This window comes from Nelumbo lutea, chromosome 2, assembly GCF_056320005.1.
Source record: "Nelumbo lutea isolate HS-2025 chromosome 2, American lotus-T2T, whole genome shotgun sequence".
NCBI lineage: Eukaryota > Viridiplantae > Streptophyta > Magnoliopsida > Proteales > Nelumbonaceae > Nelumbo > Nelumbo lutea.
This window is the reverse complement of record NC_142685.1, coordinates 7,174,888-7,463,245: the sequence shown is the minus strand read 5'-3', so window position 1 is coordinate 7,463,245 and position 288,358 is coordinate 7,174,888. Positions and strand designations below refer to the sequence as shown.

At 38.2% G+C, this 288,358-nt stretch overlaps 12 protein-coding genes, 5 long non-coding RNA genes and 3 pseudogenes across 41 annotated transcripts in view; 6 read left to right on the top strand and 14 right to left on the bottom strand.

Annotated features, from left to right (window-relative positions):
- Positions 1–12,468, bottom strand: part of LOC148868352 (Pseudouridine synthase family protein) — a 17,487-nt gene extending 5,019 nt beyond the window's left edge. The window contains exons 1-10 of one of the 8 annotated variants that reach the window (XM_088971676.1): positions 12,414–12,468; positions 12,160–12,312; positions 11,987–12,044; positions 11,887–11,914; positions 11,745–11,791; positions 11,548–11,638; positions 11,233–11,419; positions 10,747–10,834; positions 8,904–8,988; positions 333–408 (exon numbers count right to left, since the gene is read on the bottom strand). In XM_088971676.1, coding sequence (XP_088827802.1) covers positions 333–408; positions 8,904–8,988; positions 10,747–10,834; positions 11,233–11,419; positions 11,548–11,638; positions 11,745–11,791; positions 11,887–11,914; positions 11,987–12,044; positions 12,160–12,283 — 784 coding nt within the window. In that variant the 5' untranslated portion in view covers positions 12,284–12,312; positions 12,414–12,468. Of the gene's footprint in view, positions 1–332; positions 409–8,903; positions 8,989–10,746; positions 10,835–11,232; positions 11,420–11,547; positions 11,639–11,744; positions 11,792–11,866; positions 11,915–11,986; positions 12,045–12,159; positions 12,313–12,409 lie in introns of those variants that run through there. The other 7 variants (XM_088971680.1, XM_088971681.1, XM_088971675.1 and 4 more) reach the window with 7 other exon arrangements.
- Positions 12,469–16,940: 4,472 nt separating this feature from the next.
- On the bottom strand, positions 16,941–20,229 carry LOC148868351 (uncharacterized). 4 transcript variants are annotated; one of them, XM_088967448.1, is made up of 4 exons: positions 19,773–20,229; positions 18,441–18,609; positions 17,863–18,156; positions 16,941–17,748 (listed from the first exon to the last, which is right to left on the bottom strand). In XM_088967448.1, exons 2-4 carry the CDS (start codon positions 18,588–18,590, stop codon positions 17,125–17,127), a joined length of 1,068 nt encoding a protein of 355 aa, XP_088823574.1. In that variant the 5' UTR covers positions 18,591–18,609; positions 19,773–20,229; the 3' UTR covers positions 16,941–17,124. The 4 variants fall into 4 exon arrangements, with proteins under 4 accessions (XP_088823574.1, XP_088823573.1, XP_088823572.1 ...); XM_088967447.1 differs by having other exon boundaries at positions 17,848–18,156; positions 19,773–19,938; XM_088967446.1 differs by lacking the exon at positions 18,441–18,609 and having other exon boundaries at positions 19,773–20,223.
- A 7,699-nt stretch (positions 20,230–27,928) lies between these two features.
- Positions 27,929–33,147, top strand: LOC148868350 (DNA-binding protein S1FA-like). Of its 3 annotated transcripts, XM_088968979.1 has the most exons (3): positions 27,933–28,166; positions 28,362–28,443; positions 32,703–33,147. In XM_088968979.1, exons 2-3 carry the CDS (start codon positions 28,390–28,392, stop codon positions 32,916–32,918), a joined length of 270 nt encoding a protein of 89 aa, XP_088825105.1. In that variant the 5' UTR covers positions 27,933–28,166; positions 28,362–28,389; the 3' UTR covers positions 32,919–33,147. The 3 variants fall into 3 exon arrangements, with proteins under 3 accessions (XP_088825106.1, XP_088825105.1, XP_088825104.1); XM_088968980.1 differs by lacking the exon at positions 28,362–28,443 and having other exon boundaries at positions 27,929–28,166; XM_088968978.1 differs by having other exon boundaries at positions 27,938–28,443.
- A 2,568-nt stretch (positions 33,148–35,715) lies between these two features.
- Positions 35,716–36,470, bottom strand: LOC148868349 (putative E3 ubiquitin-protein ligase XERICO pseudogene; annotated as a pseudogene).
- A 605-nt stretch (positions 36,471–37,075) lies between these two features.
- On the bottom strand, positions 37,076–54,533 carry LOC148868348 (uncharacterized). The gene is made up of 6 exons (XM_088968977.1): positions 54,010–54,533; positions 42,808–42,916; positions 41,309–41,439; positions 41,131–41,205; positions 40,808–40,957; positions 37,076–37,496 (listed from the first exon to the last, which is right to left on the bottom strand). Exons 1-6 carry the CDS (start codon positions 54,199–54,201, stop codon positions 37,377–37,379), a joined length of 777 nt encoding a protein of 258 aa, XP_088825103.1. The 5' UTR covers positions 54,202–54,533; the 3' UTR covers positions 37,076–37,376.
- An 11,436-nt stretch (positions 54,534–65,969) lies between these two features.
- On the bottom strand, positions 65,970–76,687 carry LOC148868347 (cell number regulator 8-like). Its single transcript, XM_088969155.1, has 3 exons — positions 74,411–76,687; positions 70,608–70,810; positions 65,970–66,504 (listed from the first exon to the last, which is right to left on the bottom strand). Exons 1-3 carry the CDS (start codon positions 74,664–74,666, stop codon positions 66,271–66,273), a joined length of 693 nt encoding a protein of 230 aa, XP_088825281.1. The 5' UTR covers positions 74,667–76,687; the 3' UTR covers positions 65,970–66,270.
- A 16,226-nt stretch (positions 76,688–92,913) lies between these two features.
- On the top strand, positions 92,914–94,460 carry LOC148868346 (uncharacterized). Its single transcript, XR_016107159.1, has 2 exons — positions 92,914–93,777; positions 94,011–94,460. It is a non-coding gene; the product is annotated as an uncharacterized LOC148868346 (long non-coding RNA).
- Positions 94,461–96,261: 1,801 nt separating this feature from the next.
- Positions 96,262–134,228, bottom strand: LOC148868344 (alpha-taxilin-like protein). 5 transcript variants are annotated; one of them, XM_088969421.1, is made up of 12 exons: positions 133,877–134,228; positions 133,038–133,514; positions 127,388–127,467; positions 124,887–124,995; positions 124,099–124,166; positions 120,484–120,561; positions 117,950–118,014; positions 115,174–115,240; positions 114,866–115,048; positions 113,898–113,954; positions 113,660–113,755; positions 96,262–96,650 (listed from the first exon to the last, which is right to left on the bottom strand). In XM_088969421.1, exons 2-12 carry the CDS (start codon positions 133,507–133,509, stop codon positions 96,519–96,521), a joined length of 1,407 nt encoding a protein of 468 aa, XP_088825547.1. In that variant the 5' UTR covers positions 133,510–133,514; positions 133,877–134,228; the 3' UTR covers positions 96,262–96,518. The 5 variants fall into 5 exon arrangements, with proteins under 5 accessions (XP_088825547.1, XP_088825549.1, XP_088825550.1 ...); XM_088969423.1 differs by having other exon boundaries at positions 124,887–124,991; positions 127,384–127,467; positions 133,877–134,141; XM_088969424.1 differs by having other exon boundaries at positions 124,887–124,991; positions 127,384–127,467; positions 133,038–133,544; positions 133,877–134,040.
- LOC148868345 (small ribosomal subunit protein eS27y pseudogene) lies at positions 110,891–111,545 on the bottom strand (annotated as a pseudogene).
- Positions 134,229–146,657: 12,429 nt separating the features above from the next.
- Positions 146,658–152,704, top strand: LOC148868343 (uncharacterized). 5 transcript variants are annotated; one of them, XM_088968442.1, is made up of 8 exons: positions 146,659–146,911; positions 146,994–147,115; positions 147,207–147,312; positions 147,414–147,769; positions 147,874–148,014; positions 148,178–148,450; positions 150,064–150,170; positions 150,659–152,704. In XM_088968442.1, exons 1-5 carry the CDS (start codon positions 146,893–146,895, stop codon positions 147,907–147,909), a joined length of 639 nt encoding a protein of 212 aa, XP_088824568.1. In that variant the 5' UTR covers positions 146,659–146,892; the 3' UTR covers positions 147,910–148,014; positions 148,178–148,450; positions 150,064–150,170; positions 150,659–152,704. The 5 variants fall into 5 exon arrangements, with proteins under 5 accessions (XP_088824569.1, XP_088824568.1, XP_088824565.1 ...); XM_088968439.1 differs by having other exon boundaries at positions 147,874–148,082; XM_088968441.1 differs by lacking the exon at positions 150,064–150,170 and having other exon boundaries at positions 147,874–148,082.
- On the bottom strand, positions 151,279–152,950 carry LOC148868342 (uncharacterized). The gene has a single exon (XM_088968437.1). The coding sequence runs from the start codon at positions 152,423–152,425 to the stop codon at positions 151,466–151,468; it is 960 nt and encodes a 319-aa protein (XP_088824563.1). The 5' UTR covers positions 152,426–152,950; the 3' UTR covers positions 151,279–151,465.
- Positions 152,951–156,562: 3,612 nt separating this feature from the next.
- Positions 156,563–194,132, bottom strand: LOC148868340 (E3 SUMO-protein ligase SIZ1-like). 2 transcript variants are annotated; one of them, XM_088968435.1, is made up of 18 exons: positions 193,852–194,132; positions 193,436–193,538; positions 191,222–191,302; positions 186,119–186,161; positions 183,258–183,336; positions 182,794–182,956; positions 180,326–180,456; positions 179,585–179,653; positions 179,217–179,304; positions 179,026–179,101; positions 166,872–166,945; positions 166,664–166,771; positions 163,836–163,997; positions 160,659–160,763; positions 160,501–160,581; positions 159,209–160,406; positions 156,922–157,351; positions 156,563–156,837 (listed from the first exon to the last, which is right to left on the bottom strand). In XM_088968435.1, the coding sequence occupies exons 2-17, from the start codon at positions 193,463–193,465 to the stop codon at positions 157,206–157,208; spliced, it is 2,634 nt and encodes an 877-aa protein (XP_088824561.1). In that variant the 5' UTR covers positions 193,466–193,538; positions 193,852–194,132; the 3' UTR covers positions 156,563–156,837; positions 156,922–157,205. The 2 variants fall into 2 exon arrangements, with proteins under 2 accessions (XP_088824561.1, XP_088824562.1); XM_088968436.1 differs by lacking the exon at positions 191,222–191,302 and having other exon boundaries at positions 193,852–193,998.
- LOC148868341 (17.8 kDa class I heat shock protein pseudogene) lies at positions 161,139–162,986 on the top strand (annotated as a pseudogene).
- Positions 194,133–203,551: 9,419 nt separating the features above from the next.
- On the bottom strand, positions 203,552–237,288 carry LOC148868339 (transcription factor GTE6-like). Of its 2 annotated transcripts, XM_088968433.1 has the most exons (10): positions 236,920–237,179; positions 225,514–225,875; positions 221,306–221,461; positions 213,754–213,969; positions 212,590–212,667; positions 211,996–212,220; positions 211,691–211,789; positions 211,459–211,517; positions 203,943–204,093; positions 203,552–203,849 (listed from the first exon to the last, which is right to left on the bottom strand). In XM_088968433.1, exons 2-10 carry the CDS (start codon positions 225,661–225,663, stop codon positions 203,676–203,678), a joined length of 1,308 nt encoding a protein of 435 aa, XP_088824559.1. In that variant the 5' UTR covers positions 225,664–225,875; positions 236,920–237,179; the 3' UTR covers positions 203,552–203,675. The 2 variants fall into 2 exon arrangements, with proteins under 2 accessions (XP_088824559.1, XP_088824560.1); XM_088968434.1 differs by lacking the exon at positions 225,514–225,875 and having other exon boundaries at positions 236,920–237,288.
- Positions 237,289–240,672: 3,384 nt separating this feature from the next.
- On the bottom strand, positions 240,673–252,486 carry LPPGAMMA (Phosphatidic acid phosphatase (PAP2) family protein). 2 transcript variants are annotated; one of them, XM_088968432.1, is made up of 2 exons: positions 251,627–252,486; positions 240,673–241,037 (listed from the first exon to the last, which is right to left on the bottom strand). In XM_088968432.1, exon 1 carries the CDS (start codon positions 252,317–252,319, stop codon positions 251,645–251,647), a length of 675 nt encoding a protein of 224 aa, XP_088824558.1. In that variant the 5' UTR covers positions 252,320–252,486; the 3' UTR covers positions 240,673–241,037; positions 251,627–251,644. The 2 variants fall into 2 exon arrangements, with proteins under 2 accessions (XP_088824558.1, XP_088824557.1); XM_088968431.1 differs by having other exon boundaries at positions 240,811–240,929.
- On the bottom strand, positions 250,757–251,164 carry LOC148868338 (uncharacterized). The gene has a single exon (XM_088968600.1). The coding sequence runs from the start codon at positions 251,162–251,164 to the stop codon at positions 250,757–250,759; it is 408 nt and encodes a 135-aa protein (XP_088824726.1).
- Positions 252,487–254,860: 2,374 nt separating the features above from the next.
- Positions 254,861–256,323, bottom strand: LOC148868336 (uncharacterized). Its single transcript, XR_016106916.1, has 2 exons — positions 255,251–256,323; positions 254,861–255,114 (listed from the first exon to the last, which is right to left on the bottom strand). It is a non-coding gene; the product is annotated as an uncharacterized LOC148868336 (long non-coding RNA).
- Positions 256,324–257,092: 769 nt separating this feature from the next.
- Positions 257,093–266,539, top strand: LOC148868334 (uncharacterized). Of its 2 annotated transcripts, XR_016106915.1 has the most exons (4): positions 257,093–257,179; positions 257,695–257,907; positions 258,615–258,768; positions 266,070–266,539. It is a non-coding gene; the product is annotated as an uncharacterized LOC148868334 (long non-coding RNA). The 2 variants fall into 2 exon arrangements; XR_016106914.1 differs by lacking the exon at positions 266,070–266,539 and having other exon boundaries at positions 258,615–259,115.
- Positions 265,017–265,901, bottom strand: LOC148868335 (uncharacterized). The gene is made up of 3 exons (XR_016106913.1): positions 265,729–265,901; positions 265,568–265,658; positions 265,017–265,369 (listed from the first exon to the last, which is right to left on the bottom strand). It is a non-coding gene; the product is annotated as an uncharacterized LOC148868335 (long non-coding RNA).
- Positions 266,540–274,762: 8,223 nt separating the features above from the next.
- LOC148868333 (uncharacterized) lies at positions 274,763–275,558 on the top strand. The gene is made up of 2 exons (XR_016106912.1): positions 274,763–275,113; positions 275,211–275,558. It is a non-coding gene; the product is annotated as an uncharacterized LOC148868333 (long non-coding RNA).
- The last annotated feature ends 12,800 nt before the right edge of the window (positions 275,559–288,358 follow it).

Below are 288,358 nucleotides of genomic sequence, written 5' to 3'. Positions count from 1 at the left end.
TATCAATTTGAGGCATAGTATGACAATCTTTTTCTTTGATAAATGTGGTATAGAACCTTAACAGACACATACAACAATATGAACTAATTAGGTGGCAACAGTGAAGGTAGTCTCTTGGGTCTGGGCCTACATAACCCATGGATGCAATCTGAGGCCACTATATCTTGCCACTTGTTGCATATTTAGACGGATAAGGACCCTCCATTGAATGAATCCCACTAATTTTTGGAGATTTCTATCAGATGTAATATGACCTTTTTTCCACCATCCACCTTTGTTTCAGTTAAAATATAGACTTGCAATCAAGCTTTTGTTGTATATGAAGTGAAAACCTGATGAAGAAGACACATAAAGCCCATTTGCTACCCCTGGATATTGCATGATTCCAATTGGCTGCTTGATTATAACCTGTGATACATGGATAGTTTTCAATTTCCAATTACATAAAACTAAGCTATTATATTAAGAATGGGAGAACAGGATAAAATATTCTTTTAACAGAAGATATAAACTTTCATAGAGTGGAATAGAGGAAAAGAATCATGGCACAAAACCCACTTAAGGCAGATGATAAAAGATTAAGAAGTAAAATCATAAAAGGGTATGACCATCATACCACCACCAGGTGAAACTGAAATTGATCAAATTCACATCAAAGAAAAAAAATAAAGAAATACACAAATATCAGATTGGTCTAAAACAAACATGAAAAATATACCTAAGAACTGTCTCTTCCAATGATGGATAATGGATATTACAGATTACATGAAATTTACACCAGATTTTTCTTGCATAGAGTGATCTGTTTAGTGTACAGCCATAGGGCATGGTTTCCCAAAGACTGTCTTACAATGTAGTTTTGTATATGGGCTTTGCCCCTTTTTCTACCATTTTAGTACAAGTTTATCATAAAAAAATATAAAAAGTATGCTGAAAACCAGTGGCTAAGAGTTACAATGCTTGGTTGCTTGCTAGTGTTTCCTCCATGCAAACTATGTAAAAGGACTAAGTTGACGTATTGGAAGATCCCAAAATAGCCATATCCATTTGTGGCAGCTCAAAGTAAGGATCTATGACTTCCTTTAGGGTGTGAAGGCGTAGATCCTTTTCTAGACAAGAGAACGTAAAAGAAATCTTATCAACAAGGGTGAAAAAGGAAAAGAGAAAGAGAAGTCACCTAGGTATGAAGGTAAAAGACATGGAAAAAGAAGAGAGGAAACATAGATTCCCTAGTATCTATCCCCTAATAATCAAAGCCCATCATGCCCCTTACAAGTATAAACCTATTTCCAACAATCAAGAAAGGAAACATCTCCACCACCCCAACAACCAACCAAGATTCAATGGTAAGAACAAGGTTCAGATCTCACTTAAGCATCTTTTCAACCTTCACCATGGAGACTGACCTTTTCCTTACTGAGCTAAGTGGAATTTTGAAAGTAAGATGGTTATTTGTTGTATTTTCCACCCTGTTGGTGGATTTTAGAACCCTTGGGAAGCTATGCATTCTGGAATCCACTTTTGTCCCCTAAGATACAATTAGACTCCTCCCTAGCATCTATTACCACAAGCCTGAATGCTTTTTTCGTTCTTGCTCCCCTCATCCCATCGACCTCCTTCATCATGTTAATTTTAGTTATACTAATAGCATAAACTCCATTAAAAACCAAAAGAACATGTTTCGTGTACTCCAAAGCCCTCATCATGTACTGCTCGGCTAATTCACGAAAGAAGCTTGAGAATGGTCATCACCCCTGAGGAACACAAGCCCCAATGCATTGTTCACTTGGGCAGATATAACTACCTTCTCCATATGCTCCTTATCTACTTTTCAAGACTCTTATGCTTGCTCCAACAGTGCAATCACTGTCAAACCTCAATAGCTTCGTTAAACATCATATGGTCTCAATCATGGTAGTAACGGCACGATGCAACCCAGACAACCCCAGATTTAGGGTTGGGAGACTTAGTTCTCATGTCCATCTCCAGGGGTGGTCAAAGCTGGGACAGGATAGGTGTGTCAAGGCCCAGTTATAGCTGTCAAGTCATATATGTTGAATGAGTATAAGGCCATGTTTGGAAGTGCTTAAAAATAAGTGCTTATTTGGGCCATTAAGCACTTATTGGTATTTGGGAAATAAGTACTTATTTTAAAAATAAGGGCTGGAACAGGATAGGTGTGTCAAGGCCCAGTTATACCTGTCAAGTCATATATGTTGAATGAGAGTATAAGGCCATGTTTGGGAGTGCTTAAAAATAAGTGCTTATTTGGGCCATTAAGCACTTGTTGGCATTTGGGAAATAAGCCCGAAATAAGTACTTATTTCAAAAATAAGGGCTTATTTTTTAAGCCCAAATTTTCATCTTTTTTTAAGTGCTTATACAATAAGCACTTATTCAAAATTTTCTTCCAAAATTATCCCTAGTTGATTTTTAAAATACCACTTATAAAACTACCCCTAGTTGAATTTTATAAAAGTACTTTCGTAAAAGTGATTTTATAAAAACTTTTAAAAAGTGCTTTCATCTTTCATAAAAGTACTTCTATAAAAGTGCTTTTATAAAAGTGCTTTTATAAAAGTGCTTTCATAAAAGTGCTTTCATAAAAGTGTTTTTATGAAAGTAATTTAATAAAAGTACTTTCATAAGGGTACCTTGAAAATTTGAAAGAAAATGAAGGACAAAATAGTCACAAATGCTTATTTGAGAAAAAGACTACCAAAGCGCTTTCATAAATAAGCACTTGGAAAGTTGGGTGCCAAATGCAAACAAGTGCTTATTCGAATAAGCATTTGTTTTTAAGCACTTATTTTTAACTTAAGCACTCCCAAACATGGCCTAAAATCTAATTTGGGATTTCACATCTAAAATTGTATGATAAACGGTTTAAAAGGAATAAAGCCAAGTATAGTAGGAGGGAAGATTTGTAGTTTATACCACCCTATTGACCTGAGCTCAACTCAGCATCTCCTGATCTAGTGCACATTCACCTGTTCAATTTCGCATCATATGCTTAAGCTGTTCAGTGTCCAGTGGGTGGAACCTCCTAGTGTCAGTTGTTTAGTCTCACCTTGGAGAATAGATGCTTTTAGCACGCGGGGAAAATCTTTGGAGGATGGTTCCTCTGGCACTGTGCTGGTGTGTAGGTGTCTGTGGAGGGAAAAGAAAGGTGGAACCTTTGAAGACAAGTCCTCATCCATGGAGAAGCTGTGTGGGAAGGTTGAAAGGTTGATGGTCAGATGGGTCTCTGTTTGTAGTCCTTTTCTAGGTTTAAACATCATTGGGAAAAAATGTACAAGATGATAGTTTTACTTTGTATGTGAGATTTACAGTGTCATTGTGCTTATGTTGCATCCCATTAGGGCAGTTTACATATATTGCTTGAATAAAAATCTCAAAATGTGTAAATAACTAAATATAAAGTACATACAGAGACAAAAGTGCAATGCCCGATACATCCCAACAGCAACACAATACAAGATGTCTGCGGCCAGGCTAGCTCAGTACCCATTATACCCAACTAGTGTAAGGACACATGCCATGCATGTGCAACTAAAGATAAAAGGATAAAGAGATAAGTATTAATCTTATATGATATGATGTTCTGATCTAATTTTTATGACATGCACCAAAACCAAGGCAAGTATTACCTATAAAAGGAGAAACCATGGCAAGTATCAATATTATATTAGATAGATAGATTTAAATTATTGGCCCAGGCCTAAGCACGGGCCAAATTAATTGCCATCCCTAGTAAGAATTGTGTTGATAATTAGGCAATACTCTATATTTCTCCTCACTTTATCTTCTAACAGAGTTTACTATCTTCTCTTAGCAACAGAACCAAAATTTTGTCAGTGACACAATAAATGTTAAAGTTGAAAGGGGAGATGAAAACTTATGACTACTTTGGACGGTCTACTTCTGATAGGACCCAGCCTGTTGGATGTACTCCAAACCAGAACCCAAACAAACCTGGACACACCCCAGGGACCACACTACCCCACTCGACCTCACCAACTAAACCTACCATCCAGTATGTCTACCTGAGAAGGTCACATCAGGCCTGAGAATGACTAACTGCACATGGTTTCACATGTTAAACCTATAAGTATCAGTTGAGAAATGGAATGCAGTAACTCAACAATTGGTATTAGAGTCCTGATTCATGCCCAACACCAAATCAGTCTCGATGGAAGACAAAGTAGACAGGATTGAGGTTAGCTTACACAAGTTTGAAGGAGACCTGATAGACATCAAGGAAGCTCTGTCAGTGATAATGTCTCAGCATGACAAGGCAGGCACCAATGGGGGAAAGGAACCAGAAGGTGAAAGGTCCAATGGCAGAAGCAGTTGTCGGAGTGGGGGGTGTTCGGAGAGGGCAATGGGGCTACACTTCCCAACCTTTTTCGGTGAGGATCCGGTGGCTTGGATCTTCAGGGCTGAGAGATATTTTGAGTTCCACAAGACATCGGCATACCAGAGGGTCACCATCGCCTCCATCTACCTGGAAGGTGAGGCCATGTCATGGTTCCAATGGTACAAGAACTCCCATCCCCACATTACCTGGGCTGCCTTTACAGGGGAGTTGTGCATGAGGTTTGGATCGTCTGCCTATGTTGATTTTGATGAGGCTCTGTCCAAGCTGAAGCAAACCACCACCGTTTGGGAATATTTGGTGGAGTTTGAGAAGTTGTTGACCCGCATCACCGGTTGGACTAAGAAGGCCCTGATTGGAAGCTTCGTGGGAGGCCTTCGGGAAGACAGTCTAGAGATCAAAGCGTGGTGACCCTCAACGTTGTTTGTGGTAGTCGCTCTCGCCCATATTTAGGAAGAGAAGCTCGACCAGCTTAAGAGAGTGAACCAAGGTCTTGGTCCTCACTTAAAAACTTCGTCAATTCGAGTGAAAGCTCCAATGAAGAATAGTGAGCTAGTGGGCCCAAGCAGCATGCCCTTCAGACAATTGACCTAGGCCGAGATGCAGGCCCGGCGCGAGAAGGGATTGTGCTACAACTATGAGGAGAAGTTCGCACTGGGTCACCACTGTAAGGTCCAGCAAGTCTACTTTCTGCAAACAGACGACCCCCCCAAAGAGATGGACCACGTGGAAGAAGGTATGTCCGCTGAACATGATGAGATGGGCCTTAATGGGCCAGAGACCTCAGAAATTTCTCTTCAGGCCCTCATGGGCCAAAATTCAACCCAGACCATTAAGGTAGAGGGGCTCTTGATGGGTTGGGATGTTATATTAATTTATAGTAGGTTCACTTTAAACTTTATTAATATTGGGCTAGCAAAACAAATGGACCTGGTGGAGAACTCCGCTGAACAGTTTTCAATCCAGTTGGCTAATGGCCACAAGCTGACTTGCAATGGTCTATGTAAGGGGGTGAAGTTGAAGATACAAGGTAAATGGGTGACAATTGATCTATACACCATGGAGTTCAGTGGGGCAGACAGTCTTAGGGGGGCAATGGTTGCGACAATTGGGTCGCGACTCGCGTGGTGTGTGACTAGAGCAACCTCACCGTGGAGTTCTAGTTGAATGGAGTGGACCATATGTTACAAGGGATTAAGCCAAGGGTGGTGCCGATAGGGACCCAAGAATCTGACCTGAAATACTGTCAATTGGCTCAACAGCAAGTCCTTATACAACTAGGTCTCATCATGACAGACCCAATCATGCCGGTGACGGACTTAAACCAAAAACCAGAAATGGACCAACTATTACGGCAGTTTCAGGATGTGTTTAAGAAGTCCAAGGGGCTTCCCCCAATCCGGGCCCAAGACCATTGCATTCCTATACAATCTGGGGCCCCACCAGCTAATGTGAGGCCCTACTGGTACCCCCACTTCCAGAAGACTGAACTGGAGAAGATTGTCCAGGAGATGCTAAACCACAAATTGATTCAACCTAGCACCAATCCATATTCATCACCATCCCTACTAGTCAAAAGAAGGGTGGAACTTGGCGGTTCTGTGTAGATTACTGGACCCTCAACCAAATAACCATCAAGGACCGATTTCCTATTCCCTTTATAGATGAACTTCTAGATGAGTTGAGGGCTGCCACAGTGTTTTCTTAGCTAGATTTACTCTCGGGTTATCACCAAATCCGAGTGCATCCTAATGATGTTCACAAGATGGCCTTCAGAACACATGATGGCCATTATGAGTTCTTGGTAATGCCTTTTGGCCTCTCTAATGTGCCATCTACATTTCAATCCCTGATGAATGACAATTTCAGGCCTTTTCTGAGACAATTTATACTTGTTTTCTTTGATGACATACTCATCTATAGTGTTGATTGGACCACTCAACTAGAACACTTAAGGATCACCTTGGGAATTCTTCAAGCCCATAAACTATACGCCAAGCCCAGCAAGTGTGCCTTCAGCCAGAATCAGGTCCACTACTTAGGCCACATGTGAAGGTGGGAAAAGTGATGGCTGACATGGACAAAATCAGTTGCATGATATCTTGGCCTAGACCCACCACAATGAAGGGGCTGAGAGGGTTTTGGAGTCTCACAAGCTACTACAGAAGGTTTATTAAGGGGTATGGCTCCCTAGCTAGCCCACTAACCTAGCTGCTCAAAAAGATGGTTTATTTGGACAGAAGAAGCTCAACAGGCCTTTGAGAACCTTAAGAAGGTTGTCACTTCACCTCCAACACTTGCGCTGCCAAACTTCACTCTTCCCTTTGAAATTGAATGTGACACATCTGGAGCAGGGTTAGGAGCAGTCTTGATGCAACAGGGGCACCCCCTAGCTTACTTCAGCAAGCATTTGTCCCCTCAAGCTCAGTCAAAGTTAGTTTATGAGAAGGAACTTACGGCACTTGTCATGGCAGTCCACAAGTGAAGACCCTATTTACTGGGCCGGCAAGTCATCATTAGAACAGATCAAAGAAGCCTGAAACATTTATTAGACCAACAGGTGTTGGACCCAACACAACAGAAGTGGGTCTATAAAATCTTGGTTTTCAATTACCGAATAGAGTACAAACTGGGTTCCTCAAATACAATTGCAGATGCCTTGTCTCGCACCCACAAATTGAAGACAGTTACAAACTGGGTTCCTCAAAGCACAGTTACAACAGGACCCTTCTACAGTACCTGGGTACAAATTACAAGGCTCTAACTTATATTACAAGGGACGGATAGCCATGGCCCCAAACTGGGTGCATTAAACAACCCTCATTCAACTCTTTCATGAATCAGCTACAGGAGGACACTCCAGTATACTTCAAACTTACAAACGGTTAGCTACTCATTTTCATTTGCTAGGCCTCAAACAAAAAATTACAAACTATTTGAGAGCTTGCCCCACTTGCTAGCAACATAAATATGACATTCATGCACCGGCTGGGTTGCTTCAACCTATTCCTGTACCAGAACAGGTATGGGATGAAATCACCATGGACTTTATCACAGGGTTGCCTATATCTTCCGGAATGTCTATTATTCCAGTTGTAGTTGATAGATTGTCGAAGTACGCCCACGTTGTGGCCTTATCACACCCCTACACTGCATCTTCAGTAGCCCGGGCCTTCACCAGTGAGGTAGCCAAACTCCATGGCACACCTCAAATCATCATTACAGATTGGGATCCAACCTTCATGAGCAGATTTTGGAAGGAGTTCTTCAAGTTGTAAGGCACGACCCTGCATTACACCACTAGCTATCATCCTCAGCCAGATGGGCAATCAGATGTGGTCAATAGATGTCTGGAGACTTATCTCAGGTGTTTCACTAGTGAAAAACCTTGACAGTGCCTAAGGTGGCTTCCATGGGCAGAATTCTGGTACAATACTACCTTTCACAACTCCATTAGCATCACTCCCTTTAAGGTCTTATATGAGAGGGACCCTCCATCAGTCCTGCCTTATGAAAAGGGATCAGCTACTATGGCTGAAGTTGATACCCAACTCACTAAATGGGATGAAGTCTTGAGATCTCTGAAAGCTCGCCTGCTCAAGTTGCAACAACAAATGAAGCATTACTACGATAAACACCATAGGCAAGTTGAATTTCAGGTGGAAGACATGGTGTACTTGAAATTGCAGCCTTATAGACAAATGACAATAGCAAGGAGGGTATGGAAAAAATTGGCTTCTCGCTTCTTCGGGCCATTTCGTATCATTTCTAGGGGCAGTCACATACAAATTGGAACTACCAACATCTTCTTAACCTCACCCAGTGTTTCATGTCTCGCTACTGAAGAAGTATGTGGGTCCTGAAACTAGGATCAGTCCCACTTCACCTGACTTTGCAGAGGATGAAGAACTTATTACTCAGCCCGCCAGGATCCTAGATCAGTGATGGGTAAAGCAGGGACAAAAGTAAGTCCAAGAAGTTCTAGTGGAATGGACTAACTTACCAAAGGAAGATTCCATATGGGAATCCTACTCTCACCTACAGAAGTTGTACACCCACATCAACTTTGAGGACAAGGTGGCTTCCAAGGGAGGGCGAATTGATAGAACCCAACCTACTCCACCCACTGTGTGTACTCCAAAACCAGAACCCAAACAAACCTGAACACATCCCGGGGACCACACTACCCCACTCGAACTCACCAACTAAACCTACCATCTGGTATGTCTACCTGAGAAGGCCACGTCAGGCCTGAGAATAACTAACCGCACATGGCTTCACATGTTAAGCCTATAAGTATCAGTTGAGAAATGGAATGCATCATGAGAATTTTCCCCTGCTAATTCCTCATCTTCTTCTTCTCTAATGAGGTTGAGTCGCCCTCGAAGCCGACTCCTGAATTTGATCAGTAACTTAACAACTTCATACTTGCAGAATCTATTCATATCAACATATGTGGCAGTACAAGCAACTAGCATACAAACAATCAGATAGGAAAAGAGGTACATTTATAATAGGATTCTACCTCATCCTTGTCAATTATTCCTGAGGCCAATGCTCGATACACCTTAGAAATTCTTCTCACTCCACCAAGATCCATATTGGATTTTCTGCACAACTGTAGAGTGTAAATCATAATATTCAGCATGAAAATAACCACTCCATGAAGAAATTTCATACAGTGTTAGCATAACAATCAACTGCATGATCCAAAATTCTTGGTGCAATACAAGTCAAAGAAATTAAATTTTGTTATATATGAATAAAGAAAAAATAACAGATTCTCTTATTCTCTAAATGAAACTTCCCAAGTACCATGTGACGATCCAAAGGAAGGAATATACAAGACACTCTTCTGTTCAGGACACCTCAACTACAACTTATTGTTATACAAAAACCAGGTTGAGATCAAAACCATTCCTGTTAAAACTTAAAGTTTAGGAAATCTTTTGTTTTAGATACATCTACAAGGCATTATATAAGTGGGATTATGCTATTTGATAAGCATTTAATTGAAACTTCTATGAAGCAATCTTAAAAAGCAAAAATAGAAGCTTTGAGCAAGTTCTCCATGCAAAAAGATTCCAAATAGTTGCACAGCATGTTTGATTGTCGAAGTAGTAGATAATATAAAATAAACTATGGATCTATATCATAATAAATTTACAACTAATAAGAAACCCTCAAGAACCAGAATCAACTTTCATCAAATATCCACCCATCTCTGAAGTCTGAACAATTAAAGGATCAATTAAACTTTAAAGCGCAAACCAAAAAAAAGATGGAATTTGAGCATAGTACAGGATAGTTTGCCTCTCAAGGATTTGACAATGGAAGGTTATCATTACCTTCATGTCTTCATGCAAAACTCAAACAGAATCCACAAAAAATCAGGGTTTTAAGTCAATAAATCCTATCCATCAAAATAAACCAAGATTTATTTCAAGTCTTGAATTTTAAGTAAATTAAGATTTACTTCAAATCTCAGTTTCATGCAACATATGAATTCTTCCAAGCAACCAAAAGTTCCTGGAGTCTAAAAACTATAAGGATGAGAGAATGTGAACTATGCAATTTGTAGTTTCCAGCTTCCACCAGCAATTCTAGCCCATCCTGAAGCTGGGACATTGTGACTAATGCTGCTCATGGCTATTCTCCATCCCAATTGTAACAAAAGACCCCAATTATGTAGGCATAAATGCCTTCCTTCAAATCCAAGAAATCTACCAGTCATGCTTCATTAAGTCCTAAAAGTGGATTTTTATTCAAGAAGACCATCACTTGGACATTAAGTTTATGAAATCTTGGATGGTACATGGTGCCTTACATTTTCTTGGATAATTGAGAGTGTTGTGTGGATATTAATACACTGTAGACTCAATAGATGTCAATGCAAAATTGCTGGTTTATTGACCAAAGAAGGTATCTAGGCATTTAGGAAGTGATTCATAGCTTCTTTCACTTTATTTTAATATTTTCCTCATTAGTTACCAAATAGAAAACAGTAAAGGTTTCTATAAAAAAAAAAGAAAAAAAAAGAAAGAAAGCAGTAAAGATATAGCCTATCAGATGTATACTATCTAAATATTCTAAGTACCCGAGGTGCCATTGATACTTCTACAGTTCTACCTACATTTAGTCACAGAAGAGACAATTTATAGCTTGCCCATCAAATTATATTTGTTCAGCAATAGAAACCACTACAGTATGAGTCATCAAGGGTCCTCATTTCAAGATAAAACTCTAAGTAAAAACAAAATTAAATAGTTTAAAATTCAAAGTCATTCAAATAAACCTTAATGATTATTTATATGAGAAAATTACTAAAAGCACAGTGGGTTTTTCAAAGGAAGGGATGAAGCAAACACCTGTTGTCTCCAACAACTGATGTGCCTTCTGCAAAATATGCAGCAAGGCGACTTTTGGCAAGCTTTGACTTAGCACAAAGTAATATTCCTGCAAGACAATCAGAAACAAGCGGGAAATGTAACCAGAGGTGGAATCAGGGAAGAGCCAGAATATCAAATCACAAATTTGAATCTTCAAAAAAAAATTATACAAAAATATATGGCAATTGTTTTATGACTATAACAACAGACAACTTATCAATGTAAGAATAATGGAAGTGGGAGAATGTTCAGAATGGAGATGATAAGTAGCAAAAAAACATAGGAAAGAATGGAGTCAGAGATATTATAGAATGAAGCACCAATATAACTAGTATTGTTGACTCCATGTCCAAATTTGAGATTCTCAAAATTAATCTCTACAATTCCAATATATATACCACTAATTGATCAGTAGTTAATAGAAAGATCAAAGAAGTGCTCTCCAATGCACAAAAGAAAGCACACCTGACGTTCCCCTTCCCAGGCGATGAACAGGAACTGGATGTTGTTGTTGAGCACCAGGGTTTGTAGAAAGCCCCAACGAAGTAGAAATTCCCTGGCATTCTCTCCATTGAAGTTGGGTTAAAACAGTCCGCTGCTGGAAAAGACCACCAGGTAGAACTTGGAGACCGGAAGGCTTATTGAAAGCAACCTAAATGTACATGTATAATTCCATTTCCAACCTCAACTTACATTTGGCAGTAGTAAATTCAAAGAGAAGACATGATTGCAAACGTTCTACCCCAGGAACAAATATTTATCAAGTTAAACGACAATTACCAGATCATCATCTTCGTATAGAATTTCGAGTAGGTACGGTGCATCAGGCTCTTTCCAAGGAAGGCGGTGATACATTAATTCGGAACCCGCTCTACACAACCAAAAATCGTAAATTAGTCAACCAGAAACATTCGAGGGAAAAAAACAGTCGAATAAGACTTGATATTGAATCAAGAAAAAAGGCTACGATTAAAAACCTGAGAATTGTGTGAGGATCTTTAACAACTTCACCATCAACAGTTATCTACGGAGAAACCAAGCTAACCGTGACTTTCCAGATGAAACAGTACACAAGTTATTTGCAAAAATCTATTCCTACCATATGACCAAATGACGAACCTGACCATTCCGGATCCTCTGCAACCAACTGTTACAGAATCAGTGCAAGAACAGCTGGGAACATGAGAAGATGGAAAAGTGGATGGATATATATACTCACCCTTGAAGGGGGGCTGAGTTCTTGTACTTAGTGGAGTAAAATTCTATCAGAGTGAAAGCTATCAAGTGTTTGCTTTTGGTTAGTAAGATAAAACAAGGAAACAAAATTGAAGAGACGGGTAAGCCAGAATAGAACAGGATAGAGAGAAATTAAAAAAAAAAAAATCGAAGCACCAGCATTGGAGGGTCGGACTGTATCGGTGTAGGTTAAGCCGTCGTTGAGATCGGGCCACGGCACTCCAAACGTCTCCCCCGTCTGCGCCCTTTCTTCTCCTACTTCTGTGGTTGGCTTTGACATCGTGGGCGAGCCGTGAAGCGCGAATAAGGCTGGGCGCGATACTTCAAATCAAAAAGAAAAACAAAAACAAAAAAAAAAAAAAAAAAACAGGTGAATGAAGGAGGATTTCGTTGCACACGACACGACTGACCTGACCGACCGTCTTCATTAGTCTTCTACGAGGAAAGCAATGAAGATGAAAGTATGAAACCATTGGCTTACGTGTTCATTAAGACCCACTCGAGAAAGCTAGGTCCGGCTAGAATGATTCCAATCTAATGGTTTCTTTTTCCTGGATCAATTTGCTGATTTTTGATTCTTAACTTCTTGGCCACCCTACTGTCACGGGTGACTCCTTTGCCGAGTCAGCATGTGTGTCATGGATGGGTTAGGCATGTATTTTGTAAGGGGGGACCGCTAATGGCGTTATTGTAAATACATAGTACAAATTTTTATTCTTTTGATGTTTCTGTCACTCCCCCAAAAGCTTAACATACTCTTTGAGGGGAGGTAGGTAGTCGAGTGAGTTCATGAGCGTGTAAAGGTTAAGCACGAGATCCCCTCAACATTGTACTGTGTGCTTGTGCTTACCATTGATTAATGCAATACAATTTACCTTTTGTCTAATCTGTGTGCATTTTTATTGCCTGGTGTGTGTTATTGTTTGCTTTTGTAGGCTTTCTCGACCCCATCGAGGGCTGCACGGGGCCTCGGCGATTAACCCCGTGATAGTTGGTATCAGAGCAAGTTGCTCCTCAACGCTCGTGACCCTTGCATAGCAATGCTGGTGGTGGCGCAATGAAGCACAACAAGGAACTCACCGACGAGATTAGGCATGGCCTTGCCCATGCAAGGGAGACTGATGAGTCTCTAGGCAATGAAGCCGCTGCAGAGAAGGCCCCAAAGGGTCGCACATCCAAGACAAGCAAGCCTGACAAGTCAGATGATACGCTTGCTGCCTTCGACACATGCATCCTTCGCTGTGAAGTGACTGTTGGGGAGATGCGTGACCGTGTAGAAGAAATCCATTTGAATGTGGAAACAATTGAGAGCTCCATGGTGGAGCTAGAAGCCCGTTTAAATGGCATTATGAATGAGGTCCAAGACGTCCTGAATAGAACCCTCAAGGAAGTCCTTGGAACAAAATCTCGACAAGAAGGGAGCTCATCTCGATCTGACATCCAAGACCAGGTGGATGAGATGAAAGCTGAACGAATGGCCATGAAAGTAGCCATGGCCTCTCCTTCTGACATCCAGACTCAAGTTGATGAACTAAGAGAAGACATGTCGCTCCTCAAGAGACTGGTGGCCAGCACTCCAAGCCCCTCCACAACGCTGGCCCCTGCTCGTGTGAAGATTCGGGAGCCCACACCTTATGCCGGCTCCCGAGATGCTAGGGAACTTGACAACTTCTTGTGGCAGATGGAACAATATTTCCATGCCACTGGCATTGATGATGACCTAACGCAAATTCGTACAGTGATCATGTATTTGACTGACATTGCTATGCTATGGTGGCGTAGGCGATGCCAAGACATTGAATGGGGTACGTGCACCATTGAGACATGGGTTGATTTCAAACGAGAACTAAAGCGGCAATTCTACCCAGAGAACGTGGAGTACTTGGCGTGGAAGAAGTTGAAAGCACTCCAACATGGGGACTCACTCCACGATTACGTTAAAGAGTTTTCAGCCCTTACCTTGGAGATCACGGACATGTCCGACATGTTCAACTTCATGGACGGACTGAAGCCATGGGCTGAGTTAGAACTCCAACGCCGCAACGTACAGGACCTCGCCACTGCAATGGCAGTGGCGGAGCAACTCAATGAGACCAGCTTGTCAGATGAAGAAGCTCCTAAGCCAGAAAGCCCGCGTTCCCCTAATTTGAGTGGGGGAGCAAGTCGCTCACGCCCTCCATACGACAACTCCAGCTTCAACAAGCCAGCAAGACAAGACTACGGGAAGAAGCCACAAGGAGAGCAAGGCCCTCAGCACCATTACAAGCCCATAACCGCTGGGTCCCCAATTTCTTGCTTCCTTTGTGGGGGAAATCACTTGGTTCGCAACTGCCCAACCAAGAAGAAGATCAATGCCCTTGTTGCCAAGCTCAGTGATGACGAGCAAAGTGATGAGGAAAAGTCTGTGCAGGCGCCAAGAGTGGGCGCCCTTCAACTCTTCAACGCCATGGTGAAGAAATAGGCCAATCATGGAAGGCCAAAGAGAGCCCAAAGGGGGCTGAAGTATGTAGACATCCTCCTCGGCGGGAAGCCGACTCAAGCCCTTGTTGATACAAGGGCCTCCCACAACTTCATTTTAGTTGCCGAGGCCAAGCAATTCAAGCTGAACACCGTGAAAGAGACAAGGTGGATCAAGGCCGTGAACTCCGGGGCAAAGGCGATTGAAGGCACGGCTCGTGGGGTTGACCTCCAAGTTGGGCCATGGACAAACAAGATTAATCTTTCAGTTGTACCCCTGGATGACTTCCGAGTTGTCTTGGGAATGGACTTCATGAGACAAGCAGAAGCCGCGTTCCTGCCTCACATAAACTCTCTGTGCATCTTGGACGAGCACTCCCCTTGCATGGTACCAGTTGTGACTTCTACCCGAGTTCATGGGAAGCAAGTTTCTGCACTACAACTTTTTCATGGAGAAGTCTTGTTCAACGCCAACATGAAGGAAGCAGAGAAGTTCCCCACTCTACAAGCTGAAGAAGCCACACCTTGAGCCAACAACTACAGCAGCAGTAGGAAACAGCAGGCCATCCAGCCGTCTACACCTCTCCAGCAACAGAGTTCGTGCGCGTCGACAACCATCAAACAAAGTAGAAGACCCAAGGCCGTGTCCAAGTTCAACATCGCCTATCACCACAACCATAGGGAAAAGCGAGTGCCACCCAAGCTGCCTAGGGACCACTTTCGCACCATCCCTCAGATTGAATCATGTAGTAGCCTTGTGAGTCACCCTTGGGGAAATATTCATGGGAACCAACACCCCAACAATCCAAACCATCATTTTGACCCTTACCTGGCCCAAACCTACCCAATAACCAAGTCGAATCAGCCATTAACAAACCTTGAGGCCGCTAGGAAAGGACTTAGCCCTAGGAAACCCCAACAAAGTAGGCCAACCCAACCATGCTACAAGACTATACACCTCGGCCTTGGACGACAGCAGGTTCGGGAGCAGCAGAAGAACCTTCCTTCCGCAGTAGTGACTCTAAGGGACCAGCCGAAGTCGATCTCCGAGGACGTAGATTGAATTGAGTGGGGGAGAATGTCACGAGCGACTCCTTTGCCGTGCCATCAAGCACCTACCATGAGCCATCAGAAGTGCCAACCGCGTGCCTTCAAGGTGTCAGCATGTGTGTCATAGGTGGGCTATGCATGTATTTTGTAAGGGGGGACCGCCAATGGTGTTATTGTAAATACATAGTATGAATTTTCATTCTTTTCATGTTTCTTACTGTCACTCCCCCAAAAGCTTAACGTACTCTTTGAGGGGAGGTAGGTAGTCGAGTGAGTTCATGAGCGTGTAAAGGTTAAGCACGAGATCCCCTCGACATTATACTATGTGCTTGTGCTTACCATTGATTAATGCAATACAAGTTACCTTTTGTCTAATCTGTGTGCATTTTTGTTGCCTGGTGTGTGTTGTTGCTTGCTTTCGTAGGCTTTCTCGACCCCATCGAGCGCCGCACGGGACCTCACCGATTAACCCCGTGATACTACGGCAGCTCTGGCAGAGCTCTCCAAGCTTTACCTCGTGAACAATTGGTTGGTTTCTTTTTCTTATTCTTTTCTTTTATTAACTACTCATTTACAAGCAATGACATAGGGAATGGTTCCATGAACAATGAAGACGACTTTCTCAAACATCTCTAAAACTTACCCTACTTGTTGCCAACTAGTCCTTGATCCCCAACTCCTCGTACCACTCACTATATAAGTGCCTCCTTTGCCCTTGCCCCCAAATTGTTTCACAACTTTATTTTATACTTCACCTGTGACATATATACATTTCCCTTTTCTTACCTAGCTGACTAGTTCGATGCATAATATTCCCCTATCGAGCTCAGATGACTTACGTTCCTACCCACAAATTCTTCCCACATCTCTATCCATAGGGCACTATAGGCACACATTGGGAATATCTGCTTTGTCATTCATGGGAGATGTTCCCAATTGACGTTGGTAGTGCTAGTGTTATGTGGGTAGGCCAGTCGAGGGGCCATCGCTAATCTCAGGATCTGAAAAGTGATCGTTTTATGCAAAAAATTGCCTAAGGTCTATATCCATTTCACCCCTCCCAAGTCCGAAGACAATATAGTCAGAACCAACATTTGGTAATAGCCCTAAAATACTGGGCCAATTGCAATACATCATATGGACCTTGAAGAATGGAATGGTGAAATGGGATTAAACCCCATGAAGTTGGTAGAAGATTTTGTTCAGTTGACTAGCATCATCAAATTTAAATTAATACACTGTTTTAACTATCACATAAGATAAAAAGAATGTAAGTGCATATAGAAAAAGAGGAGAGAAATTTTAAATATATCATCATCAGGTAGACAACTACATAATTTATTATTTTCCGAAGGTTTCCATGGTTTCAAGTCTTTCAATAGTAAGAAGAACTAGAAATCTCAAAGACAACTGAAGAATGAAAATACATGTCACAGAAAAGGCAAAATAAATTTATTGTGTAAATATATCAGCAACAAATGTATACAATTCCAACATATCTTATTCTTCCTCCCCATCATAATCTTCCCAAGAGGTTTCTCAATCCCTGATTCAAGCATTACAAAACAAAGACTTCTTATAAATCATCAAGAGTGTTGGCTAATATCCTCAAAATCAAATACACACATTGCCCGACGAAGTCCTAGTTGCCTTGAGTGGAAGAAGGTTCCATTCCATATCTTCACTGCAACACCTGCTTTTAAGGCCAACAACTTGTAGTTGAATAGGCTCACCAGCAGGTGCTGCCATCACTTCTTGTGTTCCAGCAGCTACAAATTTTAGCCGGATTCGCTCAGCCCTGGAACCTATGACCTGTCCCAAGATGGATGCAGCAACAGTGAGGGCCATTGCAGTCTTAGGCATCAAGACCGACTTTCTGAGCACAGCAATGAAGGGCACAGCTGCATGAACAGCTACAAACCAGGAGGGTGAAAATTTCACTGTATGCTCCCTCCATACTCCTAGAGGGATGTTGGCTGCCATTCCCATGACACCAATTACCAACATCTTTGCAGGCAGGGGCTGTGGGCGGAGATTCTTTGCAAAGGCCGTCTGGGCAAGAGCTGCACGTGCTGCAACCACTGCTGGTGGGCACCTCAATTTCATACCTGGAGCGGGCTGAAGAGCCTTTGCAACCAGCGGGAGGACATGGCTCACTGCCCTGTATGACTTAGCAATTGGACAATTTCCTGATTCCAGCCACTCATTGCCTAGCGCCTCATGCTTTGAGTCACCTCCCTGAAAATATGCAAACAAGCAATTATGTTAAATGAAGAACAGAGTAGAACATAGAATCTCTTTTGCAGGGTAAATTGGTAATGTAAACTTTGCAATTACAAGACTGTGGCCTGCCTCTGAAGATGGCTCTTTATGTGATGGTTTGCTTTTCTTTTTCTGCTTCTTCCACTTCTCAGAAAAGTAATCAAAACTAAAGGGCCCTCCTGGTCCAAAGGCTGAGAGACTGATAGTGGCTGTCCTTGCTGCTAAAGGATTAAACTGGGGTGCTGCAGGCTTGGTCTTTAAATTGTCAGAGTGCAAAAACGATCTTCCAGAGAGTGGGACAACACCATCATGTCCATGGAAAAGCCTAAATGCCATTTCAAAATTGGGACCATCTTCGAAAATTGGACCCTTAGCACCTTGTGCCTGAAGAAGGAACAAAATGAAAACTAAGAAAAAGTTCATGACTTGATGTCCAGGGACTTCGTCTGGCAGATAATATAAAAAGAAAGAAAGAAAGAAAGAACCCAGAAACTGGAGATAATGACCAAGATCAAGATGCATAACAACATGATAAGAAGTGCATAAACATCATCATCATCATCTAAGCCTTGTCCCAACTATATGGGGTCGGCTAAAGTGCACAAACATATAAAGAACAAGTTTTCTTAGAATATTAGAAAGAAGCAGTCAGGGACTAATTAACGTACAGGCATTGAGAAATTGACAGGCGTGAATAAAGAGAAGTTAGTGGGTTCATTAAAATTCCTCAAAAATGGGCATCGAAGGATATCCTGATGGGTGAAGAGACAATCAGATGATGGTGGAACTTCATTTTTGCCCCTAAAAAAAATATCCATCTCCAAGGATTGGCTCAAACTGCACAAAAATGGAAGAGGGTTAGTTAGAGATTGGAGCATATTGAGCTGCAAAAATCATCCAGAAACTTGAAAGGGTCATGGCATTTTTGGCAAATAAAGGATGAATTTTAGCACAATGCATAAGAACAGGTAAACCAATGCATCATGCAACAGATTAGATTCACAGGACACAACGACTGGCTTGTCAACTGAATCAGGATGGAGGAGTTCAGGAAGACCACCTTATTTGGATAGTTACATTCTGGACCATTTGGTTGGACAGCCATTTACTAAGATATTCTGTTGTCAAATCCAGCTCTTGCAGTAGGCTCTATTTGCATAATCATGGATTACCAGGTTAGTGTAATAAGGTTCATTAGCATGAAATCATGCATCCCATGGGATCATAAAGCATGTCTCGGGAAATTAAAGTCATTTCTGCAAATTTTAGGTCCATAAAACTAATGGCTGCCATGTTAAAAACAACTAGGAACCACCGCTAATTAAGCCTCTGAAGGACTTAAAACTGGAGAGTTTAAACAATTAGGAACCGTCACAAATTTATTTAGAATAACAATGAGATCACATAGCCAAAAGCCTAGAAACTTTAAGAGAACACATCCACCAAAACAATGAGTAGATATGGGACTCCGAAGTGAAAAATGGAGAGTTTAAATTACGAACCAATAGATCACTAAAAGAACTTCAAATCCAAGCTTCCCAGAGAGATATTTACTTAAAGAAGATTGAACTGAACTCAAAGAAAACCCCTAATACCGAAGACAGAGCGGCTAATAGCATTTTCATCCCAAATGCACCATCCATCATAACAAAACTATAAATATGGCAACCAATTTCAGGATAGACAGTAGGCGGGGTGAAGGCCAAACCCCGTTATCATACCTTCCGACCTTTTAATGCTAGTACACCTTTGAACTAATAATCCCCATACACTAACCGTATACAAATGAATCGAACAGAAACCATATAAATGAAACTAGAAAACTCAATCTAGGACCAATTTTCCAAAAAAAAAAACAATCGTAAAGAGAGAAAGAAAGAATAAAATATCTTAATCTCAATAAAGTAAGCTATGATCCAACAGAACATATCAATCGTCAATCACCTCATTCGTACCTAAAGAAAAAATATAAATGAATAGATAAGCAAACACATAAATACCTTCAGAAACGCAGACGAGCAAAAACCGAATCCAGAACTCTCCAAAGCGATGCAGATGATGTAGTAAAGAAAATGATAAAAAGAACTAAACGAAAGAAAGCACGTTGATACAATGATGCTGAATAAAAAGAATGGTGAAATAAGGGAAGAATTGCAGACAAAATCCACCGTGCAAATCCTTTCTTGATAAAGTAAAAGCGAGGGAAGAAGGAAATTGCCATGTTCCAAACACGCGCCTATTTTGACAAGTTTCATTGTTCTTTGTTTCGGTACAGCTCCGCTGAAAGAGAGATGGTCAACGGCCGCGGTGTCCGTCGTCCTATTCCCACTACACAATTCAAATTCAATATTTGTTCATATTGGCCTGTGTAATTAAAGAATGGATTTGGTCCAGCCGCCACCGTGGATTTGGTCTTTGGTGCCTTGGTGCGGCTAATTCATTGCCAATTGACGATTCAACTCCTCGGTTGGTTGTTCCTCTTCTTTTTCCTTCGAAAAATTTCAGATTAGTATCATCCACTTTAGGTTTAGTAACATTTTTGTCCCCAAATTTTAAAATGCAACAATTTAGTATTTGAAGTTTTAAAATGTATCAATTTAATACATGCCATTAACTAATTCATTAATCAGTAATTAAGTGTTATTTGAAAAAATACAAATATTCTTTAAGTGTCACCTAATTATCTTTATAAATCATCCAAATATTAATAAAAAATAACAGTCCCAAATCCTTTTTTCTTCTCTTCAAAAAAGTTGGGATACCAGAAGGCCCATTAAAATATAACCCCAACTTTCTTGAATAAAATAGGCACTATTCGTTTTTATCAACATGGTGATGATTGATAAAGAAAATTAGATGACATCAAAAGGCATTTATATCTTTTCAAATATCACTTAATGACCGGTTAAGTGAATTGACCAATAAAAGGCATTTGAAAAAATACTAAATTGACATATTTTAAAAATTGAGACCCTGAATCATCGCATTTTAAAGCTGGGAAATCAAAATAGCACTAATACAGGATACCAATCAAGAATTTTCCCTTTTCTTTTTCTATAGAAACCAATAAAATAAATTTCATTCCCAATAAAAAGATTACAAAAAAATTCAAGCAAGATATGCGAGAAATGACGGTATTTTGACATTTTCCATAGATTCCCATGACAAACTGCTCTTCTAAATAGTCCGTCCTTTGACCCAGAGTTGGGTGTTCTCATCTCCCAAACAACTATGCCTGTTGAATAAAATAATCAAATAAATAAAGAACTTTGTATTGACAAGGAATCAGCGTTGAGATAAAATTACGTGTACTCAATATTCACACACTCACCCTTTAACCGGTATACGCACATTGTTACTCAAGCTCAATTTGGAATGAATAATTTTTATATTGAACCTTAGGCATAGATGCATAATTTGGGTAGAGCGTAAATACAAATATGCTCATTGCAAAAGCTTATATACAGTATTTCTACACCTTGTATTTGTATTTTTCCCAAACTGACCATGGGTGTCGGATAAAAGAGTAATTGACTTCAATATCATTTTGATGAAAAATAGAAGCAAGGGACTGAAGTTGTGTAGAAGAAGCTCCCGAATGGCCAATGCCAAAGTTTTTGTTGGGTTCTTCCATCCTAAATTTCCAATAACAGATCTTTTTAGGAAGTTTATAAACAAGTGCTTATTCTAATGAGTGCTCGTGAATGTTTGGTGAAATGGCACTTATTCCAAATATGAGTAGCATAGTTATTATAAAAATGATAGTCAAATAGGTGAAAAAGGAAATAAGCAATTATTGAATAAGCATTTAAAAATATGCTTAAAAAATTGGGTTTCTTGAATAAGCGCTTATTATCGGGAATAATGACTTTTTCGGGCTTATTTCTTAAACCCAAATAAGCACTTAATAATGTGGGCCAAATCAAAAAAATAAGTACTTATTTTTAACCACTACCAAAGTTGTATTATATTTAATTTGATAGAAGTTAAGAGAGAAATATACAGTTGAAGGAAAGTTATTGAGTTTTGCGAGGCATCAGTAATAACCTTAGGTCTCAAAATGGGTCAAAACATTCAAAAGAAAACCCCAAGTATATATAATTGGTTAAAAGCCTATATTTCAATTGGAACTTAAAGCTATGAATAGGAATCAACCCTATTAATTAGAAGGACTAGTGCAGGATATACATCTTGCATGTATGCAAGTAAAGAAGGGTAAAGATGAATGCATGTGTATTGAGATTTTGAAAAACCATTTTTTTCTTCTTACTAGCATCCCTATTATAATTTACTAGTGTAAACGTACATATCATGTACATGTAATTAACCATGACATGAGATATAGAATTTGGATTTAACTTTTACTATGGCGCTTTTTATAGTATAGATAATTAGGATACAAAATGCAAATCTAAATCGAATTATGCAAGGGCCAATTTAGTTTATTTGGTCGACTTGGGGTAGTTAGGTTTTCCTTGATATCAAAATAAATTAAAAAAAAAAAAACTATATGATAGGGTATAGCCCAACCCCAAATCTAGACCCTCAGTCATAGGTCTGTTCAGAAGAAGGCCCAATCCGACCAAATCGACTCAACCTGAGTTGGTCGGGTTTTCATCAGCATCGGTTGGTTTCAGGTTGGGCAAAATCATAAACCGATATATCGGATCGGTTTCGGTTTTCAACCCACCCAAACCAAACTGAACCAATTAGTTTTCTAGTTCGGTAGTTCCTAGTTTTCTATTTAACTAGTCTTCTACTAGAACTAGAACAACCCTATTTTCTAGTTCCTACTTAACTAAATTGTATCTATCCTAATTTCTCTAGTCTTTTACACCAAATAGGCAACCCATTATGCAATTACAATTAGAATTAGGTGTCCTTCTAGTTCTAGGTTTCTCTTTCATTTTTGTATAGGAGCAAAACCGAAACCGACCCAACCCGACTCAAACCGACCAGGTCGGTTTTGCCTATCAGTGGATCGATTTCAGTTTCCACCTCATGTAACCCGACCTAGTCAGGTCGGTTGGGAAAACCCCTATAAACTGATCCAACCCGATCCGTGAACAGCCCTACTCAGTCATAACCCAGGTGAAGTTGTGATCTCTATAAATTGGATATTTTCCTTGGTTTCAAGTCATAAAAACTAATTTTGATTATACAACGAGATTAACGGGTCTTACAATCCTTGTTCTATTCGAAAAAGGCAATTTTGTCTTTATATTAAAAAAAATGCTATTTTAGACCTTAGATTTCAAGAAAATGGCCAATTATAAGCAGATAATGTCGTGTTAATAATATCGTTAACAATCCGTTAAATAATGAATAAAATAATAAAAAATGTTGATGTGACATTATTAAATTCAAAAAAATGAAAATTTGCAAATGGGTCAATGTATAATCATAGATGTTAAAAATAATGTATAAGTGGGCGCTAGTTGCAATTTCCTTTATGAGAGAAAAATAACAAGTAGAATCTATGGTTTTTAAAAACGAACTGGTGACCGAATAGTTCAGGGGTCCGGTTATCGGTTCGAATGGTTCGACTGTTCTATCCAAACAGTTGGCTCGTTCTGACAAAAAATTTAAAAAATTGGAAAATGGTCAAAATAGTTTGAACGGTTCGAACGATTAATTGGCTGTTTCAACGGTTTGTTTATTAAAATCAACAGTTTTGGGAGAAAAAGCGGTTTTAAAGAAAAACAAAACCGATCAAATAATTGATTCCCGGTTTTTCTGGTCCAACCATCCGGTCCAGTCCAATTTTGAAAACAGTGGTAGAATCCACTTGAAATGGGAAATGTGCTCTCTCATTCTCTCCCCTTCCCCTTCTTCTTCTTCTTCTTTTTTATGATTTCCTCTGTCTTCGTCTGCCGCAGCAATCCAAACCAATCCTACTACCATAGGATATAAGCCTCTCGCCCATCGCTCGACCGATGACTTCTCGAATTTTCTCATAGGATCCAACCTTCACGTCTTTACTCTCGCAGAGCTGAAGGTGATAATGGAGAGTTTCTCAACAAGTAATTTGCTCGGTCAAGGGGGATTTGGGCCGGTTCAGAAAGTGTTCATTGATGGCAAGCTCAAACCTGGATTAAAGGCTCAGCCTGTGGCTGTAAAGCTGATGAACTTGGAAGGCACGCTAGGTCACAGGGAATGGCTAGTAAGAATCCATTTTATATCACTCCCTTGAATGGATAAGCTCGAATAAGATTGATTCAGCTGAACATTAAATAGTTTTATAAAGTAATTCGCTGATCATTAAATGATTATTTGCCTTTTCTTTAAATCTTAATCTTAATATTACATGTCTGATATGGTCTGCTTCATCTCATTTGAATGTTGTTATAGACGGAAGTGATCTTTCTTGGGCAATTGAAGCATCCACATCTAGTGAAGCTGATGGGATACTGTTGCGAGGACGAGCACCGGCTTATTGTGTATAAAATACATGGTGCGAGGAAGCTTGGAGAATCAATTCTTTAGAAGTAAGTATGCTCTTCCGACAACTTCATTAATTATGGTTCCCTAATATTTTGATACTATGTCTAGTTAGCTATTCAAACTTCTGATGTTTGTGTGTATGTTGAATTTTTACATTGTATTTTAGGTTGAGTGCTAATTTAGTACTTGAATTTTAAAATACGATGATTTAATATTTAAATTACATTTTATGATAATCTTAATGGACCGTTAATTATGTATATCACGTAACCTCAGGTGTTATTTAAGAATTTTAAAAAATACATTGTTAATCATCTTCTTTCTCTCTATATGTTGAATTCATCAGTTGCAACGAAACTCCACTGCTCCATCTCCTCTCTCACATATTCTTGCAAAGCAGTTTCCTTGAGGTACAGTGTAAGCCACCTGCTGTAGACCAACCCAACCCACGTCCGCCTTTCACTTCATCACGTGTTAGCTGCCCTCGGTTCATCTGATCCACATGCGACAAGCCCTCCAGAGCTACCATCGAGGCCAACTTCGAAGCCATCCTCTTTTCTACTAGAGGTGCCTGCAACTCTTACAGCTCTGAATATCGAAACCGCGCTGCCGCCTGAAGTGAAGTAGGGATCCCCAATCCTCCTCCTGCTCCTCCATCTTAGATACCGCCGTCCGTCGAGGCCTAATCCTGGGCCGGAATTTCCAGGACCCCAATTTCGTCTCTAAGCATTCCCGACATTCCGATGCCAAAGCCGCCGGATGTAGTGCCACCTCAACCGCCGGATCAAATACCACCTAGGCCTCCGAGTATCGACCCACCATTGTTGATGCCTCCCGATATCATATCACCCATGGGCCGTTTGTAGATTTTTTGCAACTAGTTGGTGAATCGTGAGGATTTTTCTTTAATTAAGTTTGATATATATATAACGTGCTTATTTACAGTGTACATAAAAGGGTTATATTTCTCATTGGTGAGGATTATGTTCGCTTTTATTTACTTATAGTTTTCCAAAGAAAAAAGTTTCCATCGGAAGAATCGCATAACAAAGATCAAATCATAAGTAGGAGGTCAAAACAGTGACGATGAATGCGGAAACCATGGTTCGGACCGGAACAGTGGTGGTGAACAGTGTTTATACACTGGAACAGTGGCGGTGAATAGTGCGGGAACAGCGGTGGTGAACTTTTGTTTAGTTTGGACTCTATGAACACTGGTTTTCTTTCTTTCATTTTCTATTTGGTGGTGGGGAACAGTGGGGTGTTGAACAAAGGAGACGATGAACGGTGTCAGTGAACAGTAAAAGATTAGATGAATCTTAAAGAACATTTACGTCTTTTCCCGTGACACTTAAATTGTCACAAAATGAAAATTCATTTTAAAATTCGGGTATTAAATTGGCACTTGACATAAAGTGCAAGGTAACCATAGGGAATTTTCCCTTAAATTTTGAATTTATATGGGCTGAATGGGATGTTTGGTGAGAGGCCAAACCACCGCGACTGATTTGGGTTGTAGCGGCAATCGAAGACAAGGGAAAGCATGAAGAAAAAAAAAAGAAAGAGAGAGAGAGAGAAATTTACATCTTCAAGTGGGCCCATTTATTTTATTTTATTTTTCATAAAGGAAATTTCAAGTGGGGTCTATCCATTACTTTTCTTTTAAAAGAAAAATTTTCAAACTTATATATTATTTTCAACATTTATGATTATACGTTAAACAATTTTTTATTTTATTTAACATTTATAATTATATGTTATATCAACATTTCTTATTATTTTATTCATTATTTAACAAATTATAAACTACATCACTAATACCAAGCATTATATATTGGCCTTTTTCTTGAAGTCTATGATCTAAATTGGCCTTTTTCTTGAAGTCTATGATCTAAATTGGCCTTCTTTTCAATTTGAGGGCAAAATTGCCTTCTTCGAATACAAATTATACAATGCCATTATGCCAATTTATACGTTTACCCTTAACTTATATTAGTCTTTTTTTTAGAAGGGAATGAGCTAGAATGCACAAGAACCGGGGTTACCTCTTCCCCAACCGTCACTAAAAGTGAAAACACAATAATTGTAAATGAACGTACCAAATTAGACACCGTTAAAACGCAGATACCTCCCTCAAATCAATACAAGTAATTTAAATAAAACGCAAGCAATAAAGTTAAATTGAAGTACCAGATCAGACACTGTTAGTTAAAAAATAAAGAAAAGTGAATAATGGCCCTTATGAAAAATGAATTTTGCACAAACTGCTGTCCAGAGTTAAATGAAAACCCTTTTGTTCTTTATTTTTTTGGCTTAATGATACCACGGAATTAGCTCACCTACCAAATGAGACCAGGTTCAATCCTCGCAAGTCTCATCCTCACATCGTCTTCACGACACTTACAACTGTGCATTTAACTTAATATATTTTTCATCCGTGGGAAAATGTTTCCAATCTACGGCTACAATTATTGTGATGATGGTGTGAGGACTAAGGGTGTCAATGGACTGGTTTTAGATTGGACCTCATCCGGTTCAAAATCAATTTAGACGAATAGGATGGACCAATAAGACATATTATATTGGATTGGGTTGGATTAAGCCAATATCTAGCCCATTGATATAAGATAAGAATATATGTGTCAATGGACCAGGTTTGGATTGAAACCAATTTAAATCAAAATGAATTTAAACAGATTTGATGGTCCACACATTGAATTGGAACAGTCCAAATTGGTCAAAAAATTCACTAGATTGGATTGAACCTAATCCATTTATAATGAATTCACATTGGACTGGATCGGATTGGACCAAATCCAATCCAATTGACACCCCTAATGAGGACCTCAAGGAGTGAATCCCATGACCCCTAACTCTAGTGAAGGTTGGAGTCAGTGAATTCACATTAATACCCCACAGAGTGAATCCCACAACACATCCCAGCCATGTAATGGGAACATCTCCCCATGATAAATAGGGGAGGTGCTTCCAATGCATGCTGAGATGTGCATATAGGACACTAATCTAAACTTACAATCAGTCAAATACCTGAGTTGAGATGAGATCTTCAGACAATAAAACATGTTCCAACCCTCTACCAACTTAATCTAACATCGCACATGTTGGTAGACCTACCATGTATAAGATGTGCGATGTGAGATTATGTTGGTAGAGTGTTGGAATGTATTTGAATGGCAAATGATCCGGACTCCAAATACCTTACCAATCGAGCTAAATGGGGTGCGCTCTTAGTCTCTTACCTTTCAAAGCTAGATAAAGAGTAAATAGCAAGTACTTGATCTTCATCCTTCTAAAAGAGGGAACATTCTAGAAATAATCTAGGTTGTTTAAATAATTCCATCCCTAGACACAGGGAGAATTCCAGATTTCATACTTACACTATCCTCACAAAACTTGCAGCCGTGAATTACAAATATGTTTATATGGACGAAATCGGAGGTTTAGCAAGCAACCAGATTTCGCCATTTCGGTTCCTGACCACTACGATCAATAAGTGCGGGGGGTCGAAAAAATCCACAACTACCCAAGTGATGAATCATCACATACACTGGGCTGTGGGTGGCCTCCTTCAGTAAAAAAAGAAAAAAAAAACAGAATAAATAAGTAATGAGCAGGGAAATGTGAACATCCATTTTGGCAGTTGTTTTCTACTTAAAAAATAAATAAATAAATAAATAAAACGGTAGTTGTTGATAATCGATCACCACACTAAGGAAAGAGGAAGATCAGGGACGCACGGTCGACCCTCGATCGTGTAGCACTAGCACCTGTTTATTTGATTTGCTGACTCAGTGTGTCGGATACTACGAGCCGCGTACCATACAAAAGCATTGCCCGATTGCCATCTACCGCATTACCCCTGCCGCGGGCAATAAAAACAATAGAAAAAAAAAACCTTGTTTTCCTACAATTTCATCCCCTTCTCTCAGGTATTCTCTCCATCAGATCTGGTTCTTTTCCCGTTTCACCCATGCATTTTGCTTGAGATTTTTCATAGAGAAGAGCGGAGGTCGATCTGTCTTTCATCGACCTCTCCCATCTCAGCTACCTGCAATTTAACCCGTTTTGAATCTCTCAATTCCTGATTTTCGTTGACTTCCGTAGTTGAATTTACACTACTTTAGGTCGGCCTGGTTTCTCTGTTTCTTACCAATGGCTGAGGATTTCGAGTTCTCTGATAAGGTTCCCCCGTCTTTTGAGCACGGGGTACGTTTCTAAATTCGAATCATATTCATTCTTTTTTCTTGATCGAATATATATATTTTTTTCTTGCGGGATTCTGGTGCAAAACTCTAGGAATTACATAGTCTTCAGATCCGCTCTCATAATGAGCTTGTGTTTTTTGTTTCTCTCTCTCTCTCTCTCTCTCTTTTCTTCTGTTCATCAATATTTGCTTTATCTGAATCTGTTATTTTTTTTTCTCCGATTACGTTTAAGCTTGAATGATCATATTGCAATTTTAGCACATAATGTATTATTCCACTTCTGGTTATGCTGTAAGTTTTTACCCGAGTTATTTGAGTTTTTGTTATTAGATTATTATATCAAAATTCATGTCGTATAGCTATAAGCTTGCTCGATGAACTTATTTTTGATCTATCTCTGATATTTCACGATACTGAGTTCTGTTCTTAGCACCGGTTAAGGGTTGCATTACATGCATTTAATTCTGGCGTTTTTAACTCTTAGCACTGGTTTAGCTGCAATATAGCATTATAGCCTCTGTGTTTAGTGCATGAGAGGCGAACCACGCAAAGTTCCGTGGCTGCATTTCAACCTTCTCTTGCCTCTTTTCCCCTGATTCTGTCATTTGTTTCGTATTAGCAGTGGTGTCAGTAACAATAGCTTTTCTGTTTAATGTATGAGAGGTGAACTGTACAGAGTGGCGTGGTTACATTTTAACCTTCTTTTTACTCTTTTTTTTTTCTGATTTTTTATTTGTAAAATATATAGATCAGAATTTGAGATTGTTGTTTAGTTCTCAGACTTGGATGCATTTGTAATCTGAGGTGGCTCTAGGCAGCCTTTACTGGCCTAGGCTCCTTCGTACTGTTATTTGATTTAATAAAATACCTTACTTTTTACAATATATATATATATATATATATATATATATATATATATCGAGAGAGAGAGAGAGAGAGAGAGAGAGAGAGAGAGAGAGAGAGAGAGAGAGAGAGAGATCTTAATCACGGGATGGAAACCCTTTCCTTACAAGTGAAATAAAGGCAAATCCAACGCATGAATTGTGGATTCATCTCTAGTTGTCTTCTCCATTTGTCTTCTCCTCAACTGGAGCAAATGGGTGAAAAGATTATTATGGTTAAGGACTGGAAATTCTTTGTAAATAAAGTAGCATGTTGACAGGTTTTATCTTTTTCATCAGATATGGAGTCATTCAGGATGAGTGATAGTCTGATGGTATTCTTAACTTGAATTTATAAACAATTTTGAATTACTCTATGACCATCCAACCACTGGCATCATTGTAGCTATAACTTAGAAGTCTAAAGAGTTTATGGACCATATTAGTTAGCTTGAGAAAGCTTGGTTTTAGTAATATTCTATTTTTAGGTTCTATCATTTACCAATTCAACCTATAGTAGATCATATTATGTTCTGCAATCCTTATCCTTGCAGTATCGTTTTCTTGGGTGTTTTTTTTTTTTCTAACTTAGAGTTAGTATACTGTCTCAGAGAAGGATTCCAAACATTTGTATATTAGGGGTGCAAATCAGATAGTCCAATTTGAAAAAATTCCGAGCCTGCTGAATTGTACATCTATTTTGCATGTGGTTCTTTGGATGTTTTGATTTACCTATTGTCAATGATAGATGCATGCATGTATAGTTTCCTACAGGATACCAAAGTGGTGTACCACAAAGTCTGGTGAATTGGATCTAATTGAACTGAAGTTAAATGGGAGAACTATTTTCTTTCTTTCTTTTTTTTGGGTTACAAATCCTTCTTTAGAATGCTCATCCAAATCTTCTAGGTTTTGTTATGTGAAAAATATTACATGTATTTGCCATTTTCAGTACCTGGGTAATGAGTGCATTGGCAATTTTTTGAGTGAATGGCTAGTTCTTTTCAGCTGTCCAGTTATGTTTTCATATTACAGCATTGCACCTTTGCATCGCCACAAGTTATAAGGGTTTTGTCATAATATCATCCTGACATTGACTCCAGTCCCATAGTCTGGTAGAAATTTTTACTTTCTTCATGTTATGTTTTCTGCTCATCCAATTACCATTTAAAAATATTTTTGTGCCTCAAAAATTGTCATTTTTATATCTTGTTTACATTTTAGAACAAAAAAAAAAAACCTTCTCTGTTTGTTATGAATTTCCAAGATTGTTGAGACAGCTAGGATGTTATATCTCCATAAGATCTCATTTATGGTCTTATCCAGTGTCACCACTAAAGTGTAAATTGATGCAGCTGTATCATAACCCAGACCCACAAGACAGAATTTTGTTGCAAAGACAATTCTGTCTACAAGAATACTTTGATTTCCTAGTTTATCCAATGGTGCTATTCTAGTATCCTCTAATAACCTGCACTCTTCTGATTCACTTTAACTTTATATTGTTTGGTATTGCTTGGAACTGGAACATTGAAGATAAGGTACGGAAGGTAAATAGTTGTGAATGTTGAGGCAATTGACAAGAAAGAAACTTGTAAAGAAGATAAGGATGGTAACATTATAGTATTCAATTATGAATTAATTTTCCAGTGGAATGTTCCTTTGGTTTCACTATATTTTTTTGTGTTATTTGTACTTGAATTACATTCTAGAGGAAGGAGTAGGAAATGAGTAGTTTGAGATAGAAATATGGTGTTACTGCAAACTGGATCTACAACTTTTTCTTCTTCTTCTTCTTCTTTTTTTGGAAAGAACTTGTTTAAATGAACTCTCAAGGAAGTCCAATGACCCAGAGTTGCAAAGAAGCACTTACGAGCAAGAGCTGAAAATTGCTGAACTGGCTCAGCAGTTGCTTCAGTCAATTTGCCCCAAGAACCCAAATGCGTGCCTTGAGCAGCATCACTAACAGCTAAAAGCTGTAATTAGCAATTATTTATTTCTCTGTTAATATTGTTTATGCAAGCAAAAATGAAAAAATCTGCTTACTGATCAAAAAGAAGAGAAAAAAATCAGCTTGAAGATCACAGAAGACAAAGTAAATAGAACTTGAGAACATATATATATATATATATATATATATATATATATATATATATATATATATATATATATGCTCTTTAGGTGGGATCATATTAGGTCCCTCCCCCCCTCCAGAAAAAAAGTTTGAGAGATTGACGCCAATAACAGGATATTCTTGAGAAAACCAAGAAATGAAAATGTAGTTTACATTTTGCTTTTGAAGGCATTATAACTCTTAGACTGGGAAGGCTTTTGTGTGTGTGTGTATGTGAAACTGTGAACAAATGGCTAGGTAGGTATTTGATATCTATTCAGGGCATTGAAGATCATGAGGTGATATATGTTGGGTCAGTTTCATCCTTGGAATGTGTAAGGTCGTGTTTTTATTACTGCAGTTAAAAGAAAATTGAATACCACTCCTAATTCATTTCTGTGAGATTGAAATGAACTTGTCCCTGGATTCCACTAAAATGAACCAAACAGCAGAAACTGAAAATTTTGCAGAATTTGTTCCTTGATTCTGTACCCAGTTCTAATCGTTGCTTAAAGATTATCATAAGCATTTAAATAAAGGATGGAACTCCTCAAATGATGATGGAATCCAAACTATAGTTGGGGATATTGAGACTAATATTATACAGTCTTACCAATGTAAACCAGCTTTCATTTGTCCATGGCAATCTCAAACTTTGGGGGGGGGGGGAGTTGAGGGTTTTTGGTGGTATTTAGCATCCATGTTTTATTAGTAATCCCGTGATGGCTCCATTTTAGATTACAAGCTGACACTTATTGAATGCTAGGGAAAACCCAAATGTAATTATAATGAGAACTGATGTACTGTGTCTGGAATTTGAGGGTTTTAGGTGGTATTTAGGTGGGTGGGGGGAGGGAAGTTGAGGGTTTTAGGTGGTATTTAGCATCCATGTTTTATTAGTAATCCCGTGATGGCTCTATTCTAGATTACAAGCTGACACTTATTGAATGCTAGGGAAAACCCAAATGTAATTATAATGAGAACTGATGTACTGTGTCTGGAATTTGGATGACTTAATGGTTCAACTAGAGACATTCTGAATTTGGGATAGCAGAAATGATTAAAAATTGTGAAGTTTTGTAAACCTCTTGATAGGTGCTCTTCTTGTTTTAGATCCTAATTGGAGATAGGTTAGAGGCTTGGAGCGGTGCTATATTATGCTTTACTGAATTGTTTCTTGTTGAATTATTATGATTATCCATGTGTTTTTTCTCGTTTTTGTGCATAAAAGGTTTTATAATCCATCATCTACTGTGAAATGAACAGGGAAATGTAATGAAGGATGCCGAAGCAAAAGGTTTCAACCCAGGATTGATAGTACTGCTTGTGGTCGTGGGGCTACTACTGGTCTTCCTTGTTGGGAATTATGCTCTCTACATGTATGCTCAAAAGGCACTTCCACCAAGGAAGAAGAAGCCTGTTTCAAAGAAGAAGATGAAGAGAGAGAGGCTGAAGCAGGGTGTCTCCGCGCCAGGGGAGTAGTTAAAATGTAGGGTTTCTTTCTTTTCTTTCTTTCTCTATGTTGATCTGCTTCATTGAAAATTTCCATTTGAGAATGCCAGTGATCAATTTCGAGACTGGGTCTTGTTATTCAGTATTGGCCATGTTTTAGGCTCATAATCTGAAGAGTAGCAGTGTAGGTTAACTGGGGAACAAGATGAAACTATTTTTAGATTTTAATCGTTCATTACCTTAATCATCTTTTGAACTATTCTTCTCTTCCAATATGTGAAATTAGGCTTGTGAAATTTTCCATGAACTAGAAATCTAGAATTGAAGATCAAGCTAAGTGGTTGGTTTTGAACCCAGAGGGAGGGAACAAAAAAAGAAAAAGAAACGTACTTGACCTTGTTAAATCATGTCGGAATGTGTTATTATTCAACGCAGAAGATACTGCTCTAGAATTTTTGCAGAATACCTCATCTTTTTGTTTTTTTTTTTCGGAGGGCAAATAAACTCCAATCTCTTTTTTCGGGGGGTTGGGAATAGTGTTTAGTAGATTTGTTGCTCAACGATTAAAAGCAAGACAGTGAAATCGCAGAACTGGACTAAGAGATTCAAATGCAATCAGCTTTACAGATCTTATTTCCAGTCGTTCCTTCGGGTGAGGATCTTTACTTCCTGATGGCCTCTGGCAACTTCTTTCTTTTTGTGTACCGCCACGGAGTGATTGTTGTTAATCTAAATAACCTTAAATTTTCCAAATTTTAAATCAGTTCTCATCTCTCTCTCTCTCTCTCCTTTGTCTCTATTTTCACTCCATCGCCGCCGCTGGAGAAGATGAAATTGTCGCTAAGAAGTGATTGTTGTTGTTTCTGTACCCTTGAAGCACTGCCGCCCAAACCCAAAAAGCCACCACCTTGGGCTTCTTTTCCATGACCAGACTCCCAAATCTATCAAAACCCAAAGAAGCCACCACCTTCCAAAATCATCACTACGCAAGAAATTAGAAAAAATTGAAGAGTACCCATTAGAACCCAAATGATAAAACCCTCTAGGGATTGTTTCGTATTGCAGGTCCTATCGGAACTCAACCCATCAATCCATGGGAATCCTTGTCATGAAGAAATTAAATATGGACTACTTCAGAAAAAAAAAAAAACAAAATAGAAGTAATGCAATAGAAAACGGAAAAGGGGAAGAACAAACAAAGATGAAATTATGTGACTTTATCAAGAGAGACACCGGGAGAACAAGAATTAAGGGGTGGTTGAGACTCAGAGAGAAGGGGAAGGAGACGAGAGACGTTCTGATGAAATCTGACAGTGGAATTGAGCCACAGAGAAAGGATTGGTGTGAAGAGAAGATTCTTCGATTGTGCCATGTGCCTTTTCTAAATGAATCCATGGAGAGACGGTGAATGGTGACTGGAGCTGAAGTGAAGGAGATGCCTTGTAAATTTAAATCTTCTAAACCAGAGATCCTCTCATGGGTCGATGCCTTCTAAAAGGGGTTTCTTACAAACTCACATGAATATTGAATGTCCGACCAGAAGTTGCAGCCTCGGAATGTATGTTTGAGAGTTTGGCAGCATTTTTCCGAAAGACAGTATTACTGCTATCGCCGTTGTTGAAGCTATTGAGTACCTTTAATGGGTCCTGAGGAATCGGTTTATTCTTCATGTCATTGTTTACTCTATTTTGTCCATTCATCTTATAAGAAAATTAGATGATAGGTGAAGGATATTTTTGTTTCTTATATAATACTTAACGTTTTTGGACGAACTTGACACTTTTTGAAATGTTGGGTACTAACTTGACAGTAACAGGCATTTATCTGCTACACACAAACGTGTGTAACAAGCAAAGTAGAATTTTCCATTTTTTTTGTTCTCAAGGTAATAACAAACTTCCTCTAAAGTTTCTAACAATCATAAAAATCTCTCCTATAGTTTCATTTTAACAAATACTTTCTTGAACTTTTGAAAAACTTAACAAAAACCTCCCTTCGGTTGTTGTCCCAGAAAAACGTTAAATTGATGCACCATTTTTTTCAAATATCCATTCTACCCTTTTATAAATTATTTTATATACAAAATTACTGAAATAACCCTATTTTAACTCAAGAAAAACCTCTTTTAATGATCATTTCAGTAAATTACTAAAATTACTGAAATATGTTTTTTGTTGAGTTAAAATGAGATTATTTCAGTAATTTTGTATATAAAATAATTTATAAAAAAGTAGAATATATATTTGAAAAAAACTGATGCATCAATCTAACGTTTTTCATCTAAAACAATGATGGAAGGGAGGTTTTTGTTGAATTTCTTAAAAATTCAGGAGATATTTGTTAAAATGAAACTATAGTGGAGGCTTTTATGATTGTCAGAAACTTCAAAGGAGGTTTTTGTATTTTGATGGCTGTAACACACTGCACGGGGACACTGTGCAATAGGAATCTCTCCATCAATAAGAAAGTAGAAATACAGAGATGTTCTCGATGGACGGCTTTAAGAAGGTGTGAAGATGATTTTGTGAGGACCGAATCCTTAGTCAATAAAACCAATCAGAATTTAAACACAGAGATGTTCTCAGCAGTCAATACAGGATACCTCTATTTACACAAATTTGTTCAATTAACGAGTCACGCTGCTGCACGCATAGATAACAAAGAAAAAAACATTAATATGTACCCTCGGTAAACTCAAGGGCCATTTTAGTCAATAATCCAGAGGATGGCCAAAATGATGCAGCATTTTACTTAAGTCAACTCCCAACTGTACCATAGTTAAGGAGTTCAAATCTGCGCCCCGCACGCCCGTAGTGCGCCACCTGTCCCTTCACATGGCTTCCGCTTGTGGCGTGTGCACACTGGTCCAGACATACACCTATGTACACACTAATCCAGATGAGTGCCATCACATTCAGCAGTACCCCCCACCCAATACGAACCAGTGAGTCTCCAGTGTCTACCAAATGCAAGAAGACGCTTCTTCTTCTCCATGTTCTTCTTGCATCAGAGGAGTTCTGCACAGAGGACACGTGATGTTCCAATAATCCAACCACTTCTCCAAACAAACCTTGTGGAAGAAATGACCACAGGACAGGTGATTTATCTCGGAATCCGTTTCAAACCGTGTCAAGCAGACAGAACACTCATGGTCAGAGCAATTGTCGTAAAAAATAGAGATGAAGCGAATGGCTGGAACCCGACATCGGAACTCCTCCATGAAAGTACTTGACGGTGTTACACGAAACTCAAAGGGCTCTGGTGGTACGGTCTCAAAGGAATCTGATGGCGACGATAATGACGATAAACAGATTCCAACAATGTGAAGAATGGACTGAAGGACGCCTTCGAAGATTGAGATCGAGAGGGCTGTATTTACAAGGACGCAGAGAACTCCTTCAGATGGTGCAGGGAGACTTGATAGACCCATCTTGAATATAGACTGGAATTTGGGGTTGCAGGGGTTTTTTTATCTATTAATTTGTTTTCAGGCGAAATTGAGCAGAGCTAATGCAGAATTTGATGTTGGACGCAAGATGAAAATGGGAATGAACGTCAACAGCCATCTGCAATTCTAAGAAAAAGTTGCTTAAAAATTATAATCTGCAAATCAAACAGAGGACGAGAGCTCTACGACAACTGCCGAAGAGCAGGGGCATGAAATAGCGGTCTTTTTCTGGTATTACTGTCAGGAACTTTAATTTCTCGATTAAAGTAGAAGGACGAGCTTCTATGTGAAGGGACATTAAACGGAAAGAAGAGGCACGTCTCGTTAGCCCCGCACGCGCTACAAGCGGAAGAGGTGTGAAGGGACAGGTGGCGCATTACGGGTGTGTGGGGCATTTGTGGGGCGAGAACGGGTGAGGCGCAGATTTGAACTCATAGTTAGGTGGTTATGAGATGATGAGAATTTGAACATTTCTCCAACAAATCTGGAATGGATGATTCACGTTTGCAGTAAGAAAAATTTTGATACGTTTTTACTTTCAAAGTACATAAGAAACGGGCAAAACACAGTTAAGAATATTTGAATAAGTTGCTCGCCACCTGCATCAATGCTTTTGTAATTTCAGAAAGAATTCTGGCATGGATGGTTGTAAAGAAAAACATAATTTGTAATAGCATGTTCGAGGAAGGCTTTCTCTTAGAAAGAAAGGGGTGAAAACAAGGAACAAAGATAAATGCTCTGCCTCAAAGTGCTTTGCAGAATGGTATTACCACGGAAATATTATCAACTCTTTACTATAGTGGAAATTCTAACCTCCAAACCCAGAGTGAGGTCATAAAAAATAAAAGAAAATCTAAGCATGACCTGAAGGTTCAAAAAAAGGAAACCTGACATTTTGGAAAAACCTCAGCTACTTCTGCCCATCATGTTAATTTGAACTTTCGTTAAGCTTAAAAAAAAACTGAGCAAAAATGAACCTTTGAAGAGTTCATATTCTGGTTAAGGTCAGACAATCAAGCCCATTCCTTTTGGTTGTCAGGCTACTCAGGACTTCCTTCCTCACCTGATCTCTTATATTCAGGCTTTAGCTCGTAGGTTCCTTGATTTGATCCCTTGTTGTTGTAGACACAAAGGTCCTTAAGTATATCTTTCACGAATTGCTGTAAATAGATGAATTAAGAACCTTGTTAGGAGTGCAGACAAATGAAAAATAAATTCTTGGTTAATGTCTCATTACATCATAAGGTCATAAATTTATGAACAAATTTAGGTCGTTTTTAATATGATCAATCAAAGATCAACCAAAGTTGCAAAGTGTAGTGGTTCGTAAAAAAAATTGTGTTAGAGCCTATAAAGAAATGGGATGACCATATTTTCTTCCGTATCATACTGATAGGCATTAGAAAGATACAAATAAAACATGGAATCATTTATGCCTTTATGAAGTCCAAATGGTTCAAAATATGCAGCATGTTCTATTGGATAAAAGGTTTCCCATGACATGACAGACTAATCATATTCTAATCTATACTTTATAGAAATTACTCGTTATTCTATGACTGTAAGATTTTATTACCATATGAATATTAGTTAGGTTGTGTAGAAATTGTATCCAAAGACTGGATTACGAAAGATTAATTAGAACAAAACGTAGTTGATCTGCAGTATTGGAAACCGCAATTTTCCTTTCAAGGTTTTTCACTAAACTTTAGCCTTATCCCAAATATTTGGAGTTGGTTACATGAATGTTCCTTAAACTACTTTAGTCTAGGGCCAAATCTTCTGTTAATGGTCTTCAAGTCTTTTCTTATTACTACAATCGATGTGTCTTTGAAGCACATGATTAAATGTGGTCTCATAGACCTATATCTCATTTTGTTGCTTTTTAAGGCAGACCTTAGGTTTTCATAGATGTGTTCATTTTAATTTTATCCTTAAAGTTTCACTTCTCATCCATTCAATATCATCTCGGCTAAAGTTATTCTATGGATCAGTTGTCGCCTTGTCGGAATAGATGTATTCATTTCTAATATTACTCTTCCTATTCATATTACTTATCCATTCAATATCCTCATCTCAGCTGCAGCTGTTCTGTTGATGAGTTGTTTTTTTTTTTTTTTTTTTTCACGGGGCTACACAACTGGGGTAGCTCCTCCAAAGCCATAACCCCCCAATCCTGGTGAAGGTGGGATTTGATCCCAAATCTCTGCCACAACCAGCCAGAGACCTTACCAATGAGTCAGTTGGCATCTTCTGGATGAGTTGTTTCTTAATTGTCCAACATTCTGTTCTATGAACAATTTAAATAAAAATTTCCCTTTGTGCAACACTTGTCCTGACTTTATTCCTTTCCCCAAATCAACAGAAACAATGTGAACTTTTTTTTTCTTTCCTAACTTATCCACCAATCAAGTAAAAATACAGCCTCAATGGCTTACTTGCCTAATTTAGTGAAACTAATTTTTATGATGTCATGTCATGTTCCCATGTTCTAATCTTTGTCCAATCACTCTGCTAAGCAATGTTTTAAAATGTGGAGGTGTGAAATGAGTTGTTCCACTATTCTGGGGCATAAACCTCCAGAGAATATATTTTTTAATTAATAATTAATAAATAGAAAAATATAAAAAGGATTTTTTTTTCAAAAAAAGGAACATTAGAAAAATTAGAAAAACATAGTTGCTAAAACATTACTATGTTCTTTTTATTGGAAATGGTAAATAAAACATCACTATGTAATTCTTCTTGCACGAAGCAAAAAAAAAAAATCCTAAGAGAAAGAAACCACCTTGTTTTCTTTTTATAAAAAACGAAGAGGAATTTGTAGTTTCAAGGGTTTCCTCCTTTATTTTATGTAAATATGTAAAGGGGAGAATCTCCCTGTGCAGTTTTACTCCTCCTTTATTTTATGTAAATATGTAAAGGGGAGAAGCTCCCTGTGCAGTTTTACTGTGGTAAAGAGGAAACCCTTACCATGGAGCTGCAATCCTGTTTAGTTTTGGTGTCAGAGAAGCTTCATAATTTTTGAGAGCAAAAGGCTTGTCACAAATTCTCTAATTGATCATAGCAAGGGTTGCTCATCAGGTTTCAACTACAGATGAGTCCAAAGGTGTTTTTAACTTTTTATGGACCACCCTTAGGAAATGGCAAGTGGTGGCTGGTTTTACCCCCCAAAGAAGACAGCTGTTCAAGTTTAGTTGGTTCCATAGGAAGGAATGGTGAACTGAATTTGATAATGCTCTCCTGGAAATACAAGACCCTCATGGGTGGGGTAGGCAAGAGATGAACTTTCACTGTTTCAGGGGCTTAAGTTGGCTTTTTGTTAAAGGTTGCCAAGTTGTAATAGGATAGTTATCATCTAATAGTACAGGCCCTTGGGCTCTTAGGCATCACATAATATAATCCAAGATGTTGGTTATGGGCTAACGGCTCATACAGGTAGCTTCCTAGATCTGCCAACAACATTGCATTCTGCTAGTTAGAGATGAGATGGGGAGATATGGGAGCCCTGATCCATAGTTGTAAGGCGACGCCTAGGCGACAAGGCGCCCTTAGAGGCTCGCCTCGCCCAGTTGCCTAGCAGTTTTGTATACTGTCTTATAAAATACTTTTATATTGTTACTTTTTTGAGATTATAATTATAAAATAGACATTATTAAACAAAAATATTCATTTTTGTGTTTATAAGCTAATTTCTTTTTATTATTTTCTTATTTGTTAGGGTTTAATCAACACAAACATTGCTAACTTCTGTATTGAACCCTCAAAGACTTCAGAATTTGAACCAATAAGGGAAAAACTTAAAGTTTTGTCTAATCAACACATTTCTTCCTCAACATCTTCTTCTTCTTCTTCCACCTTTTCTTTTCTTCTTTTCCTATAACAAAAATAGGGGTTCAGTCCCCATATTTATTGAATTTTCTTTTCTTTCTTATTTTTCTTCTCATATATATGTTGATTTTCTAGACATAAACACGAAGTTTATAATTTTCTTATGAAAATTATGAATAGTTATTAAGGAAAGATGGTTATGGAACCTAGGGAACTACCTAGGATATGTATTTTTCACTCCTTGGCGCCTTGAAAACTATGCCCTGATCCCAGGGTGCAACAATAGAATGCGTTTTCCCTGTATTTTCTGGAGGATCAGCTATCAGATGTATCTTTTCTCCCCCTCATTTGAGCAGTTCAAGCAGAGGGGAAATCCATTTTATGCTCTACTAATAGAACTATCTTTCATCATTTGTTTTAAAGATGTAAAGCATATTGAAGTGGGTGTGAATCAAGAAAACCACTCATAAAAATATCATCAAGAGAATTATATCAAAGATTTAAAGGTGGGGAGTTTGGTTTCTTATATACATTGCAGGAACAAGAAATAAACTGGGCTCTAAAGGGACAAAACTGATTTAAAAACTGGGCCCGCAATGCATGCATTGAATTGTACAAGAAGTAGAATTTGAGAACATACTTCAGGTTGGTCAGTCTCTTGGATCAATTGCCTCAGTGTCCAATTAGGTTGTCTTTCAAAGAGCTTAAACATAATCTCTTCCATTTCTCCACGGTCTCTTCTTGATCTTTTCAAGTCTGATCCTTTAACTGGTACTGTTTTCTTCTTGTCCTATACTCAAAACAGTAGAGGCCTCCTTATAAATATGGTGATAGCAATAACAATTAGAAAATATACTCTTGTGCATGTAACCAGGAATATAGAGTTAGCACTAATGAGCATGTTCAATGTGGCAATACTAAGTAATTATACAGTTTATACACAAAAAAGGGCCACATAAGTACCTTGGATCCAGATGTTAGTAATCCAACCATCCCAGGCATAGGCCTCATATGCACTCCACGATCATTATCAATCACCTTAAAATGAGGTAGAATTAAATGGGAGAAAAGTCAAATATTGAATTTCTAAACTAATAAAAAATGTAAAGAAAATAATAGAGGAAGGTAAGGCAAACTGTACCTGAATTTGTCTAGTTTTAACCATATATTTGTTTGTCCTTTCACGGCAAAGTTTCCCATAATCCCCAATATTTTCATTATGGGGCTTCATGTCAAATTTATGTAGCACTTTACCTTCCATGGCAACCCTTCCTGCAAAGGACAGGGGTTTTCTAAAACTAACCTTTATTAACTGAAAGTTCTACAATAAAAGATTACTATATCTTTATAAAACAAACTAAAATCTCAGGAAGAATTCATCTGATGCAGAAGGTGCATTGCACATTAACATGACTATGTGCATCTCACATTTATATCCAGATCAAATTGTAGGAGGTTTATACATTTTTCTGATGAATAACAGGAAAATTTAGTGAAGAAAATAAGGCTCAGAATGCAAGTATAACCTCCCAGTTTCATTCTATAAAAAAGAAAGTAGGAGAAATACGCAACAATGATTATGAACAATAGAGGATTTCACAACCACTTCACCCTAGAGCACCTAACTTGACTTGGCCAGATTATCCATAATCCATGAGAACGGGATTATCATGTTAGATCAGAAGGGATGGTCCTCCCTTTCTGAAAAGAAAACCTCTGAGTACCAAAATCTTAATTTTCCTGTCCAGTTGTGATGCTTGAACCCCAAGTTACTACCTATGCTACTCCATGGAGGAATAGAAGATTAAGCCCTTGTAATACACTAATACCTAATATTTGAACTTGTACGTTAATTGCTTAAGCTGTAGCTAAAAATCAAAGAGAACCCACCTAAAGTTAATTTCTCTACTTGTTACCTCAATTTGAGATGTCAAAATTTGCCTTTTTGGCTTAACTTGGTATCACGAGAACGCTTGTTCAATTATCTATTCAATAATAAATAAGCCAAATATCATACAATCTGGAAAAGAATTGAGCAAGTTATGGCCAATACACAGATAGCTGACAAATCTCTGGTTGAATTTTCTAAATTTTTAAGTTTTATTTGTCAAATATATCTTTGCAAGTTGTTTCCTTCATAAAAATTTGTGTCAAAATTGTAATGGGTCAAAAAATTCATTTTTTAAAAGGTTGTTTTAAAAGATCTAGCCAGTTTTGAAGTAAACAGATTGGCCTGAGTCTTGTTGTAATTGGCTGTCTCATTGAATAAAATTACTTTACCTTTTTCCAAAAAAAAAAATTGTGTTCAAAGGGATCAAATATCAGGAAATTGTCTGATTCTCCTGTCACAGGCACAGGAGGTGGGGGGGGGGGGCTAATAAACAAGTAAATGAGAGCTGTGTTCGGGTCACTGTATAAGTGGCAGCATTTTTGTTTTGGGGCTATAATGCATTTTGGGGAAGATTAGGAAGATGGGCTAGCCCGGGCTGATACTAATGGGGAGGGTCTTGTTGTGTTTTCACTAGTTCTTATACCTATTTTGCACTTAATAAACCTATAATCTGTTACCAATAAAAAACTTTTCACATAATTTCCAACACTGCAACAAACATGCACAAGAGAGTGGATTATTATCCTCACCTTGACTTGTCTCAGAAAATACACACATGGGAATAAAGTCTTTTGACATATCCAACGAGTAACACTTAGGTCCATTTCCGGGTTCATTGCCAACTAACTCCATCGTGAACTGGTCATAATTCAAGCAATGTGTAAAAATAGGAAGAAGATAAGTTGCAAGGCAAGTGAATCTCAATAAACAATATTCCGTAAACTTAGATATGATTGGATTAATTTGAAAAAGTAACAGAAAAAAGGACCAGAAGAAGACAAAACATCCATTCTTCATGGTAGCATGCAGCAATCCATTAAAGCTTGTTCTTGTTAAATGCAGCTTCAGTCAAGGTTCAAAATATCGATACCCCGATACACCCTCCGTAGGGGCATATCGGGAAGCTCCCGATACAATACACATCGGCTGATACGGGCCAATACGTATCAATTTTTTTAACCTTGGCTTCAGTGGTCAAGGACCCATTTGAATAGGAAATCAATTTCACCAGCAGTTATTTTTCGAATTTTTCCCTGAGGCTTTCAGCAGGTTAGAAGCTAACCTATATAACCTCCGAATAACAGAAGCTGTAACATGCCTATAATATTAGCACTTCAATCAAGAAGAGCTCAACATTTATGCAAGTCTAATAGTGTTTACATACATCTTAAAGAGAGAAGAAATTTGGCTGGGGGTTATTTAACAATTTGTATAACCGTCCAGAAGTATATAGCAAGTGTGGAAGTGGATAGCATGCTGGGGGGTTGCTTAACAAAGATATTTAGGCATTTAGTTAGATCATAGCTCTGAAGCAGTATAGCTCTGAAAAGATATTTGCCTTAGATGATTAAAGAAGAAAGTAAACTCATACTCATCAGGTCCCATGAATTTATCCACTGAATACCTTCAAATCTACCTATCGTCCATATATGAGTACACTGTATCCAGTTTTGTGCAGCATTATGTTAATATTAAATGTAAGGATGTTCCTTTTGGTCTTGTTGAAAGAAATAAAGAAGCGAATCGGCATATCTTCATGAGATAGGTTGGACCCAAATGGGTGACTTTGGCAGTTTTTGGCATGCTTCATCAATGGAAGACATGTGATCACAGGTCTAAGGGCAGGTTGCACTGGAGAGCTATCATTCATATTACCATGTAGGAAGAATGGTAAGGAAGGAATAACTGTATTTCTGAAGGCAAGATGATGCCTTACCAACTTGGGATCTGGTAGTGGACTTTGTGGGGTTGAATGAAGGCTGTGGGTGATTAGAGATGAAGAATATGAATAAACAAGCAAGAAGAATGCTTGCTGTTAGGGTAAACAGCGATGAAATAGGTCATTTAGAACAAGAAGGTAAGAGAGAGTGGAAAAAAAAAAAAAGAAAATTTCTGGCAACAACTAGAATTCACTAAACCAAACTTTTCACCAAATTACTCTTCTTTAACTCCAATTACAATGACTCTATTTATAGAATCAAATTACTAATTCGGATGTTCCCTTTCAGACTCTGATTTTGACTAGGAAGTTGACCCAAAACAACTCCTAGTTGCTTTAGAACTTAGGACAAATCCATTAGGACACTTAAATAAGGACTCCAACTCCTAAATAACTCTAATAACACTTTCTTAATCCCGCTAAGACTAACTTAATTTAAAGACATCAGGAATTACTAAAAATAGTAATTACGAGAACTACTATAAATAATAAATCCATGAATTACCTTAAATAGTAATTTCAAAACAGCAATAAAAATATAAAAATGTAATTCTATTCTTAAGATACCACAATGATGTGGACAGAAAGACAAATGACATGCAGCACCTCAAGTATACAGCAATAAGCACAAGAAGTACCAAGCTGAAAACAGCAAAATAAGTTGGATTTTTAGGAATTTCAGACCTGAACCTAAAGTAAAACTCCTCTTGGAACAGTTCCGCTACAGTAACAATGGCAGCAATCTGGCCACCCGCGCGGACACGCAGCAATGGAAGGATTGGAAGGTGCCAAAATGGGTCGACTCCTCAAAACCCAAACTCCCAATACTTGAAAACACTAGCTGGGGCTGAGCTACAGCTCAAACAAGAGAGAGAACCAAAAGACCCCTACAGAAACAACCCCCTTCTCTTTTATAAGACTCACTGGCTTGCTGGACAAGCTAGTTAAAATATTTAACATAAGCCCTTAGAATGTTTCTCTCTCACCAACAACTCCTTAGGAACTAAACTAACTTCAAATGAACACCTAAAAGATAACTTTTGTTACAAAAAGACCCAAGAGACCAAAACTCAATAGAAATGCACCCAACTGCCCCTAACCAAAAATCTGGCTTATAAAATGACAAAAACACCCCTGGTCCCAAACTGTCAACAAAGCTACCCAAAGACAACTATTTGGGATCCCACTACAAAAACATGCAAAACAGTATACATTCACACATCATTTTTTTTCTCTTTTTTTTGCCTCATCTTTCCAATCAGGTTAAAAAGAGCTCGACCCCGTGCGAGCAACAATTTTAGCAGCTTTGCACATGTTTCCATCTAGCTTCATAAACTCCTCTTCACTAACCCAAGAGTTCTCAATTGATGGTTTCCCTTTCCACTTGACCAAGAACCTAAAATAGGCCCCATTTCGAGTGTTGGTAACTCAAACATCTTCGACGCCCTCTACTTGTTCACACTCATTAGAACTACTGGCCCTTTGTGCTAGTCCTTGTCCATCCTTTGTTGCTGGTTTTAGATCCCCATGGTAATCAAAGAGGTTTGCTACATTAAAAATGGGTGAAATGGACAAATCAGCTGGTAGCTCAATTTCATATGCATTGTCACCAAACCATCTCAGCACTTGACACAGACCAATTTTTTTTTTGCTTTAACTTATGGTAGGTCCCAACGGGAAACCTCTCAGGCCGCAAATAAACCATGACTAGATGACCCTCATGAAACTCTTTCATCCGACGATGCTTATCCTTAGCTTCTTTATACCTTTGGTTGCTTTCTTTCAGCTTCTATCATACATTCTCTTGAATCTCTCGAATGGATTCAGCTAAAGCTTTGGCATCATCACTCACTCGCTGCAACCATGTTATAGGAGTTAGATTAACAACACTTTTAGGTGACCGACCGTACACAACCTCAAAAGGAGTCTTCCCTGTAGATCTATTAATTGAATCATTGAAGGCAAATTCAGCTTGTGGTAGGATAAGATCCCATTGCTTTAAGTAGTTTCCAACTAGGCTCCTCAACAAGTTGCCTAAGCTCCGGTTAACCACTTTAGTTTGTCCATCTGTTTGTGGGTGAAATCAGATCATGACACAAGCTTCGGTTAACCACTTCAATTTCTCCAAAAGTGGCTAAGGAATCTTGTGTCACGATCTGATGTGATAGATCTTGGCAATCCATGCAACCGAACAACTTCTTTGAAAAACAAGTTAGCTACATGAGAAGCATTAGAAGTCTTTTGGTAACCAATAAAGTGGGTCATTTTAGAGAAACGATCAACCACAACAAAAATAGAGTCATTACCCCTAGCTATTCTTGGCAACCCCAACACAAAATCCATAGTAATATCAGTCCATGGTGCTTCCGGTATGGGTAAGGGGAGATACAAACTTGTATTTTGATGTTGCCCCTTAGATGTTTGGCACTTGTGACATCTATCAGCATAATAGAACACATCCTTTTGTAGCCTTGGCCAAAAGTACTTTTTGGAGACCATTTCAAGTGTCTTCTTGCGACCAAAATGTCCCTTGCAGTGCAAATCAGCAAATGAGTAATGCCCTCAAGGATCTTGATGGAATACATAACCTATTGTACAGGACCAAAATAAGTAACCATCATTCGACACAAATTTGGCTCGAATATCCTTGTCACCTGTTGTACAGAGCCAAAATAAGGGCCATCTTGTAGAAACAACCCGATTTTGCTGTCCAACCTTATGCTTCAAAACAAAATTATATTCTTGTAGAAATTCAACCCATTTAGCATGTCTTCCCTTTATATTCTGTTTGGAGTTAAGGTGCTTCAATGCTTCATGGTCTGATTACAACACAAACTCCCGTTGGATAAGATAATGCCTCCAAAACTTCAGCGCTTGCACAATGGCATTAAATTCAACATCATAAGTGGAATACCTCCTTCTAACATCATTGAGTTTCTCACTAAAGTAAGCAATTGGACGGCCTTCTTGGCTAAGGACAGCTCCAATCCCAACATGGGATGCATCACATTCAACTTCAAAGAGCTTGTTAAAATCAGGTAAAACCAATACCGGAGCCTTCGTCATCCTCATCTTTAGCTCTTGGAAGCTATTCTCGGTTGTGGGAGTCCAAGTAAACTAACTTCCTTTCAAGCATTCAGTAATGGGTGCTACAATAGTGCTGAAATTCTTTATAAACAAGCGATAAAATGTTGCTAGCCCATGGAAACTACAAATTTCCATTAAGGTCTTTGGTGTTGGCCAGTCTTGAATAGCTTGAACTTTTTCTTGGTCCACGTCAACCCCTTTGGCTGAAACAAGATACCCCAAAAACACCAACCGATCTGTCATAAAATTACACTTCTTCAAATTTATAAATAGCTGATTTTGTCTCAAGACTTCTAGGATTGCTCTCAAGTGTCCTAAGTGGCTGTCATGATCTTTGTTGTGGATGAGTATGTCATCAAAATAACTACCACAAACTTCCCCATGAACGGCCTTAAAACTTGGCTCATGAACCTCATAAGGGTGTTAGGAGCATTAGACAACCCAAATGGCATAACCATCCATATTCATAAAGACCTTCCTTAGTCTTGAATGCAGTCTTCCACTCATCCCCCTCCCAGATACGAATTTGATGTTATCCACTCTTCAAGTCTATCTTTGAAAAGACTTGTGAACCAACAGCCAATGTGCCTAACATGTCATCAAGGCGGGGTATGGGAAACCTGAATTTAACTGTAATCTTGTTAATTGCACGACTGTCAACACACATACACGCCAACTACCATCTTTCATTGGTGTGAGCAAAGCTGGTACAGCACATGGGCTTAAACTCTCACGGATTAGCCCCTTCTTCAACAACTCTGTTACTTGTCTTTGGAGCTCTTCATGCTCCTTAGGACTCATTCTATAGTGGGGTAGGTTCCTGGCATTTAATCTATATGATGTTGTACATCTCTTAGGGGAGAAAGGCTATCGGGTAGTTCTTCAAGCATCACATCAACATACTCATGAAGTAGCTTCTTCACCAACTTTGGAACAAGTGTTTCTTTGCTAACTTCTTTTGTAACCAGCACGTAAACAACATCCAAATTCCCATCTTCTTGAGCCAATTTATTTGAGGTGAAGAGAGCAGTGGTTGGCTTTGTTTCCTTCTTTGGAAATGAATCAAGTTGCACTGGTTTAAGAGTTATCTTCTTATTGTCTTTCACAAAGTTGTATGTGTTATTGTCCCCATAATGAATGGTTTTACAGTCATATTGCCATGGGCGACCCAAGAGAATACGGTATGCATCCATTGGGACAACATCACACCATACCGATTCTTCAAATGTATTACCAATAGAAAAATTAACTAGGCATTTAGAAGAAACTCTTACCTCATTTCCTTTGTTGAACCACAGAATACGATATGGTCGTGGGTGTTGAACAGTCTTGAGCTGTAATTATCTACCATCTCTTGAGAGACAAGATTCTCACTACTCCCACTGTTAATAATTAGGTTACACAACTTCTCACCAGCTGTACAACGTGTTCTAAAGATATTCTTTCTCAACTAGTCCCCTGGTAGTGGTTCTTGAGGTGCAACCATAGAGTGTCATACCACCAAAGCTTCACCCTCAATATCCCCATCGAAGTTTTCTTCCTCTAAAGCATTAGCTTCAGTAGTTTCAGCCACTTGCCCATCCTCAACATGGCCAATATCATCTTGTTGTTCATCAGTGACTTCATCAACCATATGTGTTTGCCCTTCAATCCTTCTCTTAGGACATTCATTTGAACGATGTCCCAACTCCATACACCTAAAACATCTAATAGTAGGCTGCCCTTGACTGCTCTTTTTTGCATTTGAAGTCCCTTGGACTGTAGGGTGTGTTTGGTTGATCACACAACCCCTACCAGCCCCAACACTTCGACCTACTGATAAAGATGTACCTTGGACAGCACTTAGCCTCCGCCCTGAGCTCCAACTCAATTGAGCTTTAACCTTTAGAGCTAGCTGATATGCATCCTTTATCTTATACGGGCAATGTAGGCTGACTTGATCTTGTATTGGCAACCTCAAACCATTGATATATCTACCAACTTTTTTCTCTTTAGTTTCTGACATATTACTCCGAAGAGTTAATCTATTAAACTCTTTTGTGTACTCCTTCACACTCTTTTCTTGTTGCCTTAAATTCTGCACCCTTTGGTAAAGAGTTTGCTCATAGTTTGGTGGAAAAAATTGGGATTTCAGATTCTCTTTCATTCTTCCCCAGGAACTAATCTTTCTTTCCCCTTCTTTTCTCTGTCCCTTTGGTAATTTTTCCACCAATCTAAGGCTGTCTCACGCATCTTTGCTGTTACAAGCTTCACTTTTCTTTCTTCATTCATTTCTTTCCAATCAAAGTAATTTTCAATGTTGTCCAACCAGTCTAGAAACTCTTCAGGTTCCAACTCACCATCAAACTCGGAAATATGAAGTTGAACACCATGACCTTGATTGGATTGTAAAGCTTGCACTATTCGGTCTTCCCACCGCTGGTTGTTATTCCTTCCATGCTGATCACCTTCAGGTTGCTCAATGTCTTCATTGATTTCCACTAATAATGTCAGTGAGTTGTTCATCAACTCTAGGAGCTTGTCCTCTTCTTCCTAGCCCCAAATCATTTGCTACGTCACCATCCCTAGCAGCATTTTGAGCTACAAGTTGAGCAAGATGTTCAATCTGTTCTTGCAATCCTCTTATAGCCTCTTGGAAAACCTCTATAGTGACATGTTGTGGTCTTTTACCACCCCTACCACATCCACCCTTGCAGCCATGATGATATAGAAAAACACAAGAAGGAGATGAACTTCGAAGCAAACCCAAGGAAAGAACTTGCTCTGATACCACTTGATGTGGATAGAAAGACAAATGACATGCAACACCTCAAGTATACAGCAATAAGCACAAGAAGTACCAAATTGAAAACAACAAAATAAGTTGGATTTTTAGGGATTTCAGACCTGAACCTGGAATAAAACTCCTCCTGGAACAGTTCTGCTACAGTAACAAATGGCAGCAAGCTGGCCACCCGCGTGGACACACAGTGATGGAGGGATTGGAAGGTGCCAAAATGGGTCGACTCCTCAAAGCCTAAACTCCCAATACTTGAAAACCCTAACTGGGGCTGAGCTACAGCTCAAACAAGAGAGAAGGAACCAAAAGACCCCTACAGAAACAGCCCCCTTCTCTTTTATAAGACTCACTGACTTGCTGGACAAGCTAGTTAAAATATTTAACATAAGCCCCTAGAATGTTTCCCTCTCACCAACTCCTTAGGAACAAAACTAAATTCAAATGAACACCTAAAAGATAACTTTTGTTACAAAAAGACCCAAGAGACCAAAACTCAACAGAAATGCACCCAACTGCCCCTGACCAAAAAATTCGACTTATAAAATGACGAAAATACCCCTGGTCCCAAACTGTCAACAAAGTTACCCAAAGACAACTATTTGGGATCCCACTACAAAAAACATGCAAAACAGAATAAGTTCACACATTTTTTTGTTTTCACATTTTTTTTCTCTTTTTTTTGCCTCATCACACAACTAGAAAATAAAAACTGAAACAGTACCAATATCCTCTAACCCAAAAATTCTGAAATTGGTATAGGAATTGGAAAATTGGTTTGTTTCCTCACGAATTCTTTCCTTGCTTTTACATCTGCATCACAAGAAGGCATCCTTTGAGGCATTGGGAGACATTATCTTCCTCCTCGGTTTGGGGGCCATGCCTCTTAATGTATATCTCTTAACAACCCAAGAAGGGTCCTGCAAGAGATTTTCCAATCTTCCTCTAGCACCCCAACCAATGAGCAGAGTATGTTACAATTTCAGAGGAGCTCTCTTGTGAACCCCAGTCCAGCAGGGATTGGTGCTTCACAGTTGTAGAGTATCATTTTTTTTTTCGGGGGTGGGGGGGGGGGGGGGGTGGGGGGCGTTCAATCTGGCCTGTCTTCCTCACACTCAAAGGGGTTTAGGCCAGTGGATTCAATGGAACAAAAGAATAGAACAGGGCCTCTGGAATTTTCTTACTATTTAAAAAAGATTAGAGAAATCATCATCATCCATGCCTTGTCCCAACTATATGGGGTTGGCTACATCAATCCTGTTTCACCAATCTGTTCTATTTAAAGCCAAATCCACTGTAAAAAAAGATTAGGAAATCATGGTTTTAATTTGGCTCAGATAAGTGTGATCCCAAAGAGTGATGAACTGCAGAAACCTTAAAAACACTGAAACAACCAAGTCCTAGGAGTCAGCAACTAGAGAGTCTATTAGGAGTCAACACCTAATAGACTGCACTAAATCAAAGAAGCAAACCTGCTCATAAAGTGTATTTCCCTCACTAATTGCCTTACAAAAGTTTCTACCCTATTTATAGGCTCATAGGATAGAATATGCTTACTACAACAGAAAAAATTACATGCAAGTAAAAAAAAAAAAAAAACAATTGCTGATCCAAAAAAAAAGTTAAAAAAAGAAACAAAATAATTGTAAGACCTTCTAAATCCTTAAGGCACAGTCTTGTGGCCCACACGATACCTTTTGCAACTAATTGGGCTGATGTGGCATTACTAAATTGATGCACATTTCAGACGACCAAAAATTCTTGCTGTGACTCTCAGAAAAAGGCTCAAATAAAAAAACAAAAAAGAAATGAACAAATTAATATCAGAAGCTTCCTCAGTTATAGAATGTGCCAAAATCAGCTATAAATACCCCTAAAAGGTAGGCAGAAAAGACTGATACCCAGATATTCAGGAATGGTAGAACTCAACACACCTAGAGAGGAGCCGTTATTGGGATCACCTCCAGAAACCTTAGCTCAGTTCAGCCCTCATTTTCACAAGGATCTGATTTTACCGCTTCTGGAGAGTGGCCACTAGTTGTCCACCTTAGACCTTTCTGCCCCCTCCGAGAACCCCCAATTTGGTAATGTTTTTCATTCATTCATCCTAATAAAATGTCTTCTTAAAAAGCAAATAAAACTATAAAATCATTATTTTTTGTGTGAAAACTAAGAATTTAAGACCTAACGTGGGCTTGTTTGGGATTGCCTCGAGGGGCGTGGCACAAAACCGGCTCGTAGAATCAGGAATGTAATATGTTTTACATTACATTAGCTATGTGAAGTACTGCAATTGAGTGAAAAAAGAAATTAGAGGTTTTATATGCTTGAAAATGTTTTATATGTTTGATTTTATTTTTAAATTCTCATTTGAATACACTTTACATCTTATGTTTATGTATTTTAATTTTAGATAATAGGTTTTTTACAACATTATTTTAAAATTTTAGTTTATATTTTTTATTAATATTATGTTTAATATTTTTTTGAATTTTTTTGGCTTTTATTATTTTTTAGCTTTTTTTTTTTATTTTTGCGCCTTGCACCAAAAAGGCGTGCGCTTCGCCTTGCGCCTTGCGCCTTAGGCGCAAATTGACCCCTACGCCTTTTTTGTGCGTTGCGCTTTTAAAACACTGCTATGCTCCATTTGGGTTTTTCTTCAAAATTGTATATCCTTGTAAGTTTTAATCAATGAAAAGCTTCCGTTACCGACTCAAAAGAAAAAAATATATATATTTTGGGTATCTTAGCCTTTTCTTACTATCCAAAAAGATTGTCCAAGCTTTCACCTAATGTTTCTTTAGACCTAAAGATTTACAATACAGTACAAATTTTGTCCATTCCATCTTGGGTCATATCTCCATTAATATGTTCATGTTAAGTAATTTTCACTATGTCAAATCACCTCATTTTTTGCCTTTGACTCCTCCTTTTGAGCCTTTTTAACCTGAACCATTTGTAACTCCTTTAACTAATGCTGTCGAAAGTTTACACCGTACCCACACAGGACTAGGCATCTTAGTCAACTCTCTCCTAATTTTGGCATCACTTAGAACTACTGTAGATTTCCTCATTTTCTCTCACCTTTTATTATATCTTTCTATGTTTTTCTACACATTATTTCAACATCCTCATCTTGCAGTGTTCCATTATCAAGAAAATGGAGGGTTGGATTCATGCTTGGCTTCTAAGAAAAATGAAACAATAGATACAAAGTCCTCAAGTTAACAAAATGTCCTGCTAGAGCAGGTAAATTGTCAAGAGGAAAATTTTCAGAGGGATTGAGTTATAAATGAAGTAAAGCATTAGTACAGGACACAATTTAATCAACTTTTTATAAGCATAACTTCAACTTATTGTTTGATGAAAAGTTTTCTCATGAAAAAATTGTCATGGTTAAACTTTATCTTCACAAATAGATGTCTGATCGATGGCTTTCCAAATGAAAATATCTCCCCCTACGGTCAAAATTACTTTTTGTAGTCAGAGTCATTAGTTGAGTGCAGAGAACTATTCTTTCACGTTTTGTTAAAAAGGGAACTTGAACTACTTTTCTTTTCTTTTCTTTTCTTTTTTGTCAAAAACCTGAACTACCATGGTTTACTAAAAATCAAACAATTATTAATTTCCAAGTCAATTCCCATCTGTTCTTTTTAATCACTTGATCAGTTTAATTGTTTCAACTATTGTCTTAACAACTCTAATAGAAACCTCAACAAGTAGAAAAGCCAATTCAACTCACCGATTTAAAATTCACAAATTAATAGTTATCGAGCAGAACTGCGAGATACAACATGTATCCCGAAACATAGCCATCTCTCAATGAAAAAGAAAAATCTGAAAATTTAAGCACCGCCTAAGGCAACAACGCCCGACTCCAACAAACTCCGTTCTAAAACAGCCATTTTTCTAAAATAAATAAATGAACCCCTTGCATGCAATCTCGGCAAAGAAACAATGTAGTCCAGAACCAAAAACCACCATCCTACCAAGAGGAACAAGCAGAAGAAAAGTTTCGATTTTTCCATCGAGCATTTGAACACTGCGAAACGAAAGCGAATGCATGCAGAGTGCAGAGACAATTATGAAACCCTAAAAGAGAAACAAAAAAAGTGGAATATTATGAGAGGAATGACTGTTCTTCATCACCTGAGGAGATGAGTTGTCGTCGTTGGGACGGAGAGGGTCGACGGAAAGTACAACCTTCGCGAGGTGGCGAGTCGAGTCGGAGGGAGCGTGAGATTGCCATGACCGAGACACCATGGTGGGGCACTTCATCAACCAAACCGATCGGTCCGCCCTGCCCGTCTCCAGCTCCGCTTTGCTGCATTGGTCGTCCATGCCTCCTCCTCGAGCGAGGCAGAGAGGCAGCGAGAGAGAGAACTCAAGAAAACCGTTTTTCGATTTTTCTGATTTGGCCTTATAACGAACCAACCCCCATTAAAATATAGGATACGCCTCAGCAGTGCTGCCCCACTCCTCCCACTGTCCCGCCCTTGAAACGAAACGTACATACAGATAGATACAGGATACATGAGATGCTGATACAGTGGAGCTTTTGTACAAGGGCTCACGGTCACGGTGTTCAGCGGAAGACTGAATCTGCTCCTCACACAAGGCGCCTCACAAGCACATCTTATCTGCATTGAGAACATCTCCCATATTTATAATGCACGGTGGATGTTTTTGTGAAGCGCCTATTTGTGAGGAGCAGATCCCGTCACGTTCAGAAGCTTCTCCAACCTTAGGGACATGGTGATTGGTGGGGTCCAATACCTGACTCACATTAGTGAAGTTCCAAAATATTCTATTTCATTTTCCATTCTAATTGAGACTATTATAGCGTGGGTGATCTGGGTGCAATTTGATGAGGATGCACAGCATTATAAAACCTTGCACACCATGGAAGCCGTGACGCCCTTTTTTTTGTTAGTGCTGATGTAAGGGTATCCTTCAGATATTGGCATATGGTCTCGGTCGGGCTGGAATCATCTCGGCTATCTCATCGAATCTAACACGTGTCCATCACCAACTGCCCCCACCTCTCTCAACCACTCTTCCTCTTAGGCAATTTTGACAATAAAAAAGGGCTCCCACAATTAGATAAATATAGTGGAACTCAATGTTCTAAGTCTCCTCTCTTGCTTAGTCAACCACTCAAAGTTTTTTTGTTAATTTCATAGTTGAAGTCTTCGCCCCTAGGATAACTCTCGGGGCCTTTAATATATTTTTTCTTTCTCTTAGTAGATTGAATCCATCGGCCTCGGATGCTAGAAATGGGTAACAAGCAAGACTCCATCCCTAACATCCGGAACTTAGTCATGATTGACCAGTTCAAGCTGGTCCTGAACAAGTTGGACAACTTGGCCCAACGATTGGACAACATAGGGCATCTGGAAAGAAGCTACCCACAGGGTGACTGCCTCGTCGGAAGCCATGGACAACACAATGGGCGATCCGCCCATACCCCGCTAAGCCAGTGCATGGGCAACTCGGAGAAAGTCGATCCCTCATAGTCAAACAACAGCAACCGACGGGCTGGCAAACCCCATTCCAAGATCCCTTGGCTCCCTAGCCGAGGGGCCGGTCCCATGGGGTCCTACGTCGAGCACAAGAACCTTGATCGTCAACACAATCACACGATGATCAGTTAGGTCGATAATAGGCGCTTGGGCCACTACAGTCCCCTCCAAGGGCGGGAGGTCAGCACCACGCCTCTTCCTCACCAATTTTTGACCTTCCCGACCTCCTCAACGACCGTCGTGCCCACAAGGCTCAGGACATGTCAGTGTCTGAGCATTTCGGGAATGGGCCCGACCCATCCTACGTAAGAGAGAACTAGGACTAGGCTGAAACGACAATGCCATACGTTGACTAGTGCCTTGGAGATATTCAAGCACAAATTGGTGCCCTTCAAGATCAACTTCAGCAAGCGAAGGAGGGCCGAAAGTGATGCCTAGCCTCTTCCAACCGAATGGAGGCATTCATAGATTCCATCCTCGACCTATTGGAAGGTGTTCGATAGCAAGCCCAAATCAAGGCCGCGGCATGCCGACAAAGAATTGTAAGATACTACAATTCCCGAGACAGAGAGCATCACTTCAAGGAAGGCAACCTCGTCCTCAGAAAAGTCATGGTTCCTAAGCCCGTCGTCGAAAAGTTTGACCCAAACTAGGAAGGGCCCTAAAAAATCAAGCAAGTAATAAGACCTAACACCTTTCGACTAGAGTATATGGGTGGAAGACTGGTGCCTCACACCTAGAACTCTAAGAACCTCCAAATGTACTATCAATGTAGGTGTAAATACCTTGTATAGGTTTCCCTACCTTTTCCTTCAAACTAAACATAGCATTAGTGGAAAATCGTAAATGAAAAGTGCAAGTTCCTCTCACCTCGGATCTTTCTTTAGGTAAATGTTCTCGTCCCCTCCAATTGCTAGGACCCCTCGGCCAACCAACCATAGCATATAACCATTTTTAAGATTATGTGCTTAGACTAGGTGTCGGCCCCAAGGCATACGATACTTTGCGAGTCATACGCCTAGTTGCCTTTTGACCTTCTATGACTAAGGCAAGAACTTCTAGGCCAGGACCTCGGCCTCGGCCTCAAAGACCCTTAAAGAAGCAAGTCTAGCCAACGCCAGCCAATTATTTAATAAAAAACACGAGGAACGACACACTAACTAACCGACACTTCCCAACAAGGCAACCACTTGTGACCTCGGCCACAAAGCCTCTATCCAATGACGCACTGAGCATGATGTCTACCTCGGCCACAATTGACTTCCCTCTTTTACGCTAAGGCAAAAAGTTCAAGGACTTTGATACGAATGACTCATGGCTTTGGCATCAGCCTAAAGGAATCTAATATGGAACATCCTCACTAAAGACTAAGTAAAGAACACTTTCAAAATAAAGAATTACTTTATTAAAGGATAGCAAGTTTCTTTACAAAGATGCCTCTTTGGGGGAGACATTAGCCCTTTGCACATAACAAAGAATAAAAAGAGAAAATAAGTAAGGGAGAACATCTTTTGGCAAGAAAATTAAGTTACATTTATTCAAATGTCTTTACAAAAAAGCCTCTTATGGGGAGGGTCAGCCCCTTACAAAAAAGAAAAAAACATATATACAAGTTTTAGGGGCACAAGCCCAAATAAAAGAAAACAAGAAAATAATTGGTTTTTAACTGAAATAACCAAAAATATAATCGAATGCTCACCCCTACACATGCCTATCAATCTACCTTACTATCCTTTTGGGTATTGAATCGATAACCCGAGTTGGGTTCAGGTTTGATCAGCACGACTGATTGACCCACCCCCATCAAGTTTAATTTCATTTTATTATTTCATATAAAATAATTATATATATCAAAATTTATATATAATAAAATTGTAAGATTTTGTTTTTAATTTCTTATCTATATTGTTAATTTAGTTTAACTTTTTTTATTATTTTTTTTTCAATTTTTCTAAAATAACTATATCTCCCACGGCCCGACCCAGCATTGGCTCGTACCACAAGCTGTGCCAAGCTTCCTTTTTGAGGGGGTTCTGGGCCAGGTAGGCATAGCCCACCCAGGCCCGCATGCTGGCTGAACAGATCCGCTATAGTGTGGGCAACCAGAAAAAAGCATGACCAACATTGCACTTATACTTGTAATTTGTTATTAATTCTGATCCCATAGCATTAAATTTTAGGGTTTTCTTTTTATATTTATTTTGGTTTTTAGAAATTGAACCTAGTAACCTAGTAGGAAGGTGGTAGCTGGATCAGCTGGTAAAATCACTGGAGTCTAGAGGTAGAATTCAATTAGGTGAATGATCTAAATGAGATTTATAGTGACCCATTATGTAAAGATGCCAGTTGCCTCATATGGTAAAGTCTGTCGATGCAATTCAAACTGACCTGGGAGGGCTCCCCACAGAGGATGCTTGATAAACGCCCCACATGCACTTCTTAGCGTGCATTGGAAACATCTCCCGAAGTTGTCATTGGGAGAAATTACTAATACACGGTTGGGATATTCTGTGGGGTGAGGCGCCAATGTTTAAAATTTCAATATGATACGTCCGATACGAGGTGTATCGTAACTTTGAAAAATAGATATGGGATATGCATGACAATTAGGCTTTCATCTTTTTTCATGCATATCAGATCCGTATTGGGGCATATCAGGGTGTATTGGTAGCATATCGACGAAAAAGATATGGCCAAAAACTAAAAAAAAATTAAAGGCGGAAAACAGGCTTCTTTTCCCTGAAATAAGCCTTCTTTCACCCCAAATGATTCTAAAACTCCAAACTTTATTCCAAAGTGTTAGATTTGCAAAAGTTTGCAAAAACAAGTGTGAATCGCTAATTTTTTTTAAAGATTTTTCAAAATTTGAAAAAATATTGCAAAAATAGGTTTTTCTTTTTCAAATTTTTACAATATCTTGCGATTTATTTATTTCTTCTTGAATGTTTAAATTTATGTTGATCTATATTTCTTACATTCAAAATCACAATTCTTTTTTGTTTGTGTTATCAGTAGATTTATGAAAATTTCATGAAGATATTTGGGGAAATAAATTAACAAAAAATTTGAAAATATAATTTTTTTTCTGCCTATAAAGACTAAATATGTTTTAGATCTATGAATTTATCTATCATATCTATAGAGCAATTGAAATTTCTTCTTTAATAATAATTATTTTTTATTTTTATATTTTTATAATTAAAAAATAATCAATTAATTAATTATATTTTATCATTTGATCACAGCGATTGAATATATTATAATTCTATGGATGATCTATCACATCCACAAAGTAATTGAAATTTCTTATTTAATAACTATTTTTTGAATATATTATATAATACTTATTTATTTTTTATAATTTTTGGAAATGAATAATAAATAATAAATAATCATTAATTATATTTTCGCATAAAAGTTGTGCCAATGCATTTTTTATAGTTGGATAGGAGAGTTGGGTTTTTCCCATCCCATAAAACATTAAAACTTAAGAGTTATAATCTATAAATTATAGTTAAACATAGGATTTTTAATGAAATGATAATTAGTTACAATATATTTCTTCATAAAACCATTAAAATATTTTAATTTAATGTATATATACCTCATTGAGGTCTTATATTTAGTGTTGTTGATGTATTTTTATGATTTATTAAAGTATTTATAATGTTTTCAAGCGTAACTTAATTTTTTTCCAATACGCATGCGTATCCCGATACATTTCTTAAAATTGCATTTCTGATACTTTGAATCGTGTAGGGCAAAGATGTAAATTCATTCGGGATTTGCTCAAGCACCGTCCTTACATCAAATTTCACCATGTATTGAAAACATATTTCTATGAATAATAATGCACAAGTATACAAGATGTTCACCATGTGTGGAATGTGCTATGAGGTTAAAGTGAGGAACCCAGATTTCTTACTCACTTTTCCTATCCACTCTCTACCCGTCGTGAATATGAGTAGGAAATCCCGAGTTGAGTGTGAGACGCCTTCAGTGACTATATTTTTTTTTTCTTCTTTTGCTCCTTCAATGAAGAAAAAATGCATTCTTATTGGTCCAAGTCAGCAGAGAAACCGTGTCAGATTAATAAAACAGGACAGCTTCAATTCAACGGATTCTACAGTCATTATCTCCTCTTTGATCTTATCTTCTTCTTCAAACAAAATAACCAAACCTTAGAACTTAATTCATTATCTTCCTCCAAAATCTTGATATATTTCTATTCTTTGTCTTCTTCCCAACCAAAACAAATCAACTCTATTTCAGTTTTCTCCATAAGAATCTAAAGATATACAGAAGAATCAAAGTATATACAAGCATAGGTAATAAGGAACCCACGAAATTGATAAAAAAAGAATGGCGCCCAAGAAACATAAATACAATAAGTCATCGTGCAATCAATATTGAGCGCAAAAAGATAATAGATTCCAAATGTCCGCCCAGATGTGTGCAAGTGGTGTCTTGGAGTCCTCAGTAATTGGTCTCCCTTGCATAATAGCTTTTGAAGCTAAGGCTATGTTTGATTGCAGTGCAATTTTATTTACACCAGTACAAATGCATGGGAGTGCAAATAAAAAAATGTAAATTCTTGTTTAATTTTGTTTTAGCTTTTACTTTATTCTATTTGTATCTTAATTTACTTTATTTGTACTACTGTCAAATAAAATAAGCTAAAATTTGAAACAAAAATAGATCAGAATATACACTCAAATCAGTGCAAATTTATTTGCATTGCAACCAAACACAACTTAAAGCTCAGTTTGAAAAGCGTACAGCTACAAATATATACAAATACATACAAAATATAAGATTTTACACTCTACATATTTGCATTTGTACGCCTTCCAAATGAAGCCTAACAGAGAGAATTAGTTATTAAAATTTCCTCATTCAACCAAGATTGTAAAGGAATACTTGGATGACCAGCCACAAACCTTGAATTGTGAGTGCCAAATCGATTGGCCAAAAAGATTAGGTCTTCTTCCTTACAATCTCCTCTTCACACTCAATTAATGCGTAGGATATGCAGGTGACTTGATGGAGAGGCAAATGCAGGAATAGCGTGAGGAGTTTGAGATAAAGTTACTTTCATTAAGAAGAAAGAAAATGGACAGAGTTAAAGCTCTAGCTGGGATGCAACTCAAGCAGGTTGGATCGGGTTAAAGGTCAACTCAGGCCCAACCCTAAAGGTGCAAACCTCTGTTTCAGCCTCACCCAACCCACCAAGTTTATCAATCTAGTCTCAACTCCGAACTTAGTCCAACACAACTCAGGTTGGATCGAGGCTGGGCTTAGTTAGGTTGAATGGGTTCAAAAGAGTTTATGAATACATTTTATATGATCATTTTCATTGAACTTTGTGGCCCAATTTAAGAGTATAATTGATTGAAAATATGTATAATTTTCATTCAAAAATGAACATATACATGTTATATACATTATACAAAGTATATAACTAGAAAAAGATTGTCTTATATGAATAGAGTGTGTATATGTTCCTTCAAAAAAATATATTGCCTGTATGCATGTATTTGTTCGGGCATGATTGGATTGGGTTGGGACTTGGGATGGGCTAGGGTTGGTCTTAGGCTTCCTGAGGCTTCAACCTAAGCTGAACCCAAGTTTAAGCCAGGTCCAAGTCCAGCCTGCAACCCAAAAATGGAGGCCCAACCAGCCAAAGAAAATGTTCACTGGTCTCTACTCTTTAGGATATCACAGCATTAGATATAAGTTAGACAAGGAGTACGAAGCCACCAACATGTCCATAACAAGATAGTCCGTCCCAAAGCTTTGTTTTTTTGGTAGAAAAGGAATTTCATTAACCACAAAGGAGAGAACAAACACTACAAAGAAAACTAACAAAGTCTAGAGTAGTCCCAGAGTAACAGATCAGAAAGAGCTAAAGGAACAACAAAACTAGAAACAAAATGAAAAGAAAAACCACACTTGGCCACTCCATGAGCTACCCTATTTGCATCTCTGGAACATAACTGAAAATAGAACTGATGAGGGCAGATTTGGCCCTCCAGAGAAATTGTGACACATGGCACCTCGTGACAACTAGGAAAACACCCAGCCAACAAATTTACGAAGTTGGTGACCCACCCGGGCAGTAGTCTAGCCAGTCTGACACGACCTGCGCAGCGCGCGTGGCCTGCGCGAACTGCGTACGGCGCGCGGCCTACGCGAACTGCGCACGGCCTGCGCGAACTGCGTGCGACATGCGGCTTGCGCGACCTGGCCGACCTGGACCAGCCTAGCGCATGATCCGACCAAGCCGCCCATAAGGCGCCCACCGACAAACCTGGCTAGACACTGACCCACTGACTGGCACAGGCGCCAGCTTGACGACCTGGTCTAGACACTGACCCGCCAACTGACACAGGCGCCAACCTGACGACCTGGCCTAGACACTGACCCGCCGACTGACGCAAGCACCCCTCTGACAACCCGGCCCAAGCGCCGACCTGGCCGCCTGACACAAGCGCCAGCCTGACGACCTCGAGGAGTTCACCACCGTACCCCGGTTATGACAGGATGCGATGAGTCTTACCGTTTGGAGGCTTTTCACCCACCTAACCCGCGAGGACTCCGGTATATAAAGGCCTCACCCCCCAAAGGGGAGGGGAATGAAAAAAGGGAAGTAACCCATGCTCTCTAGTTCTCTCATATTATCTTCAAAGCTCTCTACAATAAGAGTGCTAACTTAAGCGTCGGAGAGCCCCAGCCCCCACCGGGAAAATACCCCCGGGACCTCTGATTCAGTTCTCGCAAGTCCTTCAACTCCCGCCGCCTACAAAGAGGAGGAAAAAATGGAGTTCTCGCAGGTCTCTCAGCTCTTGCCACCTACAAAGAGGAGGAAAAGATGAAGTTCTCGCAGGTCCCTCAGCTCCCGCAACCTACAAAGGAAAGAAGACCACCTCATGCTGAGGGTAGTCGGATTGCGCCGCACCAAGGAGCTCCAGCATTCTCTAAGTCATCGGCCGCCTAGTAGGCAGTTCGCCACCAGGCAGTTTGCCACCAGGCAGTTCGCCACCAGGCAGTTCGCCACCAGGTAGTCCACCACCAAGCAGTTCGCCACTAGGCAGTTCACCACCAGGCAGTTCGCCACCAAGCAGTTCGCCACCAGGCAGTTCGCCCCAAGCAGTCCAAGCAGTTCGCCACCAGGAAGCTCGCCACCAGGAAGCTGGCCACCAGGGAGCTCGCCACCAGGTAGTTCGCCACCAGACAGTTCGCCACCGAGCAGTTCGCCCCCAGGTAGTTTGCCAGTAGGCAATTCACTACCAAGTAGCTCATCGCTAAGGCACGCCACCACCTGGTCAAATAACGAGGTACTTCGCCAAAAAATTTTTACATCACAAAACATTGGTACGTGGTCGAAAATGGTTACATCAATTGGCGCTGTCTGTGGGAACACACTACAAAAAGCTAAGTTCTCATCCTACAAAAGTTAAGTTCTCATCTTGCCAAAACTAAGTCCTCACTTTTTAGAAATTGAAGCTATCGCTTTATAGTTTACATTTTGTATGAACTCAGAGACTATGCAGGGAGCTAACGGACTAAGTAGCTCTACCAACCTTACTTTCAATTCAGATAATGCCACATCAGTCCTCTCCGTAAGGTCCCCCCTACAAAGATGAGCTCTTCGTGGCTTCTGCGGGAGTTGGCAGCCAACTGACTACATAGGCGCCCTTACTGATCGAGCCTTCCAAGGCTCCCGTGTGAGCTGGCAACCTAAAGTTAGTAGTGTTGCCCCCGAAGGTTGAGCCCCCAGTAGCTTCTTGTAGGAGTAGGTGACCGGCATTACGAAACTAATGCAGGCCAAGCCTACGAGCCACATTACTACTTAAGACCCGGTCGCCTCTCCGGCATGGGCAAAGTTAGAAAAGAGTAGACCATTGGTCACTCCCAAAGCCTACGAGCCACATTACTTCTAAAGACTCGGTCGCCTCTCCGGCACGGGCAAAAGTCAAAGAAGAGTAGACTACGAGTCGCTCCCAAAGCCTATGGGCCAAAAGAAATCTACTCCCTTCACTGAGTTACTATCAGCTCGGGAGTGGGGGGCCATTGATGAGGGCAGATTTGGCCCTCCAGTGAAATTGTGACACATGGCACCTCATGACAACTAGGAAAACACCCAGCCAACAAACTTACGAAGTTGGTGACCCACCCGGGCACCAGTCTGGCCGGCCTGGCGTGACCTGCCCGACGCGCGGGCGGCCTGCGCGAACTGCACGGCGTGCGCCCTGCGCGACTTGGCCAACCTGGACCAGCCTAGTGCATGATCCGGCCAAGATGCCCATAAGGCGCCCACCGACAAACCTGGCTAGACACTGACCCACCGACTGACACGGGCGCCAGCTTGACGACCTGGTCTAGACACTGACCCGCTGACTGACACAAGCGCCGACCTGACGACCTGGCCTAGACACTGACCCGCCAACTAACGCAGGCGCCCCTCTGACAACCCGGCCCAGGTGCCAACCTGGCCGCTTGACACAAGCGCCAACCTGACGACCTCGAGGAGTTCACCACCGTACCCCGATTCTGACAGGATGCGACGAGTCTTACCGTTTGGAGGCTTTTCACCCACCTAACCCGCGAGGACTCCGGTATATAAAGGCCTCACCCCCCAAAGGGGAGGGGAATGAAAAAAGGGAAGTAACCCATGCTCTCTAGTTCTCTCATATTATCTTCAAAGCTCTCTACAATAAGAGTGCTAACTTAAGCGTCGGAGAGCCCCCATCGGGAAAATACCCCCGGGACCTCTGATTCAGTTCTCGCAGGTCCTTCAACTCCCGCTGCCTACAAAGATGAGGAAAAGATGGAATTCTCGCATGTCTCTCAGCTCCTGCCACCTACAAAGAGGAGGAAAAGATGAAGTTCTCGTAGGTCTCTCAGCTCCCGCAGCCTACAAAGGAAAGAAGACCACCTCATGCTGAGGGCAGTCGGATTGCGCCGCACCAGGGAGCTCCAACATTCTCTAAGTCATCGGCCGCCTAGTAGGCAGTTCGCCACCAAACAGTTCACCACCAAGCAGTTCGTCACCAAGCAGTTCGCCACCAGGGAACTCGCCACCAGATAGTTCGCCACCAGACAGTTCCCCACCGGGCAGTTCGCCACCAGGCAGTTCGCCCCCAGGCAGTTCTCCACCGAGCAGTTCGCCAGTAGGCAATTCACTACCAAGTAGCTCATCACTAAGGCACACCACCACCGGGTCAAATAATGAGGTACTTAGCCAAAAAAAATTTATATCACAAAACATTGGTATGTGGCCGAGAACAGTTACATCAATAACCTTTTTCTAGTTGCCACTTCTAAGATATCCCTGCAACAAAAAACTATATCTGGATCTGCTCCCAGCCTCCCATACCATTTCGAATACAAGCATTCACAAGATTTACACAGCTTCCAACAAAGCTTTTGCCTCCGCCACAAGAGGAGAAGACGCGTTAACATCTCGAAAACCTTCTGCCCAACATCCCTGATAATTGCACAAAACAAAACCAGAAGAAGCTTTATTTGGTGACAAAAAACCTGCATCAGTAATCATTTTCAAAAGACCTTCATCAGGGGCCTTTCATCACGATGCTTCATTCTTCGATCTAGATTTGGAAGAAGGCTCAAGTTTTCCTTTTCAAAAAATAATAGATTTCTTATCTTTCCAGATTTTCCATAAAATGATGGCCATATTTGCCATCACTTCTTTGTTAGCAGCCCCAAGAGTAGAAAAGATGGTATTAAGCCACTCTCCAAAAGAAGAGCAAGTTCTACCAAATTCTGGATTGATACCTGAACTCGAGCCCAGCCAAATGCACCTTACCTTGTCACACGGGAGGGCATGAAGATGTGTTTCAGACTCTTTCTCACATCCTTCGCAGATGTCAAAGTCAGGTTCGCATCCGCCCCCCACTGGTTTGCCCCCCAAAAACATCCCACGAATTCAGTTATGGTTTAAAATATTGATACGATGCACTCCGTATTTAAAGTATTGATATGATGTGCCCCGTACAGATATATCGTAGTGTATCTTTTGAAAAAGAAACGGTCCAAAACACCTAAACATTTTTAATAATAAAAAACATATTTTAAGATTCACAAAATACCAAAATTTGAAAAAATAAAACTAAAAAAAAAAGGTGTTTCATCCATTTCTAAGTATCATACGATATGGCCAATATGCGTATCGTACCGTACTTTGAACCTTGCTCACAGTTCTCCATCATCGGACAAATTTTCTTCATTCTTTAACCGCTCTACCAGCACAAGCTAGAAAAAAACCTTCGCCTCCCCTCACAGAACACTCGTCCCCTCGCAAACATTTCAGCCGTCCCAAAGCTGGAGATGACTGAAATGCAATTAGTAGTTAGAGCATACATGTCAGATTGGTGCAAGTTTAACAACTTAATTCTTCGATCAGAGGTACAAGTGAAAACTTGGTATTCCCCTCACAGAACACTCTTCAGCCGTCCCAAAACTGGAGATGACTTAAATGCAATTAGTAGTTAGAACATACATGTCAGATTGGTGCGACTTCAACAACTTAATTCTTCGATCAGAGGTACAAGTGAAAACTTGGTATGAGCAGAAATTTCCTTCTCTTGTTTAACAAATTTAGAACAAATCATTTCTAGAAAATGACGACCAAGAAATATAAAATAAATTATAGACATCAAACTCACGCACATTTCCCCATACTAGCAATCTTATTTTAATTTGTTGAGCAAGTCACATGGTTGTCTCCTGCTCACAACAGACAATAAAAACAAATATAACAGTGTCTGTCTACAGCATGGAAAATAATAGTAGTAGTGTCTAACTGTCTAAGAGAGGGTACAGACAAAGTGTAGCGTGTGGGCAAAACAGGATTATCTTAGGCTCCTCAACGGCCCATTGTCTGTTCCATTGGAGGGATCATAACCAAGATAGGCCGACCATTGAACCCAGGATGGGGCAGCCTACGGCGGAGTTCTCGCCCTTCCTGGCAAAGGGAACAAGTGTGGCAGAAGAAGTGAGTTGCAAAGTCACATGCCGATTCGCATTGCTCACGTTGCACTTCATCCTCCATGACACCCCTGCAGCACCCACATGACCTAGATAGTGCTTCGCAGCTGCCCTGTTCTCGTCATGACCAAGAGGGAGAATAAGAGTCAAATAATATAATAAATATTTTACCTATCAATTTTTATTAGTGGATAGCTCAACTTCACAATCCACACCTTCACCTTCTTTTTATTTTTTATCAATAATTTAAACAAAGAGTATTAGTTATGCAGAAGCTGTTATTAGCTACCACACCAATTTTATCACAAATCTTGCAGTGAATATGGATGAAAACCTAAAATTGATGGTGCATAATACAATGTGCATCTGGGTCTAAATTATACGGCATGATTCAGAATTAAAATGGGACCAACATCATTATAAGTATTGGAACCTAATATGCACATAGTAATTCTTTAAAAGTCTTAGTGTGAGTTTTTTAGTTGACTTTGGAAACTAAACTAGATTCAGCTTGTGGCTAAAGGATACAAGTTACCTATTTAAATTTAACAACGTACTGACTACAAGAAAACTATAGGTACTCATTTTGTTTGGGATCCATAATCCACTTGGCAAGTCTTTACCCAACAGGGATAGCGATGGGCTATCCCTGTTGTATAGCGCCGTGAAGACAAAAAGAAAAAGAAATACAAAATTATTTTTTTAAAGATTTGAGCTAGCTTTCTAGTCTGATTAGGAAACACCATAATTTTAAAGCAAGAGGGGGGCTGGGGGGGCTGGGCACTCTATATCTAAGTCCTTTTTCTGACTGGGAAGCCTAGATACATGTTTGAAGGAGCCCTCCTCTATATATATAGACTAGTTAAATGATCCCATACTCAGGGACGCTATACATACCTATTTTGTCTGAGACCCACTATCCAATAAGTGAATCCTAAGCATTTAAGACGTTTTTTTAATTTAATTTAGGAGATTAAATCAGATTTGATTTTAATCAAACAAACCACTTTATCTAGAAGTCACACCAAAATAACATCCTGAAAACTTTTATGACAAGTTTTTTTTTAATGGGAAATGGTAACTGATAAAGATTACAACTGCCACCATCCAAGGGCCGGATGGAGAATCCTTTGACAAAAACTGTCTCATAAACAGGCCCAAAACAACTCTTGCCTATTGACAAAATAATGGATAAAGATTACAACTGGGAAATGGTAACTTTCATTAAAAAAAAGGGATAAAGATTACAACTGCCACCATCCAAGGGCCGGATGGAGAACCCTTTGACAAAAACTGTCTCATAAACAGGCCCAAAACAACTCTTGCCTATTGACTCCTTGCTTTGCTAAAGCATCAGCCATACCATTTGCTGATCTTCTTGCCCAATTAAACCTTACCCCAATCTCCCTTGCTAAGCTTGAGATTTCACTTAGCTGTTGTCTGAAAAGCCACATGCCCAAGCTTCTAGTTTGCAGCCAGCCTATTACCAGTTTGGAGTCTCCCTCCACTTCTAACTGTTGCATTCCCCATTGCTTTGCCAATCTGAGACCTTGGAGTAAAGCAAAGACTTCTGTCCTTGGGGAGTCTCCCACCCTGACAGGGCCAGCGCACCCAGCACTCTACCCCCTCATCTCTGAAAACACCCCCTATACCCAAGGGGCCTGGGTTGCCTAGAGAGCTTCTGTCTAGGGGTGTCAACGGTATTCGAAAATCCAATTTCGAATTCAAGATTCAACATAATCAAATAGAATTCGGATAATTCGAATATCTAACCGGTCAAATTCAGATATCCTATTCATACCGAATAGCTAATTGGATTCGAATTTGGATATGACTTGATTCAATTCGATAAATATCCGAATTTGATTGATTATTTTATTCTTATATATAATATATAAAAATTTTAAATGTTTTATATAATTTATATATAATAATTAAATTATATAAATAATTTATATACTTTATATAAATAAAATATTTATTAATTACCTGAAATAATTAATTAGTAGAATTCAAATTGAATCAAATTTTCAAATATTTAATCGGATTCGAATTTGAATATTGATTTCGAATCAAATTTGGATATTGAATTCTTTTAATTGGATTCGAATTCAGATAATACCTGATCAGATTCTAATTTGATCCGTTTACACCCCTACTGCCAAAATTCAGTTTCACTCTAGAGCAAGGCGGCGGGGTCCAACTTTCCTGAACTTGAGGGGAGAAGGATATGAACTAACTTTCTAACATGAGTTAGGAAACAATACAATTTTTAAGTACGCTCTCCACATTGTGCATCACTGCTACCCTAACCCAATTGATCCACTAACTAGAGGTCTAGCGTGGGGGTGAGCAAACGGTTTATTCGGTTAAAAAATGAACCCAATAAACCAAAATTTTAAATGAAAAAATGAACCAAAACCGAAATTTTTGGTTTGGTTTTTGGTTAGAACCTAATTTCAACACTATATATATATATTATAGACAATAAAGTTTGGCTAATTCGGTTTTTTGGTTAACCAAATTTCTAAACCTAAAAACCGAAACCGAAACTGAATAAGCTCACCCTTAGTCTAGTGTATAGCACTTGCCCCCCATGGGGGCCATAACACTTTGCAATACCCAAAAGAGAGTTGTCTCCACTTCCAAGCATGGGGGGCCAAGTCATAGTGATGACTCCTAATGCACATGACTCCACCAAGTCAATTTTCACCAACTCCTTCCCATGATTTATTTATTTTTATTTCTTTTGAAGTTGAAGGGCTACACAACTGGGGTAGTCCATCCCCCAACCTAATAACCCCCCCCCCCCCAAAATCCATGTGCAGGCAGGATTCAATCCCAAGTCTCCACCTTGCAGGATTTATCGTTTTTTTTGCTATAGAAGTCACGCAGGATTAGTGAAAAAATCCTAATAGGTCAATTAGGAAGGCTCCATAGATAAATGCACTAGTGGAAGAACCTTTTGGCCTATCTGAATTGCCCATCAGAGGACCTCAGCATTGACTATGTACATAAACCCATATAGCCTACTTTCTATTGGAGTTTTACCCTATTGATATAAGCTACCCAAGTTATAAATTTGTATTTGTGGTTACAAGCATAAACCCATGATAAGCATAGTGTGACATTATAATTTATAGAATTCTAAATAGTAACATGATTCCCCGAGCCAACTCCACTCCTGGTGTTGTCAAACTAAGTTAAGAAACCTGGAGTAGGGATATGGTTTACTTCCCAGTTTAAAAAAAAAAAAATCCTACTCCATTCATTCAGGTTTCCTCTAACTTGTTAAAGACCGAATTAGTAATCTAAAAAAATATTGTCCTACTCTATAAATTCAGTTTTCCTCTCACTTACTGAAAACCAATTTGGTAACAATTTTTAGCAGTGCCCCATGTAGACAACCAGTGACAATTAAGTGTAATTCAATGCCAAGAATCTACAATCTTCCACCTCAAACTGGGATAACAAGAGTAATGCTAGCTGGCAGGACCAGTGGTCAGGACTGAATCATGCCATCCAAAAACATTAGAATCTATAATTTTTAAAATAAACCTGTGTGGAGCTTCTAATATTATTTTTTTGCATTTTTTATTTTAGTGAGATGAACAATCAAACCAGAAATTTGAACTATTAACCCATGACTAAGTGACCATAACAGTTTCAGGTCTGATCCAAGTCTTACAAATTTGAATTTTTTCATGAATAGAGACAATGATGACATACTAATTTGCATGGAAAACAAAGATGCTACCATATATTTCTGCTCCATCTCACTCCTAGCAGATTTTCTGTTGTTTTTTCATATTAAATATGGATTCTAAGTTATCTAGTTAACCATGCATAATGCAAATAAAGCAGCATAATACCATATTAACCAGATACACAATTATATTATGCAATCAAAGACTTTTAACATGGTGGCTGGTGCAGGTATCATGGTCTTATAAGTAAAACAATTCAAAAACAATCATCAATTACATAATCTGGAGAGTTGTTTTGCAACAATCAAATGGTTCAAAGAAAATAAATAAAATAAAAACTGAAGCAAGCAACATATTGTAATCATTAGCAAGATCAAACACAACTTAGGCAAATAAAGAAAACAAATTTCATTTCTAGATCAACATATAACTTTTATAAAAGAAATTAACATAAAAACTGAATGGTTGACAAGAACTATCGCTCCATAAAAAAGTTGGAGAATCTTACCTCAAGGTTGAATTTCTTACGAATAGCTGTGCGGCTAGGATAAGAAAACCATGGTGCCAGGAAATTCCAACCAAAAAGGGAACTCCCAAGCAGGTAAAGACCAGTGTAAGCCAGGCAATGATTTGCAAAAGTCCCTGGACCAGACCCTAGTCTCTCCACATTACTTCCATATAGCATACAAGGGGCAAAGCTTCCAAGAAGACCTGATCATATGATCATTCTTGTTAGAATATAAGTGACCAAGAAGAATATACCTGAAGGTGCTAACAAGACAAATAAGACTGGATGCTAAAACATTTTAGAAGCTGGAAAAGCTTAAATTTTAAGAGGCAAATGGAAAATAATAGCTTCTCCACCCATTATCTTTAAAAGTTATAAATATAAACTAAATAAACCCTAAAAAAATAATCTGCTATAATAAGACTACATAAACATCGAAATGCACACATTGGTAGTATATACATATAAATAGTCACAACACTGGATCTTTTATTATTTTTTGTCATCACATCCTGACTTTTGATTTTCTTTTTAAATAAGCATATCAGGAACCCAGGTGTAGGCGGGATTCGATCCCAAGTCTCTGCTACAACCAGCAGGAGACCTTACCAACCGGCTGGTTGGCATCTTGCAGGATATGGAGGTAGAAATGCCAACAAGGTGAACACCATACAGGATACAAATATAGGATAAATTATGCAATAGTTTATTAAAATTGTCCATTTATTCTGATGACTCAAGTCCATTGGCTCTGGATCATTGGCAGTGTGGATTGCATATTTGGGACCTAAATTAAGAAAAAAAAAATCTCCCTTGGGCTTAGGTGAGAGTTGTGCTAGCTTAGGTACAATATTATCGATGTGGTGAGGTAATGACTAGTTCTTTTGCCCTCTCTAGTTGATATATCGACTAGCCTAGACACTGACTAGCTGATGGAAAAAAAGATATGTTCTAAATTTAAGATATTGACACAGCCTCATCAGTGATTTAAAAGGCGCACCTAGGTGCACAGGTAAGCCGCATTTCAGGGTATGCGCCTCGCCTAGGTCCTAGGCGCAGTCCTTTCAAATGCGCCTTGCGCCTCAGTCCAGGCATGCGCCTTTTGAAAATTTATGCTTTTTTGCCTTTTTTGAACATAGCGGCTGGGCTGGTGGCTTCGCCCCCGTGCCACACCCCTCAAGGCAAGCCTAAACAAGTCAAAGCTCTGAGAACCCCCAATTTGGTAATGTTGTTCATTCATTCATCTTAATAAAATGTCTTCTTAAAAACACTATAAAATCATTACTTTTTTGTGTAAACTAAGAATTTAAGAGCTAACGTGGACTTGTTTAGGCTTGCCTCAAGGGGAGTGGCACAAAGGCGGCTTGTAGAATCATGAATAAAAAATGTTTTACATTACATTAGCTACATGAAGTAATGCAATTGAGTGAAAAAAGAGATTGGAGGTTTTAAATGCTTGAAAATGTTTTATATGTTTGATTTTATTTTTAAATTCTCATTTGAATATGCTTTACATAATTACATCTTATGTTTATGTATTTTAATTTTAGATAATAGGTTTTTTAAAACATTATTTTAGAATTTAAGTTTATATTTTTATTAATATTATGTTTAGTATTTTTTTTTTATTTTTGGCTTTTCTTTGAATTTTCTGACATTTTTTCTATTTTTAGCATTTTTTTTATAATTTTGCGCCTTGCTTCAAAAAGGTGCACGCCTCGCCTTGCGCCTCAGGCGCAAATTGACCCCTGTGCCTTTTTTGTGCCTTGCGCTTTTAAAACACTGAGCCTCATAAATAAGTTAATAGATAACGGCTGCGCATTAAAAGAATGGCATTGAACATTTAGTTTACAGTCTTTGTTTTGAAAACATTAAAAAAAGGTTAGGCTGGATAAGTTAGGGTAGGGAATTGCAGCCTTTATTTTCCAAAGAAAGAGTGCTACTTGACTATTTTATGTGCCCTTTGTTTGTGTCTTTGTGGCAACTCTGTACCAAAAGACCACAACTTAAAATAACTCCATTGCTTTCTTTTGTTTTATGCCTTTTTTCTATTTTACGTACCATCAGCCAATTATATTCCATCACAAACAACAGCATGAATATAACAAAATACAAGCATATTTTATATCATTTCAAATAATTAGAAATACAAGCAAACCAATAATGCTTTATAATAACTTTATGGTTCATTAAGTTGATTAGCCATTGATCTCTAGGTGCTCAATCGTCCTAGGGTACTGCATTATGAGTAATGGACTGACTGGTTAGTGATGCAATCAGTCTGGCTCTCAACTGCTTATGTATACTGGATCTGAATTCGGATGAGTGCAATGCAAGGGTCATGAACCAGAGCCTGTACAAGAAAATTCAGCTTGGCTCAGTTCATTCAGTGCCCTAACTGAGAAGTTTCCACTTTTCTTTTATCAATAACAAGTAGCTTAGTTAAAAACTAAGAAACTTTTAAGTACAAGAAAGGGGGAGGTAAACTGTCCTAACTCCCTATTCACCCCTTGCTTGCCTAACCCGTCAGAAAGTAAGTTAGCGGTTCTCTTCACCCAGCTGTATTTCATCTCATTGTCCCTAGTTAGCCATTTAAATTTTTTCCTTTCATTTCTGTAGTTCCACAAACCAATGTTGTCCTCCTTTAGCCATTTCACCACTACCTCGAGTCACCTTTGAGTACCCTTCTGATGTTCAACAAATCTCTTGCTCTTTGGAATCCTTCCAAAGCTGCAAAGACCTCAGCCCTGAGAGAGTCACCTTCTCCAATTGGGCCTGAGAACATGGATAGGATAAACCCTTCCTCATTCATGAACACTCCCCCAATACCAGATAACCCTGAATTCCTTATGCTACTGCCGTCAAAATTCAGTTTTATGAATCCAAAGGGGAGAGAGGTCCAAGAAGGACTTGGGACCCTCTTAATCTGGGCAGAGTTAGCTATCTCTTTTCAATTTCTCAGCAGGCCATCCAAGGAAAATTTTGTGAATAGGTCCAGGGATTTCAGCCAATGTGCCACCCTTGTATGGATCAATTCTATTATGTTCTCAATGCTTCTCTCCTTGTCTGAGAAGATTCGTGAATTTCTTTCTTCCCAATAAAGACCAACATACTGCCGCCCTAATGCATCTCCACATGATCCTTCCTCTTTTCATTGGCAACTAAGGGTTTCCACTTAGCAGAAGTGAAAACAAAATTCATAAAATCATGATGTGATTGAAGTTATGCTTTATGCAAAAGGATGCACAAGGCATTGATATTAGAATGCTGACAAACAGGTAATTTATTCAGTCCATAATTATGAAGTTTGAGGTAAGTCGTTCGTATAGGATCCTTTTACTCGGCTAAAAAGAGACAACGTGTTCAGCATATCTACATCCTTATCTTTCTCATACTTATCATCAAGACAATTTGGAAAAAGAGAATAGGTAACACTCTAGAACCACCAACTTCTAATTACTGGTTTTTCTCTTTTTTATTTTGGAAATTAGTTCCGCTCAGCATGCGAAAAAAACTCAATTATGAAATTTATGGGCTTACGGACACTAGAGTTTCCCCGCATAAAATTACAAGAGAATAGGCTCATAAATTTCCCTACACCCTAAATCAAATCTTCTGTCAACTCTGGAACTATGAATAACATAAAAACGTAACCGCGGAAAAAAAATACCCTAAATCTATAATACATAACAGAAATCACTATGACCAAGAAAGCCTCTCCGTAATTTAATCACAGAAACGAAGTAAAAAAAAAAAACAAAACAAAACAATAGAGTAGATCAATCGGAACTGCGGAAACTTACAGACTTCGAGATCACTGCTACAGAACTCATCATTCCGCCCAAGACAAGCGAAAAGAGAGGAGTCCCAACGAGCACGAGCCACCGGTTCACCGACCACGCTTCCATGCCCTAACGGCAAACCATCGACAGTCCATTCGGCACTCCCACCGCAGCTGTGTCCAGATTCCGTCGCTGAACGTTTCTCGTCGTGCTTGGCATTCCCCTCTCCGTCGCCTTGTTTAATCAAAAGAGGGCTTGATTCTTCTGGATTCGCCATTGAAGCAAGCCCCAACGCCTAACGGATGCAGAGATAAAAGAACGAAGAAGGGGAAAAAGAAAAAGGAAATGATTACAGATCGAGAGTCGATACCCCTGCAATGGTGGCAATTACAGATTACAGGTGAAAAAAATGAACGAGCCTATCAATTTCGGTGCTAATTAATAAGCGTAGGCCAACTGGACAAGTAGGTAACTAGTATCAAGTCTCACAGACTCTCACTGCAGCTGTCCACCTCGACGGATCCTGTCAACCGTCTGATGTTTCTGCGAAAGCCTTTTAACAGACACATGCAGTTATCTCATTGGACGTCGATCGGATACTCTTTACATCCTCTAACTACACTACAGAGTCAAGAGCGATAACGTGATCCTTCCTGTCCGTCAGTCATAGTGGACCCCAGTAGTTTGGTGAAAGATTAAGGGGGAAAGGAGATGGATAGCTACGATTTGTGACTCGTGATGTAACTCTACCCGCAGCTGCAACAAACATCAGCGTCCCCGCGGGTGAATAACCCTTACTGGCTACTGCAACGTGGCCAAAGTAGGAATAATCCTTTTAAGATATTATATATGTATTTTGCTTTTTTTTGGTAATCATGTCTTACATTATTTATGGCATATGTCTATCATACCGCAAATAAATCGTATCTGAGAAACTTGTGAACAATCAATCCGTATCATAAATGTATTAACCAAATAGATGGTATTTATCGAAAATTAATGGGTGGATTTTGATCGGTAAAGCTCTTTTGGTATCATCTCTCTATGATATCATAATATATATAAAATTTTACAATATATTTGGCATGCCATACATGATATAATTTATTATATACAATAATTTTTTAAATAAATATATCTTTTAATCTTGATTATATAAGTGATATTAATTTTTGCCAATCAAGAAAAAAGTTATATTAATTTTTTAAATATAAAGTATTAATTCATAAGACACAAACATCAGGCTCAGGTCAGGTGTAGGTAAAACTAGTCACAAAATCGATTATTAATCAAGTCAAAATCATAGATCTAAAACCGTCCCAATTAATAGTCGAATCTATTGGATTCAAACCTGATAGACTCAATTATACTAAAAATTATATTTATTTAAATAATACCTTAAATTTTAAAATTTGATAACATAATTTTAATAAAATGATAAAAAATGTTAAATTATTTATATATTAATAAATTAAAATAATTGATATTAACTCCGAATCATTCGAAACAGGCAATAACCGAAACTAACCCAATTATCGCTCGGACAAAGTCATAAAACCAAAACCATTATAATAGATTTGACCCATCCGCAGATCCAACCCATTTGGAGGGGAGGCGGGGGTTTTCTCACTCCTTGTTGCAACAGATCTAGTGTCCTCGCATGAGATTAAGAGATGTTGATCCACCGTGAATTGATAACATCTCCCGTCATTAAGAGATGTTGATGTACGTATGAGATTGGTGTGAGGCGCCCTATGTAAGGAGCAGATCCAGTCTCAGATCTATAATCTAGTACCTTCCAGGATAATGACCGTCGACATGGAGACATTGTTTATGTATTGCTCCAGCCACATATATTTGAATGGAGAGAAGAAATACAGATTCCTCCCGAGCCGAGGTAAGTGATTGTTAACCGGATCGACGTTGCATCGAAAGTAGCCATAAAAGTTACAATTCTCAAGAACTTTCCCAACAGTTGATTGTACACAATGAGATGGAGCGAGGTAGTTGGATGTCTTTCATTCTGAATGGTAATAAAAGAAAAACAGCTCATACTTAAACCCCATTGAATGCTTCGAGTCGTCCCGGCTCTGTCCATACTTAGACAATAAATCTGATTCAAAAGATTCACAACAACAATAAATCAAAATAGAGGATTACATTTCACATATGAGCTGTCCGGATCCGGAATACGAGTTTTCTTCAGCTAAGAGACTTTGACTCTGAGACTGAGATAATCTCAGGAGTCGTAGCTTGAGAAAGATAAACACTCCAGTCTCCAGAGTTGGGCAATATGTTAGTAATTAAGAAGAAACGCCTAACTCCTAGCTCTAGATAAAGGGATGGAAAATTCGAAACTGATGTTTCTGTAGTCGCTCTCTTTGGCGGAATACACCTTGGCTTTGATTGAGTTCCCACTTCCCACCAGGTCTGACCTATTAAATGCGAATGACAACACGAGAGGTGCTGTTTTAATTAGTACCCATCATAATCACTCAACCACCAATTGTAATTGTACCGACTGAACCATTCATTCTGTGTGTTTGTGTATGTGTTTTTTCTTGATGAGAGTAGATTATTTAATTTGATGACCCCCCGTAAGACCGGAATGATGCTAGCCATCACATGGGCACCGCCATCACAAGAGGGAATTACCGATACATTCGGGCCCATATGACCCTGAACCAGAATGTCTGGATTCTGGAATCGCGAGTTATATCAATAATAAATTATAATTTTGTTTTATTTTTTAAGGAATTTTGTCCCACGGGAGATTGGCGGTTGCTTGGGCTGTATTTGATGTGATGTAAATCAAGAATCCATATAAAATTTACATCGATTTGTTTTTGTACGCGTTTGATAAACAAATATAATCATTATCGATGTAAAACTATACTCGCGTTCTATTTTATGTGCATTTGGATGGAGTATAGTTTTATGTCGATGATAGATGTAAAACCTCATTACATTTAAAATTGATGTAAAAACTACATCTATTTTATCCATGTAAAACTTAAACAATTTTTTACATTGATTTTAAAATACAACGGTCATATATATTTAAGGTTCAGTATAAAACGTCATCATTGTATTTTTACACTGATGATGTTTTACACATTTTCTAAATGCAGCCTTATGCCATGTGAGTTAATTAAAAGTCATGTATTTTTAAGGGAAAATGCAAATTGCATTAATAAATAAAATAATGGGTCTTTGGTGGAGTGGTGGAATCCGGATCTGCTCCTCACAATGTGTGCCTCATATTGACCTCACAGCATGTATTGGCCACATATTGGGAATATCTCACGTTCTTGAATTTATTATTCATGGGAGATGTTCCTATTATAGGGTGGGATGTGGCTGTGAGATCAGTGTGAGGTGCACTATGTGAGGAACATATCCCAATTCGAAGTAGTGGTGATGGTGGTGATTAGACTTATTCATGGGACGGGTAGCTTGACGGGCCGGCCCGACCCCTAACTAACCCTTTTCCATTCCCTCTTTTCATCTTCTATCTTCTCTCCTCACTTTCACTCTCAAGAACCGGCACGAACCCAGGTATACAACCACCATTCTCAGTCTCAGAGGCGAGCTCAGGCACCAGTTGTCTCTTTCTCCGACGGTGAGTCCTCTCTCTCTCTCTCTCTTGCCACCAATCCTCCCTCTCTCTTGTAGTTCTCATTCTCACTCGCACTGTCACACATTCTCAGTCATCCCTCTCTCTGATGATGAATCCTGCATTTCAGCCTTTGTTACTCTATAGTCTTTAGTCTGTACAAGTTATTAGGTCGAGCTTTAGGTTTTTATGAGAGTCAGGCTTGGGCCCAAGTTGTAGGCCCATTGGTCAGGCTCGGGCCTAAGAAAATTCTGTTGATGAAGAACAAAAGCCCGACCTAGCCCATGAACAGATCTAATGGTCATATATATATATATATATATATATATATATATATATTACTTATTTTAATAAGCTAAGACAACCCTTATTTTTCCTCGCCGATCTCACCTCCACATTGAGCCTGGATTAACTGAACTTGATGGTATTACAAATAATAATGTTTCATATCAGCCATGCGTGATAAGTTCGAGATTAAGTGGTTGTAGGGCATATACAATTTACGACGACGTGGGACGTTTTTATTGATTATATAACCTCTAATACAGTCATCAAGTTTTGCTAATCCTAATTATCTCCAGCTCTTGACTCATGTAAAGGAAGTCGAGAGATAATAAATCCTTGAAACATCCACAAGAGAGGACTGATATATAAGGCTCAATTTGAAAGGAGTACAAATATAAATATATCCATAGGCACTAAAAGGTTGTCAATTATATGGCTTTTAGAATTGGATTGGATTTGACAGTCGGATTGGAAAATTTAAGAATTGGTTCTGTTTTTCCCAAAATTGTTGATTTTGGTTAGTAAATTGCCAAATCAGCTGATGAATCGCTTGAACAGTTTTAATCATTTTTTAATTTTTTAATTTTTTGTTAGAACAAACCGACCATTCAAATCAAACAATCAGACCATTCATCCCAGTAATCAGACCCTTAACCGGTTCAGTCGCGAAGTCAGTTTTAAAAACCATAGTAAACTATATGCTTGAGCAGCCCACATCCTGATCCCACGCCACTCAATTATATATTATCATCAATGCACATGTATAATAAATAATAGCCTTGAGTTAAGGCGTGGAGAGGGGACTCTGATGGTTCCCCTTCGCCAATAGATATCACTGCTTGGCTTCACCATCAACCGTAGCTTGGAAATCCGTCTTTGTTCCAACTGTTTAAAAGGTTATATGCGCATGCGGCATGCATATACATTTGCTTCAAATAATTAAGGTCAACATTAATTCTCCACTCTCCATCTTCTGTTAGTCATATGTGATTTTCTTGACTCCCTCCTCTAACCAAATACAAAATATTGATAAAGTGCATTGGGATAAGAAATATAAGGGTCCGTTTGATTTGCAATTGGAGTTGGAATCGGAATCAGAATAGTCTATTTCTGTAATCTATTTGATTCAAATAGGGAATATGAACTGAAATCAGCATGAATGAGATTCATTCCAAAGGGAGGGGCAGGGAAGGACCATTTCCTCAAATGGGAGATTGTCATTCCAGTAAGAATGAGAATGGGATTCCGGTTCCAATCAATCAAACAGTTGGAATCGGAATGATATTCCGATTCCTACTCGTGTGAACCAAACGGGGCCATAAGATTTTAAATGTGCAAGGATATCTCTAAACTAACCTGTTTAAACTGCATTTGGCATTCCTTATTTTAAGGATTTATTTCTTTTGCTGTTAAAAACTCAACATTTATAGATTTCAAATCTCCTGCCCACAAGAACTCTTCCCACATTTACCCACAACACACTACTTCTGTGCATCGGGAACATTTTAACTGTAAAAAAGAGATAAATCCTTAAATAGAATTCTTATAGGCAGGAGATCTGGATTTGTATTCATAGGGGCATTTTAACTGTAAAAAAGAGATAAATCCTTAAAATAAGGAATCCAAATGAAGCTTCATGCTTGTTGAACCAATATTAATTAATTCCACATTTTTTCATAAAATGAAATTCATTTTCCCATCAAATTTCAACATATTGTTGCAACTAAGCAAAATAAGTTGACATATGTAGATGGACATGAATAGAATTCTTATAGGCAGGAGATCTGGATTTGTATTCATAGGGGCATTTTAACTGTAAAAAAGAGATAAATCCTTAAAATAAGGAATCCAAATGAAGCTTCATGCTTGTTGAACCAATATTAATTAATTCCACATTTTTTCATAAAATGAAATTCATTTTCCCATCAAATTTCAACATATTGTTGCAACTAATCAAATTAAGTTTTCGTAAATCTAACCTCAAAACGATATAATTAATGTCAAAATTAACTTGCATTGACAAATTTGTTAAGTTGAAACAACACACCATCGTAGCGTCGTGGCTTAGCAGTTAGACGAAAGAATAACACAAGAATGGCCAGACCACCTACGTACATAAAGAGAGAGAGGTTCACCATGCATGAAGGAGAACAGAAACAATTACGAGCATTCATATACACTCTTTTATGAAAGAAAGACTTTGGGCCAAAATAAACTAATAGTTCGTCCACAGTTAGTTCGGCTTGTCCTTAATTGATCTGCTTGGAATCACTTATTTTAGTAGATTGGTGTACAAGTTTTGTGTAGTTTAACAAGAAAGTTTTTGTGATAATTAGTTGAGTGGCGCATGTGCATTTGTAGACAATCTCCGGATCTAGAGGTATAAAATGGGTTGTGCCAGGGCAGTATGATATGGTCTGCCTATGACCCGTGCAAAGTGTAGGCCATTTTGGGCCGTGCCGCCCTCCTCAAGGATAATTTGGGAGGTCAGCATAGCCCATGGTCCAAGCCCGTGCGGGCCTAGGCCAGATGGGTTGTAGGCCAAGCAGTGAGCCTGGGCCGAATTGGGCCAGACAGGTTCTTTTTTTGTTTTTTTACATTTTTTATATTTTTATTTCTTAAAACTAAAATATTTAACTTTACTTTAAGAACTATTTGAAAAAATAAGAAATCTAACAAAGAAATGAAAAAAATGCTTAACCAAATAAGAAGTCAAAGAGACAAAGTCTCGAAGTGAATAACAAATTAGAAGAAAGATAGGAATTTTATTTCATTTAGATTTGAATGATACAAAACATACAATGGCTGGATTAATGAAATATGAAAATTAAAAAATGAAATAAATTAATAAAATATAAAAATACAATATAGTTACAATTGAAAATAAAAAATTACGTTATTAAAAATATCAAATAATTAAAACAAAATTTACAATAATTTGAAAAAAAATGCTATACAACCATTGAATATACAAAATATTGACTTTATCATTTTCTCCTATTGTTCTTGACTTTGATCATCTTTTTCAGGTGAAACATCAGGTGTAGTGTCATGCCCTCCTTTGTCTTATAATCTATCTTCAACATCTAACCAATCTTTAAAGCAGATGCACATCTTTAAACTTTTCTCATTCATACAGCTTCTCTTGTCGTCCAACTTCCTATTACCTGCACTAAAACAAGACTTTGATGGAAATATAGACACTAGAGGGATTAATAGATCACTTGTCATGGTGGCGAGAACTGGATAATTTTTTTCATATTCATTCCACCAGGCTAAATATCAAAATTATTTGTTTCCACTTAAGTGAAGGAAGAATCACCTAAAGTAGAAAAATTTTCTTGTAAATAAAAATTAAGTTTAGTAAATAAACATGTTGTTGAGATAGTGGATTTATGCCTCTTACTTATTAAATAAAAAAGGTTTTTCTCTTCCACTAACTCAAGTTCAAAAGTGGAAGATGTAATTGTACAAATTGTAGAAAAAGGGTTTCTAGTAGATAAGGGCAACTTTTTGCCCTTAATATCAATAAAAATATTATTTTTATATAATAACTAAAATATGATAGCTTTTTAGGAAAAATATCAAGAAAGGGCATTGTTACACGTCTTCCTCCTCTACCTTTGTACTTATGGTAAGTTAAGGTCACCAACGACAACTATGACTAGAGTCCTCAGGAGAAACCGAAAAAATCATAGGAGGCACAATGGAATGTCTTCTTGCTTCTTTAGGCAAAGTGACGTCAACAAGCTCAAGATCCCAGCCAACCTCAAACCAAAACTCTCTCTCTCTCTCTAAAACTTATTTCTATAACTATAATGGCTCCAGTTGCTCCGATGGGTTGAAACAAATAACAAATCGGTGTAGTTACATAGTATTGCTCCCTCGCTTCCTTATCAAAAACCAACAACAACAATGGACAGTCTCTTTGAGAAGTGAGAACTCAGAGGTAGAGCTCTACGGCCATGGTGGACGAGACAATAGAGACCCGAAACAACGCTAAGCTGGCCATATTGGAGCTTGCCAACATGATTAGTGTCCCAATGTCCCTCAACGCCATCGTCCACCTCAAGGTCCCCGACGCCATCTAGCAAGGTGGTTCCAATGTCCCTCTCTCTGCCTCCGAGACCCTAGCACGTGTCCTCCCAATCGATGATCCCGAAAACTTCCAGAGGCAAAGGAGATCCATTCGCATGAATACAGAGGCAGGGGAGAGAAAGATGAACAAAAGTGCCCTTTCTTGATATTTTTCCAAAAAAACTAACATGTTTTAGTTATTATATAAAAATGTTACTTTTTATTGATATTTAGGGCATAAAGTTGCCCTTATCTCCAAGAAACCCAATTTTTGTTATTCCCTATTACTTCAAATTCATATAAACTATATATTTCAAATAATAAACTATTAATTTCTTATTTTTATTTTCAATTTTAATATTCATATTTTCACAATATGTTTCAAGTAAAATATCTAAACCATCTTTCCTAATCCTAGGATCTAATATTGTAGCTAAGCAATAAAGAGGAGAAATGTTCTCCCAATATTTTTTAATTTATTTTTTATTATTTCAACAATACTTTTAAATTGTGGATTCTTTCTATATTTTGTAAAACAGTCACTAATCACCATTAATTGATAAGCTAAAATTACAACTAGTTGGATAATAAATACTCAATAATTCATTAGTTGCATCATAAAAATATTTTAAAAAATCTCTTATACAAATTGCCATTTCCTAGTTTTCCTCAAATAGAATATCAGTAGGTATTTTTGCATTATAAAAATCAGTAAGAATTTGTTTGTGAGAAATACAACTTTCTAACATAGCACAAGTAGAATTCCATCTATGTTTAACATCTAATATAAAATGTTTATATTTCTAACCATAATTTTGACATAAATAATTAAATTCTTGTTTTCTTGCTCTAGAACTTGTAATGTATAATACAATTTCTAATTTTAGAAATATGAGTAGAAATAATATTTAAATCATCCTGAATACATAAATTTAAGATGTGACATGCACATCTTATATGAAATAATTTACCATTTAAACATGGTTTTAATTGAGATTTTAAAATATTTATTGCCGAATCATTCTTATTAGCATTATCAAAACTAATAGAAAATAATTTATTGTCAATTCTATAATCATGTAAAGTATTTAAAATACTTGCTGCAAAAGCTGACCATTATGTGGCCATTCATGCCTAGTAAAATTTAAAATTATTTTATGTAAAAGCTAATTTTCATCAATAAAATGATCGGTGACACAAATTTCTCTTCTTCTTCTTCTTCTTCTTCTTCTTCTTCTTCTTCTTCTTCTTCTTCTTCTTCTTCTGTCTCATGGATGAGCAAATGTTTGCCCAAATAGCCAATACCACCCTTGCTACAATAGCTAAAGTCTTTCCTAAAATTTTGGCAAATAACTCTTTTTCCCTTCCCCTGAACCTCCTCTATTTTAAATACTTCCTAAACCGGACTAATCAACTTAGTGGCTTTCTTTTTCTTTCTCCTAGTATCAGTACTAGGGGTGGAAGTTTCGTCAATATCAATGGCATCCATATCAATGCTAACATTACCATACTACAATTGAATATCATCGACATTGAACATGTTGGGGAATTGGTTTCGGGAGGAGCCGACATTTTTTAAATTCTAAAAAAATAAAAATTAATTAAATTACACTTACCTGCCAGTTCGGAATCCCAACTTGATTTCAACGACTGAATCCTTTCAATTTCAAGAATCCAAGCCTCCTAAATTGCTAACTTGAGATACTTAAGCTGTTGAGCAAGCCTTCTTCTTGTTGAAACTTCAATATAGTTAAGAATTGGAGAATCAAAGAATAGAACGTATAAGAGATAGAGAGATTGAGAGTTGAAAGAGTATGAGGACTAGAGAAGAGATCAAGAGAATTGTTGAATTGGTGTGATGAGAATGGTGGAGGATAGGGCTATTTATAGGAATTGATGAAAATAATTCAATTGTCCAAAATACCCTAAAAATTAGTCATTTTTAGTTGTTGGGAGGGTATTTTGATCATTGTAAAGTTATTTATCACTTTACCCAAAATGCCCCCCCAAATTAGTTGTTATATAGCTGTTGGGGGCATTAGTGTCATTCTTTCTCTCTCCCCAAACCGAAATACATAAATACTCTTATATAGTTGTTGGGGGGTATTTCTGTAAAAAAACTCCCAAAAGGTTGAAACTAACCTCCCCAATAGCTAGTTTATCGGGTGGGCCGAGTGCGGCCCGCTACGAGCCCACGGGCCATGCCAACACGTGGGCTGCGGGCAGCATGATATGCATAGTTGTGTTGTGCCATACCGGCTCGTGGACCTGGAACCCTAGGCTTAGTACAACCCGGACCATCGTATCGGAATTGGCATGGCCCGCATGCTATTTTGCCATACCATACCAGATCGGACCACAAGTGGCACTACTCGATTTACACCTCTAGATGTTCTACACCCAGTCAATTTCCTGCTAACCCCATTTTGCTGCCCTTTCTACTAATTCAATGACTTAATGACAGTTGTCCCATCTTCGTGTAAATCATAATCTTTCTTATTGGTTCATACAAATACCAAAAAAAAAAAAAATTGAAAAAACAAAAGGACCCATTTGTATAATGGTTAAAGCTTGTTGGGGATAGAAGTAAAACCAACCAATTATAGATTAGTCAAAATGATTCTTCACAACTGCCAGGGAATCATTTTCGGGTTTGCTTGAAAGTACTACCTCTGCTATTTTTGCTTTGCAATCAATTCAGATTGAACCCCCAAGTGTTCGTTAACACTGATCGCCAAATAAAGTAGTTGTGATTTGCTTCTGCTTCACCGCCTAAACCCCTAACTCACCGTGACATCCAAAGATTACATATTTTCAGAAAGAAAAAAAAAATTATCAAAAAAAAAATGATCTGCCTACAAAATTTGTCAAACGTGCTTCTTTTTATTTAAGAGAAAAGGATGGGATTTGTTGCCTAGGTTTCAACCTTCGGCCAAAGGAAAGAACATAAACAAACATGGGACAGATGTCACCATGTCATTGAGATAATAGGAAGGGAATGTGGTGAGTAGAAAACCCGGACTCCTAAAATTTTGGGATGATCATCTTGACGTAAGGCCAAAGCAAGTTTCAGCATTATATGTTAAAAGATTACAGCATATAAGCTTGTATATGGCTTGTTCTTGGAGATTTTTTTTTTCTTTTCTTATCGTATAAGTCTTACCAATTAACGTGTAACTGGTTCTGGAAGCCAATGGTTCATGCTTCCAATGGTTCATGGGTGGACTTATTCCAAAGTCTTTCAGAGTCAAAGAGTATGTATACGTGGAACAAAAATTAAGTGCTTCTACCTATTCTCTTTCATGGTCTCTCTCCGGTGGATGTTTGGCCCTGTGTTTTCAAACCACCGTTGATCCACACGGTCAGACTGTTTGGCCTGAGAACCGTTAAGGCAATCGGTTTTGTTTCACCTTAGTCCGGTCTTTGATAAAAAATTATTAATTTGGTTAGTGATTCGTAGATCCAAATGGTCGAACCATCAATTCATTTGACTTATTTAATGATTTTGACCATTTTTTTTTTATTTTAATTTAGAACAGACCGTCTATTCAAACTGGACAGTCGAACCATCAACCCAGAAACCGGTGGTCAGAATGGTTCTAGTTCCGGGTTAGTTTTTAAAACCTTGATTTAGCCGAACCACATTAGATATTCTTCTATTCGTTCTTGTTTTTTTTTTTTTCATCACTTCTTCATTGTAGTTATTTGCTGGTGAATTTTTTATTTTGTTGGAAGCCACGGAGGGTATTGTAAGATGGTGATTAGTCCTTTGATAGGTTTGATAGAAGAGGTTGTGAGTCCCACAGAATGGTTGGCCCCGACCACATTGTATGTTTACCATGTGTATTTCACATGCAAAGGAGAAGGATACACATACATCGTCCGCTGCTTCAGTTTAATATTAGATACCTCCATTGCCTTCACTTTGCGCAAACCAAAACAGAGCTAAAATGGGCACCTATATATATATATATATATATATATATATATATATATATATGTGCAATCAGAGAGTATTAAAGGAATCACAAAGTGAATCTAACCTCTAAACAGAGCCTTCCCCAGAGAAGAGTGCGGATCGATTAGCTGATCTTAGGAGCTTTGTAACCAATAATAACTTCCCACGTCAGCAGTCATACATGCCAAGTCAGAGACTGAGTGGTTGTGGGGTATATATACTTTATGCTGATGTGGGGTGTTGTTATTGACTACACAGCCCTAATCTGAATTCTTGACTACTCTTCTCTGTGAAAACTCTGGGAATATTATTATGGTGCAATATCGGTTCCCAGTCAACAATCTTGCTTGCTCTTCACCACTAGCCAAAGCATGACACAGTCCGGAAGGATCCAATTGATTTGATGGGATGGTTAGGATCATCAAACTGGACCAGTTTTGGCCTGGTCTATCTCAAAGTAGGGCCAATTATCGATTTGGCAAATTAAACTATTATAATACAATTCATTTGGGACTGAATCACAAAGCTAGCTAGCTACATCCCTAAATCAACAGACAGATCCTCCTGCAGTTTCTACCATAATGAGGAACTCATTCAATAGTTAAAAGGACGTAACTAACTGTTCATAAACTAAACTAGAACGATCGAACACATTCACGATTCTCATTTACAGAACAACTTCCTCTATATCTCTTTCTATTCGAAAGAGATAGATATGATGTAACCACAGTATTTCCCAACATATTATTCATCAAAATACACTGCTCGTTAATTTCCAACTCCAACCTTCTTATGCTCTATCTCCAGGAATATGAACAGTACTCCTTTCCTGAAAAAGTGAGTGTGTGTGAGAGAGAGAAAGAACAGGAAGAGAAGAGAGAATGAGGGAAAGTTGGAAAGAATAAACAACAGTAGTCAATATCACTGAAATTATACATCCAAAATCAACACTACTGAGATCTTACGTCTTTTATAGTGTGAGCCCTTGGAAGCTTGTAACTGGGATGATGCATATTCGTACTTCCATGATGAATGAAAGGGCGGCCTCCTGATCGCTTTGGCGGAGGGTTGTAGGAGTGGGTCTCTGGACCTCTGTAGTCAATCTCGTACACTTCCCTATCTAAACCCGTGACCGTGGCATCTGATCCTCCTGTAGAGAAGAAGCCAATGCATAAACAGATATGAGCTAGGAAGCGAAAACCCAAAGCAGGAAGATCAATTAAGCAGTCACGATGATCTCGATCTCGATCTCGATATGTGTGCTAAATGCTAATTACCTTCTGATAAGTTTGACCGGGCCAGAAGGATGGAGAGAAGGAGTAGAGTGATGAAAGCAGCACTAGTCTTGAGCTCCATCATATCCTTGGCTCTTGTCTTGTTGTCTGGAGACGATCGAGGAGAAAACACGCAGCAGGCCGGCTTTATGAAATATGAATATTATTCATGAATCACGGAAGAAGCACGGCGGCAAAAGCTGTTTAGTTTTCAGCTTTTGGTAATTGAAAGCATCGCCATCGGCACAGCAAGTAGTTGCAAGGTGGCGATGTGGACGAGTTGAGCATTTATGGACTGGAACCACACAGTGCCAAGGCTAAGTATTTTGTTTTCGATCCGGACAGCCCCATGTGTGTATTATTGGTGCTCGATGGGCATCTCATTAGCTCTACCTACCCTCTCTCCTCTCTCTCTTTCATCAAATTTAAAGCCCCTCACCCTCTCCTTAGCATTTCAAAATGACTACTTCAATGAAATCCATGGCCTTTTTTCATTATTAGGCTTTTTAACGAACCTTATTTTAATGAAACCCATTTCCTTGTTCTTTCTTTTTGTCAAGTACCCATTCAACCCAAAAGCTTATATATGCTATTATATAAGGTTGCTGAATAGATTTTTATTCTCTCACGCGAAAAGCCTATCTATTGGATTGGATTGAAGCATGGACAAGCACAGGCCCATTTCATAACTCCTCCTGAAGTTTAATTAATTATAATATGGCAACGACGATCAAATACTAGACTACTTGATCAAACAAGCTCTGAGCGTTAAGAAAACATTCAATTTAATTAACACTTTTTTGTAATTTAATAAGTTTAATTTTTTACCTTATAAGATTAGAAGTTGAAAACTTTGTGGGAACTAACATTAAGGAACCTTGAAAAGAAAAAAAAAATGGTGAATATTGTCTGTCTGAAAATTATTCCAATAGAATCTTAATTAGGAATGGCAATGGAGTGGATTTAGGGTAGGGACGGTCAGGGCATTCACTTCCCATCATGGATGGAGAATTCCTGAATTTTCTCCACCTTAAGATAACCACCTAAAAGTAGTACATCTAAATTGGATATATTTTAGAAATAGAATTATAGAAATTTGAGAATATTTTAATAATTGAATTGTGGCAATTTAGGGAAATTATAAAAATGGAATTCTGAAATCGAAGGGTTTTAGGAATTTTGGGGAAACTTAGAAGAAATATAGAAATGTTTTACTAATTTATCATGGGATTCAAGATGAATATGGGGATTTAACACAAATCCCATTTTCAATTTGGAGCAAAAATATTTTCCTCATCCTTGCTCCATTTCCATTTAAAATCGGAAAAAACCCGCTCCATTCAAGATGGGGCAAAACAGGATGGAGCCCGATTTTACAAAGTAAATTGTCATCCCTTAAAGTTACAAGATGAAAATTGTACCGAGCTCTTAAAGGCTATTGAATTCTTCACAAGCCTTAACAAATGTAGTACTGATATTAAAAGTCATGTAATAAAGGCAATTTAGATGATTGAATGTGTCAAACTTTTATTCAATTGCATGCAAAATATATAATGTGTAATTCAAGGAGTACATGCTTCCCAGCTCAGCCCATGATGGAGCCAGGCGTTCATCAAGTTTTGAACTGGTTGAAGCAGCCCTGAAACGAACTGTAGTACAAAAGCCATAAATGCATGCGAACGGTAACAAGCATAACCAATAAAACCTGGGCAGCTAATACACGGATTAAGTATGATCAAAATAAGAATATAAAAGGATCACTTACGTATGCTTGGAATGGTTGGATTTATATGATGACCATCACTTTGATGGCCCACCAACTGGACAGCCATGAATTATTGGTGTAGTAACATTTGATACAGCAATTCCATCGATCATGCTGCAACCTGCAACACATGTGCCTTCCAGTACACATTGGATGATCTTGATGCTACAAACCCTTTGACTGGTACTAGGGGCTACCATGATAACAGTTGGCAATTTTACTTAAATCGAAATTGTGAATGCAATTTGAGTCTAAGGTTAATTATTATCTCTTTGTATAGACAAATATCATTTTTGTAAGGCCAGAATTACAAGGGCAGCAGTGTTGAAGATAATGTGTTATGTTTATTGGATGGTCAAGGCCTGAAGGGTCCATTGGTTGTACATTTCACATTGAAAGACATGCGTACCATTTGTCTAACATAAAATGGATACTGACAAACATACATAGATGAGTGAAGGAGAATTAATAGTTTATGTTTTTTTAGTGGAATGGAATTAGCCTGTGGGCTTTAAAATATATATACAAAGGGTGACTGGTGAGTGATTTTGAATTTTTGAAAATCTCCCCATTCATAATCGGGCATTCCCTCTGTGAAAAGAATGGACAAATTAGACCCTGATTATAGTAATAAAATCTAACACACGGGGGTGTTTTTTTGTCTTTTAAAATTATTAGGTATATGACCTCTTTGTCAAAAAATGGGATATGCCCAATCACTACCCTAGGATTAAAAAAATGTAGTTTATCACTATCCTAAGTTGGGATAAGGTTAGAGTTGGGGGTTCACAACCTTGGGTGTGGATTGAGATTAATCTCAAAACTAGACCTGTTCATGAGCTAAGCTCGGGTTTAACTTTGGCTAAATTTTGAATGGGCTTAACTCAAAGCCCAAGCCTAAGTAGTATAAAATGTTAATAGATCGAGCCCAAATTTAGGCCCATGGTCTAATCTCAATTCTCAACCCAACTTAGCCTGCCTGACCTGCACCCCTAATAACAGACACCGAATAACATGCCCATGATGAACTAACCACATCAAACTCACGGCGTAGAACAAATCTGAATAAGAGCTTTACCCAAAACTTTAAAAAAAAAAAAAAAGGACCTGGAGAAAAGCAAGCTGAGCAACTAACAGTTTGTCCCATTAGCAAAGCGCCAAAGCCTAAAATCTCTCTAATAGGAGTTGAGTGAGGTGAGGCCCCAACGGCTATGACAAATGTATGGTTGAGCAAAGCGCCATCGACTGTCCAAACAGCCCCTTTTTTGTTCTCTTTATTATGAAGTCGGGCATGCAATAACAAGACCATGAAACCAATGCAATGCTTGAATAGGAGATCGCCACTGTTTGCATTTTATCCCCCCATTCTTCTACTATTGAGAATTTGAACTCCAGGTCCTTTCTTTAAAGTTTAAACCCTTTCAATTTACTGTACGTTACATCAGTTCCTATGGAAGTTCTAATATGCAAGGTTTTTAAAACTGAATCGGTCAGAGATTTGGTTCCCGGGTCAAACGGTTTGACTGTTCGAACCAAATGACATGTTCTAACAAAAAAATAAAAACTGATCAAACCGTTGAACAGTTCGAACGATTCAACCGCCCAAATTAACGGTTTACTGACCAAATCAATGGTTTTTGAGGAAATAACGGTTTTATGGTAAAACGGACCAGTTCTTGGTTTTTTCAGTCTGACTGTCTGGTCCGATCCGATTTTGAAAACCATGCTAATATGTAAACCACTAACTCGTGAGAAAATTATCCCCAAGAGCATTAGGGGAGGGACCGGTCGACATGAATGCTGGATTGGGGCCTCACCCATTTATAAACCCAACTGGTGGAAGTGTCCGCGTGAGATTTTATTGGATAGAATATCAATTCCATATGTCATGTTATTTGTCATAACTCTAAGCTTGTGCTTCAAGCTGAAAATGGCATTGGTAGGTATCCCTTCAAGCTATGTGCTATATGATTTGTGGTGGGTATCCCCACACAGCTTTCAGGTATGTGCTGTGAGATGGGTATCCCTTCAACTTCAAGCTCTCTCCAGATATATATTCTGGAGAAAGCAATAAGGAATTTTCACTTTTTCAGTGAGGGGGATGGAATGCAAAGAAAGGTGAACCATCAATTTGAGGAGTACCTTTTTGATAAACCGACCACATCTCCAGGCACAGAGACACTCTGCTCGCAAGGATAAAAATTAGATGCTTTTTTTAGTAGAATAGATGATATATTTCTAAGTTTTTATGACACCATGCTGCTTATATGTTTACATCCGCACGCCACAGCACATTCCAACTATGTATTAGGAATATCTCCTCATGACAAGTATATGAGATGTTCCAAATACACACTTAGATGTGCATGTGGAGCGCCTGTGGAGGGCTGATGTGATCTCCTTTAGCATTCTAAGTATAAATGCCACCACATCAGTGACATTTGAGTTTAACAATCTAGTTTTTGCAAGGTTTTTAAAATTGATCTGGACAACGAACCGGTCAGGGATCCGGTTCCTGGGTCGAACGGTCCCACCGTTTGAACCGAATGGACGACCCGTTTTGATAAAAAATTAAAAATTATAAAAAAAACTGCCAAACCATTGAATGGTTCAACCACCCGGGTCAGCAGTTTGCTGACCAAATCAACGGTTTTGGGGAAAAACAGTTCTGGGGTAAAACAGAACCAGTTTCTGGTTTTTCTGGTCCAATCGCCTGGTCTGGTCCGGTTTTGAAAACCATGAGTTTTTGTTTGTTTGGGAACTGGTTTGAGTTACAACAGTCATACGACACCTTGCATGGAAACCCCTAATAAGGGGCTGTTTAGTTGCATTGCCATTTTTTAAATAAATGTTTTATATAACATTTTTCTTGAAAGATGAGAAAATTGGTTGAAAAATATTTTTTAGCAATTTGACAGCTATGTGCCATTAGACATCATTAGGTACCACATAAGCTGAATAGTGAAAAAACGTCCATTTATCAGGGAGAATATCAAAAAGTTGTTTCCCCCAACAAATAGCTTTCCCACAATCTGAGAAAATTATTTATTTGATAAATGGTTTAACTAATGGGCTGTTTAGTTCCATTGTTATTTATTAAATAATAAACATTTCAAATTCCATTGGAGGAAATCTTGATACTTGGTGCCATTTTTAAGATAAACGGCAATAAAATCAAACACCATCTAAGGTGACTAAAACGGTCATTATATTATTTATCTAGAAAATAAAAGAATATGGGTAAATACACGGATAAGTATTTCTCCAGAAAATATTTATCCAGATAAATACATTTATCCAGGTAAATAACATACCGAAAAAGCGAACGAAACCTATATGACAATTCAACAAACATTTAGATTGCAATTTATGCCTGGATAAGCTGAACCGGACCCAATCTATACCAACTGATGAGACTCAGCAAGTGCTCTGACTATTTAGATCGGAGACTTATGGGGATCAAATCCCGTTGCCACTGGGGATTTTGTGTTTGGGGGCCTGGGGGACAGGCTACCCCCCTTGTGTAGATCCATGAAAAACTTGAAAAAAAAAAAAAAAGAGTAGAACTATTTAAAGCCACTGAAATTTTACAGACTGGGCTTGGATTGATTTTGCATCTGTACCGGGCCTTTGTTGTAACTATTTGAAGTCCTTTTACCGTCATTACCAAGTACCGACAACGCTTTTCATTTCATCTGCCTACGTTGTATTATCAAGTTGTACATTTGCACAAATCCTCCCTCTCAAATGCAACAACAAAAGAAAAGGGTATAGATCAACAAGTTCAAACAGTCATCATAAGCAGGGTGTTGCTCATTGCTCAAACCCCTCATAACTCAACTCCCAACAGTCTTACCTTAAAAGCTTGTAAAGAAATCCTAATACCTTCGATATAATTATAAACCACTCGCGGTGGAGACGGTAGGCTAAAGTTGCTGTCTCCAAGTTAGTAGGGTCTAGGGATTGTCTAGCTTTGAAAGATTTTCAGTGTCATAGTCTTGAACATCAAAGCTAACAGTATAGAAATCTGTGAAGGTCATGCCCGTCCAGCCATGGCATAGCTGTTGATGTTGGACCGAGCTGGGGTTGCATGGAGGAGACGTCATGGGCATGTGATCTCCATCCAAACTTCAGCATCTCACCGTAAGGGACCATCGGAAGTTGGAACGTGAAGGCACTGTTTTCTTTGCTTGGTGCCTCCTTCCCAATAGTCCAATATTGGCTTTCTACCACTCATCTCTTCATTTATTTGGGCTTTTGGTTTACAGCCCAAAGAAGACGAATAAGCCATGTCATCTTTTCATTGGAGAAGGCGTCACCATCCATATTTCAGCATTTCACAGAGAAAGGGACCATCGAAGTTCTTAGTCCGTCGCTCCCCACACTGGCTTTCTAAGTTTTCTCCAACTAGGGGTGAGTATAGTTCGGTTAAAATAGAATAACTGAGCCGAAATTTTGGGTTCGGTTAATTCGGAGAATCGGTTTGGTTTCAGGTGTAAATATTGGTTTGTAAGAAACTAAGAATTCGGTGTTCAATTTCGGTTAGGGCACTTGGTGGTTCGGTTAACCGATTAAACGAAGAGGTAAATAGGTAAAATTACAAATACTTTACTCTCTCTAATACTTGCTCGATCCTTATTCTTTAGGCGGCCAAAACCAATACGGCGGCAAAACCCCTGCTTCACTTCAGCCTTCAAGTTCGCCTTCTTCAACCTTCGTCTTCCCAGATTCTCAGTTTCCTTCGTAAAACTAAAACTCTAGTGTCGGGCAGTCGGCAACCTTCACCTTTGAGCTCCGTCATCCATTTATCCTACATTCCTACCACCGGCGACATCAGTTGGCCTTGCGGCAGCGGCGAGTACCAATTCAACTGTTCCAGAGTCCAGCTTGCAACTGTGACTGCGACCTACTTTATTCAGCACCGGCAAAACAAAATCTCTGAATTTGGTTCAAGTATGGTGTCTAAACCACATCACTCAAGTACTTGCATCCATCGTTTTTTTTCTTTTATCTTTGATAGATCAAGTATTCGATTCCATCTATCTAGTGATTAAATAGGCACTCACTTCAAAACTATTCACTAGCTAGTTTAACAATGAAAAGTTTTCTTTCTTAGTTTCTTTTTTTCCCTCCTCGAATAGGAGTGGTATTCCAGAAAGGAGCTTAAGCCAGCTCAAATCTTACAAAACAAAACCACCGAAATAAGCGAAAAAAGAAATTGGTTTGATTTGTTTGATTTTGGGTCGATTTTCAAAAACTTTAATTGGTTTTTAAAAGTTAGATTTATGTGGTTCGGTTTTTAACCGAACAAATCAATGGTTTAAAGTATCGATCGTATCTTTTGAAAAAGATACGGTCCGAAACAAGGTTCAAAGCATCGTTACTTATCGGCCTGTACCAGTCGATATGTATCATTCCGAGACCCTTCCAATACACCCCTACAGTGGGTGTATCGTGAGTCTGACCGGTTCAGGGGATCGAGGGATCCTAGACCGGCTCCCCTGAACCAGTTTTGAAAAAAATAAAAAAAAGGTAAAAAAACAAGTATCGAAACACCCGATATGCCCCTACCGGTGTATCAGGCATATCGATATTTTGAACCTTGGTCCAAAATGCCTGTTTCTAAATGTTTTGGACCTCAACTTTTTTAATAATAAAAAACATGTTTTAAGATTCCCAAAAAAAACAAATTTCGAAAAGAAAAAGCTAAAAAAAAGATATTTCAGCCATTTTCTAAGTACCGATACAATAGTAAGTATCAATACTTTGAAGCTTGAAACAAATCGAATGCTCAACCCTATCACCAACCATCTCTTCCTTCACTTGTTTGGGCTTTTGGTCCATTCTTCTAATTCCAACTTTTGGTTGGGTGGAATCAGATACAATTCCCATTCTTGTAATTTCCATTCTTTGACTTCATATGTGGCCATTATGTCATCCTTTGTCATTTCCATTTATAGGTAAAAATGTACGAGTAACATTTTTAATGTTAGGTTTTCCTTTGAAATACATTCTTATTCACAATAAAATAACGTTCTTTGTTTGTTTTTCAAAATACAACCAACAAAGGCTTAAAATAACAGTAAGAAATAATTAGGATCATTTACTAGCACACCACACCCCCTATAGTTTGACAGATTTACGTAAAAGTATCTGTAATTTTCATGTTTGTTTGATCCAATTCGAATTCAATTCAAATTCAATCCGATTCAAAACTAGCCTGTAGTTTTCACAGATTTACCTAAACCCTTTTATCTTGCATGTAATTTGGTTACATTTTTTAAAGAATACGAGTATTACCAAAAAAAATAAGGGAATCATTAGTTCCTGCTACTGAGTAATTTGACATACTACGAAGCATTGGACATTTGGAAATTGGACCCTCAATTCTCTTTACAAAATGGTTTAAAGTCCGTCATTCTCCCCCTCAATGTAAAGAAAATCAAGGACAGATAACTCCCATTACGCAGAAAAATTTGGAAGATACTCCCAAACAGTGAAATCCTAGTTCTTAAGTATGAAGAGCAGCCAGTGAAGCATTTGTGGAGCCACAGATCGAGGTACTCGTATCTTTCGTAAGCTCTCATAAAATCAGTGCTAACGACGTTCTTAGTGGGAAGCACCTCCAAGACAAGTTTTATAAATTATAACCATCTGTCTCTTACATCGTTTAATAAACTAAAATGCGAATATTAAGCTTGGTTGCAAGCAATTAGGGAAGAAAGCACCTTAGTACACCGTCTGAATATTGCCATTTATTTTTCTCCTGGTAGGGCAAGCAGTTCAGAATTTCTCTTGTCAAGTTGCCAAATCTTCAACCGATTATATTGTGATGTTCTACAGATTATTTGCCAATTTGAGATAATAATAAACCCAAGCTAAATTAGGCTCTTCATCTTAATCAATTTTAAAATAATTTTCTTCCTATTAAACAATATATCAAGTAGTTAATTAATATTGGTAAACTAAAACAATATATGCTTATATCCAGATAAAGAAAATCGCAGAATAAAGATATATGCATATCATTATCTCAATATAAGTTAGCTTGCAGTACCCTTTTCCAGGAAATCAGTGTAGCAATATTTCTTGAAGACAAGTGAAGAAAGTTCGATGAATCATTCAGGATCATTAACTGAAGAAACTCCATTTACTCAAGTTGGAATATCGGAATTGTTGCTCCCAACTGAAGTTTGTTTCCTTTCTGCCTGTAATGACCGGCACAAGGATTCAAGCTTTTCCTTCTGATTCTTTAGTTTCTCTATCTGCTTCTTAAATTGTTCACGCTGCATAGAAGAAAGAAACCGGAAAATAGTCTAGAATAAAGTTGCCAGAAGAAAAGCTACACGTCATAATAAGACTCTGGACCATGTACAACATAGAAATGTATTTCAAGGAATCAACTTTTCTTTCACAAATTAACCTGCAATCTAATGCAACAGCACTGATATTAAATGAGCATTGTCTCGAGATTCCAGAATGCATTGTCCATAGTTTACGTTTCACACTATCATTTCTCTCCGCACAGCAAAGTAACAAATATAGGGCGGCAATTTTTAACCCAACCCGCTCAACCCGCCCAACCCACCAATTTATTAGCGGGTTGGGTCGTAACATTTAATACTGGGTCTTAGCGAATGGGTCAACCCAATAACAAAATTTTAAATGGGGAAGCCGGGTTGGGTTATGGGTGTCCAACGGATATCCATGGATTCTAGTTTTTCATCATCTGTTTATATCTTGCAGAGAAATTTGTCGTACTCTGAGATCTGAGGGTGACTAGTCCCTCTTTTACAACTTTCAGATCTGAGGGCGATAAGTCTTCTCCTCTACATATTCGAGGGTCTGTTTGGTTCGAGGGAATAGAACCCTGAAATCGAAATCGGAATAGGTCATTCCGTTTCCGGTCGTTTGGTCGACCAGAATGGGAACGAATAGGCGGAATGCCATTCCCCCACCATTCCCAACCCCCTCCTCCGGAATGCGATTCCCATTCCGCTATTTAGTTTCCTTTATTTCTTTAGACAAAAAACCCCTCAAATCCAACTTACGATTGAAAAGGAAGAATCCCTTCAACCTACATACTATTCCTTGTCGCTGCCACCGCCTCCTCTTTCTCCTTCCTCCAAATCAGCTACCACCCTTCTTGTTGTCTGTGTTGTTTGCTCGAGCTTTTGATTCTACTTCTAATCTGCTCCCTCTGCAACTGCAACTCATTTGCTCGAGCTTTTCTTGCTGTTTGTGTCGTCTCCCTTCCCATTTCAAACAGATGCAATGCAGCACAGGTATTAGAAGAAACGTATACCAGAGAGAGAAGCTGTGTACGATGAGTGTGCTTTATGTGTCAATGTGTGTACGAAGAGAAGCTCACTCTTCTAAGAAGGCTCTATGCTTTTCCAAGAAGGCTACTCTATTCTTCTGGGTTTTTTGTTCGTACGTGATAGCGTCTCTTCATTACTTCAGAATCCACCTGCCCTTTCTTCTTTCTTAGTGAGATTTCTCCACCCAAATCCCTGTCTGGTCTTATACATGCATCCCGAGCTTCCCCACAAAGTGGGCCTCTGTTCTACTCGTTTCACCCACTTTTAAAAGATTAGAAAATACAGAGATAATAATAAAGTGGGCCTCTGTTCTGCTCGTTTCACCCACTTTTAAAAGATAAGAAAAAACAGAGATAATAGAAATTGTTGTAATTTCTACATTTTTTATACAAAATTTTTACATTTATTTTTGTAATTTCTACAAATTTTGAGTATTTTCATGCATTTTTTGAATTTTTTTATAAAACTATTATAATTTCTGTATTTTTCCTGCAAAATTTCTGCATTTTTTGATATTTTCATGCATTTTCTATTTTTTTATTTTTATTAGGGGCAAAATTGGAAATCATGGTTGATTCCGATTCCAGCCTCTTCATGAACCAAGCAGCATCAATCGGAATCTGCATCTGATTCCTGTCTGAACCAAACAGGTAGGGGGAATAGACCATTCCGATTCCGATTTCGACCGCGAACCAAACAAACCCTAAGATTTCAGGGCGACAAGTCTCCTCTACCAATCTCTCTCTGGACCAGAACCCTAATCTAATGGCGGCTAGAGGTGTAAAACGGGCCATGCCGGGCCAACACGGCACGGCCCGTGCAAAGTGCGGGCTATGCTATCCTAGGCCGTGTCAACCCCCCAGGGATAACTTGAGGGGTCGTCCCAGCACGGCCCAGGCCCGTGCGGGCCCATGCCATGTCGTGCAGTGTCATGCCACAGGGCGGGCTGGCCCATGGAACAAGCCTTGGGCTAGGTCGGGCCGTGCATCGGGCCAAAGCTATTTATTTAAAAAAATTGACAAAACTTCATATTTTAATTTTATATGAATTTTGATGTATAAAATTACTTATATATACAATAATTAAATACATTAGTATAATAAAATTAAAAATTGTTTATTTTATTAATATATTGTATACTATATATTATTATTTAATTATAGTTTATATAATATTATATAAATATATAAATAATATATATGGGTTGGGCTGCGGGTTGGGCCATACCGGCACACGAGCCGCAGGCAGCACGGCCTGCACGATCGTACCAGGCCTGGCACGGCCCACAGACCGTCGTTCTGGGCTGGTCCAAATTTGTGTCGGGCCGTGGGCGGCACAGCCCGTTTTACACCTCTAGCGGCAGTAGTATCAGTTCAGAAGAAAATCGATTGTTGGAGTAAGAGAAACCATCATTTGAGTTAGGGTTTTTTCTTGGATTGCCTCCCTTCAACTGTGTTTTTCTGAGGGAAGAGGTTCATTGGAATCTGGAATCAATAGTATTAAGGTGTGTGTGCAATGGGGCTACTGTTATCGTTTGCTAGATATCTGAACGACAAGTATCCTTATATATGATGAGAAGCATTTTGCCCAACGGTGGCTTTTCTACAAATTTTTGTAATTTTTCCGGTAGCTATTTATAGTCTGTAATTTCTATTATGTCTCTTCACTCTCTATGTTTTTCTATAATTTTTTATATCATTCTCGAATTTCTGTTCTTTTTTCTGCAATTTCTAGTTTTTCTTTGTTTTTTGTAATTTCTGTTATTTTTCATTATTTTCTATGTTTTTCTATAATTTTTATTATATAATTATGCAATTTCAGTTTTTTTGTAATTTTCTGTTTTTTCAACTTTTTATGTAATTTCTATTAATTTTATGCATTTTTTGTGTTTTTATTTAATTTCTATTTTATTTCCTGCAATTTCTATTATTTTTGTGTAATTTTCATTATTTTATCTAAATGGGTTGGGTTGGGTTCAGGTGGGTTTGGGTTGAACCCAACCCATTAAATTCTATCTAATTGGGTCATTAATGGGTTGGCAGGTTAGATGGGTTGGGTTAAAACTCAACCCAAACCGAACCCAACCCAACCCGCCCAATTGCCACCTCTAAAACATATCTCAAATATCAGTAAGATAGATAATCGATTGTATCAGTACAATAGTATTAAAGATAGCCTATCAAAAAAAGGAAAGTATTAAAGTTTAGGACCGCACCCAGTCTACCCCTCTCCCAAGACCCAGATAGCTTGGACCAACAATGAGTAATGACCTTTATTTTTAAAGGTATCTATGTTTTGAACGAAATGCTAAGTATTTATTGACCAACTTCTAAGAGAAATAGTACAATAATAATGCTATCCAAAGATTGTGACTACAAATAAAAAAACTAAACACACACTACATGCAATTAAAACAAGGACCAACCAAAATCAGAGCAGAAGGTGAATTTTCTGATTGGTTCCACACCAATAACCAAGAATATGTAGATGCCATAGCCCACTTCAGGATTCCTCTTGTGCAGCTCATTAAAAAAATTGCTGCAAAGATGGAGAACCATACCTGTTTGCCTCTTCTCAACAACCCTTTGATTCCCCAAGAAAAGAGAAGAGAAGTTGGGAAACACATTCAACTGTCATTTGACTGATGTCAAAATCTTACATGCTAGCTGACAGTGGAGGAAGAGGTGGTTTGATCATCACCCCTTCATCCAAGCAAAAGATACAGCCAGTTGAAAGAATTGTCATTTCCTCTTTGAAGAGAAGTGTGTCCCTGTGAGGCATTTTTCCCATAAAACCGTCCAAGTAGGTTATGGGATGGTGGAGCTACATCTATGAGAAGAGAAGAATCAAGTGGCTGCTACAAGGGAAGGAGGTTACTCTAAAATGGGTTAAAAGAGATGCTAATTCTTTTGTTGATTCTTTGGCTAAACAAAGGGTGGGAAGGAATTGACTATTTTGGGCTTGGTTGTAATAATATTGTATCATTTTTAGGGAGAGCTAAGGGCGTTTATCTCTCAGTATTTTTCCGGAAGGTGAAATAGCGGATAATTCCAGAATGGACACTGAAGACTTCTCACCGGCTAGGAAGTGGAGGAACACCCTGTCGGTTGAGAAAAAGGAGTTGTTGCTGGAAGAGATGGTTTACCAGAAAGAGTTCACGATTAAGATAAGAGAAGGAAAGTGAGGAATGGTCCTGCTAGTAGGCCAAGGGTGTCTTGATTTCAAAGTTTTCTGAATGGTGCAAAATATGTAAGTCGGTGTGTAACTTGGAACAGCACTTTCAAACATTTAAGGAGGAAGTACGTTGCTGAGAGAAGAAGAAATTCGAAAGGATGGTTTGTAACCCTGGTAGAAAAATTCGAACAAAGGAGAAAACAATCGATTATCATACCTGAAGGAAACAGACTGCAAGGTTGGACTCTCCTGGCTAATGAGCTTCACCAGAGACTCGTTATTAGAGAGTCGGGGGCAGAAACTAAGGTAGGAGGGTTGGGGAAAAAGGAGATGATAAAAAGAAGGAAAAGGTTGGAATCTTTGGGCGTAGAAGAAGTTGGTAAGCCAAGACCAGCCGGCAGTGGCTCTCACAGTATCAGATCCAAAGATTTAAATGGTAGGAGAGAAAGGAGACTGGGAGCAGAAACTAGTCCTTGCTGGAAAAAAAAGGGATTAAAGATTGGAAAAGGGTTTTAGAGGAGGTGACTGTGAAACTTGGGATCCATCGAACTGACATTTGAATCCCCTTTAACGACAAGAAAGCAGTAATGGATGTAGGGGGGGTAGAAATCGACTTCACTATGGGAAACAAAGGAAGGAATCATCACAGTCGAAAAATGGTGTCCCTCGTCTAACTCAGTAACACTGGAGGAAGGGAGCTTCAAAGTGAAGTTACTGGGATTACCATTCCATCTATGGAAGAAATATCTCCTTGAAAAAATAGTGAAGGCAATGGGTGGTGTTCTTCCTTCCTTCAAGACCTTAGATTTGAAGGTTGCTTAGAGTGCTCCACCTCTTTCTGGCCCTTAACTTATCTAGGTCTTCACCTAGGAGGTAACCCAAAGGAAAGCCACTTTTGGATCCCTGCTGTGGAAAAGTTTGGAAAGAAGTAGGCAAGCTGGAAAAAGAATTATATCTCTGTGGGGGGTAGAGTGACTTTGATCAAATCCATGCTTACTAATCTGTCACTCTACTTTTTGTCTGTCTTTAAGATTCCTGCTAGGGAAGCTAAGAGGTTAGAGAAAATAACGAGGGACTTCTTGTGGGAGCCGGGGCAAGAGAAGAAGGATCATTTGGTTAGATGGGAGATAGTTAGTCGAAGTAAGGAGGGAGGAGGATTAGGAATAGGGAATATCACTTTCAAGAATGTAGCCCTTCTAGGTGAGGTGGCCTTTAGAGAGGGAGAGGTTATGGCATGAAGTGGTGGCAAGTATCCATGGCTATTCCAGAAAAGGTTGGGATGCAGGGGTATTCAGACGGGTAACTCTTGGAACACCTTGGAAGGCAATTCGTGGCATCCTCCCACAGCTCTTACGCTCTGTAAGGTATGATGCTTGCTCTGGTACTCGTGTTCTTTTATGGGAAGACACTTGGGTGGGAAATTTGCCCCTTAAGGATCTGTTCTCTTCTCTCTTCTCTATTTCCCTTTATAAAAAAGAACCTGTGTCTTCCTTTCTTTTGCCCACGTATACCTCTTTGCGACAAATTGGGACCTTGGATTCCGTAGAGGGTTGAGGGATGAAGAATCCTTATCAGTTTCTGAGCTCCTATTGTTACTTGATTCTGCTTGCCTGGACCCACTAAATCCTAATAGGAGGATTTGGACTTGACTCCAAAAGGGCTGTTTACTTGTGCATTTTCTTTAATTCCCTCTGCTCCAGTTCTTCTCCTCAGGCTTTCCCAGTTAAGGAAGTTTGGTCCAGGCCTATTCCCCCAAAAAATGCTGTATTTTGTTGGGAAGTTTACTTGGGTAAAATCAACACGCTGGATAACTTGCAAAAGAAAAGACCTTTTTTGTGTTTATCTCCTAACTGGTGTATTTTGTGCAAAGCGCAGAATAAGGACTATTACCACTTACTGATTTCTTGTCCTTTTGCTGCAGCCATTTGGAATTGGGTATTTGATTTGTTTGAGTATTGGTGGAACTTGCCAGCTGAGGTAAATTTGTTGTTTTCCCCTTCCAACTTTGTGTGAACCACAAGAAGAGGGAGAGTCATGTTGAAGTGTATAAGAGCAGCTCTCCTTTGGACTATTTGGGAAGAGAGAAATTCCAGAATTTTTCAGAAGGGAAGAAGCATTCTTGAGGTCAAAGAGAGTAATGTTACAAGGACTATTTTGTGGCTGAAATCTTTAAAGTTCTTTGCAGATTATTCCTTTGAGGATTTAATGATGAATCGGTCTACAGTTGCCCTCACTTCCTCTAGGAAGACTAGAGTCCAAGTAACTTGGACTCCGCCAATGGAGGGTTTTATTAAGCTGAACTTTGACGGAAGTAGTCAGGGTAACCCAGGACCGTCTGGGATTGGTGGTGTACTGAGAGATAAGAACAGCAACATCATTGCCTTTTTTCCGGGACCGGTGAGAATAGGAGACTTTGTGAGGGCTGAACTCCTAGCTGCGGCACAGGGGGTACAGATTGCCTATCAACTCGGAGTGTAAAACTTAATAATTGAAGGAGACTCCAAGGTGGTAGTAGGATGGTTGGCTGACCCGGGTACTGTCACTTGGAACTCTAAGGATATTTTAAAAAAGGTTAAATGGCTATTGAGGGGCATGACAGTTAGAGTTCAGTGGCTGGGTAAATCAGCTATGCCTTGGCTGATTATCTTGCTAAACAAGGGGCTACTCGGGTTTCATTGTATTGGGCTTCATTGTAATTTTCTTTTTCCTTTGTTATGTTCTTTAACTAAAGGGTTGATGATTTCTTCCATCTCCCCTCTTTAAAGGGGAGGTAGCATCTCGTGCCTCTCCCTAAGTTGTAATATCTTTGACTTTGATTTAATAAATCTGAATATTCACTGATCAAAAAATAAAAAAAAAAGCAGTTAATCTACGAATTGCTGGTGTTAAGCCTGAAGCAGTTGCAAGAACTATCAGCATATGTGAAGAAGGGTATTGGTACAAGGTATGGATTGCCTAAGAAGTGGAAGCGTCATTCTGGATTGGGAGGTCGAAGATGGAAGATGATGATGACCTGGCAGGGTGGGTGACACTTGGCAGCGAGAAGAAACCTTAAGTGGACACGTAAGCAGCCTTGTGAGGAAGCTTCACCTAGGAAAAAGAGATTTCTAGCTTCAGAAGTTGAACGGACAAGCCCCAAAAGTCAATTGGATTTTAAGGAAAGTTTCAAATATTTTGGAAATGAAGAAGAGTGCTGTCAGTGGCCAGACTTTCACAGAAAAAGTTGGAGGGGGACTTGGTTAGAGCAGGGGCAGGGCCCACTTGGTGTTGGAAAGAAATTCACTTTACTCTCTCTGACCCAACCGGCCTAAAATTGGATCAGTCAGTGTTGAACCAAAAGGCGGCCCATGCTGACTTAAACGAGTCATTTGACTCTTTAAGTGGTCACGTGGTTCGGGTATCAAAGGGTCTTACGGGGGACCATTTAGATGCTGATGTGGCGAAGGGTTTAAATGGACTAAGTAGCCAAAAAGCTTGATCTGAACCAGTGATGGGTAGGCCGACCACTAAACAGAGTGGAAATATGAGGAACCCACGTGATGACTTAAACACGCACGTGGGTCTGGGCAAGGGGATAGACAAAGCTTCGACTGCAGACGCTATTTTGGGACTATCATCATCCAAAATGAGGAGATCTGCGAATGAACTGTTACAGTGAGATTTGCAGTGTTCTACAGTGGAAGCCTCAAAGAAACTATGAGAACGAAGCTCAGTGCGACGTTCCTCAGAAAAACCAAACCCTAGGTACACAAGGGAGAGAAATGAAGAGAGGGAGGAGTTGGACGAAGGTTGGGTGCACTATGGCGCAGACGATGAAGTTCTGGATGAGATTTCAGACGGCGGAACTAGCATCAGAAGTGTGGATGACGATGATGGCTGCGATGTGGGTGATATGGGTCTGATGAACATTGAAAATCTTTTTCAGGGAGACCTAGAGAAGAAACAGACTTCTACTCCAGACGGCCAGGGAAATCTGACAGGGAATGGAAGCAGATTTGTGACTTGTGAAGTAAACGGGACTAAAGACAATAACCAGAATAACTCACCTCCAAGACTTCAGATTGTGCAAGGCAAAAAAGAAGGGGTAAACTGAGAGAACTTGCGGCAGAGCAGGGACGTACTAATAAGGGGTGAACCAAGGGTAGAGAGGAGAGATTGCCATGGTGTCCAAAGGACAGAAATGCTTCCCAACCAACTTAAGGAGACAGTTTTTTACCAATCCTCTGAACATGAAAGGGAGGCTGGGAACAATGCCACGTGTACCTCTCCCATTTGCCAGTCAAACCCAGGTAACCAAGTGAATTCAGTTTGGGCTACTAATGTCTTCTCCGTGTCCTATGTTCCAGATTCAGGTCCCATTCCAAGTCCAACAGCCCGTGTATGTGTAGCCAACCAAGATGGTGGGTCAGCTAAAGCTATGGGGAAGGGAGTGATGGATTGTGGGGAGATGGTGGAAGGAAGGTATAGGAATGAGAAAGTATGGGAAATTATTGAAAGATCTTCAGTGAAATTGAACAGAATGTGATGTGGAGGAAGGATTTAGAAGAGAGAAGAGGGGAGGGATCAGTTGAGAGGGGAGAAATGGAGAGGAATAAAGAGGAAAGTGGTGGAGGGAATTAATAGAGAAGACCTGATAGCACACTTTGTGGGGAAGCTAGAATGTAGAATGGAGGACTTAAATGGTTTGAAAAGTGGACTACAAAAGAAGAAGAAGGAAATAAGAACAAAGAAAAGGAAAACGAATGAAGTGAAGAGATTGAAAAGAGATGTGGAAGGTGATAAGAGCTTCGGGGTGAAAGGAGATAAAAGGAAAGGGGGGAAGTAGTGGTGAGGAGTAGTAGGGAGGTAAGAGGTGACTATGAAGATACTTAGCTGGAATGTGAAGGGCATAGGAAGTGCAAGGAAAAGAGCTATGATCAAAGAGGTAATTAAGAAATATGACCCATACATTGTTTTAATACAGGAATCCAAGAGAATGGATTTTAATGATAGATGGACAAGGAGTGTTTGGAAAGCCAGGGGGATCAGCCGGGTGGCTGCTCACTCTTGGGGTGCCAGGGGGATCAGCTGGGTGGCTGCTCCCTCTTGGGGTGCCTGCCTTTGGGGGGATAGTGACTATGTGGAAGAGGGATGTGGTTTTAGGTCTGGAGGAATTGGTTGGGAAATACTCAGTTTCATTGAAGTTCAAGCAACAAGAGGACGGTTTTGTGTTGGTGTTAACAAATGTTTATGGACCAAATGACTATAGAGAGAAAAAGGAATTGTGGGAGGAGCTAGGTGATATCAAAGGGCTATGGGATGGGCCCTGGTGCATGGGTGGGAACTTTAATGTGATAAGATTCAAGGAGGAAACCAATAATATCAATCAAAGAGTGACAGCTAGTATGAGGAAGTTTAACTAGTTTGTGGATGCCTTTGAACTTAAAAAGATTCCCTTAGCCCATAAGACATTCACCTGGTCAAATCTCCAAGCAAGTGCCATTTGCTCCAAGTTGGATAGGTTTTTGTTCTCTTTGGATTGGGAAGAACATTGGGGGAATTTAGACTCTAGGGTTCTTCCTAGATTGACCTCTGACCACTGGCCTATTGTGATCTGTAAGGAGCAAAGGAGTGGAGGACCTTCCCCTTTTAGGTTTGAAAATATGTGGTTACTCCATCTGGGCTTCACTAAAAGAGTAAGGGAGTGGTGGAGTGAATGCAACCCAATGGTGGAATGGGAAGGGATGAGATTCCATAAAAAATTACAATTTTTGAAAACAAAGATCAAGGAATGGAATCAATTGGAGTTTGGAAGGATGGAGGAAAGAAAGAGAACTTTGATGGACCAAATTGAGAGCTTAGATGTGAAGGAAGAGAGGGGAGAGTTTGAAGAGGCAAACGAGGAGCATAGAAGAAGTGTGAGAAGACAGATAGAGGACTGCCTACATAAGGAGGAAATAAGCTGGAGGCAAAAATCTAGATGTAAATGACTGCAAGAGGGGGATAGGAATACCAGGTTCTTTCATTCTATGGCAAGTGGAAGGAGAAGGAGGAATTTTATTTCCAAAGTGGAGGTGGATGAAGTTGAGTTGACACAACAAGATGAGATTGTGGGGCCTTTGTAGGACATTTTAAATCTATCTTAAGGAGGCCTGTGAGTAGAGGGTGTGGGTGGAAGGTTTGGACTGCCCAGATGTGGAGGTTGATAATAGGAGAAGATTGGAAAGAAGGTTTGAGTTGGAAGAAATTAAGGGGGGTGTTTTTTTTCCATGGATAGAACAAAAGCTCCAAGTCCAGATGGTTTCACAATGGCTTTTTATCAAAATTGTTGGGATAATTTAAAAGATGATCTATTGTTGGTGTTTGAGGAATTTCACAGGAGAGGAGTGGTTAACCCGGGTGTGAATCCCACCTTTTTAGTTGTGGTTCTGAAAAAGAAAGATGCATCTCACCCGAAGGACTTTAGGCCAATTAGTTTGGTAAATAGTTTGTATAAGATTCTGGCTAAGGTGTTGTCTCTAAGATTGAAGGAAGTATTGCCATATATCATTGCACCAAATCAAGGAGCCTTTGTGAGTGGAAGACAAATTACCGACCAAATCCTAATTGCTATAGAGTGTTCAGATTTTCAGAAAGGATGGGAAGAAGGGAGTGGTATGTAAGTTGGACCTGGAAAAGGCTTATGATTTGGTAGATTGGGACTTCTTGAGGAAAGTTATGACCAAATTTGGTTTTGGGGACAGATGGTAAAAATGGATTATGGGGTGTGCTCGGAATTGTCATTATTTTGTACTAGTGAATGGATCAGTGGTTGATTTCTTTCTAGCCACTAGGGGTATAAGACAAGGGGACCCCCTATCTTCCTTCTTGTTCACATTGATTGCTGATGTTTTGGGGAGACTGATCCACAGAGCGGACTCTAGGTATCTCATTAGAGGATGGAGAGTTGGAAGGGAGGAAACCCCACTCACCCACCTACAGTTTGCAGATGATACTATTCTATTCTATGAAGGAGGAAACTTGGGGTATATTAAGAACATGAAACTAGTGGTACTACTTTTTGAACGAATGTCAAATTTGAAGGTGAACTTTGAGAAAAGTTGTGTAGTGGGTGTGAATTTGGAAGAGGAAGAAACTAGAGAGAGTGCAGAAGTGCTAGGGTGTGAGGTCTCAAAATGGCCGTTGAACTACTTGGGATTTCCATTGGGTGACAACCCAAAGAGGGCGAGTTTCTGGAATCCGGTGGTAGAAAGGTTTGAGAAAAGACTTGAATCCTGGAAAAAGAACTATCTTTCTCTTGGAGGTAGGATAACACTGATCAAGGCTGCTCTAGCAAATATACCCATCTATTTCCTTTCAGTGTTCAAAATCCCAGTAAAGGTTGCTAACAGGCTGGAAAAGATGATGAGAGACTTCCTTTGGGAGTCAGGAAAGGAGAAGAGGGACCCTAGGGTAAGCTGGAAGGTGGTGATCAGAAGTAAAAACAATGGTGGTTTAGGGCTTGGGAACAGTAGAGAAAGGAATTTGGCACTCCTAGGGAAATGGCTGTGGAGATTCCCACTAGAGGAGGAGAAATTATGGGCCAAAATAGTGGTAAGCATTCATGGACTAGAGCTAAACGGATGGGATGTTGGAATTCTGGCTAGGACCACAAGCGCCTCGCCTTGGAAAGCCATTCATGACTTATTACCAATTTTCTCCCCTTGTATCAGGTATGATTTGAACTCAAGTAACTCCATAAAATTTTGGAAACAAACTTGGGTGGGGAATGCACCTCTTAAGGACCAGTTTCCTTCCTTGTATGCACTTTCCGATTTTAAAAATGAGCTAGTTTCCTCCTTCTTGACCCCTTCCTCTTCCATTTCTGGATTTGGTTGGAATTTGGGTCTGAGAAGGGTTGTGCGAGACTTCGACCTAGACATTATTTCGAGTCTCCTCTTTCTTCTTAATAACGATTTCCTGGACTCTACTAAGAATGACTAGAATCTGGACCCCCACCCCTATTGGTTTTTTCTCATGTGCCTCTTTCTTTAAAGTGCTATGCCAGCCCTCCAATCATGTAACCTCCCCTTTCCCTGTTAATGAGGTTTGGTGTAGACCAATTCCTCCTAAGGTTGGTAGTTTTTGTTGGGAAGCCTTTCTAGAAAGATTCAACACTGGTGATCTGCTCCAAAAGAAGAGACCCAATACTTGTGTGTCCCTTCATTGGTGTGTTCTTTGTAAAACTGATGGGGAGACTAGTTTTCATCTTCTGGTGTCTTGCCAATTTGCAAAGTCTATTTGGGAGTGGGCTTTATCTCTTTTTGGGTGTATTGGATTCCTCCATCAAATTTTCAAGGCCTTTTTGCTCCTTTTTTCAGGTGGCGTACGAAGAAGGGAATGACTATGTGGAGAGGACTGAGGGCAGTAGTATGATGGTCTTTGTGGGAAGAAAGAAATTCCAAAATCTTCTCTAATGTAGAGAGGTGCTAAAGAGTTGAGGGCCCTGATCCACATAAGGGTTATTCAATGGATGAAGTCCCTAGGGTTGTTCACAGAATCTACAGTAGATGACTTGTTGAGGAAGTGGGGTGAAATTGCAAGTTGTACCCAAACTAAAGCAGGGATGAGTGTGTCTTGGACTCCCCCACCTGTGGGTTTCATGAAACTAAACTTTGATGGAAGTAGCAAAGGGAACCCCGAACAATCAGGGATTGGGGAAGTCTTTAGGGATGAGAATGGGGTTGTTTCTGCCATGTTTTCAGACCCAATTGGAGCGGGTGACTCTCTCAAAGCTGAGATCCACACAATAATGGAAGGTGTCCAGAAAGCTAGGGTGATGAAAATCAGAAAACTCATAATTGAAGGGGACTCGGAGGTGGTGGTTGGGTGGCTGAACAAAGAAGATAGTGGTTTATGGAGTAATAGTAATTTGAAGAGAAAATTCAGATGGCTGGTTCGAGAAATGGAAGTTAAAATTAGTTGGGTAAAAAGATCAGCTAATTCTTTTGCTGATGGGTTAGCTAAACAAGGGGTGGACAGGGATGTCATGTTCTGGGCAAAGATGTAATTTAACTTTCTTCTTTTTTCTGTACTCTCTTTCTCTCTTGCTTCCTCTCTTGGGGCGCTTGATGTAGCTGGAAGATAAGAAAGTTTGTCTTCCTCTCTGTAATTTATTGTGATAATTAATGAATTGTGTTATTGATAAAAAAAGTGTTTATCTCTCCCTTTCTCTTATCTGTACTTTTTTTCTTTGATAGTTAATGAATTCTGATTCTGTTATTGATCAAAAAAATCCCATAAAATTGTCCAAGTAGAGCATTTCAAGCCCATGCCAGCTCAGAATATATATAAATATTATAATATGATGCATAAACTGTACAAACATACATATATTAATGTGCTATCAATATAAAATATATTTAATATTTTATGCCCAGAACCCCAGCCCAGGGTCTGGGCCAAGCCAGGCCCACAGCCCAGCCTGGCCCATGATCACCCCTTCATCCAAGTCACCAAAATAACTTTATTAGATATTGGTTGATTCAAAATAACCTTGTGATGGAAAGATCTAGGCAGAAAGAACCAATGCCCACCCGAAGATTTCACCAAGAAGAAACCAATGCCTCCCACTTCCAAACCTGTTTCGTCTCTGTTATTGGCAATTGAATATGCATTTTGTAGCCAGCAAAGAGGTCAGTTACATCCACAACTTCCCAATCTTGCAGGTTTCTATAGAATCTCAGGGTTCAAATTCCAAATGGCCTTGTTATCCACCCGCTCATAGCTTTGAGCAACCACCACCTCTTTGTTTATCACATTCTCAAATAATTTTCGGAAAAACTCCCCAAGACAACCATCACCATATCATTCTTCTAACGGTAACCTTACTCTAGATGCATCCCTGAGCTTATATTTGACCCGTTCTTTGGATAAAACAAATTATGTAAAAAAAAGTATATCATACCATTGCTTATGATGCAACCAAAGATGACCAGAGTTACAACAAAAAACATATTAACAGCTGTTCCAAATAAAGATCAACTCCATAAAAAATAATAAGTAGAGAAACATACAGACCGTAGTAACTTCAGTCACAATTGTTATCCAACAAAAATATATCTTAGAAAATAACCAAACCCACTTCATTTTCCATCCCAGCACTAAGCTATACGAACTCTAACAATATATGGTGATCATCACTCAGTCCCCCTTCCTCCTGAAGAAGCACCCCTCAGTCAGTCTGGCACACCTTCCCATTGGCTGACACAATTACAACAGTTTTCAAGCCCCAGTAATTCACATCCATAAAGAATGCATTCAGTGACTGCACAATACACTTGAGTTCGTACCTCCTTATCTCTAGCTCAACTGGAGGGTTGATCAAATCAATATTGTTCAAAAGAGCACACTTTGGCCAAAACCCTAGAATAAGCCTCCAAAAATCAACAACTGTTGCAGCAAGTAGAATGGGAGAGCTTATATTTGACCCATTTGATAAAGGATCCATAGGTCCTCTTAATTCCCTTCCAAGCCAAGCACCCAAACGGGATTGTTTCTTACACCAGGTCCTAACAACCATTTAGTTAACTTAATTCCAATTAGGCACCTCCATCTACTGCCCACCACACAGTTATATCTCCAATGGCACTTATGCAGGCTCCATTCACCTTGGGAAAAGAAATATTGTTCCAATCAACCAAATGATTTTTGTTTTCCTCCCTCTACAACTCCCACAAAAATCCCTCTGGATTCTTTCCAATTCAACCCCCCACAGTAATAGGGAAGATTTGACAAACCACTCTCTTTATAAGCCCACCAAAATGCGAAATGTAGACGTATTTACACTAGTAATTTGCAAAATAGGAAAACATACCATAAGAAAGATTCAAGACCCTCACATGCATAATGAGGAAGAACTGTGTACATCATTAAGCATATATACTGCTTGTCAAAAGGGTATAAGAAATTCTATCATTGGCATCTAAAGTGATCGTACTTCATCCTTCAAAGTCCTTTAGAATGGAGAAATGTGAAACCAGCTTCCTTTTATTTTTATTTTTTTATCAATAATGTAAAACCAGCTTCTTCTCAACCCTCCCAATAAAAATTCTAGACAATAGTTCTAATCAAATTGAGATCTAATCTTCTATATCTACATGCACCGACATAATAAAGCAGACAGGAAATTCCATGAGAAAATGTCACATCCACCAAAGCCTCTAATCAGCCATGAGGACAAAAGCACAATCAGATCCTCAGAGTATCCAGTTCCAATTGAATAAGACAACAAATTGAGACCACAATCGGCATAAGAATACACAAATGGCAATGCAAGAATAAATGACAGATGAGAGAAAGGGGGGATGCTAGTACCAAATATGAATCTTTCCAAATTGCATACAACCAATTGTATGGCAATATCTCCTCCAGTATTATGGAAGTGTTTGCAATAGAAAGTTAAACATATCATGCACTTCAACAAAGAGGATGTCTGAATTGGAAATAATTCCACTGAATTGCATACCAATCATAAAGAGAAACAAGTGACAATGAATTACAAAAAAAATGGCAGGGAATAAAGTTTTATATTGAAAAATGTACCAAGGACGGTGCCTATATTTAAGAACAAAGTTGTAATAACTACAGAGGGATTAAACTCATGAACCACACTATGAAACTTTGGGTAAGAGATCCAATTTGGCCTTATGCAGAGAAATCAACCATGGAAGCCATGTTTCTTTTGAGATGATTGATAGAAAAGTTCAGAGAGAAGAAGAAAGATCTTCATATGGTGTTCATTGATCTAGAAAAGGCATATGATAGAGTTCCTAGAGAGATAATATAATGGGTCTTGGAAAAAGAAAGGGATTCAAAATAGGTAATATAGACCTTATTAAAGATATGCATGAGAGGAAACATCCACTGTTAGAACACCAGTGGAAGAGACTTCTGATTTTACAATTAATATGGGTCATCACCAAGATTCAACACTTGGCCCTTATCTTTGAACTAATCATAGATGAATTGAAACATATTTGGGAGGATGTTCCATGGTGAATGTTATTTGTAAATGGCATTGTTTTAATTGATGAAACTAATGAAGGATTAAATGCAAAATTAAGCTTATAGGCAAATGCCTTAGAAACAAGAGGTTTTAAAATAAGTATGACTAAAACAGAGTATATGGCATGTAAGTTTAGTAATAATAGGAATGTAAATCAAGATTCACTTAGGATTGGAGACCAAACATATAACTCAATGTGATCATTCCCAATACCTTGTTTCAATAATTCATAACGAGGGAGAGATTGAAGAATCCACCCAAAGAATTAGAGCAAGGGGGACAAAATGGAGGGGTGCATCTGGACTTTTATGTGATAAACAAATACCGCTTAGATTAAAAGGAAAATTCTATAAAACAGTTGTGAGGCCAGCTATGTTGTAAATGGCAGAAATGTGAATGCTAAGAATGGATGAGTGGAAGAACTAGAAATGATAGGATTAGGAATGAAGTTACTCGTAGGAACCTTGGAGTAGCTCCAATAGGTGATGAATGGTTAGGGCACGTGCATAGAAGACCACCAACTATGCTAGTTAGAAGAGGTGATATGTTACACATTGAAGGGGCTAGAAGAGATTGGGGTAGACAAAAAAGGACATGGGTAGTAGTAAGAAATAATTTAAGCACTAATAGTTTAGCAGTGGATATGGTTTTAAATAGAATGGATTGGTGAAACAGGACTCATGTAGCCAACCCCATATAGTAGGGATATGGCATGGATGATGATGATGATGATTGAAAAATATACCAACACTGAAGAATTTCAATTTAAGATTACCTCCTCAACAAGTTCTATGAGTGTAAAATCTGACTTTTCACATTTGCTCTTCAAGAAGACATTTTCCTTCTTGAGTTCCTTTATTGATTTTGCCATCTGGTTTTCAAATAAATAACAAGTAAATGGTGAATAACAATAGTAACTTAACAGTGAATTACTTTATTGTGTTGTTGCATAAAAATGCAAAGCATTGATGCAGAAAACATATTAGAGATGTAAAAGTTTAGATCAAGTTTACCTTCTCAATTTCTTGCTTAAATGTTTCAAATACTTCATTACTTTTCATCAATGCATCCTGCACATAGTTTGCTTTTGAGTCCCGTAACTAAATTTACTAGATGCACATCATGAGGACATAATTAGGAATACATAAGTGATGGCAGGATATCCATAACCTGAAAAAAGTCTCTCGGTGAACATCACAAGGGATTGGAAACCTAAATGCTATACATAGGATAAGAAAGAGCACACAAAGAACATGGAATAGTTCTTATCTCAGGGAGGCATATTCTGAAGTTTGTATATAAAATCAAAAAATAAGCTCAAGCAGTAAAACTTAAACTTAGAAGTGAAGACTCCCAACCTTCAGGTCCATTCATCATGGCCAGTGCTATATTGATTTTGATTACCTAGTTTGACAGGCAGTGTAGCCTGGACACAGACACGGGAGTTGCTATCCAACAGTGTCCTAGATTCTTACTCAACAATATGAGAAAACATGGACTCATGGACATGTCTATGCAAAAATACTATAAAAATAGTCTATGGATTTTGAATTATAACAGTAGATAACAACCAAAATGGGGTCATAATTTTAGACCATTCCAACAACCCTGCTGGACATTATTGGATATAGCAATGGTAATTCACAAGATAAGCATTACATCCTGAGTCTCTATCCAGTGCCATCAGAATATGTCTTATCTTGTGAATGAGAGCCACTCCTCCAAAAATGTAGAGAGACAACAAGAAGTAAGCCTCCCTTTCTATACCACAGAAGAATGCAAAGATCAGAAGCCACCGCTTCATGGGCTCCACCTCCTACCTAGTACAACACAGTTCAACAACTGACCTGGTCAAGGAAGCATTATCACCTCTGTGTGTGTGTCTTCTGAAGGCATCTCCTTTATGGAAACGGAGAAGTCATATGTTTATAGTAACAAGCCTGAAACAAGTGCATATACAGATGCATGAAGGTGATCATACCTGGAATTGTTGAAACTTTTCTCCATCAGCTGCCAACTGCAAGCGCAAATTCTTTTCAGTTGACAATAGCTGTGACACCTGTTCGGCATACAATTTCATCTGGGATTGTTCCTGAGCCAACTTTTCTTCATGTTGCTGAAGTTTTAAATCAGCAAGCTGAAGTTCCAACGTTTTCTGCTTTAGCTGCACAGTCAAGTTGGGTAAGAAATTTCGGATTCCTATTTAGAAGTGATACATGCATCCTAAATGATAACCTACTGGGTCCTGAAACCACAAATGCAACATGAACAATGTCATCTGGATCAAACCTTCTGCGTGAATTGCTGTTCAGACACGGCATATTGGTCAGCAAGTTGTTTTAATTTGTTCCTCAACCTGGAAATGAATATAAATGTCTATTACTTTACATTAAAGATACAATGATTAATGAATGTGCAGTTTCCAGTAAGCAATATGTTAGAAGATTAAAAAACTGAAACCACAATGAAGGACATCGTTCTAAACAGAAAGTGGAAGTAAAATTAACAGCTTCACAACAGAAGGTTGGAGAAATAACCAATACTGAAGCTCTCAATTTCAACAGGTACTTACCCTCAAAAAAACATACATACAAGGGATATATTACTGAAAATTATATTACCAATTCAAAGGAACCACAGACCCAGGACCCAGACCCTTTTACTGGTCAATGAACAATCCAAGACTCGTTAACATTGTTAGTAATATGTTTTTCCTGCTTTAAAACTCTTTTATTTTCTTCTCTTTCTCCACAGCACATCATTTATTTTTACTTTGATTAGAAAAATAAAAAACAAAACCTGAAAGAGAGCAGCATGGTGCTTTTGAAACATCTTTAATGGCCTTGGCATTATTAGCCTTATGAGTAAGAAAGTGGTACAAGAGTTTTTTTTCTTCTTTGAGCAACAATGATCAAAGAGGTTCTATTAATTGATAAGAGAAGGCACAAAAATGTGCACGTTATAGACCAGTTCTGGAAAAAAAAGTGCATGGACTTGCAAACATAAAAAAGCCTAGAAGTTGATCTCATGTCATACAAAAGGCATACCATACACTAGGGGTGATCATGAGTTGGGTGGAAACCAGGTCTTCATAAGGGAATAAGGGCCAAAATTTCTACTGATGATTTAATGAAAGTGTTATTGATCAAAAAATAATAATAATAAGGGCCAAAATGCCAGCCTGGACCTCCAGGCCAGTTGAGTTCACCTTCTTCCCTGTTCTCACGTTCAAATTATTAAAATACCATTCACCACCAGGCAGACTAGTCCTTTCCAACCTAGGATGGCTGACATCCTTATTTTAAGTTGGGTACAGTGCCTAAAGTGAGTGAAACATTAATTAAAATATATATACGCGTATTATCTCAGTTTATGTATACGCAATATTGGTCCCAGCCATCTGGGATCCCGGGAGGGGTGGAGACAGATCTAACCTTTGGCACTTTTTGAACAAAATGGTCTGACATGATCAGAAATTTCCACGCAGGCCAGTTATGGTTGTCCCGCATGTATTGCAATGAGGATTTGTTGTACAACCTTCCCTTATTAACTTCATCCTTGCCAATCCATCAACAAATGGGTTCAAATTCATATCACTAGGAAGCCATCTCAAAATGGTGGAGTTGGCTTGGCTGTTTGGATAAAAATAGCCTGGCTGTTGCGAAGCTTTCTGCACATGTTGTCACACTTAGTTCTTTATTTGCCTTTTTTAATTAAAAGAATATTGATTGCAATTGCTCTTTTACCCCACCCATGCTAATGTGGCATGCACATGAAGCTTCAAAACAGCCCAGGCTGTTTTTTTACTAACAGTTGAGCCTTTCCTCAAAATGGTCATGCAGGGACCCCAAAAAGTACATAACTTCATTCAGATTGGCCTAAATTTTCTTGTAGTATTCTTCTTTGCATTGCATTCCTTGTGTAACTTAAGAATGGCATATCATGTACCAAAGGCCCTTTATTGTATTGGGGGCTTGCCAATACGCTCATCGCTCGATGTGGGGTGTTTTGTATCGAAATTTTGAACCTTGCTTATAGTTTTTTTTTATGAAAAACCTTGCTTATAGTTGATCATTTAGAAAGGTATTATCAAGATGGTGAATGATTTCAAACTGTATTTTTGCTTCAAAGTTGGCAATGGTCGTAGGGTCCACCTTTGGGAGGATGATTGCTACAGTATAACTATGAATCTGGACGTGCTAGTAACAAACAACTCTAGACAAGTCATAATTTTGTGTTAACTGTCCTCAACATATGGGAATTAAAAAAAAAAAAAAAAACAACAATGTGCGCAAGTTCATGTTTCTCATGTGCTGAGGAAAAGATGCACCTGCACCTAGCGTTGTTCTGTTACTAGAAACTCCAGACTGTGCTATGAGAAATTTGTCTTTATAGATATGAGGTCAAAATCCACCCTAGCTGTTCCAAGAATGAATATTTCCAAGTTCTACCAGGTGACCAGGGGGAAAAGGTACTATTGTACCATATTCTGCAGATTTCTCTTTCAGGGAATTAAATGACTGCCTACATCTCTCCTTAACCCTTGAAGATTTGATCATGCTTCCTTCGCAGGCTGATTATATGATCTAGAAGTGAGTTTTAAGGATAGACTTTTCTGTTAGCTCCTTCAATATTTTCTTTTTTTTAATTGGTAGCTCATTCAATAAATTCCTTCCCATATGCTTTACTTGATGTTTTAGGACTAACAGTCATACTTTATGGATTTTAGTTCCTTTTGCAATTGCGGAGAATCAAGCAGAACTACTTCATTTCAATAGGTGCAACAACTAGGCAAAAAAAACCAAGGATAGTATGTAAAAATATTTTGATGGAGAAATTCTTTCCTTTCTCCTTTTCTGCCTATATTTCCATATTTAATATGGCATCTTTCCAGCTGCTTATTAAAGGGCATGCATCTAGACTTTGTTGTTTCTAAAATGAACCAGCTTTATGTGTAACACAAAATTAAGAAAGTATAATAGTCAAAACACAAAACCAGTGTTGTTAATAAGGCATATAAAAAACTGGAAAAAAAATACTATCATAACGTTTCTCAAGCTCTTACATCTCATTATCCTTGAATTGAGAGAGACATTCATCCTTTTGTTGTTCAAGCTTATTACTGACATCCTAGAATATCAAAAAGGAGTCACCACATAAAGAAGGATGAATTAAATGAATAAATTTTAAATTGATGTGAGAATTCTTAGAAATAAAGAAAAGAAAAGCAAATACTCGGAACAGCAAAATGAAGAAGAGAAATCATCCATGAAGTGAGAGGACTCAGAAGAAAGAAAGAAAGGAATCTAGATCATCATTTAGACCCTTGTAAACAATGCCATAATGATGAGACATAATTGTGAGTTGAATGTGATAACATCTTCATGTTTAACCAACAAAAAAAGAACAAAAAGATTATTATTGGATGTCAAACCAATTAGTAACTTGAATTTAAACAATGTGGCATCATAGAAATACAGAACATTTAGAAAAATATGGGAAATAAAATCTCACATGGATGATTTTCCTAAAATAATCTGAATTATAGACCTCATTGCTTAGTATGCAAAATGCAAACCAAAATACAAAGCTACCTGCTGAAGGAATTGATGATTACTAAAGGGTATTTTTTATAGTAAAACAAATTTCATTAAAAGAAAATTGGAAATACAAGAGAAGGTGATAAGAAATCACCCAAAAGAGAAATAAATATTTGCAATAACAATAACCCAACATCCAACCAGATCAAATCAAATCACTCCTGAAAATACTCCATGGCCCATGCCAAAACAATAAAAACTCCTTTTGTCCCAGATCAGAATCAAACATAGCAACAACCTCATCACCACCAATCTTCAACTCCATGCTTTTGCTCTCAGGAAAAAAAATCAAATACTCAACACAGAATCAGCAATACCTATCCAGTTCACATTCAAATAAGAACCCCCTAATGTCATAAGCTGTGATGTCTTCTAGTACCAATCAGATCGCTATCCACAGATTCCATTTTTTTGGAACCTTGATCAGAATCCACCGATTTCCCATTATGAGCCTTAAAAAGCAAAGACTTTTGAAAATAATGTTGTAAGACTCAAACTAGACTGGACGGTTGGGAAATCTGGGAACTGGAAGCTATTCTGGTGTTTTGATACTCCAGCTTTTCAAATTTCTGGAAAACCAACCAAAACTGTCAAAACCCAGGTCACTTGTATCAAAAGTTAAGAAGAGGATTATCTAGCCACACACACACATGCACATCTGATACCCCCCTTCTTTCACTACCTATTTGATCTGTTCCTTCCTGCAAATCTTTTCCTTTTTATTCCAACTCCTTAAAAATCCATCCAGCTGCCTCTTCTCCACCTACAAAGAAAGCTACCAATGCCTTGCCTACTTTGTACTTCTCCTTCAACAACATTATCAACATAAACTGATTTCTTTGACTTCTGAACAGCCGGACAGCTGGACCTCATCAACTACGTCTTATTTCATCCTCATTTGGAATCAGAAGGCCTTTTGAGGCGACCTAGTGTCTTACTTCATTTATTTTCTTTTTCTTTTACTTGCTTTCTCTCAATGAAACATATTTTATGTTCCATTAAATAAAAATAACAACAGTGGCAATAAGAATAATTAGTTTTCTTATTCATGTAATATCTTTTACTCAACAAATTCATGATCTTTTTGGTTTTTAAATCATCAGATATATCTAATACAGAAACTATTGCACTCTGCACCATGAAATCAGAAGTAGAGGAGAGTTATTAAGGCCTAGCTGTGGTCCTTCATTTCCAGGTCCCTCTCTCAGTATGGCTATAATAAGAGGCCTTCTAAGACATTTTCCCCTTAACTTTAGACCATGAATTATGATAGGTAAATATTCATTTGAAACATTTTTTGAATTCAGATGGACAATATCAATTTTGGTTGTTCTTGTAATGTCATTTGCTTGATTTCAGTTGTTGGCATAGCAAACAATTAGCATTTCAGTTGTAAACAAACTAATGTACCTGAAAAATAAGTGAGCCTTTTTAACTTAAAACCCAGGAATTATAGTCCTTAAGGTGATGTTAGATAACAGCTGAAGTACGCTGAATATAGAATACATAGGAGACTCCAATTTAAAAAAGGAAAAAAAAATCTCATTCAGCATCTATGTAACTCACCTACTTATTTGTGGAACAATGAAGCACTTGGCACACAGTGATTATTCATTATACCTCTATACAACTTACAATATACCAAAAATACGCCTTAATTTGAGCTCTTCTTTCAGCCACTATTTCAACTGTTGTCAAACACTGCTGGAGTTTCATAGCAGTTTTCAAACGGCTCCTTAATATAACAAGTAGATGCAATATATCCATGGTTACTTTTTTTATAATTATATATCCATGGTTATTTCTCAACAGAACTGTGGAAGTCATGGGAGACGTCTGGGCACATATGAGAACCAACATAAAAGATATAACTTCTATCTAACAAGGTTCATCCAGCATTCCCAGGCCTATTGTGATTTGTTTCCTATAACTCCATTTGCTCACATAGAAAGGCAGGCACTGCATAGACACCTAAGGTAATAGCAGAGATTGTGCAAACCTTAATTGCATCATGAAATTTGGTTGACAAATCTAATCTCATATTCTGCCCCTCTGTTGATACTCTTTTGCATTCATCCTGCAAAAATAAAAAAGAAAAAAGCAATAAGTATCCATCAGCATCTTCCAACCACACAGAGGTTTACATTTTTTGGTCAATACCCAATGATTCCGGAAGAGGCTATGTGGCGTTACAAGAATGAAATGAAGAAATTTAGTTGGTTGACAAGGAATATGTTGGTCACTGTACAGTGGGTGGGGAGATCAGCAAATACTTTCTCAGATGTGTTAGCTAAGCAAGGGGTAAATAGGGAAGAATTGTTTTGGGCTCAGTTGTGATTCTTGCTTTTCTTTCCTAGTTTACTTGTAAGATTCGAGGAGGGGCTGCAGCTCGTGCCTCTCCCTGGGATGTTGTATGAACTCACTCTAAATCTGCTTCTGAATTAATAAATTTATTATCATTCATCAAAAAAAATATAGGAGGGTAGAAACCAAAATCAAGCATGCTTAGCAAGAACAGACGAAGCATATCAAATTTTTACAAGCCCATCAGGACCAACCTCCTAGTATATTTTCAGATTTTAAAGTTCCTGAAAAAATTGTGAAGAGATTTGAAAAAATAATGAGACATTTCTAATGGAAGCTGGGAGACTCTAAAAAGGACCATTTAATAAATTGGGATGTATATAAACCAAAGGTGAGGGAGTAATAGGAATTGGGAGGTTAAGGGAAAGGAAAATCTTTTGGAGATGAGGGTGGCAGAGTGATGGTTCATTCAGGACTGGCTGGGAATGGAGACTCTCTTTGGGCTGAGGTATTGGCAGCAATGGAAGGAATCCAAAAAGCAGATTTATAACGAAGTTAGCATGACATAATATTTCCTATATTATATTTCTGTCTTTTTAATCGGTATGTCATATTATATATTTTCACAGAAATGGAAACAAAAGAGACCCATTATTGGATAACATGAACAGTGAAAAGCACGCTTTTTTTATAGTTCATCTTGTTTTCAAGAAGTTCAGATCTCATTAAGCAATAACTTCTTTAATGAACGAGTCCTGATAATAGTCTCGGGAAAGAGTTTCTGTCGGGGTGGTATTCTAGACTGGGCTCTGGATGATGGGAGGAAAGGATAAGGAGGGGGATTCGGTTGCATATCTTTTGCTTTGGGATGGTTTTTGAGGGTTTTCTGGATTCAGGTATATGGTTGATGGACAAGGGTTGTAACTTGTAATTAGAGGTCGTTAGGGTGATTTATGGGTTTGGGTAATGTCTTATCATCTCTTGTAATCATTTCCTCTTTTTCTCTAATAATTTTTTTGATTTATTTAATCTTCAAAAAAAATCTCTTTAATGGTTGGACATTGTCCACCCGTCTTGTACTCCTTGTAACACATATTACTGCAAACCATATTTATTTGTCCAAAAGAAATGATTAATAAGAAAAAAGTTCCTATAGATCTCAACCAGTAGAAAAAAAAAAAAGCAAGGAATCATACAACTGTGTTTAGTAGAAAACTAGAAACTTTTCAGTGATAACATCACGAGGCCTACTGCACTTGATACTGAAACTTTCCTTCTTAAGGATCAAAATAGCAGGCTCCCAGATATCAAGATATCCAACCGATAAGGAAACTTCATGAACTATTTTCAAGTGGCTGAGGTGAGAGTCATTGAGTGGCTGAATAGCCTCCACCTCTGGCTCTCCATTTTCTCACCAAACATTGCTTTTCAGCCTTCCTAGCACTGAACAGAACAGAGTAGCAAACAGGATTCATATAGCCGACCCCTCATATTTGGGGCAAGGCATAGTAGAAACCAACATTCCAAGTATCAATTTCGACCCAACTTACCCCCTTTTTTATTATTTCTTTTCAAAACCTTTTCAGAGGCCAGTTTGACGAAATTTTGAACCTTGGTAAAACTGAAAACCAGCAGTAGCCCCAAAGAACCAAAGAAGTGCCCAGTCCTCTCTACCGAGGCTTTGCTCTTTACACTTGGTACTCAGGAGGTTAGAATATTGGGATGAAGAGCAGTTTTAGGTTATCTAACATAATGTGTTTGACATTGGTGATGATTTCAGGGATTGGCTTGTAGTTGAACTACAATTGAAACATTAAACCAGGACCCAGTCCATTTTACAGGTCAATGTGATGTCCATCTCTGACAATATTGGTTTGCAGAGGGGATTGATGCCCATAAAGTTGTGTTCATTCTCTTACTCTTATAACAAAGTTCTCTGTTACCAATCAGAAAAAAAAGGTTCAACAGTGACCAATTAAGGGCATACATTTATACCCCTTTTTTATGAGTAACTGTTATAACTTCTATTCATTGTGAGAAAAAAAAATCATGTACAAAATAATATGTGCCGTGTACACCATAGGCAATAAGGCCAGCCCCTGCTGTGGTGCTGCCTACACATGCTTTCTTCTTTTATATTTTTCATTAACATTCTTATCCACCATGGGCGCACCTGTAAGAAATGATTTGCTACAAGCTGAAGGGGCTAGAAGGGCTAGTGGTAGACCAAAAAGGACATGAATAGAATAGTGAGAAATGGTTTGTGTGCCAATAATTTAACAATGGAGATGGCACTAACAGAACAGACTGGCGAAACAAGATTCATGTAGCCAACCCCATATAGTTGGGATAAGGCTTGGTTGATATTGATGATGATTGAGTCTTATCCCCCATGGGTATTACCTAAAATAGCTGAACCCTTTGTGCTCCTTGTATGCTAGATATCAGCTAGCCTATTACTGATTTTTGAACCCAATAGAAAGTTGTACTTGAGCTTTTAGCCAACAGTTTTACTTCCTTATGCGGTGATATAGACGAGGTCCTAGACTGCTGTTTACCACCGTATCACTACTTTGGACTCACCTTCCACCAAGAAGATATAGTAGTGAAGAAAGCTTCCCACTTTTAATCCTTGTAGCAAGCATAACAGTTCTACCCTTATTGAGTTGCCATCACCTACCAGCCCACATGCATGTCTACCTCATTCCAATAGGACTGTATGTTTAAATCTTTATCATCCTTCATTTGCTAGCAGCAGGTGCACAGTCAACTCTTCCATCTTGTTGATTCATATATCAATATGAAACCACGCCAATGCAAGTCACTAACAACTATGCACATTAATATATAGAAAAAGGCTACCATTTCAACTATTTCATATTGAAATTCAAAGCAATTCTGATGTATAATGCAGTCTCTTGTTGCAATATGGTGATATAATTACAACACAGTTGTAGAGTAGATCTGTACAAGTAGTCCTTGCATATAGGCATTGGCAACAAATAATTGTCTCAAGATGGCAAGGGCTATTGGAAAAACCAAGTAATAGATATGCTGTTGAGAAAAATCAATAATCAAAATTGAAAATAAACCATAAACCATACTCATGCTTAAAGCTTCAATTTATTAGGTCCTAGCTTATTCTTGATTTTTATTAATAAATAAGTATACAGTGCTATTAATGTAACAAGTAATAATGTTTCAAACCAAGTTTTTATGTCTAATCTGTTAAAAACTAGATATTAATGTTGATCTAAAACAATAATACTACTATCTCCAGAAAAAATACGGACAAATAAGGAAACTGTACCATGAGCATTTTGTTCTGACGTTGTAACTCCCTACATAATGACTCAAGCTTATCTCTGACAGCAATGGCTGAAAAAGAATAGTATACATTAACATGTAACACTTACTGAAACCAGAGATGAAGCTATTATTCAGATGGACAAAAGAATAATCTAACGACTGAAGAGCCTTACCACCAAACAAAAATTCCATTTTCACTAAACTTCTTAGGAGATTAAAATATTCACAGAAGAATATTTAAAAAGAAGTATATGAATGGTATCATATAGGTTTGTGGATGAAAATATGAACGGTATCATATAGGCCTGTGGATGATAATAACAATTCCATAGACCACAAATGACTGTTAATTAATATGTACTAAAGGTACTTTCAGCTTTAAACATGTAATTTTTTAATAATAGTTAGAAGTGTTGCCCCTTATTGGTAGTGCTCAAATCACCTCTCTTTTTTTTGAATTAAATTAAAAATTGCATCTGTTTTTAATTTCAAACAAAATATCAATTTTATATATGTTTGCCTTACACTACACACTTCATTATAGGTACCTAATGTAAATGACTTGCTTGTGGTCAGTCAAGCATCAAGTATTTTTCAAAGCATTTAAATGATTCATATCCTTTTCCTAAGCATTTCTATGCCAAATGCTAATATGTTTCTTGAAGTTAGTTTAGGATATTCTTATTAATAGCTATAGCTCAATCCTTGGTGATTTGGCATACACGGTTTTCAAATCCACCTAAGACCTTCAAATGCCACAAAAATTTGTGAGAAATTGCTACTTCTTACCTGCATCTCTTTCTGCAACAACTTGTTGATACTTCATGGTGAACTCTAATAACTCCTTATCCGACTTCAAGCTTCGTTTTGCATTCTTGCGTTTTGTTTCAAAGGCTTCCTAAGGCAACAATGAGCATTATAAGTTAGGATAAGGAGTATTCCTATAATAAGATTTCTTTTTTAGCAATAACAAGATCATAAAGATTCTTATCTAATAACTTTGCCAACTCTTAGAAAAGGAAAGAAATGATATAAACGCTAATAATTTAACAATGGATATGTCATTAAACAAAAAGGAATGGCAAAACAGGATTCAGGTAGCTGAGCCCATATAGTTGGGATAAGGCCTAGATGATGACGATGTCTTGAATTCTATTAGCCATTTGTTCTTTATTTCATGATTAATAAATCATTTATCAGTTCTCAATGAGGGACAATTACTTGGTGTAATGGTAAAATCTCGGGCTGACATGTGCGAGAGCGCCAATTTGTGCAAAAAAAAAAGAAAAACAGAAATGCCAGAGGTAGGACTGTATCCAGTCTACCCCTCCCAAGACCCCAGATAGATGGGGCCAACATTGGGTAATGGCCTTTTTATTAGTCATCAATGAAAAATGGCAATTTTTATTGATGACAGAGATGGGATAAAGCTCATGTAAAGGTTTAAAATGTAGAATCTTTTAAGAGTGGATGAGGAATAGTCAATAATTCTGTCCTACTTTTTCATAAAGAAACCAAGGTTGACAGTTGACACTGTAATTCCTGAAGCATGGAGGAACAAAACCCAGCAGAGCCTTAATCTATCAGTCACATATTATGGGAAAGAAGTTGTCCTTTATAAGTATTCACTATAAATGTAAAGATTGAACCTTACAAGTACAAGAACCAGAAGAAAAGGTTGCACGCAATCTTACAAATAGAAAAACAAAAACAACCAATTATTTCTTCTTCCCAACAAAGGTTTCATGGTTCAAAAAAAAGAGTTACATGGTGAAAACCATAGACCCAGATAAAACAAAAATTTATTCAAATTTTTAGTTAAGCCCCTGAAATTGATAGCTGATACAGACCCCAACTTTCTTTAAAGTTTAAATAACATAAATTTTTCCTTACATACCTCACCATATCCCAACCCCAGTACTTACATGATTAAACCCTACTTTTCAAGCATCATCATCATCACCCATGCCTTATCCCAACTATATGGGGTCAGCTAAACCCTGCCCTTCAAGCAATTACCTACATATTTCCTAGTATTTCCCATTGCCTACCCAGATGACTGCTTCTTTTCTGCAAAATATGATTTTACAGAAAAGAAATTTTCATATTTTACAGAAAAGAAATTTCATCCTCAAATATTGAATAGAGAGAGCTCTTAGGCTGCGTTTGGAAGCAGTGTAAAACATCATCGATGTAAAAGTCCATTGATAACGTTTCACACCGAACCATTCGAAAATGTGAACTGTTGAGCATAGAAAAAACATGCTTATTGATATAGTATTACATCGATTTTATTATCGATGTAGTTTTTACATCGATAATCAATGTATAACCTCATCATAAGTGACGTTTTACATTGATTTACGATGTAAAACTCCACTCGAACAGGAGTGGAGTTTTACATTGATCTTGATTTACACTCCAAACAAACACCGAGAAAACTAAACCGGTGGTGAGGTTTTACACCTCTTCCAAACGCACATTGATTTTATCGATGTAGTTTTTACATCGATAATCAATGTATAACCTCATCATAAGTGACGTTTTACATTGATTTATGATGTAAAACTCCACTCCATCCAAACACCAACAAATCTGAACCGGAGTGGAGTTTTACATTGATCTTGATTTACACTCCAAACAAACACCGACAAAACTAAACCGGTGGTGAGGTTTTACACCTCTTCCAAATGCAGCCTTAAAGACCCAAGGATCAATTATCAATCAACAGATTTCAGTGGCATTTGGCAATGGCAGCAATACCAATTTTTGTGATTTCTGAAGAAGCAATATGAGCAAAATCAAGTAATTTGCAACCTCTTGTTTCACAGAAATCAGCAAGCAGCAGCTTTCTCAGATTATGCAATATGGTCAATTTTTGTTATCATCAAATAGTTGGCTTCTATGGTCACAGAAATCAATTGCATTAACAGACTGGTGTGGCACTTGTAAACAATGCTGTGATTCTGTTTAATGAGAATCAGAACCACCTATATTGGAAGCCACACCAAATGCCATCTTAAGTCATAAATAATTCGTATTCATTAGGATCACCAAATAATATTTCCTCAAGGGAATTAGATGCTGAACAAGCAATGAAGAGTTCCAATTGCATGTAAAAACAAACTATAGCATCAATCCTCAGTATGAATAAGCATAAACCATTTGAAGTTGCGCGACTGCAAAATATTTGAACTTAGTTTTCAGGTAGGAAAGGGCATCACTTCCGATTAATATTTCAGTCATATGCATAGAACCCAACTTGAATCAAGTAACAGAATATTACTGACTAGCTTTCTGTTCCTCTGAGTTTCATTGCTTTCAGCTGTTGAAGTTTCCTTCAAATTTCCATCTTGTGGCTTCAACAACCCTTCACAGAAGCACAGGAGATGAGAGTAAGGAACAGCATATCTTGCGTTAAAGTAGTTCTGGACTAACAACAAGTCATGCTATGAAACAAGTATGAAACACATTTCTGCCTTCTAGCACACTCCCCCCCCCCCAATATCAAAAATATTTTTGCTAATGTGCACATCAGAGTCGGAAATGGGAAATCAAAGCATGTATACAAAAATAGCTATTCACAGACAACTTCACTGAATAAAAAAAATACTCAGGCAAAGAGACATAGGCATACAGAGACAAATAAACAAAAACCTCTGCACCAGATTTTGCTAGATTATCAACTGTAGCATTTATCTCTCTGAGATCCATCCAATTTGAATCCTCAGCGCAGCAAGACGCCAACATGGATCAAAGTATCAATACTCTTGATTTGCAAATTTTTGCATATTGAGAGTTCAGCTCATTTAAATTATAAACTGTTTATTTTTTTACTTTTTTTGTCTCACCTTTTGACAGCGGTCCTGTCACATTGTCCTTCACTGTTTTAAAACATCCAAACCCCCTAACTCCTAATATAGGTTGTATTGGTGATCAAAAGATATGATACGACACAATATTCCTGATATGGGGCACATCATGTCAGTACTTCAACCATGGATGCCAAAACTCACCACCTAGGGCCTGGCACCACCTAATAACATTTATAAAAGCTCCTTCTATGGCTAGAGAGTTTTTTTTATGAGTATATGGCTAGAGAGAAAATTGAAAGATGCTTTGCAATAAAAGCACTTGTAAGGAGGGCCCTCACCTCATCTGTTGAATATATCCTCAATAGATAGAAGTCATAGAACCACTAAAAGCCAAGATAAAGTGCTCACATCTTTATCGAGCACCTCATTATTCTGTTACCCTCTCTAACTTGATACCTTATTCCTGGGGGAAGTTTGAAATATGCCTTTCGAACGCCTTTCCAAACTGATACGCCATAAGAAAAAGACTGGATATTGCATCCAGTTTCAAACTATCCCTTACCCCAAATTTGGCTTATATCGATCTCCCGCATCAGCTGCTTGGCTCTTCACTAAATTTCCAGTACCACTTCCCTAATAGTGCCCTGTTAAAGTTCTTCAAATTTCTAATGCCCAGCCCTCTTGCCTTCATGGGTCCACAAACTCTTTACCAATCAACTAGATGAAACTTGAACTCATCCTTCCACCCCCTCCATAAAAACTCCCTCATTTTCTTTTCCCTCTGTCTTAGACACCCTGACAGGACTTGAGTAGGCACCGCTGCAAGTACACTTCTTAAACACCACTTTCCCACTTTGAGATAGATACCTTGCCTTCCACAAAAGCAAGTACGCTTTTCTGCATTAAATATTTTGTTGCTGCCATACTGAACTAATTTTCCACCTCTTGTCCTAAAGAAGGCACAAATAATAAGGGTGTTTTCCAAGTTGTTGATATCCTTCATGAGCTACACATGTAAATTTACTAGTCTAATAAGAATTCAAGTATGAACTACCTTAGTAGCCAACTAAAACAGTTGGGATAAGACTCTGATGATGATAATAGCAAATATACTTTTCTGTTATAATAACATAAGTGCAAATCAAAATGTTCCTATTCCCATTCTTGATTTTTTTAAGCCCATCCATCAAGTCAACATTTTCCCTAAATTACTTTTTTTATAATTGAAGATGAATTTTATTAAGAAAATACAATAACTGTTACAAGCATCCCACTGAGAAGTGCAAGGTGCGACCTCCCTTATAAAGTGAAAACCACATAGCACTATAGATAAATATTACAAGGCAGCCCAGTAAAAATGTTCCCTTAAAGCCCTTGTTTAGCAAGATAATCTGCCACAGCGTTTGCAGACCTGCCAACCCACTGTATGCTAACATCCATGTTTCTTAATAACCATCTGACCTTCTTTGAGAGGTTCTTGTAGCACCAAATGACTGAGCTCAGATCTGTTAACCAACCCACAACAACCTTGGAGTCTCCTTCAATTTGAAGGTTCTCAACACCAAGTTGATTAGCAATCTGAATACCTTGTAAAGCTGCCAACAATTCAGCCCTATTTGAGTCTCCTATTCCCACCGGGCCCGAGTACAAGGCTAAGATATTACAGTCCTTATCTCTCAAAACCCCTCCTATACCCAAGGGGTTAGGATTGCCTTGACTACTTCCATCAAAATTCAGTTTTACACAACCTTCCAGCGGCAGAGTCCATACTATAGAAGTCCTTTCCTTCTTGAGGGAGCTATTAGCCACCTCTAGCCAATTCCTTCTAAGTCATCAAAGGAGAACAAATGGAAAGATTCTAAAGTTCCCAACCAACGAATTGCCCTTGTTAAGATGCACTCTTTGATATTCAAGAGACTCCATTCCTTTTCTTGAAAAATCCTTGCATTTCTTTCCTCCCAAATTGCCCAAAGTGCAGCTGCTCTGATGCATTTCCACATAATCCTCCCTCTTTTTGTGGTCAATACAAAACTAACAGGTCGAAAAGAGACTTACATCAGTGGGTAAATTCCACATGTGACCAAATAAGGAAAAAATCCAATCCCAAATAGCAACAACAAAGGAGCAAGAAATTAGAAAGTGGAAGTAGTCCTTACCATTAGCTTTGTAAAGAACACACCAGTTAGTGGACAAGCACACAAAAGGCTTCTTCTTTTGTAGGCAGTCTAGAGTATTGAATTTTCCATAAAACACTTCCCAACAAAACAAAATAATTTTGAGGGGAACAAGCTTAGCCCTTCTCCTCAAAAGGTAAATGCATTTTGTTGGGAGGAACAACTTGTGATGTGAGATGCTCCAACAAAGGCAAAATAGTTGGTCTTTGTCCCCTCATGTGTCTGTCCCATGTATTAAGAGTGGGGAGAGCACAAATTACGTACCCTTGTCTTGCTAGTTTGCATCTCTCAAGTAAGGAGCCAATTTTTCCTCATTTTTTATCATCATGGATGCCACCATTAAACATGTGTGTGTGTTCTCTACTCCATTAATTTCTTCATGCACAAGAAGGTTGAAAATCTTGCAGTAAGGTACTAGAGAAGCAACCATGTGAAATTGGGGGGAAGAGGAATATAAGAATCCTCAAGAACAAAAAACAAAACATGCACTATTTAATTGATCACACTATGGCAAGAATCATCTATTACGTCTTGACCTATAATAATTCAAAGAAGTTACTGTCAATGACCCACTGAGAGACTGGGAGATTATAGCAGGTTTTTCAAATAGGAGACAATAAAGGAATATGGAAGGGAAAGCACCAGGGATGAGCAGAAGAAGTGGAACTTTAATAGGTGCAGTATAAACAACTCAGGGGCTTCAAACATTGGAGGAGCTAGTAGAAATTACAAGGGAACACCCTTCTAGGTTTTTCAAGCTGGCTTGTCTTGGAAACTCCTTAAAGTAGAAGTGTTGGCAGTAACCCAAGGTTTAAAAAAATTGCTTTATTAATTGGATGCACAGAACTACCTGTTAAAGGAAATTGTCCAGTCATAAATTGGTTAAAGGAATCTGTGAATCACCTTCTATTACACTGGCTTTGCCCAAGAAGTGTGGTTTAAAATCTGGAACCTGTTTGAGATAAAGAGCTGCTGCCCGGAATCGGTTATGGATTTTGTAAAATGTTCGAGTTTAGGGGGTTTATCATCGAAAGCAAAGTTGGCTTGAAACACGGCACCTGCAGCTGTTTTTTGGTGTTTATGGCAGGAAAGAAATGCAAGAGTTCTCAAGAACAAGCACAGCTCCCCCGACACAATGTTTCAGAGAGTAGTGGGCAAAATGATGTCTTGGCTTTCTGTAAACAGAATTTCTTTTTTTTTTTTTGATAATTTTTCTGTAAACAGATTATTCAAGAATGGAAATTACAACACGTTTTTTGTACATGAGAATATCTTTTTGTAAAGCAAGGCTAGGGGTATAGAGTTGCTTGAGAAGTATTTTGCAAATCCCTGTGTACAGCTTCTTGTTGTACATGGTTTTGTTCTCTTTTTCTCCTTTAATGACATTATACTTTACCTGTTTCAAAAAAAATGGTTAAAGGAAGTGGAAGAAGTACCATGGACACTTGGATTTCTGATTAGAGAAGCTTGAACTCTGGCTGCCAACGTAAACGATTTGTTCAATGGACACCTAAATCAGCCAGAGCCTAGCTGATTCCTTGGCTAAACCATGACTTACAAAAGAAACTCTTGCATGAGGAATACCTAGGCCAGAGTGAATTGTGAATTTCAAGTTTTAGCAAGTAAACAAGGGTATTCAGAATAATGGCTGTTTGTCTTTGTATCTGGTCATCCAAAACTCTGGATAGGGTGAAGTTCCCATCACAACAACAAACCATCCTGTACTGTTGCTCACCAAAAATAATAAATAATGATAACGTAAGTGCAAATGGAAAATACGTATTATAAAGCCTCAACCCTACTATTCTGGGGTGGCTGGTAAATAATATCCCACATTACCACTTTATCAGAGGGAATATCTTCTTTATGATATATCAGTCCTTTTTATATCAGTTATGAAACATCAGTCTTCACTCTTCAGATCCTTTCTAACTGCAATTAACCTCATGTTTTTTAAGTATTCAAGTTACACTAGCTGATGACCCAGTAGTTGAGATGGTCACTTGGCATCACTCCAAAAAAAAAAGGAGGCACAGGATCAAGCCTGCAGAACTGTGAGCCTCACATGCATCCTGCTCTGTCCCCACCATGAGTCCCCTCTAATGTGTTTTATGTAATACCAAAAAAGGAAAGCTACACTAGGACAAGTATAACATATCGAATGATCAAGGCCTAGGATCCTACCAATCCCCTGTCTTCCATTTGATCTTTTGGCATTTCCAATTAGGCATATGAACAACTGAACATACTCCTCTAGGGATGTATCTTAAATGATATTGCAAGATTTAGTAAGTTCATTAATAGGTTGTAAATGATATTACATGATATTGCAATAGCCATCCTAAATGCATCTCCTGCTTCTTTATAAAAGCATGAACAGATGGGTAAATCAAGTTTCACAATTATACATGTTAATGCAAACGACTGGCATCCTGCATGGATTCCCCCCCTTCTAATGCTGCGTTGATGCTTCTGGATTGGAAGAGAATATTGAAAAATACAATAGAGCGAATTTATTTGATGCATGTAGACCAGATTTAATGACCTTCTACTAGGATGATGAGATGTCATTCTCTGGACTAGCTGCCTGTTTGGAAGGAGTCCATGTAGAAAGTCGGAACTAGAACTTAATTCAGAGACTCCAATGACAACTTTGTTAAAATCCATGTTTCTTCTTCATTTATGCTCTTCTCCTTAAACTGAAAAAAAAAATGCAAAATAATAGAAGATGGAGTTCTTTGTCAATCATGCTTCACAGCTTATAGGACCTGGAGTGACAAAGAGCATCCGTTGTAAAGACAGATATTAGAAATCCATATTTCTCTTTCACTCGTCTCCCCCTCCATAAAACGAAAAAGGTAAAATGGTAGAAGATGGAGTTCTTTGTCATTCGTGTTTCATAGCTTATAGGGCCTGGAGTGACAAAGAGCATCCAAGGTAAAGACAGATACCTTTCTCCGAAGCTTGAAGGTCCCCATCCCCCTCAACGTGTTCGTTTCCATGAGCTGAACCTGCTATATATTTGTCACACTCGGGTATCGTGGATGAAGACTCTGAATCATTGATGGCCGGTTCAGGAGTGACCAATCCACTTTCCCCCACCTCCGGGCAACCTTTGTTTTCCACTTCTTCATAATCCGACAAGGGAACCGGAAATGTTCTCAGCTTTTCCACCTTATCGCCTCTTGTATCGGCTAATGGAATCTCATTGGCCGCTGAAGAGTCAGCAGCCGATGACGACGATTCATGTTTCGTCGAGTCATTGGAACGATCAAGTTTCAATAACATGTCCTTGTAATCCGCTTGCTGCTTCTCTTGATAGAGTGTTGGTGTTCGAGGAGCCAATGGTTCCGCGGAGCTCTCAACGAACCCGTCGGGCAACGAATCCACCTCCGGAAGTTGATTTGCAGGTGAGTTCTCCATTTAGCCTGCACCGTGAAACCTGAATGTCTCAAAATCTATAATAACAATATTAATAAGTGTGACGATGGAAATGACAATGTATACGTAACAACAAAACCAAAACCCTAATCACGGTTCCAATGGATCCTTTTTTGCCATTAGTAAATATTCACTTTGAACTTCTGAAATCAATGTTCCAGGAAAAAAAAAAAAACGTAGAGTTACATCAATCGAAGATGTCCCTATGTGAACAGAAATCGCAATCGCTCAACACAGATTGGAACCATAAATCCATCAACACAAACTATGGTTTATAAACAGATGGCCAAATCCTTTTTTCTTTCTCTCGGTATTTCTAAAGAATACATCGATGAGGAGGCGTTCTTACCAGTGAAAAGACGAAGAGCAGAGAGAGACCGAGTATGTGATCGTTTGGAACAGTGAGTCAGTGACCAATGGAGTCGAAATAGAAAGAAGGATCGAGCCACCGTATAGCTGTAAATGGTGGCTTTTCCGCTGATTCAATTACTGTGTGTGTGAATGCTGTATATTACTATATTAGTGCTGGGATCTGGAAATAAGAAAATCTTAGCAGGAGAGAGGTTGCCACTTGCCAGGTTCCCATCATGTTGTTCCGGGTAACCCGCGACAGCGGGGATGGATACACATCTGTGAAATAAACAGACGACGGCACCTCCGACGCCCCGAATCCGGCGGGTCCCATCGATAACTTTTTGGTTGGTAAACGATTTGAACCTTCCGATCAATACCCTTTTCTTCGGGAGACATGGAGCCGGATCCACCGTACGCAAACGCTTGCACACGGTACAATGACATTACAGCCGCATATTGTGAACATTTCCTATGAACCCAACAGAGATGTTCCTGATGTACGATTGTGGTAGTGTATTATCTTTTTCATACCGTGCGCGCAGCAAATCCCGATCCAAGTTTTGGCTGTTTGACGATGACATAGCCATGCGTCTGTGTGGAACCAATGGTCGTTTCCTGAAAAGTGTGTGGAAATGATTATCAGAAAACGTTTTTTTTTTTTTGACCTTTGCCGATTGCTACCCTATAGGCATTTTTCAACGCTATGTGAGCATAGTTTTTAGGGCTGCGAGTAGGGCCGGGTTAGGTCGGGTTGGATCGACCCTAGCCTAACTCTAAGTTCTAAACCACCAACCCAACTTACTCAACCCAACCCAACTCGAAGTCAACTTCATGTTGGGCCTAGGAATGGCAACGGGGCAGGTTCGGGGCGGGGACTACATTCTCCATCCCCGACCCCAACCCCCAAATCACTCCTCATCCCTGTCCCCGATCCCCGATCCCCGACGGGGATCCCCCCTCCATCCCTGTCGAAGACCCAAACCCTCGATGAACTGGAGACTGAGTTTAAGTCTCCGAGAGACTGAGAATGAGAGTCTGAGAGAGAGAGAGAGAGAGGACCATTGTGAGAGCTAAGGTTGACGATGAGAGATAATCTAAAGGGCGAGGCGACAACGACGACAGTCAGCGACAATGGCGAAACTCTTCTTTGAGTATCTCTTCTATGTCCTCTATTGAAACTCGAGTATCTCTGTCGTCTGTCTGATGTTCGACGGCGATGAGCAAGTGCAATAGTTAGCGACGACAGTCAGCGGTCGACGAATCGGCGACAAAGACGAACTAACAAAGGAAGAAAAACCTAGGGTTTTGTCGAAGACGAAAACAAAGACGAACTGACAAGCCTTTTATTATTCAAGTGTTTTTTAAGTTTTAATCTTTTAAAAAATGAATAATAATTATTATAAATGTAATATATAATTATATTATATAATATTTAATATTATATTATATATATATTAATCGGGGGGCGAGTTGGCCCATCCCCGGTTATATTATATATATTAATTGGTGGGACAAACAGTATGAACAATACATAGTGTTAAAAAAGGATGATTTCCTAAATTAAGAAAAGGTAAAATAAATTAGAAAAGTGTAATTTGGGCATTTAGAAAGCTCGAACAATTAGATGAGAATCCTCTTTTCTTTTTTGAACAATTAGGTCTTTGTAAGTGTTTGGCATTGGTGTTGGGAACATCGCACAGTTTTCAGAAAAAATGGTGCTTATTTTTGTTTGAAACCGATGCTGTCACATAAGCGTTTTTTTGATAAAACAACACTGGTTTTGTTTGGTACTTGTGCTGGCAACAACGTTTTCAACATTTATCTTATTATCCAAATTCCAAGATGATGCCAAATTGATGCCACGTCATTGCATCATTGGTAGCAATGCGTTGTTTTCATAAAAAACATCAAATTTGGCGATGCTCCATACCACACTTTCCCAATTTCCAAGGCATGGTCTGAAGCAACTTTTTTTTTTTAGAAAATGGTACCAAACACAAGGGCATTGCTTCCAGCACCGTTTTCTCTGACGTGGTGCCTACATGGTGCCGTTTTCTAAAAAAATGGCAATGATGCCAAATATCGCCTTTGTCACTATCCCCATAGTACGGAGGTCTTTGTAATTTACCCCTTTGTAAGGATTGGAATGAGAATATATGGCTTATGCTTATAAGTTGTTGGAGCAATTGTTTTGTTCTTTTTCTCTATGGATATGAATGTGGCCATACATGTTTTTATTGTTTGTTAGTTACTTCACCCAAGATGTTGTTGTAATCTATTTGAGGTTATGTTTGGAAAATAAGTACTTATTGCACAATTATTTTTTATAAGTGCTTATTTTAATAGGGCCCGAAGACTATTTGGTAACCCACTTGCCAACCACTTATTATGTTTTTAAGCACTTATTGGGGTAGGGATGTTTGGCGAACTACTTTGCCCACAAGTGCTTATATTAGCTTAAATATCACTTTTAACCTTCGCTCCGCACATACTAATTATAAACAATGCTTTTCATATTATTATAACATACATTTTAATGAAAATCGCCACATCACTATATTATGACACATGAGAGTTCACGTGAGCCCACACATGGAGTGACACATGGATAATAATAATAATAATAATAAAATTAATAACTAGTAATAATAATAATAATAATCATCATCATAATAATAATTATAATAACAACAACAACAAATAATAAATACTTCCAAAAAGCATTTTCAATGATCAATTTTCACTAAAGTATTTCCGGAAAGAATTTTCAAGGATTATTTTTCACAAGGTACTTTCAAGAAGTGCTTTTGAGGAGTAGTTTTTACAAACTACTTCCAAAAAGCACTTTTAAGGTGCAATTTCCACAAAATACATTCAAAAAGTGCTTTTAGGGAGCAGTTTTCACAATTTATTTATAGAAAGCACTTTTAAGGACTTGTTTTCACAAAATACTTATAGAAAGTGCTTTTGGGGAGTAGTTTTCACAAATTACTTCTAAAAAGCACTTTTAATGACCATTTTTCACAAATTCCTTCTAGAAAGCACTTTCAATGCACAATTTTTACAAATATTCATCAAACTTAAGCAATTTTTTTGCATGATTTATAACAAAAAAAACGCCCAAAAGAATTTCAGATTTCTCATATGAACAAAAAATAAAGAGTAATAATCATCCAAAAAAAACAAACATGGAGGGGAGGAGTTTGGGCAAACTCACATTCTATTCATCGGTGGTTGGACGATGGGATATCGCCGTTGAAGTTGTCCAAACACAGATCTGCAACCATAGAGAAAATGAGAGTTTCAGACTTCAGAAAATGCAAAAAATAGCCTCAAATCAACGGAATACTACAAAAAAAAAAAACGAAGATAAGAGCAAAATTGACAGGTCCACTAGCCATTTTTTGCTCACCGTTGAATGTCGTCGATGGACCTGCAACAGATGTCGTCGCTGCCTGGTATGTTGTAGGGCCTCGAATGGAGGAGGAGGAGGATAACCTCGCATTGGGGTATTTTTATCATTGAAAAACAGAGGGACATGTTCGTCCCATTCAAATGAAGAAACACTTCTTCAAGAAGTGCCGAAAAAAAGTCACATCCATGTCACTTTTTTAAGAAGTGTTTTTTTTAACAAGAAGTACTTCTTCCACACTTATTTACTAAACACCTCTAAGTACTTAAAAACCACATAACGTGTGGCCATGTCTAAAAGAAGTAATTGTTGAAATAAGTACTTTCTAAAAGTGAAATCCTTACTCTCCTTCCCGGAGGTCCTACCTGGCTTATATCTATATCCAAATTTTCTTGTTGTATCTATTTAGTTAGAAAAAAACAAAGGGATAGTTAAGTTAAACCCAACCGAACTCAATTACAGGTCGCTCGATAGTGGAGATAAAGTTGGAGAGAGTTTAGGAAACTCGTTGAGATGTGTTCTCAATCATCACATATCATGATAAGAGGAACTGCCATCCATATCGGCGTTGAAGGTCACCCTTTCCTTGAGCGTGTTCCCATACTCTATTGTAGTTGATAGTGTGCCTATCATCAGTATGTGAAGAAAAATTTCCATTTGAGACATTGAGAGGAGAACACCAGCCCCTACACAGTCAAAGAAAATCTAGAGATAAGACAAATAGATCAAACCAGTGGCAATGGCGTCAGGAGGTGAGCTTTTTTTTAATCTTATTTTACTTATTTTGATATATCATGAATACTATGCATGATAACTGCTTAGATCATTTGTGGAATCTTTCTCCATGGTCGTTTTACATTGGTATCAGACCATTGCTCGTCACTGTTGAATCTCCAAAACTAATGGTCCTCCTATACAATGGCCATTATACCATATTTAGCTAATTATCATTTCATTGTTTTATTAGGAATCATTGTTTGTTGTAATCCTACACCGTGTCTTGATTTAGTTGCTATATTGTTCTCTTCTCACATATTTGTTCAAGTTATATTTTATATTTTTTAGTGTTTGATGCCGAGATTCTAAAGGCAATACTCATGTTACAAGCCATGTTGATGGGGATTAATCCCACCATTAACATTGTTAATTTTATCATGTTAATGTTAGCAAGATTATTTGGTGACTCTGTTTTGTTTATTTGGTTGACAGTTTATGATGAATGATACGATGTTAAAGTATTGAGTTAGTAGTATATCAAACCTGATTCTATTTCACCAAGACAAAGCACCACAGCCAATTCTATTTCGGTCTCAAAGATACCAATTGTTAATGATTATTTACTGGGATTTCTTGGGAACCAAGGCTGATTGCATAGATTATTTCAACGTCCATCCTTCATTTATCAATGGTATTCAGTTTTGATGCTCCCTGCTAGACCAGAGAGTGAATCAAAGTCGTCATGTGCTTTGATTAATAAAAAACTGAATATTATTTGTAATGACTTTGTATTGTAACTTAAATCTAGTGGGGTACCTAAGCCGAACAGTTCATTTGATTTGGGGTTCAACCTGTTTGTTTTGACTTGAACCTTTTAAGCTCCATTTGAGGGGAGCTGTAATAGTTAAATCTATGCAGATTCCCTAAACTGTTTTGGTTTCTGGTGCTGATAACTAAAGAGAAATGGATTGAGACTTGCTACATTAAACATTGGTAGCCATGGTGAAACTGATTTTTGCTAGATTGGACCACAGTATTTGCAAATAATTGATTCTCTTGTTCATGTATTGAGATCTTGTTGGGCCCATTCACTATTGGGCCTAAATTGACTCTATTTTGACTTTTGGACTTGAAGTTGGGTTTTATTTATTAATGTTATAAACCAAACCAATATGAACCGGTTATTTTAATGTCCAAATCAAGATTGGTTTATGCTTGAACCAATGGGTGGTTTGGTTCATTATTAAATCAGCTAGCCATTCAAGGGTATTTTAAGGACCTAAACCATTGGGTTGAGGAAATGAAACCCAAACATATTTGATAGACTAGAGTTTAATTTATGGTTTTAATATTGGCACGTGGATAATTTAATTAAACTTGGGCTTAACGAAAGCAACCTGGGTTTGCTTGAATGTGATGTTATTTCTATGCCAATATATTTAGTTATTAAACCTTTGATTGTGTGGGCCCAAAGGCAAACAATCATATGTTTAATGGTGGAATGTTTAGTGCATATTTTGTATTGCTTAAGAGGGAGAGATTTCCAAATGCCCAAAGGTTTGGTTGAATGCTCAAAGGATAGACCTAATTGCAATTTTTGTTTCATGTGACATGTATCCTGATGTATGATTACTTTTGCAGCTAATTTAGACGTGGCTGATTTGAATTTACTTCCCATCCTAGACGGAGATAGCTTTCATGAATTGGCAACCTTGGTTGTGGGGACCTAGACTTGGTTCTACAGAAAGAAGAAAAACCTGTAATTTCTAATGAGGGTCTTCTTAAAAGAAGGATTACTTAGAAATCCACTAAACCAATAAAAATGATAATTAAGGATTGTATAAATAAGAGTATTATGGGTGCTTTTTGTGAGGACACCGTGTTCGGGTATCTCTCAGCAATTGTTTGTTGCTTCTGAAAAAAAATTATTTCCTAGACTCCTCTCAACAAACTTGTGAATACAAAGCTTGCTCAATCTAAATCAGTTAGAAAACACATTTTGGAAATGAAATATATAAACGACAAAGCTTAATGGCCTAGCGGTGATAGTCACAAACTTATTACTCATCACCTTGATCCTACTCTCTTTCGACCAAATTTATGTTATTTAAGGTTTTATACAACACACAAAAATAACCTTGGAGTTTTAATAGGCTCCTAACTATGTGTGTGCAGGAAGAAGAGAGAATAAAGAAACAAATGCTCAAGATGGCCAATCTTCTAGCTAGTTTCGACAAGATGTAAGGTCCTACAGGCTACAACAAAAGGTATGGGTTGTAAATTAGTTCAGGGCAAGGTAAAAGGTCCACTTCTTTTGTAAGAAGAAGAGCAATTTTAGGAGTGACTCTACCCTTGGTTGTCTTTGCAACCCTTGCCTTTTGTTGCAGGACCTTTCTCCTTCTTTTTACTACCTTTAACTACAAGATTAGCTATCTCAAGCCTTTATCGTTTTAGTCTCTCTTCTTCCTGTATGCACATGGTTAGGAGCCTATTAAAACTCTGGGGGTTCCTTTTGTGTATTTATGAGAAATTTGGCTGACGAAGGGTTTAAGATGAAGGTGATAAGGGATGGGTCTGTGACTATCACCCATAAGCTATTAGGCTTGTTGCTTATCTTCCATTTTCAAAATGTGTTCTTCAATTGATTCTATATTGGGTGAGATTCATATTCACAAGTTTGTTGAGAAAAGTATGGGAAAGAATCATTCTAAAGTAGCAAAGTTCTCCTCAGTTGTTGCAAGATACTCAGATATAGTGTCTTTCTCAGGAATAGCACCTCATAATACTCTTATTTATACGGTTGTGAGAGACTTGAGAGGAGGACAACATCCCTTGCACATCAAGAGCAAATCATCGGCTGAAAATACAACAAGAATTAATTGCTAGAGAGAAGACAAAGAGATCAAACCAGTGAAAGTGACATTATGAGGCAAGTTTTATTTTATTTTATTTCATTTTGACATCAGCCATGAATACAGGATATGGTGCTACTTAGATCCATATCTGCTTTTGATCATATCATTCTATTAATTCAGACCTATCAAAATTGTATCATTCTTCATGTTCTTATGGTCTCTTAAAAAATTTTCATATGGTCTAAGCTGATTATAGAGAACTCATTGTAATTTTTCAAACATATTGTATGATGTTTTTAAAATTTATACATTGGATGCTGGCCTTCTTATACATTTCATGATCCTTGAAACTTCATCTTCATGTCAACCTTAACGTCTTCCTCGTTATGACTGGGTCACTCTACATGTCTGTATGGTATTCCCGCAAACCTCAAACATAGAAGCTTTTGTCTTTAGCATGCTATGCTGCACTGAATGGTCATTTTTAGCCCAATGATTAGGTTTTAAACTTGATTTAATGCCCATGGAAAAATTCTTCATCATTGTTTCCATTGTTGTTGTTTTTTTCCGGTCGATTGTCAAATAAGGGGAGCTTGTCACCTAAAATAATAAAATATCTCTATCTTAGATGTAGGTAGAATGGCTGTCATCAGAAATTACATTTCAAGCTTGCATATTTAGTACTTATCCTTAAGAGAAGCAAGTTATTATTTGTATATATAAGTTGCATGCTTCAAAAGGTTTTGTTATGGTTAGGTGATGTTGACATTCAAAAGTACCACTTAATGGAATGAAAAGCAGTTTGCCAACTAGAAGAAGCATGTAGTCTCAGTATCCTAGGGTACAAGGGGATTAATACCATGACAGTACAGGGTGGTGGTGTTAGAAATTTCAGATAGTGGTTGAATTTTGTAAGAAATTATACATTGTAAATATCATAGATATAACATGGATTAGGAGAACAGTGTGGTTCAAATTACAGTCTTGGAGCCTAGATGGGGATAAAAGTTGGTTCATAAAGAGTTCATTCATGGAATGGGTGCTTTGTAGGAATTTTGGTAGGATTTACTTTTTGGAACTTGGAGGATGTGCTATATGGGGAGTCTAAGTTGTGTTGGCATCATATAATGTAAGCATGAAATAAGGATATTATGGTCATTGAGTGTTTTGATAAGTTTGGGTGAAACCATTTGAATCCCTACACTCTTTAAGGGCTGCAAATGGTTTTGAGAAGGATGCATTACTTCTCAAGTTGGTGTATGCCCATGTAGAGGGAGGATAAGGAAGAATGGTGTTGCAATTAGGCAATGCAATTGGTTCCAAAAAGACTTTCTCTGATTTTTCATCCAATGGGGATCTCCTAATCAGATTCTCATGTCCATGTATTGTTTCATGTACAGGAAAGCTAGATAACAAGTCTAACTGTTCCCTATGAGTTTTCTCAAATAATGGTGGAACTGCATCATTAAACTCTTTAGCTCAGATAATTCTTCCCATTTGAAACAGAATAAATTCCTATTAGGTATCTGGGAGCAAATGTGCATTTGAGAATACCATTTTGAGTTTTGACCTGATCACTATAAAGTATGTACTGATCACATTTCTCATAACAAGTTTATGGTGCTTTTTGGTAAAGAATAGATTCCATCTTGTATGAGTACACCTTAATTTCTTTGTTGGTAAAGTTGAATTTTGGGAGTAGGTGAAAAAGCAAACTATTCCTAAATTAAAGTATATGGATGGATTCTAAGATCATCATTGCCATCTGGCTTTGTCTGCTAATAAACTAGAGATTCAAGTAAATGGTTTGGCTCTGTGACTTTATTGGAAGACTTTGAAAATTTCCCTTTTTTTATTTATATTTCTCAGGTCATTTAAAGTGAGTGGTTCAATTCTATGACCTTGGAAAATTTTCTCTTTTATATTGATATTTCTCAGGTCTTTTGCATTGAGTAATTATTTGGTTGATGTTTTCTTACTTCACACGGCTGGGGGTGTGCCATAATAATTTATTGTTCATCATTGTTGCAACAGAGCATTGTTGACTGTATGATTGCTTATAGCCAGAGTAATCATGCCACTCTTTTGTAGTAGTCTTAGGTACTAATTATGCATAAGAGGCATTAGTTCAGGCCTTTGTTGCTGGCCTTAAAACCATTGATTTTGTTCTTCCTTGTCTTCTAAATCAGATAGCAATGTTTAGACTCCAATAACAGTTGGAGTCCATGATGGCTCCATAAAAGGAGAATACCATGTAAGTGAGAGAATGAAAGAAAATGCCAGGGAGAAGGTTCGCATATGACAAACCGATACTGGCTTTGGCTTGGGGATGTAGTTGAAGTCATAATGTCCATGTTGTGAATAGAAGGTTGTAGCTTGTTGGGGATCTGGTACTGAAGAATGATGACGTTTCTGTATAGAAAAGCTCGTTTGAATTGCATTGCTTGAGCAGATTTGCTAGAATGAAATGATAATGATTAGTTTTGATTGAATGCCCTGTCTGTCTATGTTGGCCCCAAAAGTTGCTTATTATAACCACTCTGGAAACATTTTTTACTAGTAGAGGAGACAACTCAAGGAATTTGCAATTTACCTTCTTGGTTTAATCTCAATCTCAGGCATCTAATGTTGAGGTTAAAAACTTTTATTTTATTTTTTTATTTTTGAGAAAAGGTGAAGCTTTCTATTAATAGAAAGAATGATAAAGGTTGCTGAGGGAGAGGTTGCCTCAACAGCCAATTACATCAAAACAGAAGCAGTATGTTAGAAAGAAAAGCCTTACATTACAAAGTTGTTATCCCACAAAATACTACTCCAGTGACTAGAGAACAGGCATATAAGTAGACTGAAGCCCACTTGACTAAAGTCCTTTCCACCTTGCCCTGCACTTGTGCAGTCGGTGATGACTGGTATTCAAAAGTGTTGCTATTCCTTTCTTTCCAGATGCACCAACATATAGTGGAAGGTGCTGTGTGTCACAGAATCTTTTCCCTTCTGCTAAAAGCATCCATTTTCCAGGAAGACATTAACGATTCTATGATAGGGGGAGTGACCCAATTGATAGCAAATAGCTTCAAGATGTGACACCATACACTGTAAGAGAAGATACATGTTATGTGGAGATGCTGTATGTTTCCCTCCGCCAGATTGCAGAGGTTAAAACTCAAAAAAAGCAAAAAAAGACAGATTGCATAGTGGGGATTAGAGCCGATTCTAGAAACTGGTTTGGGGTTGGATGGTCTTTTGAAGGCTAGTTGGGCCTAAGGGGGCACAAGAAGAATAGTCAACATCATTTCCTCTTGTATTTTAATTGAGCTCAAGTTGTTTACAACTTTTTAATCCTATAGAGCCTTCTGATTATGGTCTACAATGCAAGTCCTCTTCGTTTGCTTCATCTCTTGATAATGATGCATGCACACTTAAAAGTAAAGTGAATGAAGTTGGAATACTTTGATCCAATGATTTGGCTCCCAAATTGAAGATACTGCCAAACGCTTATCATTGCATTCTTGATCATTCTGTAATGATGTGTACCTCCCTCCACCTTTAGGTTTGAAAAGACTCAAAGAACATCATAGCCTTAAATCTTGAAGCATTATTACATCTGCTTATTTTGTTGCTGATCACCTCTCAAAATTCATTTGAACTGACCTATACATGATTGGCATTGATATGTTTCTCACCATTTTCTCTTGCAGTTGATTTTGAACAGGGTTCTCATGCTTGGATCAAGGACTTAAACCCTCATTAGTAGACCTATGTTGTCGGATATTGTTGCTCACAGGTGCAGCAGCCATTGAAGAGCATATAAGACAATGGATATATTCCTTTTTCCTCAATTCTTTTAAGTTTTGTTTGAAAGCTTTTATCAAACTGATCTAACTTGATAAGGTGTGTGAAATGTTAGCATTAGATACACGACTACATAAGAGATTTGCTCATTTACAGAATACACTACAGTATGATTGACATCTTCTTATCTCATCATTCTCAGCAACTTGTGAAAACCTTTTTCTTTTTCCTTTCAGGCATTGGATGCCAAGGTAATTATATTTAAGAAAAAGAGAACAAAGAATTACCAACAAATGAAGGGGGGACTTCCAGGTGGTAATTTAGAGACTATTCCTCCACAATGGATATAATATGCTGTTATTTAGTTGATTTTATGTTCTTACCTTTGGGCTCATCCACATCCTTTTTAGTAACTGACCAAGCTGAGAAACCAAAACAAGTAGCAGCCTAGGAGGATCTCTTCATCCATGAAACTCCATGAACAACATAGTGATGTCCCATTCTTATTTTTTGATCCTGGTCATTGAGTATCCTTTGGTATTCTTGATTTACTTGGGTGGTATGGAGAAAGAATGAGGCAAAGGTTGCCCATCCAACAAGGTACATGAAAGTAAGTTTTCTGGATTAGAAAGATCACCAGGTTATATTATTAACTTTTTTTATTTACTATATTACCTTTTATTTGCCTTATTTTACCTTGATCTCCTTGCACTTCCACTTTGGAAGCAACCCTAATATGTATAGAGTGTTTCATGTTATACTTATTTATTTTGGGAATGGATCACACATACTTTCTACACCTTTTAGGAATTTTTTTTTTGAATTAGATTATTTCCAATTAGAAGTTCTTTTGGTCAAGGTCAACCGTGTAGTGAGTTTCAGCAATTGCCAATAGTGGAAGATAGAATCCAATACACTGGGCTCGTTGCCGGTGTAGGTGTTTTCAATGAGGAAAGATTCATTTCCCAACTAATTTTTCCAATTTATATTTGTATTTCCTGCGAGACATGCTCATGGTCATCCATGGACCATGCTTCACTCAACCTGAAAATTGTGGATGTGTCACTGAAAAATTAATGGATTAATTGGTATGTAGATTTAGATTAGACGCTGTCTTCATTGAGTCAACATGTATGCTTAGGATTTATCTGTTGTTGGGTTTGATTTTCCAACAGTGTTTTGAGATCAAATCATTATTATCCTAGAAATCGTTCGCAATAATGACCTCATTTCAGGATAGATTTTAAGACTATATGGAGTTCAGATGGTTTCATTGCCTAATCATTGACTAATAACCTAAGATTTTATTGAAAGTATACCATCCAACACGACTCATTCAACGCACTTATAATGAGAGGCTAATACAAAACTAGGTGCTAACTGGTAAGTGATGACGAATATACCTATTTACGGGCTGGACTGGGCTTTGGGCTCGGCTATGAACATCTTTATAGTTTATACAGTTTTGGGCTCAGGCTTCAGCTGGCGGGCCCATTCAAATTTTAACAAAATCTTAGTTCGAGTCCGGCCCATGAATAGGGCTAAATGTTTCATTTGAGAATCAAAAGGGGAGCAACCTTAGCAAAACAAGACCTTCATTTTGTAATGCTGCTGCGTGCTGCCTCCCCCAAGAAGAAACTAAATTCCAAATGCCATCCAACGGGAGTTGACCGACCCTGCGCATCATTATCTTTATTACGGGCCATTGTATTGTTGTTCGTATATAGGAAATTGGAATAAACAAGGGGGGCTCCCCAATATACAACCTAAACCTACTCTATTATATTTTAGCCATTTGAAAAAATCTTGTGGTCAATCCAGACCGTTCATATGGGACCTTTTTGTTTGGTCGTATCCACATGTCGAATGTTGTGGGCCGTGTCACTCATTCCATGGCAATAACTTGGGGTGTTTTCCATTGTGAATTGTGTTTCTATATGCCAATTCTAAAAAGATAAAAGTAAAAAAGATAAATTATAAAGAACCCCGTACTATGAGGTCTGTGACAAAGACCCCCATTTTACAATAAAGACCCCCGTTTTACAATAAAGACCCCCGTTGTATTACGACCGTAAGACAAAGACCTCCTTCCGTTCAAATCCGCCCGATGCAATATTTTTTAATCCCCATGCTACCCTTCTATGTTGCAGCGGTGACGGACTTCCGAACTCCTCACTCGCCTGTTGGTGATGACGATTTCATCCATTCAAAACAAGATAGCGTCGGTGACGTGAAATGAAACCAGAGTCCAGAGGTATTCCAAAAATTTGTCTTAATTTGGTTTCTTTCTCATTAGTCTGATCAGAATGGCTCACAATTCGTGAAATCTGTCAAAGATGGCTTGAAGCTCGCAAAGCGAATATACTTTGGAAACGATCGTTCCGTTTCGTCTCCAAGGCCGGTTGCAATGGAGAAATCTTCCCACACGCTTCTTCCGACTTCTCCGATGTTTTACGCGGTGATCTCTAATCCTGCAATTATTGACAATTCGGATATTCCGAGCTACCAGCCTGAGATTTACATTCTTCTGTATTTGATTTCATGAGAAGAAGTGGAAAGAGATGGATAGAAACAGAGAAGCAAGGAGAGGAAGCTTAGCGACGACGAATGGATCGTTGAGGAGACAAAGGAACAGCAGTTTGAGGGATTCGCCTGGTTCGGATTTCTCAGATCCGTCTTTAGTACTGTTTCTCACCAATTTTGTTCATTTTTCCTCTAACCTTGATGTTGTTTTCTTTACTTTGTTGATTTTACAGAGGAAGATGGGTCGATGGAATTGCAAGAAACGGCGAGGTTACGAGATCGAGTAAATAAGAAAGATAGAGATCGGGATCGGTCGAGTCGGAACAAGAGAAGGGGAGATAGATTGATGCATGGAAGTAATCGGGAGGAAGGTGGAGAAGAAAGTACCGAAGAAAGCGTTGACGATGATGAGGAGGATGAGGACGAAGACACCGGTGCAGTTCAGATGCTTCCCCCAAATCCTCCATCGTCCTCTCTGTCGAATCATCATCATCATCGAAAGAGCTTTCCACCTTTGCTAAGGTTGTTAGGGTGGCCTCGATGTGGAAGGTCCCTGATGAGATGTTGGTACCGAGAAAAGCTAGGTCAGGTAGAGAAAGAGACGAGGATGGAACTTACGAGAAGTTTGATGTTCTATTATGTTCTTTCTGTATGGATATTAACAGGAAATTTTCATATCTTTTGTTTTCGTAGCTTCGGCTAAAAGGTCACTTGAATGTTGGACCTTAAGTGGAGGTGGTAGTGGTAGGGCAGGAGGAGGAGGCGGAGGTGGTGGTGGTGGTGGCTGCGGCGAGCAGTTTCATAGTCAGGCTTCAACTTCACCTACAAGACCAAGTGCGCCAGTACCCTCACCAGCTTTGATCTCGCCTTCTTCTTCCAATGCTTCTATTCGGAAGAAGATGGTTAGTTTTTATTTTTTATTTTATTTAGTTTTCTTTTGTTGTTTCTATGTCTGTGTCCGGAGATTCATCTATGAAAGTTTGAACTTATGGTGCAGAACGGAGCTAAGCACCAGCCTCCAAAGATTATTAAGGCCTCATCTTCTTCAATACAGGAGATTGAGATCGAGGTCGCAGAGGTTCTGTATGGATTGAAAAGGCAATCACAGTGCCCAACAAACCAATAAATTACAGCAAACGCATCACAGAAGGTAGATTCAAAAGAGACCAATGAATCGAGTAACGAGGCAAAGTCAAGAGTTTCTTCTACGGTATCGATTTCGGCTGTCGCCACTGCAACAGTTACTGCCGCTGCTGTTCGTGTATGTGAAGTGAGGTCGGGGATGATGAACAGTTTTTTTTCCGATAGTTATTAGAAGGGTAGTATGGGGATTAAAAAATATTGCAATGACGGATTTGGACGAAAGGATAAAGGAAGGGAGTCTTTGTCTCATGCTCATAGTACAAGGGGGTCTTTGTCACAGATTCAATAGTAAGGGGGGTCTTTATAATTTACCCAAATAAAAATAAAATAAGATCAACTAGTTTGAAAATAAAAGGGAAAATTCCCGTTTAGTACCCTGTATCTTGGGCTTAGTGCCACTTTAGTTTCTGAACTTTAAAATGCTATAATTCAATATGAAAACTTTCAAAACATGTTAATGTAGTACCTACCTTAATCAGTTCATTAACGAACTTTTAAGTGATATTTGAAAAGACACAAATACCCTTCGAATGTCATCTAAGATCTAACTCTCTTTATCAACCATCTAACCATTGATAAAAAATGAACAGTCCCAAATTGTTGCCGAGGCCATGTCTTAATGGTATTCAAGAAGAGGCAAGAATTATTAATGTTTGGATGGTTGATAAAGAGAATTATATGACACTTGAAGGGCATTTGTATCTTTTCAAATACCACTTAACGCCTGGTTAACGGATCAATTAATAGCAAGTACTATTAGATTGACATGCTTTAAAAGTTTGGATACTGAATTGTCGCATTTTAATTAAGGGACCAAGTGGCATTAGGCCTCAAAGTACAATATACTAATCGGGAATTTTTCTTTTTTAAAATTGAAACAAATTTTTTAATTCCCGTTTTAAATAACCCTTCATAGTTTAAAGAACATGGTTATTTAATATAATGCAATACACCACATAAAATTTGTACTGCAAAATCAATTTTTGTTTTGTTTCAATTTTATCATGTCTCCAAAGACACAAGTTTTTGCTTTAAAAACATTATTTTGGTCTCAAATACATATTCTGTATTTTCTATTCGAAAGAAAACCAGTTGTTTTTAAATTTCAAAACAAAAACACGATTTAGGAAAGTTTGTTTTTGTTTTTATGCTGATATGGCAATTTCAAAAATAAATGAAAACAAAAACATTAATGTCTTAGAACCCTCCCTTATTCACCTGATGAAGAAAATATGGGTTAAGAGACTTCAACCTGATCATTTATTTTAAAAACTTAAAAAACTATCCATCTATACATGAAAGTGCATTAATATTTGTAAAGATATATTATATATAATATTTATATGACCTACAAAATATATATATGCATATACCATGTCATCACGATTCCACCTTCCGTTTGGTTGTGTTTAAACCTTTGACCCATGAACATTTCTTTCTTTCTTCTTCATTTCTTTTGTTCTATCTATCTATTTGATATTTAACACAACACACTATTCACGGTTGTGTGAAGATGGATTTTTCCTTTCACCGTTCAACTTCAGTATATCATCAACCTCATTAATGGTCTCCATACAAATCCACATGGTATTGCCCGGTAGGCCAGCTCATTGTCTGGCTATGTGCATTTATGATTTATAAGGTAGCCAACATGGCTGCCATTGGTACTGGCGCTGGCACTGGCAGTTAATTGACCAAAAAAACAACTCATCATTCTCATCATCTGTTCTCTCTCTGCAGGCTTTGTCCGCTCAGCTCAGTAGACAAATCCATCGACCTACTTCCACTTGATCAGTTGTTTTGGGTGTACAGGATCACATGGGTCTCTCGGTTATGTTCGATCAGTTGTAAATCCCTACCCTTCGTTAAATCCTACCCTTGACTTTAAAATAAAACAAACCCCTAAAATAGTCTTACTGGTCTATTTGAGATTTCAATTTCTGAGGTGGAATTGACGGAAAAAACCCTTAAAATAAATAATCTGCTTGCTCATCATCATTAATGGCAGAAGAATTCTCATGGTAGGATAGGAAAACTCGGTGAGCGATCCGCCTCGTCTACACTTAAAACTCAGACTTGGGCGAGTCGACACAACTGAGTTTGGGACATGGCGATTTGGCACTTTCCCACAAAACTAAAGATTTCTAGCAATGGGCCCCAGTCCCCAGTCCCCACCCGACATTATTCGAATTACCCCCCCCCCCCCCCCCGTGTCTCCATTTGAATGAGAACCATCCAATTGAAATTGAACCGCGAACTTTCCACTATTCACTGAAGAATTTCCGGACGTTCTGCTTGAGGTCAGAGATATGATATCTACCGGCTCTTGTTGCAGGACCAAGAGAACATATTCTGAAAGGCGAACATTCGTCATCAGCCAAGGTCAGGGATGGTCAGACTCAGAGAGATGGCATGCATTTTGTGAGAAAGGATGGTTCTGAGAAAGAACAAATCTTCTGTGATTCTTGTTGTTGGGTGTCTTCAAAGCAGAAACACCAAGCTTGAAGCTGTGAATGTGAAGAAGACTTGGGCTAGAAAGAATAGAAAGGTGAGAGAGTTAAGTTAAGCCACTAACAAATGGCAAATAGCAGCTCCTAAATCATTATTAGTATTATAAGGATGTTCCAATGAAATAAATGAACAAATGGACCACTCTCAGTGTGGTAGAAGATCCGGGCTCCTCAGTCTCACTCTCTCCCTCCAGTGGAGATTTTTTTACAGACACAGACATAGAAATGCACAGTCACATACAAAGTTATATTTCCAATGAAAGAGGTTTACAGGTGTCAAAAGGGAAGTAGAGGAAGCTTGCTTATAAAGAAATAGTTTCTTTGGGTATTGATTAGTTAAATCATAAAAAATAGTTGAGGAAGATGAAATATTAAAAAAATTAGTGTCTCCCATGAGATTGTAACACAAACAGCTTCATGTTCCATATTTCAGTGTACGACCAACTTTAGCTAAATTCTTATATATTACTGTTGACATAGAGATTCTCTCGTACATATAGAAAGCAAGAAAAAAAAAAGAAAACAAATTAAAATTAAATATGGAAAGAGAAGAGTGAGAGAGACAGGGAGAGGAGATGTTCGATTTAGTGACAAAAGCAGAGAAGTAGACAAGATAGAAAATAAAATCAGTTTCAAACTTGCGGTGCAAATCGCTCACCCGGACGCAACCTTCTCTTCTTCCAGAAATGGTTCTCTGGATCGAGCTTCCCCGATCTTCTCGCCAGCTCGGATTTACACCTCGTTAGTATCAGAGGCCGAGCTGGACCTCCTATCGTTTTCGATGTTTCCTCTTCGCTCTTGGTGGTGCATCTGGTTCTTGCATTACTTGAACTTTCTAACCCTTCTCCAAAACCCAACTTTTCCTCGGTTTCTGGATCCATTTTTGATTCTGCAGCCGAATCTCTGCAAGTTGGCCCTTTGTCTAAATTGGGTTCCTCCTCCTCTTCTCCTTCTTCGGCAGAGGCAGAGCCTCTCAGGCCTTGCTCTGTCTTTTCTTCTGCATTCTCAGCTGCAGAGGGCGAACCCCAGAAGCGACTAGCCAGTGAGGAAGATCGGTACGGATCGGATCTACATCTCATAAGCAGCAAAGCGTTCTTCGGCGGGGAAGAAGAGAGAAATACCTTGGCTTCTTCATCCTCTTCTTCTGAGTCAGACTCTTCTTCTGTATATTCTGGTTCGGGTTCTCTCCTTGCGGGGTTTTCGACGACTTCGACCTTCTTCCGATAACCTAATTGGATAAACAAAAGCCATCTTCGCCAAACTGAACCAGATGCCCTGGGTTTCGGCTTTTTAGCGGAACGGTTACAAAACAGAGCCTCCCGGATCCACAGGCAGCTGCATTTGGGACTAGTTGCGGCCTTGGCCGCAGCTTGCTTGGATCTTCTGACGCGAACTTGTCCCATGCAAGTGACCTTGGGCGAAGAGGGTTCCTGGGTTTCAACGGCATCGTTCTTCTTTCTGACGAACATGGGGCTGGCTCGAGCCCTCCCTCTACTTCTGTTTCCTCCGTCATTTCTACCAAACCTCGTCAATGGAGGTGGGAACTTATCTGCTCGACCTGGGCTCGCAATGGGTTTTGAAGAGAGACGCATTTAAAAAATTAAAATGAGAGAAGATCAGGAAGAATACCCAAAGAGCAAGGTTTTCGAATAAAGTTTCTAGCTTTCGGCCCTGCGAATTCGCACTGACAAGCTTAGCATATACGATTCTCTAATCTCATCAGAGATTCAGAGTCACACACGCATAGGATAGGAATAGGAGATAGAAGAGTCTCTCTCTCTCTCTCTCTCCTGCTTTCAATATTTGCTTGGCTGCCATTCTGTGACCCTGTAACCATATTGCATATCTGAATTTATCCCCTTTGTTTTGCAGTTTTTGTTTTTTTTTTAATCTTTTTTTGGTGTTATTTTTCTTGATTAATTTTTTTTGGGTGTTATTTATTATCTTGCACGGATGGGTGAATCGGGCCGGTCCATCAGTCAGACAGTCACTCTTTGCAGTTTGTCCTGGCTATTTATTTACTTTTCGAAGTCACGCCTCTGTTTGCAACTTTGAATTGTAACAGCTGAATTAGCTGAACTGAATAACTTATTATTTTTTTCTTCCGTGAATAAATTATTAATGACTGAACGCTGAAGGTTGAAGTTGAAATAGGGTTCATTATCATCATGTCTTTCTTTTTTTTTTAATCGGGTCATTTACTAAAACATCCCCATAATTTTATAAATTTACTAAAACCTATCCTATAATTTGCATTTTACTAAAACATCACCAATAATTTGCAATTGATAATTTTGACCCTAATATCTATTTAAATAAAGTTAATCAAAAGAAAGTAAAAATAACAAAATATTACTTTTATCCTTAATAAAACACAAACAACCACTGTATTTGGTTCTATTTAGTCAATTTTATTTTTTAAATAAAAAAATATTAGGAATGATTTTGGAATAAACAATCATGAGCCCATGCCCTTGAACATTTTTCATTCAGTTTAGATGATCAAGTTATTATTTTTAAACTTGGATATTTTAATAAAATAAAAATTATAAGATAAATTTAAATAAATCTGTAAAAATATAAGAAATGTTCTAATAAATGACCCTTTTAATTATTTATTAATTTACTAAAGGACAAAAAAATAAATCATTCAGTTCATCCAGTTCAGAAATCCAGTTGTTATTATTTGCCTTTAGGATCGTTTGGGGTCATACCCACTCTCACTAAAGACAAAACAAATAAATCCTCTTCCTTTTACTTCCTTTTATTATGGTGGGCTTGCCTAGGCCATCTCTTATTGTTATTAGCCCAGGCCCCATGTAATTAGTTGATTGACATGATGTCATTGATCAAATGTAAAACCGTGGGATTCAGTGACAGTAAACGGTGAGTATAGATTTTTGATGTAGATGATTAGATTCCGATCAGGTGGTTAATAAGCCCCGTGTTGTAAACGTTGAAACTGGGAGACCAAAAGCGGACCATCCACGTTCCATTCGATTCCAATCTGACGAGTCACAGCACGTTACCACGTAAGAATTTGCTTTCTAGGTGGACCCCACCAGAAACAAACACGAGGAGTAGGTTACTGACGTGGTTTTTTCAGTACGAGTCCTGTCGTCTGAAAGGAAAAAAAGAACGAGATAAAATGTAGATTGTCATTATCCCAAGAAGGCTAGAATGTATTTGTTCTTTCTGGACAGTCGCTCTGCACAAGTGTCCCAACACTAAACACTAAACCTTTTGCTATATGAAAAATGGATATGATATCAAACAATGCAATTAGGGCCCGTTTGGTTTGCGGGAGTAGGAGTTTGAAATTGGAATCCGAATGGCCCTTTCGGTTCTAAACCATTTGATTGAGTGGAATCAAAATCCCATTTTCATTCCTAAATGGAATGGTACATTTCCACATTTAAAAAATGGCCAGTGTCTCTCTTTCCCTTGGCTTTCCAACTGTCAATTTCGATTTCCATCTGAACGAAATAAATTATGGAACAGACTATTCCAGTTCTGATTCTAAAATTTTTTTATCTGGTTTTGACTATAAACCAAACGGGGGCTTATATTTTAATCTATAGAGCTAAGCTTAGAGATCACATCTCCACCCACAAGGGGCCGCCGCACAATGTCCAAAGCACATTTCGGTCATGTATTAGAAACATCTCTTGATGACATCATTGAGACTGATACTATCCTCCAGAGACATTTCCAATGGAGATATGCTGTGGGGCGGAGATGTAAACTCAGCTTTAGAATTAATTCATGGGCTGGGCCCGAGTTTACCTTTTGCCAAAATTTGAAAGGACTCGGACTCTATGCAGTGTAATATGTTAATGAGCCGAGCCGGAAGCCCGGCCCGCGTAGAGGTACATAGTAGGACAAATGGGACCCAGAGGTTACAAAAGATGGTATAGTACGGTATCTCATTGATCAAGAAAAGAAAAACAAAAAAGTCAAAGCAAAAGTTTGCCATTGCCCATCTTTTTAAGCACAGAAGAAACTTTTATTTTCTAAGCCATCATTCCCATACTTATGGGGAGGTGTGAAGTGTGAACAATAAATCCAGAGCGACTTTTATTTGAAATTGAAACTCATTGTGTAGGGCATATCTGCATTAGACACGCAAAGATGGTTTGCCTTTGGTCCCAACATATCACCAAATCTGGTGGGTCCCCTCTTGAGAGTAGACCACATAATAATTAGGGTTTTTTACCAACAAATTAATGATGAAGAATTGAGAAAATCAGAAACTTTCTGAAATAAATAGCAAAATTAGTGAGGGGAACAAAAGAATCAATTTTTTTTTACTAACTTGCCCCTCTTGTCTTGCTTTTCTTCTCATTCCTCGACCTTCTGTTATTCTTCTTGTGAACTCTGAACAAAGGAAGGTTGCTGAGAAAGTACTTTAGCAGCGTTAATAAAATAAAAATAGGAGAGGAATATCCATTATGAGATACCAGATAAGGAATGCATAGCTTAGTGGATCTGGAAGATTCAAGCTATATAGAGCTGCTGATAAAGAGGATTCCGAAGCGCTATTTGAAGGTATCACCATGGTTGGACTCATTGGCTGTATTTATCTATTGATAAAGAGATAGTGCCATACATACATTCTGCCTGACTGATTTCTTCTCATTCTTGGTGTTTCCTTTTAAGATGCAAACAGGTCAGATCGAATTTGAATCAAGGTATATCTCAATCTGATTTAACAGAACAAACACCCAATCCGATCTGAAGATAGGCATCAAAACCATAATGAACAGAATGGAAAAAACAGGCGAATTACTACTAATAGGCATCAAGCAAAGAACCCAGATTTCCTACTCACTTTTCCTACCCACCCTGAATTACAGCCACACATCTCTCCATTCACGGCGAGTAGAGTGGGTATGAAAGGTGAGTAGAAAATCTCGTTTGCAAGTAGGCCCGGATCTGCAGTTCACCATGCCATGTAACCAAATCACAAATGAACACATCAGATCAGACAGTGAGTCTCATGTCCATGGGAGTTCACTCGTGATTGGTTTACGTAGGCATTTACGCAGGGTGACAACTGGCAAACTGCAGATCCGCAGTGGAAATAAATGGGGAGGAATGCATAATTTACCCAATTACTTGTTACCGGAAATCTGGTAACAAATACAGATCATAAACGCGCTCCGAAGTCTGAACGGACAAGACTCTTCGCGTGAATCTTTCAAAAGGATACTGGATTACTCCTCTTTACCACACCACATGACATTAGCTAGAAACGTGGTAGATGATGAGAATTTGGGATTGTCCTATACCGGCCTACAGTATTGATCTCTCAAAAGTCAAATCATTAACAGATAGACCCGAGTAAAAATACCAGATATCGATGCTCAACTCGGAGTTCTAACCAAGGGTTTTTGACCAATCCATTTCCACGGGGCGCAGCGCAGACAATTCAATTCCTGGTCCCAGATGCTCTATACCGTAAGTCAACCAAAAAAAAAGTGCAACTAATGAACCAAATAAATTCATAGAAAGGTAAATCAACAAGAATATTGCACATCATTAACATGCCCATTATGATGTTAACTCCGTTCATATGGTAAATTAAACTCTGAAAGGCCGCATTGGAGTAAAAATAAATAAATAAATCAACGCACGTGGTTAGCCAGTCATCGGGAAATAATAGTTCAAACTTCAAACTTCGTAAACAAAGGGGTATAAATAACAAAACAGAGCCAATGCCAAGAATATTTTTGCAAATTGTTTCTATTGATCTCCGCTCAATGAGACATGAATTTACAGACTGCTGTTTCCATCATCTAGCAAGAATCGATTTACAGGACATTACATACATGTTACAATAGGAGGCGGGGCATACCCCAGTATCTAATGGCTTGCACCTTTGGGATGGTCCCTTGTATGTTCCCTGCTGATAGGGGTCTTTCTCTAAATGTACAATTTACTGCAGATGCAACATCACCGCACCTGCAAAATTCAATATTTGGGGAAGGAAAAGGTATCGAACCTGAGTGATGGGAGAAAAGTTGTTAGTAGTAACAATATTATAACCCTAAAACAAAGGATAAAGAAGTTGAGGCTGATGGCTCACCAGCATAAAATGAATCTTAAATTCCCAATAGAGTTTCAATGAAGCAGATATCCCTGCATTGACTTTTGCACAGTGATTGGCATTGCACTGCCACCAGTAGTGTGCTCCCTTTCATCACGAGGAAAATGATGTCTTGTTATCTCGACTTTTACACACAGAAGTTGCATTGAAATTCAGGAAGGGAACCAATTATCAAAATCACTTCCAAGTAGTGTATCCATAGGTAGCCACTCCAATTTCATAACAGAAGCAACTTTGATCCCACAGCAAGCACAACACTTCCTCTACTCTGAGTCCAAGTCTATACAGAGGTCTAACCGTGGCCTCACAGATCGTGGCTGGCGAGGATAAGAGAAAGGGCCATCCGATCTTTGCCTATTAGTTGTTGCCCTGTCCGACCTATTGTCTGTCATACTCAAAAGCAAAGAGGCTGTGAAAAGGAAACAAAAGATCATGTTACCCCAAGTAAAAATGCTTCAAAAATTCAAAATGAGAATTACTGAACCCCGTTTCTTTCTGCCACTTTCTCATTGTAAGCATAGCAGCTGGAGTCCAAGAAACCCAATTTTTAATAATTACCATCTGTATCACATCTTTACATGGAAAATAGGAGAACATCTCTAAAATGGATTATATAGTGGATTTTGGAAAAGGTGAACAAATAAGTGTATGGTTCCAATTAAGGACATGTAAAATAGTGCAACAAGTGTAAGAACAGATGGGAGAGAAGAAAACAGTGTTTTCAGTTACAATAGGTCTTCACCAAGGCTCAGCACTTCCTTGTTTGCACTCGTAGAATTAAGCAAAGATTTTTCTTTTTTTTTTTTTGAGACAGATGCTCAAAAATGGTCATTATTGTTTGCACTAATCATGGATTACATGGTATATATTGTTTGCTGTGGATGCAAATAACAGTTGGGGGAATTCAAGAGGTTTTAAAACAAGTAGGGTATAAACAACATAAATACTAACATAAATTTAATAACAGTTGGGGAAATTAGCATACAACTATGATTGGAAACAAAAAGATGCCTCAATGCTCTTTTTTGTTAAATAAAAGATACCTCAATGTCTCCCTTTTTTTTTATCATGGTTTGATAATTCATATAATAAGAGAAAGAGTGAAGAGGATGTTGCTTATAAAATTATAAAATCAGAACAGGATGGGCAACATGAAAAGGGGTACGTACATACATATCTCATGTGATAGAAGACAATAGGAAAACTGTCTATTTGGAAAAACAGCCTGGGCTGTTTTCCAGCTTCCTGCACATGGCATGTTACCTACTAATTCAGGCCCTTCGCCTATTTGGCTAAAAGAAAATTGATTGCAAATATTCTTCTGCCACGTGTCATGCACAGGAGGCTCCTGCCGAGATTGCATTTTCAAAACAGCCCAAGTTTTCCCTGGAGAAAACTTAATATAACGCCTTCAAGGCCCACATTGTTATATGGAACAAATTGTTGAGCAGTTGAGAAACATGTCCAAACAATATGGTGGCAGATATGTAATTGTTTAGATTAATGACTGGGGAAATAGGAAAAGATGGCACTCGTAAGTTACAAAGATTTGGCCATTCTAGAATGTCCACAGAACTCGAGTACTAGTGCTTTATTTTATACATCACATGTGATTTCGAATAAAGCATGAACCATGTGTATAATAATTAATATCGGATTTTTTATAGTATACTTGGTAACATACAATTATGATTCCCTTTGTTTTTTGTTTTTTTGAAAAAGGTAAGGTAAATGAAATAAATGATTGCCTACAATTATACTTGGTAGTCTAACTTACAATTATGAATACATTATGTTATCTTAAAATGAAATAAATGAACGTCTGTATATATTGACCTTTTCAAGTTAAGGTATCCTTTTTCCTTAACAATGCTAGAACTTATCATAATCTTATGTATCAATTCTTGTAATTTAAAGCCTGCCGTGCTTATTCTTGAAACATGATCCTGCTATTGGCCGGCTTGAACCATGAATCATCTCAGAAATAATCCTACGTCAGAAGTTCTAGGCACTAAGGTCTAAATTCTGTTAGGATCCAAACCATGCATTCAAGAACAGCAGGAAACTTAATACATAGCCACTAATTTCTAAGGCTCTGAACCAATCGGATGATAAAATTCTAGATCTCCCGTCTTTTCAGTCAATGCACAGTTCTGCTATCACAACTGTGTAAAAATGAGAAGTACAACCATCATGTATCCCACAATTGCAACATATTCCAAGCACAGAAGTAATACAAAGCTACAGCATTAGAAAGGGAACATACCGGTGTTTGCTAAAGATTCCATCCTACTGTCCTTGGGTGAAAATTGGTTTGTTGAATTCAATCCATTTGTGGCTACAGACTCACCATGGCCCACACTGCCCCCACCACCACTACCGATCCTGAGAGAAATCCACTCCTCAGTATGAATACCATTTGTCATGTCAGATTGGTCTCTTAGATCTGACTGGGCTGAAATGCCAGCAGGATGGGTGGGAAGGAAAATTTGAAGAGAGGGATCATCCCCACCAAATGCCAAGGGATTATCAACCAAACCATCATTTAAGTCAGCATTGGAATGACAAGCAGAAGGATCTGGAACTTGTGCAGAACCCATAGCCATATCTTGAGCCAAAACATAGCCATTCAATGATGTAGGACAAGAAACAGAGGTGTTCTGAACATCGACCAAGTTATTCGCAACATCTGTCTCTGTACCAAATAGTTGAAAACCAGCACCAACCTGAGTACCAGATTGAAGCTGCCATAGAGACATCCCATAGTCATCACCATTTCCATTAAAGAGACCCAGGCATGAAGGCCCCCTTTGATCTTCTTGGTATGAATTTGGAACTCCATTAGGGGCAACAGAAAAAGAAATTCCACTGGTATCAGCTTGACCATTCTGATAGACATTTTCAGTGGAACGCAAAATATCCTCTTCTTCTGAATCACTGAGAACAATAACATTTGCATCCACTAAAGGAGCAGAAGATATTCTATTACCAACTCGATATGGGTCGAAATTCAGAGACATTGAATCAAGCTCATTGCCATTGTTGGTAGAGAAGTCAAAGTGCCCACCGCCATCCTGGTTGACACTTGGATCTTCATCTTTACAACTTCCAGTGCCACTGCTGCTTGTTGGAATTAACTTTTGACAGTGCTTTTCACACTTATCTTGTAAGCGATTCCCAGAAGAGGTGCTCCGCGCATCCTCTGTTTTGCTAACTTCCCAATTCCCATTGCTGTTCCTTCTTATACCGAGTTTCAAACTAGTATGTCCCTCTGAAATGCCTTCCTGTTTTATCTGTTTTGAGATATCCATGTTTTCTTTTGGTTCAGTAACAGAAGTGGGACACAGGGAGCCATCAGGGAAGTGCCATTGTGCAAGATCCCCACGTTCAATTTCGTTCTTTGCACGCCAAGAGCCATCTGGCTTCACATCAATCTCATTTACATCTTCTCCACAACTCCGCAACTACACAATCAAATTAAAACAACTCAAAAATATGATATATAGACATCATGATCATTTATAAAATACAATTGAAGTGGTCAAGAGTGAGTACTACCATAATTGTAATGCGATTGAAATATGGATCAATGATGATATTCTCCAATGAGTAATTCTTTAGGCAAATGGGACATTGCCACTGCAGTAGATGTAAAGACATTATTCAAAAGCATTCAAGCAAAAGAAACAAATTATGCAACATGACCGATTGCTTGCCTTCCTAGAGCGTTGGTTAAGTTCCACAAAAGTTTCCAGGTCAAAACAGCCCATATGAGCACAAGGTTTAAACCGGCCAGCAATCTTCATTCTTGACCCACTCATCTGCCATTCAAACAGAAACGTACATAGCACATTTAAGTACCAGCGGATTTTAAGAACTAATGCTTATTTCTGAATGAAAATTATTAAATATATGAAATTTATTCAATATCTTGTTCTGTCATTAGATATAATGAACATAGAAGTACGTGGCAAACAAATCAGTAGTTACTGGCTTATACTCAGTAATGAAACAATTAATTTCCATCAACAAGAGTATTGCCTCAAATTGATAGCAGCTATGTTGGTTGTCTATTTTCTGTATAAACTTTAACATTTTTGTAAAAAGGTAAGATACTACAAAAGAAAAAACCGCTTTTGTTTATGGTTCTTAGTATAGCATTAAGATGTATGAAAAATTTAGGTTTTGTAAGGCTCATGGTCGGCAGGGCCCATTGCTTGGTGCAACAACCAAAAAGGGCAATCAACATTACCAATAAAATTGAGTCCAAAAAGGCCAACACTGATAAACAGTCTGGATTGGCCATCCTCTCAAGGTCATTGGGTACTGATGGTACTGACAGCCGTGTAGCATGGAACCTTGAGATCATTTATGGGATTAATGCTCAAAATCTGGTCAGCCAGATCCTATGGTGATTGCGCATAGAAACAGTGTGGACCTACTTTTCTTTGCATTTCGTAAGGACTCAAAATTCATCTTGAAGGAAATTATGGCATTTGGCACTTGAGTACTGCTTATTAAAATGAAACCTAATGATAGCTTCAAGCTGATATCCTTTCTCTAATAGGTTCTAAATCTAGCTTATACTTATGATTGGTGAAAGATTTCATATACAGATTTGATCTACCATGAATCTTGATTCAACCACGATCACACCCATGGTGGTGCACAAAATCCTGATTGTAAAACAATTAACTGCATACTTTTATGCAGATTTGATCTCTTGAAGCAGATCCTCAGCAAACTTGATTTCAACTGAGCACACCTTCCTCCGTACTTCATCTACGTTTTGCCTTTTAATGTGTGTGACCTCTTAGGTTCAGTGCCATTAGCCAATGGCAAATGATGCTGAACTCCTTCAGTATCCCAGATGAAACTACTTCCGGCTGAATTGAATTAAAACTCTTTAATTCTCCCTTGAATGTGAATAATCAATCATTATTCACAGGGGTTCCACAAACCATGAGTAACTGGAATTTCTTAATAGTGGTAATGAAAAATCGTGGATTTGGTGATAGATGGTGCAAATGGATCATGAGATGTGTTAGGATTTGCAATTGTTCAATTTTGGTGAATGGAACAGTTGCGCACCACTTTCCAGCCCTGAGAGGTTTAAGACAAGGAGATCCCCCATATCTTTTCCTATTCACTTTAATTGCCAACTAGCCAGTTGGCACCTTCAAGTCAAGTGGTGGTTTGATAAAATAGGAAATCAAGTCCCTCAGATATAATATTAGACAACCCAAGGTATTGCCATCAAGGTTTTTTCTTTTTCTTTTTTTTTTTTTTGTTTTAGGGAAAATTCCCTATAGGTACCCTGTACTTTGGCTTGAGTGCCAATTTAGTACCCAAACTTTTGAAACGCAACAATCTAGTACCTACCGTTAGTGGACCGTCAGTTATGTATATCACGTGACCTCATGTGCAATTTAAGACATTTGAAAATGTCAAAATTACCCTTGAAAATAAAAGACTGTTCATAATCTTCTTTCTCAAGAAAATGAAACAGAGCCCAAGCTCTCAACAGTCCAAACCATCATTTCATGACGAAAACCCAAGCACAAATTAACAACAGCACAAATTTGGTGGGTCTACTGTTTCTACTCTGAAAGCCACACTGTCTATCATTCATAGCATCTTCGGCAGACAACGAAGCAACATCTTCAACCCATTTTCTCTGGATATTTGGGATCCTTTCGAGGGCTTCCCTTTCAACCATCAGCTCTGCGCCTGATTCAGCTTGGGAAACCTCTGCCTTCATCAATGCCCACATCAATTGGAAGGAAACCCCAAAAGCACACGTATTCAAGGCTGATCTTCCTGGGCTAGAGAAGGAAGAAGTGGAGGTGGAAGTAGAGGAGGGAAGGGTCCTGCAGATAAGTGGGGAGAGGAGCGGTGGCAAGTTCTTGAGGCGATTCAGATTGCTAGAAAACACAAAGCTGGATCAGGTGAAGGCATCCATGGAGAACAGAGTGCTGACTGTAACAATCCCCAAGCAGGAGGAAAAGAAATCCGAGGTGAAGGCCATTGAAATCTCTGGTTAAAGCATTTCAGAAGCGCAAAATGATGGAGTTGGTTATTGGTTGAGAGTCTATGTTTGTTGTGTGCTTTGTCTATGTTTGGGGCTTTCCTGTGTCATCCCTCCCATCTATGGTCTGTAAAGAATTTTCATTTGTATGTGGGACGAATGAAAGTATGTAGAAAAAAGTGATTTTGAGCAATGAAACAGAGATTTGGATTGTGATTTTCAATCCACTTTTCTATTAACGGAGGACCCCCGGTTTTCCCTTCGAAGACTGATGAATGCTGAGATGTGATTAAGTTGAAGGGCATTTGTTACACAGTTGTTGTTTTGTCAACCAGTAATGGAACACCTGGGATTACCTATTAACAGATGGTTGATAAAGAAAATTAGATAACACTTGAAGGGCATTTGTGTCTTTTCCCATGACACTGAACGGTTGGTTAACAGCAGGTACTAGATTGTCGCATTTCAAAGTTCGGGTACTAAATTGGCACTCGGCCTAAAGTATAGGGTACCTATCGGGAATTTCCCCCTTTTTTATTTCGATTGATTGTATTCTCATCATTGTTCAACAGCTTGTCCAGGTGGGTTCTCGGATCTACCAAACAAATCATTAGATGCTATTGCATGGGAAGGGGATGTAAAACAAAAAAAGAAAAAAACCTGCAAAGGGGCACCATACCTTGGGGTATGGTTAGGACTACTGTATTTGGTTAGTAAAGTGATGTTGTGTTTCCCTAAGTTCACCTTTATGGACGTTTCAATTTTCATGAATTATGCATAAATTCCTTCTGATTATAAGTCCTGCCATGCACATAATTTATGTACATTTTACATTAATTATGAATATGTATGTATGCATACTTACTGGGCAGCGGAGATTCACAGTAATAGAATCTGCAACAACTTCAATGTCACTGTCACTGTCTGCATTTTCAGTAGCATTTCCACCACCAACACAGCGGCAGACACGTGCAAGAGCATCTTCAAAATGCTCACCATCTGTTTCTTTTGGAATCATGTTCAGGACCTAAGTGGCAAGTTTATGTACACATTCAAGATACATGTAACAAATTTAACAACCGATAATTGTATATAATGAGATGAAGCCTCAAGCAAAAGGTAGCAAAGGATGCTCAGAAGAAATAAACAATATGCTGGCATTAGCACTTGCTCTACGAGGTGAAAAAGAAAAGCAATCACTGTATGATACTGACAAGCAAAAAATGAACTAATGGAAACCACAAAGCTCATGTTCCAATTTGTATTCCAGTCATGGGATTGCACTTTGTTAATTAAATGCCATCATTTCATAGTGTTCAGGATTACTGATAAGAAATAGAATCTTTAATTCATTTCATCAGACTTGAGGACTAAAAGGAATCAGTTACTAACTTCAGCCAGAGAAATCACAAAAGATATATATTTTTTTGATGAACGAGTCACAAAAAATATATTTAAACAATAAGAATCAGCACAAAAGGCTTATTTGTTGCAGTTGAAATAGAATACTTGTGCAGTGCACCTCATGAACCCAGCCTTAAATTTGATCATTAATACATGATGCACTTCATTGTTAATTGAACTTACAAGGCTAAAACCTTTGTGTTAATAACATGATGCTCTAAAGTCCAACCACTTGAGCTATATCTTTGCCGATTTATTGCTTTTGGAATTAAGATTTGCATTTTTATTAGGGGTGATCATTTTCAGCCTGGCCCAGCCTGCACACACATACACACACATTATTTATACATATTTATATATGTTATTTTATTTTATATTTTATTTTAAGTAAAGTACAAAATAAATTTGATACAAATTTTATAATATAATATAAAATAAAAATACATTAAAAATAATCCTGCAACCTGGGCCATGATTAGGCCTAGGCTATGCCCTTAGCACAGGTGCTAAGCCCAGCCCAGCCCATGATCACCCCTATTTTCTATGCATTAAGCTTGGTTTCTATCACTTTATGGACATGGTTCCTCCTGCACTTCAAGTTATAGGGCCCCCTTACAATTTAGTTATGCTTCTTGTTTTAAAATACTATTATAGATGGAGATGCTTTAAGCTTGGTTTTAAAGTGCCTACACATTTCTGAAGATTTCCATTGATAATGACATGAAATATTATTCAAACATATCTTGACATATTCCATAGTATTTTAAAATTTTATATATTGTTATAACATGAACTCCATTCTAAATTAAATGAAGGCAGTGCTTTCAATTTAAATGTACGTAGACATCAAAATCATTTACCTTGATATGATCCTGTTCTCATCAAATCCATTAGTTTTCTGGTTTTTTTATATGTAACAAGACACTTTATTAGGCAATAAAAAGATTGAATAAACCACAAAGAATGAGAAGGATTTTACTAATAGAATTAGAGCAGTATGGGCAAAATGGGGGGTAGGGATTCCAATGTCTTTTTTGATAATTAAATACAACTTCAGTTAAAAGGAAAATTCTATAAAACAGTAGTAAGGCCAGCTATGTTGTCAGAAGCAAAGTAGGAATAGCTCCAATAGGTGAAAAATGAAGTCATAAAAAAAAATCAATGTAGCAGAAATGTAAATGCTTTGATGGATGAGTGATAAAACTAAGAAGAAAAGGGTAAAAAATGAAGTCATACAAAGGAACCTAGGAATAGCTCCAATAGGTGATAGATTGAGAGAAAGTAGACTAAGATGGCTTAGTTACATGCATAGAAGACCATCTACAACACCATAGTCTTGAAGGCACCAAGGCGACGCTCAGCAACAAGGGAGTGCCTTGTTGCCTAGTTGCTTAGGCGTTGCCTAGGTGATGGATTTTTTTAAGCAAAAAAATATATCCTAAGGCAGTTCCCTAGACTCCATAACCACATTTCCTGAATAATTATCCATAATTTTCATAAGAAAAGTATAAACTTCGCATTGAAGTATATAAAATCAACATATTCATAAGAAAAAGAAGAAAGAAAAGAAAATTCAAAAAATATGGGGGCTGAACCCCTATTTTGTTATAGGAAAAGATGAAAATAGAGCATTTAGCAATGATTGTGTTGATTAAACCCTAACAAATAAGAAAATAATACAAGGGAAATTAGTATATAACAAACAAAATGAATATTTTACTTTAATAATGTCTATGTTATAGCTATAATCTAAAACAACTAAGAACATGGAAGTATTTTATAACACAATGTAAAAAACGACTTGGCGATTAGGCAACACTAGCCTCCAAGGGCACCTTGTCACCTTGACAACAATGTACAGCACCCATTAGAAGAAATGATTTGTTACAAGTTGAAGGGGCTAGAAGAGCTAGGGCATACCAAAAAAAAGACTTGAGTGGTATTATGAAATGATTTAAACACCCATAAATTAATGATGGTGAAACAAAGTTCATGTATGTGACCTCAAAAAAAGGCTTGTGTCATAATTTCATTTGACTATTAATAGCTATCCAAAATTGTCAAAATTTTATTTAAAATATACTAAGAGAGGAATCATTTTGAATAAAGAAAATCTTCATGTTAGATTTCATTACATGGTTTATTAGGAAAGCAAATAAAGAACCGAACAAGCAAAATCTGGTCCCATATATACATGCATACACAATTTGGCACTGAAAATAAAACTTACAATAGAGAGGGAAAAAGGGGAACAGAACAACAAAAAAAAGAATGAAAATTTAAGAATACCTGTTGAATTGTGCGACGCTTTACAATTCTGACCCCCAGACAAAAAATGCGAGCATCACATCCTGATAAAGAAATCTTATTTAACCCTTCCCTGGTAAAAGTTTTGATCTGACAACAAAGCAAAGAATTTGAGAACCTAATACAAGAGATAGCTTTGCAACTGGAATATTGGCACTCAATTAGAAAATAATGGTAAATATATACTCACAGTTGGGCCATCATCACGACCATTAGCTCCAAGCAATTGTGAGCCAGGCCTATTTGTTGTTCGAACTGGCATACCTTCAGGCCAAATTTTTCATTAGAGATGAAAAAACAGAATACAGGAACATTAAAGAGATAAAGAGGAGGTGAACAGAAACAAGATTATAATAAACACCCTATAGTAGGGTGTTGACAGTTGTACTTTATATCACTTTAATGAAGTTACTGTTTCCAATAAAAAAAGATTATGATAAGCGTATCATTTTTCATTAGTGCAAATGCAATTAAACAAGGCAAAATAATAAGAACCACAAAGTGGAGATGGAACAATAGCTTCCTATTGGAGGCTGAGAGCCGGGGATCAACCTTGGGTCCAGTACATACAAATAGGAAGAGAAGTCAAGCAACATACAAGGGCCAAAAGAGCCAAAAAGAAAACAAAATGGAGGCTCCAGAGGTCCAAAGAGCTACACTCACTTGTCAATAAGAAAACAGACAAATCACACACAACAATGGAACAAGGAAAAAAGAGATGGAGAAAGAATCGGGTTTTGGTAGGATGACTGGTGCGGGATAGGATAGTTGAGTGATCTACGTCCAAAGCTGTATAGGTTGTCTGAGCCTTAAGTATCTATAAGTCAATGTTATAAACAAAGGGGTGAACAGCTGATTGGTGCCCAAAGTTCAGAAGGCTGCTGCTGGATAGAGAAGTTGATAAATGCATAACATTGTTGGAGAAACTAGAGGGGTGTGAAAATCTCAGTTCAGTCGAAGGATGGATTGTGGTGGAAAGAGTGTTCAAATGGGAAATTTTCTGTGAAGTCCTGATACATGGCTCTTAGCAGGGATAAATCAGATTTAAATCAATCAAATGGATGGTGTATGAGAAAATCTGGTTCCACCTAGCGATGAAACTTTTGCTTGGCTTGTGAACATGGAGAGAATATTGACTGTGGACCATTTGAAATCTAGGGGCTATGACTAACATGCATTTTCTTTGCAAAGAGCAGGAGAAAAATGCTAGTTATCTGTTATTCTCATACAAGATTACTGGTTTTTATGTGGAGATTGTTTACCGTTTGCAATATGTTGGAACATATGGAAGGAAAGAAATAGAAGAATTTTTTAAGACAAATTTTGGGGTCAAGTTGCTGATATCATCAGAATTTAGTCAAGTTGCTGGGATTTCAACATTGTAACTTGGAAATTTATTTTGAATTGTATTCTAGTAGTTTTTATGATGTTTGTATGCAGGTGATGCTTTGTCACCAGTCAGACTGTATTTTATCTTCTTTTCTTTAATGAAAATTTATTTTACATAAAAAAAAAGAAAAAAGGGAACTGAGGTAGCTAAACAAACAATAGAGTGCAGGAACTAAGATGGCTATCATAGGATGCCATATAGCAACATGCAATGCAAACTCCTACCAAACCCCAATAGAATGCAGGAAAACGAGAAGCATGGATGAACTAAACCTCTAGAACCAAAAAGGACCCCAAAAGAAATCAGGAAGATAAAATACCATCACTACCAAACATAACCTGCCTCCATCTCAAAAAGCCTACTTTTCCCTTTACTGTGCATAGGGAAGTTTTTCTTATTCATTTTCTTTTCCAAGGAGGACCAGGGGATGCTTTGGAGAGCTCCCACAACATCCATCACTGTTGTTCCTTGACCAAACCAAATACCACCTTTGAGTTCACTCACTCTATTTTTATACATATAAATTATAAAATGACACATAATATATCATATATAATATTTAGTATTTATATAAATTATAACATACATTTTATACATATATTATATGTCACATATATTAATAATAATGTATGTAGTGACATAGGCCTAAATCCAGCCTGGCCCGACCTATGATCACCCATATTTTCAGCTCTTGCAGGATCCCCATACCAACTAGACCCTAGTGTATAGAAAACATGGCCTCATGCTCAATTTAAAACACTTCACCTGTGACAAAATGTCCAGGAATAATCAGGCTACAGCCATCATAATTTCTTCTTGAAGATAAATAAAGGAGAAATTTTATTAGAAAACAAGCAGCAGATAATACAGCAGGTGACAAAGCATCACCCAAAACCCAACACAACCAACCCACCCCAACTTTCAGAGAAGCCCTAAAACAAAACAAAAAAACTGCCACAAACAGACCCGAATCAAAGCCAGAACCCCTACCAATAGCTTATCTCCCCTCTTTCCAAAAGCCAAACAATCAGGCACCCAAACCAAAACCCTTGCCAACAGCAGAAACTCACACCCTTTTATTTATGCCAACTCCAAAAGATCACCCCTTGCAAATTCCTCTCCACCTTAAGAAAAAAACACCCGAAATTTTACTTATCCCAACCTCTTTATTGATGACCTTCTCTACATCAGCCTTTTTTTTTCTAGTTTCATTCGTTTCATCCAATAGAGTCTCACCTTCCTTGCCTTCTGCTTCCTCTTCACAATCTTCCTCAAAAGGTTTTGTTCTGTAGGCTCTTTTTCTTTGGTAAATTTCCGTTTCCTTCGCCCCAATCTCATATGTTTCCTCCCTATCATTCTCTTCTTCATTTAGCCCCCTTCATTTCCTTCTTCTTCTCCAACTGATCCTTCTCCATTTCAAGTGACTGGTCCCCATTCACGTTGTTAGCCGCATTCTCCTTAGAACCAGGTCCTTCCTCATCCTGAACATTCATTTTCTAGGCAAGCATCGAAACGGAAGATGGACCAACATCCTCATTCATCAACCCCCCAGTCTTTTCCATAATTTGCACTCAACCAATGTGACCACTTACACAATCACATTGACCTCTCTTACCCATTCGTCCGAGCTCTATCCCTGGTTCAACCTCCTGGTTTTTATTCCCTTCGCCTGGTTCAACTGTAATAAATATCTGCTGCGACTTTATTGCCTATGATCCCCAACTTTCATTTGAAAAGGCACCCATCTTTACACTCTCTGCGAAAGTTTTATCTCCCCATCTTCACTTGTTCGACCTGTTTCATCTTCCCTAAGACCTCAACCCTTCACAGTTTTACCTTTCTCCAATCTCTCTCCTCCACATGTTCTCCCTTCCTTCTGTTTTATTCCAGCAATCCTAAGTCTCACAGCATGGAAATCATTAAGACTAAAAGCAACAAGAACTCTCCCCAACGTTTGTACCAATCTCTCAAAAGTGCTTTCGTTCCGAAGGTTGAAAAGAAGCCCCACCAGATGAAGATCAAAGGCTCAAAGCTTCTATCCAAGAAAGCTTTTTGGTTGTAGGACTAATGCCACACCTCCACCCTCACCAGACCATCTACCATTTCCAACCTCTCCACAGTCTTCCTAACATTGAAAGGCTTGAGACTGAGAGAATCCAAAAGCTTAAATTTCTCCACAAGTGCTTCCAAAATTCTCACCCAATCTTTAATAACTTGGATTGCTGTTAAAACAAGATTTTTTTGCCAAAGGCCTCTTTCTCCATTACAACCAAAAACTTCTGGTTTCTAAATGAATAGGATGCAGAAAACGGTAGGAAATCTTCTTCTAGTTTTGCCCAAGCATCTTCCTCTCCTACTAATTTAATTTTTCGATGAATGATAATAAATTTATTAAATCAGAAGCAAATTTAGAGTGAGTTCATACAACATCCCAGCGAGAGGCGCAAGCTGCAGCCCCTCCTCGAACCTTACAAGTAAACTAGGAAAGAAAAGCAAGAATCACAACTGAGACCAAAATAATTCTTCCCTATTTACCCCTTGCTTAGCTAACACATCTGACAAAGTATTTGCTGATCTCCCCACCCACTATATAGTGACCAACATATTCTTTGTCAACCAACTAAATTTCTTCATTTCATTCTTGTAACGCCACATAGCCTTTTCAGGATTTTTCAACCAACCCACCACCACTTTGGAATCCCCCTCGATTATTAGGTGTTGTACCCCCAGCTGGTTTGCAAATTGCACCCCTTGTACAACACCCAAAAGTTTTGCCCTAATGGAGTCCCCAATTCCCAAGGGACCTGAGTAGAGCAACAAAATCTCTCCCTTCTCATTTCTCAAAGCACCCCCCATTCCAGATAATCCCGGATTACCCATGCTACTTCCATCAAAGTTCAACTTTAGTGAGCCTTCGGATGGAGGAGACCAGCTTGTAATTGATTTGTCCTTTAGAGATGAACACCTCGCTATTGCTGACCAATTTCTCCAAAGGTCATTAAAGGAGAATTGATGAAAGATTTCCAAGGTCTTCAGCCAAGGTATTGCCCTATTTAACACAGTCTTTCAAATCCTGACTGTTCCTTTCCTTTTCTTGAAAAATTCTAATATTCCTTTCTTCCCAAAGAGTCCAAATCAAGGCAGCACAAGCACATCTCCACATAATTCTCCCTATTGTTGTAGGCCAATAAAAGGCAGAATGGTTGAAAAGCATGTGAACTTCTGCTGGTAGACTCCAACTACCACCAAACAACGTAAGTAGCCAAGCGCAAAGGTCTGTAGAAAAGGGACAAGATATTAATAGGTGGTAACAATCCTCACCATGAGCTCTACAGAGGATACACCAATTAGGAGAAATACAAAGGAAAGGTCTTCTCTTTTGTAGGTTATCTAGAGTGTTTACTTTCCCATGGAATACTTCCCAACAAAACGCCATTATTTTTGGGGGAACTGGCTTGCACCAAATTTCTTTTGATGGAAAGGGTTGGTGAGTAGAAGGTTGAGAGATGGACTTGAAGAAAGAAACACAAGTGAAGGTTCCATTGGGTCTAGGAGTCCAAACCCTCTTATTGGGTTTGGAGGGATCCAAACAAACCTGATTAAGACAACCAAGCAAAACAGAAAGAGAATCAATTTCATCATCCCTAAGTCCTCTGCGAAACCCAAAATCCCAAGTAGGATCTAAGGGTGTTCCAAAAGGTGAGACAAATTTTGAGACCACCTCTTTTTTGTAAAAAGAAACAGAAAATAGCGAAGGGGACAAATCCTTTAAAGGTGTGTCCTACCCAAATATCCTCCCAAAAAAGGACAGAGTTGCCAGAACAAACTTCATACCTGATAAAATTGAGGAATTGAGGAAGGGTGTTGTGAATAGCCTTCCAACGTGTTGTTAGGTTATTAGCTTGCCTTAATACACCAGTATCCCATCCATTCTCTGACCTCCCATGAATGCTTCCCACCACCTCATGCCACAATCTCTCTCTTTCCAATGGCCATCGCCACAACCATTTCCCTAACAGAGCTTGATTTTTTCTAGTTACCCTCCCAAGTCCCAAATCCCCCTCTTCTTTACTTTTGCACACAATTTCCCAATTAACCAAGTGATCCTTTTTTTCTTGTCCCGGCTCCCATAAGAAATCTCTCATCTACTTCTCCAGTTTCCTAGCTTCCCTACCTGGTATCCTAAAAACAGACAAAAAATAGGTAGGTAAGTTAGCCAAGGTAGCTCTTATTAGGGTAATTCTCCCTCCTAAACAAATATATTTCCTCTTCCATGAGGCTAATCTTTTCTCAAACTTTTCTATCACTGGGGTCCAAAATCTACTCACCCTAGATTTGCCCCTAAAGGAAGCCCTAAATAAGACATAGGCCAAGCAGAGGTGGAACACTCAAGACACTCCGCAATAGCCTCGACCTCCCCTACCTCCAAATTTATACTCGCTATGCAGCTCTTTTCCAAATTTATACTCAAATTAGAAATACCTTCAAATCCTTTGATTAGCTCCTTTAGGTTTGCTACCTTTTCGCTAAAACCTCCTTCACAAAAAATCATTAGGTCATCTGCAAACTGAAGGTGGGTGACGGGGACTTAGTGTCTCCCTATTCTCCAACCCCTAATGGCATCTTCACTGTCAGCCTTAGTAATGATCCTACTAATCACATCAGCTACTAACGTAAAAAGGAAGAGTGAGAGTGGATCCCCTTGCCTAACACCCCTACAAGCTGGAAAAAGTTCCTCACCATACCATTTACAAGAATAGAGTAGTGACAAGTACTGATACACCCAAAAATCCAACTACACCACTTGTCCTCAAATCCACAGTTTTGCATAACCTCTAATAGAAACTTCCAATCCACCAAATCATAGGCCTTTCGAGATCCAATTTACAAATGAAAGACCTTTTCATTTCCTCTACACACTCATTCGCAATTAAGATCTGATCTATTATTTGTCGCCCTTGAATGAAAGCCCCCTGGGTTTCACTAATGATAGAAGGGAGGACTGTTTTCCTCAACGAGAGCACTTTAGCTAGAATTTTATAGATGCTTGTCACCAGACTAATAGACCTATAATCTTTTGGGTGGTTGGCATCGTTCTTCTTAGGTATCAAGGCCAAAAAGGTAGCATTTATTCTAGGGCTTATAGTGTGATTGTCTGCAAATTCCTTAAAGACTTCAACTAAATCCTCTTTCAACACCTCCCAACAGTCTTGATAAAAAACCATTGTAAAGCCATATGGACCTGGAGCTTTGGGTCTATCCATTAGAAAGACTGATTTCTTAATCTCTTCTTCCTCGAAATCCCTTTCTAGCCATCTTGCCACTCCGTCGTCAATTCTAGGCCAATCCACCCCTTCCACGGCGACTCTCTCACTCAAAGGTCTTCTATAAATCGATTTGAAGTGGTCCACAAATTTTCTGGCTATGTCATCCTGGTTGGTAATCGCCTCCTCTCCTATCTCTAGCTTGGTCACAAGATTCTTTCTTCGTCTCCCATTTGCCAAATCATGGAAGAATCTAGTGTTCCCGTCACCTTCCGTAATCCACTTGTGCCTGATTTTCGTCTCCAACTGATTTCTTCCCTCAGTAACACATCTTCCAAATCCTTTTTCAATTGTCTCCTTAACACTTTGTCCTCCTCGGTCAACCCATTTTGAGATTCCTTTACATCCAAGTTCTCTATTCGAGAGATTAGGCACAATTTTTGCTCCTCATACCAAAATGATCTCTATTCCACTATTTTGTTTTGGCTCTCAACCTTTTTAATTTCTTATGAAACTTGATCACCTTTCATCTTACCCCCCTCTCCTCACCCCACCATTCCTACACTTTTTTCACAAAATCTGGATGGGTAAGCCACATATTTTCGAATCTAAAAGGTTTGGGTCCTATAGGAAAAAACTCAATACCTATCTGGATAGGACAGTGATTGGAGGTGACCCTAGGTAACGCTTTAGCAACCAAGTTTTCCAAACTATTCTCCCAGGCAAGGTTAAATAAGAACCTGTCCAACTTCGAACACAAAGGTGTTTCTTGAAGGTTGGACCAAGTGTAACTGGATTGCTCATGCTCGTTGTAATTAAATTTCCCCATGCTTGTTGTAATTACCTGTTGGGGATTACTGGTTTCATCAGAGAATCTAATGACATTAAAATCCCCGCCCAGGCACCAAGGGCCATCCCATAGCCCCTTCATTGCATATAGTTCCTCCCACATCTCATTCCTTTCTCTATAGGATTTAGGGCCATAAACATTGGTTAAGACCCACACACCCATTCTCTACATTCTTACACTTAATGGAAACTGAGAATATGCCTATCAATTCTTCCACTACTTCTATCACATCCTCCCTCCACAGTGTTACAATCCCCCCCAAGGCTCCCCAAGAAGGAAACGAGCTCCAACCTAAACCTCTAGACCTCCAAAAACTCCTCACCCATCTCCCATCTAATTCCATCATTTTGGATTCTTGTAACAACACAATATCGGGTTTTTCCCTTCGGAGTAGGTCTTTGATCACCCTTCTCTTTCTTGCACTCCCTAACCCTCTTACATTCCAGCTAATAATTTTCATCGAGACAAAATAGCAAAAAACCCATGAAAAGGCCATAATCTCCTCATTTTAGGACAAAATAGCACTCCCTAAATCCCCCTCAATGTCTGAAATTAGCCTTTCCACTTTAGATCTTTTTTTCTTCTTTGTTCCTTTCCCCCCTCCCTTCCTAATACAACAATCATCCTTTTTCTTTTCACCATCCTTTTCAGCCAATGTCTGAGGAAGAATTTTACCCTGCTCACACTTATTTTGGCTACAACATCTTTCTAAGAATCCTTCCTTTTTTTTAGTTCCTCCATCATTGTACAGATCGACTCCCAAATTCTGATTGCCTCCCCCTTACTACTTCCTTCCAACACCCCTCTCTCCTCCTTCCACTATCACCCTCTCTCTTGCATCAGAATCTCTTAGATGGGAAGCTAGAATATCTATTACAGGCATAGCAAACAAGTCAGTACCTAAAAAAGAATTGACACCCATACCTGGTAAGACATGGGTAGGACTAGAATCACTGGAGTTGAATTGCTGACATGCGACAAATGGTTTCAAGGTCTTTCCCCTTTTTGGACAAGGTTGTGAAGTAGACATAGTGAAAGAATCACTTCCTGACGACCTACCCACTTGGAAAACCTCTCTCTGTGTTTCTGTGTTTTTGACACTGGAATACCCACATTCATCCTCACAGCCGATTCTTGTCCCTCTCCACCAACATCCTGTAATTCATTAGATTCAGAGTCAGCTCCCTCGACGAAGGGAAGAGGAGTTTTCACAGCTTTAGAACCATTTTCTTCACCATTTCTAGTCTTCCCGCCACCCGCCTCTTCAGTCTCTCCCTCTAAAAACAACAATTCTGTATGCAAACTTTCTATTTCAAGTAAATCATTGTTGCTTTTCGGAGATAGACTTCCCAAACTTAACGTTTCGTCTCTATCAGAATCGCCATTGTTGTTTTGTTCACTCAACCAATCTTTAAATCCTGTTCTGTTCAAATCACTAGGCTTCAGGTATCTCGGGTTGCGCCTATCTGGTGAGAGACGGTTCGCCATGTTGGATGGGACCCATTGTAGAGAGTCCTGAGACTGAGAGTTTTGAGATTTTGCGCATGAACTGTTCAAACAAAAGGAGGGATTCGAAGTAAAAGAAGATAGACGCTTAATCTCATCTATCAGCTCATCCCTCCTCCCAGTCACGTGCTTACTTAAAGGGTCCCTTGGCCCATCTATCTTGTAATGGGCCTTGGGCTCAAGACTTGTAATATAAGAACCCAAATTTAAAGTCTTTACTTGAGTTGCCTTCTCCGGCCCACCAGAAAATGGATCCACTTGACTGGGCCCATTTTCTAAGTCTTTTTGTCCCACGTGACCTCTTAAAAAATCACGCCCCCCTGTTTTAATGGTCGAGCCAGCAACCCTCCCTGTATGAGGTTACTGGTTCAGCCCTCTCCCTTTCGACACTAGAAAAATTTTGTCTGTTTCCCCTGACACCACCTGCGCAAAAGATCTGCCATTTGTCAAATCCTTTTCTTGTTTTCTAAAGGTTTAACCTTCCATCTGCCCTGAAGCTTTTTGGCTTCACAGAATTTGTTGGCCCTTTTTAGTGAAACATTCCTTCCCATTTGAATTAACCAATCTCACAAGTCCACGTAATGCTTCTTCTTCCTCCTCCTCCCCTCCTACCATACGAGCCTCCTTCCACAGCCCTGCTTCAATGGAGGAAGCTAGCCACACAAAGACAAAACTCCCCTCTGTTCATACCTCTACCTTTCGTGGAATGTCTTTTGGCTTCACACCACTTAGCAGGATTGCCACTGAATAAAGATCACCCCAGAAAGCTCCTTTCAAGATTCCTCCACACAATACAGCTATAGACTCGGCTATTTCTTGTTTCCATAGATGAAATGGCAAGCCTATTACATGCACCACCACACCAAGCCTATTACAGTTATCGAAGGGGGTTACTATGAAGACACTCTTCAACTTCAACCTGGTTGCCAATAAGTCAGCTACCCTCCTCCAATCATTAACCTTTTCCTTGGCTTGTATCACAAACTTACTATCCCACTCTTCTCTCTCCAGACCTCCCACCATTCTGCAATGGCCTTTTGTTTTTGCCATGACCACTGGCCCTTGTTCTACCCTGTTGTTGCTGAGATTAGCCTTCTCCTCCCTTATGGAGGCTTTTTTATCATTTGCTACTCTTTGAGCTAAAAACTCTTTGAACCACCAATCAACTTCCCCCCAACCTTGGTTCAGTTTTCCTGCTGGTAGACACACCGGTTGCCTTCGTCCCTTACCAAAAAATTCAGCCAAAACTATAAAGCAGCCTTTTCTATTCCTCTTACATTCAACAACATATCTTCTCCCTTCTAATGTACTAAAATCCTGCCAGTTTATTTGCTTACCTTTTGAACAGGCTCCAGCTATGAACTCTCTTAGCCACTCGATCACTTCTAATCCTTCCAGCAATATTGTACCCTTCTCATCTCTTACCTTCAGGCTTACCTTCCCCTGATTCTCATCTCTTCGAACAGTAAATTTTTTGCTTCTATCTTCAAGGATCTCCTCCACTAACCTGCCTACACAAACTCCATTTCTCTCCTTCCAGCAATATCCGTATACGATCTTTTTCCTTCAGATCCTCTCCACTTCTTTCTGGCCAACATTGCTACAACAGATCCCAACATATGACTTGTTATCCATACTTTCAAATCCCCAACAACAGTAACTGTGTCTTGGGCAAATTCCATTGCAATCTAAAATCGAGAGGTACAATGAAGTTCCTTCTAGATGAAGTGGAGGTCCAAACTGAGATGTTGTAGGAAGGATTCAGGCATGGTAATGGTACCATGGAAAGCAACAACATATCTTGGACAACCCTGTGTTGAGTGGCCACCCTACTAATTTAATTTTTGCCGAATCTTTTTCTTTTTATGAATGAATTTTTGCTGAATCTTTTATTTGCACCTTCTCCTTCACTTGTTTAAGTTCCCCTGTTTTTTCTAGAAACTGTTATAAAGCATCTGCTACCAACTTCCATACATAGCACCTTCTACCTTCCAAGATACATATCATTCGCCTTTTGCCCACACCAAAGTATTCCTCTAACGTTATGGATTTTCCTAATCTATTTTCCTTTATTTTTGCAGAGTGTCCGTTATTTTCTGCCTCAATGGTGGCCTTCCAGTTGGTTTGTCTCCCTGAATGAATGGCTCCATCTAGAAATCCTTTGAACCAAAGGATTGATTTCCCTTTCATCAGTATCGTTGCCTTCAAAATTTTGATTTTGAAATTATCTCCTCCATCGAGCAACCTGCATGAACTTCTCCATCGAAACATTCCCCTTTGATAAATACAACAATCCTACATAATAATTTAGTAACATTCAATTTGCATTTGGTGGATACCAATGTATTGAAGCTACATACTTTGCCATTGATAAAGATGCTACCCACTGCCATATTGTGGGGATACCATCATGGAAAAAGACACAAATTTATTCAAAGTTTTTATCCAATGCACTACTTTCAAGTTTCAATACGATGTTTTCAATGATTGATCCCTTGCATCATGCCTCCCCATTGAACATCTTTGTACACCTCTGGATGATGAGATCATCAGCTTCTTCAAATTTTACACCTTCCAAATAAACAACACAAAATAAAACCTTGAATGAAGACAACATTGGGAGCTGATGATGGCTTATGAAAACAAAATTTTCAAGACCAAAGGAGTGGAAAAAAGAAAAGAGGCTGAAATGTACATTAGAAAAAAAAATGTCTTCACAGGATATGAAATTAACATGTGCAGTATGAAACCGAGCTTTCATACTTCACTAGTACATTGTTACAAGGTACCTAAAGTCTAGTAATTGAACAGATAACCCATCCATCTATGGATATGAAACATAGAGCCTTTGGATATAGTAAGGCTCTGTTTGGATAAGCTTTTGATCTTGAGCTTTAGCCTATGGAAAACAAAATTAAGCCAAAAAGTGTTTTGAATGTTTGGTAAGAGTTATTTATGGATGAGAAGAACATAAGCATCTGGCATCATCCTGTGCACTAAAGTCTCAAACCCAAGTTAAGAACCAAATTGACAAGGACGATTATGTTGATAATAAACTGCTAAGTAATTTCAAACATTTGCAAGTCTATATTAAATTCACTTCAGTGGAACAAGGAAAGAAAACACAAGTGAAACATATGATTCACATAAACTAGTTGTATGAATGTATTTAATAAAATTGCATCTTTTCTTTTGAGCCAAACATACCTTTTTTTGATAGATTGAAACAAAAAAAAAAAAAAAACAAAAACTTTCAAAATATAATAAATGATTTCTCCATGTATACAGGAATATCATTAATTAGTGCTGCAGACAATTAACAAAATATCCATACCATTGACCTGTAGATCTGCATATTGGGGCCACTGCATTCTAAATGGAACCTTATCATTAAGAAGCATACACCAAGCCTGAATGTACAAAATGCCATTACATACAAATCACCATCTTCAATAGTATTCAGTGTATAACTGTTATTTCTCATATTTTGAAGGATATGTAAATATTGATATGTAGGAAACTAACCTGCACATCATGGTCTGTTTTCAGTAACATATCTCTGTCTGCTCTTGTCAGTTGAAACGATCTTTCCACATTCTGTACTGGGTTTGTGCTGCAATATATTTCAAAGCAAGAATGAACTTCCAAAACTCATTGATCAATTAATGTCACTCGTAACAATTTTCTCTCCAACAAAGTTGTTCTTGATTTAAAGGGGAGAAGTCGTTTACTCCAGCCCCCTATTTTTTGAAGTTATTTCTACCAACAATTTTAATAATGAAAACAAACACAAGGATTGAAAAAAGAACCAAGAAAATATTTTCCTTTCTGGGATTCTCCAATGACAATGAGCAAATAAAAAGGTGGAAGTAAATGCAACGTTATGTGCTTACCCATCAGGTGGTATACTTGTAGCAGATAACTTCACAGGAAATAGTGGGTGAGCCAATGTGACCCAAAAACTGCATATGACAAGAGATGTTAGCATACAGGAACAAAATCTATCCTAAAATAAGAAACATGACGATAAATATATACTAAAAACTGAAAGGAGAGTCAAATATATACTTCACCATTAAACAAAACTAACTAACAATCAAAACAAAATCTGGAATGACTGTAAAATTCCGAGGTATCAGAACTTGAGCTACATAATTTTCTAGATTTCAGTTGAGGTTGTCACCAGCATGTGAAGCCTTGGTTTAAAAAATTAACCCGTAAACCTGCTTAACACACTATCATGGAGAACTTTCTTGGAAACATGTAGTATTTGGGTTGCAAAAATGAAAACCGATCACAGTCAGAATCATTTTGCATTGAATGCATCATAGGAGGAATATTAGAAAACACCACATATCAAAAACCACATAGCACATTAAGAGGTAATCCCAAGTAGATTTTTTTTGTTGGAAGATAAGGTAAGGAATCACATTAAACATGAGAAAAACTCCATACAAATATAAGCCATGTACAGTCAGAAGCCATACATGCGGAAGATCCCCAAGAAGACATATTTTATGAATGGTCAAGAAGCAAAAGTTGACTATCAAATACAGAGGACACAAATATTGTCTTAACATTTATAAAATAAATGGTGTTGGTTCACAAAAACCCAAAAAGGGGTTGGCACATACGGATCTGCTCGATTGAGTCGACAGATTTCACAATAAAATTGAGATGGAACTGTTGGAACACCCTCCATTGGTTTCTCCGGAATAATGACACAAGCAATGTGTTGCCAAACATTGCATCGTTTGTCTTCACACTGCAACAACAAAAACATAAAACACATATATTTTAGTTAACAGAGTTCAATGTGAACAATAAGAAGAGGCACACATAACACACCTTTATAGAAGTTAAAATACAAGTGTCTATATTAAATATCCAATGCAACCTATAGCATATAAGGACACCACGCTGATACATTGAAGGTAAGAGAATCAAGTAAAACATACTTCAATGGATCATTGTTTCTGAGTGAATAGAGTTTATGAACTCTTTTATTTAATATCACTAAAAATAGAATTATGGAATATCCTTGGGCAAGAAGGAAACGAAGATCTAAACAGCTACAAGAAAACAAATACAAAAGCAAAAACAAAAAAATAGTGAGAGTACCAAACTGCTATAAACAATCCTTTGATAGAAGAATGAACTTTCTCAACTCAATTCAACAAAGCCTTGTCCTGCTGACAAAAGTAAAAAACAAAGCCTTGTCCCAATGATATGGAGGTGCCTAAAGTAAATCATAATTTTTGAGTTTCAACTCAATTCGACAATCCTTTGACAAAAGAATAAACTTTCTCAACTCAATTCAACTGAAACTGAAGTGCACACACACCCAATTCTCCTGAATCTGCAACTTGGTCCTGATCTAACCCTCAGCACCTTCCAAACTAACAAAAAACCTAGGGTTAACCCCACCCAAATCATCACTGATCACTCCTCCATGCAAGTCCAATGGTCTCTAATATCATCCTTTTGACATCATATACTGGGTTCACCTTTCTCAGCATCCACCCTATAAGCCACCCTCCAACTTCAAGTCAAGCCAGCACCACAAACATCTGCCGCTGCAGGATTTCTGTTGACGCACACTGAAGACAACTATTCAAAAAAGTTTGATCACCTGAGTCAGACTCTTCTCAACTGATGAACTACTCCCCAATCAATCCTTAATGACTCCTCTATTGATGCACACTGAAGTCAACCTTATTCCCATCCCTAGATCAAACAATCAATCCTTAATGCATGACTCATTCATAACATTACAAACTGCATTATGAGTGTTGACAATTAAGAGCAAGAGGTGGAAAATATAATAGAATCTGTTAAGATAGGGGTGGCTCATTTGGTCTTGACAAAGGAGGAATGGAACTATTGCTGGTTTTGCTCACATGAGACAAACAGCCAATACAATTTTTGGCAGTTCTGAAAACAAGAATTGTAAAACCGAATGTTGATAGATGCTGTTATGGTAATCCAAGACAAGCAGGAATAGGGGATGTCAGAACAAACAAAACTGGAACTATGTTAATAAGCTTCCAAGGTCCAGTTGGAGTCAGCAACTCTTGAGGGCCAATAGCACATTCTCCTCCAAGTAATAAGGCTGTAACTTTACTCCAACTTGATTGTGCAAGGAGATTATCAGGTGGTTATATCATGGTTCCTCTAGACATACTGCCCCTGGCTCTGGTTAGAGAGGCAATGCACTAATAGCCTAGGGAACTCTTTGGCAGGAGCAGGGATTACAATTTAAAAGAAGTCAGTTGGTTTGATGGTTCATACTTGGGTCATTTTGTAAGGTGTAAAGGTGATCTTATAATAGAAACAATCAATCTTGGGCTGTTAAATTGTGCTAGTTTTCATCCCCTACACAAGGAAATGAAAGTATGATTTTATATCCCAACAACAATTAATAACTGTAACTAAAAAAAGAAAAAAGAAAGAGAGGGTTGACACTTATACACTGCTAAGCAAGTCTAATTGTCATGATTTCACTGCTAAAAATAGACAAACCATGTATGAAGGATTACATAAGTTAATTGCCAATAGATATGCACTTTGTTCTTTTTGACCACCCAGATCATAGATGAACTGGGAGAAATTTATGGACTTGAAAGAAACAAAATAGTTAAGACTATAACCCACTTAAGGACTTGTTATTATTAGACATAACTACCATGGGCCACAAGTGATTGAAGAAGATCACTTCATGGTTCCAGAAACAGAGGAAATCAGGAAAGGCCCATTGAGATTGGCAAATCAACAGTTTCGTCAACCTTTATGTTTTAAACAGTTTTAGTATAGAAAACCACAATTATATATAATCCAAGTAATGCAATTAATTTAATCATTCCTTGTACATTATGTAGGTTATAATTAAAATTTCTCAGGACCTACAACTTTGCAAGCAATATAGAGTTTGTCATTCATAAAAAAAAAAAATGAATGATAACAAAATGTCACTGTTTCATGAAGAGATAAATTCAATATTTGCAGTTGACCTCAGGTCGTACATACGAGGACAGACAATCTAAAAGATACAAAATAGCAAATGTTTTCTACCGCAACAGCCTCTAGGAAAGCATAACCTAACCTGAATCATTGACTCAGTAGCCAATGAACTTCCACAGGGACAGCGAATCTTCAAATCCATCTGAAAAGAATCATCAACTTCTTCTTTAAGCTTCACATTACTAATATCAGAGCCACTCTGTCCCTTTGATGCTAAATCAGTTGCCCCAGGAACCTGCATTTTTCTGGGAGCAAAATAGAATTTATGAACTTCAAAGTAGCAAGAAGGGAGAATTCTTGAAACTGAATAAGAGAACATGGAATAAAGGGAGAATTCTTGAAACTGAATGAAATTAATCGGAATAAGAGATTTTCTAAGACAAATCAAACAAAAAACCACAGAAAACAAAAGATGTTTCCAAAAAGGAGAAATGGAGACGATCACATAACAGAGTTGAACAAATACAATACAATAAACCAGTAATGATAATTCATATCCAGACAAACAGAACATTACAAAAAAACAAAAAGATAATAGAGGATCACCTGTAAATATCATCAATAATTTTAGCAACTCCTTCCTTCCCAATAGAATTCTTCCTTGCCCAACCATGCACCTTGGAAACTGCAAAAAACAAAGGCAAGAAAACACGTGAGGGTGACATCCTACACATAGAAACCAACTTAACCCAAAAAGCTATTCCAGCATGATTACAAAATAAGGTGGGACAGAGGGAGATATACGAAACTTCACCTCATTGTGAAGAAAATATAAATGCAAATATGCACATAGATTGGAAAAAATCATAAAGGACATTTCATTGCTGGGTAGGAAGAGAAATCCTAGTAAATTGTGAGTTCATAATAATTTGCATGATATTGTTTCACATGATACTTAACCCAAAACTAAACACTTTCACATGATACTCTTCATCTTCTGACACAAGAGCATCCTACCTACTCCACAAAAAATCAAGCATACCCTCTAGAAACATCCATAAAATCACAAATAATCTCAGAAAAAAACTCCCAAAAGACACAGGCCAAAAAGCAATAAAAAACTCTTTACAAGGATATATAAGTCGCTTCTGTCTTTATCTTAATGCATGTTGTCAAAATCCTATGATTTATGATAAATTCATCATTTGAATCATTAACACCAAGGGCTTTGATTCAAATCTTATGTTTGAATCCTTTTTTACAAAAATCTTACAGTAATTCAAATCAATTCAATTAAGAATTAGTTCTCTACTTTGTCGTTTTGTCTTATTCATATTTACTTTTCTCAATGGTGACTTGTTTTAAAGACCATATTTGAAATCGACTTATTTGCTATGTAAGACCATTTATTAGTTTTAATTTCCACCATATGTTCAATAAAGAGCCATTGTTATGAATTATTTGACTTTCAAGTCAGACTTGATTACATCATCTTAGACTTCTATTGTATAAGTGGTAAATTCTATTGTTTTAGGTACATATATGATAGGTATGCATTAAAAAAAGGGTAGAATCATCATTCTATGTATATTTAGCCTTTAAGTATACATATATATAGATAGATAGATAGATAGATATCAATGATTTAAAAGACATGCCTGAGTGCGCCTTTTTTAAAATTTTGCACTTTTTGCTTTTTTTTGGGTTTCTAGCAGATAAGGGCAACCTTTTGCCCTGAATATCAATAAAAAATAATAATTTTATAAAATAACTAAAATAAGGTAATTTTTTTGAAAAATATCAAGGAAGGGTAATGATACTGTTCATTGTCTTCCTCTTCCTCTGTGATTGTTTTTAATAGGTGGTTGGACAGTACACCCTGCCAGGTGCGAAGCTAGTGCATGATAAACTGGTGACAAGCCAGGATACAATGACGAAGCTAGTGCAATACAAGCCAGGATGTGACGGCAATTAGAGTGACAAGCTAGTGCAGCTGCAATACAAGCCAGGATGCCCAGAATTTCCTATCGTCATTCCTATTCCCTAATTGCTAATGCCAGCATTTCCTTTGTTGATTGGCTAGGATGCGACGGCGAAGCTAGTGCATGATAAATCGGCAACACGTTGGGACGCTGAAAGGGTGGTTGGTGCGAAGCTCCAGAATAATTCTAATGTGAGCACTCATCCTGGGGGCGTGGCAGCAGCTGTTACAAAGGCCGCCAGACTTACTCACTAAGATGGGCGGATAAGAGAAGGAAGAAGAATGAAAGGAACAATGGATTTGCCCATGTCAGTAGATATTATTCCTCTTCCATCTCTTATCCGTGCAAAACATAAAATGGTTTCACTGAGGCTTCAAATCCAGTGTATTCGGATTATTTTATAAAAATATTATCTTTTGTTGATATTCAAGGCAAAAAGTTGCCCTTATCTGCTAGAAACCCATTTTTTAGTCTAACTCCCTATTTGCTAATGGTGTTCGTTCATTCATTTCAATAAAATATCTTTTTAAAAGGCGACGAAAGTTATAAAATCATTATTTTTTATGTGAGAAATAAGAATTTCAGACCCTAACATAGACTTCTTCGGGCTTGCCTCGAGGGGCATGCTATAAAGGCGACTCAGAGAATCAAGAATGCAATATGTTTTACATCACATTAGCTACTTGAAGCAATGCAATTAAGGAAAAAAAGAGATTGTGGTTTTACAAGCTTAAAAATGCTTTATATGTTTGCTTTTATTTTTAAATTTTCATTTGAATATGCTTTACATGTTATGTTTATGTATTTTAATTTTAATACGCTTTAATTTTAGATAATAGGCATTTTATAATTTAAGTTTATATTTTTTTATTAACACTATGTTTATGTTATTTTTGCTTTTTTTTTTGCATTAACACTATATATCTATCTATCTATCTATTTGACAAGTTCGTAAAAAATAAATAGTGCTTCAATTTATGATACAATTATGATTTTCAGAACATTGTATGGCACCCAACAGATCCATCTCCAATCAAAACATCATGATCTTTGGAACCATAGGAAACTCCCAATCACCACATCAACTCCCAAAGAAATAAAAGTGAGACCCAACAATCTTTGACATCCAAACAACATCCACAACAAAGATGAATTCAAACATATACCATAAAAAAGTACACAGACCACAATGTTCAAGTGAACTAAACCATGTGATACACAGCACCAAGAAACCAAAACACCATACACAATAATGAATTTAGTTTAATGTGTAGTTAATAAAACAGCAGCAATATAACATGTAGTTGGTTTTTCCATAATATAATATAATGCTGAGCACTCTCTTATCATTAACAACAATGAAAGAGATTTTATTTATGTACAAAAAAGACTGGATACTCCAGCCATGTGAAAAGTTACATGTATGATAAGGAAGCTGCATGTCAACCACCCAAATTGGAAGGATTACAGTGTAAATAAGCCTACCTTGGTCATCAGATAGCATAGCTAAAATTCTGTCCATGAGGTCCTGCATAACATAACATAAAATGGGAAACATTAGTTGAAAAGTATTTCTTTAGGTGAGAAAATAGACACAACTAGACAATCAAAATGGTGTTGAATAATGAAAAATAAAACATCAGTTTTATGAAGGACTTTAAAACAAAAACCCCTTAGGAAAAATAAAAGGAAAGAATCGTATGGTATGCAAAATGGATAGCTCGAATACAATTAAGTAATATCAAATTACAAAGAACAAATCAGTACCAAGGGTTCAAAAAATCTTTGAAGCACAATGTAAACAATGTGGAGCCACTGCAATGTTCAAAAAGTAATCTTTTGTGTGTTCCACTTGTCTAAAATGCATATAAAGTTGTTTTTGTGCTTTAGGCATTGCTTACTAGATTTTTAATCAGCTACTTTGTAAGATTCATGGATCAAATCATGAGATTCAAACAATCAAGACGCTTTCTCATAATAAGATAAAACGTTGTAGTTTTCAAGCCATAAAGAATCAAAGCTCCAAGTAGACCTGTCAATGATACCCGCAAACCCATGACCCAATCCAATAATCTCGGATTCTGATCAGGTAAATGTCATATCGGATTGGATTCGGATTGCATAAGTATAATCCGATTAAAAATCGGATCAAACTCGGATTCACCCCCATCCAATCCGATAAAAATCCAACTCTAATATATTTATAAATATAAAAGTGTTCTATATATTTTATATTATATACTTTATACATTAATTGAATAGATAAAATTTCTTAGGGGTAAATGAGGAAATTTGTTCCTCAAACCCCCAGTCGGTTAGCCCTCACTCAACACTCCAACAGTCGACATATTCTTCTCACTTCTCTCTTGTCGTTGCCCAACTCGCCTTGCCATTTGCCAAGTTGCTAGCGTTGTCTCCTCTCTCAACTCTCAATCTCTACAACAACCAAGTTGTCGTTGCCGTTCTTTCTCGTCGCCGTCGTTCTTTTTTCGCCTAGGTTTTCGTCTTGACCATAGAGCTCCCATGTACCATTTTCTTCTTGACGATAGGCTTTCATTTGTTATGAATAAATTATAGATTATTTCAAAATCTTTGAAATAAAATTTTAAATTTTACAGATTACAGAATTGTTTCGAAACTTTTGAGTAAATATTATAGATTTTGCTTTAATGATATTATATTCAACAATTGTGACATTCAACTGCTGAAATAGGTAGCTTCAGTCGAAGTCGGATAAAAATCCGATCGGATTCCGTGCACAACATAATCCGATCAGATTTCGGATCGGAGTCAGATGCAGCCAACAACATGTTAAAGATGAATCTGATCCAAGTGCGATCTGATGACCGCTAGTTCCAAGGTAGCAGAATACTACCCGCATTACTGACCATATCCAAAACACCAAGTATATAGGAGATGCATTTTATTACTTCTTCTCATTTTATGTATATGAAAAATTGAAAAATCCATTACAATTATATTTTTATTGGATGTATGCTTGATATCAAAATAAGAATTAAAAAAGAGACCGGAGCTTTCACTCAGCAACCCAAACATTATATAAAGTCTATTACAATTCTGCCCAAAAAAGTTCCCTGTAGACCCCTTGCTTTGGTAAGGCATCATCCAACCCGTTTGCCATCCTCTTCACCCATCATCTGAAAGTCCACCTCTGCAGCCAATTTTCTTATCTCCCTTATAGTTTGCCTGAACATCCAGGCACACAAATTATTGCAGTCCATCCACGAGATACCTAGATTTGAGCCTCCTTCCACCTTCACCAGTTTCATTTCAAACTGTTTGGCTAGTTTCAACCCTTATAAGAGAGACAACACCTCAGCATTTAATGAGTCCCCATATCCAATCAGTCCAGAGCACAAAGCTATGACAATACCATTACCATTTCAGAAGACTCCCCCATCTTGAGGGGGTTCCCACCTACAACCAAAGAGGGAGCAAAAAACCAACAAACACAAGTCACAAAAGGATTAGTAAATGGGGGATAGTCTCACCACTTGCTTTGCATAAGATACACACATAAGGCGGAAATCACTCATTGGGCCTTCTTTTGAGCACATCGCAGGTGATCTTACCAAGAGATACTTCCAACAGAAATCCCTTATTTTAGGTAGGACCGGTGTACTACAAATTTCTTTCACAAGTAATCATTAGAGGAGGCAATCCAAATACAACTATCAGCTGAAAGTGAGTCCAAAAAACACCAAGTTGAGCAAAGTTAACAAATCAGCCATAGAGTGAACACTCCCAATCCCCAAGACCCCTTTGAAACCAAAGTCCCAAAACAAACCAGAAGTGGTGAGAGAGCAGAATTTATAAATAGGCTAATTATGATATTAGGAAAAGGTATACAACAAAGAAAACCACACAATTGAAGGAGAGTTACCCAACCATAGGACCTCCCAAAAGGAGTTAATTCTCACAAGCAGCATCATATCTAAAGCTCAAAGAATCAGGAAGGGTCACCTGCATGGATTTCCAAGAGGACTAAGAAGACATAAGAGTTGGCTGTTGACCCATTTGGCTTCAGGTCAGAAAATCGGGTTTTGGGAGAACATTTGGGTTGGGGATTCCCCCCTATCTGTGGTTTTCCCTTCCCTCCTTGCTCCTCCCACTTCAAGGGAACACCTATCAGTGACTTCATCAGTTCAGAAAATCAGGTTTTGGGAGAACATTTGGGTTGGGATTCCCCCCTATCTGTGGTTTTCCCTTCCCTCCTTGCTCTTTCCACTTCAAGGGAACACCTATCAGTGACTTCATCAGTTCATCATCTTCATTTTCTAACTTGAATTGGAAATTGGGTTTTACTAGAAATTTGAGAGAATCTGAAATCTCTAATGCCTCTGCTTTGATTTACTTGCTAAGTTCAGTGGTTTTGGGGGACAGCAATGATTTAAAAGGCGTGCCTAGGCACACAGGCAAGGTGCATTTGGGGTATGCGCCTCGCCCAGGTCCTGGGTGCACCCCTATCAAAAGGCATACGCCTGGTGCACCTAGGCATGCGCCTCTTTGAAAATTTGCGCTTTTTGCTTTTTTTTAGTCTAATGGCTGGGCCAGGGGCTCCGCCCCTAACATGGACTTGTTCGGGCTTGCCTCGAGGAGTGTGGTACAAGGGCGACTCATAAAATCAAGAATGCAATATGTTTTACATCACATGAGCTACTTGAAGGTTGAAGCAATGCAATTAAGGGAAAAAGAAAAAGAGATTGTGGGCTTTACATGCTTGAAAGTGCTTTATATGTTTGCTTTTATTTTTAAATTTTCATTTGAATACGCTTTCCATGATATTTATATATTTTAATTTTAGATAATAGGTTTTTAAAACATTTATTTTAAATTTTAAGTTTATATTTTTTATTAACATTATGCTTAATGTTTTTTTGAATTTTTTGCATTTTTTTAATTTTTTGGCATTTTTTGAATTTTCTGACTTTTTTTATTTTTTATCTTTTTTTTGTAATTTTGCACCTTGCGCTTTTAAAACACTGGGGGACAGTGGTTCAGACTTTAGAGTTTGGTCTCTCAACCAATCCGGTTCCTTCTCTTGCAAATCGTTTATGAATTCCCTTGTTGCTACCTCCTCCTCTCCTTCTTTCCCTATCAAGGAGGTCTGGTCACTGGTGTCAGCCCATCCTCCAAAAGTTAGTGCCTTCTGTTGGGAAGTGTTCCATGGCTCCATTAACACTTGTGATTTGCTTCAAAAAAAAAGACCAAATTGATGCTTGTCCCCAAACTGGTGTTCCTTATGTAAGGTACACAGTGAGACTGCCTTTCATCTTTTAATTTCATGTCTTTTTGATAACTACATTTGGGAGTGGTTTTCCTATCTGTTTGGTTGCAGCTGGACTCCTCATGTTAATCTGGACGGATTCTTTAGTTCTCATATTTTCAGGTGCTTTAAAAGAAGAGGAAGATTTATGGGAAGGTGCACTAGAGCAGAAGTGGTTTGGACAATTTGGGAAGAAAGAAATTTAAAGATTTTTTTACGACAAGGAAAGAAGCAAAGAAACATTGGTTGAAGTGATATCTCTAAGTGTGGCACATTGGGTGAAAACATTGAAGTTGTTTGCTGACTTTAAGACAAGACTTCTTCAGATCTTGGGGAACAATTGCTAACACTGCTTCTAGAAAATCTAGAACAAATGAGGTCTGGTCCCCTCCAGCGACTGGATGGGAGAAATTAAACTTTGATGGTAGCTGTATGGGAAACCCTGGAGAGAATGGAAACATTTTAGCCATATATTCGGGTCCCATTCAGCATGGTGATGTGGTGAGATCAGAACTTATGGCAGCAATGTATGGTGTTGAAGAAGCCAAAGAAATGGGGATTAACAGACTGATTATTGAAGGGGACTCAAAGATTTTTGTAAACTGGCTGAAAAAGGAGAAAGGAGTGATGTGGAAGGTAAGAAATGAACTTAGGCGCTTCAAGTAGATATCTAAAGACATTTTGATCCAAGTTATATGGGTTAGGAGATCAGCTAACAATATGGCTGATGGACTAGCTAAACAAGGGATTCAAAGACAATCTATATTCTGGGCTGGTTTGTAATTAGTGGTTTTCTTCTCTCAGGCTTATCCTTTGCCCACAACTTCTTGTTGTATATACTTTTTTAATCTAATCAATTAATAAATTCTGTGTTGCTGATCCAACAAAAAAAAACAGGCTTCAAGCCCAGTCAACTACATGGTGCCTACTATCCTTCACGTGTAGATAATTATCATAAATGAACTTTCTTTTGATCATGGTAACTGGTAAAAAAATGATATGCTTGTCTCAACTTATGAATTAGGGATTGAAAGACTGCAGTGTATAATCACATTGAGTCATCCTGTTTATAGGCAATATTAGCCTTCTAGATCTTTCAGCATCATCCATCATTTTCATTTTTCACATTCACTAAAAGAAATTCTTCAACAACTACAGACATGTTCTTTTGCATTCATCCAAGCGAACAAGACTAAATGACAAAATACATCGCATTGAAGAAAAGAACCCAAAAGTTCTTCAAACTGAACCCAATAAACATGTATGAAATAGAAAAAATATAAGTATTCCCAACATCATACCTGCTTCTTCCCTTGTTTTGCAAGACCTAGCTGAGTGAGAACATCCTTAAGTTCTTTTATCCGGAAATATGCCAATTTGTCCTGGAATGCAAGTGCAATATACAAATAGCATACAAAAAACTAAAATAATAATAATAATAAATAACATATGATGTATTATGTACTGTGGTCTCAAATAGGTGTGGTGAGTTCCAGATTGTTAGCCCCCACTCTACTAAAATATTGAGATTTGAAATGAACTAATTTTTTAGTCATATTGTACTAAATCAATGTTATATCGAGGTAATAAAGTGTGGAGTGTTCTGGAACACAAGAAATAACTGCGTTCAAAATTTGTCAATATTTTGTGTTCCCAAACCATGAATTTCTGGTTCCCAAACACACTACACTCTAAAAGAATGTGTGTTCAGTGTGGACTGTGGCACGTTGTAGAACCAATTGAAAAACAAAATAACTGGTATACGGGCAAAGTAATTTTGCTATTATCTCAAAGAAACAACCAAGGAAGATCCAGCATATGAATTCGCCACATAAGCCAACCAAGACAAGAAAGTGTGGTGTGTTCTGGAACACAAGAAATAACTGTGTTCAAAATTTGACAATGTTTTGTATTCCAAAACCATGAATTGCTGGTTCGCAAACACACTACACTATAAAAGAATATATGTTCAGTATGGTGTGTTCTAGAACCAACTGAAACACAAAATAACTGGAATACAGGTAAAGCAAGTGTGCAATTATCTCAAACAAACAACCAAGGAGGAGCCAACTAATGATTTGGCAACTTAAGCAAACCAACGAGACAAGAATAAGAATTGTTTAAGAAGAAAATAAGTTGCCACAGACTTATCAAAAAACAGTTGCCTCAGTAAAACATTTTTAATGTAATCTAAGAATTTGCTTTTCATGCTTTCTTTTCTCCTTTAATAACAAAATTCCAAATCTTCTATGAATGTTTTGGTTTAAATTATGGCCTGATAAGATGTCTCATGCCACATTTCGAACTTAATAGTTTAGACAGGATAAAGGAACACTAGCTGGTGAACTTAAAAGTAGGGTGCTACCCCGCTTTTTTCAAGAAGCAGTCCACCAACAATAAACAATGTAAATAATGGCAGAAAAAGAAACTAGATCTCCTAAACTTGACACTATGCATTAAGTTGTATACTTAACAAATGAGAATTCATCAAAATTCACAGGGGTGCTTTTGATTGATCAGACTCTAAAAAGTTAGTGGAAGATCTCATTTTGAGTCTCACTTCCAAGAGTCTTATCAATCAAAACCACCCCATGAATTTTGATGAATTCTCATTGATTAGAATACAATTTAGCACAGTGTTAAGTTTAGGAGATCTGGATTTGGCAAAAAAATCTAACCAATGTTAAAAGTTATGTGAGAGGGTTATAGCTCCACAACTTTAGCCATGCAACAATTTTGGTTCTGAAGAGAATAAGGTTTCAACTGGATTTTTAAGCCTCTTCATTTTTTTACCAGTAACTCAGAAAAGGATTTTATAAATTTTAAAAGAAAGCCGAGAAACAAAGCATTGTGGAACATACAGAAGCCACCAAATGTCTAAACCCCCCCAAACATATTACATCTGAGCCCAAAACATACTCTGTCTCTGAACCCCTTGCTTAGCTAGACCATCTCTGCCACTGCCAGACCATCGATAGATCTTCTAATCCAATTAAGCTGAATAGACCCCTAGAGAGCCATTTGTTACTTCCAAAGACAAGAATTGCATAAATGACTTTTAAAAATGTTCAATTTCCAAGTTGGCATCCCCTTTAAATATCACACGTCCAATCAGCAAATCTTATTCCATCATGTTGATACCTAAAACTCATATTAGCTCGCTTGTGGAACATTCTCAGGAGAAAGTAATAATTATTACAGAAATAAAAAGAAGATGAAATATTGTTAAGTAATAATTATTAATGAAAATTCAAACATTACAATTAGTTCTTAGCTCCAGTGGGTGTTTATGTCGTTTGATCAATGCAAATAACCCAAGCGAATTTATGTAACTCGTAGCACTCTGAGTTACCACCAACACATGAATTCACTGAGCAAGTGAGCAGTTGGACTGTTTGATAGTTACAATTATTAACTTAAGTCCCAATGAATTAACACAGCCACAGCAAGCCGATTCCTATAATCAGAACCTACCATGATTTATGATCAATCGAAACATGAAAAATGTGAAATACCTTGCAACTACACACCAAATCCATCTCCATGCGTACGAAGCACTGGAACCCGCCAACCAGCGCAGAACACCAGAGCAAAATAATTCCTGCCGTAGCTAATGAACTGAAATAACAAACGCCTCAGCAATCAAAAACCAGGAAAATCAACTGACTTCATCCCAAAGACCGATTTGAACAAAAATTACCAAGAAACAGAAGATAAAAAATGAAGCAAAACCATGAATTAACCAAATTACAAACCAATATCAATAAACCATCAGATACGAAGACCATAAGCAAGTATTAATCAAATCAAAACAAATATACACGACAACACGAAACATCGAAATGAAAACCCTAGAAGCAAAAAGGCAACAAACCAATAACTCCAAACCCTAGACAATTCTGAGGAAGGGTGAAGGGATCCCAGTACTTACTGAATCAGGAACGACAGATAAGATCGATTGAAGAGTGACTGAGCAAAAAGGGAATGGATGTTTTCCGACGATAAATTGATCAATTCGACATTCGACTGCTCTACCCTCTCACGCCGACTTCTCCCATCGCTCGCATTTTTTTGACCGAGCCGTAGCCGGAGCCAACCCCACCCCTTCCAATTACAATGAGGCGGACGTGTAGCAGATTATGGATTTCAGTTTTGGTCTCCAAACACGTCCGCCTTTCAGTGTTTGTTCGTAGAACGCAATCTTTCCTTCCCTTTTTCCTACTGAGCAATGATTCAATATGTGCTCATCTATCGATAAAATCAAAAGCATACTACGTGTTAATTTGTTGGCTTAGTCCTCAAAATCCTAAATATTTTTTTCTTCCTTCCAATAAGCAATAGACACGTGTGGAGCAACAAATAGAGCATTGACATGACACGTTACCATGGATTTGTGGCAAATGAATAATTGCACACAATTTCTTTTGACCGAAAAGGCAAACAGGGACTGAATGGGTTGACGTATCATGCGGAAGGCACAGTGGAATTAGGTGGGACCATTATGCAACGAATGGTCGAGATTGCCTACATCTATCACTAAAGAGTGGGTCCAGACCCTCAGGGAACTCCAGCCCTAGGCGCCCACCAACGAAACACCTTTCCCAGATAGAGTCGACCAGCACCGAGCTTTACCTTCTCTCTTTTTTTATTGAGCAACAGCCTAGCATACGACCTGTTCGGATCACCTGCCAACAAAATTCATTTCAAAAACTTACCAACATGATTTTACACCGCACATCTCATATATGACTATACACCTGTTGGTCGGACTTTGTAGAATATGCTTAGGCCTAAGCCTGAGTCCAGTTTGAATATCAGGCCTAAGTCTTGAGTCCAGTCTGGTCCTCGTATAAAGTCCAAAACCCAAGTTCAAGTTTGAACTCGAGCCCAGTCAAAAATTTGAAAATAGATTTTTTTTTATTCAATAAAAAATATTTTATTTATATTAAAAACTTTTAAAACTCAAAAATAATAAACATCTTACTATTATTTGAAAAAAAAAGAGAAGAATAACAAAGAAAAAAATATTATATACATTTTTATCAAATAAAATATTTTTTTATTATTTAATATATTATATCAAATCGGACTCGGGCTCGAGCCAAACTTTTTTGACAAAACCCAAGCCTGACTCAAAAAGAAATTTGCCCCGATGCTTTAGGCCCAAACCCAACTTAATAATGGGCCGGGCCAGGCCAACTCGTCAGGCTACCTGGCCCATGAACAGGTTTATATATGACGGGTTACTTTTTTTTTGTGGTGGGTCCCAGTTTAATAGTAAAATGTGCCGTATTAGAACAAGTTGGTAGGGGTTGGAATGTCTTTTATTGGCAGAAATTCCCAATTCCATTAACAATTGTCGCCTATTGTGGAATTAGCCACACAATTGTTTGGCCTGTCCTCCCATCGGTCCCACCTGTAAGAGTAAGAGGCTGTTTGTTTTCACAAACATGATCAGATGATTTTGGACCGTCTGATTGTCGCCACTCCACATATAAATGAAGAGGTTTTTTACTGTTCAGACCATCTCATAAGTAGCTCTACCGTGTGGTGAGGTAGATGTCAGCTTGCAATTGATGCCCATTCACGTGTAATTTTAAATTATTATAGATCCGCAGTTCAAATCATAATTCTGAAGTGAAAAGAGTTCGGTTGAGTTCTTTTCTGCAAAATATGCTTACCCTGAAGTGGGGCCCACATGATGGTGGGTCCTCCATACGCAGGTCAAGATTCATTGCGTCTTGTATCAGCCCTTGTTTTGTCGGTAGCATCTTTCCTCGCATATCACTAAGGGGATAAAAATGACACAAAACGACAAAATCGTTTCCAATTTTTTTCTCGCTTTCTTCTTTTTTTATTTTCATGGTTGAAGTCTTGAAAGATCGCGTAGGTCTCCACTATCCTTTCTCAATTTCTCATTCGGTGGTTGGTCCGAAATGATTTTCTAACCATCCGATTCTCTGACTTAAAAGCAATTTTCACAAATTTCATTCACATTTTCCGCATTCTCGATTGCTGACTTTTGACTAATCTCTCTCACATGGGTGATGGGATCCATCAAATGGCGACTCCAAAATCTACACCGGACACCTGGCAAGTAATGGGGCCTAGACATATAGTTAGGTTGGTTTTCTTTTTCTGTTCTTTCTTTCATTTCTCTTTCCTTGGCCCGAATTGGCCAACTTGCATTAAAAGAAAAGGAAAGAAGAACATAAAAAGAGAGTCCTACAAAGGAAAAAAAAATACTTAATTCGCTTAAAATAATGAGTTCAAATCAGACCCCCCACGACGTCCTACAGTACATCTCTCTTATATAGAAAACATCTCCTGATAATGATGTTATCATTTTCGATATATCATTAGAATATATTTCCAATACATGGTGGAGATGTGCTGTGGGACATTGTGGGGGACTGATTTGTCCTCTAAAATAAGGATGTGCACACTCAAACATCACCAATCAAGTTAGAAAAAAATAGACTTGGGCACATTATAGAATGATGGCTTTTAACTTTAGCCTCTTCAATGAACTCCCTTATCCTATATTTTCATACATGTGTAGAACACTTACACTTGCAATCATCAATATATAAAGTACTAGGCATTCCACGTTGGCCATGTCTTTGCTTCCACCGGCTATGTCAACAATGTATAATGCAATACACCCCGCCTTGGTTTGTGGTTGTCTAGTTCATGTTTGGAATGAATTTGTACTACCAAACGCTAAAGAGTAAGGTTTTAAAAATCAACCCGGAAACGGAACCATTTCAACTATCCAGATCGAATAATTTGTATATTAGGGCAAATGTTTATATGAGATTTGCCCTAATATGCAAACCTCATATAAACATTTGCCCTAATATGCAAACCTCATATAAGAAAGAAGAGATGTCAGTTGAGAAAGCCAGAAAGCAAAAGGAGAAAGGAGAACTATTGTTTGAGAAAGAAAAAAAAAAAGAAAGAAGAACAAGGAAGGAGAGAAGGAGGGAAGAAGAAGGAAGAGGATGAGGATGATTGGATGCTCACTGGTGATGAAAGCGACGATGGCGACAGTGAGGTGACGACAACAAATACAGATCTAAGATCTAAGTTCTTGGATCTCAAATCTGATATCGATTTCTCTAAGACACCTGTAGAAGAAAGTATTCTTCTTCTTTTTCTTTGTGCTAAATCCCATATTTGAGTTCGTGTCTCAAATTAGATCTCAGATCATATCTGAACCATCTGAGCTCTCTCTGCAACTTTATATTGCAAACCGCTGGCTGGGTCAAACGAGTCAACAGTTTGACCACCCGAGTCAGCAATTTTCCAATGAAGTCAATGGGTTTGACCCAATAACAGGTTAGGGGTGAAACAGAACCGGTTGTTCAAACAATTTCCATACCAAACAGTCCAACCATCCATGTCAACTACGGTTCAAAAACATTGCTAAAGAGTCTAATTATGACATATTTACAAACATTTTCTGTACATAAATCAAAATTTCAATAAATCACATTAAAGACATCATATGATTTATTTATTTTTCATAAGTTCATGTTTCATTATACATACTTACCATCAAGACTTAAAACAATGTTAAAAGATATCCTCTAACTTGTCATTTTATCACAAGTTCACATTTTTTTTTGTTTCATTATAGGCTTTTTCCAACATTAAAATTGATAGATGAAGTAAAAACAAAATAAGAGTAGTTAAATATATCTTTAGAGGAGTACTGATAAATCACCAATACAACCTCTCTCCATTGAAAAGATTTCAGTTGAAAGAATTCACGTTGTAAAAAAAAAAATCATTTGGATGATGTTTCACATGTCTGTTGGATATCCAATCGAATTTGTATTAATATCACTTTTTACATGGACCATGATCTTAGGTTCCATTTGGTTCACGGGAATATGAATGTAGAATCAGAACGGGAATGAGCCATTCTAATTCTAACTGTTTAGTTGGGCAGAATTGAAATCCCATTCCATTCATATTAGAATGACATTCTCCCATTTAAGAAAATGGTCATTCACTCCCCCATCCCTTGGGAATGAAATCTCATTCCAATTCCTGTCTGAACCAAACAAACTATAAGAATAGACAATTCAAATTTCAGTTCTGAGAACCAAAGGTACCCTTAGTTTTGCCTTAGGCCCCAACCATAATCTTGTCAGCCAAGACTAAACAATGCCTACTGAGGCAGTGAACATATCTATCATTAATGCAACATAACATGATCTAACATATAACTCGGTAAAAGTATTATACTCGGAAACTTTATTATTTCTCAAACGGATATTATCATCCCAGATAAGTAGCTGACTATGGATTTTTTCTTTTTTTATTTGTCCAGCAACTGATGAATTTAGAATTATTGGTGGCTTTGGGTCAATTATTTCCTCCAAACATTGTCATTTATAGAACAGAGGAAACATGGATAAGGGGGGACCTTGAAGAACTCCTCAAATTGACATGGGATCTGCTAGAAATATGGTGTGTGCAATTAGGTACACACCCTAATCACAAGCAAACACGTCAATGATCAGTCATTATACCAGGAAAGTGGCCTAAGGTTAATCTTAAGATAATAAAATAAAATGAAGAGAGAAAGAAAGGCGAGAAAGGGCAGGTAGAGTGAGAAAAAGAGAAGAGATAGTAAAATAGAGAGAAGACTAGGAAGGGAGAAAAATCTAAAACTCTCCCAATCAGCAGCAGACCTTAATTAGTTATATATGTTATGATATTAGTTACAATAATTAATTTAACCCTTCTCTGCTTACCAAAAATTAAAAAAAAAAAAAAAAAACTCTTTATGTAAAACATGATTAAAGGACACAAATATCCAGCCACCTATTTAGGAGACAATATTAACACTCCTAACATGTATTCTTCAATATCTGCAATTTATCCTAATTTTTTATTCGAAAGTCTTCACTTAGGTTGTGTTTGGTTTGAAGGAGAAAGTAGGGAAAGGGAAGGGTAGATGGATCCCCACCTTTCCTTAATTTTTTTTCTTCAAACCGAACATAGCATTAAATACAGTAGAATATATATATATATATATATATATATATATATATATTAATTTTTATTAAAAAATTTCCACGTTTGTATAAATTTCCCTACCTTTTACTTCAAACCAAACACAGCCTAAGTGTGGAGACAACAAAACTCACATTTACATAATACTTATGTTAGAAGATAAGTGAAAGATTGCCGAATGAATTTTATTTTATTTTATTTTTCATTTAGAATTTTCTAGATTGTAGATGCATAGCCATCTCTTATAAACGGTCAAAACTACCAACCATGACTGCAATGGATATAAAAATGTCAAGATCTGTTGGCTAATTATTAATGGGGTGTAAATACATATGCACATTGTTACAGATTTTTTTATTCATTCAGTCATGCCAAGGCATGGAAATCATGCAGGATATTTTTTCTTTTTGGGTTAAAAAGTGGGGTTTTATTAATAGAATAAAAGAATTCCACTAGAGCGAGTACATGGTCACGATGGACCAATGCAGACAATTATGATTTTCAAAACCGGATAGGAACAGATGGTCAGATCAGAAAATTGGGAACCGGTTAGGTGATTGGTTTTGTTTTCCCCCAAAATTGAATTTTTGCCAAAAACCATTGATTTTGGTCAGCAAGCTGTTGACTCGGGCGATTAATCGTTCGAACGGTTTTGACCTTTTTATTTTTTATTTTATTTTATTTTTTTGTCATCGACCTAGGAATCGGACCCCTAACCGGTTCATTCTTCAGGTCGATTTTAAAAACCTTGCAAACAACCAATCAAGCAAAATATGCTCGAAAGTGTGAATGCTTTGACTAGGAGATCAGCTTCCATCATGACAATGCCCATTTGAGCAGTCTTTACAGCCTTGCATTGGGAATATCTCCCTACTCATGTTCTTTATTTCACGGGGAGATATTCCCAATGAAAGGTTGTAAGAGGCTGTGTTGGGACGGTGTGAGCACGAGCGCGACCTCCTTGATTGGAGGGTTGCGGCAATCAACAAGTGGACAACCTGATTTGCAAAGCAAGGGATCTAGGAGAAGTTCAAGCTTTTAAAACAAGTCGAGGGTAGCGACAGTTAATCAAACTATGAGTTTTTTTTTTTTGAATCGAACCAACTTGGTCGATTTCTTAATAATTCAAACCGAAATTGAACCAATGACCAATTAACCGGTGGATCTCGTGGTTTATTTTTTGTTTATTTATTTATTTTTTTGTGTAGTAACCTTGCACTCAAAAAAAAAAAAAAGGAGAGAGAGAGAGAGAAAAAAACCTTCCCTCCATCAAAATCAATTTACATGTTAAAATAAATTGATTTAAATTTATACACATTTTTTCACTTTTATTTTATTAAATGTTCCAATAGGTTATAGACTTATAGTTTATGTAATTTGTTCAATTCTTCTAATCTAAAAAGTGAAGATTATAAGTTGTATGAACAAAAGACAGTCATCCCTGATTCTTGTACAATTCTCACTAGATGTTTAGCATAAAAATGAATGTTCTCATTTTGTAATCATCTCATAAAACATGAATAAACAAAACAAGCTGAAATGAAAAATACAACAAACTAAACTATTAATCAACATCCATTTAATAACAAAAAAAAAAACACTATAAATGAACAAACACAATAATATTTATGCAAAAAATAAGCCCTAAAACAAGCTGAAATGAAAATACAACAAACTAAACTATTAATCAACATTCATTTAGTAAAACAAACTAAACTATTAATCAGCATTCATTCACTCATTCAGTAACAATCCAGAAAAATGAACAAGCTGAAATGAAAATACAAAATGAAGCCTAAAGGCAAGTTTATTTATGCAAAAAAAAAAACAATAAATAAAAAATAACTATAAATAATATTTATGCAAAAAAAAACCTTAAACAAGTTGAAGGTCTAAAGTCGAACTTGGACAATGAACACTAAAGTGATGGCCGATTTGCTGGTGCCGGATTGGTTGTTGTTGCCTGAACCTAAAGTGAGAGGTGGCGGAGATGATAGGTGTCATCAGAGAGGGAGTAGTTGGCGCATAGCTTCGGTGGCTTCGCCAACCGGTGTTGCTTCTTGGTGGTTGTCACGGAGTGGCGAAGGAGATGACAGACAAGAGAGAGAGAGAGAGAGATCAATTTTGGGCCTTTTGGCGTGGCCATAACAGAGAAGGGAGGGGGAGAGGCCACCAGAGGATGGCCGTCAACCGACATCAACGTCGAATGGCAGAAAATGACGGCCGGTGCCAAAGAAAAGCAAGGGGAACTTGGGAGGAAGACGAATAAGAGGAAAGCAAGGGTTTTCAGTTTTGGTATTAGCCTTTAGGTGTGAAAGAAAGGGAAAGGGGGAAACTCAAAAAGTCAAGTGGCGGTGGGTTTACTTTGATTTAGAAAAAAATAAAAATATATAATATAATATAATTTATAATACATAATTTATATACCAATCGATTCGGTTATCCGTCAGTTTGTTAAACAAAACCGAACTGACCGATTCAATTAACTGGATTTTCAATTGGATTTTGGTTCGGTTTGGTTTTTCAGGCTTTCTTGCTCACCCCTAGAGATAGTATTGATGTCATGGATGATCATCAAGAATGAAGAGGTCACTGCAATAGGCATGCGCAGGGGCTTTTGGGAGATTAACCTACTCCAAAGAGTCAGATTCCACCACAAGTTTGGAGATGCAGAGAGAGAGAGAGAGAGCTGTGTCATAACGCAAAATTATTCCAGAGGACAAAGCATCATTCCCGGTAGCTTCAACAAAGGCACAGTCCCAACTAATTTGTTCAACAAGGGGATTGCATATTAGTAGAGATGGTCTCACTTTAGTACCCCAACTTTAAAATGTATCACATGATTTGAAACTTTTAAACTCCAGAATTACCCTTCAAAAGAGGATATTATTCATCTTCTTCTTCTTCCATGAGACATATGAGAGATGAAAGGAATCTCAAAACCCATCACAAATCCTCTATTCTCGAGGATGTCTCGATGTCATCTCAAAGACATCCCTCGGAGCCATAGTCAAGAATTCCTTGACCAGCACTTTAACAATTTTAGATGAATGAAGTGAGCCCCCTCAATATAGGTGGCATATGGAAGAGACCAAGTCATCGACGACCTAGCAAGTACGAGGGTACTCTGAAGTCTGAACTCCTCATCCACTGGCATATGGAAGAGACCAATCCGTCAGTTTTGTAAACATATTTGATTGTTTATGACAATAAAAGGGCAATTTGATAATTTTATTATCCACTGTATGTTTGTTGAGGATTTCAAATACTATAGTGGCATGTTTTAAAGTTCAGGTATTAAAGTGAGACTATCCCCAAAATATAAGATATTAATTTACAATTTACCCTATTATAAGATCATCTTGCCAATTAAGTAGGAAGTTGGCAACAAAGGAATGTGAAAACTGAAATATCTAGGAACACAGAAAGCATATTTATTTTGAAATATGGAATTAGATTGTGAACTCAAAATAAATGAATATTAGTATATTACCCTTGCTGCTAAAGGCAACCGCTAGCCTTTTAGTTGGGGATGCTGCCGTCGCACTGGTTCTCTTTTCTTGGTTCAAATGAAGACATGCAGTGGACAGAAGAGATACGAGATAACCGTTGGACAGTAGATTTACATCGATTTTATTAACGTAAAATTTTCACTAATTTTCAATGTATTCTCTGACAAAAATAGACTTTTACACCGATTGATGAGGTATATTAACACCCCCACCAAATGCCTGCAAAACCAAATCGGGGTGTAAAATTTACCCCAATTCTCATTTACACTTTAAACAAACGCAGCCTAAAGTCATTTGATAAAACCTGAAGTGGGTGAATTGAATGGTTTGTCGCTTTGTCTTGAGTGTTTACTCCTTAATAGCCGATCCTGAAGTTGGGTTGATTACGCTCTTTTTTTTTTACTAGAAACACAACCTTTTTGCTGTCTAAGGGTGTAAATTAAAATACCCTGTATTTTGGGGTTGGTGATACTGTCCCTAAACTCTCATTTGCAACAGAAAAGCCACCCTGTACATTCAAATTCCAACACCCCGTTTTCAATATTAGCATTCCGTCAGTTCTTAACCTTTAAGAAACCTTTTTGCCCTCTTCTTTATTATATATCCAAAACCTTATTTTTTAAAATAATGGTGAAAATGTGGCAGAACGGTGTTAAAATTTGAGAGTATAAAGTAACATTCTGTTGCAACTTGCAAATGAAAGTTGGGGGAATAAGTATCAGTGTATCACTACACCCAAAGTAGAGGGTAGTCCATGTATTTTACCCAAACACTTTTTCAATATGTAAAGATTCAGTTTTATTTTAGTGCCCCTCCCCTTACATGGAAATGATGCGGCCTGCATAGTTATTGCAATGTATTAAGTATGTGGGTATTCACACATTAAATGTTCAGCCTGAAAATTGGAAAAGAAAAAATAAAAACACATTAAAACCGAACAGTGAAAAACCACCATCACGGGATCACCGGTTCACCAGTTAGACCATCTAATCCTATCCGGGTCTGACAACTCTGTCTAAATAAGTAAGATGAACTTTTCTCCAACAAAACAAATTAACTTGTCAAAAAATGTTGATCTAAACAGCTGTATTTATAAGAATTTTATTTTATTAATAAAGTTGTATTTATATAAACATTGGACGAGATGCTCACATGTAGCCACCGCAGGTGAACATGTGGAAGAGACAAACTTATAATATGACGATATAATACATCAGGAAGATAGCTTTTTACTCCGTTTCTTTGCAGTCTTGGCAAGAGCATCACAAATTTCTTTCTTTCGCTTGGAGTTGGAGTTGTCATTGCCACCCCTGCTAACAGAACTCTTGCCGCTGCCTTCTAAAGCTTCCCTCACAAAAAACTTCAACCTCCATAATGTGGATTCACTCTGCATCATGAGTACATATGAACACCAAATAAACCTCCATAAATAAAATGACTGAGTTAAAGTTGACACTGATGAGATAACAGTTTTAATGACCTGCGCATCCATGTCCAGATCAACCTCTTCAGCTGTGGCTTGGAAGCTTGGGTTCTTCTGAGCAATTATCTCCAATGCTTTATTCAGATCTTCAGGAGACAACTGGCTGAGGCCTGCACCAAGTTTTCTTTTCTCTTCTGTTGACATTTTCCTGTGGGGAAAATGGCCAACTTAGCCTTGATTTATATGTAAAGCAATCAGTGACATAAAATCAATCAAGTACGGGATCCAATAACTGTAATGCTCGGGTGTTAAAAACCAACAACTGGAACTTCTATAGAACCACGTGGAGTTCGAAGTTCAAATACTTAATCTGGCTGTAGGGACCTCCATCATGCAAATAGGAACTGAAAGATGTCTGCTTAAATACCAAGTGAATTTAGTATTATCCATTAGTGACTGCATAACTAGGGCTTACTATAGTTAGTTGACACATGGAACTTAAAAACAAAATATTGGAAATTTTATTTTTATCTACTTGTTTCTTTTTCTTTTATTTTTTTGGGTGGGAGAAGAGGGGGCGGTGGGGTAAGGGCTCCAGATGTTTTTGACACATTGAAGTTTTTGTTTTTGTGGGTTAGAGATCTTACTATGCTTCAAAGTATCGATACACCTTTATGTATCGGCAGAGGTGTATCAGTACTTAAACCATACACTTATTTTTTTTAGTTTTTTTTACAAGTTCCAGTTTTAAATATTTTCATATATATATATATATATCATTTTAAAAAAGAGGTTCATGAAAACACCTCTAAACAGGTGTTTTGGGGACCCGCCAATACAATATGGGGTATAAAAAATTTGAAGCTTAGATCTTTGTATCTGTTGTTTGTGTTTGCACGTTTTTTCTCATTTCTTTTTTGGATTTTTTTTTATGAAAAAGCAGTTCTTTCAATCCCTTTATTTCTTTGCTTTCAGAAACAATCACATTATTATTTTTTTCACAGCTTCAGGCACAGATTAATAGGGTTTAATCAATAAACATAAATGTCCCCAATGAACTAAGAATTTTCTTCTGATAGTAAAATAAAATGTGTTAAAAGGAAAGGGAAGCATGAAAGGTGTATACAGGCTTTATGACTCAAGGAACAAGAAAGAAAAAGTGAAAATAAGCAATGAGCAACTAGGGGCATCAGAAATGATCTAGATAATGTCAAACCCAGCCTTAAACAAAACATCTGAAGGTTCCACCTCGAATACGCTCTATATATCCCAAAACTACATAGCCCTTAAACAAAATCTCATCATCAACCAGAGTGGGGAGATTGACCAACCAAAGCTACTCAAATCCGCCAATCGCAAAGCGGCAACAAAACAGAACTTCCTAACCACACCCCCCAACCAAAAACCCGGACTGACCAAAACAAAAACAACCTTCCCCCACAATACCCAATAAAGATAAACTACCCCTAGATTTTGGCTCTACCTCTCCTACCACTCTTCAGTCTTGCCACTTCTGTCCCTAGGAAATACTTCAATTTTGCGATGTCCTTGCCCTGAAAGTGCTGCTTTGAGAGCTATTTAAGAAAGCAGCCCATATAAAATCAATTTTGGCTAAAATAGGAAAGTTACATATGAATGTAAGGTGGAGTGAACCATGGTCTCCTACAATTAATAAAATGATAAAAGCCATTGCTGGAAACATGCCACCCAGATCTGGCTTCCACAGTGTGTCCAGCCTCTTGTACTTGTTGGAGAGATATGATTGAGACTTGAAAGAAAACCAACAAGGGGTTCCATTTCTAAATAATTGACATTACTCCTTACTTCCTTAGAGGCAGTACCCAGACTATCTCCTCTGCATTCATCCAACAACTGCTTCTAATAACTGCCTCCATGTTTATCACCAGTGGTTATAAATCTGGATATGGGATTCCAAGGAACCCATCACCACACCACACAGCCTATCAAAACGTCCTGGACACAGGGCCCATAACTCCCTGTAGCCTCACTAAACCCCAATCAAGTCTAATTGACCCATATTTCCCAGCTGTTGTGTTCTCAATTCTCCATTTTCACTTTTGCTCAACACCATGTCAGAAAAGAAGACTGGAGATAAACAGCATGGTAATGTGCCCTCCCTGATTCTGCAGGGGCATCACCACACCACACTTTTACTCCAATTTAATGAAGATGGCAAAGGCATCTCTTCAGTCTCATCTTCAGCAGCATGGTAATGTGCCCTCCCTGTTTGTCATCATTCCCATAGATCCTTTCTCTCTTTCTTCCTCTTCCTCATTATGCAACAGCCTCTTCAATTTCTCTCTTTGTCTGCATTCACATTGGCGCAACAGTTAGGTTGCTCCATTGCAACCTGGGTGACCAGGGTTCAAATCTTGGAAACAGCCTCTGTATGTGCAGGGGTAAGGCTGCATACATCTCTCCCTCCCCAGACCCCGTATTGGCAGGAGGAGCCTTGTGCACTGGGCTTGCTCTTTTATTTAGGAAAGTGGCCTCAACATGAAGCTGCTAGCCTAAGGCCAAGTTTCAGCATTATATATTGTGAAGTTGTACCAAACTAGCTAGTTCACAAAAAGATGGACGGTTTGTGTAATCTCTCTCAAAAAATGCCAATTTTTTAGTGATGCATAAAGAAAATATCTTATTGTGAATAAACAAGATATTGAAGAACCGTCCATATGTAAGAAGTAAGATCATAATTACTAATTTAAGGTCTTGTTCCACATAAAAGGAACTCTTTTGTTACAATAGAAACCAGAAGTGACATGGATTTTTCAAGATTTGGAGTTGAGTTGCTTTATAAAAAAGTAGATACCAAATGAAATTTTATGAAATGGTTTCATGTGACTTCTGATTAAAAAAATGTTTTACGGGATTTAGGTAAGTCTTGATCATGGAATATCACTGAGAAATAGGAAAGAGTAAATGGATCCATCGAGTTTTTATAGCATATTAGTTCAACTACAGACAATACCATTAAGAGGTCGGGTTCTGGCCTGAACAGTCTGACTGTCTAGTCCACTTTAGTTTCTAATAAACTGGTTATTTATTGTGGATGCTTTAGTTGGAAAGGAATATAGCCGCAGACAGCAGCAGTAATGGGCGTTAGATTCAGTGTTCCTATCTTATTTATCTAGATTCAGTGTTCCTATCTTATCTCTTAGCTAGATTCAGTGTTCCTGTCTTATCTCTTAGCTAGATTCAGTGTTCCTATTAATTAGGCAGTAGCATTATTATTTCCTAGGTCTTTTAGAAAGTTTCTTAATGTTTCTTTTAGAAGGTTTCCTAATGTTTTTAGAAAGTTCTTTTTCAGAAAGTTTCCTTACGAAGGACTCTTGTAATTCCTATTTAAGGGGCGGATGTTATTCAATAAATCCATCCAGAATTTCAGTCAAGAAAGAGCAGAGGAGAGTTGGTGATCTCTTTAACAAATCACCATAAAGGCGCTAAAGATAGGTTCCTCGAAAAAAGGGAGAAACAAGGGAAAACAAGAAGTTTTCCCTGTTAACTGACCTGTGACGAGATCCTATTCGCGGGCCCTTAACATTATTCATAATAGGTCGCTCATTAAGTGGTTCCATTAATCATTTCCCCTTCATAGGGCTGCTCATTATACATTATTTCTTTAATATCTAAATGACCCTATCAATTTCCTAATCAGATTCATACAATTTTGATGTTCCTCTTCTTTTGAATGTTGTGAAATTAATCCCTAAAAAAGTAAAAGTTCCAAGGCTTTTCAATCATCCTACATCAATAGGCCAGTTTGGAAGAAGCGGAATGAAAGAATCTTGAGGGGAAAAATCTCCACCTTGGAGGCTGTTGCCAGAAAAGTTGAAAATTCCTTAGGTGTTGGGCAACTGTTCTTAAGGCCTTTGAAAGATGGATGACAACCCACTCACTTTACAAGGCAATGGACAGTGTCATTTTTTGTTTCTTGAATGTTTAGGGGTGATGAAGGGTAATCTGGCTGACAAATCACGAAGAGACACATGGCGAATCTGAACTGTCTAATGACACCTTGGCGCCACATGGGGAGAGATCACACTCAGCCAGGTCAGCCTAAGCCAACTAACCCAACCTACATCTCAACCAAAGGAAGACCGACATATTGCTCAACGATAGAACAGAGCATACCACTTTAGGAGAACAAGCCGATGACTTCAGATGCCGGCTTGACCTCCCCAACCTGGGCAGCCGACGACTTGAGTAGCCAACCGACCTTCGGGGTACTAACCTACTTGGCGGGCTGTCCTTATCTGGTTAGCACGCCATCGGTTCCGAATTGGACGGTGGCAAATTGCCTACCCGATAGGGATGACCCCAGTTCCTGCATGCTTCGGAGCGACTAGATGAGGATCACTGCCAGCATCGGTAGAACGTGCCTTGAAGATAACAAGCCGATAAGGACTACCGCTCCTGGATATCTTGAACACAGCTCTTGGACTCCGGGGCCTATAAAAAGGCATCTCCATGCCTTCACAAGGTACGCACGATTAAGTGCAATCAGCTCTCTTGCTCTCACTATCTTTCTCTGCTCTCTTAGCAACCTCACATAGATCAGCTAATTAAGCATCGGCATGTCCAGCCTAGGTCCAAACCCCAGGTAGTCAGGTACTTTGATTCTGTTTTCTTGCAGATCGGTCTGCTGACCTCAACCACTACTCGTCCAAGCTGTCCTCCAGCAGGGAAGGCGGGTGATTTATTCCTCATCAAGGGGAATGTTTATATGCTCAGGTTTTTCCCATTGCTTACTTTTGTCTATCTAAATTTCTGTTGTATTAAGGAACCCTCTTCCTCTTGTCCATCTTAAGTGAAGGTACCAACATGCCATTTATCATAAAAAAACGACCATGAAAATCAAGGTCTTCAATCTATTAACCTTGATACATTATATAACAATCTACCTTTCCAAAATAATTATACAAGAAATAATAGGTGATATATACAAGAAATTGTGCCAAGCACCCCACAGTTCAGTTTCAGCTAGTCCAGCTACCTTTTTTTTTTTTTTGAAGAGTAATAAAAGAAATTTTATTAAAAGAAAAAAATACAAGGCAGAGGTGACAAGCAGGCACCTTGATAATACAAAGCAGCTAAAAACCATAAAAAACAAACTGGAAACTACTACAAATCTGAAAAAAAAATACATTCCACTAGATCTCCCCCAAATCTCAACTGCTACTCTGTTCAAACACCGGGGTCACCAGACCCAATCCGAGACGAGATGCCCCAACTGAAGTAACCACCACCTTAATAGATTTGAAACACCACCCCTAACAGGTCATCTCTTTTGGATAAAAGGCTGCTTATCAGGTTCTCACCAAAGATCTCCCGATTCTCTTCTCCAATCCTCTTTAGTTCAGCTTAATAACCTCAACCTTCTCCCCTCTACCCCAAATCTTTCAAAAGTAAGAAATTGACTCTTCATATATCCTCACCCAATGCTTCCTCCTCACCCCCTTCTCTCTCTCTCTCTCTCTCAAATTGTTCAAATGCCTTTCTTGCAAAACCTTCCACTCCCCAGAAGAACAGACACAAGGATTTGCACATTGTCACTTCCCTCTCCATTAGCTTACTAATTTCCACATCTCTTTCCGAGATTGTTGCCATCCCTCCCTGTTCCTCACTCTTTTTTTCCTCCTCATCCACCCTCCCCCTTCTTCCCTCCAAAATTTCCTCCTGAATTAATGCTTCATCCCCATTTCTTTCCTTTGGGGCTGATTCAGAACCCAACACTCTCCTCTTCCTATTATATACTCTTTCCAGCATGTATCCCCAATCGCTACTGTCCAAGGCCTTCCTCTTTTTTCCTCCACCCCTCTCACTTACTTCCCAAACCCTTTTGTCCCTGTTTCGATCATAATTCACAAAAAAAAATAAAAAAAATAAAAAAACTTGAGTAGATTTAGGGTTTCCCTATTCAAGGTGTGTAAGTATGCACTATGTCTGCGAAAATCCCTTAATTAAATTCCTTAGAGGAAATTCTTTTGTACTCTCTTTGGCTGCAGGTGGGTTCCCCCTCAAGATGTGGCAGGACTTTTCAACCATGAATTCTTGAGACAGCGAAAGAAAAGATGGATGGTAATGTTGAAAGCAACAAACGCAGTAATGTGTTGGGTAATATGGAAAGAGAGGAACAACAAAATTTTCTTGGAAAAGAGTAGAACAATAGATGAAGTGATTGATAGTAGCAAGGTGAAAGTAGCCCATTGGGTAAAACCCTTGGATAGCTTTCAAGTCTTCTCAGTCACAGACATTCTAAGAACATGGTCCGAAGTAGCACAGTCTTCAAGAGTAAGAGATAAAGGCTCGAGTGAAAACCACCAAAAGGCAATAAAGTAAAACTGAATTTTGATGGGAGCTTCTGTGGAAATCCGGGCATCTCAGGAATAGGAGTATTAAGAAATTCTGAAAGGAGGATATTGGGTATGTTCTCAGGACTGATTGGCACCGAAAACTCACTGAAGGCTGAAATATTGGCATTATTACGAGGGTTAAAGCTAGCCAAACAACTAGGATACAGACATGTTGAAGCGGAAGGGGATTCAAAAGTAGTAATTTTTTTTATCAATATTCAAAAGTAGTAATTTCATGGGCAGCAAACAGCAGCCATACCCCATGGACGTTTAAACATGTGATTAGGGAAGTGGAGAAGATTGCAAAAGAGGTTGAGGCTGAATTAAAATGGATCTGAAGAAGTGCAAATGGACTAGCTGATGGTTTAGCAAAACAGGGGGCATTGAGACAGCAATTATTTTGGACCGCACTGTAATGAGGGATAGAATAGTGCGATTAAAGGGGATCAACAGTCCCATCACCAAGTTGTATAAACTGTTGACAATCTGAATTTTATTAAAATACATGTTTACTGATAAAAAAAAATGCTTAATCCAAAGCAATCAGACAAACCAATTTGACATTGATAAACTGTAACACTTTTATTTTTTGCTTTTAGAGCAACAAAAAAAGTCAGTGTGGTAAAACTTTCTCAGAAAAGAAACTTTTGAACACATGATCTACACAATAATACCCATTCATCAGTTGAAACCTTAAAATAATGTTACAAACAAAATGGTGAAAAACAATCCAACTATACTGATATCAATTGCCTAAATGGCATGCACTAAATGGTTAGTTCTCATCCTCAGCCGCATTTCTATTCTATGGGCCATAGCCTGCTCTAAAAGCCTCATTTTAGCTTGAGCTTTTTTGCAGCATTATTCATTAAAAATGAATGTTTTTCAAAATTAAACTAGTTGTTCTTTCTATGTTTAGTTTGACATTTCCAGTTATATAATCTTGACATGATTGATTCAACCCCAATAAAACTTTTTTGTTACCAATAAAAAAAGACTATATTAGGAGATTTCAATTACTGTAACTTTTTTTTTGCGTAACTGATTAAATGGAAAAAAAAATAATGGAAAGAACAACAAGATCAAACCTAGACCCGAAAAATAATTAGGAACGGCATAATTGAAGTTCAAAAAGCACATCATTAGATTAAAAAAAAGACTTTACCGGGAAAAAAGATCCAATATAATGAACAAACCTGCACTTTTGGACCACCATTTCTCTCAGTTCCTCCAAATGCATATCAACCTCACAAAGCTGAAAAGCACCCACAGTAATTTTGTCAATGCATTATTCATCATGCTCTATATACAAGTGAACATCCTTTAAAGAACAGAATTGTGACCATTCCTAAAATAGTTTTAAATGGACATCTGTACTTTTCTAAGAAGCTAATTCCAGATTCGTGCTTCTGCAGCATAAATACAAACCTCATTACTTATATCCCTAGCCATTTTTGCATTAGCAGCCTCCTGAGCAAGTTGCATATCACGTTGGGCCTCAGCTTCCTCCTCTTTAAGTCTTGTTTCCTGCAAGTAATCAGGTTTGGGACTTGACCTGGGATTCCAAATAATGAAATAGAAGTGTATAATACATTTCCTAAAGGAGTCCCAATGATCAGAAAGGAGCAGACAATACATTTCCAACAAATGGAACTGCATGACCATCACTTCAAATCAAAATTTGCCTCTTCAATGACAAGCTTTTAATTTATATTAGGATAACACGCTTTTACCTCTTCAATGACTTTGGGCAAAAGTTGAAGCCACTTCTCCTCAAATTTTGCCAGCAAGGTTTTTGCCATCACATGAACATCACTTCTTTCATCATTATATGTCATTGCATTCTTGAAAACCAACCTCACATCAGTACATATTTCTCGGACATTCTTGTATCCAGAACCATCCTTAGCTTCCATTTGATTCTTTATTGTGCTAAAATCCATGGGCTTGTCAATAACCTAAATACAACACCGATGGCAATCAATCCATGGCCTACACTGGAAACATCGAAAAGCTTAAATGACAAGGAAAAAAGAAGACAACTAATCAAGGACAATATTCCCACAAGTCAACTGAGTTGAAAGCCACAACCAGGACTAGACATGATTCATTTTAAAACCCACAGTTATAATCTAAATCTAAATAATAAGCAGGTAAGTGTTCTGCAAAATGAAATAGCACCCTCTCAAGTGGGGTCAATATCAAATACTTTACATTGTTCAAGCTTAGAGTTATGCATATGCTGATTCATTATAATGAGAGAAAATATGTCTGCCATGCATGACCAAGAATTTTAATAAAGTGAGAAGATGGTAAAAAGTATTTACCTCATAGTAGTCATGTAAACCAAGACCTTCAACATCCACAGGTTCCATAAAAGGCCATGCCCATTTGTGTTGTGTGATCTGGCAAGTAATGGGATACAAAGGGCAATGATTTACAGCTCAAGATGATGAAAAGAAAGTTTATTCGAACCATAAATACTTCAGGTATTGGGCACCATTGAAAAAAAGGTAGTTAAAAGAGATCACTAACACCTAAAAACAATTAAAAGAGATCTGAATTTGCAATTACCGCCTTTTTGCTAAAAGTGACAAATCTGTTTATATTCAGCACAACAACTGATTATGGACCTTTTATAATGTTTTTCTTTTCTTTTCTTTTCTTTTTGTTTTTGGATTTTTGTAAAAGATAACAGAAAACAAAAGAAGATATACATGAAAGGATGTAATATCTTTACCAAAAAGACCACTTCCAACCACGTTCTCCTAAAAGAAAAATTAGACTAGATAGAGTTGTCAGTATATAGAAAAATCCTCCCAAACCTGCCCAAACTAGACTATCAGCAATCTCTCTCTGATATCTAGGAATCAACTGCAAAAAAGAAGGGAAGCAATTCAAACCATCTCTAGTTTCATTCAAGCAATGTACCAAACTTTCATGGTGAATTTTTACAAAAAAAAAAAAAAAGCAATATATTCAACTGCAGACTATTGAAGAGGTAGTTTAGTTTTGATAGCAGCATAACATATGAAGCATTTGCTTTGTTTTGTTCTTTTCCGCATTGGCAGTTTAATTACGTGATCAAATGATAGTTTAAAGCTCCTCGCTAATATACATGCCACACCACACATTATTAAATTGGTTACGCAATGGGAGATAAAAACAGCATTAGAAGCTAATAGAGATTTTAATAATTCTTTTAGATAAAATTAAGATCATAAGATTTAGAGAGGGTTTCAGAATGAAAGAAACACGTTTGGAGATTCATATTAAGATCAAAAGAACAAAGAGATGCTTTACCAACAGAGGGAAAAAGGATGACCACGTTTGGAGATTCATATTGAGACAATATGTTTAAGTCTTTTATTATTGTATTAATTAACATAATTTGACAAATAATATATGATCATGAGAAGTCAATAAAAAAAAAAAATAATATATATATATATATATGTGATCACGAGGAATATACAAGGATTGGTAATTGCCTGGCGCAATATTGTGGCGAATTGGCGCATGAGTTCTTGCATCCTTTTTGCACTAGCCGCTTCCCTTCGCGTTGCATCTTGTTGCTGCTTCTTGATGCTAGAAATATGTTTTTCTTCGTCTTTTTCCTTCACAACTGAGCTACCTTTTGAATTGTTTGGCTGCTTCTTACTCAAAGTTAAGTAGAACTGTTCAACTTCATTTACTCTTTGCTCAAGCTGCAAATTAATATTATATATATATATATATATATATATATATATAAAGAAAATGTATAAGGTTCCCCAGAACAAGGAAAAAATTCAAAATTTCAATTTAAGGTAAACTCAAATAGGAACTTTGAAAATGGCCATACAGTGGCAATCCTACAATTCCAACAAAGATAAGACATTTGGTAAAAGTAAAAAAGTATTTAATTTCAAAGATAAAGCCATTTGATCTACTGCTTTAGTTGAAACAATGAGAAGAAATACATTCAGTTATCTCAAAAAATGCAAGTACATAATGTGACATTCTGAGGCATTTGGGAAGCAACCCAAGGCAAGGCATAACAAAAGCACACTAAGGTAAAAATCTGAAGCATACAATCAAGCTTAGGCCTCACATAAGTGTTTTTAAAACCACTAATGGATCCATTAAGACTGTCAACCAATTATCATAGTGGTTTCAATCAACTTCAGACCCACCCTGCCCAGGACTTGGTATTTTTATTTATATAAAATTTCCAGACAATATTAAAAAGACAAATTTTGATTGGGTAATTATGATTTCATTTATATCTATCAAAAACTATGATTTCATTTATATATTTGTGCTATTATTATATGTTTTTTGTTGTTCATCAATCATTGTATGAGAATGAATAATGAGGGAATGTTCCTACTGTAAAAATAAACAATATGGTGAATACAAAAAAAAAAAAGAAGAAAAAGATCAACCGTAGAAAAGACAAAAGACCAACACAAATATATGCCTTTTTTATATGTTTTTTTCCTCTTCCTATTCGTTGGTTCAATGACTTGGGAGTGATGCTTGGACACCTGAACCATGAACCACCTGTTCCAATGCTTCAGCATATGCTTAGTTTTCAAAACCTTGAAACTCAAAACCATTCTTACAGTCTTACCCTCCGACCAAAAATGTAGCTTATAACCATACCATATGGTCTAAGCAAGACTAGTGGAATTTATAGTAAGGCACACTCAATAAATTTATAGTAAGGATACAACTTGGGACAGCTTTGGTTAATCATTTCTTAAATTTTGAAAAAGACCAAACTAGGGCCTGACACAGTGGAAATTCTTCAAATCGAGTAATCAATTTACACCCTCTAGTTTATAGATCCAGGTTTAGGGCATGTTAATTTCCTCTTAACTCTTACCTCTTAGGGGAATCTTACAACTTTTTGTTTTCCAATGATAAACGTAGTTCTACACTCAGATCTTGACCTACCCATTGCCTTACGGAAAGGTAAACATAGTTCCACACTCCATCCCATTTCCAATTTTGTTTCATTATCTCGTCTTTCTGCCTCACATCGCCAGTTTGTTTCACTTTTGTCTTCTATTTCCCTACCTAACAATATTCAAGAAGCTCTTAGTTCACCTGGATGGTGGCAGGCAATGGAGGAGGAACTTTCTGCTCTTCAACATACTCAAACGTGGAAACTTACTACTCTTCCACCTGGGAAGCATGCTGTGGGCTGTAAATGGGTGTATACTGTGAAATACTTGCCAGATGGTAGTGTGGAGCGCCTGAAGGCCAGACTTATTGCTAAAGGTTACTCACAGGTATATGGTGTGGACTATATGGAGACATTCTCTCCGGTGGCTAAAATTGGTTCCGTTCATGTTCTAATTTCCTTGGCAGTTATGTATGATTGGCCTCTCCTTCAACTTGACATAAAGAATGCCTTCCTCCATGGTGATCTAGTGGAGGTATATATGGAGCAACCACCTGGGTTTGTTGCTCAGGGGGAGGGTGGTAAGGTGTGTAGGCTGAAGAAAGCAATTTATGGGTTGAAGCAATCTCCACGTGCTTGGTTTGGGAAGTTCAGTGAAGTGGTGAAGAGTTTTGGAATGAAGCAATGCCAGGTTGATCACTCAGTGTTCAGCTATGACTCAGAAGCTGGGAAGATTTTATTAGTGGTCTATGTGGATGATATTGTCATCACTGGTAGTGATAAATTGGGGATTGGCAAATTAAAGGTATTTCTGCAAAATCATTTTCAAACAAAGGACCTTGGAACATTAAAGTATTTCTTGGGAATAGAGGTTGTCAAGTCAAAACAAGGTGTGAATCTGTGCCAAAGGAAATATGTCCTTGATCTATTGGAAGAAACAAGACTGTTAGGTGCAAAACCGGCTGAGACCCCTATGAAACCAAATGTTAAGTTGAGCAGTGATACAGGAGAAGTATTTGAAGATCCTGAAAGGTATAGACAACTAGTGGGAAAGCTGAATTATCTGACTATCACGAGACCCGACATCTCCTTTGCAGTCAGTGTGGTGAGCCAATTCATGCAGAACCCTCGTATACCTCACTGGGATGTAGTCGTTAGAATTGTGAGGTATCTGAAAGGAGCTCCAGGCCGTGGGCTATTGTATAAACCAGGAGGAAAACTTGAAGTAGTTGGGTATACAGATGCAGACTGGGCAGGCTCAGTGAGTGACAGAAGATCTACTACAGGCTATTGCACATTTCTGGGAGGAAATCTTGAAAAAAGCAGACACTTGTAGCCAGAAGCAATGTTGAAGCCGAATATAGGGCCATGACTCACACTACCTGTGAATTAGTGTGGCTGAGGAATCTCCTACAAGAAATTGGGTTTCACATGGATAAACCTATGAAATTGTACTGTGACAACCAAGCTGCACTACATATCTCATCCAATCCTATCTTTCATGAGAGAACAAAGCACATAGAGGTTGATTGCCACTTTGTGAGAGAGAAGGTTCTTGCCAGAGAGATAAATATAGAACACGTGGGCTCCAATGACCAGTGGGCAAATTTGTTTACAAAAGCTCTAAGCTCAGGGAAAGTGAACTATCTATGTAACAAGCTGGGATTATATGACATATATTCTCCAGCTTGAGGGGGAGTGTGAAGAAGTGCCGAATAGGGGTAGTTTAGTCTTCTTCTGTTTATTAAGTAACTTGCTTATGTGGCAGTGTTATTAGAGTTACTCTACCCCACACTTAAGTAAGGTCATTTCTGTCTTTGTAACTATGATTAGAATCTAATATAGATTAAGGGGGTCGACTGAATTGGTTAACCCATCAGATTTTCGAAAGACCCTTCTTCTTCTTCTTCTTCTTCTTCTCCTCTTCCTGTTCGGACTACTGTAGCAACAGTCGAAACACCCCCAAAACACAAAAAAAAATTCTCATATATGGGGTTAAAATGGATATTTGACAATTTTTAGAATTCAGAATTCAGAACAGCATTCTATGCTTTCAAATTTCAGAGGAAAGAAAAGTTCACCAATACTAATACACCTCTTAATGTAATTATTGCACTTTCAGATGTCAGACATCAGAGCAAAAGAACAGGCCCTTAGGCAAGTAAAGGATATATCAAGGATTAAGTCTTTGTTTGCTCCAACTCTCTCCTTGAGATGGTACTATGGTAGGAGATTATCAGGGTGGTCTTGAATCCTGAGAAATATGCTTCCGGTAAAGCTTCTTGTCTTTGTTGTTCTAACAATTCTTAATGGGTAAGGAAATGATTGTCATTAACATTATTGCCACTGACCAAATGTGAGCTTTCCTAATTGACCACTACCTATTACCCTCTCTACAAACTTGGAGGGATTGACAAGAATGGCATTGAGAGATTGAAAAGCCAGTTGTTCAGATGACCAAGAGGTCATTGAAAAAAGCTTGGGTGCATGACAAGCTCAAGGCTGAGAGTGAGAATTGTATCGACATTGGCATTGTTGTGTGGATGTTTGAGAGTGCAAGGTACTACAGCACCCTTGTTGACATTCTTGAGCATCATGCCATATCAAGAATGATTGTTGTAATCTCTCAGGCTTACCAAGCCATCATCATTATTAATTCCACTAGTGATTTTTAATCTGGAATTAGTAATTTTGTGTGTGGATCACAACAATTGAATTTCAAACACACATCAATTCTGTTGAATTCAAATGAATTTCCCCTTGACCCTTGAAATTTGAATCCGTATAAAATACAGAAAAAAGGCTTAAAATGCTAGTTTCCTCTACGATGTACAAAAATGAAACCAAATAGTGAAATCCAGAAACTCGTAGAATTTGACCACCTCTGTTCTGCCCCAAACATCAATTGAACACTGATCCAAACACAGCTTAAGGATGATCAGATCAATGAGCATGCTATTGCATTCACTTTTGGTGTCAAGCAAATGATATGCTGCAGCAGTGTTAAGTCCTTAAGTTTGCTGGACTGGGAGCAGGTTATTAATATACTCCCAGTCACAGCTTAAAAAAATAATAACAAAGAAGAAAAAAAAGGGCTTTCTTAGAAGCCCAATCAGTCCTATTGGTGGGCTGAAACATTTTAATAAAGAAAGGGGCCTGCAGTCCAATAGGCCCCAAGTTATTTGGGCTTATTTGTAATACAATTAGCATTTAATGGGCCTGCAGTAGAGCCCATTTGGTGGAACAGCAGGCCCTAAATCCATTTTGATTAATTAATTGTGAGGTGTCCCACTTATTTATGAGGGGATGCCACTTGTCCTATTCTAACAAAAGGACTATTTTCCCTTCTCTAACCACTTTAAATGGGGGGACACATGTCACCCTAGGGAGAAGGATTTATTTTCTCTCCCTAAACCACTTGAAGTGGGGGGACACATGTCACCCTTAGGGAGAGAGAGCTATTTTCCCTCCTTTAACCACTTGAAGTGGGGGGACACATGTCACCCTAAGGGAGAGAGAATTATTTTCCCTCATCTAACCACTTGAAGGGGGGGGGGGGGGGGGGACACGTGTCACCCTAAGGGAGAGAGTTATTTTCCCTCCTTTAACCACTTGAAGTGGGGGGACACTGTCACCTTAAGAAGGAAGAGTTTCTTTTCCCTTCTTGACCCGATTTAACTGGGGTGACACTTGGCACTCTAAGAAGAGAGGAGTGGGGAGTTGCTTAACAACCTCCCTCTATATAAACCCCTCTCCTACAAGGAGAAGGGGCTAATGCCTTTTTGTTGGCTATTACTAATTTATATGCAGGATTTCTAGCATTAAGAAACAAGTGGGGAGAGAAAAGAGAAGAAGATTGGTGTGGAGAGCATAAAAGAAAAAGGAAGAAGAAGGTAGGGAATCATGTGTTCTTCCTACACTTCTTCAATATGATACTCCTTGTGCTTCTCACATGAGATGGAAGCCCAGCCCATATTCTATCAATTCCTCTCACTCCTTTCTTTCTTCCTTTTATTTTTCTTTTCTTCCTTGTTTCATATTGGAAAACATGTAAGGAGACAACCATCTACAGCCTTGTTCATGAAACTTGGCCGATTATGGTTCCTTACAACCTACTAACCTATGTGTGAGGGGAAAAACCATCTACAGCCTTGTTCATGAAACTTGGCTGATTATAGTTCCTCACAGCATGATAATGCACACAACCATAATTTAAAGGCCATTTGTAGCCTTATTGATGAAACATGCTTTTTATGATACCTATTTACTTGTTATGCATACAATGTTTGTTTCTTTATATGCTGGTTTTCTCTCAAATAAAGAGGGAATATATACCAGAATTTTCAAAAGAAAATTCTGTAGAAAAATCATACTTAGCTTAGTCTCTATTCATTGGTACTTCTGAACTAGAATCAAAAGGTTTTCTCTGCCCCTAGCAGAGATGTAATTAAGGGAATATCAACGTGATTTCCCGAATGGGGGTTACCCAAATAACAAAAACCCAGTTGTTAGTCTAATTGGGTGAATTATGTTATGTGAGAAATTATACTAAAAAAAATTCCACTAACAAGCAGACAGATTGCTGCACTACATAGAAGTAGAGCAACTCCAACGCTCCAAGTCCAAGGTAACTTCTCATGAAATTGGAAAGGAAAATTTTCCTTACTGAAAAAGGCCACATAAAACCCTATAAAAGTCCACTTCAGCCCTATCTCTGGGTTCAAGGGCCACCAACATGATTGAGAGGTGGACCAATATTGACTGGATAGATGCCAAACCCTCCTTGAAACCCATGGCATGAACCAGGAGCCCAAGAGGCTTCAGGCAAGCCTCCCTTACTCTCCCACTTCAGGATGTCTACAAGACTTGCAGTATTGATACTATCACAGTTAGGAAGCATGTTGAGACTGGTAGCTTAGTATAATAATCAATTTTAGTTATGTTGACTTGGCCACTGAAGTTACACTCAGTTGGGATGCACCAGATGGCACTCCGGGAGGCCCCTCCAGTAACAAAGCCAGATAAGTTTACATGGCCTCCAAGTACAAGAAGGATCCTGCAAGAGAGGCTACTAACTTCACCCCACATCAATGTCAAATTGCAAATGGGTACAGCACCATGTCCCACTGCTCCAAGTTGCACATTACTGTTAAAGTGACAAGTTTGCTTTGCTGAATCCCTGACTAAGATTGACACGTAATCTGACAAGCAACTTGGAAGGAGCCCAATTTCTTGAAGAAAAATGATTCTGAGGTCATGAAGATAGTTTCTACAAAGATATGACAATGGAGATACTCACATTCTCCAAGTACACCCCCCCACCCCCACCCCCCCTAAAAAAAAAAAATCATTTTGTCGTGAAACACATGGACATAAAGGTTGCTGTTGGGGTCAATGTCACTATCTCCATTATGGCGTTACCAAGAAAAGAAAGTGAAATATATAATTGAAGAGTGGGATGTTAGTCAAATCAGTAGAAGGCACTTTGACCAAGTGGTTCTTGATTTTAGTATTCCTGTTACTGAATGTTCTACTATCTTCTGTGTAATTTTCTGTCCTCACTTGTGAGGATGATGGTACTGAGGAGTTGGATGATCTGGTTGACATTTTTTTTGTGGTTCTTGAAGCCTGAGATGAGCTAAGATGTGGCAATTTAGGTCAAGGAAAATCAGTTTTTTTTATAAATGGTAAAGTGCTTTATTATAATATAAAAATGAAAAGTGAAAAGGGAGGGCAAGACACCCTCCACTATACAAGTATGACAATAAACTTCTCAGAAGGTATCACTATAGCAGTACAGTGATATACAATAGTAATCACAAAATAATAGAGTTCCAGTCATTAGTAAAATCTGCTACTGAAACTCCTAAGAACTGAGGCAGCACTCAAGCCCATCTGATTAAGAACTCCCAAGGAAAATCAGGTTTTGAATTTGTGTTTTAATTAACCATTTTTAGGTTTATAATACCATGAGTTTAATTTGGCAACATTTCTATAACCTTTCTGGCCTGATTTAAGATTTGGGGCATTAAAGACATACTGACACATCTAATAACATAAACAGTTGTTAAACCACTTAGAGGTACATACAAAATATTTACCTTCAGGTGGGGGGATATCAATACTTGAATCATGATTTATTAAAAGCTCACCTCATCAACCTTTGCAATCATATCATCAACATGGTGTGAAATCCTCTCTATTTCTACAGCATCATCTTCAGCCATGCCACTTCCCATATTTCCAATCATCATAAGATTTCCATCAACAGGAGCTCCATCTAGAATCGGTAAATCGACGGATTCCATCTGTTAATACATAAAGAACTATCAGGATTTCCTCAACCAATATGTTATTTTAAGGGTCATTTACTAAGATACCCCCTATAGTTTCATGTACATACTAAGACCTACACTATAGTTCGTGTATTACTAAGACCCCCTCTACTTTGCAACCGCTTTGCTTAATGTACCTTCTATTACAAACCATAGGAATGGTTTTTTATTCTGAAAATACCAGTAAAAAGTCTCATATCACCCATTTAGAAACAAAACCTCCTCTCACATTATTCTAATCTAAAAATAAAACAAAAAGTACTAGGAAAAAGAAAACAACAAAAATTAAAGAAAATACCAAGGAAGATAAAAGAAATAAAAATAAAAGTAAAAAAGACAATAATAGAAAATTATTTTTATTGTCTATTTCTTGTTTTCCGTTATCTCAAATCAATACTTTCATTATTTCTTTTTTTTTTTTTTTTTGAGAAAAGGTAAGGTAAACTTTTTTGATAAGAAATACTAGTACAAAGGCCCCCCAACAGAACACCTTAGATGGGGAAACAGCCCAAACATAACAAGATTGCAGATGCCATAGGCTCCTAGAATTTAGCCTAGCCCCCAACTGAGTAGCCTGAATTCCCTTCAAAGTCGAGACCCAGGAAACCAACTTTCCAAAAGAAATAGATATCAGGTCTTCCGGATGCTTATAAATATTCTGAAATAGTATTTTGTTCCTTTCTGCCCAAATGGTACTGATGGCAGCTGGAATGGACATCCACACAGCTGAAGCAAGCTTTGGCAATCCCTGTAACCCCCAGCTCCACAACATCTCCTTCACCGAAGTTGGCATTGACCAAGCAAGAACCACCGAACCAAGAAAATGATTCCAAACTCTAGCAGATATTGAGCAGCGCAGAAACAGATGACTGTTATCCTCCACTTCTTGACCACATAACACACAACTCTGGTCCTAAATATGAACCCCTCTCTTAAATAGGTGGGCTCTAGTTAAACACCTGTCTAGAGTTGCAGCCCACACCAGAGCATTGATTTTTGAGGGAGAAGTGGATTCCAGATTCTGGAAGCAGGCATGTCTTCTGAAACACTCGTTGTCAGGTGAGCGGCAAATGACTTGACAGAGAAGAGGCCATCTGTGCTCCAAGTCCAGGGCCAGCAGTCTTCTTTGAGCAGATTTAGGGGTTGAAGGGAGAGCAGTTCGAGTAGATCATCCAGGTCTGGAATTTCCCAATCCTGAAAGTTCCTTCTAAAAGAAGGGCACCAGGCTACTGGGTTTCCCCACCACCTCAAAACATTCTGCAATCACTGCATCTTGATGATCAGCTAACTGAAATAGATGTGGGAATAGCTCTGAAAGAAGAGTTTTTCCACACCAGGGATCTTTCCAGAGGGATAGCGTGTCCCCCTTCCCAAGGTTGGGGCTTAAACCACTGCTGAAAATGGGGAGAATGTCCATTATTTTCCTCCATTCAGAACAGCCTAGGGAGGGGGGAGAAGAAGTGGTAATCCAATATCCTCTATAGTGTTGTATTTAGATGCCATTAACTTCCTCCACCAGTAGTTTCTTTCCAACCCGAACCTCCAGTTCCATTTCCCAAGAAGAGCCTTATTGAAGGTCCTCATTCGCCTAAAACCCAAACCTCCTTTACTTTTTGGAGAGCACACCTTATCCCAATTCACCAAGTGGATTTTCTTCCTATCCTCCTCCCAACCTTTCCATAGAAAGTCCCGTTGCAGCCTCTCAATTCTTTGGGCCACTTTACTTGGAATTGGGAATAAGGAGAGATAAAACGCCAGCAAGTTGGATTAGGAGCTTTTTAAAAGGGTAATTCTGCCCCCCCCCCAGGACAAGTATTTAACCTTCCAAGTTGCCAATTTCTTTTCCAACCACTCTAAGACTGGTTCCCAGATCATTACTGAAGTGCATTTTGCTCCTAGAGGGAGTCCCAAATACTTTGTTGGAAGGAACCCCACCTGACAAGCTAATCTCTCTGCCAAGTCCTCTGCATTTTCCACTTTTCCCACTAGGATCAAACAGCTTTAGCTCCAATTAACTTTCAGTCCTGTCACAACTTCAAACCAGCTTAGAACTCCCACTAATAAGTCTAAGTGATCCTCATTGGCTTCCATAAACAAAGTGTCATCAGTGAATTGTAGTACCTGAACATTCTCCCCTCCTGGAACCACCTCAACGCTCTTCCACCACCACCCCTCCCCTGTTTTTTGAATGAAAATTGTAAGTTTTTCCATCACACAAATGAAGAATAGAGGGGAGAGAGGGTCTCCTTGTCTAAGCCCCTTAGAATTAAAAAGAAAAAAAACACTGATTGGCCATTTAGGAAATAGGATGACTGAAAACTTGGGAGAGGTGACACAGACTTTTATCCAGTTCCTCCAAATCTGCCCAAAATTCATTCTATCCAACACGCAGTCCAAACATCTCCAATTGACATTGTCATAGGCCTTTTCAAGGTCAAGTTTACAAATCAGGCCCGGATTTCCCTCTCTTAACCCTGAATCAATTAATTCATTTGCTACCAAGACAATGTCCAACATTTGGCACCCGGGGACAAACGCAAACTGATTTTGAGAGATCACACTCGACAGTATCTTTTTCAACCTCTTTGCCAAAACCTTGGCCAGAATCTTGTAGAAGCTGTTTAGGAGGCTAATAGGTCTGAAATCCTTCAAGTTTGTGGCTCCTTCAATTTTCGGGATCAAAGAGATGAACATGGCATTTAGGTTTCTTTTCAAAGAGGCATTCCTGGAAAACCTGCATCAAATCTGTTTTCACCACTTCCCAACAACTTTTGTAAAATAAATTGGTAAGCCCATCTGGACCGGGGTTTCAGACCTTTTAGAGATGAAAATGGTTGGAACCCAAGCCCTTCAGGCATTGGGGGGGGTCATTAGAAATGAAAATGGATTCATTATTGCTCTGTACTCCAATCCTGCGGAGGAGGGTGATGTGGCAAGGGCAGAGTTTCTAGCTGCAACATATGGGGTTGAGATTTTGAAATGGGGCCTCTTTCCTCTGCTGTATCTATCTCTTTGATTTCCTCAAGACACCTCCTCTTTTCTTTTTCTGACTTATTCCAATTTTCTGCCTTCCAAGATTACACCCAATTTTTTTGCTAAGATGTAAGAGCTTGTTCCAACCACATGAGTTTCAGTCCAAGTATTTTTAAAAAAAGGTACAAAGTCTTCTTCAAACCAAGCATGCTCCAATATAAAGCTTGACTTTCTTCGGACTTGCCCACCACAAACTAGTTGAAGAGAAGAGTGGTCTGAAATTGGCCTTGGCAAAGCCTGCTGATTCAGGTTTTGAAATAGGTCTTCCCACCCCGGGTATCAAGTTTTACTAGGACAGGATTCTCTTGGTTGTTTGTCTACGTAAATTGGGCCCCTATTAGAGGAAGATCTATCAGTTCAAATTGATTTCAAAATTTGCAATTCGCCTCTTGTCTCTAGCTTCATTTCTACCTCCATTTCTGTCTTCCAAAAATCTAGTTACATTGAAGTCTCCCCCTACTACCCAAGGAATTGTGGAAGGCCCTCTTGCTTCAGATAAATCCCCCAAAGCCTTTCCTTTTCTTCTCCCTAACCCTAAGTCCCTTACATTCCAAAACAAGATTTTTAACTCCATAAAGAAAATACGATAAGAACACCCCCCTGCCTTTGCACCGGCCTTTCACTTTTCTCTACCCCTTTTCCCCCTTCCCCTCACCTGACCCTCCCCTTTCCCCGCCTTCTCATTCAAACCCCAAGAAAGTCTTAGCATTTCCCTGTTTTTCGTGGTAGAACTTCCCCCTTTTTCCAATGTTCAGTTTTTCTTTTTCCGCCGACAACCTCTTCTCTATCCCCTCTAAGTAGCTTACTGTCTCCTCCAAGCCCTCTATTGATACCCCCAAAAACTTCCCCAGCTCCAACAGCTTTGAGGTGACCCAGGCCAAAGTAGAATCGACCTTCTTCCTTCCCTCATTTTTCTCACCCCTCTCCCCCTCCACAACCACCTCCTTTCCCCTTTTTTGTCCACCCTCTCGAATCGAAAAGGAGCCGCGTACCTGATAATTTGGGATTTCAGCTGGCGGTTGGAACTGTGGGGTAGCTTCCTCTCTGGCTTCAATTATGGCCCATGGGGTGATTTCTTCTGGAGTTGAGTCTTCTAGTACTGTCCCTGTCGTCGCAGCAACTGAATGAACAACCTCCCCCATCAAGACTGAGGTAGTGGAGACCCTAGAAGGTGTCTTTTGCTGACAGAGAGGGCTTTGCGGGTTTCTTGAGCAGCTCAGCTCCGCACCGGCATGCAACTGAACAAAATTATCCCTTTCTACAGGGAAGATCTGGTCTGTTGAGGCTAACCAGTTCGGTCCCGATGGCCAGATACACTCCCCCTCCCAAATGCCATGTTATTTTACACTTCCGTCTAAAAGAACCAGCAATAAGTAAAGCAGTTGCAAGGTAAGGGGTGCCTTAGTAATACGCAAACTATAGGATAGGTCTTAGTAATTACATGAAACTATAAGGGTGTCTTAGTAAATGGCCTCAATTTTAATTTCTCTTAATTCCCAACCAAAAGCATTGCACATGAGCATGATAAGATCATAATTAGACCCCCAAAAAGGGAGAAAATAAAAAACTATCAAAGGCTGCAAACACAAGTGTTTAACATTCACTCATTCAGAATCCATGAGCAAATAATATGAACATGCTGCTAGTAAAAAATATAGCAATTTTCAGAATAGTTTCTTCAAGTTGAAATACAAACATCTGTCCCTTTTTTGGATCTCAATCATGATAAATGTAAAATTCCAGCATTTAGTTTCTGAAAACCATTCTCTTTAAGAAAAAATCTTTTTTGACAAAAAAGTTAACTTTATTCAAAAGGAGAGGTACATGAGGCGATCGATATACACGACGATAAAACTCTCAGAAAATTACAAAGGCATAGAGCTATCACTAAAGAGAAAATCCCTGTGAGCACCAGATTTAGCTAGACTATCAGCTTCAGAGTTTAGCTCCCTCGGAATCCAGACCACCTGGCCACTTAAAGAGGCAAGAATGCCTCTCGCTTCAGCTAGGTAGTGAGCTAAGGCCCAAGGCCCACTATCAGGACTAGAAAGCCAGTTAATGGTGTTGGTTGAATTTCCTTTAATGGTAAGACTTCGTAAACCCATGTCTTTTGCAATCCTGATGCCAGTTAGAGCTGCCAAGACTTCTGCCTTTGTTGATGAGGCAATTCCAATCGGCCCACTAAAAGCCCAACTGATACCATTTCTATTTCGAATTACACCTCCAATACTCGCTGTACCTGGGTTTCCAAAATCACTCCCATCAAAATACAAGGTCGTATCGCCCTCCACATCAGATCTGAAGTTTGGGTAGTGTTGAACTGTATTTGTTTAGAGTGAAGGAAAATTACAGTGTTTCTTTGGAGGTCATCAAAAGGGACACCTCTGAAATGAGATGAGCTGGAAGTCCATAAGAAGCATCTGTAACATATTAGAGACATCAGCTCCTCAAAGTTTTTTGTTCTGTTATTAAAGACCCTGCCGTTTCTCTCTTCCCAAATGCTCCAAAAAATAGCATGAGCAGCAGATTGCCATAAAATTTTCCCTCTTTTGCTTAATCCTCTTCCTGTCCATTGCCTTAAGCAATCAACCACATTTTCAGGGAAAACCCAGCTGTATTCAAACAAAGATAGAAAGAAGTTCCAGCATTTTCTAGTTTCCTCACAGTGGAGCAGAATATGGTTGGTGGATTCCCCAGCTTTAAAGCAGAAGCAACAGCCATGTGGAGATAAATAATACCTGCCGTGGTTCTTTTTCTGAAGGAGGTCAAAAGTGTTGATTTTCTTTAAGCTGGCTTCCCACACACAAAAAAAAAAAAAAAACATACCCTGGTAGGGATATGAGCACACCAGATTCTCTTGTAGGGGTACTAATCATTAGTTTGTTCTTCCCCAACTAAGGCTTTGAAGTAAGATTTGGTTGAAAACTTACCTGATGGGTGAAGGATCCAAACACGAAGGTCAGGGGAATTTTGTGAGAGGTAGACCTCTCTCAGGGTGTGCAAGAAGCTAGAGATTTCACTAATTTCTGGGTCCCTTAAAGGCCTCCTAAGGGTTAGATTCCAGTTGAAGTAAAGAGGGGAGGGGGATAAAACCTGGGATAAGGAAGCTTCTTGGTTTAAGGTAAGGCTGAATAGGCGAGGGAAGGAGTTAGCTAAAGTAGAATACCCCACCACAGGTCAGTCCAAAACTTAATTCTGTCACCCTTTCCCACTTTGTATCTGATAAAGGATATGAAAAAATTGTAAGTCGAGATTATACCTTTCCAAGGGTGGGTGTCTTTGATTCGATTCAAGTGAAGCTTGCTATCCCAACCGTTGGCGTGCTTCCCGTATTTGCTAGTGATTACAGCAGTCCATAGTGCAGTTGGCTCTGGAGGAAATCACCACAACCATTTACTAAGAAGAGTCGTGTTTCCTTCTTTCAAATGGCCTACTCCCAAACCTCCATTCTCCTTTGGTTTGCTAACTTGAGACCACTTCACAAGGTGTGAGCCCCTTCCCCCCCTCCTTCCCAAATAAAGTTTCTCTGAAGTTTTTCTAACTGAATGGCAATCTTGTTGGGCATGTGGAAGATGGAAAGGTAGTAGGTGGGGAGGTTTTCCAAGGATGCTCTAACTAGAGTGAGCCTTCCCCCCTTTTGACAAGTAGTTCCTTTTCCATGTGGCTAGTTTCTTCTCACATTTTTCTAGAATTGGATCCCAAAAGCTTTGATTTTTCGGGTTCCCTCCAAGAAGCATCCCCAGATAGAAGAAGGGGAGATTCTCTGCTTTGCATCCCAAGATCTCTGTGAAGCTATTCAAGGATTGAGCCTCTGCTATATTTATGCCAACAATACTGCTCTTTGAGAAGTTTACTTGCAGCCCCGACATCCATTCAAAACAGGTGATGACCCTTTTCAGATTTGACACATAAACTTCATCAGCTTCTAGAAAAAAGATAGTGTCATCAGCAAACTGAAGATGAGATATTTGGGTGGCTTCCCATCTGACTTCAAATCCTCTCAATAGTCCAAGAGATTGCCTTATTCACCAATTGGCTGAAAATTTCTGTGACTAGAGTAAAAAGCAATGGGGAGAGGGGGCATCCTTGTCTTAGGCCTCTGCTGGCATTAAAATATCCTTTTGGCTGCCCATTTATTAGAACTGAGAACCAAGTGGAACTTATGCATCCCTCAACCCACTGGATCCACTTGTTTCCAAAACTCATTAGTCTCATAGTTTCCATGAGGCACTCCCAATCTACTTTATCATATGCTTTTTCCAAATCGAGTTTCACAATCGCACCTGGTTTGCCATTCAGCTTCCTCTCTTCAACGCATCTGTTTGCTATTAGAGTGTTGTCGATTATTTGACGCCCTTTGATGAAAGCAAATTGATTCGAGAATATGATTTCACCTAAAACTTTCTTCAATCTTTCAACTAGAACCTTTGCAAAAATCTTGTAGACACTCCCAATCAGACTGATAGGTCTATACTCTTTTGGTTCTAAAGTACCCTTTCTCTTGGGAATCAGGCATATGAAATTGGAATTGTTTCATTTGTTTACAATGGCTGAATGATAGAAATCATTAAATACCTGTAATAAATCTGAATTAATGATGCTCCAACATGTCTGGTAGAATAGAATTGGGAAGCCATCAGGGCCAGGGGATCTATCTCCGTCCATGCTAAAAACTGCATCATTTACTTCTTGTTCTTGAAACTCTCTTTCTAGCAACAATTTGTTCTCCTCGGACAATTTGAGTCCTTCCCAAGAGTTTAAAGAGAGTTTTCTGTTTTCTTTCTTTGCATAAAGATCTTTGAAGAAGTGTAAGAAAGCTTTAGAAATTTCCTCAGGGTCTTCCACTTCTCGATGCCCAATTTTTTATTTTGAAATAATCTTTCTTTTCCACCTACCAGATGCATAAATATGGAAGAACCTGGAGTTATTGCCCCCCTCCTTTAACCATATAACCCTAGATCTTTGTCTCCAGTTAACTTCTTCTCTCCTTATTACCTTTTCCCATTCTTTTCTGAGCTCAAATCTTCTCCTTCTTTCACTCTCCTCTAGCTGGCCAATCTGCTCCTTGTGATCTAAATCCTCTAATTCAGATAAGAGAGCTGATTTCTCTTCCTTGAGTGCTTTAAACTTCTCTTTGGCCCATTCTTTTAACTTTCTTTTTACAAATTTTAATTTTTCCAGAAATCTGTACCCTGGCCAACCTTTGACTTACATTCCTCCCACCATAAAGCAACCTTTTTTGCAGTCTTTGTGTTCCGTCCAAAATTTTTCCAACCTAAAAGGGGTTTTCCTTCTAATCTCCAAGTCTGTACTTAAGGTGATAGGCCAGTAGTCAGATGTACATCAGGGGCCTATCTCCTGACAGGTCAAGGAGTAATGGGCTTCCCAATCTAAAGTAATTAGGAATCTGTCCAGCCTACAACTTAAGGCATTCTCCTACATGTTCGACTAGGTAAAGATACCATACCTTAAAGGGAAGTCATGCAGCCTATGTCTAGAAATAAAGTTGGAGAACTCTCTCATGCTTCTGTTGACCCTCTTCCCCTTTGAGTGTTCCTGACTGAATCTCGTGACGTTGAAGTCTCCTCCCACAACCCAAGGAAACTCATCATGTTCATGCAAGGAATCCAACTCTTCCCAAAACCTTTTCCTATTTGATGGATCATTAGGGCCATAAACTGCAGTTAAAATCCAAGTGAAATCATCTGCCTTGTTTGTGAAAAGAATTGAAAGGGAGAATTCGCCTCTGTCCACTTCCACTCCTGTAACCACGTCTTCTCTCCACATGACAAGGATCCCTCCTAATGTGCCTATGGCTGGAAGGGTAGCCCGATTTCTGCCTCTTAAACCCTATGTTGCTCTGATTAACTTCCTGTCCACCACTTCTTTTTTTGTTTCTTGTAACAAAATGATGTCAGGATTCTCTCTTCTAAGGGTATCTTTTACTAAGCTTCTTTTTGTTTCGCCACCCAACCCTCTTACATTCCAGCTCAGGATATTCATCTTGAAACTTTGTTGGTCTTACCCTTACCTATTCTTCTACTCCCTTCTCCTGCAAATTCCAACTTTTTTATCCCCAATTGTAACCTCTTTAATTCCCTACTTAGTCCCTTTTTCAGCTTTTTCTGTGATTCTGATAACTCCCAATCAGCTCCCTTATCTCTTTTGTTGATCCATTCTTTGTCGGAGGCCTTGCCAACTTCACATTGCTGGAGGCCTAGATTTTTTGCCATCTCATTGACTTCATCAGCATCTTGTTCCCTCCTAGATCGACTGACCAGAACCTTGGACAATGATGTTGGACCTGAAACCTCCGCATAATCACCTTTGTTTGAGAGAGTCGTTGGTTGGGATAGCTTGCCACCTGAACCTGGAACACAGCAGAGGTGACAATAAGGTGAGTTGCAATAATGATAACAGCAAGAAGAAAATTCTAGGTTTGACAAGGGAATGGAGTTAGAGAGATTTGCAAACTAGTTTTGAGGTAAGTTTCTTCCCCGTCTAGCCTCAAAGCTTTTGTTGGTGGAGAGAGTCCTCCAATAATTCTACACTTCCCCACGCTTCTCTTTCTGAAAAGAGGGCTTTGGATCTGTTGAGAGCTATCTCCTGAGTATCCACCTCTAATTCTGCCCTGTAAGTGCTCATGTCTTCATCCAACTCTGATTCCTCCTCTCCAGAAGAGCTTGGGTTTGAGTTCCGCAACGATGTTGGGGGTCGGTGAATTTCCTTTCTGTGATTAATTGGACTTGGGGGAGTTGTAGGAATGTTTATTTCGCTGAAGGTTGGTGTCGAAAGACAATCTCCCTGGTCCGGAGGTGGGGGACAGCTCAATTGCTTGATGGGTTTCTTCACCAGGTCAGGTTCGGGTATCCGGTGGGGCTTCGCAGCGCCTGGGTCCGAAAGAGATGGCTCTATAGTGGACTTTGGGGCAAGGGTCTCAGCTTCCTTTAAAATTTGAAAAAATTTCCATTTCGAGTTCTTGGAGAAAAAAAACACCTCTCCTCCTCCTTTATATTTACCTGGTAGGGAAATATTATGTTTCTTCCTTGCTTTGTACGTCTCTACATAGGTCACCACCTTCTTGTCGTTCCTATCACGTAAGCTTCCTGCACCAACCACAGGCTCAGCTACAACAACAAGATTAACCCAAGTTCGCGAGTCGAAGTTCCGGGTTGACTCGACAATTGGAGAAGAAGCCTCTATTTTTTCCTCTACTTCGATCATGGCGAAAAACCACACATTTCTATCGAGGATTGGTATCGATCGGGGTGTGGAATGAACTCCCATGTCTTTCACCTTCAAGCGAGCGCACCTCAGTTCCGACCAGTCTTTGGTTTTGGGGCCAATCTCTTCCAACCCTCCACATAAGCTTCCTATCAAGGAGAATATCTTATCCGACCACAAGTGGAACGGGAGGCCATGAACTAGAATCCAGTCGTCAAACTTTAATCTAGAGGGGACGGAGTTAAACGTCGACTACCATCGATCAATCTTCACCCACCTGCCTTAAACGAGAACATTTTCCAACCTCACCCAAGTGGAAACCAAATCTTCAGAAGAAGCAAAACCCATTGCTCTGTTACTAGAGAAGGGGAGGAGATGCAAGAGTTCAGGGGAATGAAGGTTAGCTGTAATTCCTAGCTCAACCTCATTCCAGGTTAAGTCATCTGTTTTGGAGCATACAAAGGCATTTTTCCATTTGCCGAAGGGTCTCGGTTGATTGGCTATGGATATGTGGGCTGAACTGCTGGCCTTAACGACTCTGCTCGTTGACGCTAAGGATGGAAAGTCTCCTTTTACGGGAACTTCAGAGGTTTGGAGACCAGGATGCTGGAGAAATAGGTTTAGCACTTCAACGAACGATTTCCACCCTGATTTTCTTGCTTCATCAAGGATACAAAAGGTTTTGTGTTTTTGAGCGAGTTCCCAGCAACTTAAACGGATGAACCTACCCAATTTGTTTTCATTTAGTTGAAGAAGCACCTTCCCTCTGCACGCATGCTTATGATCTTTTACCATAGATTTTTTATCCTTGATCGCCTCTCGAAGGAAATCTTCGAACCATTTCGTCTCTTCTACTAGCAAAGAGATTTTCGACCAAGCCCCTCTACCTCTCTTGGTCAAAGCTAGACTACCATCGAGTTTATGGATTGTTGATTCGAATTCGAAAGTTTTAGATCATATTGCTATTAAACGACGCATGGTTTGGCACTGGTGTTAATAGTCGTCAGGTTTGGCTCTGGTGTTAATAGTCGTCGGTGTTAATAGTCGCTGGTGGTGACAATAAGTTTTCAAAGACTATACCCACACCCAAATTTATATATAACAGATCCATGTCTATATATAAACTTTATAAATTTTCTGAGATTAATTTTCCTTAGAGAGACCAAATTATCATAGCTATCAACCTTTATACTGTTAAGTAAAAAAAGAAAAAAAATAAAAGAAATCCAAGTCCTTTAATAACAAATAATTCAGCAGCTCCAAGGAGTAGATGATTTAACCTAAAAAAATTCTGTTGTTTAAAAAAACAAAACAAAATTTAAAATTCCTCTTTGTTGTCAACTCTTCATGTTGAAAGTAACTTTAGATTTTCAAAAAAAATCTAACATTACTATCATTATATTTTGTAATAAAATAAAATTTATTAAAAGAGAAAAGAAAATACAAGAAAGGCAATTTGAAGTCGCCTGAAAGAAGACAAAAAACTTTCACCCACCACAGCACAAAACCCAAACCCTCAACCCAATTATGCCACAAGTCCACAACCAAAATTGAGAACAACATCCAGAACCAAACAGCTATCCAGACAAACACAATACAAAAATTAAAAATCTGCCCATCCATTCCCACCAAACAAACTATCTACCTAAAATTACAAGATTTCAAGCACCCAGACTAAACCAGAACGGCAGAACCCAACAACAAAAACACTAGAATCCTCAATCTCAATTACTTAATTGCTCCAGTGATTTGAACTTCTACATATTTGCTCCTCTTGCAAGGCTTCTTAACTTGCTTCACCTTCTTACTAGGCCCAACACCAAATAAGCCTCCTTTCAATCTAGCAAAAACTTTTGAAACCTGAACATTTCAAAGGTTTTTTTACTTCTAAATTGTCTTACTACATTAGGAATCTTCTCATTAACCAGTGTGTCCTTAGAGCAAGTCGTGATCCTTTCTAGCTCTAAGACCGCATTTTTCTCAAAAGCCTGTTCTGCAACTGCCACACCTTCCTCTTCAACCATATCCCCACCATGCTGAGAACTATTTAAGGGCCCATAAATTAATAATAGTTGGCAGTGAGCAGAGTGGAATGGTGGAAAAGGATTCATGTAGCCAACCCTACATAATTGAGATAGGCTTCGTGAGTTAAGTTGCTCCTTACAGATGCATAGGGTCACAGTAACAGATAAACCTAACCTTAAAAAAGCCTTATGACAGTTACATGGAGTCAGTTACATGAATCCTGTTTCGCCATTGTACTCTATCAAGGGTCATAATGATAGATAATGATGACAGTGAGGATAATAATGAGGAAGATGGTGACAACAAAGAATCTGATGAAGAAGATGTTTTAGTTGATGAAACTCATGTTATTGAAGGATCTATTAACTCAGAAACTTTGATGAATACAGTGGTGGAATCCAGCAAATCTCTGGGTCTGTTCATTTTAGGAGGGAAGAAATTTACTAAGAGAACTTTTAAAAAATTGGAAGAGAAATGCGGGATGCCCATGAATAAGAATTTGGAAAAAAGTCTGCCAGAGGAAAAATAAATTGGAAAATGAGGCGGATGGTTCTAAATTCAGAGTTGAGGATGCTAAAGATATTTCAACCTGCAACTCATCACCTGTTTGGTCAAATGGCCTTCTCTGCATGTTACAAAACCATCTTAATCTACTTTTCCTCATTATATCATCTATTGGAGCTACTTCTAAGTTCCTCAAAATAAGCTCATTTCAAATCCTGCCCTTGCTAGTTCTCCCACTCATCTCAACGTTCACATTTCTTCATATAAGCGCAAAAAAGAACTATACAAAAGTCATAAAAAAATGTTCATAAAGAAAAAGGTTAAGAATGGTTTAGCAAGCCAGAGAAACATTTAAAATAATATCTTCATTAAATATTGGTGCATAAGGATCCAATTTTTGCATTTTCACATTGTATCTTCATATTAAACATTACAAAACTTTATTGGCTTAAACATATTTCACAATTATTTTCTTTAAAAATAAGAGAATAAATCAGCTTTTTCATCAATAACTGAAAAGGTTTACTAATGAAAAGAAACAAGACTGCCTTTTTTAGATAAAAAGAATGATTGTAAAACCGAATATCAACCATCAAGCTGAGAAATAATTCAGGTAGAGTTTCTTAATATATCATGCAAAAGAACAAATAATCCTGAACATGCAAAATAGAAAAATCTGAGCAGCTAATTGTGGCTGGCTCTCTTGTTGTACTGAGTTATTTGCTGATTCAATAAAATTATTACTTTACCTTTCAAAAAAAATAGAAAAATTTTGAAATAGAATGATAATTAATTTTTTAAATTGTCTACAGAGTTTGATATGGAATTTCCTCGTAGTTTTTCTCTTTAACCTTTTTTCCACTCCTGCAGCCTTTCCCCATTCTACCACTGACCTTGTTCCTAACTTTTCCCTGATTTCACTTTCTCCCCCCTGGTTTTTCCTCATAATTTCCAAAAGAATCTTTGTTCTTTATCATTTTGTATGCAACCCTTCTCCAGGAACCCCATAGCAACAGTATACATTTTACCAAAATATAGATGATCCTTTGTTAGGCAAATTTCTAAAAATCCAATTTGCCTCCTATATTAATTCAAATTATCTGAAAAGAAATCCTTCCTTGATGAATCCAGCCATCAAATTATCTCCTGGTGTCCTAGTAGTGCATTTGCTCTATATATGCATCTGATTTCTTTGACCATTGCAGCTCTCCTGCATTTGAAATTTAAAGCAGTATCTTAAATACACTGAGAAAACATTCAAAGTTTGTTGATTTTTTTTCTTTTTTTTTTCAACGCTAAAATCGGTTTGCTTGCATCTGGTTCCTTGAATTACACCATTATGTTTCAAACGGATGAACCACTAAGGTGTTATAGATGGGAACGAAAAAAGAGACCATAAAGTGCATTAGGACCATTCTTACTTTTGGGAACTGAGAGATCTAATAAGACCAAAAAATACTTGGTACCCAAATAGCAATTGATAAAAATTCCCTATAAATACTGGGTAAATTATTCAGGCAGATGTTCTACTCAGATCATTAGACTCAAATGGGTCTAATGCACTAATTGGTTAGAATAAAGATCTGCAATATTTTGCACAAGACAAAAAGTACATATCCTTGTAGTATTGTAGTGACTGTTTGTGAGATAGTATGGTAAAATGCTAATAAGCAAGTAGTCCACACTCTCATAAACATTATGATCATCAAAAACAATCCATAAATCATACAAGATAGTGGTAACTCATTAACATTACAAGTTTAACCTAGAAAAGAAAGCAGAAATAGGAAAAAAAAATACAATTTTTATGCTCAAGTATTAATACCTTATGATAGGTAAAAGAAATATCATGGAACAGTTCTTTTGTGGTTGCAACAATAAGAAATATAAAGAAAATGTTGTACTACCCAAATTTTTGGGTATCATTGACAGGCCTAAATTGCTGGGTTCTCGTATCAACCTCTACCAGTACTTGCAGTATAATCTTTGGTCATATGCACTGTGCCTTGTTAAAACAAATCAACTCAGCTAACATAACATAGCAACATTAACTGATATTATTCATAGAATGCAAGATAACCAAACATATGAGAGAAATAATGAGGATGCAGTAAAAGGTGGACAGACAGAAGGATGGAAGTCAGGAAGCTGAAAGAACAAAAATAAATAAATATATAATTCCAGACTTTCCAAAAACTACAAGGAAAATAACAAAATGGGTTGCTATTTTTTCAGGGCATAATGCAACTACCTATGAGCCATCTCCAAAGCAGAAAACTACAGAAGGAAGCCAAAATAAGGTTTGTTACCATTAAAGTGATTCAGTTCTTAAACAACCATACAAAGGAAAGTGAAACCCGTGATTTTAACCACAACGAAATAATCCAATAACAGAAATTTTGCTTATTTCTTGCTTATTTTTGTTTTTCCTATATCTTCTTGGTTAGGTCTTGATTTTTACAAAGGATCTAAGCACTTATTGGCTCTTGAATGCATTTACACGGTATGATACTGGATTTCATTAGATATACAGAGAGGCAGCCACAAATCATGAACCTGTATGAAAGGTCGCAAATTTAAACAAACTACCACCGAGACCACCAAGACCAAACAAACTACAAGACTTCAAACAAATCAAATCATACCTTTATGTTGCAAATATGATAGTCTGCACTTGAAAATGGTGCCTTTGTAATCCGGTCTGCTGCAGCGGAAAAACAGGGGAGGGTGGTAAAAATGTGTGTGTGTGAGAGAGAGAGAGAAATCGGCGGTGACTTAACTCGCCACAGTTTCAGTTCGGTTCGGTTCTTCACTTCAGCCGTTCAGCGGCCCAAGTAGGGACTGACGAGAGACGAGGCAGAGAGGGTTGAAAAGTAGGAATCGGGCAAAGAGAAGGGTTTGAAGGAGGGAGTTTTGTGTCATTCTCGTTTTTTTCTTGTTGTAACCAGCGGGAATATGGGATTTCGATTCGTTGGGGTGGGTCGGGAATGGTGGGGATTGCCATTCCGCGTTCCGCCCGGAATAGGAATCCGATTCCGCCAATCAAACGGCTGTTCATTCCGATTTCGATCTAGGACCCTTATTCCTTCGAACCAAACAGACCTTTAGGGGTGTCAATTGGACTGGATTTGGTCCAATCCGATCCAGTCCAATGCGAATCCATTATAAATGGACCAAGTTCAATCTAATCCAATGAATGTCTTTGATCAATTTGGACTGGTCCAATTCAATATATAGACTGCCCAATCAGTGCAATTTCATTTTGATTTACATTGGTTTTAGCCCAAACCTGGTCCATTGACATATATATTCTTATCTTATATCAATGGACCAAATATTAGCTTAATCCAATCCAATTCAATATAAATTTGTTATGGGCATAATAGGTCCAATTCAATCTAATAACTATTTTAAACTGGATTGGTCCAATCCAATATGTCTTATTGGTTTGTCCAATCCATCCAAATTGATTTTGGATTGGATAGCGTCCAATCCAAAACCGGTCCATTGACACCCTTAAACCTTGAAATAGCGTTAACTTCAATAAAAACCCTAAGGCTGAGTTTGGAAGGAATATAAATGCAAATATGTAGAATGCAAAACCTTATACATTGTATGTATATACACTTTACATATTTGCACTTGTACTCCTTCCAAATTCAGCCTAATCTATATGGGAGTGCCACTTTACTACCTAAACTATCAAAAGTTTCGAATGCCCTATCAGCCCTTACAAGTTAAACATTGTTAATGGCAAAGGTGAAATGACCATATTAACCTATTAGCATGTTTCAAAGTATTGATACGATACGCCCAATACGGGGTGTATTGTATCGTATCTTTTGAAAAAGATATGATCCGAAAAGCTTGTTTCCAGGTGTTTTGGACCCCCATTTTTTTAATAATAAAAAATTGCTAAAAGCTCCCTAAAAAGCCAAAATTTGAAAAAAAAATAAAGTTTCGGCTATTTCTAAGTATCGATTTTGAACCTTGCCTATTAGTTTAAAATATGTGGCGAGGCTGCGTTTCGCAGGCTTAAAATAAGCTCTTCTAGCATTTATTGTATTTTAGAAGCCAAAACCCATAAAGCACAACCCCCCCAAAAAAACGCTTGGTAAAAAAGCAATAAACGGGTTTTTTTATAGAAAAGCCCGTTAGAAACGACAATCTTTAGGCAGCTTTTTGCTTCTTGCATTTTTAACAAGTGCTTAACATGAATTTTCTTCTGTTTTTTGCCCATTTAAACTAAAAATAAATAAAATGCCTTTCGGGTGTCATCTAATTCTCTTTATCAACCACCCTAATTTGTTTTGGTTCAACCTTGATTCTTGAGGAAGACGAAGATAACAGTGTTGAAGGGTAATTTTTTATATTTTTAAAAATTTTAAGTCACACATATCATCAAGTGATAGAAATAACTGATGGACTGCTAACGATAGGGACTAAACTGACATGTTTTGAAAGTTTAGGTATTGGATTGGCATCTTTTGAAGTTCGGGGACCCAAGTGAGACTAGACCCAAAGGCCCCATCTTTTTCCCATTCTTCCCTTCTATTATCAACTCTCTCAACCTACAGTGGCAACAAATTAGAACCAGGTATGATATTCCACTATTTTTTTCTTCTTTTTTGTTATATTTATTGAATCAAAGGTGATTCTGACCATTCCATCTCACATGTTTTTCATTTTTCTTATTCTCAATCGTTGTATTATTGAATCAAAAGCATCTTGTACTAGACTTTGTGAATACCGTGCATTAATCCCTTTTTTTGGTAATCTCCACGTATTAGACCATTGTTTTTTTTTTTTCATTTTATTTAAGAAATATGGATGTTATATCGTGGAGGGTAAGATTGTCTTTATCTCAGCAAATGTTCATTTTGAACCAAGCAACATTCTCAAATAGGTGCTTTTTTCATTAAAAAGGCAGACTAAAAAACACCTTACCAAGCGGTTTTAAAGTGTTTTTTCTATAATTGCTTTTGGCTCAGTTTGGAAGGAATACAAATACAATTTTGTAGGGTGCAAAACTTTGTATTTTGTATTATTTTGTACGTATTTGCATGACATATTTGTATTCATACCCTTTCCAAAAGGAGCTTTTAAAGCAGCTTATTCGGAGACAAGAAGCCCTACTAAACACAGCATAAGAGAAAATAACTATTGGAAAAAAAAGACAAAAAAAAAACTTCTCATCATGAATCCAGATCTTCCCTTCATAGGGCGCTCCTCACACCAACCTCACGACAACAGCAATGAATCAATCCGGTAATTTGCCAGATTTGCTCCTCAAAGAGCATTTCATACCCATTTTACAGAACTTGGAGCCGCACATCAAGAATATCTCCTATTTATATGTTGTCATTATGGGGGATATTCTCAATATACAGCTGTAACGTGACCAAAAGTACACTATGCAATCCGCCACCATCAAATCAAATAAAATACTTCTGATCGCATTACAAGTAGACCTGTTTATGGCTCGGGCTTTGCTTCTATAACAACAAAATACATTCAGGCTTGAACCCGGATCCACCTTAACCAACAGACCTAGATCTTGATTTCTTGAGCCCAACCTTAAACCAAATCTTGAGCCCAAGATCCACCCTCACATAAAGCCCAAAGCCTAGCCAAGAAACTAAAAATAAAAATTTGTACTCAAAACCCCTAAATATTAAGAAATCTCATTATCACTTTAGTTATATAAAATATTATCGGGTCAGGTTTGGGCTCGAGTCAGGAAATCCAACCTGTCTAACCAACCAACTCGTCAATGACCCGTTCAGAGAAAGTTAAATGGGTTGCCTTCAACCCAAATCTGTCTTGACCCAACCCAACCTATTAATTTTTAAATTTATTAAATGAGGCATACTTAAACTACAGAACAATATAACAAAAAAATTTTAAACATAAAAAATGACAGAAAACAATAAAAGAAATTGCATAACAATACAGATCATAGAAAACAACAAACGCAAAAAAATAATAATAATAATAAATAAATAAATAAAACTAACAAAAATTACTATAAAATAAAACAACAAATCCCAGCTGAACATCAAAAGCATTAATTATGGGAGATTAAAAAAAGAAAATACAAACGTTTCCTGATGCTGAAGAACGGTTCCATTTGACTTTTATCATTTTCACAAAGATGCTTAGATGCAGGATAAAATGAGGGATTGAGGATACCCTCATGATAACCACAACAAGATGCCCTCCCTTCAATTACCATGTGTCCCATGTCCAATAAGATGAAATAAATTTTAGCCATCTGATCTGTGAATTATATTTGGAATTCTAACCATTACATGGATATCAAACTTGCCAATCAAATAAGGCTTTAAAAAGAACGGATTGGCCAATCAGGATTGCCATAAGGGCATGGATGATGATGATGATGATAAAGCAAATATTATAATTATTAATTAGAATTTAAGTATAAAATGCATAAAATGAGCCTATGATGGTTTGAGTCTTGTACGAATATATATAATAACATAAAAATATTCCGGCAAGTGTCTCGGTACAGATAATTCCTTGAAACAGTAGACTTTTTTTTTCCTCTACTCATTGTCATCCTGCACCTTCCGAAAGTACAGACGTTTAATGAAATGGTAACATGAATTCCCAACTCTTGACCACGGTAAGATACCTGGCAATGAAAAAAAAAAAAAGCAATTCTTCATATCATTCGTCGTGGTGTAGTTATCTCGAAATAGAATAGTTCCCACGAAAGAAGTCCTTTTCAAGTTCTTCATCCCTGAAATAATGACTTTCAGGAAGGAATACTTTATAAGCCCCCATCATAATATATTTTCCAGTAAAGATCAACTACTTTATAAATATTCCCTCATTCCTTGGTACAGATCACAAAGGACAGGAAGGCTTAAAAAAATCACAATAGATAAATTACCAGCAAGGCACGGGAACTTCTTTACATTTTTTTTCTTTTGTTGTTGTTTTGCTCACAAACAACAAGACTTCAACCCCTTACAATAAGCTCAATTGACGAAATTGTGATGTTTGGGATTTGATTTAGTGGGCAAAACAGCTAGTTGGTCCTATGAATATACTCTCCAAAAATAAGCTTATTAAAAGAAGCACATGAGAGACAAGCAAAACATAAGTACTGCACAAATACAAAAACCCAGAATTTATGATCAACAAAAATTGCACCAATTAGCTTATCTACAAATAATGATAGAAACAAAAATAATAGCCGAACATCAAAGATGAATAAGAATAGTAGAAGCAGAATCCAACCTCCAACAATAACAAGTGTAGATTCATAGCCTCAAGAGCCTGCTTAAAAGAAAAAGATGATTTATGCAACTTGCACATAGATGGCCAGTAGGGATGAATGAACCCCAGTTACTGCTAATGCATTAAACACTTTTGACATATGATATAGCCATGAAGAGAAGAAACTTTAACATCAAGGGTGTTCATGACCTCATGACAGATTTTCATTAGTAAACACCCTTTTCTTCACATTGGTGAACTTTAATTTGTGGTTCTGGAACCATAACCCCCCCATTTTCTGAACACTGAACCCAAGTATTCTTGACCAGATAAACAATTTTCACGTAGCTAAACATGATATCATTATTCCTCTATTATGATATCTTTCCATTTTTCACAACTTTGGATGGGCTACAATTGACTTCAACCCAAGTATTCTTGGCCAGCCTAACTTTCACCCCTACTTGTGCACCATTGTTCATATGTAAACAATTTTGACTGTATATGGTCCTTTTTGTTTTATTCACATTTATCAATAAAAGGGCATTTTTGCCATTCATATTTCCAACTTTTAATTTCATATTAATAGCCCATAGTTTCTTTGTTAAGCAAATATATTTCTAGGTATGTTAGAAATTTTGAGATATGCTTTCACCTAATACAAATATCCTAAAATGGTTCCTAGCCATAGGACTATCAAGAGGGCTTCGAAAGTCCAGAAAGACCGGCACATTATGCTTGCCTTACGGGGTGATGACTCTCAAGTCACTTGTGTAGAGACACTAAAGCAATATGTGGGTGCTTGTTAGACAACAGGTTCACTGAACATGACACAGAACAGAATAGTTACATGGGGTCACTAGTTAATAACTGTTTCTAACATTCCAGTCATACAAATAATCCCCAGATCCGAGGCATAATGGATATCTTGTGTATGGGGCAAGGTTTTAAATATTGATACAATTTGATAGCCGATTGGGGCATATCAGCTTGTATCGTTGGGTTATGTTTTTTTTTTCTTTTCAACCAGTTCAACGAGTCGGTTTAAGGCTCATCTACCCCTGAACCAGGTCAGACACCGAAGCACCTGTTGTAGGGGCATATCAGGGGATCACTGATGCAATACGTATTGGCTGATACGCCCTGATAAGTTACAAACTTTTAATCCTTGGTATGGGGCATTATAGTTTGATGGTGCAAATACTTATGCCCTTACCAAGGGATTTAAGCATGCACATATCAGTTGTAATGCGTGGAGGTATGTGAATGCATACCATGAAATCTATCACTCTCCATGAGGAGAGAATGTCTTGTGGCTGAAGTTGATGAAACTTAGGAGATCCTTGACCCAATGTTTTAAAAGTGCAAGACGCAAAAAAAGAGGCAAAAAATTAAAAAAAAATGCAAAATATTAAAAATACTAGACACAATTATATAAACTTAAATTTTAAAATAAATGTTTTAAAAATTCCTATTATTTCAAATTAAAATACATAAACATAACATGTAAAACACATTTAAAATGAAAACTTAAAAACAAAATCAAGCAAACCATATAAAACATATTCAAGCACGTAAACTCTTAACCTCTTTATTTTTGCCCCAATTGCATTACTTTAAATGGCTAATGTGATGTTAAGCATTATGCATTCCTGATTCTACAAGCTGCCTTCGAACCAAGCCCTAGAGGGAGTGAGATGTGAATCAGTCCTCTAAAACTGATATAAACTTGGTAAAAATTAGAGAGAAAAGAAAAAGAAAAGTAGAGAACAGCAGAACAAAGGAAAAAGATGGAGAAAAGAAGAGGAAGAAGAAGAAGAGTTCAAATATCTCTTCCCTCCCTTCTCTAATCCTTTTGTTAAACTTCAATTGTTAGGTTAATTACAAATATGCCCTTAAGTGGGCGGCCAGCTAGGCAGTCACATAAAGAGAACTTACAAAAAGAAATAACAGGCCCATAAAGATAGGCCCATTAGCTAACAAATAAATAAATAACATACTACAAGAAAAGATACTAGGGCCCATTCGGCCCAGTCTCTCTACAAGAAGTTAATTAATGAGTTAGGGGCAGTTTCGTTCATAGTCAGAATCAGAATTGGAATCAGATTGGAATCTGAATGGTCTATTCCTCCCACCTGTTTGCTTCAGATGGGAATTGAAATTGGAATCAGAATCAGTTAGAATGGATTCTCATACCCAAGGGAGGGGAGAGAGAATGGCCATTCCCTCAAACGGGGGAATGCCATTTAGGGATGAAACTTGGACAGGTCCAACCCAAGCCCAAACTGACCCGGCCTAAAATTTTACATGGGTTGGGCTTGGATTTTTGGTCCTCAGGCCCCAGACTTTGGGCTTTTTAATTTTCGGGTTGAACCTGGGCCTGGGCCTAGCCCTTAGGTAGCACAAGCCCAACCTGACCTTGTCCCAACCTGAGGGCCAAACCCAACCTGACTATACGCGTTATACATGCATATATAGAATTATAGATGTACATATATACATACATGTGTAATTTTAGAGTGGGTTCATTAACCAACCTGAGTGCATCAAATTACAATGCGGGTTGGGTTCGGGTTGGGAAGATCAGGCATGACCTCAGGCTCAGGCCTTAGGCCCAAATCTTACGGTTGGGCCTGAGTTGACCATAAACTCAACCCAGCCCGCCTGACTTGCACCCCTAATGCCATTCCACCAGGAATGGCAATAGGATTCCGATTTTGCCCAACCAAACGGTTGGATTACAATTTCAATTCTAGACCCCTATTCCTGCAAACCAAATAGAAATAGACCCTTAATTTTAGAAGTTGGTGAGAGACAATAATGGCATGTCAATCACATAAAGCCAATTTTGAATTTGAATAAATAAGTTAATAAGAAATAATGACATGAAATAAGGTACAAAAGTTCATACAAATAAAATAATAGAGCATTGTCTGACACTCATAGTATTGGTCTGTATTGAATCTGTATCAACTGATGCAGACTGATGTTGAGAACATATCAGCCAATACTGTGGATACGAGTAAAATGGAGTAGAGTTTTGGCCATTCTACCCATGCCCTGTGCCAGTAACCTCAAAAACCAACACAGTTCAACCTATACATATAGATACTTTGCTTTACAACATTTCCCTCATTCAGATCCCAATTTACAGTGAAATTCATGGATGAGGAAGATAGGGAAGGAAGCAAGCAAAATCAAGCTTAGTCTTAGAGCAAGGATTTGAATCCATCCATCGTCTAGTGCCACAACTACTACTTGGCAGCTTCTATACGGTTAAATGGTTCATCAAATGCCTAAAGAATAATGACGGTAGGATAACATAAAGGATATGATAGCAGGTTGAGGGAAACACATTATCGAGTTATATCTTTAGGACCTGTTAGCATGGAATGGAGCAAACCTGATGAGACTGATTGTCAGAACTCAAGCTTGTATCTGAAAGTAAGACCTTAGAAGAGAATGGAGATTACAAACTACAATGATAGATAGCTGCTAGCCAGCACACTAGAGACACTGTCTATGCTCCAGAGTAGCCTATGGAGCAGAAAGGTCAACAGTGAACTCCCATATGGGCCCACCAGTGGCAAAGCTATCTGAGGTGATTTATGGAATCACACACAAGTAGGGAAGTATAGAAACAACATATAACTGACAAACGGAAATGATGCTGATCTTACAAGAGAGGATGGGCGGATAACAACTTTACACCTGCAGCAAAAGTGATCTGACCAAACATCATGAAAGTAGAAACTCAAGCATATGGTGAAAAGAATGAGTAAAAGAGGAAGGTCCTGCCAGAGTGAAAACAGAACCTTCAAAGAATGGTGTATCTATGCATATAAACATGGGGGTCCATGCAGAGGCATCCATTAGGTCGAACCATATCTAGACACACTTAGGCGGGTGAAGCTCAAAGCATTTAGGGAAGTATCTTCAACAGTTGGGACAAACCCAAACACCTTACCATGGAGTTCAATAGTTTCATCCATAATAGCACTTGTGCTGTGGACAGCATCTATGAGAAAATGTCTTGTAATGGATCAGCTGGTAAGAACAAGAATAACCTGACAGTACTCCCCATTTGTGTGCCTGTCTGAGAGAATAAACTATTACTCATTTTTAACATCTATGCAGTTAAATGCTGTTCCTTGGCTCAATCATGTTGTTAGCAATTTAAAAGAGTTAGAATACCTGGATACCTGTTTGAATACTTCAAACTTAAGTGAAAATTCTGTATTTGACACCCTGTCCAACTCTGCCCTTGCGATAACCCAGAAACATAGTTAAGAACTAATCAGAATAGGATATCATGTTGAGTACATTCTTACATGCAGGGCAGTTGACATGGGTATTGGCAATATGGGTGACTTACAAGCAGTGCTCTGAGGGCTTAAAATGGCAAGGGAGGCAGATTACAGAATTTGATAATTGAAGGGGATTCAGGTGATTATAACTTGTAAACTGCCTGAAAGAAGATATGGTAGGCCCATGACAATATAGACATCAGATTAAGACCTTTTTCATTGATGAGCTAACATATTCATTTCAAAAAAAATGGAAAAAAAAAACAAGATCCCTGATCTGTCCAAAAAGACAGTAGGAACAAATACAACAAGAACAGATTACCAGCTGACATAAAACAAATATTTGGTTTATACCAATCCGGGATCTGAAGTATGGAAAATTTTCCATACAAATGGCAAATTTGTACATTATATGTCTTTCTGGTATAAATAGCTTAATACAATACTTGTTCTTTACCTTTTGAAAACGGGGTTTAAGTGTAGAAAATAAGCAGACTACAGGTAAGCTTACAACATTAAGCAAATATATCAGATAAACAAATTCGCTTTTGTGCCAGGGAGATCAATCACAAAAGCTAACTTTTTATTGAGATCAAGGTTCAAAATATCGATACACATTTTGGTCCTTTTTTTTCCGCAACCGGTTCGGGGGGGGGGGGGGGGGGGGGGGCAGTTTAGGTCTCCTCTACCCCCTGAACCAGTCAGACATCCGATACACCCGCGTATCAGAGGGGTCCCGGAACGATACATGTTGATACTTTGAACCTTGATTGAGATGATTGATATAAAAGTTTAAGGAGAAGAAGAGAGATATTGAAATGATGTTAAAAAAAGAATATAACACAGTTCCCATAAAGAAAATATGATGGGTTTTAGTACAGAAAAGAATATCAACAAGGTATGTGGACCTAATTATGGACATACATGAGAGTGCAACAACCAATGTTGGAATACCCATGGGAAAGAAATCAAAGTTTCCAGTTATGTTGGGACCCCACCAAGGTTCAGCACTAGCCCTTGTGTATTTACACTATGGATAAATTGACTAAACATACTGATGAGGAGGTCGGGTATGCTGCTTTTTTTTTTGATCAATAACATCAACTTCATTAAATTAAGAGAATAAAGGGAAAAGAATACAAAGGGAGATAAAATAACTTAGCTCCCAAAAAACAGAAAACACAGGGAATGCAAAGAAAATTAAAAACTAGCCCAAAAAACAGCCTCCCTATTCACTCCTTGTTTGGCCAACCCATCCGCAAATGAGTTGGCACTCCTCTTCACCCAGCTGTACTGAATCTCAATGTCCCTACCCAGCCATAAGAACTGTTTTTTCTCATTGTTAAAGTTCCACAAACCACTGTCCTCTGTCTTCAACCAATTAACCACCACCTTCGAGTCACCTTCCAGAATCAAACGGCTAATATTTAGATCTTCTGCTCTTTGAATTCCTTCAAGCGCTGCAAGGATCTCAGCCCTAAGAGAGTCACCTTCTCCAATAGGGCCAGAGAATAAAGCAGTAACAATCCCTTCCTCATTCCTGAAGACTCATCCAATCCCAGAGGGCCCTAGATTCCTTACACTGTTGCCATCAAAATTCAGCTTTATAAAGCCCGAGGGGGGAGGGGACCAGGACGGACAAAGAGTCCTCTTGCATCTAGCAGTGAAAGCAATCTCTTTCCAGTTTCTTAGTAAGTCATCCATAGGACAATCTGAAAACAACTCCAAAGATTTTAGCCAGTGGACCGCTCTTATGAGGATTCGATCTAACAAATCTTCCAAAGTTTTTTCCTTGTCAGAAAATATGCGTGAGTTTCTTTCTTCCCACAAAGACTAGCAAACCGCTGCCCTAATACACCTCCACATAGTCTTCCCTCGCTTCTTAGGCCAACTGAAAAAAGAAGGAGAAAACAAACATTGGACAGTCTTCGAAGGATACCAAGAACGCCCAAAATGGGAGAAAACCCACTCCCAAACAGATTTAGCAACCTTACAAGAGACCATGAGGTGGTAGCCAGATTCCCCATCAGCTTTACAAAGAGCACATCTATTAGGAAGTAGACAATAGTTGGGTCTCTTTCTTTGGAGTAAGTCTAAAGTGTTGATTCTTTCCAGGAAAATTTCCTAACAAAAAAACCCCACTCGAAGAGGAATAGGTCTGCTCCAAATTTCCTTAACTGGAAAGGACAACCCCAGGGGGGTAGGAGGCTGAGTTAAGATTTCAAAGAAAGAAGCACAAGAAAAGGTACCAGAGCTAGAAAGGGTCCAAAATCGGGTGTCTTCCTCTGCAGGGTTTAGGAAGACACCCTCAAGGGAGGCTAGCAGAGCTACCATGCTATCCAAGTCCGTATCCCTAATTGCCCTACGCAGGCCAAAGTTCCAACCAAAGTCCGAAGTGGAAGCTGAAGGGACTAAGAAGGAAGAAATGGGTTCATTTTTCAAGTATGAAAGAGCATACAAGGAAGGAAACTTGTCTTTCAGAGGAGAATCTTCGACCTAAAGATGTTCCCATAAATTTATTCAGTTACCAGAGTTTAGACCATACCTAATTCAAGGGGAGAAAACTAGAAGCAGATTGTGGATGGATTTCCAAGGAGAAGCAGCTGAAGCCCTTGCCAAGATTCCAGGATCCTAGCCATTGTCTTCCAGCCCATGAATGCTAGCCACAATCTTAATCCACAATTTATCCCTTTCCAAAGAGAACCTCCACAACCACTTCCCCAGAAGAGCCATGTTCATTTTCTTGAAATTACCAATCCCAAGACCTCCTTGTGTTTTACACCTAGAGACCACCTCCCAACTCACCCTATGATCTCTCTTCTCCTCTCCAAGCTCCCAGAGAAAGCTCCTTATTAATTTTTCCAAAAGATTTGAAACCTTTGAGGGGATCTTAAACACTGACAGAAAGTAAACAGGAAGGTTGGCTAGAGTAGATCTAATGAGAGAGACTCTTCCAACTAAAGAAAGATAACTCCTCTTCCAGGCCACTAGCCTCTTCTCAAACCTCTCCACTACCGGAGCCCAAAAGCTAACACTCTTAGGATTATCTCCTAAAGGGAGGCCCAAATAAGTTAGGGGCCAAAACGTAATAGCACAGCCTAGCTCGTTTGCAGATTCCCTTAGATCTCTTTCGCTCACATTCACTCCCGCCACACAACTCTTGTCAAAGTTTACCTTTAGGTTAGATATCTGCTCAAAAAGTTGTATTGACAGCTTTAGATTCCGGATCCAACTGAGGTTCCCTCCTTCACATAAAAGGATAGTATCATCTGCAAATTGTAGAAGAGTCAAGGGAACCTCCTCCCTTCCTACTCTCCACCCTCTTATCAAATTCCTCGAGTCTGCTCTATGGATTAATCGCCCAAACACATCAACAATAAGGGTGAAAAAAAAGGGAAAAGAGGATCTCCTTGTCTTAGACTTCTCAACGCCGGAAAGAAGTCAACCACAGTCCCGTTCACCAGGATAGAATAATGGCAAGTCCTAACACAGCCCCAGATCCACTTGCACCACCTGTCACCAAAACCAAAACTCCTCAACACCTCCATCAAGAAAGACCAATCAACCAAGTCGAAAGCCTTCTCCAAATCCAATTTGCAGACCACTCCCTTCTTCTTTGACTTTCTAAAGCTCCCCAAGCTCTCATTTGCAATGAGGATCTGATCAGTGATCTGTCTTCCCTCCACAAAAGCACTTTGGTTGGGTGCAATAATAGAGGGGAGCACTTTCTTTATCCTGAGAGGCAACACCTTTGCAATGATTTTGTACAAGCTAGTCACCAAACTAATAGGTCTAAAATCTTTTGGTTGAGAAGCATCTTTCTTCTTTGGGACTAAGGCAATGAAAGTTGAGTTCAAGCCCGAGTTTATTACACTCCTCCTGTGGAACTCCTCAAAAACCGAAGCAAGATCATTCTCTAAAATATCCCAGCAATCCTGGTAAAAGGCCATTGTGAACCCATCTAGACCCGGAGCTTTTGTCCTATCCATAGAGAATACTGCTTCCTTTACCTCATTCATATCAAACTTTTTTTCTAACCGCTCTCTCTTCTCTGCACTTAGAGTCGGCCAATCCAAACCCTCCAACCATACTCTCTCATTCATAGGCCTTCTAAAAATAGATTTGAAGTGGTTTACTAGGGCCTCTACAATTTCAGCCGGGTGAGACAATACTGCTCCATCAACTTCCAAGTTAGAGATGTAGTTCTTCCTTCTCCTACCATTTGCCATTGAATGAAAAAACCTTGTGTTTTTGTCTCCCTCCTTTAGCCATTTACACCTAGATTTTTGCCTCCAACTGATTTCCTCCTTGATCAAAATGTCCTCCATCTGCCTCCTTAAAACCCATCTCAACTTCCTTTCTTCCTCTCCAAAGGGGCCTCTCTCTTCCTTCAGGTCCAAATCCTCGATTTGCTCCACCAGAACTTGCTTTCTCTCTTCTAATCTTCCAAACTCCAGCCTATTCCACTCCTTTAATTGAGATTTTAGGTATTGGAGTTTCTTGTGGAACCTCATTCCCTCCCAATCAACTACCGGATTAGCTTGCTCCCACCACTCTCTGATTTTCTCAGTGAAACCCGGATGAGACAACCACATATTTTCAAACTTGAAAGGGGTAGGCCCTACTCCTCTTAATTCCTCCTTGACCAAAACTATTGGCCAGTGGTCTAAAGTAAGTCTAGGGAGAGCCCTAGAAGTAATATTGCCCCAATGTTCCTCCCAATCTGTTGAGAACAAAAATCTGTCCAACTTATAGCAAATTGGTGAGACTGAAGGTTGGACCAAGTGAAGTTATTATTTAGGAAAGGAAGTTCTTTGAGATTAAAATAATCCACAAATTGGTTGAACTTCCTCATACTTGTTGTCACTCTCTGTCTGGGGTTGTTGGTTTCCTCCATAAATCTCACTACATTAAAGTCCCCTCCCACACATCAGGGTCCATCCCAAAGGCCTCTAATGTCACTCAATTCTTCCCATAATTTCTCCCTTTGCCTATAGTCGTTGGGGCCATACACATTTGTTAGTACCCATTCATACCCATCGGCCACCTGTTTGAACTTCAGGGAGACAGAGTGATCTCCAATTAGCTCCTCCACACCTAAGAGTATCTCTTCTTTCCATAGGGTCACAATCCCTCCCGAGGAACCCCACGAAGGAGCAGCCACCCACTTAATACCTCTAGAACTCCACACACTCCTTGCCCAGCTGCAATCAAAATCCATTCTTTTGGACTCCTGAAGCATAACCACATCCGAATTAAACTTCTTAATTACCTCTTTGATTGTTGCTCTCTTCCTAATGCTGCCCAACCCCCTCACATTCCAAATTAGGATTCTCATGGTCGTGTATGTTGTTTGCCAATGAGTAATGACACGGTATTAATTGATAAAACTAGAGGGATTAAATGCGATGTTGGATTTATGGATAATTTCCTTAGAAACAAAGGGTTTTAAAATAACCAGAACAGATGCAGAATATATGCAGTATGGGTTAAATAATAGAGTATAAATTAGGGTAAACTTAATTGGAGACTAAGAGATATCTCTTTTGATCAGCGAAACTAAGAGATATCTTTTGCCTTAGTGGTGATTCCTCATCAGTGGCAAAGCATCGGCCAAAATAAACCTAGCATGTTTCATTCATCCAATCTTAAAAGAAGTGTGTAGTTTGTTAAAAATAAATAAATAAGCTTACTACAATGATCCTGATGCTAGATAGCAATTATATAAGAATGACAATCATGGGGAAAATGAAGAAGATGAGTGGAAAGCTAGAACAAACATAAACAGAGTAAAGCTTACCAACATGGTTGAGATTTTTTAATCTGTTGCACACTTGCAGGCCAATTTCTCCCGAGCGGCTCTTGCGTTGTCATACTCAAACTTCAACACATCTGGTATGTGTGAAGAATCCTTAATATAAAGCATCCTCCCAATTGTACTCTCTTCAATTGCCGGAAAATAGCATATAAGCATAGAATTGACAACCCAAAACCACAAGGCCCCCAGAGCAATACCAAGCGTGGCACCGGCAAAGACCTGTGCGACAGTGTGGTACCCCAAGTAAACCCTAGAATACATAGTGAGTAAGGCCACAGACCAAGGTATAAACCCCACAGTGAACTTCTTCCTCACGCCGGCGAGCCCAATTCCTTTGTGCATGAGAAGAGTGTAGTAGACTGCGAAGAAGAACATGTACTGAGAGTGACTGGAGGGCCAGCCGTGGGAATCGCACATCTCGAGTAGCATGCATGTCTCGGGCCGAGACTGCTGAACCGATTTTTTAATGACTTCGTTGATAAACTGAGATACGAGGAGGCCAAGGGCAAAGAAAATGCCCTGAAGCTCTCGACGAAAAATAAAATGAGAAATGAAACCACCAAGGCTGATGAAGACAGGGATCAAAGAAACCCATGCAAGGAAGTGACCCAATCGGTCGCCCTTTTGGTAGCGAACGTGCGTGAGAGTCACAGCTTTGAGTAGAGGAGTTGTCATACTGCCGGATCTCTGATCATAAAACAGATGGACCTGGTTTCCGGTGTCCTTTCAGAATGCAGAGAAATTGACTCGGTTGTCGCATAAAGAAAGCGTGGCGTGTCTCTCTTCGCAAAGAGGGTAAATTACAGATTGTCACCCTGCACTTCAGAGGTAGTGACACAGCCCTCCCCTCCGTTCTTTGCGTAAAAAGACCTATCGTTAACTTGTTCCGATACTCTGCACCCTCTGTCTTAACGGTTTTGACGACAAGGAGAAATTTACTAACATATCCTTTCTAGGATTTCTAGGATGAAAAAAATAATACATCAAAATAATGAAAATAGGTATGTTAAATTCACTTTTTTTTTTTGTTTTGGGAAAACTCTTGATTAGTAGACTGTATTTGAGCCTAATGCCACTTTGGTTCTCAAACTTTAAAATACAACAATTCAGTACCCAAACTTTGAAAATATATCAATGCATTACCTACTTTAACCTAAGTAACATCTAAAAAAGACACAAATGCCCTTCAAGTATCATCTAATTTTTTTGATCAACCATTCAAACATTGACAAAAAGTGGCAATGAGTAGGTGAAATGTTTTGAATTGGATATCTATGGTATGGAACATTAATTGTCCCCCATAATTGAGGGGTTTTCTTTTTTCTATTATTGAAAATAAGCTTCCATTGAAAACTGTCCTCAATTCTAGAGGCTTTAATGTTGATCCGAGATATAACTTCTATGAGGAAGTTGAGGACCTCGACCACATTTTTAGAAATTGTGTGATAGTTAGGGGTGGCCACAAGCTATTCGAGCTTAGCTCAGCTCGATTTAAATCGAGTTTCGAGCTTGAGCCTGATATATAGGCTCGTTTTCTAATCAAGCCGAGTCCGAGCCTAGTGAAGCTCGACTCATAGAATAGCTTTTATTATATATATACATACATAGAATAGCTTTTATTATATATAATAATATTTTTACTTTTTATGTATAATAATAAATAATTTTTATATTTCTTAATTTTTTGCATGTAAAATAAAAAAAAATTATATGTATAATTTTTATTTTTTAGAAAAAAACTTAGCTTGTAGTCTAACTTGAACCGAGCCGAGCTTGAGCTCAAGTCTCTAGCTTGAGCCCAACAATATTTTCGTGAGCCAAGCTCGAATAGCCAAATACTTAGCTTGATTCGGCTCGAATACACCCCTAGTGGTAGCTAAACAAGTATGGTTGTTGGCTAATCACTTAATAAAAGGCCCACATGAGCATGAATCATCTCTCTTCTATTGGTGGGTGAGGATCAGTGATTTAAATTCGTTTGAAAAAGGAAAAATGTGTTCACTTTCTTTGGTACATCTGGAAAAACTGAAACCAAAAGGTCATTAATAATAAGTCGACCCCTCCTCACGTAGTAATGGATAGAGCTTTAAACTCATGGTTGGAGTTTGGTAAATTGAGAGACAGTCCAAGCTGTGAGAAGGTTGATAAGACTTGGAATCTCATTACGTGGTACCCGGACTCGGGTTGCATTAAAATCAAATTTGATGCCTCCCAAGAATGGTTGGTGTTCAATGGCAGTAGTAGCTAGAAATCATCTTGGCAGAATTTTGGATTATAAAGGTTACTATCACCACAATTAATGAGACAGAAGCTTGGACAACTTGAGAGGCTCATAACCTGACAGCAAATTTCATGGAGTCTCTGGTTGTCATCGAAGGTTATTAAAAACTCGTCATATTGTGTCTAAAGGTTAGGTCACCCTGAGGAGCATCATCAAAAAGGACAAGTTCAAAAAAGGCATTTGTTATAAACATGTATTTAAAGAAGTGAATCAAGTGACTGACTGGATAGCAAATGAAGAGAGCTCTTTGTTCGGTAGTTCTTCCTTCCTTCACCTTAATAAGCTCCATTAAGAGTTAATTTTCATTTGCTATTGTGATTTATTGGGACGTGTTACCCCGGTCTTGTTTGGCCCTCGGTTTTATAAAAAAAAAGCTTGATGTCATGGGCCATTGGGTCACTTGTGTTAATGACCCAAATAACTCAAGGTTCTTATTATAACTTGTTTTTGTCTTTAGCTCTTGTTGGTGATTTTTCTGCTTGTTGCTCTCCCGCGTGTTAATGAAATGTACTAGGGGAGGGGGCCGTGCTAACTGCTAAGCACGGGCGAAAAGACTATCGATTGTTGCATTCTTTGGGGATGAAAGAGGTCCATTACTAACTTCATGGTGAATGGGAATTTACTATGTACACCATTTTCTTTTGGTGGACCTCACAAAACCTATTTTGCAAGTTTTTATAGTCTTGACATTTTGGTGAAGCTTTTTCTTTGACCAAATGACCTAAAACAATGGTAAAGCATCGGAACCTAAGGCTGTGTTTGGTTGCAATGCAAAAAAAAAATTGTATTAATGCAAAACCGTGACAGTGCAAATGATTTAAGTGTAAATTCTGATATATTTTGTTTCAAATTTTAATTTATTTTGTTTGATTGCATTATAAATGAAGTAATTTAAGACATGAAGTAGAATAAAATAAAATAAAAAACAAAATTAAACAAGAATTCGCACTTTTTTTTACATTTGCACTCTCATGCATTTGTACTAATACAAATAAGTTTGCACTGCAACCAAATACAGCCTAAAGTAATAGAGCCAAAAGTTTCACTATGAATTAAAGCCTAAAAAGCAAAGATATTAAGCAGCTACTATAGGTCCATAGCAGTCCTACTTTCACTTCATAAATAAAAAGCCTGCAATGATCATAAGAACATGATACCTCATACTGTCCAGCATTATTCTCTACGATACCTATTAACAAAATTCAAAAATAATATTATTAAACAGTAGATTATAATTGATGTAACCGTTTTTGGCCACGTACCAATGTTTTGTGATGTAAAATTTTTGGCAAAGTACCTCGTTATTCGACCCGGTGGTGGCGTACCTTAGTGACGAGCTACTTGGTGGCGAACTGCCTGGTGGCGAACTGCCTGGGGGCGAACTGCCTTGGTGGCGAACTGCCTAGGGGCGAACTCCCTGGGGGCGAACTGCCTTGGTGGCGAACTGCCTGAGGGCGAACTGCCTTGGTGGCGAACTGCCTGGTGGCGAACTCCCTGGTAGCGAACTGCCTGGGGGTGAACTGCCTTGGTGGCGAACTGCCTGGTGGCAAACTGCCTGGGGGCGAACTGCCTTGGTGGCGAACTGCCTGGGGGTGAACTCCCTACTAGGTGGTCGATGCCTTAGAGAATGTTGGAGCTCCCTGGTGCGGCGCAATCCGACTGCCCTCAGCATGAGGTGGTCTTCTTTCCTTTGTAGGCTGCGGGAGATGAGGGACCTACAAGAACTTCATCTTTTCCTCCTCTTTGTAGGTGGCGGGAGCTGAGAGACCTGCGAGAACTCCATCTTTTCCTCCTCTTTGTAGGTGGCGGGAGCTAAGGGACATCCGAGAACTCCATCTTTTCCTCCTCTTTGTAGGTGGCGAGAGTTGAGAGACCTCCGAGAACTCCATCTCTTCCTCCTCCTTGTAGGTGGGGGGAGCTGAGGGACTTCCGAGAACTGCATCTTTTCCTCCTCTTTGTAGGCGACGAGAGCTGAAGGACCTGCGAGAACTGAATCAGAGGTCCCGGGGGTACTTTCCCGGTGGGGGCTCTCTGATGCTTAAGTTAGCACTCTTATTGTAGAGAGCTTTGAAGATAATATGAGAGAGCTAGAGAGCAGGGTTACTTCCCTTTCTTTTCCATCCCCTTCCCCTTTGGGGGGTGAGGTCTTTATATACCGGAGTCTTCGCGGGTTAGGTGGGTGAAAAGCCTCCAAACGGTAAGACTCGTCGCATCCGGTCAGAACCGGGGTACGGTGGTGAACTCCTCGAGGTCGTAAGGCTGGTGCTTGTGTCAGGCGGTCAGGTCGGCGCCTGGGCCGGGTTGTCAGAGGGGTGCCTACGTCAGTCGGCGGGTCAGTGTTTAGGCCAGGTCGTCAGGTCGGCGGGACAGTGCCTAGATCAAGTCGTCAAGCTGGCGCCTGTGTCAGTCGGCGGGTCAGTGTCTAGATCAGGTTGTCAAGCTGACGCCTTGGCCGGATCATGCGCTAGGCTGGTCCAGGTCGGCTAGGTCGCACAGGCCGTGCACAGTTCGCGCAGGCCGCGCGCGCGCCGCGCAGGCGTGCGTCAGGCCGCGTGCAGGTCGCGCAGGCGCACGTCAGGCCGTGCACAGGTCGCGCCAGGCCGGCCAGACAGGTGCCCGAGTGGGTCACCAACTTCATAAGTTTGTTGGATGGGTGTTTTCCTAGTTGTCACGATGTGCCACGTGTCACAATTTTACTGGAGGGCCAAATATGCCCTCATCAATAATCATAGAATAATAGAAGAAAAACAAATATTAAATAAAGTTAAACCTAAATGAATACCTAAAAGTGGTAATATCTACAATAATAGAAAACAAATAGAGATGAAATGGTAATCAGTGGTAAACTATAAATTGGTTGATTATCTAAATTGATAATTGATAAGTTGTGTAAAATCTGATTAGTGTACTTAAACACTCCAACATGTAATTTATCAACAAGAAAATAAGATATAAAGATGCTATCATATGATAAGGAACAAATTTAATACTTCTGATATATTACAGTTAATTATGATTAGAGATGGTTTAAAGTTTTTAAAGTTAATGGCAGAGACCAAATTGAAACTTTTTTAAAGTTTAGATACAGTTACAACATGATTAAAAGTTCGGGTACTAACTTGACATTACCCAAAAGTTCTAAAAGTGAAATTTCCCTTATTTTTATTCTATCTTCCATCCGTAACCTGTCATCACAGCGGCGGTTTTTTGCGCGTCCGGATTGACACACATCGGGTTGTCGCCTCTGAAGCAGTGTAAATTGTTTCTTTTCTTTTCTTCAAAACCGAACTACATTTCTTAATTCGTTGCACTGGGTTTGTTATCTAAAATGAAAGGCCCCAAAGCACACAAAGAGTGATATTTGGTGATCGAAAATGGCGGATGAAAGTTCCCCTTGGCACAGAAGACGCCCTAACAAGTCTATGGGCGTGTAAACCTGGAATATCATCAACTTTTTTGCTTCTTTAATTCTTTTAATACGAGTCTTGTTGCCTCTTTAGAAGGGTTCTAACTTCTAAGCTTGGTAGTTCATAGCCATCGTTCCTTTAATTTATTGCTCAATTAAAAGAAAGAAATTATTTAAATGGGATTGAGTTCATCAAGAAATCCTGTGATATGCTGATACGTTCAGTACAACATGTTTTATGCAAGAAATTAAGAGTACTACGAGTCAAAACGTTTCATTTTTTTTCCTAGTTAAAACGTTAAATCACATCTTACCAATGAAAAACGTAAAATTCCATCTAATTATTTACTTATTGGTTTCCAGTTGGAAATGTTGCCGCACATCGAAGACGACAGTGTGCGGTTTGGCGAAGGAAGAGAAGCATTAATACGTGCCAAGCGTCTACGTAGAGATGGTGTTCCTGATGATGGCGATACTTTTTCTGCTGAAAGATATGGCGATCGACAAAGAGGAAACAACTTTGGATTCTTTAGCTTATAGTGCTGGAGCTGATTTAAAATCTGCTATTGTATACCGGTATCTTTGTCCTCTTCTCCAAATAAATTATGTTTCCCCTCTCCCCCCAGACCCACCCCTAAAAACAGTTTTCTGTTACTACCTGGGTCTAATTAACTGTGAAAAAGGCTTTAGTTGAGTTGAACTTAAATCTTCCTTAGTGTGAAGAATGCATGTCAGTGATGGATGCTTAGAGAGGCATTATAAGCCATTAATTTCTTTTTTGGTTTGCATAAAAGGGCCATTGAGTATGAGAGTAGCCACTTAGATTTTGGCTTGGAGAGCATGCCAAAGGAAAGAAAAAGTAAGTTTTTAAGGTTTGGAAACCAATTTCAATTGGGTTGTTTTGAATTGTTGGTCTCTTAGAAACAACCGTACGAATGTTTTTAGCCTTTGAAAAGAAAAAGGTTAGGGTATATGGGTACGAGAGTGAGGGTTAATTTTCTAGTTTTCACTGTGAGACAAGTTTTTCCCTCTTCAAGTTTTCATTCTTGATTATAGTTTTGGATATCTTGTCAAGAGACTTCTTGAGGTCAGAAGGGTGTTTCTCTTGCAGGGAAGAGGGTTGCCTTTTGGCTTCTTTGGTTTGTATTCTTGTTGTAATCTTCTTTTGGATTTTTAAAGGATTGTATTGTTTGAATTTAGGCAGTTTGAAGTGGAGACTTACTGAATTTCAATCTTGATATTTCTTGTGGTGCCATCAGCTCACCATTATGATTGTGAATTAGGGGATAAGGCACAATGCAGAAGAAGGTGAAGGCCCTTTGGGAGTTAAGGCACTTGTTATCAGATTCTGAATCCCCTCCAGTTAAGGCAACACTTAAAGCTGGAACAGTACCTGCTCTTGTTCAATGCCTTTCATTTGGATAATGAGATGAACAGGTATGGAGAGATTTGACTGATGTTTAGATTGCCTGCATTTTTGGTGCTGTAGCATTCAAAGCACATTATCTTTGCATAAAAAACAGGATTATTAACTCAACCTTTGACTTTGTGGATGGATTTTTCCAATTATTTGTATTATGCCACTATTGCCTATAGTTGTTATGAAGTTGGGATACTCATCTGTACTGTGTTACATTCATCTTTTTGGGTGTGTCATTTTTTCCCGCTGTTTAAGTTATTGAGAGAAGGAGAATTGTATAGGATCTGTTTGTATTACAGTTGCTTGATGTAGCCTGGTATCTTACAAGCATAGCAACAGGAGAACTGGAACAAAGGCCTTACTGCATGTTTTGCATGGTGAGTGTTTTACCAACACTATATATGAAGCAGAGTGTTGGGCAACAACATGTCCAACATGTCCAAAAAATAGTGTGGAAGAAATGAATATGCTGAGATGGATGAGTAGAAAAACTAGAAAGGATAGGGCCAGAAACGAAGCCATTCAAAGGAATCTAGGAGTAGCTCCAATAGGTGATAAAATGAGAGGAAGGTATACTAAAAGGGTTTAGTCACATGCGTAGAAGACCTTAGACCAGCACCCATGAGAAGAAGTGAACTGTTGCAAGTTGAAGGGGCTAGAAGGGGCAGGAGTAGATAAAAAAGGGACATGGTCGAAGTAGTAAGAAATGGCTTAATCACAAATAATTTAACAATGGATATGGTATTCAGAACGGAATGGTGAAGGGATTCATGTATGCGATACCTTTTAGTTGGGATAAGGCTTGAATGATGACGATGATGATGTAATTTTTTCATATTGGTGAAAACTGATTTCAATTACAAGCTTCTGAGGCTATGATATCTAGTTACATGTACAGGGGTGTTGTATCATATCAGATACTACAGTTTTTAATGTAAATTTCGTATCTGGTATTGTATCTAGCCATGTCCTTGCCATATCCGGGTAACATATAATATGTTACAAATACAATGTAAATAATGAAAAAATTTTACTGTCTTGCATTTTTTGCTACAAGGTTTGAAGTAATCGTTGTATCCCTATATACCATGATGATGGTTTCTCTCTTGGGAATCCAGGACTATCTGCTTCTAAAGGAGCTTAGAGAATTAATGTTTTTTTTTGGTAGGAGGTATTGTCATATGTGTTCTGATCTTATTGGGCATGGTTGCATAGGAACTCCATTTAGGCTAAGGTTGCTTTTCTTAACCATGGCCATGAATTCACCTGTTCTTATCGTGTATTGAGAGAAAGAACATAGTATACCATACATAAAGAGGGATGGCATTTGTAGTTTGGAATGGGGGCAAAGTTGGTTATGCTCAAATGGAAAGTGGAGGGGGAGAATGGAAAAAGGGTAGATGAAAGTTTGAAGAAATATCTGTTCCAGCTATTGGGTGTTTCCCAATCTCTGTGAAGGGCCTATTAGCTGGGTGGAGGATTCACGGAATGACCAAGATAGGGAAAGCTTGTTCGGAGGCGGTTCCTCTAGCAGTGTGTGGGGCATTATAGTCTGAAAGGAATAGTAGAATTTTTGAGCAAAAATCTAGTCCAGAGGAGGTGGTGATCAATTTGCAGTGGACATGTTAAGATCTTGGCTGTCAACTCTTACATGTTTCAGTACTGATGATCTCTCGTCTTCTTTTTTGAATATTAATTTTTTGGGGGGTCCTTAAAGGGGTTTTCTGTAGAGAATACTGTGTACAGAGGACCATACTTGTATACTTTCTCAGTTAATATAGTGATTGTTCTGAGTTTGGGGGGGGGGATGGATATGATGGTTAGTCTTCTCTTTTTTGATGCCTTATCTGTTATCACCACCTCTACTCTCTCTCTCTCTCTCTCTCTCTCCCCCTTTTTACTTCATCATCATCATCATCATCCAAGCCTTATCCCAACTATATGGGGTTGGTTACATGAATCTTGTTTCGCTAGTTTGTTCTGTTTAAGGCCATATCCTAAATTATTGGCATTTGAACCATTTCTTACTACTACCAATGTCCTTTTTTGGTCTACCCCTTGTCATTTAGCCCCTCAACTAGTAACAAGTCACTTCTTATGGGTGTTGTTGATGGTCTTCTATGCATAAAAAACCATCTTATTCCACATTCTCTCATTTTATCACCTATTGGAGCTACTCCTAAGTTCCTATGAATGATTTCATTTCTGATCCTATCCACTCAAGCTTTTTTCCACTCATCCATCTCAATCTATTCCTTGTTATGAATTATCGAACCAAGGTAGTAAAAAAGGTCATATTGAATTCTCCTTGTTTTAATGAAATTTTATTTACTATAAAAAAAAAGTCATGTGTTTGTTGTGTATTGAGAAAGTATGGATTGAGGGATACTCTTAGTGGTTATTGCTTGGCTACTTGGGGATTCTGGTAGTTCTTGTCTGTTAGATCATCAGCTCACTATTTGACAGATGCTAGAGATTTGGTTTCTAGTAAACAGCTCATTCGCATGTATCCCAAGATCAGGGTAATTCGATGACAGAGTTTCACTGTGCCTAGGTATGCAAGAAGTGAAATGCACATGGCTCTTGCTATTTCAGGTTAGCTTGTACTTTTGTTGGGGTATTTAGTTTATATAAGGAATGGGATTATATCTTAGGTAGAAAATGTATAAACATGGACTTCAATGCATAGCTGTCAAGGCGATGCATAGGTTCCCATCTAGGTGATACCTAGGCAACAAGGCACCATTGATGGTTACTTCGCTTAATCGCCTACCTATTTTGTACATGCCACTATGAAACACCTTTATGTTCTTTGTTTTTTTTTTTTATTTTGTATTATAATAGTTAAATAGATATTATTAAACTAAAATATTCATTTTGTGGGTTTTATATACTAGTTTCTTTTTATTATTTTCTTATTTTTTAGGGTTCAATCAACACACATGTTAGTGTATGTTCTTTGAACCCTCAAATACTTCAAAACCTCAAACAATAAGCAAGGAAGACTTAAAATTCTGTCCAATCAACATATTCATCTCCTAGACAAAAATAGGGGATAAGCCCCTTTATTTTCTGAAATTTCTTTTTCTTCTCATAAATATGATGATTTCTTATGTTTTAATGTGAAGCCTATACTTTTTTATGAAGTTTATAGATAATTATTAATGGAAGATGGCTACTTATTGCTATGGAGCCTAGGGAATTACCCCAGGGTCCATGGTTTCCATGTAAAAATTTCATTGCCTAGGTGACTAGGCAACAAGGCACCCCCTGTTGCCTAGCTTCGTCTTGGCACCTTGAAAACTATACTTCAATGTAATATCAGATCTATTAGAGTACTTAGTTTGTAACTTTGTATGAGGAGTGGAGTTATCTTTGCCTCTTATTATGTGTCTAAGGGGAAATCAAGGGGCCTTGGAGTCTCAATCATCAACACTTGGCTTAGAGATTGCAAGCTGATTTCTAATGGGTCCTTGTATCTGCCAACTCTCTTGTGGCCTTTTGGCCCATGGAGTAAATGGAGAGTGCTTGAAATGGAGCAGATATTAATTGAATGCACACATTAATCTGGTCACATTGGAGAAAGTGGGAGTAGGGGCTGTAATCAAACTAAGCTAAGTCAAACTTTGGCATATCTTGGCTTGGTTCAACTAAATATTCGATGAATTCAAGTTTGGATCAAAAGCTTGAAAAACTGATATATTTATTATATATAATATAAAAAAGGGAGCCCAGTACACGAGGCGCCTGCCAATGTGGGGTATGGGAAGGGGATAGATGTATGCAGCCTTACTATCCCTGTACATACAAAGAGATTGTTTCCACATTAATTGAGCTAGGCTCATGAGCTTTCAAGTCGAACTTGAATCAAGCTAATCTAACTCGAGCACAGACTGTTCAATTAAAGCTTATTTCAATTGAAAGTAGCAATGGTTTAGCTCCACAGAAATATTTTGTGGAAATAATGTAAAATAACTTTTGGTACACAGTCAGTTAGTCACTGTAAAAGATTTTAAAGTTATGAATTAATCATTCATGTCCAGATTTTACCTGAAGAGTTTGAGGTTCTTTAGTCACATATTAAAAATGTGACAAAGAGAAGAGTTCCATTAAGTGTCATGCTATGTCAATGTCCATGTGTGTCTGATATGGGTGTGGCACTCATTTCAAAATGTCCATGCTTCAGTCATTAACCGTTAGTAACACTTTTTCAAGTTTCCATTGTGTTGGAATTACCATTTCACTATTTTACCTTTGGAGTAAAATGGATGAAAAAGCATGTCCCAGTTAATTTGGGATTTCTAAATGTTGAACAATTTCTATTGAATGTTCATTGTGGTAATTGCAGCTTATATGACCTGTTTTCTCCTATAGTTCTATTTAGGACTCCTGAAACTGGATGGTTGAACTTAACTTGCCAACAAAATATATTGTAATGGGTGCATCTTTGGAGTAAAATGTAGTACAAATATCTAGGTATATGCTTCACTATAAGGAATTGTTGAATCATATAGCCCCTGTCTGGGTGTGCTTATTTTAAGCACGTATTGGAATAAGTTCTTATTTTAGGTTAGGACCACATATATAAGCACTTAGTTGCGTTTGGAAATAAGCCTGAATAAGTGCTTTTTCAGGAAATAAGCTCATTTTGAATAAGCTAAAAATTTTGCCTTTTTTCCCAAGTGCTTTTTGAAAAAAGTGCTTATTGCGTTTTTGGCCCATCACATAATTTTAAAATGCCTATATTTCCCCCATTTAAAAGAAAACATTTTTTCACCAAAAACTCATGACACTTATCCTATAAGCACTTATTTATTCAATTAGCACTCCCAAATGGGGGGCATGGTGAAAATTTGAATATAAGAATCCTACAGGATGTAGTGTATTGAAGTCACATCAATGAAACAATTTTATAGAATGAAAATGTTGCATTATTATTAGTAGCTGATTTTTTTTATTTTTATTTTTTTTATGGCTACCTGTTAATTTTATTGATTAAGATAAAAAATGTTATGTGTACTGAAAGCAAGCTTAGCTTACATAATCCAGGCAGCCCCTACTACAACCTAAGTATACCCATTTGTTCTACATACCAATCCATTAGACCTTCATTAGTGACTCCCAGAACATATTTGATCTGTTCTCCCCTTGCTTAGCTAACAAATTTGCCAGGCTGTTTGCTTCCCTTGGGATTCACTGTATTTGAGCTCTCAGCTCCTCTAGCATTCTCCTTAGGTCTCTTAGAATGTTTCTGTATCTCCACAGACCTGGATTACTGTCTGACAAACAGTTCACAGTTGTGCTGGAGTCTCCTATCAAGATATCAATGAGGTTTTGTGAGGATGCCAACTCTAAAGCATGGCAGAGATCCTTAGGTCTCTTAGAATATTTCTGTATCTCCACAGACCTGGATTTATCTGACAAACAGTTCACAGTTGTGCTGGAGTCTCCTACCAAGATGTCAATGAGGTTTAGTGAGGATGCCAACTTTAAAGCATGGCAGAGAGCCATCATCTCAGCCTTTAGTGTAACTCCTTGTTCCATTGGACCTCAGTAAAGTGCCACAATTACCTTCCATCTCAAATCACTCTGCCAATAGCAGCTTTACTAGACATGCCCAAACTACTTCTATCAAATTTCAAATTGAGTTGGTTCAGGTTAGGAGGCTTCAAAGAGTAAGCCCTGGATGTTATTGTCAAAGATGATGTAGCTATGCTGATCCAGCCCCTTGAGAAATCATGAACTGAAAATGGATCAAAAGTGGGACAATGTTTTAAGCCAATAAGCTGTTTGAATCACTATATGTTCCATTAAGGCCTCCTTATGGTTAGAGGTACAACTTGGGTGGGCTCAGGTAGGGCTTCTGTCAAAATTTGAATCGACCCACCCTGAAGGCTCAAGCCCCTACTTATGGTGTTCTTGTTCCTATTTTTGCATCTGTTGCCCTAGCACCCCTCTATCATAGATTCTTCACTGTTTCCTGGAATTATTTGGCAAATAGTTTCACCACTTGCTTTGCATAGAAGACAGATATTTGGAGAAAGACACCAATCTGTTCTGTTTTTTTGTAGTATTTTGTTTTTTTTTTTTATAATTGAATGAAATTTATTAATCGGCAATGATAAATAGTACAAGGTTCCCAAGGAGAGGCACGAGCTTTTCTGTAGTATTTCACAAGTATTGGTTTTCATATAAGCCACTTCCCAATAGAACACCTTACTTTTGGGCGGTATTGGTCCTTTTATAATACACACACATGAAGAAATTTTGCACTCAAACTTTGAAGATTTGTTTTCAGAGGGATATTATTTGTGCTGCACAAACATTTAAGACTAAGACTTGAGATATAATAGCATATGATAGCCATTCAAAGATCACTTCAATTCAATATCATTTGTGTAGAACTTACTTGGTTGCAGGCCATTGGGGGGGGGGGGTACCCAATGGTCAGGGGCCAAAGCTTGTTGAGAAGGAAGATGAAATTGATGCCATTCCATTTTGGGTTGGATAATGGGCTTGATGATTAGATACGATTGCCTGGAAAATCTGAACGGTGGCTTTTCCAGTGAACCCTCTAGGCTCCCAGCTTGCTCACATGTATGCATTTGAGATCGTCCTCTGCAAATCAAATCCAACTTGAGGTTAGTCAATTGTAAGATTGGTTTTGTTCATTATGAGTGCAGGGTTGTATTTCACTAGAATTAATATACCAGAGTTCCATTTTCTCTTCCCTTTTCTATTGATAGGTTATCAGAATTACATAATACATTCATAAAACATCCTTGTGCCTCAGATTTTTCAAGCATGCATTTTTACCTGAGTTTAACCTGTGGAGGGTTTGGTAGAAAAACACGAGTTAATGGATTTGATTGTCCACCTTGAGCTTGTGAGTCCAATCCCGGCATACCTGCCCAAAGAAAAGGTAAGAAAGAACAAAGAACGCAGCAGAGTAGAGCATTGAGCTAAAACCTCAGTACCCTTTTCATTATTCTTTGATCTTATGCTTGATAAATTGTCATGCCAGGTTCTCTACGCAGGAGGATGATGCCGGGGACCAGCCAAGATGGCCTTATGAATTCTGGCAAATGGGTGCTGGACGCCGGCATCATCTCTCCTGAGAAGAGAACCTCAGATGTTCTTTTCCTTCCCCTGTGGTAAGCATTGAGTTAATTTATAGTAGTCGTAATTCCTAATATTGTAATTAGATTACTCTTCCTTATCCAGTCTGGCACCAGTGGTGACTCGACGTTGGTTAATGAATAATTTTCGAAATTAAACATATTTTGATGTGTTTAGAACTGTTCTTTGGTGTGATTAGATTTACAATATGAGCATGAGGGAAGTAGCCGCCGGTAGGTTTGATGTCATTTTTCTGAGGTCAGAGATTGTACGTCAGCTATACAAGACAAAAGAGCTGGATGCCATTTTATATTATTTTATTTTGGTATATGTATATATTGCGGAAGTATGGCCTATATCTTGTTCTATGGATAGCATTGCTCAGCTTGAGTAGGAAAGGGGGTAAATATCATGGAATTTTTTTTTCCAAATTAACATGGGAGATGTTTCACTGATTTCTTAGAGATCAGGGAAGTTGCTTGTTTGCTACAATTTTTGCCACGTCAGCTGATCTCTTAAGCTCAGTTTAGGAGTGCAAATGCAAATACGTAGAGTGCAAAATCTTATATTTTTCTATTATCTTGTATGTATTTGCACCGTAAATATTTGCATTTATACTCTTTTTAAACTTGAGTCTTAGAAATTGATTATGAATTTGTTTGGTGGTGATTATCGGTGTTGATTTTTGTGTTTATGGTAATTATTCCCCCTATTCATGTCAAATGTCACATCATCCAAAAATTTCAAAGGATAAGTGGACTGCAATCTACCTCATAAATCTGAAATTGCAACCCCTTCCTAATCTACTGGTAGCCTCCCTATAAATCGCATCTTGCCCGTGGATTTGGCATCAATCCACGGTCAGGATTCAGTCCACCCCTACAAGTCTTAGCTCCACCTAGGGGTGGACTGAACGGTTGAAACCCCAAATATCAAATTTTGATTGATTTGGTGACTTCTTAAAAATTGGCCAAACAAATAGCAAAATAATTTTTGGAATTGACGATGTGTCTCTAATATGGCACTGATTTCTAAGAAATTGACATCAATCCCAAACATCACCATGATTTCCATAGCTCTATCATAATTTATGACAAACATCATGGTTTTGAAAACAATACTGGATCGGATGGTTAGACTGGTTGACCCAGGAACCCCGGTTAGGTAACTAGTTATGTTTCACCATAAAACCACTTTTTGGCAAAAAACTGTTGATTTGGTCAGTTATCTGCTGACTTAGGCGATCGAATTGTTGACCTGTCAATTCGGACAACAGTTTTGGCCATTTTTTAAATGGGAAAATTATCGATTAGTACTACTTTGGGCTTAGTGCCACATTGGTCCCTAAACTTTAAAATGCGATAATTTAGTACCCAAACTTTTAAAACGTGACAATCCAGTACTTGTTGTTAACTAGTTGTTAACTAGCCATTAAGTGGCATTTGAAAAAAGACACAAATGCCCTTTGAGTGTCATCTAATTTTCTTTATCAACCATTCAAACATCGACAAAAATTAATAGTCTCAAATCCTTGCCTCTTCAAACGTGACCCCAACTTTCTTGTATGGAAAAGACAAAGATTTGAGATTGTTAATTTTTTGTCAATGTTTATATGGTTGATAAAGAAAATTAAATAACAACTAGAGGGCATCAAACATGACCTCAACTTTCTTGTATGGAAAAAGCAAAGATTTAGGACTGTTAATTTTTTGTCAATGTTTAGGTGGTTGATAAAAAAAAATTAATAACAATTGAAGGGCATTTATGTCTTTTTGAAATGCCACTTAAAGGTTGGTTAACAGCTAGTTAACGACAGGTGCTGGATTGTCACGTTTTAAAAGTTTGGGTACTGAATTGTTGCATTTTAAGTATAGGGTCCATTTTTTAAGTCCGACGGGCCGACTCGTCCCTCGGACGGGCTTGAACATGCATATGGGCCTGTGGGGTTAATCTCGGGCCAAAAAGCCCAGCCCACAATAAATTCGAGCCGGGCTCGGGATTTGCCAAAATAGCTTGGCCCAACCTATAACTAAACCTAAAAATCCTAGTTGAAGACCCCCTATTTTTTTCACCTCTTTGCCTCTTTCCTTTCTTTTTCCAGTCGAATCATTCTTCTCCACATCTTCCATAGTTTTCATCCTCACACTCTCAGGTAGTCACACAACCGGTGAGGCGGTGAACGTTCACCGACGCAACAGCTCCGGCGGTGAGTTCTCACTCCTCTCCTTCTCTCTCTCTCTCTCATTCCTCTTCTCAAATCTCAAACACCAACGACGGCGAGGTGGCAAATATAGGCACCGGTTGCGGCGATGAGTTCTCTCTCTCTCTCTCTCTCTCTCTCTGACGCGAAATGATCACTGTTAAACTTAAAATCGCAGGTCGCAGCTCACAGACCACAGTCACCATGAACTCAGTTCTGGCGAACACAATCAGGCTTCGGGCTCGACCTTCGGGCTTTTTATCAGGGCCGGGCTCAAGCTCAGGCCTAACAAATTTTCATTAATGAAGAGTAAAAGCCCGGCCCGAACCTGCAACCTGCCCCGGCCCATGAACATGTCTAATCAAACTATTTTACTCGGGAAAAATTCTCAAAACGGTTCCGTGTCTGGTCCGATTTTTAAAACCTTGACAAACATGACCTTCTGATGTTATATTACACTCTCTTTGCTTCTTACTTTCTTTTCTGATTTGATGATATTTTGCCTGTATTTTGCCTGTTGATGTTTTCTTTGGTATCTGCAACCCCCCTCCCCACCCCACCCCCACTCAAAAAAAAAAAAAGTAGATATGGGATTATGCGGAGAGGATGTTCTTTTTACGATCCACCCATTCATTGTTTCGCTCTTGAAAAATTTAACTGGTTCTGAGAGAAATCTGTATCAACTCTACATAAAAGTAACGTATAGGCTGCCGTGCTGTCGAATTTGGAGAGACCTGATCCGCTCTTCGCGAAGCGTGCCTTGCACCGATCTCACAGCATGTCCTGATCATCGTACATGGGAGATGTTCCCTAATACAAGCTAGAATGTGGTTCTGAGGTGGTGGGAGGCGTGCTCTGTGAAGAGCAGATCCCAATACCCTTTTTTTTAAGGGAGAACGACTGATCAGCCCAATTTAGAATTCTTAGCCCCACCTTCCAGGGGGATGAATCCTGACCGTTGATTGAGGCGTGCTCTGTGAGGAGGGTTTCGTCAATCACTCAATTGATATGGCATCATGAATTTGAAAAAGCTGGTAATGTGTAGAGTGGGGGTTTTTGTCATTTTGAATGTTTATAGTTCTGCAATGAAAATAAGAAATCTGTATGGGTCTGTCCGTATTTCTTTGTTCTTTTTTAATAGATGAATTCTGTAACTGCAACTTGCAACCGTGAATGACCTATGAACAACCACTCCTAGTTATCACGTGCTTGTTCCCATCGTCTACAGTTTCAGTGCCCTATGGTCCAGTCCTATCAGGTTATTTCCCTCTTATTTTTAGGCCATGTTTGGGAGTGCTTATTGAATAAGTGGTTATTTGCATTTCAGCCATTTGGCACCTAACTTTTTCAAGTGCTTTATTTTTATATTGGGTGTTTGGTAGTCTTTTTTTCTAATAAACACTTAAATAAGCATTTGTGACTATTTATCCTTCATTTTCTTTCAAATTTAAAAAATATATCATTTGCAAGCACTTTTATAAAAATATTTTTATAAAGTGTTTCCATAAAAGTACTTTCACAAAAGTGCTTTCATAAGGGTATTTTTATAAAATTCAACTAGGGATAATTTTGAAAGAAAAAAATTGAATAAGTGCTATTGCATAATAAGCACTTAAAAAGTAAAATAATTTGGGCTTAAAAAATAAGCTATCTTTTTTAAAATAAGCACTTACTTTGGGCTTATTTTTCAAATACCAATAAATACTTAATAACTCAAATAAACACTTATTTTTAAGTACTCCCAAACATGGCATTTGTAACACTTATTTTTAAGCCTCCCTTGTCAATAAAATGTGTTGGCACGTACTATAGAATCAATGAAAAGACTATTTTACCCTTGATTTTTTTAAACTGTGGCAATCTATACGATTGATTCAAATTGACCAAAAAGGACATTGGAGCTTCTCCAAACTCTCAACGAGATGACTAGTCATGCAGAAACAATAGGGAATTCCATTTACCATCATTTTGTGGGTAGCAATATATGAAACTTAACATCTTAACCATAAATCTTGTAATCAGAAGGTCCCGTCACCAAAAGCGAAGACGTTGAAGTTTTAATATTCAGTCATAGCAATGTGGGTGTGTTTTAGAGAATAATGGTGGAAAACATTGGGTGGAGACATATATATATAGTCATCTAGTCGTTTTCATTATAATACATCTACAATAATGTGATCCAAAAAGGTAGAAGTGCTAGACCAAGATTTAGGCGCAAAAGATACCGAAAAAAAAAGAAAGCAATGCAATAAGTCCCTTCAATCAGCGATTAAAACGCTATTGGTTAATTAGATGATCCACCAGTAGGAGCTTTATTGCTCAGAAGATTTTGGAATTTGAAGAGGTCTGAAAAATTTGATCATGCGATTAGTGAATTGTGTGATAAACATAGTTGGCACAAGGTGCTAACTGGGTAGTTGGCAAGGTCTCTTGCTGATTGTAGCAGAGACTTGGGATGTGAGATCGAATCCCACCTGCATCAGGGTTGGGGGATGGGCTGCCCCTGTTTAGCTTGTGGGCACCATTCCCATTGAAATTATACTTGTACCGAGTCATTCTGACCCTGCCCGGCTGCCTCTTGTGAAACGTTCATAATATTGGGGGGTGTTTGGTTTATCTATAAGTTTGTGGCAGACAGATTACCTGTAAGTTATAAATTCCTTTTTTTAAGAAGCCCGTGGGTTTTTTCATTCAACTTTGCATGTGCAAGTAAGAGATAAAGCTTTCCTAGCCATAGCATAGCATGGACTACATAGTTTGCAGTAACGTGGAACAAAAGATACCGAGCAAGATGGAAGGTTGGTATGAAAGTCGTGCAGTTAGCTAATATGGTAATGATCATCCAACAAAAACTGAACGATATAATAATCGAAAGAGGAAATATGTAATTCTTTAGCAAGCAAACAACAGACCATGAAGCAGGGGCAGAGATGGAATTTTTTTACGAGGGGCCAAAACCTAAAATGGATGGGGGGGGTGGGGGGTGGGGGATAAACATAGATGGGCCGTTGGGGGGCCAAACCATTGGGGTGCGTAGTGAGGGAGGGAAAAAATACATGGAGGGGTAATATTAGAAATTTAGAAGTGGGCCATAAGGGGGCCATGGCTCCCCTGGTTCCCCTTGGCTCTGCCCCTGCCATGAATAAAAGTTGTGGATTCAGATTCCTCGAGAATCCCTCAAGAAACAACCACAATGGTCTCTTGCAATCAATCCAACCGCTGCATCCACATTAATTTTAACTACACCCATTGGAGATTTGGAGGTCGACACCATAGACTGATAAGTGGGATCAATAGAAGGTGTAGGCTGATCTGAAAAGGAAATTCTAGAGGCAGAAAGAAAATTAATAATGGCATTTGCCTTGGAGATAATACTAATAGGATTGAAAGAAACTCCTTCAAGTAGCATTTGGTTTCTAGCATGCCATATATGCTTCATGTCGATACTCCTTTTTCCTTGATAAAATTCCTTTCCTTAACCTAATCTATTTATGATTGATAAATTTATTTAATAAATGGGGAAATTTTGTGTCTCAAAGTGGCAGCTTAAAGTAAATAATATGGAAACAGATTCGTTTATAGATTTCAGCAAGTGAACGGTGAATCCTTTGTGCAATTCCGTCTTTTCAAAGACGGACTGAAAGCCGCTTAATTTAAAAATTAGAAAAATAAAAAGCAGAGAAAAATTCAATTGTTTGTATTGCAGTTTCATATTGAAAGGTAATAGAATATAAGTAAAAGTGGAATGTTTTCATTTGTAGTGGCTTGCACATTCCAATTTCCAAATAACCACTCACCACGGCTGGGCTTTAGACTATAATGGGCTGGGCTGGGCAATGCCATTATGAAGAGATCAGACTCGGGCTTAGCACGGTAGGCCTTGTTAACTTGGTCCGGAGTGCAGACCAAACCTTGAACATGCACTATAATCCAAACTGCCAACTTGTAGAAGATTAAATAATAAGGAGTTATTTACGTATTTGCATGATTCTTGGTTTCAAATCGGGAGCTTCTCACAGCATATTCCAATCGTATATTAAGAACATTTCTCAATGACAAGTATGAGAGATGTTCTCAATGCACGCTAAGATATACATGTAGGGGCACATCCTGTGGGGTGCAAATATATGAACTCTCAAGTCGACATTCTTTTAGAGTTGTTGTTGAGGAGGTGTAGTTAAGCTCTTTGTGTCATGAATGTTTATTTTAAAATACTAGAAATGGACTATCCTCGGCAAGAGAAAGAAAAGGAGGTATACTGATCCACCTCATTCAGGCACTATCCAAACTAACTCATGTCAATGGTGAAGGCACTCCCTTTCAATCTAAATCCAGTGTCAAAGAATGTTCAGAAAAATCCATTTAGGCTCAGTTTGGTAGGAGTACAAATACAAATATGTACTCCTTCCAAACTAAGCCTTACTGAGAAATTGAATTCATCTAATGCAGTAACGATTCTTGCCCATAAAGCAGAAGAAAGCAAAAGTGCGAGACATTTGATACAAAGCATATTTCATATTGAAAAGAATTTTCAGGCAGATATTGCATATCTCATCTTTTTCGGATAGTGTTATGCATCTTTTTTGAAAACAAACAAGAAGACATTTTTCATCAAAAAGAAAGAAAAAATAGAAATATTTTTCCTCCTCTTTTAAAACAAAATACAAGATTTTAAACCCTGCATATTTGTATTTGTATTCCTTCGAACTGAGCCTCAGTATCTCTCAAAAAGAAGAGGCACAAATTTCATGTAAGCGCAAGGTGTCCTCAATGGACTTCATGTGCAATTTGCTCTCTCTCTCTCTCTCTAGCCCTCTTTATAAAGTATATTATGTAATTATCAATGTTTTCAACCTGTCATTGATCCAAACGGTAGAACTGTTTAAATGGTTTCCGCCCCATTTCTAAGTCTGATTTTCCTAAAATCATCTAAACTCAGTATCATAGTTGAACCGTACCATGGACTTTGGATCTGTACCAATGATACACTCCCAACATGTCCCAACTGACCACTACAGTCGCATTGTTGGGAGTGTTTTGTTGGTAGCAGATCGCTGCCCCTTTTTATGAATATATTATATATAATTTAAACATATTAATATATATTTATATATAATATAAATAATATGTATTATATATTATATATCAATTGGTTCAGATTAATAAATTGTTTCGGAGTAGACCTGTTTGTGGGTTGGGTAGTATACAAGATGGCCCGGCCTAGTTTATTATTTTTTGGGTTTAGACAAAATTTCAGGCCTGTGGATTTGGGTTCAGGCTTTTTCAAAAAAGCCCAACCGGATACTATCACATATAATAAAAATATATATTAATTATATATAATATATATTTATTTATTAAATTATTATCAAATACTAATTTACTATTTAAAAAATATAAATTAATTTATAAATTTATTATAAATAAAACATTTTATGTGCAGACTGGGCTTTAAACTCGGACTCGGGCCTAAACATTTTGTGCTGGTAAAGAGGCAAACGTCAGCCCGAACCCGATACAACCCGTAAACAGGTCTACTTGGGAGCAAGCTTATTAATCAAGTGTTCTTTAGGAGGCGAAACACTCCATGAATCCGTACCCATTTTTATCTCCCCTTTCCGGGAAAGTGGAATGTGGAAATACGCCACAAAACCATTGTCCTTACTTTTCACAACCAAACAAGCGTTCCAATCTCGCCTTGACTTTTTCACCTTTCCAAAACTCGCAAATTTGTTACAATAAAATGGTTTTTGAACCACTGTTGACCCCAATAGTCATTCAGTTTGGAAGCTGTTTAAGCAACCGATTCTATTTTCCCCTAAATCTAGTTTCTGTTAAAAAATTATTGAATTGATCAAGGATTTGTTAATTTAGACAATCGAACTATTGACTCATTTGATTCATTCAACGGATTTTAGCTATTTTTAAATCTTAATTATTTTTTATTTTTTAATTTATTTTGTTAGAATGAGCTGTCTGTTCAGATCGGACGGTTGAACCGTAGACCTAAAAACCAGTGGTCAGAACAGTTCTGGTTCCAGGTCATTTTTTAAAATATTGATGAGAAAAATTTAGGCCATAACTAAAAAATTAGCTCAAAAGAGAGAGAGAGCGCGCGCATAACTACTAAATCTCCTTTAACCTCACATGATCAAAGTCCCAAGCCCAAACCCAATATCCTCGCTTATGAATGATGCAATTTAATTAACCACACTTTTAAGGCTGATTTATCTGCTTTTTGCCGTTAAAATACCCTTATGAAAATTGAATTTTTAACTAAACATAGGTTTTAGTACTAGGGGTTTGGGAAGAGATTATTCATCACATGTTTGAAATACATGTATATATCAACCAGACATGGATATATACTTCAATAAGCCGTTCTTTATGAGAAACGATCAAGAAAATCATCTTTGATTCTTCCTTCTCAAGGCTGGCTTGGGGATTTGAAGAACAGACAAGGATGCACGGAAGACAGAACCTTAATAATGTCAGTCACTGTTTGTATGGATCAACCCAAGTGACCAAACATGGGCCCATTGCTGTGAATCTTCTCAGTCTGATACGAAAAAGGCAATAAAGCACAATAAAATGTGTGAACTTCTGATTGGGTCTCGTAGTATACCAGACCTGGACACTGGAGTGCAATACAACAGTATTAAGTACTAACTATTAACATTCTTTTCTAATTCCTACCAAAATCAAAGTAAAGGAGAAGAGAAAAGAAAAAAAAAAAAAAGAAACACTTTAGGTAGGGACTCTACTTTAAATGCAGGATGAACGCTGGCCTATTCTGTGTCACAAAAGATAGAGCTTCAGCTACCCCCACGCAAGATCGAGAAAGACAGAAGAAGAAAGCTAAAACCAAGTACCAACCCAAACGCTCCCAATCCACTTTTCTTCCCGTTCATCTCTTCCACCTGCAGTCTGCACAAGACCTCAAAGCAAAATAGGAGAATGAAGTCCATCGTAAACCTTCACAGCTCCTCTGGCATTCCTCTCTGTGTCTTAGGGATCACGCACCGTCTCACTTTTCCTGTGGAGTATGTTTCCTCTCTCTCTTTCTCTCTCTCTCTCTCTTTCTCTCTCTCTCTCTCTTTCTCATGCGTTATGGGCTTATATGCTTTATCTCTAGTGCAGGATAGCGGATCATGATCGCAGAAGGGAAGCCATGAAAAAGCAAAGATCTCGAAGAAGAGAGACTTATTCTGCCCCAAACCAAGACATGGGTAGTGGGAGAAGAATCCAAGGAAACTTGGAGGGGATCAAAGAAGGTGGAGCACTTGACCAAGATCTGGCCGGAGATCTGGATGAGTGGTCTTTTAGCTTAATGGGTTATACAGCCAAAGCTGCTTAGCAGGCGGACTGCTACCACGGCCAAATGATCATCTGGCTCTTTAGCCTAAGAACAAAAAAAAAAAAAAGTGTTCTGACTCCTTGTCTGATCTCATTTTCAATTAATTTCTCTATCTTGGCATGCTTTTTTCATTCTCGATTGTTATATATTTTTCTTCTTTGAAACTCTTCTCATGAGCTGAATACATGAGATGAGCAGTAAGCAGTAGAGAAGCAGCTAGCTAGCACATGCCCCTTTCCGTCTCTGTCATGTCCGACCAAGAGATTAAAATCTGAGACCTTTTTAGCTTTGTGTGAATTTTTTCCGAAGACAGGCGATTTCCACACACTCATCTTGTATTGATCGATTTCTGTTACCAAGGATTCAGCTGAAGAGACGATTCCAGTTCCAGATAAATTTGGAGAAGCCTTTTACTATCATACCAGAAATTTAGAACTTCCAAACCGACAGACCAACCCACCTCTTTCACACTAGTCTAGATGTCTCAACTCTCAAGCTGAAGTCTGAAGAGACGTATATGAACCAAACAATCACTTGAATTGACGAGACAACGAATAATGTCAACGACGCTAAAAAGTAAAAACAGATGATCCGTTCGATATTATGTTTGAATGCCGACGGGACGGTAGCCCTTGACGTCAGACATCGTCGCAATGAGGAAAGAAACGTGCCAACTGTCAAATGTTAAAAGATAACTACCCGAAAATAAGGATAGAACTCTTTCCAATGAGTCGGAATTTGCAGTTCCACTTTCATAAGCTTGTATGGTTCTTTACAAAATTACAACTACAATTGCGTCCATCATCTTGGCGTTTGAAAAGAGAAACCTGTTCAAATGAAATTAGGCCCCGTTTGGTTCGCAAGAATAGGGGTCTGGTTCGGAATTGGAATTGGCTATTCCGGTTCTAACTGTTTGGTTAGGTAGAATGGGAATCCCATTTCTATTCCTGCTGGAATGGCATTCTCTTTTGTGAGAATGAGGAATGCTATTCCCTGCCCCTCCCTTGGGAATGAAATCTCATTCCTGCTGATTCCAATTCTCATTCTCATTTTTTTATGAACCAAACTGACTAGGGATAAACCGTTTTGATTCTGATTCCAATTGTGAACCAAACAGACCCTTATTTCATTCATTTTGTTTGTTATTTCTCAAGAGTACCGGACAAATTGTCTCGCCAAGTTCATCAACAAAATGGAATTAACCAAAAACAAATTTTTTACCTCTTTTAATCCAAATGGAGAAATAATTTAGGATGTATTTGGTTCACAGTTAGAACCGAAATCAAAATCCATTGGAATCGAAATCTGAATGATTTATTCCCATAGTTTATTTGACTTAGACAGAAATCAAAATGGGAATTGGAACGGAAGTTCATTCCCATGGGAGGGGGAGGGAATGGCCACCAAGAACGGGAATAGAATTCTAATTCTATCCATCCAAGAAAAATGAATCATCCTTTTTGGGTATCTATCCATCTTGCTTTAGAGTTTTATGAATCAGTTACTGAAAACCTACAACTTTGGCTATGGAGAGATCTATTCGAGTTCAAATCAGCCCCCCATTAGACTGCCCCCCACAACATCCCATAGCACATTCATGCCATGTATCGTGAACATTTCTTGATGATAATATTATCATTTCTGATATTATCATCGGAAGATGTTCCTAATACACGATAAAGATGTACTCTGGGACGTTGTGGGGGCAATCTTTTGGGGGCCTGATTTGCTCTCGACCGGTTCCTATTAGAGAATAAGAAAATGACATAATAGCTGCTATGATGAATAGCCAAGAGAACTTGTGAAAATTGGGTATTTGAGACAGAATTATCTTAATGCATGCAAATATGATGATGAAGGGATAGTGTGATGTGTCGCACTGGCATGGTGGCCGTTCTTGTGGAAGCAATTATTAAAGCCAAAATTGAATGAAAATAAGTTAAAGAACAACATTTAAAGCTTAGAGGGCATCGGGTTAAATTACTTATGTCCGATGGTAGCCCCTATAAAGCTACCATATTGAGCTAATCCACAAGCTGAATCATTATTCCCCATGAGGCAAAAAGGGAAAATTAGAAACCCCATTAGGATTCCAAACATTCAAGAGAGGCCCTTGGTTTATCAATGTTTTGAACCTGAATTTTGAAGTGTTTGTTTAATTTCTCTTAAAAATCTAATCAAGAACAGACTTGTTTCAAGAACCTGTTTTTTACCTAGATTGACTTTCACTGCATCCATGTATGTAAGGGTGTCAATGAATCGGTTTTGGATTGGACCCCATCCAGTCCAAAATCAATTCAGACGGATTGGATGGACCAACAAGACATATTGGATTTGATCAATCCAGTTCAAAATATTTATTAGATTGGATTGAATCTGGTCTGTCTGTAACAAATTTATAATAGATTGAATTGGATTAAGCCAATATCTAGTCCATTAATATAATATAATATAATATAATATAAGAATATATGTATCAATTGAGTGGTTTTGAATTAAATCAATCTAAACCTAAATGAATTTGAACAAATTAGACAATCCAGACATTGAATTGGACCGAATCAAATTGGTCCAAAACATTGATTAGATTGGATTCGACATGATCCATTTATAATGGACTCACATTGGACTGGATCAAATTGGACTAAATCCAGCCCAATTGGACCGGTCCAAATGTATGTGTAGTTTCTCTTGCCTGTCAGGGTCAGAAGACCTGTAACAGTCAGGCAGTAGAACAGATGTGAGCCAAGTAATGACAGCGAAGTGTATGAAAGCAGCAGGTCCGGCTATCCAACCCAACAGAGCTACAACCCAAGCTGGGGAGAGAACTCCGGATCCAATAACATTAGTAAATATGTGAGCACTTGCAGTCATCAATGCCCCTTCATATCAAAATGAATCACAAGTAAATATATTTAACTAATTTTTCAATAAGAATCTCAGAACTGTTTTAACAACTGGAAGCAATTACCCGTCCTTTTTACGCGTCGCGTCCGTCCTCGTCCAAATTCTTACTGGTATTAGTTTTCTGGTTTTACTAGTCCTTATTTTTTTAATTTCTAGTATTAGTTTTCTTTTTAACAGCAATTTTTTCATCCACGTACGCTCTGGTTTAGTTTCAGCTTCTAAGAAGAAGACAATGAACAGTATTCTTAAAGGTAATTTTAGAATTTTAGAATATTATAAATTAATTACTTGTGACACCACGTGCATCAGTTAATTAACGGACTACTAATGAGAGCTACTAAATTACGGCATATATTAAATTAACAGTTTTCCAAAGTTTGTACAGTGACATTTTAAAGTTTGAGTATTAACATAACACTATCTTAAAGTTTAAGGTACTAAACTGAAAATTTTCAAAAAAAAAAAAAAAACATTTCAGAAGTTCTTTGGTGCAACCTCTGTCTTCTTAACAGCTCATACGTCTTTATTCTCACCACAAAACCTTACTACTCTTTGTAATATCCGATTGTTTGAATTTGACCCCATTAACAGTACTGATCTGAATCAGATCCGATTATTAATTGGATCGAATATGAATCTACACCTATTCGATCCGAAAATATCTGATTATATGTATGTCCATAAATACTTGAAAATCTATAATAACAGTAAAGTTCGTTTAGATATTGTAGTTTTTGTTAGGTTTGACATACAAGTTATTTTCGATTCATTTGGTTAAAGAAATACATATTAAAGTCAGTTTAGTTAATTTTATTAATAATATATAATATTTTAATCATTTTTAATTAAATTTATTAATAACATTTAATTCAATATAGTCCTAATGGATAATATCCGGTTCAAATTCATATATAAATGTACCAAATTGGGATATGCCTATATCTATTTGCTGCTTGGTGGAATTTAGGATTTTGAAAACCGGAGCGATTAGACAATTGGTCTGGTTGACCTAAGAATTAGGGCTGTTCATAAGAAGGCCCAAACCGACTAAACCGACCAATATTCAACCTGAGTCGGTTGGGTTATCTTCAGCATTGGTCGGTTTCGGGTTGTAAAACATTATAAACTGATGGGTTCGGGTTGGTTTCAGTTTTCTTGTGTAAAAACCAAAATCGACCCGAATCGAACCCACTAATTGTTCCTTTATAAAGTTTAAATTAATTAAGCCCCTATAACTAATTGTCCCTCTTCAAATCTATTACATTGTCAAGATTAATGATTGTAATTAACTTTCCTGAAGTCTCCCTATAGAATTCACTCAAATCCCAATTAAGACAATTAAACTTCAAAATGAATATATAATCAAAGGGATAGGTTGGTGGTTTTGGAGATAAAACTTAATTACTGAAAAGATATATAACATATATACCTCTATAATAAGCATTATTATTATATATGGGTTTTGCTCTTCTTCTCTTCTCCAAAAAACTGTAGACTAGAGGTATATCCTGTAATTGTGATGAGTAAGGTGGTATTGAGGGGAAAATTACGGACAGGCTCATTGCAGTTTTGGGAACTCCAGCCCCCCATAGTCTTGTCAGTCAATCTCCCGGTTTTGAGAGGTGTGGAATAAGTGTTTTATTTTATTTTTTTAATATGGAACAAGTGTTTTGAGCAGTATTTTATTTGTTATTCGAATTGCTACCAATGTTTAGCTCCATTTGGAAAGAGTATAAATACAAAGACGTACAATACAAATATATTCAATATAATACAAATATAAGGTTTTGCATTCTACAAAATTTGTATTTGTACTCTTTCTAAATTGAGCCTTAGGCTGCGTTTGGAAATAATGCAAATGGAGTGTAAATTCCGATTCATGTTAAATTTGCACTCTAGTTCACTTTTGCCTATATTTAGCAACATTACATTTTTGCATTGACAAATGACATACCAATGCATATTTATATTGACAATAAGATGTAAAAGTACATCAATAAAAAATAATTAAATTTGCATTCAAGTGGGTTTTTGATAAAGAAAAGCATATGTTTTATTGGAATTCGTATTTGCATCCATTACAGCTAAAAGTCTGTTTGGTAATAAGGTAAATTCATCAATGTAAAACTAACCCAACTTTACAATTTATATGAACCATTTTACACTCTACATATTTGCATCGTTTTCAAACGCAGCATTATATTCAATAAGTCACCACCTTACTATATTTACACTCATACTATATTGACACTCATGCAATGGTCAAATTAAAAAAAAAAAAAGTGTTTTCCAATAATTGAAGCATTGTTGCACATTGAATAACATCTAGATGCAGATCTAATCTAATGGCTCTTAGAAGCATAGAGCCATAAAAAAGCATTTTATGTGCTGCACTGGGATATATCTCTACACTGCCATGTAGGATTCCAGTTAAGAGCTAGGTAATTGGATTATTTTTCAAATGGCAGTTGAGGATCTTCCCCCAACAACCTTGGTTTATGCTTATAGCAGAAATGCGTTATAATTGTTTTAATACAAAACATTCTCAACCAAATGGCATTCAAACTTAGAACTTCTAGGTAGGGGTGATCATGGGTCGGGCTTTGCACTTATGATAATGGCTATAGCTTAGGACCGAGTCCGGCCCGGCCTGGGGTTTCGGGCCTAAAACATAAGCCCTAGCCCAGACTAATTGTAGGCCAATGTCTTTCATATATAAAACACTATATATCTATAATATTTTATATTAAATGACATAACATGCATATAAACTTTTATTTTATATATTATATAATATAAAATATTACATATAATATAAAGTATATATGTCATGTTATAATATTTATGTATAAAATATATAATATAATGTAAAAATAACATGTATACATATGTATATTATACACAAAATGTATAAGTTTAAATATATGAGGGTCATGCCGGGCTTGAAGAATTAAGCCCAAACCTGGCCCTAAAATTTGTGGGCCTGATGTGAAACCAAGCCTGAACACAAAACTCAGGCCCAAGCCTGGAATTTCCGGGCTGGGTCGGGCTGAACTGATCACCCCTACTTCTAGGGGTTCGTTCTTTTTGAGATCGGATTTGCTCCTCACAAAACATGCTTCACAATACGTGACCGAATATGCTCCTCACAAATGGGAGCCTCACAGGCACATCCACCATGCATTGGGAACATCTCCTATGAATAATAACCAATAAGTACTGGAGATATTCCAATACATGATAGGATGTGCGTGTGAAGCATCTATGAGGCGCCAGGTGTGAGGAGCAAATCTGGTCTCTCACAATACCGGCAAAAAAATGAAGCTTAGATGGCACTGACATGGAAGCATTTCAAATAGAAACAGCCACCTCACCGAACATAGCAAACGGCGTTCACACAATTCCCTTTAGATGTTTGCATGCAAGGAAGCATGTCCATGGATAAGAACAAAAATGTTAGACCAAATCAGCCCCCCACAACATCTCACAACACATTCCCGCCATGTATTGGGAACATCTCCCAATGATCAGATGTTCCCAATACACGGCGGGGATGTGCTGTGAGACGTTGTAGGGGGCTGATTGCTTTATTTCCATTTATGGCAACACATACATGGATAAAAACAAAAAGGTCAATCAAATCTTTCATATATTTTCCCGAGTTCGACTGTATCGACAAGATACCAGAAAACAAAAAAAAAACTTACAACCAATTAACCCTGAAATAATATATACATATATATTAAAATAAAAAGGAAAGATCGCAGAAGATGGATCAAATCAAATGCTACCAAAAACCAAGATGCATGGCCTTATTTCCATTTGGGTTTTACTAATTTTGTTGTTCCAGTCAATGTTTTTAAAACCGGACCAGACCGAAAAAACCAGAAACCGATCACATGATTGATTCCGTTTTACCTCAGAATTGTCTTTTGATAAAAAACCATTGATTTGATCAGTAAATCACTGATCTAAGCAGTTGAACCATTCCAACTGTCGATTTAGATAACAGTTTTTTATTGTTTTTTATTTTTTATTTTTTTGTCAAAAAATACCTATTGATTCAGTTCAAACGGTCAAACCGTTTAACCCAACCTCTCAATGGTTCACTGTCCGATTAGATTTTAAAATCCTGGCTCCAGCATCTCTTTATTATGATCTGCGCAATAATTTTATGTTAAGAATGCAGTACTAATCTCTCCTGTCTGATCATAAAATGAGATCGGATGCGTACAAGAACGTTCACCATCCAAATGCACCCATTCCTGTCGTTAACAAATTATTTAAATTGCACATCGATTACTAGCACATTTTCATTTATTATAAAAAGATGAAATCCTCATAATGTACAGGCAAAAATAATCCGAGCATGTACATCTTGAACAACAAATTTCACAGCAACTACAGTCTACAGGGTAGCTCAAACTGAATGGGTGGCTACTGATTAGTTCAAGATACAGAGTCAAAATTTAAATCGTAGAATTGGAATGGTAACCGGAATCGGAATTAGAATTGTTTCCATAATTAGTGTGGTTCACATAGAAATAGGAATGGGAATTGGAATTAGTAGGAATAAGATTTTATTTTTAGAAGGACAGAGAATAATTATTCTCTCAAATAGGAGAATGCCATTTCAACAAAAATGAAAATAAAATTCTGATTCCACCCAATCAAAAAGTTGGAATGGAAATAGTCACATATGAATTCCTATTCCAGACCCTTATTCCCGCAAACCAAAATCTCTTTTTTTTTTTCCAGCATAACATGGAAATTTAAGCACGTCTTTGCCTCTATTCCCTCAAGGGTACCAAGATGGCCATCACCCTCTTTGTCTTCACTCTTCAGCATCATTATCAGTTCCCTCCACTTTATTTGCCAGATCCCCAAAATCTGCAGTTGGAACATCTTTTTTGGGCAATTTCAACTCGTTCATCATCCTCGAGAGTCACTCTCCTCTGGCAACTCTATGTCTTCAGTTATTTGCAGGTATCTTCCTCCCTCCATCAGATGTACTGATCACCCCAGGTTGTCATTCCACTCCCTGCACTCACAATGCCTACTTTTCCACTACCTTCATTAGCAGATTTGTTAGTTGCTGCAGGAGCCAATTGTCTTTCTAGGCTACTAGTCTTTTTGTTTTAAGGTTATGTTTGGGAGTGTTTAAGTTAAAAATAAATGCTTATTCGAATAAGTATTTATTTGCATTTGACACCCAATTTTTTCAAATGTTTATTTTTTTTTAAAGAATCACTTATTTTATATTGGGTGTTTGGTTGTTTTTTTTTTATCTAACAAGCACTTAAATAAGCATTTGTGGCTATTTTGTCCTTCATTTTCTTTCAAAATTTTAAAACATATCATTTGAAAGTACTTTTATAAAAACACTTTTATGAAAGTACGTTTGTAAAAGTATTTTTTATAAAATTGCTTTCATAAAATTACTTTTATAAAAGTGCTTTTATAAAACTGCTTTTGTAAAAGTTCTTTCATAAAAGTATTTTTATAAAAATACTTTTGTAAAGTGCTCTCATAAAAGTACTTTTATAAAATTCAACGAGGGATAATTTTATAAGTGGTATTTTAAAATTTAACTAGAGATAATTTTGAAAGAAAAAAATTCTTAAAAAACAAGTCCTTATTAAGCACTTATTTCATACCTATTTCCCAAATACCAATAAGTTCTTAATGATCCAAATAAATACTTATTTTTAAGCACTCCCAAACATGGCCTAAATAATATTGACAAATATATGCAAGGGGGAAATCCAATGAGAAACCATATAAGGATTAATTTACACCTCTAATTATAATAGAAATATAAGACAATAACATGTAATGGGCACTCAGGGGATCGGAACCCATCTCTATGTCAATCAATGTGGTTGGATGTCCTAAATTTCAAATCCATTTTAGATAGTCCATGAAAACTAAAAAGAGGCCCATAGGTATGATGGTTGTAACTTCTATTATCTTCATTATTCACCTAGGAGATCTGCTACTTATCATCATTGAATAAGGAGTTTCCAATCTAGTTTACCAACATAAAGTGAAATGAATTCAATAACATAAAGCTTTTCAAAACATTTAAAGCATCAAGCCATCATATAAAAATGAATTAATCGATTTTTTGGGGGGGGTAGGGCTACACAGCAGTAGCACATCCCCCAACCCTGGTGAAGGTGAGATTCCATCCCAAGTTTTCGCTACAATCAGCTACAAACCTTTCCAAATGAGTCGGTTGGCCTGTCCTAGAATAACATGAAACAAGGCTGTTCTAATTTTTACTCTAGCAATAAATCAACTCCTGGTGATAGGCATGCATTCAAACACTAAAAATAAATGAAATGGATTAGGTTTCATGTGAACCCAAAAAGCATGTTGGGCTAAAAGTAATCTCAACAAAGAAGAAAGAGATCAACCTGAACAAGAAAGAGCATAAATACAAATATATATAAAATAATACAAAATACAAGGTTTTGCATTCTACAATTTTATATTTATACTCCTAAATTGATTTACGAATTTGTATTTGTAGTCTTTCCAAACTCATTTTCATATTGTACCTCAAACTCATGTCATTTCTTCCAGGAATCATCATCAGATTGTGAATTTGATTTGAAAGTCGGGAAATGTATACATATATTGCACGAGCACGACCAATTTCTCCCAAGCTCTTGTCTAGCTCAGCATACTTCTTGCACATGGTCTTAACATCTTTATGTGGAAGACCAGATTTAATTATAGCTTGCTGCGAAATACGTGTGTACAAAAAAAAAAAAAAAGCAACTCCATCCTTGTTTTTTTAATATACTGTTTTCCATCTTGAATATTTTATATATTTGTATCAACTGTCATGTAGACCCATGTGCCTGAACTAGATGAGCCCAACATGGCGAGTCATGCAAGGTCATGCTAGATTGCGAGTGTTGATTTTAATCTCATAAGAGATTAAATCCAATGGATTTGATTGGTCAATTACATGAGAAATTGCACCTGCACACTTGGTTGAAAAATCAGTTTTTCTCTTACAAAAAAAAAAAAAACCCATTTTTGAACTTGTCCCACATTGGATAAATACAAGGTTTGTTTTCAGTATTTCAATAGGAGTTGATTTACACTCCTTAGAATTAGTAGAGGAGAGTATGGGGATTTGGTATCGAACAACGCATGTGCACGCGTGTGCGTGCGTGTGTGTGGTGCAATGAGGCACAATTCAAAGTTAACAGAACTTTGTAACGTTTTAAATGCAGTGTCTTCAAACGCGCATCAGAACTTCTCCTCCAAAGTTACAGTGACCCCATCTTCCCCAACAGCGAGCGACCCAACCCATCTCATGGCTCATCTCCCTCTAGAACTTACTAAATTACAGCCCCATCTGGCATGCTTTTCTCAGTGGTTTTATGGCTGTTTACAAAAAGGGCAGATCGTATCGTGGTCATTTTTCGTTTGTTTGTAATAGAATTAGTCACCAAAAGTCAATGCGTCAAAAAAATGTGAAAATCCTATTTTAAGATAATTTTAGGAAGTTTTGTGGAGCTTTTCTCATCTTTCTCGTTGGGTAAAGACGTAGGGTAGTCAAACTAGTTTTGAACTGTTTAGATTTTCATGCAAAAACTCAATGTGTCTTTTGATTGTCAGAGCTACCAGAAGATCTTCCCAAAAAGACTTACCAAACGACCCCTACATTGTGCAATATTAGTGCAAAACTCCCTCATGCAACCTTTGATGCTTACTTGTAGGGATCCAGTACAGTGTAATTAAAATATTGCCTGCTTCAATGTTGTTCCACACTCTACTTGTTCTAATAATGCCCTGTCCAAGGTTTTTAAAACTGAACCGGACAATGAACCGATAAAAAACTTGGTTCCTAAGTCAAATGGTCTGACCATTCAAACCGAATAAAAAAACCGATCACCTAACTGATTCTCAATTTTTCTGGTCCGACCATCTGATTCAGTCCGATTTTAAAAACCATGGCCTTGTCATCTTTGTCACTTAGCAAGTGAAAAGGTTCTTTTGCATACATAATCATCCACATATGGCACTCACACCTCTCCGTTTAACCTCCAACGTAGATTCTGCAGTAGCCAGCTTCACTAACTCAATTGCTCTTTTAAAATTCTCGTGTCTCAGTTCCATTTCGGCCCATTCACACCAAACACTAACTAGATCATCCACTGTTTTATAGTTGACTAGTACAACCTTGACGAAAATCACTCTAGAACATCCATGTGCTTCTCGTGCAGCTTTGCAAAAGCAACCAATAAATTTTGATGCTACCCTACAACTTTCAGGGACCCCACACCTTCCATGTAATTTGCTATCTAGTTAAGTCATATTTCCCTCAAGAAGTTTCACCCTCCGATGCCACTGTTCAACATTGTGGGGATTTTGCTGGAGAAGAACATTGTTAGAGCTTGGACCTTCTATCCATGAGTGAGGTGCTCCAATCTAGCCAACCACAAACCCATGAAAAACCTCCTCCTCAAATTTGTGTCTAGAAAGGTTATCATCTAAACACACCATCATTCACCTCAAAGGCAACAGAGCTTCAAACGCAGAGTTCTCACTAATGCCCAACTCCTCCAACCTCTCCATAAAAGCAATCATGTTGTCTTCTCATCAAATTAGAGGTGTAAAACGGGCCACATGCTGGTCTAGCACGGCATGGCCTACAGATCATCCCGGCTGTGCCTCCCTCGTTTGGAATATTTTAGGCATCGGTGTGGCACAACCCATGATCCGAACCTACACAGACCCGTGCTAGGCTAGGTCAAGCTTTAAACCAGGCCAAAGTTATTTATATTAAAAATTTGAAAAAAAAAACTTGAATTTTTAATTTTATATACAATTGCTTATATATAATTAAATAAAGTAGTATAATAAAAATGAAAAAAAATATTTTAATAATATATTATTATATAATTATACTTTATATTATATATAATATATATGGATTGTGCCACCCCACAAGCCATAGGCGACATAGCAGGACCATGCGGGCCATATTGACCTGGTCCATTGACCTAAAACCCCAAGCCCAACACAACCCATCGGCTAATACAATACATCTCTCTAGGGCTGTTCACGGGTTAGTTTGGATCGGTTTACTGATGTTTTTCCAATCGACCCAACCTGGTCGGGTTACCTGAAATTGAAACCGAAACCAACCAAGTGTTAAGCAAAACCGACCTGATTGGTTTGAGTCAGTTTCGGTTCTATTTAATGGTGACTTAGTTGTTGTACAACCTAACTTAGTTACAACCTACTAAGTGGTGACCTAATTACAACCTAAAATTAGGTTGTAACTAGGATAGAGACAATTTAGATAAGTAGGAACTAAGTAGATTGTAACTACTAACTAGGAACTAACTACTAAGTCGGTTCGATCCTGGTCGATTTTGACTTTCACACATAAAAACTGAAACCAAACTGAATCATCAATTTATGATTTTTTATAACCCGAAATTGACCGGTGCTGAAGAAAACCCAGCCAACTCAGATTGGGTTAGTCCGGGTTGGTTGGGTTGGGTCTTATTATGAATAGCCCTACATCTCTCCTTCGAATCGAGAGTAAACATCAAATGTCACACTAAAATCTCTCACATTGACTACAATCATCAATCCCTCTCGAAAATGTCCCTCGCCCTCTCTGGGGTCCTCGTCGAATATGATAGTCAGCGAGAGATGTCCATAGCTGCCCAACCTCATACGTAAACTTCATAATCCCGCCCCAAATAATCGCATCCGATGAATCAAATTTTGGTCATGTATCATTTTTTTGGCTAAATACCTCGTCATTTGGTCTACTTCCAAGTGGCCGATGACTCAGACCGAAGTGGAGAACTTTGGCTGCCAGGCTAAGTCGAGCTGGATAGGCTAGGTGTTGAGCTGCCTGTGAGGTGTCGGGCTGACCAGCTCGACTCAGCCCGACAACCAAAGTTCTCCACTTCGGTCTGAGTTATCGGCCACTTGGAAGCAGACTAAACAACGAGGTACTTAGCCAAAAAATTGATACATGACC

Bases quoted from the DNA above. Each gene is read 5' to 3' on its own strand.
- LOC148868350 (XM_088968979.1), top strand. From the start codon at position 28,390: ATGGCTGAGGATTTCGAGTTCTCTGATAAGGTTCCCCCGTCTTTTGAG. The intron at 28,444-32,702 runs GTACGTTTCTAA...TGAAATGAACAG, and splicing joins CCCCGTCTTTTGAGCACGGG to GGAAATGTAATGAAGGATGC.
- LOC148868348 (XM_088968977.1), bottom strand. From the start codon at position 54,201: ATGGACGACCAATGCAGCAAAGCGGAGCTGGAGACGGGCAGGGCGGAC. The intron at 42,917-54,009 runs GTGATGAAGAAC...AATTATGACCAG, and splicing joins ACGACAACTCATCTCCTCAG to TTCACGATGGAGTTAGTTGG. The intron at 41,206-41,308 runs GTACAGTTTGCC...CCTCATTTTAAG, and splicing joins TTAAAACTAGACAAATTCAG to GTGATTGATAATGATCGTGG.
- LOC148868340 (XM_088968435.1), bottom strand. From the start codon at position 193,465: ATGGAGATGGATTTGGTGTGTAGTTGCAAG. The intron at 180,457-182,793 runs GTTAGGTTATGC...TTGTTGTTGCAG, and splicing joins CTACTGAGTCAATGATTCAG to TGTGAAGACAAACGATGCAA. The intron at 179,654-180,325 runs GTATGTGCCAAC...TGTCATATGCAG, and splicing joins CGACTCAATCGAGCAGATCC to TTTTTGGGTCACATTGGCTC.
- LOC148868339 (XM_088968433.1), bottom strand. From the start codon at position 225,663: ATGGGGGAGGTTGTTCATTCAGTTGCTGCGACGACAGGGACAGTACTA. The intron at 212,221-212,589 runs GTAAATACTTTT...TGTTGTATTTAG, and splicing joins GTTTACATGACTACTATGAG to GTTATTGACAAGCCCATGGA. The intron at 204,094-211,458 runs GTTTGTTCATTA...TTTTCCCCACAG, and splicing joins ATGGTGGTCCAAAAGTGCAG to GAAAATGTCAACAGAAGAGA.
- LOC148868338 (XM_088968600.1), bottom strand. From the start codon at position 251,164: ATGAGAATCCTAATTTGGAATGTGAGGGGGTTGGGCAGCATTAGGAAG.
- LPPGAMMA (XM_088968432.1), bottom strand. From the start codon at position 252,319: ATGACAACTCCTCTACTCAAAGCTGTGACTCTCACGCACGTTCGCTAC.
- LOC148868344 (XM_088969421.1), bottom strand. From the start codon at position 133,509: ATGGAGAACTCACCTGCAAATCAACTTCCGGAGGTGGATTCGTTGCCC. The intron at 120,562-124,098 runs GTACAGTTTCCT...TTATTTTTGCAG, and splicing joins GTCAGAACAAAATGCTCATG to GATGAATGCAAAAGAGTATC. The intron at 115,049-115,173 runs GTTTGATCCAGA...TTGACTGTGCAG, and splicing joins AACAGCAATTCACGCAGAAG to CTAAAGCAGAAAACGTTGGA.
- LOC148868342 (XM_088968437.1), bottom strand. From the start codon at position 152,425: ATGCGTCTCTCTTCAAAACCCATTGCGAGCCCAGGTCGAGCAGATAAG.
- LOC148868343 (XM_088968442.1), top strand. The intron at 147,313-147,413 runs GTTCGGATTTCT...TTGATTTTACAG, and splicing joins CAGTTTGAGGGATTCGCCTG to AGGAAGATGGGTCGATGGAA. The intron at 147,770-147,873 runs GTAGAGAAAGAG...TTGTTTTCGTAG, and splicing joins ACCGAGAAAAGCTAGGTCAG to CTTCGGCTAAAAGGTCACTT.
- LOC148868347 (XM_088969155.1), bottom strand. From the start codon at position 74,666: ATGGCGAATCCAGAAGAATCAAGCCCTCTTTTGATTAAACAAGGCGAC. The intron at 70,811-74,410 runs GTAAGTTTCCGC...TCATATGATCAG, and splicing joins TAGCAGTGATCTCGAAGTCT to GTCTTCTTGGAAGCTTTGCC. The intron at 66,505-70,607 runs GTAAGATTCTCC...TGACGAGAACAG, and splicing joins GTAAGAAATTCAACCTTGAG to GGCAGCTGCGAAGCACTATC.
- LOC148868351 (XM_088967445.1), bottom strand. From the start codon at position 20,027: ATGAAACTTGTCAAAATAGGCGCGTGTTTGGAACATGGCAATTTCCTT. The intron at 18,157-19,772 runs GTATTTATGTGT...TTCCTTCTTCAG, and splicing joins GCTCGTCTGCGTTTCTGAAG to GCACAAGGTGCTAAGGGTCC. The intron at 17,749-17,847 runs GTAATTGCAAAG...GCATATTTTCAG, and splicing joins CAGAGGCAGGCCACAGTCTT to GGAGGTGACTCAAAGCATGA.